The sequence below is a fragment of the Ornithorhynchus anatinus genome, chromosome X5 (genome assembly GCF_004115215.2).
Source record: "Ornithorhynchus anatinus isolate Pmale09 chromosome X5, mOrnAna1.pri.v4, whole genome shotgun sequence".
NCBI lineage: Eukaryota > Metazoa > Chordata > Mammalia > Monotremata > Ornithorhynchidae > Ornithorhynchus > Ornithorhynchus anatinus.
The window spans coordinates 54353883-54642240 of record NC_041753.1 but is presented as its reverse complement, the minus strand read 5'-3'; the positions used below and the strand labels follow the sequence as shown (position 1 = coordinate 54642240).

General features: G+C 43.6%; 1 protein-coding gene and 3 non-coding genes across 10 annotated transcripts; all 4 read left to right on the top strand.

Annotated features, from left to right (window-relative positions):
- Window positions 1-5408: 5408 nt before the first annotated feature.
- On the top strand, window positions 5409-5546 carry LOC114808597. The gene has a single exon (XR_003756443.1). It is a non-coding gene; the product is annotated as a small nucleolar RNA SNORA7 (small nucleolar RNA).
- Window positions 5547-65877: 60331 nt separating this feature from the next.
- LOC114808310 lies at window positions 65878-66015 on the top strand. Its single transcript, XR_003756156.1, has one exon. It is a non-coding gene; the product is annotated as a small nucleolar RNA SNORA7 (small nucleolar RNA).
- Window positions 66016-67508: 1493 nt separating this feature from the next.
- LOC114808446 lies at window positions 67509-67646 on the top strand. The gene has a single exon (XR_003756294.1). It is a non-coding gene; the product is annotated as a small nucleolar RNA SNORA7 (small nucleolar RNA).
- A 44380-nt stretch (window positions 67647-112026) lies between these two features.
- On the top strand, window positions 112027-280965 carry SMARCA2 (SWI/SNF related, matrix associated, actin dependent regulator of chromatin, subfamily a, member 2). Of its 7 annotated transcripts, none has more exons than XM_029056236.2 (34): window positions 112027-112131; window positions 125740-126000; window positions 131041-131170; window positions 136233-136565; window positions 139939-140040; window positions 146366-146615; window positions 158721-158847; window positions 160611-160784; window positions 161571-161744; window positions 166357-166527; window positions 169640-169693; window positions 175060-175190; window positions 175408-175465; window positions 177533-177633; window positions 177810-177957; window positions 180128-180291; window positions 181676-181742; window positions 182391-182501; window positions 185948-186190; window positions 187182-187295; window positions 193132-193239; window positions 193863-193949; window positions 195640-195686; window positions 199331-199497; window positions 209846-210009; window positions 213967-214194; window positions 215972-216049; window positions 218883-219101; window positions 255183-255400; window positions 275301-275406; window positions 276467-276568; window positions 278032-278164; window positions 278792-278934; window positions 280006-280965. In XM_029056236.2, the coding sequence occupies exons 2-34, from the start codon at window positions 125776-125778 to the stop codon at window positions 280039-280041; spliced, it is 4713 nt and encodes a 1570-aa protein (XP_028912069.1). In that variant the 5' UTR covers window positions 112027-112131; window positions 125740-125775; the 3' UTR covers window positions 280042-280965. The 7 variants fall into 7 exon arrangements, with proteins under 7 accessions (XP_028912069.1, XP_028912071.1, XP_028912072.1 ...); XM_029056238.1 differs by lacking the exon at window positions 112027-112131 and adding an exon at window positions 112725-112814; XM_029056239.2 differs by lacking the exon at window positions 112027-112131 and adding an exon at window positions 113773-113851.
- The last annotated feature ends 7393 nt before the right edge of the window (window positions 280966-288358 follow it).

The window sequence follows — 288358 nt, the reverse complement described above, 5'->3', positions numbered from 1 at the left end:
GGTTTCATTGGCTTAAATTTCATCACTGCATTATTTCATCTGTGCCCACTGTGTTTTAGTTAGTGATTTTAAGAGTATTGAAAGAATTGGAATCTAAAGATTGATTGATTGACAAAGAATAAGAAAAGGGAGACAATTTACTTTTACATTTAGTTCATTGTATGCCTCCCCCTCTACATGGTACACTTCTTGTGGGCTGGGATCATGTCTACCAACTCCATTGCACTGTATTTTCCCAAGTACATAATACCTTGCTCTGCACACAGTAAACACTCAAATGCCATTGGATGACTTTCCCAAGAAGCCCTTGAAGATAGGTGACTCCAAACAGTCATTACAATCACGGACATTAGCCATCTGGGCCACAAGGCTACCAGACAGACCTAGCCCTCTCATCCCAGTCTCTGTAATCCTGGGCCCTCCCATCTTTTGTTGCTGGGTTAGCTGTTCTCTTGTCTTCTACCTCTAGTCGACTCTTTAGTTGTCCCCCTCGTGCTAGGTTGATGGCAGGGATCGTGTCTACCCCCTCTAGTGTACTCTCCCAAGCGCTTAGTACAGTGCACACGGTAAGCGCTCAGCAAACATCATAGACTAATTGATTCCCCAGTGTTCCTATTCAGGGAGCAGTTCAGGGTACCCCCATGACCTAAGCCATTCAGAGGCTTCCCCAGAGTGATAGGGCCCCACCAACCATGTCCAGATGCGGTGGTTGGTCCCTCTCTCATTCCGTTTCCAGAGAGGATCTCCCTTGGTTGGGAGACCCTCTGGGTGGTTCAGCTGCATCCTAAAGGCATTCAGGGTATCCAGTAAATCATCTGCTTCTCAGCAGTGCCCAGGCCTCAAATACTACCGAAATTTTCTGCAGGCAGCATTAATGGAAAAAGGATTTTCTCGAGTAAAATGTGTCTTTTGTGGAGAAACAAATATCAGCATCGGGGGAAAAAAACAAGTCGACAGTCTAGGACTAGGAGAGTGACTAAGGTTCATACCTAGAGCTCCAGGCCCTAAGCCCGATGGGACCTCAATGTCTGTACCCTTCTTTGTGTTGTCCCTTTGATGGAGAAGGGGGTTAGGGAAAGTTCTCTTGGCTTGGTGCGGAAGTCCAGCAGTGGCCAGGAGATGGCAGGGGTGGTAAAGGCCTCTGTTTCAAGGCAATGGAGGGGGTCATCGTGTCCCTATCCCAAAGCAATGCAAGGAGGAGGGACAGGGTTCCTCTATTCCGCTGCCATGCAAGGAGGAGAGGGACAGCATAATGTAAGGACACCCCTCCCTCTACCCCCACAGGCAAAAGGGAGCAGGGAACTGTACTCGCTGTATCTGGTAAGCAACGAAAAAGTGGGGAATAAAGGTGGCAGAGGAGGGGACTTGTATGCAATAGAAGGGGGTTCACAGGCAAGACGCATTCAGCCCCATCTCTCTCCTTTCATTCATTCATTCAATTGTATTTACTGAGCGCTTGGGAGAGTACAGTAGAAGAATGAACAGCTCCTTCAGTGCTGACTCCAGCACCACCCAGCTTGAGGGGGCCTGCCACAAAAAATACTTGCAACCAATCCCTGGTGGAAGCTGATCCAACCTCTCGGCTTTCTTTAATCAAGTCCTGCTTGGCCCCCAGCCCCATCTTGCATCTTTTCTGTCCTGAGCCTTGTACTACTCTCAAATGATGAGCACCCTTAATAATTCATAAATTAGACATTGCTCAGTATAAAATTACATAAACTCTGTACTCAAGTTAATTTCACTGATTCCCTCTTCACTTCCTAGCCACATTTTTCTTCCTGCTGGGCTTCCACAAACATTTTTCTTCTAAAACCTGTGTTGTTCTTTTGGGGCTTCCTGCAGGGAGAGGACAATGGACAAGTTAAGCGAGAGAGATGATTTAGTAGGCTTTCTTGCTTTAATTTACAGGAAAATCTCCCTTGCATGGAAGGGCAGACTAAAGGGCCTCATCTTTTAAAGCTTCACTGAGACAGGAGCGAATGAATAAACAAAACACATTTTTCATGAATAGTAGATGGGTACCCGTGATACCAATAGAAATGCCCAACTTTTCACTCTAAGATTATTTGCCTGCATTTCAGAAAGCTATCGCTTCTCCATCTAAACCTATCTGCTTTGGGGGGAGTTATTGCTGAAGTTGAGTCTTTGCTTACCAGATGACTCATCCATAACTGCTTCTAAGCCTTTCAAATAGCCAGAGTCTTTCTGGATAAATTGCTGCTCGATGGTGTCAGCTGGGTGCTCCCAGAATCCCAATGTGCCTTTAGGCCACCACAGAGCAGTCATGATTGTTGCAGCTGGGCACATCTGCAGTACAAAGAACAGCATCAATGCCTTCATATGGTAATAGCCTCAGCGGCCGACAAAAAAGAGACCCAGGTATGAATGCGAGCTTGTGCTCACATATATTCTTGCCTGCCATGGCTGGATCGATGACTCGGCTGGAGTCGGGGGAGGCAGGGAGCTCAAGCCTTTCTGCCCTCTAGTTTTGGCTTATCAGTCAATCGACCAATCAGTTGTATTTATTGAGCACTTATTGTCTGCTGGTCGTGGGCAGGGAACCTGTCAAGCGACTGTTATACTGTACTCTCCCAAGCGCTCACTGCAGTGTTCCGCACACAGTAACCGCTCAATAAATACCACTGACTGATGGATTGCAGGGCACTGTACTATGCGTCAGTCTATTTAATCGTCCTGCGCCTGACAATACCGTCAGCTATGCATTGTCAAACACAGAGGATAGTAACATACACATACATACATATGTGTCCAGACATACACCTGCGTTTTTCAACCCCATGCGAGGATAGCCTATCTCGGGGTCAGCCAAAAGGTCAAGGAGGAATAGGAGAGAAGCTATTGGAACATTCTGGGAGGAGTTTGGCTTCTCTGCCAATAGCGAAAGAGTTTCAGCTCATTTTAGACAGAGTGAAGGTTTCCTCAGGAAGAGTATAGAAAAAGAAGCCTCAGATTAATTTCCTCTGTTCTGTAGTGTACTTCTGGTTGGAAGAAGAGTTTCACATGGAAATGTATTTCTCTCTGTTTACGCTCTACCAGGATAAAAAGGAAGATCAGATGATCTAATGTGGGGTTTAGTCTAAATGCTTTTCCATCTACTTCTCCCTAACAAAGCCTTAGAGTGGCCACGAGGTCACACCCATAGTAAGAAGCTCCTGGTTATCAGTCAATCAAGCTTGGCAGGGGCAGCTTTAAACCTCAGTGCCTATAAATATTATTCTGTAAACCTCATCTTTGGTATCTTCCGTTGCTCTTTCCAATTTGGAATATTATTTCAATCTGGGCTTTGGCTATTATTGTGTTTGGGACACTGGTTTGGTCATAATAAACGGGGCCTTCCAAAAGCTACCAACTGGAACCTGGCTGGAATTTTTAATCACACATCTTCTTTAGATCACTCTGAACCTAGGGTGGTAGTACTAGTTTGGGATTATGAACCTAAGTGGTCCCTATCTTGAGCCAGTAAAGCAAAAGCCTCAGAGTTGAATAGGCTCCATGGTCAGGAGGTCTCTTTGTGATTGCCCCAGCCCTTCCCCCCAACTCTAGCACCAAGCCTGGCCCACCAAATAGTGTGGCCTAATGGGACCAGGGGCCTGAGAGTCAAAAGGACCCCAGGGTTCTAATCCCGGCTCTGTCATTTGTCTGTTGTGTGACCTTGGGCCAATCATTTCACTGTGCCTCAGTTACCTCATCTGTAAAATGGGGATTAGTACTGTGAGCTCCATGGGGGACAGGGACTATGTCCAACCTGATTACCTCGTATCTACCCCAGTGCTTACAACAGTGCCTGACCCATAGTCAGTGTTTAAAAAAATAGCAAAGAAAGAAAACGTCATCAGGGTTAAGGCCTATGTGGGAGATGATCAGACCTCTCCTCAAGCCACCCACCCCCAATCTGGCAAGACAGTTTTGCCTAGATCTGTTCAAAGACTAAGTTTGCTTCCACAAGTTCCATTTTGCTTTTCCTTTCTCTCCAGTTACTCTCTTTCTCTCCTCCTCCCTCCCTCGCTCTTGAACAGACACCTCTCTCTATTTTGAGCTAACACAAACAAAATGTACTTTCTTTCAAGATCCTAATATGTGGGTCAGGGCAGTTCCACCTTCGTTATCACAGTTACCAGCCAGCCCCATGGGTTAAATAGCTTTCCTGTAACTACACAGTGTGCCCAGGCAACCCAGCTCATGTTTTTGCTTAAAGCTCAGTGAGCTGCTGTCTCAGTGACTGTGGTGTCTGATTGCCTTAAGCAGCAGATGTGGATCTCCATCCCGGGTCACCCGAAGTCATTCTAGCGCTCAACTTCTGCGTTTCCCTCAAGGCAACTTAGAAGGTGAGGGAAGCAACCTAGCGATTCAAAGCAGTCAAATGATAAATAATTTGAGGTATTTGGGGGACAGATTTATGTGATTTGTAATAAGTGCAATAAGAGCAAGGTTTATTTCCAAATCTCTGGTGGGATAAGAGATTATTAACTTTTTCTTGCCAAGATAAACTTGATTACATTACTTATTTATGCTATGTACATTGCATTAGGAGAACCCTATCAAGACCACATACAACATTTTAAAGGAGCATTTTCTTGTCTCTTCCTAATAACGGCTGAGATTATTAAAATGGAAAAAAAATATTTAAAGTGGATTTCACTTTCAATTCCATGTGTCTGCTGTGTGACCACTTAACTTCTCTTGGCCTCAGTTACCCATCCATAAAATGGGGATTCAGCCTGTGAGCCCCGTGTGGGACATGGATTGGGTCCAGTCTAGCTTGAATCTCTTCTAGTGCTTAATAAATTGCCTGGTACATAGTAAGTGCTTAACAAATACCATAAAAAAATTTTCCACATATCTGCTGTATGACTTTGAACAAGTCACTTCACTGCTCTGTGCCTCAGTTACCTCCTCTGTAGAATGTGGATTAATACCATGAGCCCCATGTGCTACATGAACTGTGTCCAACCTGATGATCTTGATCTACCCCAGTGCTTAGTACAGTGTCTGCCATCTAGTAAAGTAAGCTCCTTGTGAGCAGGGAACTCGTCTATTTATTGCCATATTGTATTTTCCCAAAGGCTTAGTACCAGGCTCTGCATACAGTATGCACTCAATAAATACAATTGACTGACAAATACCATAAAAAAAAATCCTCACACTATCCATTTCCTTTTGCACATCCCACTCAACTTGACGGCCAATCTAGAAATATCATTCCCACTCACTTGCTTTTCCTAGTTTTCGACATAATTTGTGATGCTTGGGCTTATAATACATATGGAGAAATTTTAGCTCTGAACACCTAAACTGAGAGTGCCTCTCCACATCGCAAGCCCCATAGCCATCTCATATCAAGGTCAATATCGTCAATGGTCAATTATGCCCTGAGTGCTATACTCACTCCCCTCTCAGGGTCGCACCTGGAGAGTTTCCAGTCCTCTACCAGTCTCGACTATGGGAGGGAGAGTCAAGCAGAGGCCTGCCCATTCCATTCCTAGCTTGGCCAGTGGCTAGCGAGTGGAAGGCAATCTGCTACAAACTCACCTGTGCTGGGCAGCAGCGGCACAGGAGAGAGTCGTGGGTGGAGACTCACGTTTACCGCGTGGAAGGAGGCGATGGTAAGCCACTTCCATCTTTTTACCAAGAAAACTCTATGGATACACGAGATTACGATTATGGATGAAGAGCGGGGCACTAGGGGAGAGATGTGCCCGTGACGTTGCTTTGGGTCAGAAACGACACGATGGTATAAGACAAGACTATACTCACCTCAGGTTCTGCGTGTGAAGCATCCTTCAAGCTCTTCAATAAAGATTAGAAAGGTCACAACATTATTTGCGTATATTTTAGGGCTCAAACTCCAGGTCAAGTTCCAACTGCTTCACGATGGTAAAGGGGCACAGAGGAGGGTAGGTGCAGACTACCGGAACCCAAAAAGTCGAGATTCTTGGCCCAGACCAGGGTCAAGTGTATTTGCTGCCACCAAATACAGAAACTGAATAGATAGGGGAGTCAGAAAGACAAGGAAAATGGAGAGGACAGAGAATGTGTCTGTTATATTGTTATGCTGTACTCTCTCAAGTGCTTAGTACAGTGATCTGCACACAGTAAGCACTCAATAAATACAATTGATAGAGAAGGGGTGGTGGGGTGGGCGTGCACTTGAGGCATTGGGAGAGGGACCAAGAAAGTCACCGGCCAAGTTGCACAGCGGTCTGAGGCAGGGGAGTGAGGACAGGGCCGAAATTGAAACCGATGTAATAAAGAAGATGAAAAATAACGTAAATCTAGAAATGTTGGAAGTACAGCTTGGCAAAACCTGAAAAATTGTAAATCTAAGACTGAATGTACAGTTCCTAGGTCTGGGGCAGGTAGGACTGTGGGACACAATATGGTTTGGCAAGTTTCCTCGATTCATTTTCCAGGGCAGAGCATTTTCACCTCGTTGATTTTCACCCCCCCTTGTGTCTCGTTTCCCTATTCATTAGAGTTCACTTCTTTCATTCCATTCGATGTTTCTATCTTCTCAGTTCCTTTCCATGGTAGTGCTTTGTTTTGCTCTATTTGTGATTGCCTACTATTAGCGGAGAATGACCTGTCATGGACTACCCCAAGTGGGAGGCCAGGAATATCAAGTTCTTTCTTCTTTCCGGGGAGCAGCTTTCCTTGCTGGCACCAGGAGCACCTGTTCTACTTGATCCCTGGAGGCAGGCTACAGGGCCATTGTGCTTTCAAGGCTCAGCTTATGGCAAATCCTGGGTAGCTTTTACTGCCACTGAGTGAAAGCCCAGTGTAGAACTGCTGCGGAGCAGAGCTGGGTATAGCTGAAGTGTTTAGACCAACACTCCCTCCAGCCCATCTTCACCTGCACAAAGAGAAGCTGTACTTGAGCTGGGCAGAAGGAGGTGTTGGGGTGGGGGGGGGGGGGGGAGCCCCCCCCACAAGAGCTGAGAACATGGACAAGTAGCTAATTGGTTTATGAAAATACCTGGTGGTGGGGGGGAAAGGAGGATTATGGGAGTCTGAAACTAGGTTACAGGAAAAGTGTAAACTAAGAAAAATATTCGGGATCTGGATTTATTTTTATGGTCTTTTCTACTGTACTTATGTTCTTTTATGTCTTATGGACAGCTGCGATCTCATCTGATGCAACCTTTAGGAGTCTATTGATACAGTAACTACTTAGCATTACCTAAGAAAATGCCTCTTACCTCTTTCTAAAATAGAGCAGGGAAGCCTATGCGTTTCTATTCTGGGATCTCATATCCATGTCTGGACCCAGCTAAACTGGGGAGGGATTAAGTTAGTGTAGGGCTCCAGATGGGAAAAATAGGGCCAGAGGCCAAGCAGGACCTCAATAGAAAAAGTCGAGTGGTTGGATTGCCTTCTGCCAGGGCCTGAGTGCAAATATTTTCATGCCTGTACATAATAATTATGGTATAGGTTAAGTGCTTACTATGTATCAGGCACTGTACTAAGCACTGGGGTGGATACAAGCAAATTTGGTTGGACAAAGATCCTGTCCCACGTGGGCCTCATAGTCTCAATCCCCATTTTACAGATGAGGGAACAGGTACAGAGAAGAGAAGTGACTTGCTGAAGGTCACACCTCAGAAAAGTGGCAAAGCTGGAATTAGACCCCGTGGCCTTCTGACTCCCAGGCTCGTTCTCTATCCACTACACCAGAATTGCAATCAAAAGTACTGCTAACAGATCATCCAAATGGAAGCTGAACTATGAGTCACCCATCATTAGCCTCAGTAAGACACACGTGGAATTGGAGGGTTTTTTCCCCACATCTTTTGACATGGGTATTGCGTGTGGAGCTCTGTACCAAGCACTAAGGGAATTACTGAACAAACTGATATGACCTCTGCCCTGAAAGAGCTTACAGTAAATGAGCGACGGCACAAAAATTCACAAACATACCCAGCTCTCCTAGAACGCAGGGGATGTGCTCTGCAAAATCCAAATCCCACGTTAAGAAAAACTCGAGCCGTAGTACTCATCCAATTCAGTGCAATATGCCCAACCTGTTTCTTCCCACAATGAAGTACATCCTATCCAAAGAGGCTTTCATTGTCAGGGGCATGACCTGTCACCGACCCCTCACCCATGCCCTGCCTCTGGACTGGAAAGTCTTCAATCAATCGATCAATGGTATTTACTGAGCCCCTACTGTGGGCAGAGTTCTGGACTAAGCACTTGGGGGAGTAGGCTACAACAGAATTTAGCAGACACATTCCCTGACCACGATGAGCTTAGTCTTCCCTCTTCATATCCAACATACAATCCCTTTCCTTATCTTCAAACCTTATTAAAAGCACATCTCCTCCAATAGGCCTTCCCCGACTAAACCCTCAAGTCCTCTTCTCCCACTCCCTTCTGCGTCACCCTTGCACTTAGATCTGCCCCCTCTATTCACCCATTCCTCAGCCCCACAGCACTTATGTACATATCCGTAATTTATTTATATTAATGCCTGACTCCCCCTACAGACTGTAAGTTCATTATGGGTTGGGCACGTGTCTACCAACTCTGTTATGTCGAACTCTCCCAAGCACTTAGTACGGTGTTCTGCGCACAGTAACTGCTCAATTAATATAACTGAGGGATTGATCCCCAGTTCTCTCACAGGATTCTAGGCAAAACATATAATATAAAACCTACATAATGACAGAACTGAGTGTACTCTAAGATGTGTAAAGACACATTCAAGTTATAATACAAGTGACTGAAGTACATGCATCTCAGTAATATGAGAACACCATTAGAGTGTAAGTTCCGTGTGGGCAGTGAACAAATCTCACGATTCTATTGTACTTTTCCAGGACCTTAATGTAGTGCATTGTCCAGTCAATGCTCAGTAAACTAGCATCACTCCTACCAATGACTAAAAGAAAAATCTTTTTACCCAAAGTCAATGTAATGGGGTCACTGAAGACTTTTAGTGTAAATGGATTCCCATGTTCACCTCTCCTCCTTTACTCTCAGCTCCCATTTGGGGATTCAGCCCCTGAGAGAAAACAAGAGAAAGAGGTGGACTCATTATGGAAAGAGCATAGGTTGGGAGTCAGAGGTCATGGGTTCTAATCCCGGCTCCGCCGCTTGTCAGCTGTGTGACTTTGGGCAAGTCACTTAACTTATCTGTGCCTCAGTTACCTCATCTGTAAAATGGGGATTAAGACTGTGAGCCCCACATGGGACAACCTGGACACCTTGTATTCCCCCCCCAGTGCTTAGAACAGTGTTTTGCACATAGTAAGCACTTAAATACCATTATTACTATTACTACTGCCACTACACCTTCACTGCTCCCCGATTAATCACTGGCATTTATTGAGCACTTATTTGGTGCCAAACACTGTACTAAGCACTGGGGAGAATTTGGTAGACACAATCCTTACCCTCAAAGAGCTTACGGTCTAACAGTTGTCCTCTGGATACCTGTGAGGGCTGAACTAGAGATTCAGCTCTAATATTTCCAGTTTTAATCTCATTTCCCATTACCCATAGTTTAAGTTGCCTCCCTCTAAATTATGATGCTGCAGTTCCCGGTGTGAAGTAAAGAATTATGGCCATGCGAAGGCAGTCCGAGCTCAGCCACAGAAGTGAATCAGAGAAGTATTTCACAATAAAAAGCCAAAATTAGCAAAATTGAAAAGAATACTTGCAAAGCCTTAAAACAGGTCAATGAGATTGATATCTCTCACCCATGAGTGGCAAAGTCAACTTCAGTAATAATGCTTTTTAATTATAGCTCAAAACACAGCATGGTGGGGATAAGCTGATTTCAGGCTCACCTCCAGTCAAAGCACTCCTCAGAATGTACAGAAGGGACAGCTCAATCTTGTTTCTATCAGAAAATAGAATTCCTGAGGAAGATAGTTTTAAAATATAGCCTAGACAAAAATATGATGGACTAAGCCATCTATAACAATACTAGAGGGAACTCAAGTAAAAATTTACCTTTCAGATTTATTTTCTCTGAAAGTTCATATCAGGGTCTGCAGTTGTTATCTACACGCCAATGAAAAGCATACATTTTGAGGGATTATAATGGCCAGTATAAGATGAAATTATATGAATTAGAGCCACCATTCATTTTGTACCTAAAAACATAGCCTGACTCGGCCTTCCGCATCCATTCTTTAGTCCACAAAGATTCATCACTCACTCGAGTCCTTGGTTATTATATTGCAGGACCAATGCTAATGGCATGGACTGCTTTTTGGGAGCAGTGACACAACAGAAACACTGTTGTCTGTCTATTCTGGAGGGTTGTTGTCTGTCTATACTGGAGGGCAGTGACCCTGTGTCTTGCTTCTGTTGTTCTCTCCCAAGTGGGAGTAGTATCTTATTTATTGCAATGCACTGCTCTATTGCCTGGGAAAGTATACCCTGCCCTCAGGAAGCTAGCAGTTTTAATGGAGGAGGCAGATAGCAACATATTTACAAACAGTAGAATCAGATTAAATAATTGAATGCACATCTATACACAAGGGCTGAAGATGGGTATAAATAAACACAAGCAGTGGATGTTTGGCTTGATATAACTTGGGGTAATGGAAATTAACCAGGGAAGGCTTGTTGAAGGAGGTGAGATTTTTAGAAGGGATTTATAAAATCTTTCATAGCCAGAAGGCTCTCAATAAATACCACTGATGAGGAGAAGAGGAGGGCTGGAAGAGAGACATTATACAGACACTGAGATGTTTAGCTTAACATTGAGAGACATAGGGAGGGAAAACTGTCTGGAGGCTTATTGTGCATCTAAACACTAAAAGAAATACAACAGGGGAACAGGAGTTAATGAGAAACTGTGGCTATGGTTGCCCTAGGCTAACATTTTACATAGCACTGTGTGATCTTGCCCAAGTCACAACCTCTCTGTGCCTCACTTTCCCCATCTGGAAAATGGGTATAAGATAGACTGTGAGTCCCAGGTGGGTCAGAGGTTGTATCTGTTCTTCTAACTTTGTAGCTATCCCAGTGCTTAAGACCATATTTTTTAATGGCATTTGTTACGCACTTACTCTGTGCCAAGCATTGTTCTAAGCGCCGAGATAGATAAGTTTATCAGGTTGGACACGGTCCCTGGGGTGGATCCCTCGTGAGGTTCACCATCTAATTATTAAAGCTCCCCAGGTGGGACATATGAGAAGCGTGGACAGCTGGGAAAATCCTAAAGAAGGTCAACAGAACTCTATAAGACACAATGAAGCAAAACCTCAAGCAACAAGGCATAGTGCTGGACAACTGTGAGGCAGGTGCAGAAAACAAGTCAGCCTTGCATGCAGTAATCAGAGGAGAGAGCTGTCTGAGAGCAGAGATTGCAGAAAGATTGCAGCACTAAGCACTGGTGCAGAAAGGAGCAATCTTAACATGCACACAATGCACATATATATATATGTATGGGGGGGGCGCCGAGGAGAGAGGAAGAGGAAGAGATTTGGGAGACTTTGGGGATCTTCCCTGAGCTAAAATGAAGAATCTGGTTTTATCGAGTTGGGATATCCAGTAAAAATAAAATTTTAGAAGGAGGGTTGAAAGTTAGGGAGTCTAAGCAGAAAGGGTTCACATATGTGGTTAGAATGTTGCACTGAAGCAGCATGGCCTGGGAGTCAGAAGGACCTGGGTTCTGATCCCAGCTCCACCACTTGCCTGCTATATGACCTTGGGTAAGTCCCTTCTCTTCTCTGTGCCTCAGTTACCTCATCTGTAAAATGGGGATTAAGACCGAGAGTCCCATGTGGGTCCAACCTGATTAACCTTTACCTACTCCAGTGCCTGGCATCTCGAAAGCGCTTAACCAGTACCATTAAAAAGGTGGATTTTATATAGAAGGGATCATATATGCAACACCTGGAGTGAATCAGACTGTAATTCAATGACACACTGCATATTTATGCTGCTTCTATTGCTATGCTCAATAATATCTTTAGACATATAAAAATGATAATGTCAAGATTGCCCCTTACTGGGCACCCTGAGAACTGTCTCTGGTCTTGGCTGGACTTTGACCAGACTCTATTTTATCATCATTTTTAAGTTTTTCACTTTCATCATTTCAATCTCTGAAAAAAATATACAGATGTTTGTAAAGCACTTGGGAATCCTCAGAGAAAGAGCTGTGCATGAGTCATATCAACCACATTTATTGAGTGCCTGTGGGCAGAGGACTGTGCTAGGCGACTGGGTAACATATAAAAGAAATAAAAGATGCAGTCCTGACCCTTGAGGAATTTGCCATCTAATGGGGAAGGTGGTAGACAGAAATGGACACATATACTGTAGCTGAGAGTGAGAGAATAGACCCAAAAGGAAGTCTAGTGGAAAAAGCAAGGGAACTGAGAGTCATGAAACCTGAGTTCTAATCCTAGCTCTGCCACTGCTCTCCTGTGTGGCCTTGGGCAAGTCACTTATCCCCTCTGTGCCTCAGTTTCCTCTTCTATAAAATGTGGATGAGCTATCAGACCTCGTAGACTGGAGGCCCTGAGTGAGACAGAGACTGTGACCAATCTGATTAGGTTCTTGTATTTTAAAAAAAATAAGGTGGCTGAGGGGATTGTAAGCTCATCGTGGGCAAGGAACGTGTCTACCAATTCTATTATATCGTTATAGTGTACTCTCCCAAAGTGCTTAGTACAATGCTCTGCACATAGTAAGCACTCAATAAATACAACAGATTGACTGAGTGATTGATGGGGCAATCATCAGGAAGTGCTTCCTAGAGGCTTTGAGGGAAAAGATGAGCTTGGGTGAAACTGAGAAGAGAATAATGGTAATAATAATAATGATGGCATTTGTTAAGTGCTTACTATGTTCCGAGCACTGTTCTAAGCTCTGGGGTAGATACAAGGTTATCAGATTGTCCCGCGTGGGGCTCACAGTCTTCATCCCCATTTTGCAGATGAAGTAACTGAGGCCCAGAGAAGTCAAGTGACTTGTCCAAAGTCACACAGCCGATTAGTGGTGGAGCCGGGATTAGAACCCACGACCTCTGACTCCCAAGCCCGGGCTCCTTCCACTGAGCCACGCGAAGGTAATCCAGGCAGGGAAGGAAGGTTTGAATAATCAGTGACAGACAGGAAAGGTAAGAATAAGGGACTGGAAAGGCAAGTGTAAGGGACAGGAAAGATTTTTGTTTTCTTGGGTGGCACAAAGAGCACAAGCTGGGGTTTAGCATAAGAAGAGAGTACATAGACATCTTTTATAGAGTCAACCATCAAGTAGGCCTACTCATGATCTCAAAGTTGACTGTGTTTACAGCGCTGGATGAACGTGAGGAAGGGGGGAGGGGATTGGGAAATGTCTCTTCAAAAGAGATGGATGGTCCCTGACACCCTTGGCGTTTCCCACGATACTGTTTGGAAGTCCTCACCTACCCCTCTAAGTCCCTACCCTCTCTCAGGCTACTTAGCCTTGCGTTTCCCCTTGCTTCCAAGGCATTTCTACAGAGACGGCTCACTAGCACTTCAAACTCAATATGTCAGAGAACTTCTCGTGACAGAGATGCTAAGACCAGCTACGACTGCAAGAACACCAACTGTCTCTGTGCCAAAGAACACTGGGCTTCCCTCACCTCAAGGACGAGCCATAGCTCTTTCACTGGTTTTCTCCTCATATGGGATATATCTTTCTGGCATATTTCAACTAGTTTGTACTTATTCATTGCCTATAAGGCTGCAACAGTTTCAAATACCAGCCTGGACTCTCCCAACCAAAATAGCCTGACTTTCCCAGCTGCTAGTCCCAAATCAAACTTTCAAAAGTTTGTGATCCAAATGAAAGGCTTTTCTCAGAAGATCTGACTTCAAATATGATAAACCAAAAAAAAAAAAAGCAGTCCTATCAGAACGACAAGAAATCCTGCTTCAAACACCTTGCCTTAATTTAACACTTAACCTAAGATCTTCTTACTACACTTGAAGAGTCCTGGAGGTTTCTCCCAACGCAGTTCTCCCTGCTCATTACAGCCCTTCATGAAAAACCCCTCAGCCATCTCTGAGCTGAAGCCTGGTCTGATCCCTTTGGGCCAGATTTTTATTTATATATTTATTTATTTTTAAGGGAAAGCGCTTCTCCTGTACCTTGTCTCAGTGATCGTTCAGGCCCAACTAGCTTAAAACAGCCGTCCTTCTCAACTAATTCTCAACACTACAAGTCAAAGCAACCCAACACCCACACTGGAGCGCTTAGGTAAATTCAATTATTTATTGTGATATTTCATCCTGATGGGCACATTACTATCTATTTCATTTATCCTTATCTCCACTCTTTCTAGATATTTTTAATGGTATTTATTAAATGCTTACTCTGTGACAAGCACTCTTATAAACGCTGGGGCAGTTATAGGTCATTACAGTGGGACCAAGTCCCTGTCCCACATGGGGCTCACAGTCCAAGTAGAAGGGAAAACAGCCATTCCATCCCTATTTTACAGATGAAGCAACCAAGGCACTGAGAAGTTAAGTGACTTGCCCAAGGACATACTGCAAATAATTTTGGTCTGTATATCTCCTATATTCAATATTTAGCTCCTTGTGGGCAGAGAACATGCATTTTTCTTCTGTTGTATTCTCCCAAGCATTTAGTACGGTACTTCAGATGGTGCTTAATAAATACTCTTGGTTGATTATGTAGCAGTTAGTTGATTAACTCAGTAATAAACTCAGTGATAAACTCAGTGACAAGGAATGACAGCTTGTCTCTGATCGGGCTCCTTAACCACATCCCAGGATTCCCTGAACCCAGCTCCGTTGGAATGAGGGCAGCAAATTCCAAGTTGCTTCTGAGAGACTTTTGCCTTCTTAGGTTAAGTTCACTTTTCATGCTCAATTACTACTGGCAACTGCATCTCTCAGCTGGAATTAAATCAACCCAGTGCTTTTATAGAACTCAGTGTAAGGATTCTACTGCACTTGCACTTCTACTGCACTGTCCCCACCTGGGACAGGGACTACGTCCCACCTGAATGATTCGTAACCGCCCCAGTATTTATAAGAGTGCTCGACACAGAGTGCCCTTTAACCACTTGATATTCACCCCACCCTCAGTCCCATAGCACTTATATACACATCCTTCCACTCTGCCATTTCCCCTATCTGTGATTGGTTTTAATGTCTGTCTCCCCGTCTAGACTGTAAGCTCCATGTGGGCAGGGAAGGTGTCTACCAACTCTGTAGCACTGTACTTTCCCAAGTGCTTAATACAGTGCTCTACACACAGTAAATGTTCAATAAATACCACTGATTAAGAGTGGGAGGAGCTGAGAAAATGAACAAGATAACCCATAAACCGAGTTTGAGATTCTAATGTAAGCCAAAGCAGATTCAGACAATTTAGGCCAGGCCAAGTCTGGCGGGGGGAGTTTTAGGGACTGGAAGTGGCTCAGGTCTGAACCAGATCTGCCACCCTGATACAAGACCAGTGGAGTGATCTCCTGCCTGATAGGAAAGACGACGTGGCCAGGAAACACAGAGTAACACCAAAGGTGAGACCAGTGGGATGTAGGATGGGGAGATGAGAAATTATTCAGGGCAGACCTCCTGGAAAAAATGTGATTTCAGGGAAACTTTGAAGATGGGAAGAGGTATGGTTTACCAGATGTGGAGGGGGAGGGAGTTCCAGGCAGAAGGGAAGGGGGGGAGGAAGAGGTCAGTGATGGGAGACACAAGAGTGAGGCAGAGAGAGGAGGTTATGTTCAAAGGAACGACGAGTAAACCGGGCTGGAGTGGGAGAGGAGGGAGGAGAAGCAGTGTGGCTTGGGGTGAGGTGCATGGGCCTGGAGTCAGAAGACCTAGGTTCTAATCCTACCTCCACCACTTGCCTCCTGTGTGACCATAGTCAAGTCATTTCATTTTTCCACGCCTGCTCCCAAAATCTGTAAAATGGGGGTTCAATACCTATTCCTACTTAGGCTGTAAGCCCCTTGTGGAACAGGGACTGTGTCCAACGTGACTATCTTGTATCTACCCCAGGGCTTGGCACAAAGCAGACACTTAAATGCCATTACTTTTAGCATTATTATTATTTTGTGGGGGAGAGATAGCTGATCGAGTACCTTAAAGCTGATCATTTGGAGTTTCTGCTTGATATAAAGGAATAAAATTAATTCCTAGGGGCATCAGATTTCCGTATCTTCCATTCAATGTGATTGGTGCTCCCTCTTATGCAGGAGGAGGAAAAACCTGCCATTCACAATTTCTCCAAAAACTCCCCTGAATACAGCTGAGTGTTAGTTTGAGGAGTATAATTTTTTTGGCTGCATACATTTGAAATAGTGATGGGGAACCTGGTCATACGATGATAATGGAACTTATGAAACACTTAGTATATACAAGGCTATCAGAACGGAAACAGTCCCATCTCCTGCTTCATTTCAGAGTCCCATTGCTTTGTTGATAACTTTCTATGACTGGATCCAAAGGCCTGCAGTGATGGGCATAAACATTATAAGATCCCCTCTTCCCGCCAAGTCACTTTCATTAAAAGCCTACTATTACTGAAGTGTTTTAGGCTCATCCAGTTATTCCAGTTATCCCAAATCAATCTGTACTATTTATTGGGCCTGTATTCAGAGCATTGTACTAAGCATTTAGGAGAGTACAGAAGAAGTAGAACACATGATCCCTGCCCTCAAACAGCTTACAAATTCAGGCCATTTACAGCGACAAAAGGAGCTGAACATGTCATCGGAACCATTTTACCTTATCAGTTTAATGGCTAGATTGTATTTTACTCAAGATGATTTTAGTCATAATTCAATGAAAGATGCACGTATTCATGACTAATTAACGTTGGTCATATAAAGCCCAGAGGAGGATGGAGCTCAATGATGACAGTTTTTGCAAGTTTACTAGGCCATTATAGCATTATAGAACAAAGGGAAAATCATTTCTGAAAAGCCTCTCCCTCGAGGCATAATGGTTAATGCTACTTCTAGTACTTTGAATTCCTACTCTTCAGACTAACTCACACCTTAGCCAAAGCTATGTAGGGATACCAGAATCTACATACCTGAGTGCACTGAATTCTTAATTGGTTTCATCATAACTTGAGTTCAGGGGGCAGGTAGGTGAACGACAGCCAAACAGTGAACACCATGCTAAAAAAACAGGAACGTTACTTTCCTAGAGGACGGTCTTCTCTGTAACTCTTTTAGACAACATCCTGCCAAGGAAAGTGCTTTGCATAAGCCACTGAATGTGATGGTCATTGTCATTTTTGTAATTACGGCGTATTCTTTAGCTTTTTCCATTTCCCTGATGGAGTATACAAAGCAGTCTGCCTGCGTGCTCTTATTTGCTGAAGTTTACAGTTACTGCGGAGTCCTGATTAATCCTCTCCTTCTCCACGACTCCGGAGCAGTTGCATTCTAATGCTGTCTCTATTACTGTTCACCAGCTCCCATACTTCTGCATACAAAAATAGTGTAAATCATGGAACCGGTGCTTGAGGTCCATAAAATGTGAAGTTATGAATATTTCATTACTAGACATTTTATTTTCCTGTCTATTCTGCATCTCCCAAAATGTTGTTAGCTTATTTATTGGTGGTGTGTTCACTAGGGATACTGCACTTAATTCTTAATACAACGTCTGGTCCAGCTCTCCACCACCACCAGGTTTGTGGCGGGCCTTATCCTTAAAAACAGCTAAGGACTTCTTTTCTCCCCCACAGACCCTCGTCTGTCAGATTACCAACCGCCCTAGTGAACTCTCAGCTTTCCATGCCATAATTGCATAGGTCTGTCAGCCCACTAAACAGACTTCTAACCATTCCTCCTTTCAACAATTTTCGAATATTTAAATTTCCTTCGGCTACCCACGGAATTGGTCTTTGGCTGAGGTAGGCAGTTACAGGCTTCGGTAGCAGGTCTTGGCAGTGAAAATCTCGTTGTGCAATTAACTTCACTCCCAGCGCCAGTACAGATGATTTGTACGAGTCAGCTGGTCTTGCAAGAGATGCAGCACTTGTCAACTGGGCCTGAATTCTTCACAACAGAATTCATATTAGTAAATAGCCACGGGAGTTCAATCCCGATTTAATGGGGGGCCGTAGTCGGCTCGAAGATGGGGACTTTTCTCCTGCCAGAGGACATGGTGGATATTAGTACTTTGGTGCAGCCTGCAACATCTATAAAATGTCATAATTACATCTCTGCAGTTCAGCAATGAGACAATTTTTCCCTTTCTTTACTCTCTTGTCATCAGCATAATAGCAGCCTATGGGATTCGTATTTGCTGGCTGAGAGCCCTTCTTTGGGTGTAGAAACCAGGTTAGTTCCCTAGCTGTGAGAAGGCCTCATGACAGAAATATTGCTTTTAATGTTATTGTCTTTTCCTAGCTTGTAACCCACTCCCTTTGGATTGGGAGTTTAAATGCTGATGCAGCGTCAGTTTGATATTCTGATAAGCCTCAGTATTTTATTTCTTTCTCTCTCTCTCTCTCTCCCCACACACACACACACTCCCGCCCCACAATGCTTCATGCAAATATGGAAAAAATTAAACAGCTTTCAGTATAATTCTATATGCTCTCTAGATGAAGGAGAGAAAAAAAACTGAAGTCAGGCAGGAGGCATAGAGACCAGGTTACTCTTGGAGACATAAAAGAACATAAGAAAGATGCATTCTGAGTGAATCTTCAGATCCTATTTATTTTGATAGCCAAGACAAATATCATAGCTCATATCTAACATTTGAAAAGCAGGGCCAAATAAAATGATGGATTAATAAGGCCAAGGACACCATAAGAGAGAGAAAATATATTATAGAGAATGATGCCAGTGTCAATCTGAAGGGGGGAAAAAAAAGAAGCTGGAACGGGAAGGAAAAGAAAGCATACCATAGCAACCTTAAATAAAAAAAAAACCCCTCCTGTGTTTTATGCTAAATATCAATTAATTTTCCTCATGATCTTTGGAATCATAATAGTTCTTAAATGGTTATCTGCAGACAAATTTAGTTTCATTTTGTTCTAACCTGTTCTATGGGCATACCTGATTGAGCACTAAGCAAAATGCACTTATATGTTGTCATTATAATTATTGGTAATATTATTCAGTGCACATTTATATTCTCCATCATCATCACTGGTGAAGTTAATCCACTGCTTTTTGCATGAACTGTTATAATAACCGAAGCAGTGGTACAACACATTATCGAGCCATGGGCTTACTGATGGAAAAAAAATCTAATGTTACAGAGTTCATTTCTGGGAAATGCATTACGTTGGGAGGGAAGGCAATGCAGGCATGTGTAGCACTATCATGAAGCTTCATCTAGATCACTTATTCAAAATGACAGTACGACAATCACAGGAAATCAGGCTGAAGGCTACTAAGAGAAAAGAGCCGAAGAGAGAGAGGTTAGCCGGTCTGGTCTGGTCGGCAAAAGGGTGGATATTAGGAGACCTGAACTCTACCCTCAGAGCTACCTTTGGGAAAATTCAAGAAGACTCAGATTATTCCTCAAAAATGAGGAATTTTATGTGAAGAACCCAGAGAAAATTGGGAGCACTGGGCCAGGGGTTGGGGGAGAGGGAGAGAAGCAGGGTGGCCTAGTGGAAACAGACCAGACCTGGGAGTCAGAGGACCTAGGTTCTAAATCCTAGCTCTGCCATTCAACTGGTGTGTAACCTTGGGCAAGTCAAAACTCTGTGCCTCAGTTTCCTCATCTGTAAAATGGGGATTCGATACCTGATCGTCCCTTCCTACTTATAGTGGGAGGCCCGTGCGGGACAGGGACAGGGTCTGACTTGAATATCTTGTCTTTTCTGAAGGGCTTATTACAATGCTTGGCACATAGTGAGTGCTTAAAAAAATATCAGTACCATCATTATCATTATTAGATGGGCAGAACATCAAATCAAGAAAGCAGGAGTTTTGCAAGCACAAATGCATTAGAACAGTTTCAAATGTGCTATAAAAGAGAGCAGTGGAAGGAAGAACCACAATCATCAAAATAACCCTTATTATAAAATATCCCATTTTTGATAGAAACAGAAGGACCCACCTTGCCAGCTTTAACATTCACTTGAGGTCCTCTAGACTGTAAGCTAGTTGTGGGCGGGTGACATGTCTGTTATATTGTTGTGAGGTACTCTCTCAAGCGCTTAGTACAGTGCCCTGCACACAGTAAGCACTCATTGAAGTGATCGATTGGTTCTGGCATTTACTGGTCACACCACCCTGCAACTCAGCTATGCAAATTAACCCAAGTACTCAGGGTCTAAAAGCAAACAAATTTAATGAACTCTGTGTTTTGTCTTTATTCTCTTTGTGCTGGAGATTTGTGGCGATTTGCATCTGGGAAGGAACTTTAAACCTATATGAACCAAGCACATATCAAGCAAGGAAATACCACATTCAGTGGATGGACTGATATCATGCCCCAGTTTCCAAGAGGTATGTATTGCTAGAGCCCACTCAACACCCATGGCCAGGATTCTGATAGAACCTACCCAGAGAGCACTTCATTATCAAAATAACCTGAATTGTATATAGTGCTTTGATTTGTCAAAGCTCTTTCTCTCATCCCCTTCATCTCCCTCTCACCCTCTGCTCGCTCATCACCTCTGTGAGGTGACAGCAATTTCCCTACTTTAAAAAAATAAATTACAAAACTAAGGCAGAGAGATTTTATGACAGAGTCACAGTGAGAATCCAAAGATCCTCACTGAAAGCTCACCACTCTGTTACACTAGGCCCTCATTTATCCTACTTGCCTTCCTTTCTTCATCTTCTATGCACTTGCACCTATACCCCTTAAGCACTTTGACACTCACATCTCACCCCCACAGCACTTATATAGGTAGCCAGTTACTCTGCCACTTCCCCTACCTGTAATTTATTTTGAAGTCTCTTTCTCTCTACTGGAAGCTCCTTGTGGGCAGGGAATGTGTCTATTGACTCAACTGTAATGTTTTCTCTGAAGCACCTAGTACGGTGCTAGGCATGCTGCAAGCTCTAAATACCACTGCTTGATGAATGATAGGTCAGGCTTTCATAAACCAAGATCCGTCAGTCCAGTGTCATACCTCTGCTCTGCTGGTGGCCTGATCAACAGCTCTGGGACAGGGACTGTGTCCAACCTGATTACCTTATATCTACCCCAGTGCTTAAAAAAGTGTTCTGCACATAGTAAGTGCTTAAATGTCATTATTATTATCATCAATTCTAGAGCAGTTCCAAAGTCTGAGAAGGTAGGGATGGGGCTGGCTTCGGACATACAACCTCCCTGAAGCTGGCCAAATTTTTTCTGCCCCTTCTCTTGGCAGCCCTGACACTTGCCACTACAAGCGTTTTACTAGGCAGGTAGTGTAGCCAAATGACATCACATAAAACATTTTGCAGAATCCTGCTAGAACCTATGTCAAGAATATAATAATAGGAAAAGCAAGTGATCAGTCAAGTCTTCTAATGATTCGAATCTTACCATCAGCAGATCTCCAAATTGGCCTGCTTCAAAAATTCTAAATACAAACCCTTGCAGAGTTGCAAGGCTGCCCAGCTGCCACACTATCCACCAACCCTTCTGAAGGTGCTCTTGAGGCAGGACTCTCTCTTGCTCATTGTCTGAAGCTGGCTCTAGGTAGATATTTCAAAGAGAAAAGGGTGGAGGGGAGAGGAAGACTAGGGTCTGTGGCAGGAAAGAGGAAGGAAAAACAGTATCTATAAGAAAGGAGAATCAATCAATCAGTAGCATATATTGAGCACTCCTCTGTGCACAGCACAGAACTGAGCACTTGGGACAGTGTGATAGAGTTAGTACACATAAATCCCTGCCCTCAAGAAGTTTACATTCTGGCAGGGGAGACGGTCATTAAAATAAATTACAGGTAGTCAGAAATATAGAAGTATGTAACTTTTTTATGGTATGTTAAGCGCTTACTATGTGCCAGGTACCATACTAAACGTTGGTTTAGATAGAAGCTGATTAGAGAGAAGCTAATCAGGTCGGACACAGTCCCTGTCCCATGTAGGGATCACTGTCTCAGTCCCCATTTTACAGATGAAGTAACTGAGGCACAGAGAAGTTAAGTGATTTACCCAAGGTCACACAGCAGACAAGCAACAGATGTGGGATTAGAACTCAGGTCCTTCTGACTCTGAGGCCCATGCACTATCCACTAGGCACGCTGCTTCTCTACTGTACTTCAGATATATACTTAAGTGCTTTGAGGAGATGTGAGCACCCAAGGTGGTGTGAAAATGATGAAATGCAGTTGGAGATATAAAATGGGGAGATTAGAAATCAGTTAGGGAAAGCCTCCTGGAGGCTCCTGCACTTGAATTTCCACCCTTTATTCATCCCTTCCTCAGCCCCACAGCATTTATGTACATATCCATAATTTCTTTATACTAATGTCTGTCTCCCCCTCTAGTCTGTAAGCTCTTTGTGGGCAAGGAACGTGTCTACTAACTCTGCTCTACTGTACTCTTCCAAACGCTTAGTACGGTGTTCCGCACATACTAAGCACTCGATATATATATGACTGATTGGACATGTGATTGTAGATGAGGCAAAAAAGTACTAAAATAAAATGAGAGTAGAAATGAAACAAAAGGTGTTCACACAAAATGCACAGGAGAGCTGGCTAAGGAAGAGAATGATTAGACTAAAGGTGAAAGGAGAGAAATAAAAGGGAAAGAATGGGTGAGGAAACTCCTTACCATTGGCTTTAAGACACTCAGTCAGCCTTCCACCTCCTACCTTACCTCACTGATTTCCTACTACAGCCCAACCCTCTCACTCCTCTAACGCCAAACTCACTCTACCTTGATCTCGTCTATCTCGCTGTCGACTCCTTGCTCACATCCACCCTCCAGCACAGAATTCCCTCCCCCTTCATATCTATCACACCACCACTCTCCCCATCTTCAAAGCCCTCCTAAAATCATATCTCCTCCGAGAAGCCTTCTCTGATTAACTTCTAATGGCCTTCCATTCCGTGTCTCGCACACACTTGGATCTATGCCCCTTAAGCTCTTTGCTTTTGTTCTGCTGCTGCTCCCCTATCTTTAATTTACTTTAAGGTCCATCAACCCCACTATTCATTCATTCAGTCGCATTTACTGAGTGCGTACTGTGTGCAGAGCTCTGTACTAAGCGCTTGGGAGAGGGGGCGGGAATTATGACTGTCAAATCTATTGTATTGTACTCTCCCAAGTGCTAACTACAGTGCTCAGTACATAGTAAGCACTCAAAAATACAGTTGATTGACTGATGGATTAAGAGAGCATATAGGGAAGCAACAAAAGCTAGGTAACCAAGCTCTGCCACTTGTCAGCTGTGTGACTGTGGGCAAGTCACTTAACTTCTCTGGGCCTCAGTTTCCTCATCTGTAAAATGGGGATGAAGACTGTGAGCCCCACGTGGGACAACCTGATTACCTGTATCTACCCCAGTGCTTAGAACAGTGCTCAGCACATAGTAAGCACTTAACAAATACCAACATTATTATTAAGTGAAGGAATCAGTGAGTGAGTAGGTATGTCAAAAATGTGGAAGATAAGAGGGGCAGAGGATAGTTGGGTTTTGACCAAATTTTCTAATCATCCATTTTTTCTCTGTAGGCAGTAGGACCTCAATTTTCCAGCCTCCCCCCATACAGCTCTCCAGGTATATACTGGGGGTCAGAAGTCAATGGGAAGCAGCCCAGGAGGAACTCAGGATACTCTATTGCTTCTATATTCCTGGCCGTGTCCCAATAGGAGAACTCCAACCACATATTCAGTCTGTCATCAAATCCTGCCAGTTCTACCTTCACAACATCTCTAGAATCTGCCCCTTCCTCTCCATCCAAATTGCTACCATGCTGATTCAAGCACTTACCTGATTACCTTGTGTCTACCCCAGTGCTTGGCACATAGTAAGCACTTAAATACTATTCTTATTATCCTATCCTGCCTCAAGTATTGCACCTGACTCCTCACTGACCTCCCTGCCTCTTCCCTCTGCAGTCTGTACGCCCACTGATCTCTACGTTGAGCAGAAACTCCTCATTATTGGCTTTAAAGCACTCAATCACCTCTCCCCCTCCAACCTAACCTTGTATCTCTCCCACTACAACCCAGCTCGCACCTTGCGCTTCTCCAACACCAACGTACTTATTGCGACTCAATTTCATCTCCTTTGACATCGACTCCTTGCTCACGCCCTCCTGCCTGAAACTCTTTTCCCCTTTGTGACCGACAGACCAGCACTCTCCCAGCCCTACTAAAATCACATCTCTTCCAGGAAGCTTCTCTGATTAATTTCATCTCCCCAAACTATTTTCCCTCCTTTCTGCATCACCTAGAGGACCAGCATAGCCTAGTGGAAAGAGCAAAGGCCTGAGAGTCAGAGGACCTGAGTTCTAATCCCAGATCTGCCAACTGCTTGCTGTGTGACCTTGGGCAAGTCACTTAACTTCTCTGCACCTCCCTTTTCTCAACTGTAAAAATGGGGATTAAATACTCGTTTACCCTCCTGCTTAGACTGAGTCCCATGCGGGACAGGGACTTTGTCCTACCTGTTTAACTTGTATCTTCCACAGCACTCAGAACAGTGCTTGACACAGTAAGCGCTTTACATATGATAACAATGATCTAGGCATTAAACTCATACCCCCTAAGCACTTTGATTCTCACTCTAGCTCCACAGCATTTAGGTAGATATCTCTATAAACTGCTGCTCCCCCTACTTGGAATTTGCTGCTCCCCCTACTTGGAATTTATTTTAATTCTGTTTTTCCCACTAGAATGTAAACAAACTCCTTGAGGGCAGGAATTACATCTTCCTACTTTACTGTACTCTTCCAAGTGCTCAGTTTAGTGATCGGCATACAGGGCTCAGTAAATATCACTGATTGACTGAGATCTGGAAGGGCGGGGTGTTCATCTCAGGGACACTGCTCTCCAAGTCAGACTAATCAAATATTCAATCCTGAGGCATCCAGAAAACTCAAAATCCAATTGCATTTGTATTTTGGTGTTAGTCTCATTTCGGAGCCCTGCTGTCTGGATACCACTCTCTCCTCCCTCCCCCAATCCTCTACAGAAAGCCTATCCAGTGGTCTGCCTTAATGGGATTTCCTAAACCCCTTCTCTCCTGGATGAAAAAAACAAACAAACCCCAAAACCCCCTCTCTGCTTTGTATTAACAGCAAAACCTCTACCAATCACCACTCTGCTTTTCCTCAAAGCCAAAGCCTATAGTGAAATCCCCCTTATTAGCTAACATGACTGGGGGAGGGGAAGAGGAGATTTGCCATAAGTGTGATTTGTCATGAGGACACATCACTGAGCGGGTATGTAGGTCACAGAATTTCTAAGCATCCTTTCACTGAATATGGGATATTGATATGAGGGTTTGCTGTAGAGTAGGATTTCCCATACTACATTTAACTCTGTTCATTGAAGGAATTCTCCTGCCATTTGGGGAAATTCATTTTGCAAGAGAAAATGTGGAGACAGTACAAAGCAAATTGAAGTCACTTGACCAACACGTCAGTTCTCTTAACCCCTTTTCAGCACTCTCTCCCTGAAGTTTGACTGTCTCATTTTTCAATTTGAATATGTTTTGGAAAGGAACAATACCACTCTGACTTAGTTCCAGTAGTGGTAGAATGCATTATACTTTAACGTGCTGGAGAAAGCACAACAGAGGTAGGTTATCTGTTCACCAGGACCTTGCACTTTAAGGGGGGAGACAGACATCAAAATATTTACAAAGAGTGGAATCCAAATAAATAATACACACATACACAAGTCCTGGTTTTGAGGGAAACAGTTTCTGAAGCTTTTCCAAAGGCTTCTTGAACATAGAGTGTTGCCAGATGAGAACATGGCACCCCAGCTGCAGTCTGGTTTCAACCTTTACCGCCCTCCACTCGGGAGGAGAGGCAGGCTTTGTGCCATTCAAATTCCATGAAGTGATGCATGCCCGCTGGGGAAATGAAACAAGGGACAATCCTGTATATACAGAATGACTGACAACCCTGCCAGAACAGCAAATAATTCTTATGAAAACATATTTTGATGAATAAATGTGAGCGAATCAGAAAAGGACTCAAATTTCCTCTGGCTTTGGAGATTATGAGACGATATATGCAACAAGTCTCGAATGTGTGAAAAATTGTTTGGAACATTTTCAACTCCTCCCACCCCCAGAGGCTTCATTTACCTCATGTTCTTACTGATGAAACAAATTGATTGGTTTAATATGTATGTATTCTCAGTAAATAGTGTTCTTTTGAGCCATGATAATGTACATGGGTGCTTTAAGTGCAGTCTAATTTTTGAAATGTTAAATTTCACCTCAAATCTCTCCACAGACACCAATCTTGAGTGGCTATTAAGGATGAAAACCTTGGAATCCCAAAACAGCCTCTCCTTCTATTGCTCTGTAAACCACATCTGGCAGGAGAGGCTGGGTTATCACAGCAGAAACCCTTTAATCAGAGCCACTGCTTTCACCCCTGCGGCATCAGACTATTCTTTGAAAGAAAGGTGATTGTATCTCCCTGGAAGATCCATTTTCAGCTTCAGCTGAAGAAAGTCTGGAAAAATGAAATCCTACCAGAATGAAGCATGGGGGAAGAACTGGTGATTTGTCAGGGGCTACTTGTCCCAAGAGAGATCTCTGACTTCCCCTCCCCCACCCCACCCCCCAAAACTGGGAGAAGGGTGCTATGAGAGCCTCTAAATGCCTTGTGAACAGCCAAGTACATAGACTCCACTGCCCACTGTCCTGGTTCTTCGGTGCCTGCAAGCTTCCAGTCTCTTGCATGCTATCACTATGTGGACATAGGTCTCCTCCTGTAATCTGTGACCTCCTTGTCGGCAGGGATGGCACCTACCAACTCTATTATATTGCACTTTCCCAGCACTTAGTACAGTGTTCTGCACACATAAAGTGCTCAGTAAATACCACTGATTAATTTTAAGTGGCAGCTTTGGAGACAACCCAGAGTGTCACTCACCTCAACAAGTGTCTGAAGCGGAGGATCATTTGTTACTGCATTGGGGGGCGTAGAGATATGGCCTAGTGAACAGAGCATGGACCTGAGAGTCAGAAGGACTTGAGTTCTGATCCCAGCTCTGCCATATGTCTGCTGTGTGACTCTGGGCAAGTCACTTCACTTCACCTCAGTTACCTCATCTGTAAAATGGGGATTAAGATTGTGAGCCCCATGTGGGACAGGGACAGCAAACAAATTGATTAGCTTGTAGCTACCTGGCACTTGACAAATACCATAAACAATAGAGATATTCTGTTGCATGGCCAGAGACCGCAACCCTCATCCCCAGCCAACACTCTTGCAAAAGGCATTGTTGGCCCTCAGGAGACAGAGAATGAGGGTGAATAACTTGATCCGCCCCTCGCCGCTTTTGGAAAACTGCAAGGATATGTCCTCCTGAAGCATGGGGGTGGGGGCAATGGAAACAAAAGTGTTCAACTCAAGAGGACAGCTCCTCACTTTCAGAACAAGCAACAGCACTGTTAGGGAGCACCCTGGACCACCCACCCTGCATACCCCAAGTGGGGCTACCATACTCGATTACCACCTCCTATCTGTAAATTCTTTTCATGGCCGCCCCCATCCCCACCAGATCGTCCAGGGCTCTGCACACAGTAGGCCCTCGAAAGACTATTGATAGATTGATTCTCCAGGTGGGAGATTTGAGGGGAACAGGCAAGACACCCAAACAGCTGCTGGGTATTCACCCAAAGTGGAAGAACTACTAACAAGCAAGGAAAACAAAACATTTCAAAGATTTAATGAAGCAAAACCTCTGGCTATGTGGCATTTTGGGGCCCAGCTGGGAAACAACAGTAGCAGACAGGCCAGTCTGGGATATGGCACTTAGAAATGAGGTGACCATGTCGTGGCTTCGGGAGGATTGCGACACCAAGAGGCAGAATTGCAAGGTGTGCTAGGCAGGGAGGAGGAGTGACAAATTATGCAGCATAGCAGCCGGGGACAAGCTTTACATGCATACGATGTGGAAGGGATTGTTGCTCACACATCAGTCTTTACTGACATACTGCAAGCACAAAGTTTCATGGCCAGAAAAGTAATCTTTGAAACCTGCAGAACAGCTCTATTTTACGAAGTCAGGACCTTGATAGCACTAAATATGCAGATTGCTTAGTTCTCAGGGGGACTAAGATTTTCTGTTATTGGACTATTGATTTTCTGAGGAAATACTAAGGTATTAAAATACATATGTGCATCTGTTTTTTTCCCAAACAAAGCATATATTTTTGCAGTGAAACGTCACCTATCTCCCCTACTTAACCAACCACTAGTCTTCTAAATATTTAGTCTAAACATTAATATATGTTCCTTTATGGATTTCACACACCTACACCCATGTATACCCCAGTTCATTATTAATAACAATAACAACAGTGGTATTTACTATGTGCCAGGAACTGTACTAAGCACTGGGGTGGATACAAGCAAATCGGGTTGGACATAGTCCCTGTCTCACATGCGGTTCACACTCCTAATCTCCATTTTACAGATGAGGTGACTGAGGTCCAGAGAAGTTAAGTGACTTGCCCAAGGTCACACAGCAGACAAGTGGCAGAGCCGGCATTAGAACTCAGGTCCCTCTAACTCCCAGGCCCGTATTCTATCCACTAGACCATGCTGCTTCTCACAATTCTTTTTCTTTGCGCCGGAAGGAATTATGCCCAAGAATGAGCGGTGAAACATTCATACTAAACCTAATGGGTTTTTATCCGTGCTTAGGCATTATAATTTACCTTCAAAACCAGCTGTTTACTTTCAGAGTCATTTCATCCGCTACATTCGTAAACATAAATAAAAGATATTAACATTTTTTTCCACCTTTTTGTGCATGATAAGCTCACTGAGTGCTAGACAAAATGGCCCGAATCTGAAACATTACTGCATTAGAAGGGTGGAGAAGAGGATAAGTGATAGAATTCCTATTAAGGTAGAATTTCTCTTTAATGCACTCAGTCACTTAAGACATAGCCCAAATGACTGGACATTTCAGAATCCCTGTACCAATCAACTGGTCAAGCAGCATAATGCACTAGAAAACATAATGATTTAATAATATATCTTGGAACGTGTAGATTATAATATCTTTTTCTGAGAAGAAAGAGGTGCCATTTTCAGGACAGTTAGGAGAAGAAATAATAGAATACTTAAATCATACTTCAACTGGAAATTCATTGAGTAGGTCCTGGAAGCCTTTCAATTTAGCCAAAATGTAATCTCTACACTACTGTAATAGTAATAAGAGTTAATCTGCAGTTGTGGTAAGTGTGTGACTGGAGAGGGTACCACTAATTGTCACAAGATGCTGCATCTCTGTTTAAAAAAAAAAAAAAGGTAAAGCTTGGCTCCCACTTAGGTATTTCCCCTCAGGATTGCTTTTGCTATTCTTCAAAAATTTTGCTACCTTGAGTGGTCCAATAGGTGTTTCTAGGGGATACTAGCAAATCATCTTCAGGGGAAGTTTGGAGAAGAGAATAGGATGGATGGCACAGGATCAGTCCTTTTCAGAGGTACAGGAACAAATAAATCATAAGTTCTTTCGAGCTTTCTGCTTGATTCCCTAATAACCGTTTTTGAAAACTCAAACTAATCAAAGTTTCTCTCAGACAGCTATATATAACCTCATAATGTTATTTTAAAAAAAAGAACTCAAACAACGAGAGCCTGGGATCTGGGTCCACATTTTCAGAATATGGATGATATTATGATTACTTCTCAGACTTTGAATACTTACAATCAAGAAGGATAGGAAGCTTTCACACCTTTCCTGATCTAACTTCCACTGGAAAGTTCAACTTTCAAGGGCGCAAGCCTTTGCAGGCAAACTGTGAGGGTATTGCCGTAATTAGCCTGCTGCCATTTAACAAAACTGTTGTCCAACAGATTGTTTCTAGTACATTCTGGTGTGTGGCAGCTGTGTTTTAGCAACCCCAAGTATACCATATGAAAGTAATCATAGATATTAACAAACCAGTGTCTGCAGCTCTGAAGAGGTATTTCCTGCAGTTGATATTTGTAGCCCATGCTAAGGTAGAGTCATGAGTTGCATTTTCTCTACCACACTGAAATGCACTACTCTAAGTAGCTATGTGCTTGAATGTATATAAGCTTGCATATGTATGCATGTATTTAGTTATCAATATTATCTGCATTCAGGTGGCAGTTCAACAGAATGTGGAATATGGCACATTAATCCATGCCAAATAAGGACAAAATGATCTCTCTGGTTCCCCAAGGAGGAAATAGTTAAAGTTTAGTGCTTTCTGTGATATAGTGCACCCAAGGTAGTGCAGTAATGGCTAACTACATAACACACTAATGTGAGCAGTTATTGGGAAATGTTTCTTATACAGTACTTTATTATGGTAAGATTGCACTGTACTTAAAGTAAATATCCTTGGCTCCTCTCCAAAGCTAAAAAAAAATATATATATATATACAGTTAAATTCCAGAATCTGCTCATTCAGCAATGGTATCTTAGAATAAATTAGGGGGAAAAAAGCCACCTCTCTTAAAAAAATTTTATATACATATAAAAATACATAATACACACACACATATACAGGGGTGGAGGGTATTTTTTCCCTAGTTGCTGCTCCTCAGTAAAATCATATATCGTTTGATCTGGAAAAACCAGGGAGTAATGTGAATGCCTTATGCCTTGATTATTGTAAAAGCCTACATCATTTCAAACGTGTAAGTTAAAAGAGTAGAATCTGTACATAAAGCATCTGAAGGATGAGGACAGACACAGATTGAGTCTTTATTCATCTGACATATGAGGCTATCCTAGGACAATAGAGTTGTCAATTTCAATACACTTCAATTTTTTATTATATACTTAAATCTTTGTTGTTTTACTGTGCATACCAATGTATTTAAAATTAGTGTCTCATGAGCTAAAAATAAAAAGAATGAGTAGAAAACCTTACATTCGGTTTCCATTATGTAAATTCAGTTTCCATGTGGAGAGTACTTGAAATAACAGGCCTTAGGACCCAATGGAAACCATTAGCAGGCAGTTCTTTCAAATTCCATTTCTCCCTATTGACCAGGTCCAGGAGGCTCTCTCTCTAAGAAGTACCCTAACTGCAACACAATATGGTTTCATCAGTGCCTGGGTCATGTCAAGCATTCTCTTGTAATTAAAATAGTCACATTTGGGGTGTTTCATAGTTCCCAAAGAGCTAGTAGAAGCTAAAGAATAAGCATTAGAACTGCTCCCATCTTCAAGGGAAAACTATGAAGAGAATCCATCAAATATAAACAGCTTAGAAGTTCTCTTTTTTCACATCCCCGTGCCATTCCAAGGGATTTTACCAGGAGCTGAATCATATCTATCTTTTACTAATTGCAACAGAAATCCAAATTATCGAAATCAGTTGATCCCTGAGCTAATTCAGATCATCAAACCTTCAGGTCCCTGAACAGAATCGGGTTCTGTTTGGCTCTGCGTAACAGTAAGCGCTTGATTGATTGGACCGACACACACCCGATTTTATTTTGTTGTCTGCATTTTTTTTTATTATTCCAACTCCCCTAAATTCAGAAACTAGTGTGATGCTTTACTGTACCAATTTGGAAACACCAGTTATTTGTATATGTTAAACATAAAAGAAACTGAACAATGGTTTAATTGCTGTAGCTTGCAGATTGGACAGCTTCTCTTCTCTATTTATACAGCAAACCTTGAAATAATTCAGGAGCATTTTCCACTAATGACATTTAAATTCTGTTATGTATCATCACATCAATAAATATTTATTGAGCATCCAGTGAGTGTTGTGCTTTGAGTTTACATATTCTGGAGAAAAAAAAAAAGAGAGACTGGTGCCCAAAACTTGCCTGTATACAAGTCCCAGTGAAATCAGCAATCTAAATTTGTACTTGCTTGTGATTGTATTCCACTCTTACTGAATCCCAGTAATATTCAAGTGTACTTGTGGACTTCCTCTCCTCACATCCTCTCTCACCTACAATGTATAATAACAGCCTCCTCGTTCACCTCCCTGCCTCCAGCCTCTCCTCTCCAGTCTTTTTTATCTTAGCACTCAATGAATGGTTCTTCTAAAATGCCAATCAGAGCACATTACTCCCCTTCACACAAAACTCCAATTGCTTCTCAAATAAAAATCAAAACCCTCTGACCATCTACTTTGAACCTTCCCAAACACCTGGCTCCCTTTTTCTGATCTCTGGTTCTTGTCTTTTTCCCTCGACCCCCCAGCTACTCTTCTAACTGTCCTTCACTGTCAACTCTCCTACCTCAGTTCCTCAAGTTCTTCCCCATCCAAAAATGTCCTCCTAAAATGTCACCTGCTCTGGGAGACAGTCCCTGATTGATCCTGATCAAGTCATTCCAGTCACCTCAGCCCTCAAGTATTTATCTGTTTATGTGACTTTCACTTGCACCTTATTTCTATCTATTTTTTCATTCTTAACTGGGGTCTCTTGGCCAGTACATGTCAACTGTCTCCCTTAGGATGCAAATTCCTCAAATGGAGGGATCATTTTCCCTTTTTTTTTTTTTTCCTTTTTCTTTTCTGTATGTTCCTTAAATGTTTTTAGCTGACACTCAAGTACAGTTGTAAAGGATAGAGCTGATATTTCACTGGCTTGGTATTTATATCACAGAGCTGGACTCTGAATGTAAACATTCCCCTTTCCTACTAGATCTTCTATGTTTATCTTATGGGCATTCAGTTAGCCTGTTCTCCCTACTAAGACTGCAAGCCCCATGTGGGACAGAGACCGTGTCCAACCTGATTAACTTGAATCTACCCCAGCAATTGGAACAGTGCCTGATAAAAACGTAAGTGCTTAACACATACCATAATAGTGATCTTCCCTTTTTCTACATAAATGATAAACACTTGCTGGAGGTCTTGTTTTGTTCTTATGAGTTTGCTATTTTACATTTACATTTTATTCCCCTAACTAAAATTACACTTCTCCATTTGTGATAGGATCTTTATGTTTACTTGTTTTGATGTGTGTATATATATATATATAAAATTCTATTTATTTATATTGATGCTTGTTTACTTGTTTTGATGTCTATCTCCCCCCTTCTAGACTGTAAGGCCCGTGTAAGCAGGGATTGTCTCTCTTTCTTGTTGAATTGTACTTTCCAAGAAGTTAGTACAATGCTCTACACATAGTAAGCACTCAATAAATACGATTGAATGAATTTTCAAGTCAATCTTTCCAGATGTCACACATGGAGGATTATAATTTAAGGTGGAAATAGAGAGGCCAACACAGGTGAACTCCTAAAAAATCAGAGTTAATTTTTATGCAGATGTTAATAAGAACAAGCAACAGTCAAGAAATAACATACCGTATGGGCAAAACTGTTTCCACTGCATGGTCTCTTGTAGTTTTGAAAGGGTCTCGAGCCCCAGAGACTACAGGATTCTTCTCATCATTTTGTAACAACTGACAAAGAATAATAGTAATAATAATTTGTTAACCATTTACTCTGTGCCAAGCACTGTACTAAATACTGACATACATACAAATTATCTGGTTGGACACAGTCCCTGTCCCACATGGGGCTCCCAGTCAAAATAAGAGCATAAAGGCTAGTCATATTTTTGCAAAATTAGAATGGAGGTATATCCCAAATTTAACGTTCAGTTGTTTGGTACAAAATATCACCAATAAGTAAAAATCTCCATGGCTCTATCATTTTTGAAAGGCCTAGTATCTTTTTAAAGGAAAAGTTAACCTTTAACCCCAAACATCAGAGGAATGTTCCTGGGAGGTACAAGCTCCAGATAGGTTCTCTGCAGGATAGTGCCACTTAAAATGTGTATTTTCATATCTGTGCAAGGGCAGAAGTGGTCGGCTGTATGCTAGTACAAAATGCTTCGTGCCCTAGGCTAGCAGATAGCATAATCTAATAGGGTTGGCAGTTCTGGAAAACCCTTCAGCATGACTTAATTTTTTATCTTAAACTGATTGTTTCCCTAGATACGGCTGTAACTAATTGCTTTTAACAGATTGCGTCCAATTCTCCATCCATGCTGCGGGAAGCCCAGGCTCGTAAAAACCTGTGCTGGCAGAGCAAACAGGGGTTGTCTGAATTTATGCTGGGGAGGGGAAGAGTTACTTAGGCCCTGCTTGCTCCACTGGTGCACATGCTGAGACTTTCATAGCACCCATTCTGGAAATGGCTGCGGGACCACATGTTCCCGCCATCTCCTCAGAGCCACCATCTTGGCCCCCGAATACAATTCTCCACACTCCACAATCATATTTATTGAGTGTTAACTGTGTGCAGAGCACCGTACTAAGCACTTGGGAGAGTACACTACAATAGAGTTGGTAGACATTCCCTGCCAAGGAGCTTACAGTATAATATAACCACCTAAGTTACGGATCTGTACAGAAGTACTGTGGGGCTGAGGGAGGGATGAATAAAGGGAGCAAATCCAATCGCAAGGGCGATGCAGAAGGGAATGGGAGAAGAGGAAATGAGGCTTAGTTGGGGGCGGCCTTTTGGACGAGATGTGCTTTTAATAAGGCTTTGAAGGTGGGGACGGCGATGGTCTGTCAGATATTAAGGGGGAGGGAGTTCCAGGCCAGAGTCAGGACGTGGGGGAGGGGTCGGTGGCCAGAAAGACAAGTTCGAGATATAGTGATTAGGTTGGTGAGGAGCAAAGTGTGCGGGCTGGGTTGCAGTCGGGATTGTCTCTGTTGCCAAATTGTACTTTCCAAGTACAGGGCTCTGCACCCGGTAAGCACTCAATAAATACAATTGAATCAATGAATGAAATCAGAGAGGTAAGGTAGGAGGGGGCAAGGTGATTGAGTGCTTTGAAGCCAACTGCACTGGTCACTGCCCTGCGGATGAGGGCATAGCTCCTGCCGTAAGCCAACTCATTCTTCCCTTTCCCACATGTGAGCCTTGGCAAGGGGAAGAAGGCAGGGAGGAGATACAGGCACTGTTCCCTAAAGTGCCTTGTATATAGAACCCAATAGCTGAACTCCCTCTGTAGACTTTCCTCATTAGAATTTAGCTATGACTCAAATAAATGAATCCCATCCAATTTTCATCTTTCTTTCTTTCACTGGGCTACACAAAACAATAACATCCAAGTTTACTGCATTATTTTCTTCAAGTAATCTTTCTCCATCTCTGTTTCATTGTCTATGGAACCTCTGACTACTCAGTAGAATGCTATCAGATCTTAGTTTTGCAACCTTGGTTCCCTCACCTCTCTGGCCTCCCCTTGCTTGGTTTATTTTGTTGGCTCCTCTTCAATCTCCAGTCTCTAATGGTGGGTGCCCTACAAGGTGTACCGGGTCCCTTGATCATCTACCTCTGCACTTACTCTCTTAGGGAACTCATCCACCCTCATGATTTCAACTACCATCTCTACACAGAGCACTCTCACATCTATCTATCTAGCCCTGACCTCTCCCCCACTATCCAATCCTTTATCTCCTCTGGCCTCCAGGACATTTCCACTTGTCTGAAACAGAATTTCTCATCTTCCCTCCTACACAGTTCCTTCCCAACTTCACTGTTTCTTTGGGCAACCTCACAATCCACCCTTCCCACTGTACCTTGGTCTTGTCTATCTCACGGCTGACCTCTTGCCAACGTCCCACCTCTGGCCCAGAATGTCCTCCCTCCTCATATCCGACAATTACTCTCCATTCCTTCAAAGTTGTATTAATGGCGCATCTCCTTCAAGATGCCTTCCCTGGCTAAGCCCTCCTTTCCTCTTCTCCCACTCCCTTCTGCATCACCCTGACTTGCTCTCTTCATCCCCCCTTCCAGTCCCACAGACCTTATGTAGATATCTGTAATTTCTTTATATATATTAATGTCTGTTCTCCCACTCTAGACTGTAAGCTTGTTGTGGGCAGGGAATTTATCTGTTATATTGTTCTCTCCCAAGCGCTTAGTGCTCTGCACACAGTAAGCGTTCAATAATATTGAGTGACCTTGGCATTGCCCTTGACTCCTTATTATCATTCTGCTCTCACGTTCAATCTAGAGCTAAGGCCTGCTGATGTTTCCTCAGAAATAGCACATGGATCTGCCCCTGCCTCTCTATCCAAAGAGGCACTACCTCCTGATTCAAGTGCTCAACAGATCTTTACTGGGCAGCTGCATTTGGCCAGAATCCAATATGGGGGCGGCATGGCCTAGTGGACAGATACTGGGTCTGGGAGTCCAAGGACCTGGATTTTAAACCTAGCTCTGGCACTAGCCTGCTGGATGATCCTGGGCAAATCACTTATCTTTTCTGTGCCTCAGTTTCCTCATCTGTAAAATGGGGAGTCAATACCTGCTCTCCCTCCTACTTCAACCATGAGCCCATGCAACAGGAGCAGTGTCTGACCTGATCATCTTGTATCTACCCCAGAGCTTAGTACAGTGCTTGGCACATACTAAGTGTTTAAAGAATGCCACAGTCATTATGAAAACTCTGCCCTCCTATCCAGATAGCAATATTTTGAAGAACTAGAAAACTGATTTAATATATCTGTTCACAAACAATAGTTTACAACTGAGAATAACTCAAGAAAGTAAATTCAAGCAAGCAGAGATTTAAAAACCATAACCTAAGATATAAACCCAGAAAACCTTGAGAATGTATCAGCAGCACCCTATTCTCTGACTTATCTCCCTATCACCTTAATTAGGGGATTTGGGGTTATTCATTTGAAACCAGCTCTGAAGAGGTTCCTCACTGATCAGTCTGGAGACGGAAGAGGCAGCTTCAGATCTTTCTCCGATCAATAGAACTCAGGGGCTTGGCTCTTCCAAAGACTGCCGTCTACCGAGATGCAGAGGTCATGAGTCTGTCACTTGGCTTCCTGGGAAAGGTTGTTTTCTCTCCTTCCCTGCAATTGCCTTGCCAACAATCCTCAATAGGAAAATGTGAATGTTTCTCCAAAGCTCTCTCGAAAGACTGACCCTAATGAAGCATGCCAACAGTAGTTAATCAATCAGTGTGATATTTATTGTCTTCTGTATGCAGGGCACTGTACTAAGTGCTTGGGGGAGTATATTTCAAGTAAGACATTTCCGGCTCTCAAGGAGCTTACAGTCTAACAGGGGAAATACAGGCAGGCACGAAGGATTTACAAAGAGTGGGAGCAGCAAGGAGAAAAAGGATATAACTGGTATGGGAAGAGCATGGTGGGGGAAAATATGAATAAATGGGTGAATAAATAACAAATAGTCCTAGATCGATATGCTAATCTATGCATGAATACTGAAGTGGGCTGTTGGAGCCAATGGAACTTGGGATGGTGGGAATTTATCTGAGAAGCCTTCCTGAAGAAGGTGGGATTTCTAGGGAACTTTGCAGATAGAGAGAGCTGTAGTCCGAAGAGGAAAGGAGTTCCAGGTAGGAGAAAACAATGCTAGCAAGGAGTCAGAGGTGGGAGAGTCTAGAGCGAATTACAATTAGGAGGTGAGTTTAGGAGGTGAGTTTGGGAGGAGTGCAGTATACGAGGTGGAGGTGAAGAGAACTGATATATAAACTGGAGTAAACCGGTGAAGAGCCTTGAAGGAGTTTCTGCTTTATCCACAGGGAAATCAATAACTGTTGGAGGCTCTTGAGGAGTGAAAGGGACAGGTGCTGAAGGTAGCCGTAGGAAGATAAACCAGCCAAAAGCACGTAATATAGATCGAAGCCAGGAGAGGGTGGAAGAAAAATGAGGAGGCTGACACCATAGGTCAGTTATGAAGCGGTAAGAGCTTCAACCACAATAGTGACTGCATGGAGAGGAAGGGGTGGGTTCAAGATATGCTATGAAGGAAGAAGCTACTGGATTTAGCAATAGACTGAATCAAATCAATGGTATTTGAGCATTTACTGTGTGCAGAACCCTGTACCAAGCACTTGGGAGAGTACGATACAATGGAACCAGTAGACACATTCCCTGTCCGCAACGAGCTTACGGTCTAAAGAGAGTTGGAAGACATTAAAAGGTCATAGAAGCCCACACAACCTTGGGGTCATATGAGACAGGGAGGATGACAGGAGAGTTCGGAGGTATTTGGTTTCAGATATGTTAAGTTTGAGACATTGGCAGGATCATTTATTGCATAGCTGAGTACCTTAAACATCTACTGCTGCAACACACTAGACAATACCCTAGTTGCATTTGGGAAATTGGGCTCACTAAATTTAACCTTTAACTACTACTAAATACGACATTGCTATATTTTTAACACCACATTTCAAGAATGTAGTACTTTTTTTATTCAAGACTCCCTTAAAAATACTATCTCTGTCAACTCTTCTTATCCTTATTTTCTAGAAGGAAGGATCATGGTCTAAAGTTTGTATTACTTACCCCAAACCATCCACCAGTTTGGTTGTTTTAGAGAAGCAGAGTGGCTTAGTGGAAAGAGCCCGGGCTTGGGAGTCAGAGGTCGTGGGTTCTAATCCCGGCTCTGCCACTTGTCTGCTGTGAGACCTTGGGTAAGTCACTTAACTTTTCTACGCCTCAGTTACCTCATCTGTAAAAATGGGGATTTAAAAATGTGAGCCCCATGTGGGACAATCTGATTACCCTGTATCTACCCCAGCACTTAGAACAGTGCTCTGCACATAGTAAGTTCTTAACAAATATCATAATAATTAATAATAATAATAAAGATGAAAACCTGATCTCCTGATACCCAGTCGGGTACCCAATTTATTAAACTGCCCCTGTCTATCAATGGTCATTTAACAATAATAATAAATAATTAAAAAAACCAAATTGCTTTTGCATGTTTAAAAAGTTACTCATTTTTGCTTAGCAATTCATAAAATAGCAAATATTGAGGACTATTGTATATATTCTGACAAAATGCAGTGCTGTGAAAAAATCCACAAACACATATGCTCTACAGGATAGTTTTGTAAGACAGACATATACACTTGCCTTTAAATGACATGTTATTTTTCATTCACTTTTGCCTGCTGTTTCTGAATCTGGCATGGCAACCGTGAACTTTCTAGTATATGATTAATCTTGTCTGGTGACGCTGCACGATATACATGGCTTTGTTCTTGGGCTGTGTAAACTCGACTTAAAGTGGCATAGCTTTTTTTTGTTTGTTTTTATGGTATTTGTTAAGCTCTTACTGTGTGTCAAGCACTGTTCTAAGCGCTGGGGTAGATACAAGTTTATCACGTTGGATCTAGTCCCTGTCCCACATGGGGCTTATGGTCTAAATTGGGAAGAGGGGGATTTAATTCCCATTTTACAGATGAGGTAACTGAGCCACAGAGAAGTGAAGCAACTTGCCCAAGGTCACACAGCAGGCACGTGGCAGAGGTGGGTTTAGCACCCAGGTCCTCAGACTTTCTGGCCTGTGCTCTTTCTGGTAGACCATGCCGCTTCACTCTGGATCGTGCTGCATAGCGATGGGTGAACCAGAGCTTGGGACCATGTGGCTACAAGTCTCTGGGACAGTGGGGCTCTATGGCCCACAGAGAGAACACTGGTTGCTGAGGTGACCATCTCCCTCCTGCCTGATACTGGGAGAGAGAAGACTTCCCTCCCCTGGCAGGAGCAGAGAGTGGGCTCAAACCCCAACCATCCCAACTCTTGGCAGGCTGGGATAGTCATGGCAGCTCTTCCATGGGCATCTCTGCCTGGAGCAGTTACCCTCCAATTAACAATCAAATATTAGGTTTCTGTTTTCTTTTAAATCTCAAATTAGACTATCTTCCTCTAGCCTGCAAGCTCCTCGTAAGCAGAGATCATGTCTATCAACTCTGTTATTACGTACCCCCCCAAGTTCTTAGAACGGTGCTCTGCACACAGTAAGCACCCAATAAATACAACTGGTATCTTCTAATTCTTGTTGATCAATCAATCAATAGCATCTGAGACCATAAGCTCATTGAGGGCCGGGAATGTGTTTACCAACTCTGTTGTATTGAACTCTCCTAAACACTCTGCACACAGTAAGCGCTCAATACATATCGTTGACTGATTTTTTTTTTATGGCATTTAAATGCTTACTATGTACCAGGCACCGTACCAACTGCTGGGGCAGATACAAGCTGATCAGGTTGGCTACAGTCCCTGTCTCCAATCCCATTTTCCAGAGGAGGTAACTGGTTTACAGAAAAGTTAAATGGCTTGCCTAAGGTCACACAGCAGACAAGTGGCAGAGCCAGGATTAGACTGAGTGCTTACTGTGTGCAGAGCACTGTACTAAGCTCTTGGGAGAGTACAAGACAAGGGAGTTGGTAGACATCTCGGCATACATGGAGTCAGTATGTCTGACCTCCCTCCTTTACACTGGGCACCCCCTGTGGGCCAGAAACCCGCTCTGATTCTATCACCCTGCAATTCTTTCCCAGACTCAAAACAGCAATATTGAGCCCCTACAGCATGCAATTTTTCCCAAGATTCAGAGCAGCGGACTGTAAGTGCTCAATAAAGGTTATTGATTCATTGATAATTTCACCAGCTGGAACCTCCCTGAATTCAGGAGGAGGCAGTTTGCAGCATTTAAAAATGAGGTACTAAAAATAGCCAGATTCCTATGTGCTCTTTGTGCTCTCTGACACTTCAGAGGGCATTCCTAACATCTTCTAAATCTCAATGCTGGGAGAGGAATCCTGCTCCCGTTGCCTGAAAATAGTTTGTAGCCAGGAGTAGGCAGTTTAATTTGTCTGGTGGGACTGTCCAACTTCTTACAACTCAGATTGGAGGGGATGTTGGGGCGGGCGGGGGGGAAGAGGAGAGAGGGGAGCGAGGAGAAATGTGGGTGGCTGGTCTTGAGTTGATATCCAGGCCCAACTGACCACATCGGCACATAGCTGGGTTTTTGGTCAACCCACCAGCAGCTAGGCCCTTCCTTTCCCTCCCCTCCGCTACAAGGATTGGAGGGCTAAATAACTAGCCACTTCCCCAGACTGGACAATGCTGTGATGGGCTGGAAAACCTGGTTGGGCGGGTTGCCTTTTGCCCACATCTGTTGTAGCATATGGCTTATTACCTTTAGGCCCCTGACAGTTATTTAATGTTACAGCTTGTTTGTGTTATGCCTCACCCCGAGTACCACACAAACCACCATAAGCCAATGGAAATAAAAAGAACGAACCTGGGCCTAGGTGTTTTCCACTGCAGTCTAATCAAGTAATCTCTTAGGAGGAAGACTTTAAACCAGCATCACTTCATCTTCAAAGTTTACCCCCGGAGCCTTACGTGGATTTGGACTTGTGAGCCGAAAGGGCTTTCATGCCACATTTTTGGGGAGGGAGGGAAATGAGTGGGTTGCATGGTTTTGATCGAGTTTGCCAATATTTACACTCTAGGATAATCTGTAAAAACATCATAAATAATGTAAATTCCTATAAAGTGAGTTCACATGTTGGTTAGCTAAATCTTCCTCAGCAAACCTCAGGGTAATTAACTCTGGCAAACTTGAAGACAAAATGTGGTAACAAAGGTAACCACTGATTGCAGTTATTGTTATTGACCATTTTAAGTGGAACTATTTTTAAAATACGGTATGCCTCATTAAGCTGCCTCTCAGAAAATAAGAGATTTGCTGTAACTGCATTGTTTCGAATTGCTGAGGGAAGAATCTATCAACCACAAGGTGCCCTGCTGCTGAACTCAGCCAAAAAGCTGTTAATAATTCCAGCAGATGTTTCAGCTTTTTAGCCCAATAGGCTCCCTCTCTCCCTACCCTCCCTTTACCAGAATCTGATGCCAACTGAATGCTAGAATTTGCTGCCGCTGCTCGTCTAGAAAGGAGTGGCTCTTGACCAAAAGCTTCGTAATGAAGGAGAGACCAGGAGGCAAACGAGAAAAGAGTGCCAGGAGCCTCAAACATTAAACATAATGGCACGAATGGTACTATGACTGTGTTTCCCACATTGGTTTTTTCAACTATTTTTGCACTGACAGGTGAATTTCACCATTCATGCTATCTTCTTTAACTATAAAAAGCAACTACACACACACACACACACACACACACACGTTTGCCCCATCATTATCGCTACTGAGGAAGAATGGATTTTTATGCCACAAGAGAACTTTGGTCCTTCAAGTCATTCATCCAGCCATATTTATTGAGCGCTTACTGAGTGCAGAGCACTGTACTAAGTCAGAAGACCATTATTCCATTAGAACACTATAAGAAGTTGAAATCTTATATGGGGAGATGAAGCTTAACACAAAAATCAAGATTTCTGTTACCTTGGGCCTTAATTACTATCAACTAATTTACTTATTCAACCCTGGCAGTTCTCTGTTCAGAGTAATCATGCTGCACAGGAGAGTTAATAGTCTTGATAATCATGCATTAAAGTGGTACGTGGGCACTCAGTTGTCAGCTTTTCCACAGACAGATGTATTTTGCAAGATTCACCATTCATTGACGCTGCTGTGTTTTATGGCAAATGACTCTGAATGGTCTGGCCTTCCCAGTTCTTCAACATCAGAGGTGTCAATCATTTTAGCCATATATACTCAAAGAGCAGTCAAGACCTTGCCAGGCCAGTAAAGTTATTGTCAGCATCTCTATCCAGTTGCAAACTTGACATCTTAATCTTAAATTAGAGCCATGCTTTTCCTAGTGAGAGAAGAGAGAAAGAGACATCTTGTCTTCCCTCATTTGGGAACCAGGGATCTTGAAGGCACCCCTGTGACAAAGTAGTGACCAAGAAAACACAGGTGCAACACATTTACCCAACACCACATTTGATACACACACCAGGGGGGCACACATTCTCCCTCCAGCCACCCCCCACCTCCATCCCCATACTGCACATCTTCCATGCAATTGTTTAGAGCATTGCGATTTCCGGAAAGGAAAAATGAGGTACAGTATCAAGTTCATAAATATTTTGTTACCTAGGTTTGATGACGCATAAAACCAGAACATTCAAGACTCTACGGGCCTGTATTTGGCAGGCTCAGCATTCACCGGTTGTAGTCATTCAAGCCCAGAGCATCTACTCTTCGCTATTCCACGGCTGCACTGGCTGTAAACGATAAATACCTTTTTTGGGGCCACCGCCATTCTCCTGTTTACTTACACTAAGTGTGCTGTATCTCTCAAGAAATAATGGCAGGTATATGATGGAATGGGATGTGCACACACGAACGGAAGAAGAAGGTAGAAATGTCCGAAAATATGTTCTGCTTATCATCCCAAACTCAGACTGATGGTCTTCTGCCAGTTTTAAATAACATCAACATTTTCCAGTTCTGAGATACATATTTTGTGTGTGTGTGTGTGTGTGTGTGTTCCTATCTGGCTAAAGAGGCCATTCCTATAACATACAGGAGAGCAATTAGTATACAAATAAAATGAACAGAACCCTAAATTTTACAATAATATAACAGGATTAAATGCTCCCTCTTGAAACTTCATTAGATTCAATCTTTTGGATTAAATCACTCATGTGCAACCCCACAGGAAGTAAAACCCGAGAGGAGGAAAATATATCCAGAAAAATCATTCCTCAGGAGAGATTTGTAGTGGGTCAATTATACCCATTTGTTTTACACATTAATCTATTGCTGAGCTGTTTAGATCATACAACATGGGGTCTTGAACAGAGACTAATGAATTCCAAAGACAACATATTCTTTTCTGTTTTCAACCAAACTTAAATAGACAAAAGATACACGTCCATGTCATCATCATGATGGCTTTTCAGGCCCAAAATAACGTAACTACAAGGTCTGACAGACTTTACAGTTTTAAGTTGAAAAAACACTGTATATTTGCAAGTCTAGTTAAAATGCTTCACTTGCCATATGGCTGCAATATAATCCAATATAATCTTTTATATATGGATTTAACTGGCCCACAAAAGGTTACCCAATTATTCTTTTCTCTGGCAACAACAGCTCTTAACTAAACAACAAAGTGCTATTTAAAATGAGACAATGTGCTTCCAGTCCCGATACAGTCTTGATATAGTCTTGATACACCACTTATTGTTGCAAAACCAGGAAGTCTTTTCAAGTGTTTAATATGAAGGGAACTCTTTTGAAAGGAAAAAGCACTGCATGAAGTATATTCTTAAACAGGCAAGTCACTCGATATAGCAGTACTCTCTACTCAGGTTGAACACGTGAGGAAGTGTTTAGCCTGTGCCAGGACTGTAGAACTTTCTTCACCACATGTCAGTTCTCTCCCCAAAAGGGCTGCTTTGATACTGAAATGGGAATCGGTTGCCGGATGCCCTCGAGTTCATTCTTCCCTGTGAACGACTGACCCTTTGGTGATTGCTTTCTTGTCATGCTGAATTCGCTTTGTGGAAGGAAAACAAAAAACTTTATGTAAAATTGTTCAGACATAGGTCTCTTTTTGTGAGGGGGGTGAGGGAGGTAATCCCCAGGAATTGTGTGGATGAGAATCTTAAAACGAAGCATGAAAAGGGCCCAAAGTAGAGACATCAAAAATGAATAATCAAAAAGGCCAGATCCACTAAGTTTCATCATGGAGAGAACCCAGTTTGAACCTATTTGGTTAACTGTGGTGGGAGTATGAATTTTGTCTAGCTAATGGCTTGCTCTGTTAGTTGAGAAATCTGGTGCCTGAAATGACTGACCCAATTTCCTTGAGGAGCAAAAGTCACTTTAGTAATTGAGGGACCTTTGTAGAGTAAGAAAAAATTGAGAACTTTCTCCAAGTCCCTTTTTTAACAACTAGGTCATGGAACTTCAAGTACTTATTGAGCATCCGCGAAGTGCCTAGCACTATACTGGGAACCTGAGATATTCGTTAAAGAATTTGAATGGTTCTGTCCTCAAGAACCCGATATACTCTAATTAATGCAAAGTGGTAATAATAATAGTAATGGTACTTAATAACCGCCTGTTGTGTGTGATGTTCTGCACTAGGCACTTGGGAAAGTTCACCAGAAGCATGGGATGTATTAGTTCCCCAAAACGAGCTTACTCTCTATTGTACAAATAACATACATAAGTATAAATAGATCAAAAAATGTCAGCGAGTTGAAAAGACCGTCGAAAGTCATAGACTGTGCTGGTGGGAAAAGCTTCCGAAGGGATGGCAGAATCTATCAGAAATGGAGAATTCTCTTTGTCTAAGACCTCAAACACACAAAAAGCTGAGGCAAGAAGTCCTGAAAAACTTACTTCGGCTTTCCAGAAATCATTTCCAGTGCACGTACATCCTCTCTCTCTAGAACACATTGAGGCTATTGACTTTTAATACTGGTGTATTTTACCATGTTCTCTCACTTCAGGATAAAGCTACAAAGTTTATGTTAATAATGTTGGTATTTGTTAAGTGCTTACTATGTGCTGAGCACTGTTCTAAGCGCTGGGGTAGACACAGGGGAATCAGGATGTCCCACGTGGGGCTCACAGTCTTCATCGCCATTTTACAGGTGAGGCAACTGAGGCACAGAGAAGTTAAGTGACTTGCCCACAGTCACACAGCCAAGTGGCAAAGCTGGGATTCGAACTCATGACCTCTGACTCCAAAGCCCAGGCTCTTTCCATTGAGCCATGCTGCTTCTCTGCGCCTCCCTTCCTCAACTTGGAAGTATTTTGATCGCGATGGGCTTCGATCACTATACTGAAGTAATTTTAGCATTATATAATGACAGATCTATTGAGCCTAGATCTGAACAGCTCTAGTACAGTAGTACAAGCTACCTGTTGTTGAATAGCTTGTGAAAGAAAATACTTTGAAAATTAAGTATTTATACTCTGCCGGTTCACCTACCTGTAATTTACTGTATTGTCTTTCCCCTCCGCTAGACTAAGTTCCTTGAGGGCATGAATTGCCCCTACCAACTCTATTGGCACTGTACTTTAAGTACACTAAATACACTGTTCTGCATACAGTAAGTACTCAATAAATACCATTAATTAATGCAGCATTCTTTCATTTTGCACTATTTTCATGGAACCAATTAAGAGTGCTAACAGGGATATAGCCATGCTATTCACCACTTAAAGTCCTATCTCTTAATCAATAGTCAACACACGTAATTGGAACCCCCATTTGATGTTTGCAATCTGTGTTGTGACAGTCACAAGGAAGAAGTTGTCATCTGCTCACAGAAATCACAGAATTTCATCAGGCATTTCCACAAATCATTATAAAGCAAGCTCAAAATTAAACAAGGTCTGAAGTGACACAAATATGCAATCAGTGTATCCCCATCTACTGTGTATGCTTCAGATGATGACATTTTCAAAAAAGGGGGGTAAGCTTGGGGGTCAGATTAAAGCTCAATTCAATTTAGGATAGTGGAAACTAGGGAGAGATGAGCTCCTCTAAGCCAGTTTGCCTCCTCAATCTCCCCAGTGAAGGAAAGAGCCAGAGGAAATACAAAGGGCTGTCAAGATGGCGGCAGTAGCCTGGCAAAGGCCAGGAAAGATACACCTGAGGCCCCTTCCACTGAGGCCAAGCAAAGCATCTGGAGTAACTGCCACTCTCCTCCTACACTGAGGGTCCCTGGCTCCTGACACGCTCTGTGCACACTGGGTAAGAACTACGAGCTGCTCCCCGCACACACTTAGCCTCCCCCCACTGGGCAGCCAGCCATATTTCCTCCCCGGGAACTGGCAGCTGCTCTCCTCTGAGCCATCAAGGACACTTCATCCCGTCCCATCCTCCACCACCACAGTGGCAAGGAGAAAAGCACCCACAGTCTGAGACCTCTACGAAACCTCGGGAAAGCGGTCACTATGGCTACAGGTATGCCCTGGACTCTGAACTGCAAGGAGCCTGAAATTCTTCTCTTTCAGCCACAACACCCTGCTGATTTTGTTTTTATTTTGTGTATTTGAGTTGTTTTATTATTTCATCTTTCATGGTGTCCTGGTCTCCAGTCCCTTCGCTTCACTAATACTCAGATTGTGAGCCCCACAGTGGCTAAGGACCATGTCTAAGTTCCACCTGTGTATTCTCTCCCAGTGTTTAATACAGTCCCTTGCACAAAGAAAGCACTTAATAACTATTACTACAACTTATTATGACTACTGCTACCTAGGGCAGTGGCCTCTTTTTTTAAAAAAAAAAAAAACAACAAACCAGTCTTCAAATGACACTGACTCAAAGAAAGGGTTTGTTTTTCTTTTAACATTGTTCTTACCTCGTGAAATGTTTTCTGGAAGTCCATTTCATCTTTGATTGACTTTCCCTCTGATGTACAACTGTCAGGAACCCTGACCTCAGTTGGTATTTGGACAAACAAATTTATACCTGGAAATAATTGAATGCAAACTGCTCTTACCTACAATAGCTTTGGTGTTTCGAGAACTCTTGCTTGAGATATTTTGAAAGCAAATGCATATAACTTGGTTTGAATTTGTTTTAGTATATTTAAAAGCAAACTGTACTAACACTTCTTAGTTGAGTATCATGAAAAGAACAACTTCAGGCAATTACATAAGAATATAGTGTGGCCAAAATAAAATTACATAAAATAGCTTCACTTTATTAAAGGGATTTTAAGTGTATCATTTTATTTTAGGAAAGAGATTAGAACTCTAGTTTTCATAAGAGGCAAGTAGATATGTAATAGTCTTCTATTTCAAGCAATCCATACTTGAAGGTAAAGCAGAGTTGTTGAAACTCTGAAACATTCGTAGCATAGCCGTGACCATCACATGAGACTTGATGTTGGATAGACCCAATGCCACATGAAATCTTTAAGACTCACGTCAGTACCCCTTCTGAACTGTAAGCTCCTTGTAGGCAGGGAACGTGTTTACCAACTCTGTCGAATTGTACTCTTCCAGTAAGCGCTCAATGAATATGAATGATTGATTCCTCAATGGATGTTTGTTTATTGTTTCCCTTCCTACCCCTCAGCTGATCCACCTTCACAACTGCCAATGATTTCAAAGAAACTTCCAATGGTGCATGCATTTCACAAGGCATGGAATCAGATGGAAAACCAAACAGTGGTTTTAAACCGCCTTCAGTTGCTTGTTAGTGTTCTTAAAGGCTTGTGACTGTTTCGGTCACCCAAAGGGCCCCTAATCTCCTGCAGAGTGGGCAATAAACCATGTTCAAATATGGTATGTGGACAGCATGAGAATTGCAGTAAATTGTAAATCTGCAGGACAGCAAAAATATTCTAGCTAGACAGAGTATCAATCCCTGGACATCCTATATGTCTGGTAGTCATTCAGCATTAGGTTAGGCAATATGACAGAAAATGAAAGAGACAAGGTGCTTGAGTACCTCAAGTCACCTTCTCAAGTGACCACGCATCCCACTGAAGGCCGTCAATTGCACATCAGGGTAGCCGGACCCCTCTATTAATGCTACCCAGTTGCCCACAACTCCAAGGGCTTGTTTGCCTCCATGTGCATGTGTCATCCCTAGGAAGTAGAATGGCCTGGTGGAAAGAACATGGCTTGGTGGCCTGGGAGTCACGGAACCTGGAATCTAATTCCGGCTCTGCCACTCTTCTACTGTATGACTTTGGGCAAGTCCTTTAACTTGATTGGGCCTCAGTTCCCTCATCTGCAAAATGGAGACTGAATATCTGTTCTCCTTCCTAAACTTTGAGCCCCATATGGGACCTGAATATCATGTATCTATCCCAGAGCTTAGTATAGTGCTTGACACTTAGTAAACACTTGACCAATCCCACAGTAATTATTATTATCCCTCAACTATCCTACAAGAATTTTAAGGGGGCTCTTGTTTTGTTTTGTTTTTTTAAACCAAACCACCCTGGCGAGAACCAAACTTGGCTCAACAGCAAAATGACACAGGGGTCCCAGGGGCCTATTAAATCCTGCCCATGTTGAGTAAATGGGCAGTTTGCCAGATTCGATCCATCAATGGTATTTACTGATTGCTTAGTGTGTGCAAGAGCACTGTGGTAAGTATTTGGGAAAGTACAATATAACAGAGTTAATATACATGTTTCCTGCCCACAAGGAGCTTACAGTCTACATGGGGAGGCAGACATAAAATAAATTATGTATAGGTACATAAGTGCTGTGGGTGGGGTGACTATCAAGTGCTTAAAGGATTCATATCTAAGTGTGTGGGCAGTGCAGAAGGGAGGGACAATAGGGAAAATGAGGGCTTAGTCAGGGAAGGCCTCTTGGGGATTTTGAATGTAGGGAGAGTGATGCTCTGTTGAATATGAAGGAGGGAGTTCCAGGCCAGAGGCAGGGCGTGAGCAAGGGGTCAGCGGCAAGATAGATGAGATTGAGGTACAGAGGTTGTAGTAGAAAATCAGTAAGGTAAGGTAAGAGGGGGGCAAGGCAATTGAGGACTTTAAAACCTATGGCAAAGAGTTTCTGTTGGATGTGGAAGTAGATGGGCAATCATTGGCAGTTCTTGAGAAGTGGGGAAACATGGACTGAAAAGGTTTTTTTTGTTTTGGTTTATTTTTTTGTTTGTTTGTTGGTTTAAGAGAAATGATCCAGGCAGCAGACTGGACTGGAGTGAGTGAGGAGACACAGGAGGCAGGGAGGTCAGCAAGGAGCCTGATGCAGTAGTCAAGGTGGGATAGACCAGGTGCTTAGATCAGTATAGTACCAAGTTGAGTGGAGAGGAAAGTGCAGTTTTTAGTGAGGTTATGAAGCAAACAAAGGATCTGGTGACACTGAATATGAGGGTTACTGGCTTGTGAGACAGGGAGGGTGGTGGTGCCATCTACAGGAAAGGGAAAGTCAGCAGGAGGACAGGGTTTGGGTGGGAAGGTGAGGAGTTCTGTTTTGGACAGGTTAAGTTTGCGGTGACGGTGGCTCAGCCAAGTGGAGATGTCCTGAAGGCAGGAGGAAGGATGAGAATGCAAACAAGGAGAAAGAACAGGGCTGAAGAAGTAGATTTGTGAATCATCCGTCGAGAAATGGTAGTTGAAGCCGTGGGAGTGAATGAGCTTTCCAAGAGAGTGAGTGTAGATGGGGATTAGAAGAGGACCCGGAACTGAGCCTGGAGGGACTCAAGACCCTCACATACTCTCCTCGGCTTGGTTTTTAACTGCTGCCAGCATTTCTGTAAATAAACTGGCTTCTGCATGGAAAAAAATGGGAAGGAAAATATAATGATCTGGCTTAGGGAAACAAGGAAGAAGAGGCCTGAAAGCCCTGGGGACCCATGGGTTAATTATTAAGGTTCTTTAGGGGGTTAAAGAACATAGGCCCTGATAGTTCTTTCAGGTTGCCTTGGTTACCTCTTCCAAGTAAACTTCTGGCAACAACAGAAACTGCATAGTGACAAAGAAGAATCCAGCCAGAGGAAGATTTGTGTGAAGAGGGAACTGAGAGACAAAGGGAAAATAATATAAATTGAAGAGTGAAAAGTTAAGTTTGGGGGCTCCAGGTAGGAGACCCAACTTCTCTTTGATCCTCAGTTGTAGGATCGGAACATTCAGGTTGAATGTTGAGAAAGGAAGTAAATGAGGATCTTTTGGTTTCAGAGGGGAAGTCAATCTGTGGAATTAGGGACCACTTAAGTATAAGGAAAAGGCAGTTCTGGTCAAAGTTGTTTCATGCTTGCTGTTCCTGGTGGAAGACTACTTTTCTAAGTGCCAGTGATTTATTAAACCTTTTCAATAAAATTACCTGGTCCTTTGTTTTATTAGGTGGGAAGGCAACCAGAACGCAAGTTCCTATGAGTGACATTACCCAGAACCAGAGAGAAAGACTTAAGGTCTCTCCAAGTTACCAGAATGAGCAGAATTCCATCTTGATCCACTTGCCTGAATGGTCTGGGGAGGGGGTGAGGCAACAGGAAAAGGGGGAAAAAAAAAAAAAAACCAACTCAGGGTTTAAAGCTCTTCCCAACATTCCTCTCCTTTGATGGTTGCAGTCATAAAGCTGTGTGAAGGAAGCATTCGCTCTTAGAACTATTGCTCTAAGTAATACTTACTAGGTGCATTTCTGAAAAACCCACAAGGACAGCTTATTGGGTTGGTGATCTCCACTGTCACCATGTCACATCACAGAACAGATCTCGAAGAAGGCTAAGCTTTGCTATCCTGGGGCAAAAGCATATATCCTGGGACTTTGGACAGCAGGCTCCAAGTTCTGAGCCTATTTTTCATGGTAGGGAACCTATCTGTAGACCACTGGGTTGACAGGGGTTGGGGGCTGGACCCTAAAGCAGTATGTAAAGCTTCCCTTCCTCACCAAATGGATCCCTTCAAAACGTGAGGGTCCCAGAGGTACCCATCCCAGTTACCCCAAACCCTGTGTTATACAAAATCATACACTGAGTCAACAGGAAATAGGGCGTCGTGTTTGTCTAGGGAGAGCCAGTGGAAGACCGAGTCAAGTGAGGTAACGGCTCTAGATTCTGGGCCAAGTTGAGCCCTGTGTCAATTGAGGAGACGAGCTTGGAAGGGGGAGGTCCCTTCTCCAGTTCCCGGAACAATGTTGTTCTATGTTACAATCATCTCTGGCCACTGCTGCCCCACAGACCACTACAGCCCAGGTGGCAGTGCTGCTCTGAGGCTGAGGAGCAGTTGTGGTGTTTGTTAAATGCTTACTATGGGGCCTGGTGGAAGAGAAGGAAGCAGAAAGGGAGGAGAAAGGGAGACTGGGGATACAGACTGGGCTCAATCCAAATTAATCAATGATATTTATTTAGCATTTACTGTGGGCAGAGCACTGTACTAAGCACATGGGAGAGTACAATACAACAGCATTCGCAGTCACATTCCCAGCCTATTATGAGCTTAGAGTCTAGAGGAAACCAAACTCACACCCAGCTGGATTTCTTTTAGGCCCATCTCGAAGGGACGCAGCACTTCAGGCTAACCTGAGGCTTCCAGGGCTCCAAAAACCCAAATCTAGATACAGAGATCATCAACTTAAGATGTTTAGAGCTATAGTGGAATGACAAGAACACAATACAGGAGCACCTTTCCTAACCTACTTGTGATTGGATTCCAGGCATCCCCAACTGACCTTCTTTGATCATACCCCTCCCAGGTACAGGGATCAAATTTCAACATGCTTATGGATCGCAGCCTCTGATTGGCTCCTGTACATAGGAGCCGACTGGCATGGAACATCTGCCAATCCTCTGACGCAGATGGAAGGGGAGGGGGCTCAGCTCTCCCTCCCGGGCAATTTCCAAGATTAACATATGCATGTCTGTTCCAGCTTACTGGATAAAGCAAGCCCGCACATCTGGCGGCTAGAAAGAGACTCTGGGGAGACACAGCTCCAGGCAGTCATGGAAAACCTGCCAGACATGTGAGAATGTGGGGAAACTGGGATTAGAACCCAGCTCCTCCTGACTCCCAGGATCATGCCACTAGGCCATTCTGCTTGGAGAGAACCCCCAAAGTAAGGCTCTCACCCCTACAGTGGAAGTCTGACTTTACTACAGACCAGTCAGCATATAGATTATCCCTACTTGGGTGCATATTCTGGAGTTCTGGACAGATCAGACAGATCAGACAGATCTGGACAGATCAGATCAGATCAACCCAAACGGCTACCTTACCCAAACGGCTACCTTACTGTTACAGGCTCTCGTTATATCCCGGCTAGACTACTGGGTCAGCCTTCTCTCTGACCTCCCTTCCTCCCTTCTCGCCCCACTCCAGTCTATTCTTCACTCCGCTGCCCGGCTCATCTTCCCGCAGAGACGATCTGGGCATGTCACTCCCCTTCTTAAACAACTCCAGTGGTTGCCTATCAACCTCCGCTTCAAACAAAAACTCCTCACTCTAGGCTTCGAGGCTCTCCATCACCTCGCCCCTTCCTACCTCTCCTCCCTTCTCTCTTTCTACCACCCACCCCGCACGCTCCGCTCCTCCGCCGCCCACCTCCTCGCCGTCCCTCGGTCTCGCCTATCCCGCCGTCGACCCCTGGGTCACGTCCTCCCGCGGTCCTGGAATGCCCTCCCTCCTCACTTCCGCCAAACTGATTCTCTTCCCCTCTTCAAAACCCTACTTAAAACTCACCTCCTCCAAGAGGCCTTCCCAGACTGAACTCCTCTTCTCCCTCTACTCCCTCTGCCACCCCCCCTTTACCTCTCCGCAGCTAAACCCTCTTTTTCCCCTTTTCCCTCTGCTCCTCCACCCCTCCCTTCCCATCCCCACAGCACTGTACTCGTCCGCTCAACTGTATATATTTCCATTACCCTATTTATTTTGTTAATGAATTGTACATCGCCTCGATTCTATTTAGTTGCCATTGTTTTTACGAGATGTTCTTCCCCTTGACTCTATTTATTGCCATTGTTCTTGTCTGTCCATCTCCCCCAATTAGACTGTAAGCCCGTCAAACGGCAGGGACTGTCTCTATCTGTTGCCGACTTGTTCATCCCAAGTGCTTAGTACAGTGCTCTGCACATAGTAAGCGCTCAATAAATACTATTGAATGAATGAATGAATGAATCAGATAATTCCCAGGCTGGATATTAAGTAGGATCCCCTGCCCAGGCATTGCCTCCAATACCAGGAAAAATAGCTAATTTTTCATACATTGCCTAGACCCGCTATACACCCCCTGCCACAGAACTGCAAGTGTAAGAAAATTTAAGTTAAAATTCACCTATATGATTTTCTTTCTCTAACAATTCATCACAATCAATAGCATTTATTGAGCACTTACTATGTGCAGAGCGCTGTACTAAGGGCTTGGGAGAGCAATAATAATAATAATAATGTTGGTATTTGTTAAGCGCTTACTATGTGCCGAGCACTGTTCTAAGCGCTGGGGTAGACATAGGGGAATCAGGTTGTCCCATGTGGGGCTCACAGTCTTAATCCCCATTTTACAGATGAGGGAACTGAGGCACAGAGAAGTTAAGTGACTTGCCCACAGTCACACAGCCAACAAGTGGCAGAGCTGGGATTCGAACTCATGAGCCCTGACTCCAAAGCCCATGCTCTTTCCACTGAGCCACGCTTCTCCACAATACCACAGAGTTGGCAGACCCATTCCCTGCCCACAACGAGCTTATAGTCTAGATGGGGAGACAGACATTAATATAATAATTCATAATACTTAATTTAAAGATATGTACATAAATGCTGTGGGGTTGAGGGTGGAGTGAATATCAAATGTCCAAAGGTCACAGATCCCAAGTGCATAGACAACATAGAAGGAAGGGGGAGCCGGGGGAGGAGAGGGCTTAAGTGAGGAAGGCCTCTTTCAGATGTGTCCTCAATAAGGGTTTGAAGGTGGGGAGAGTGGTGGTCTGGCACAGATGGAGGGAGTGGGAGTTTCAGGCCAGAGGGAAGGTATGGGAAAGGGGTCAGTGGTGAGACAGACTAGATCGGGGCACAGTGAGTAAAGTGGAACTAGAGGAGCGAAGTGAGCGGGCTGGGCTGTAGTAGGAGATCAGTGAAGTAAGCTAGCAGGGGGAGGGCTGATTGAGTGCTTTAAAGGCAGTGGAAAGAACTTTTTTTCCTCAATTTTCTTAAGACGTGAACATTCACATCCTATTTTACTGCTCTATTCTTCCCCATACTAACCTTGGCCTTCTGCAACACTATAAGCCCCCTATTTTGAGAAGCAGTGTGGCTTAGTGGAAAGAGCACAGGCTTGGGAGTCAGAGGTGGTGGGTTCTAATCCAGGCTCCATCACTTATCAGCTGTGTGACTTTGGGCAAGTCACTTAACTTCTCTGGGCCTAAAATATCTCATCTGTAAAATGGGGATTAAGACTGTGAGCCCCATGGGGGACAACCTGATTTCCTTGCATCTCCTCAGCGCTTAGAACAGTGCTTGGCACATAGTAAGCACTTAACAAATACCATAATTATTACTGTTTGAACAAACTCTTTAACCTAGATTTTCAATCGATGGTATTTGAGCACTTACTGAGTGCACGGCACTGTATTAAGCGCTTGCGAGGTACAACAGAGTTAGTAGATACAACCTCTGACCTCAAGGAGATTATATAGTGGAGGAGATGGACACTAAAATAAATTACAGTTAGGACAAGCAACACATTATAAGGATATGTACCTAAGTGTTGTGTGGGAATGGGATGAGAATCAAAGTGTTTGGGGGCAGTGCATAGGTGATGCAGTAGGGAGGGAAAATAAGATAGGCAGATGAGAGATTAGTCAGAGCCATTCATCATTTGGCAGTAGGGAGAGCTGTAATTTGAGTGTCCTAAAATGGCTTAGCCTACCATCAGTTCATTAAAGATGACAGCAGAGCAACTATTTAGATTAAGACAAGGCAATGGTTTTGTTCAGAATTAAATGAAACTTGCTGGGAAACTAGACAGTATTTCACTGAAGGTTACAAGCAATTCATGAAATGGCTAATATAAAAAATGAAGGGAAAAACATTCATGGCAGATGGTTCTTAAAACCGTATTATGTGTTAGTAATGTAAAAATCAAAGCCATGATTTGGCTTTTTTGTTAGGTTTAACAAACATCATATTATTTGAGAGGCTGTACTAGCTACATTTCATCTCTTTACTGACCACAGAGAAGGCAGGATTGAGAACTGTACACTCCAAGAGTTGGCTACCCATCTCCTGTGATTTGGGACACTCCAAGCCATGGGGAGGTAGGGACAGACTGGGGGTGGTTCCAAGAAGGTTACCACTGCTTCCTCAGTCCCAACCCACTGCCCTGCTGCACTGGGGGGTGGAGGAGGGAAAGTGTCATGGGCAACCCGAGCTGTAAGGAATTCATTTAGCAGGGAGCAATCAGGAAGCAAGGGGAGTTTGCTAACACATGTGGCTGGTCCAACTGTGCAGGAGAGCCATGGAGACATCACAGAGAGAGTGAAACAAGTAGGTGTTGACAGCAGATGGGGGAGTGGGGCAAAAAGGGAAAAGCATCACACAATGTCGTTGCAAAGTACTTTGCCATCATGCCCCCCCACCCCCTTAGGTTCTCACCTAATAACCCGGTGTGTGGAATTTTGATACAACATACCACAGAGCTAATTTTGAATAGGACCCATGTACAGTTAGAACAGATAGAGACAGTAAGATTGTTCAGAATACAATTTTATAGGAGGAATGAGGTTTTGATGGACTAGAGTTGTGCCAGTGGGATGCTGCTGCAGAAAAATGACTGAAAGACTATTCTCCCTTTGGGAAAAAAAAGAAAAGACTCGAGGGAAGATGCCATGAACTCTAAGTTAGTATGCATGGGTAGTGGTCACAGACAAAGTGAAGGAAGAGCCTAGCATTGAGGAGGCTTGACTACTTTCGAGGTTGCTATATGGCTCTACAGCAACCTGGCCGATAGATTTTTTTTGTTTTTGGAGAGGAATCTTCTAGACTGACAGATTATCGCTTTCATTTACAATTATCATCATCATCACCCCCACCCTCCCTATCTACATATTTCGTCCCCCATTAGATACCCTTCCTAGACATCTTCATATTGAAGCCGGGACAAATTGCACTCAGGGATAGCAGAAAATGTGGAATGGGAAGCTCTTCAGTTTTCTGTGGGGCTTTGGGGATAAATTTAGAGTTACATATTGGGGAGTTTCCCCTGCAGATTTTCCTCGGGGCACTGCTTCTGTGGGGGGAACTCCCCGAGAAGCAACTTGCCCTTTGCCATAAACCAATGGCAAGGCATGCCCAGCCCCAGGTTTTCTGTCAAGCAGTAACAACAGAATGCAGTTTGCAGCTCCCCAGGCAACAGGTCGTCAGGGATCCCTCCGTTCTTAGCCAGCGACAAAGGAAGGTAGACAGAGAGAGGTCCTCCTCTCTCTCAGCCACAGTTACACAGACACACACCACACATACACACCCATGTTTTCCCTCACATCCTCATCTACCCTCACCCACCTTGGCAAGAGCTATTTTGCAATCAGTCGATGGTCTTTACTGAGTGCTTTCTGTGTACTGAAGGAGATACTATTAGGACAATGGCCAAAAGCCATTGCCAAATTATAATAGAGAAAGGCTTCCTCACCTTACATCCCATTTTCACTCTCTGGAATGTTTCACTTGCCACTGGTGAGTGGTTGAATGCTAATCTACTGGTCTACTGTACAAATGTATACCCAACTGTCACCCTGTCACATTTTTGTAACAGAAGGCTGTTTTTGATCCTGGCTTAATACCCCTACTTGAAGGGCTTTAGGTTGCTGCATTGAAAAGCCCCAGAATTTGGAATACTGGCAAACCTGGCCCCTGCCTTTGCTGAGAGTGGCATATCAGTATGCTCTGTCAACTGCAGTTATCTCCCAGCTCTCTAAATTTGCACTACTGGGTTTTGTTCCAGGGGGAAAACACTTACTGGAAGATGGGCTGCCACTCTATGTCACTTTTCCTAGAGTCCCAGATTTCCCTTTTGGCTGGTCGGGAAGTCAGCCCAGAAATTGTGAATGGGGTGAGAACAGAGGGTAAAGAAGAGAGCCTAACAGTCACAATGAATTGTAATGTGTCACTTGGGAAAACTACTTCCACAGGGGTGTGAAAGTTCCTTAACGGGTCATCAGGATCAGCTGGGGAAGGGTGGCAGTTGATAGGCAGTAAATTTCCCACACGGCTGGAGAATTCAGCTACTGTCAGACACATGACCTAATCCAATAATGGATGGAGGTGGATGGGGAGGCAGGGCTTGTACTGTTTGACAGCTGTTTGTGATGATGTGGCCACTGGTCAGGCAGTCAATCGCATTTGATCACTTTGATACAGTGTGCAGAGCACTGTATGAAGCGCTTGGGAAAGCCCAATATAACAGACATTCCCTGCCCACAACAAGCTTGGTTAGTTCTAAACAAATCTCATCAGAGAGGCAGTGTAGGCATAAAGTACTGCATTTCCATTTTCTTGAAAGGAAAGGAGTGGGGAGGACTAGAAATGCAAATAGGACTAAAAGTAATTTCCTGTGCTCCTTTTTAAAATGTGTTCAAGCAGAAGTGCATCTGAGTATTAAATGTATGCTTTCCCACCTCTAGGTTTAATCTTGTAAACATTACACAAGATTCTCCTCCTCAAATGTTATGGGAGTTCTCCGAAAGTTATGGGGGTGGAGAATCTGGCACAATTTCAAAGAATTACATAGAATAATAATCTGACCAAGAGCTAATGCATGCTACAATTTTGTTTCCCTGCCTTGTAGTTTAAGGATGCCAACTCTCCAAGTATCTTCTAGAAACACAATTCCATAAAAGAGACTCCAGTAATTAGGAACAGAGTGGTGCAGTCCTCATTAACTGAAGAAGCAGGGCATTTGAATCACAGCAACTCAGGAAGTCTCTTGTTGAATTCCAAGAAAAGCCAGAGGGTTGATTCATCAGGGCTCCAATAAAGAGGTCAAGTCATTGTGCTATCAGGAATCAGCCAGGCTGGATATTGAAGTTCTGAATACGCAGAGCCCAGCAAATGCAACTGGGCAGATGAATTAGCCAGCAGACAAAAAATGGAAGAGATGACCTCTCTTTTTTTTTTAAATGGCATTTGTTAAGCACTTACTATGTTCCAGGCACTGTACTAAGCACTGGGGTAGATACAAGCTAATCAGTTTGGGCAGTCCATGTCCCATGTGGGGCTAGCGGTCTTAATCCCCATTTTACAGATGAGGGATTGTGCTCTGTCCACGTGGCCACGTAGCTTCTCTCTTGCTTTAAAACTGATTATTAATAACATTATTGAACTCTTTCCCCACAGTAGTAGGCCAGACTATTGGGTAAAGGCTCCTGTAAGGGGATGGAGTGATATAATAATAATATTGGTATTTGTTAAGCACTTACCATGTGCCAAGCCCTGTACTAAAGGCTAGGGTGGATACACGCAAGTCAGGTTGGACACTCTCTCTGTCCCTCATGGAGCTGACAGTCTCAAACCTCACTTTTCAGATGAGGTAGCAGGCACAGAGAAGTGAAGTGACTTGCCCAAGGTCACACAGACATGTGGTGGAGCCAGGATTAGAACCCATGACCTTCTGATTCCCAGGCCTATGCTCTATCCACTATACTATGCTGCTTCTCATATCTGCCCATAACCCAGCCTGCCATTTTGTAATAAGGTTGAATTCAGGGGTACATGAGAAAAATGCACCTTGCCAAAGTACGAAGGACCAAGAAATGATTAGGGAGACCTTCTTTGGTCGTATTTCATCTTTGAAAGGATTGCTGAATGAGCTGCATCCTCTGATTGGGTCTCATCGGAAAGATCGGTGGACACATCTGCCAGTCAGGGGGCCGTGTCACCTGATTTGTTCCCACAGGCTCTGTGTGTGTGGCAGGAGGAGGGGGTGCACACGATGATGGAAACCTCTGACCTGAATGACAAGGGGCCCCCCCAGCAAGGTTGCAGTCTCTCCCTTCCCCTGTAGCCCATCCCCAAAGGTTCCCAATTCCCTCACGAAGCCAGTGCTTTCCCCCATTCAGGGTCCCTGGTGGTAGGAGGTGTCAGCAGAAGTCAGTCCCCCTGTGGGCTCAGATTTGCCCGATGAGGCTGGGCCAGAGCTCCATCAGTTCGACCTGACATGCAGATCATTCCCACTCAAGGGCCCGCTAGGGGTTCCTTCACATCTACAGCCGCAAAGATGCCTACCGACAGATAGGGGCTGGTGCCCGTCACACCAACCGCCAGGGGACCCAGACTTCGGCCTGGGTGCCCTGGGTCAGCCCTCCCTGCTGGGCAACACCCCTTAGCAGTCCTCGCGGGGAGAAGGACCCCATGTTCTATTCCAGTCCAAGGCCTTATACTCCAGAGTTCACCCCCATAGTGGGGGGCAGCAACAGTAGAGCAACTACCTCGGTTCCTCCCCGGGGCTCACTCTTGCCCCGGCCGGATGCTTGGGGACTTGGTCTCTGTCAGGAAGAGCTGACGGAGGGGCTGGGGCACTTGGTCTCCTCCAAATTGTGCCGGGCCCTGTGTCTCCCTTAGTCAAGGGCAAAAAGTCACCCTCATCCAGGGTCTTGCAATAGGGCCTGGGGGTCAGAAAGCAGAAAGGGGGGTGTGACAAGGGTTAGACAGGATGGTTAGAGAAAGCACGGACTAACGCTGCCACCTCTGTGCCCAGTCCCCTACTTCCCCGGCTGACTCAAGGAGCGCTGGCCGTCATCCTCTCCTGGCTCGCGGCTCTCGGCTCCTCAGAAGTGGGTGGAAGCGGGAGTTCGGAGGGCTGGCTGCCGAACGGGGCCGATCATTGGAAATCTAACCTGCCTCTTCCTCCGCCCCACCCCTTACTCGAAATCCCTACTGAACCGAAACATAACCAGCTTGGAGAAGCGCTGGGCTGGCAAAATGATGCGACATGTAATCGGAGGAATTCACCAAATAATAAGAACTGCTGCCCACAATGATGATTCCCCAGAGAAAATGCAAGTTCAGCAGCTATCACTGCTCCCTCCTCAGGCCCACTTCCAAAAGTATAGTCTTCTCCGCAGGTTCCCTGGAGGAGGTTATAGGGAGATCATTTCCTAAAGGCTTTAATACTCTCTCTCTCTCTATATATATATATATATATAAATGTGTGTGTGTATATATGTGTATACTCATAATCATAATTAGAATAGCAAATGCATGCATCTAGGTCCAATGGAGATCACTGCCATTAGAATTCATAAAACACCTTCATAATTTTATGTAATTGAAGAGCTGGGTTTCTGGTGACAGAGATGATTATTGTTGTTACTACAATTACTAAGCCTGTATATAGGGCTGTACCTATCAGGGCTGGGGGAGGGGTGGGCGGGGAAGAGGTCAGGGCCCAGGGAAATTCATCCAGCATTGGACCTCCTTGTGGGGTGTTAGGGGGAGAAGTGGGAAGAGTGGGAGGATCCAAGAGCACCCTTAAGTCCCACCCAAGTCAAAGGGCATGGACACCACAGCCTTAGAAATGCCAACTCTTCCCCACAAAGGAGTGCCTAGAGAGCTACCACCAGACATGGCAGTTGGAGGAGGTGATGGGTAGGTGGGAACAGTTTCAGACACAAACCCGTGACTCCAGACATCAGGCTGGGAAGTGTCCTTTAGGGAACAGGGCCTGTTCTAGGGAGGCAGCATGTCCTAATCAATCAATCCATCATATTTAGTGAAAAGCACTGTACTAAGCACTTGGGGGAGTACAGTATAACAGAGTTGGTAGATATGCTCCCTGCCCACGACGAGTTCAAAGTCCTAATGGAAAGGGCATAGTTCTGGGAATCAGAAGAGCTGAACTCTAATCCAGGTCTGCCCCTGGCCTGCTGTGTGACCTTGGACAAGTCACTAAATCTTTCTGGTCCTCGAGTTCCTCAACTGCAAAATGGGGAACCTGCTCTCCCTATCTGAGATTGTTAGCCTTGTAAATGACAGGGACTTTGTCAAATTAATTATCTTGCATCTACCCCAGTTCTTAATACATACCACACCTAATTGTCTAGTTGGGAGACAGTGGCAAAGGAGGATCAGTCCAGGAGCTATTTAATTCTCTCCCCACCCCTGTCACCCCACATATTGGGAAGTCTCCAGAACTCCAATGGTTGAGAAATGTGGGAGCCCTCTATGACACAGGCACCAGGATATTTATCCCAGTTCATCCTACCCTAGATGTGAAAGCTGAGCCTGTCCAAGTGTATTAATTCAATAGAAAACTAGTTTTCCTACAGTCATCAATTCATTATTCTTCACCATGGCCAGAAGACATTATAAAAAGAGAACAAGTATTAGTGAGCTGTCAACCAAGCAAGAGTAACACGGGACTTCTCCAAGACCTCTTAATGAGTCAGTGGCAAAATATATCAAAATTAGCATTTAAGAGCCCTGGTGGTTTTAGAATTACAGTATGCTGTTCTGCCATGTAACCCCCACATCCTCCACCCCCTCTCCTCTCAAGTAACTTGCAGAATGGCGGTACCTTTCTCCTTCCTTCTGTCATTCTCATCTATTAAAAAAAATAAAGTTCTGCCTTCACTTCTTAATACTTACCACCTTCTCACCCCATCTCTGGAAGAACTGTGGCAAGAATTCCATGTGACTTTTCAAGTGAACTAGCTTTAAAGCAGCCTCGGGGCATGGTTAAAAACATCAGGATGGCCCTAGGGCATCAACTGGTGTTTAGTTATATTTAAGAAACAAAAAACCAAAAATAGTTGTTGACTAAGGCAGACGTTTGCGCTATTAAATATAGCGCACAAATTCTTAGATGTAAGATGTTTGTGGAACCTTCTCTTCATATTGCTGCATCATAATTAAGACACCTTGTAGGCATTACTAATGGGGACTAAAACTAAGGCTTTTAAAGTGTGTCCAGTTACTACTTTACTGCTCTCCTCTGGTTTACCAGCTATTGAGATTTAAAAGGGTGGGATGGTTGTGCTTCCTACATTGAATCCCTTGCTTAACTGCCTTTTCCCACATATGCCCATAGTTGTAACTTGCCTTGCTGATTTGGTAGTCTATCCCACACATGTCCTTTAACAATTTTCCCTAAAGCTGTCTAAGCTAGGAGGCCTTATAAAGAATCAGAGTTTTCAAGGAAGCCTTAATGTCCTCAGAAGAGATCTGCCTAACCAGTCATTTCAGACACATGCACACGAGACAGAGGGGGGAAACTAAAATCCTATATATTCAAATAGAACATTAGGGAATCTTGTTCTATCCTGAGAGAAACACAAGGTTATCTTCAGTGTCAAAAAAAATCACTATAATGTTTAGATTTATCTTCATGAGAATTTGGGCTTGAAGTCACTACTCCAGGCTCAAAACACCACCCACAAAACAGATTAAATCGCCATAGGGCCAATAATTTAAAGTTGATAATATGATATTGGGAAATACCAAACTTACTTCATCAACCAGTAGTACTTATTGTCTAAAGTGTGCCAAGCAGGCCTATACCCTTGGGAGAATAGAAGACATGATACCTTCCCCCAAGGAATTTATTACTTAAAGGGAAGACAGACACAAAAATAGTTCACAGATAGGTGGACTAAAGGACTGAAAGATGGATATATGACAAGGCAAGTCCTTCAGTAGTAGAATATGTGAGTCGATATGTGTGAAAGTCCCATGGGAGGTAGGGAGATTGCTGATAAAATGCTCAAATCAGCTCTTCCCCCTCCTACCCAACCTCACTGATCTCCCACTACAACCCAGCCTGCACACTTTGCTCCTCTATTGCCAAACTACTCACTGTACTTTGATCTCTGTCTCGCCACTGACCCCTTGTTCACCCTCCCTCTGGTTGGGAACTCCCTCCCCCTCCATATCTGAAAGACAACCACTCTTCCCACCTTCAAAGCTAAAAAAAATCACATCTCCAAGAAGCCTTTCCTGACTACCCTCTCATCGCCTTCCCTTTTGTGTCACCTACGCACTTGGGCCTGCACCCTTTAAGCACCTTGTTCTGGGGCTGGGGGATCATTTATCAAATCGATGGTATTTATTAAGCACTTACTGTGCACAGAGCATTGTACTAAGTGATTGAAAGAGTACAATACAACAGAGTTAGCAGACACGTTCCCTGCCCATAATGAGCTTACAGTCTAGAGAGGGAGACAGGCAATAATAAAAAATAATTTATAATATATAATTTATAGATCTATACCTAAATGCTCTGGGGTCGAGGGTAGGGTGAATATCAGATGCCCAAAGGCCACACGTCCCTATCCTTACACTTTGCCCCTTCCCCAATCTGTAATGTATTTTCATGTCTGTCATCCATTAGACAGTAAGCTCCTTGAGGGAGGGATTGTGTCTACCAAATCTGTTGTATCATACTCACCCAAGATCTTAGAGCAGTTTTCTGGACACAGTAAGGACTCAATAAATACCACTGATTAATTAATGAAGAAACCAATACCCCGAAAGATTAAATGACTTGCCCAAGGTCACACAATAGGGTGGTGGCAGAGCGGGGACTTGATTCTGGGGTCTTCTGACTCCCAGCCCTGTGCTCTTTCCACTAGAATGTGTTGCCTAATAAGATTGAGTGAGTAAAATCCAACTGTCTTCCCCATTACACTGGAACTTCTTGAAGGCAGGGATCGTAACTTGGGGAACACACATAAGAAGTACAAGGGCCTGGAACAGTTCTCTGCCCCCAGTAGGCATTCATTCAGTATTATTGATACTGACTTATTCACATGAAGAAAGTGGAGTCATATGTCCTTTATAAACTAAATCTGGCAAGAGGTGTCCTGGAATGAGCAGGAGAGAGCAAAAATATGTGAACAGATGATGCAAGAGACCACTCTATAAGAGGGCTGAAAAATGCCTAAAAGTTGCTAGAAAGCAAATGAACAGAAGTGACCCATTTCAAAGAAGCCCTATTAGGAAATGGGCCTTCTTGAATGGGGGGGAAAAAAAGCATCATCAGATGGCTGCAACTGTGATAGACTTCGAGACACATAATGGATGTAAGATTTGAAAGGTAATTCAACTAACCTAATGGGACTAGAAAAAATGGTGGAAAGAACACGAACTGACTGCACAGCTGGCAAAGGAAAAGACAAGTCACATGTATGACCGTGAAAAGAGTGAGACAATGTTCAAAAAAGATTGAATAAGAATTTTTGTAGGGCACTTTCTCCTTTGTGAGGACCTGCCCCTTTTTAGGAAAAAAAATTTCATCCCATTGTCCCTAGAAGGTTTTTAGGGATGAGTAATTACTCCTTTAAAAGAAAAAATGGACAAATTGTGGGACAATGAATGAAAATACAGCAGAAATCTTGAGGCTACCTAATATCCAGAAGCCTGAGAACTACTGAGCTCATCAAATACTCTTTCTCCCATAAGAGAACCAACAGATTTGAATCCCTTCTTCAGGCTAATGTAGTGTCAAGTGAAAGGCAATTATATCTTTAGTCTAAAGTGAGAGAGGTTCCCGTGGGTGTGTGGTAGCATGGTGACAACATGGATGTGATGTGCTCCACACTACTCATCCCTCCCTGCAGTTCTTTGAAACTTCTACACATAGTACACCCGACCCCACGACCTCAAAAAATCTCACACCCTTTATTCCCATGGCTTCCCTGAGCCCCTCCAACACCCTATAGCCTCAAAGGCATCCCAATTTCCCAGGCTAACCCTGCAACCCTAACTGGACTCACCCTGTGTGGCTTTTTTTTAAAAAAAAAAAAAAAAACAACCCAAAAAAACCCCATGAACTGCTCCAGCCCACGAGCTCCTTCCCTGCCAGGCAGATTTCTTACAGTCTGCACCACCCACTGAAGTCTTACTGAAAGTCCTTGGTCATGTGGAAGAAAGATGAACAGCAGCATAGACAAGGTCTGGATCTTGTCTATTCTGCTACTATACTGAGCCAAGCACTTATTTATCCTATCCTGTCTGGATTGCTGCAGCAGCCTCCTTGCTAACCTCTCTGTCTCCTCTCTCTACTATGGTCCTTACTTCACTCTGCCCCCTGGATCATTTTTCTAAACAAAAAAAAACCCAAAAAACAAAAACTCACCCAGTCCACATCTCCCCCCTCGCCAAAAATGTCCTATGGTTGCCCATCCACCTCTGCATCAAATACCAAGTCCTTACCATCAGCTATAAAGCTGTCCATCAGCCCTCGCCTTCCTACTTTACCTAGCTGATTTCCTACTACAGCCCAGCCCACACATTCCACTCCTCCTACACTAAACTGCTCACTTTACCTCAATCTCATCTACCTCACCCTTGACCCCTTGCCCCCGTCTTCCCTTTGGTCTGGAACTCCCTCACCTCCACCCCCAATATACAACAGCCCACAACTCTTCACACCTTCAATTAAAAAATCCCATCTCCTCTAAGAGGCTTTCTCCTACTCCCTCTCCCTTCTGCATCACCGTGCACTTGGATCTATACTCTTTAAGCACTTGGCTCACCCCACCCTCTCTCTCCCAGCACTTATGTACGGATCTAGACTTTGAGCCCCATACAGAATAGGGGCTGTGTTCAACCTGTTAACCTCATATCTTCCTCAGCACTTAGAAGAATGCTTGGCACATAGTAGGTGCTTAATACCATAATTATTATATCAGTAATTTAATGTCTGTCTCCCCGACTAGACCCCTCTCAGGGTCGTACCTGGAGAGTTTCCAGTACTCTACCAGTCTCAGCTATGGGAGGGAGAGTCAAGCAGAAGCCTACCCATTCCATTCCTAGTTTGAGCAGTGGCTAGCAAGTGGAAGGCAATCTGCTACGAGTCAAAACTCACCTGTGCTGGGCAGCGGTGGCATGGGAGAGAGTTAAGGGCAGAGACTCTAGTTTACCTCGCAGAAGGCGGCAGTGTTAAACCACTTCCTTATTTTTACCAAGAAAATTCTACGGATACGTTACCAGAACGATTGCAGATGGAGAGTGGGGCTTTCTGGGAGAGATGTGTCCGTCGTGACGCTGTGGGTCGGAAACGACTCGATGGCATAAGACCCCTGCTAGAATGTAATCTCCTCGTGGGCAGGGATCGTGTTCACCAACGCTGTTGTATTGTACTCTCCCAAGCATTTAGTATAGTTCTGTGTACAGAGTAAGTGCTCAAATATCATTGATTCATTGGACCTGGATAATGACAGATGTAGTTTTGTTAGAGACCCTGTTTTGGGAACCATATAATGAGCACATCCATTAGATACACCAATCCAGTTTTGGACTTTTCCAGCTTCTAATTCTCTTCTCTTCCTCCCCCCTCCCTCCTTCCACCCCTACCATTTTGTCTACTAGTCTGGGGAGTCTCCTCAGTCAATCAATAATAGCTAAGTGCCTGTGTGCACTGTATTAAGTGCTTGGGAGGCACGATTCCCTGCCCTCAAGGTGTTTACAAACGGAGGAGTCTCCAGGCAGCCTTCATAGACCAGGAAGGCTGGCAGCAGAGTAAGGAGGACAACACAGTGATCACTTATCAGTCATCTGGAACCTCAGGGAGTCCACAATGGGGTTGTGATTTGCAAAAGAGGCCTTTGGCTAGCTTACGAGATTGTCTGACTGTCCTATCACGTCTATCAGTCCCGAGGTAAAGACAGTGAACTACTGTCCAACATGGAGCCTCATCTCCCTCACCAGTCATATGACGCAGTTTGACGCTACCTGATACCCACCTCCCCCGTGCATAGTGAAGCAGCGTGGCTCAGTGGAAAGAGCACGGGCTTTGGAGTCAGAGGTCATGAGTTCGAATCCCAGATCTGCCACTTGTCAGCTGTGTGACTGTGGGCAAGTCACTTAACTTCTCTGTGCTTCAGTTACCTCATCTGTAAAATGGGAATTAATAATAATAATAATAATGTTGGTATTTGTTAAGCACTTACTATGTGCCGAGCACTGTTCTAAGCGCTGGGGTAGACACAGGGGAATCAGGTTGTCCCACGTGGGGCTCACAGTCTTAATCCCCATTTTACAGAGGAGGTAACTGAGGCACAGAGAAGTTAAGTGACTTGCCCACAGTCACACAGCTGACAAGTGGCAGAGCTGGGATTCAAACTCATGACCTCTGACTCCAAAGCCCGGGCTCTTTCCACTGAGCCATGCTGCTCCTCTACGACTAATTAAGACTGTGAGCCCCACATGGGACATCCTGATTCCCCTGTGTCTACCCCAGTGCTTAGAACAGTGCTTGGCACATAGTAAGCGCTTAACAAATACCAACATTAATTAATTAATTAGTGCCACCTCTCCCAGCCAGTCATATCCAACCTGGTGCCCACTACCCCCTCTCAGGGTCACACCTGGAGAGTTTCCGGTATTCGAGCAGTCATGACCGCAGGAGGGAGAGTCAAGCAGAGGCATACCCATTCCATTCCTAGCTTGGGCAGTGGCTAGTGAGTGGAAGGCAATCTGCTACAAGTCAAAACTCCGCTGTGATGGGCATCAGCGTCATGGGAGAGAGTCAAGGGCGGAGACTCACATTTATTGCATGGAAGGAGGCAATGGTAAACCACTTCTGTATTTTTTTTACAAAGAAAACTATGGATACACTACTGGAACAATTGCAGATGGAAGTGGGGCATTTTAGGAAAGATGTGTCCATGATGCCGCTTATGGATTAGAGACGATTCGACAGCATAAGACACGACAAGACCCATCAGCCACCCGTGGCTCCACTGCTTCCTGGTCTGGAGAGTGTCTCTGCCTCAAACTGCTGCTGGCCCTGGGGATTCATTTAACTTTTAAAGAAAAACACGAGGCTTCTCTCAGATGCTTTTCCCTCTATGAAATGGAGATATGGACCTTTGAGCTGGTACAAAGCCTGGAGGTAGAGCAGCCACATGGCCTAGTGGGTAGACCACTAGCCTGGGAATTGGCAGGACCTGTATTCTAGTCCTGGCTAAGCCACTTGTCTGCTGTGGGACTTTGGGCAAGTCACTTCATTTCTCTGTGCCTCAGTTACCTCATCTGTAAAACGGGGATTAAGACTGGGAGCCCACGTGGGACAGGGAATGTGTCCAACCTGATTAGCTTGGATCTACCCCCAGCGCTTAGGACAGTGCTTGGCACATAGTAAGCACTTAAACACCATAAAAAAAAATGGCAGTAACATCAGCAGCTCTCCTTCATGTCTGGCTCCTACTCCTCCCTCAGTGCTTTCCACACTCCTGGCTAAGTTGGGTGACTGGCCTCGGGCAGCATGAACCCTCCCCGGGCGCTAACATGGAGCCACTTCGCTTTCTTGCTTTGAAGGGAGGGATGAGGACCTTCCCCCACCCCCACCCACGCACGCACCCACAGAGCCGCTCACCCACCGAGCCTGGCATCGGCAGCTCTCCGTGACCTCTGGCTCCCTCCCCTCCTGCAGTGCCACCTTCCGACCGACAAGTGGGGAGATAAACTTTCGGCAACCGGAACCTTCTCGAGGAGCTGGGAGAGCCCACTCTATGGCAGAGGTCAGTTCCAGGGTCATCCGTGCATGCTTCCATTTCAGAGGAGAGCACAAGTGCTCCCACGGTCAGCCTGAGTTCCTTCCTTTCCAGTTTCACGGCATGTCCCACCTCCCTCTTCCCTGGTGCCTCCCCTTGTTCACAAGACCAGGCAATTTAGTAATTCAAACTCCAAGATCAATCATTAGCCATTAAGAATCACCGATTGTTATATCATCTTGAAGGGATTTCACCTGAATAACATATCTTGGAGCAAAGGGTGCCAAACCAGCACGGACCCCATTCAGGCCAACCACTAGCTTACGGGACAAAACAATCACATGGCCAAAAATCTTGGTCTGCACAAGTTAAAACAAGGAATTTTTTTGGCAATGCTGAAATATGAAAAAAAAAATTAACAGGCTGCCAGTCCCAATGTGATTTGAGTGAAAAGCTGTGGTTATGCTATTAAGGAACATGTAGTTTCAAGTTTGTATTATTTTAATACAAGCAGTGATTTTAATCTCAGCAGACCTGAACAAGGGATGATCTGAGGTCTTTTTACTGTTTAAGCTCTTAAAACAGCAAAAGGCAGAAAATTCTCTAAGAATTGGGTATGGCCAGGGAAGCTCAAGAAAGAAGGAGCAAATTAAAGCACTTCTTGGAGAGAAAGGTGGGGTGGGAAAAAAACGGAAATAAAGTAAGACTCTAGACCGTAAGCTCCTTCTAGACTGCAAGCTCGTTGTGGGCAGGGAGTGTGCCTGTTTGCTGTTGAACTCTCCCAAGCACAAGTACAGTGCTCTGCACGCAGTAAGCACTCAAATACGATTGAACAATAATGTTAGCAAATATCAATGTTATGCTAGTAGTGTGGCTAAACAGTCTAAGGCCCTCGATTAAGCCTTCAGTCTCTCAAGGGCCATGGTATCACATAATAATAATGGTATTTGTTAAGCACTTACTATGTTCCAAGCACTGTTCTAAGCACTGGGGGAGATACAAGGTTAGCAGGTTGTCCCAGATGGGGCTCCCAGTCTTCATCCCCATTTTCCAGATGAGGTAACTGAGGCACAGAGAAGTGAAGTGACTTGCCCAAAGTCACACAGCTGACAAGCGATGGAGTCGGAATTAGAACCCATGACCTCTGACTCCCAAGCCCATGCTCTTTCCACTAAGCCACGCTACTTCTATCACATCCCATTGCTACCATTACTTTTTTTTTTTTTTTTTTTAAAGAGACGCAGCTTGGTCTAGGGGAAAGAGCACAGTCACTCATTCATTCATTCATTCAATAGTATTTATTGAGCGCTTACTATGTGCAAAGCACTGTACTAAGCGCTTGGGATGAACAAGTCGGCAACAGATAGAGACAGTCCCTGCCGTTTGACGGGCTTACGGTCTAATCGGGGGAGATGGACAGACAAGAACAATGGCAATAAATAGAGTCAAGGTGAAGAACATCTCGTAAAAACAATGGCAACTAAATAGAATCAAGGCGATGTACAATTCATTAACAAAATAAATAGGGTAATGAAAATATATACAGTTGAGCGGATGAGTACAGTGCTGTGGGGATGGGAAGGGAGAGGTGGAGGAGCAGAGGGTAAAGGGGAAAAAGAGGGTTTAGCTGCGGAGAGGTAAAGGGGGGGGGGTGGCAGAGGGAGTAGAGGGAGAAGAGGAGCTCAGTCTGGGAAGGCCTCTTGGAGGAGGTGAGTTTTAAGTAGGGTTTTGAAGAGGGAAAGAGAATCAGTTTGGCGGAGGTGAGGAGGGAGGGCGTTCCAGGACCGCGGGAGGACGTGACCCGGGGGTCGACGGCGGGATAGGCGAGACCGAGGGACGGTGAGGAGGTGGGCGGCAGAGGAGCAGAGCGTGCGGGGTGGGCGGTAGAAAGAGAGAAGGGAGGAGAGGTAGGAAGGGGCAAGGTGATGGAGAGCCTCGAAGCCTAGAGTGAGGAATTTTTGTTTGGAGCGGAGGTCGATAGGCAACCACTGGAGTTGTTTAAGAAGGGGAGTGACACGCCCAGATCGTCTCTGCAGGAAGATGAGCCGGGCAGCAGAGTGAAGAATAGACTGGAGCGGGGCAAGAGAGGAGGAAGGGAGGTCAGAGAGAAGGCTGACACAGTAGTCTAGCCGGGATATAACGAGAGCCCGTAACAGTAAGGTAGCCGTCTGGGTGGAGAGGAAAGGGCGGATCTTGGCGATATTGTAGAGGTGAAACCGGCAGGTCTCGGTAACGGATAGGATGTGTGGGGTGAACAAGAGAGACGAGTCAAGGATGACACCGAGATTGCGGGCCTGAGAGACGGGAAGGATGGTCCTGTGAGTCAGAGGACTTGGGTTCTAATCGCAGCTCCAACACATCTGCTGAGTGACCTTGGGCAAGTCACTTAACTTTTCCATGACTCAGATACCTCATCCGTTAACTGTGATTAAGATAGTGATTAAGACTGTGAGCCACGTGTGAGACAGGGAATGTGTCCAACCTGATTAGCTTGTAGCTACCCCAGCGCTTAGAATGGTGCCCGGCATGTTGTAAGCACTTAACGAAAAAGGAAAGTGAGCTCAGCGAAAGATGAAAGAGAAAAGGAAGAGCAAAAGAAGAAACCAAAGGAAATCAGGCTAGGGACGTCATCAAGACGTAAGTATGGCTTGTGTCTGAAGAGTTATCATCAATTGAAATCAAGTTCCCTTAGTTTGGAGATATTTTTACGTGATGTGTTCTCCCATCAGAAACAACACATGGGTCTCGGGCCTCAAACTTCAGGACCAAGAATCTGCACAAAGGAATCGATTACAATCATCGTAGCTTGCACAGCTTCACTTGCCACCAGTCATATTTCTGATGGGGCAAGGAGTGCCACCAGTAAATAGGCAGAGGGGCAGCACGCTGCAAAATGCACCCAAAGGTTTTTATGTTACTGGTGGATTGGAAAATCTGGAGACCTCTGGTGAAATCAGAAAGAGAAATTGAGGGGTTTGCCACTCTACATTCATTTCTAACCTTAAACCCATGCCCCACCACCAATGCGACCCTTGATTCTCTACAGAAAGTCTCTTAAGATACTTTGGGCAATAATAGGATGGCAGCCACAGGATCAAAAGTAGACTGCATAAATCATTTTCCAAATTAAATGGGTTCATCAGAAATGGACCTTGCAATTTACAATGCAACATATATCTTCCTCTGGCTTTTAATCAATTCTCAATTATTTGGGAGCTAATTGTTCAGTTTGGGGGATTATTCAAACCCCTTTCTTGTCCTCTTTATTACCACCATTTATAGAGCTGCCTTCAGTGCCATGACGATGCTGCTGTTGCTGTGGAGAACACGGTATCCACGAGAGTGAGTGTCTTTAGAGAAAACGTCTTGCATGAAAATACGACAGGGCTCCTTTTCATCTGGTGCGAGCATTGCTTGGACAGCACTGGTTAAGAGGGGAAAGGTCTCTGTCCTCCTACCAGCAGGACAGGAACTGGAGTTGTTTCTGCTGTAGTGGTGATGCTTTGCATTTAGTCAACCACACTCTCTCACCACCCCCCACCGAGTCCAAAGGTAACACATTGCCAGATGGCTGGTAAGGAGAACAGATAACCTGTGGTCACAGAACAGGATGTCTGAGGCCTCAACAGAAGCAAATAGCACCATGCCTTCACCCATTTTATAAACCATTGCCGAATAAGATTCACAGAGTAACTTAGTCAAGATGGAGGGAGTGGGGAGAGCAGTGGGAGCTCCAATTCCCTTTGAAAGCCACGGGGGGTGGGGGGTGGGGAGCAGGGGACAAAAAACAAAAAGGAATTGCCCTTCACCCTATTAGACAGACCAGAGTCAGAAAAATTGCAGGAGCATCAAAACAGAGCATATGCAGGTCAAGACAGGTGTTTCAGGAGGCATCATCTCATCACCAGACACTCACTTCTGACTCTGAGCAGATTTGAGAAGCGCGTGGTCTAGTGGATAGAACACGGGCCTGGGAGACCAAAGGACCTGGGTTCTGATCCCGGCTCTGTCACTTGTCTGCTGAGACTTGGGCATGTCACTTCACTTCTCTATATCTCAGTTACCTTATCTGTAAAATGGAGATTAAGAGCATGAGCCCATGTGGACTGTGCCCAACCTTTTTAGTTTGTCTCTATCCTAGTGCTTAGTACAGTGCCTCGAACATCGTAAGCACTTAATGAATACCATTAAAAAAAAATAATAAAAATCCAGAGGGACCGAACCCAGAAAGTGATGGCCCAAACCACCTACTGCTTCGGTAAGAAAAACACCTCCCCAAAAATAAAATGCTTCCAGCACCAGTCTCTGATTCCCCCCTCCCCAGGACACAGTGCTGTGACAGATTGCTGTCATTTCACATTTTCCACTGAACATTAGCAACACCAGAAGCTGAGCAGGGAGGAAGGTAAACCCAAATCACTCCTTTTCATTACTTGGTTCCCAGCTCCTGAAAGTGGGTCTGAAGAGAAGGAGACTGCTGCTAAGGACCGAAATGAGGATCGGGGTTCTGTGGGCTTCAGTGATCAAAGCTAACCTTGTCCCCCATTGTTGTCGATTAGTGAGAATCGATTGGATGCATAATGCCGTAATAAATACAAAAGAATACTGACTCAGAAATATTTTATCAGTTAACAGTCATATTCCCCAGAGACGTGAAGTTAGCTTTTCTATTGGCCCATAATTGATCTTAACTTTCCTATCCTAAGCAATGGGAGCCACAGATGGAAAAGAAACTCCCCTCCCCTCCCCCCTCACTAGATTTAAGTCCCTCAAGAGCAGGGATTATCATAATAATAGTGGTCTTTGTTAAACATTTACTATGGGCTAAGCACTGGGGAGAATATAATGCATTCAGATAATAGTCCATTCAAAACAGTCTATTGTCATCTGCATTATATTGTACATTTTTGAGGACATGTATCTTTAACTTAAGGTTTCCAAAACACTTAATGCAACATTCTCTATACAGAATCAATCAGTGGTAATTCCCAAGGGCCAGAAAAGGCACACTGCTACATTTTCATGGGTACAAGAGGGAGACAAACAAACCGTTGTAATCTCACTCTCACAAGAGTTGTCTTCAGGTCAAAGGACAACTCTAAACACTGTGCAGAGCACTGTATTGGATAGCTAGGGGATACACCAAAGCATAAAATGTGATCCCTGCCCTGAAAGGGCTTAAAGTCTAATGAAGACAACATAAATAGATGAATACACTCTATAAGGACATGTGGATAAACATTGGGTAAAGACTAGGAAGGTGTGATTTATCATCTTACATTTCCTCACATAATACAATTATTTTGTGAGACTAATAGACAGTTAAGGATTAAGCAAATTAAATTTACCTATTTTATGGGATTGGTTAAGTGCTTACTCTGTGCTGGACATTGTACTCAGCACCGGGAGTAGATACAAGCTAATCAAGTTGGATGCAGTCCACAGCCCACATGGGACTCACAGCATTAATCCCCATTTTACAGATGAGGTAAGTGAGGCACAGAGAAGTTGTGACTTGCCCAAGATCACACAGCAGGCAAGTGATGGAGCCAGGATTAGAATCCAGGTCCTTCTGACTCCCAGGCCCTTGCTCTACCCACTAGACCATGCTGCTTCCTTTGAAAACATTTTTCTTTCTCCAAAACACAAAAGCTGTCTGAAAACATTTGAGATAAAGGAATTTATAAGCTAGGAAAATAACAGTTAAAAAACAAATGTACATAAATGAGAAGTGAGGATATTCCTGAGCTACTTTAAATCAAAGTATATTTAGGAAGTTAGCTTACTAAAATGAATCTAAGTAGAACAAGAAGAAACTTAAATTCTTTAACTAGTTGGCTTCCCCCCGCCCCCAAGTCATCCTAATAACGATGTGACTTTGTATAAAACATTTTTATTATTCCTAAGTGCTACCACATCAGTTCACATTTTATCTTCAACATCCCTAGGAGGTAATGCCATTACCAGAATAGATGATGTATTTGTTAGGAAAGTAGGAATAAGAATACTAAAAAAAATTCAAATCTTTAACTTGGATTTTGATTTGACTTATGAGCATTTTGACAAAATGACTAAGATGGGAGTCCCTTTGGTAGCTCTGGGGTAGATACAAGGTAATCAGGTTGTCCCACATGGGGCTCACAGTCTTAATCGCCATTTTACAGACGAGGTAATTGAGGCATAGAGAAGTTAAGTGACTTGCCCAAGGTCACCCAGCAGACAAGTGGCAGAGCAGGGATTGGAATCCACGTCTTCTGACTCCCAGGCCCGTGCTCTTGCCACCGGGCCACACTGCTTCTCTAAGTAACCTTCCTCATTTCTCTCCCCACCCCCGACTCTAATCAGCACTGGCTTCAACCTCCCTACCCCCTTACCCTCCTCCATTTTTCCTTCCCTGTTTCTGCTGGGCGATGGTGGTGATGAAAAAATGTATGGGACAGGAGGGGCAAATGGGAAAGAGGATATTAGTGCTGGGGAATCTCTTAGGTTTGGACAGTTAATGATAACTTGAGTTTGTACAGCACATCTATTTCCCAAAGAGCTTTCAAATCAATGATCTCATTTTATGCTCACATTATAGCATTCTTGTGAGGTAGGAAGAGGGAGATAGCCCCATTTTATAAGTGAAGAACATAAGGCCTAAAGAGGTTAAGAGCAAGCACTAAGATCCAGGTCTCCAGACTCCCAGACAAGTGCATTTTCCTGAAAGACATCTTTGTTTATTCATCTAATTAAAGCATCTATGCACCATGTTTGACATTCTTGTGAAATTTAATTTTTTCAAATCATAATAATAATGTTGGTATTTGTTAAGTGCTTACTATGTGCAGAGCACTGGTCTAAGCACTGGGGAAGATACAGGGTAATCAGGTTGTCTCGCGTGAGGCTCACAGTTAATCCCCATTTTACAGATGAGGTAACTGAGGCACAGAGAAGTGAAGCGACTTGCCCACAGTCACACAGCTGACAAGTGGCAGAGCCGGGATTCGAACCCATGACCTCTCACTCCCAAGCCCCGGCTCTTTCCGCTGAGCCACGCTGCTTCTCTATCATGGGAAGTATAGCCACTTGAGAGGATTTTAACAATGGTTTTCTTACAATATATCTCTATGCCAGGATACAGCAGAAATTGTGAAGATTTTTCACTTGGCAAAACCTCCAGCAAGATTTTTTAAATAGTATAGTGTGTAGCTATATATATATATACATAATTTTAATGTCTGCCTCTCCCAATAGACTGGTTGCTCCTTGAGGGCACGGATTATCTACCACTCTACTGTACTCAAAGACCTGAGTACAGTGCTCCACACACAGTGAATGCTCAATAGAAACCATTGATTGCACACAGTATATCTTAAATGCCTTGAGGGCAGGGATCATGTCTACTTACTCTATTGTACTCTAAGTGTCATTCATTCATTCATTCATTCAATAGTATTTATTGAGCGCCTACTATGTGCAGAGCACTGTACTAAGCGCTTGGGATGAACAAGTCGGCAACAGATAGAGACAGTCCCTGCCGTTTGACGGGCTTACAGTCTAATCGGGGGAGACGGACAGACAAGAACAATGGCACTAAACAGCGTCAAGGGGAAGAACATCTCATAAAAACAATGGCAACTAAATAGAATCAAGGCGATGTACAATTCATTAACAAAATAAATAGGGTAACGAAAATATATACAGTTGAGTATAAGTGTCCATTACAGTAATCTGCAAAATGAATGCTCAATAAAATATATTAACAGATTTGTGTTTGAATAATTGTGCTGAACCCCACAGCAAGTTCATACCAATTCTAGTTAAATTAGAAATTAAAAACAAATCTCCCAGTTCAGGAGATTAATGTTTTTATACGAATGACACAGTCACCTTGCCCCCGCTGACCTTCCTCCCTGATCTCCTTCTACAACCCAGCCTGCACTCTCTCATTCATTCACTCGTATTTATTGAGTGCTAACTGTGTGCAGAGCACTGTACTGAGCACTTGGAATGTACAATTCGGCCACAGAGACGATCCCTGCCCAACAACGGGCTCACAGTCTAAAAGGGGGAGACAGGCAACAAAACAAAACAAGTCAGGCATCAGTCTCATCAAGATAAATAGAATCATAGATATATACACATCATTAATAAAATCGAGTAATAAATAACATAGCAACTTGGCTTAGTGGAAAGAGCCCGGGTTTGGGAATCAGAGGTCGTGGGTTCTAATCCCGACTCTACCACTTGTCAGCTGTGTGACTTTGGGCAAGTCACTTAACTTCTCTGTGCCTCAGTTACCTCATCTGTAAAATGGGGATTAAAACTGTGAGCCCCACGTGGGACAACGTGATCGCTTTGTATCCCCCAGCACTCAGAACAGTAGTTTGCACATAGTAAGCGCTTAACAAATACCACCATTTATTTATTTACAAGGGTTTGGGGGAGGGGAAGGGGGTAGAGCAGAGGGAGGGAGTAGGGGGAATGGGGAGGGGCAGAGAAAAAGGGAGGACTCTTGCTGGGAAGGCCTCCTGGAGGAGGTGAGCTCTCAGTAGGGCTTTGAAGAGGGGAAGAGAGTTAGTTTGGCCTTTGTGAGGACATTCCAGGTCAGTGGTAGGACGTGGGCCAGGAGTCGACGGCAGGACAGGCGAAAACGAAGCACCGTGAGGAGGTTAGCGGCAGAGGAGTGGAGTGTACGGGCCGGATTGTAGAAGGAGAGAAGGGAGGTGAGGTAGGAGGGGGCCAGGTGATGGAGAGCTCTGAAGCCCAGAGTGAGGAGGTTTTGTTTCATGCAAAAGTTTATAGGCAACCACTGGAGGTTTTTGAGGAGGGGAGTGACACGCCCAGAGCGTTTCTGTAGAAAGATAATCTGGGCAGCAGAATGAGGTATAGTTTCACTCCTCTAATGCCAGCCTACTCGCTATACCTCTCTCTCCCATCTCTCTCACCTCCAACCTCTCGCCCACATCCTGCCTCTGGAATGGAACGTCCTCCTCTTCACATCCGACAATCACTCTCCCCAACTTCAAAGCATCTCCCCCAAGACTTCACTGATTAAGCCCTCATTTCCTCTTCTCCCACTCCCTTCTGCATCACCCTTGCACTGGTTGGTTCCCTTTATTCACTCCTCACTCGGCCCCACAGTATTCATGTACTTATTCATTATTCATTTATATTAATGTCCATCTCCTCCTCTAGACTGTAAGCTCATTGCGGGCAGAGAACCTGTCTACCAACTCTGTGATATTGTACTCTCCCAAGTGCTTAATACTGTGCTCTGCACACATAAATACAATTTATTGATAACTTACTAAAGGCAGTTCGATATCACTTTGTCTTTTAATTACTCCGATGTCCTTACCAAAGGAGTCAAAGGTTGGGAGATTGTCAAAATGAGCAGATATTGCTTATGTTTACCATTACGTGTGGAAAAAGTATGAATGAGGTGAGGGGGTGAGCACATTGATTCACTTTTAACCCGCTCCCATAGATCTTGAGCAAGCAAACAGCGCTACAAAGGGGAGCCAAATGGGAATTGGGCTGCTCCCAATAATGGTCCCTAGGTTAGAACAACATGGATTTGAGCTAATCTCTTTGTAAAAGGCCAAAGTCTCTTTGTTTCCCGTCTCGGGCTGACAAAGCATGATTTTGCTGGCATTCAGGGAATGGCATAAGGTCCTCCTGATTAATCATAAGAAATGCCACATTGAGTTAGACTAACTCAGTCCATCGAGTCCCATATTCTGGATCTGACCATGGCTACAAAGGGCTGCTTGATGGTTGGTATTTGTTAAGCGCTTACTATGTGCCGAGCACTGTTTTAAGCGCTGGGGTAGACATAGGGGAATCAGGTTGTCCCACGTGGGGCTCACAGTCTTAATCCCCATTTTACAGATGAGGGAACTGAGGCACAGAGAAGTGAAGTGACTTGCCCACAGTCACACAGCCGACAATTGAGAAGCAGCACGGCCTAGTGGAAGGAGCACTGGCCTGGAAGTCAGGAGATATGGGTTCTAAGCCTGGCTTCATCACATATCTGCTGTGTGACATGGGGTAAGCCGCTTAACTCCTCTGTGCCTCAGTTATTCATCTGTAAAATGGGGATTAAGACTGTGAGCCCCATATGGGACAGGGACTGTGTCTGACCTGATTACCTTGTATCTACCCCAGTGCTTAGAACAGTGTTTGGCACATAGTAAGGGCTTAAAGACCACAATTATTATTATTAGGAAGAGTGTGATGGTCACACTCCTCAACATTCATCTCTCTGGTTACCACAGTATCATCTAACATCCCTTAGTAGCTGAGAAGCAGTGTGGCCTCGTGGAATGAGCACAGACCTGGAAGACTGAGGATCTGGGTTCTAATTCCAGCTCTGCCACTTGCCTGCTGTATGATCTTTGGCAAGCCACTTTACTTTTCAGTGCCTCAGTTTCCTCATCTGTAAAGCTCTCTATCACCTTGCCCCCATCTCACCTCCCTTCTCTCTTTCTACTGCCCACCCCACACACTCTGCTCCTCTGCCACTCACCTCCTCACCGTCCCCCGTTTACACCTATCCCACCGTCGACCCCTGGCCCACGTCCTACCGCTGTCCTGGAACGCCCTCCCTCCTCACATCCGCCAAACTAACTCTCTTCCCCTCTTCAAAGTCCTACTGAGAGCTCACCTCCTCCAGGAGGCCTTCCCAGACTGAGCCCCCCTTCCCTCTACTCCCCCTCCCCTCCCCTCTGCTCTTCCTCCTTCCCCTCCCCTCAGCACTGTGCTCATTTGTATATTTTATTACCCTATTTTTTATTAATGAGGTGTATGTCTCCTTGATTCTATTGAGAAGCAGCGTGGCTCAGTGGAAAGAGGCTGGGCTTGGGAGTCAGAGGTCATGGGTTCGAATCCCGGCTCGGCCACTTGTCAGCTGTGTGACTTGGGGCAAGTCACTTCACTTCTCGGTGCCTCAGTTACCTCATCTGTAAAATGGGGATGAAGACTGTGAGCTCCACGTGGGACAACCTGATTCCCCTGTGTCTACCCCAGCGCTTAGAACAGTGCTCTGCACATAGTAAGTGCTTAACAAATACCAACATCATCATCATCATCATCAGTTACCTCATCTGAAAAATGGAGATTAAGACTGTGAGCCCCACTTGGGACAATCTGATTCCCCTGTGTCTACTGCAGCACTTAGAACAGTGCTAGGCACATGGTAAGCGCTTAACAAATACCAACATTATTATTATTTATCTTGATAATGTTGTCTTGTTTCTGTTTTGTTCTCTTTTGCTTTGCTGTCTGTCTCCCCCATTTAGACTGTGAGCCCATCATTGGTCAGGGATCGTCTCTGTTGCCGAATTGTACATTCCAAGTGCTTAGTACAGTGCTCTGTACATAGTAAATGTTCAATAAATACTATTGAATGAATTAATGAATAAAGTGGGGATTCAACACCTGTTCTCCCTCCTTCAGACTGTGAGCCCTGTGTGGGACAGGGACTGTGTCCAACCCGACTATCTTGTATCTACCCCAGTACTTAATACAGTGCTTTTTTATGGTATGTTAAGTGTTTACTATGTATTGACTACTGTTCTAAGCATTAGGGTAGATAAAAGTTAATCAGGCTGGATACAGTCCCTGTCCCACAAAGCGCTCACAGTAAGTAGGAGGGAGAAGAGTTAATATTAGTGACATGTTAAGCACTTACTTTGTGGCAAACACTGTACTAAGAGCTGGGATAGATACAAGGTAATCAGGCCCCATATGGGGCTCACAGCTTAAGTAGGAATTGAATCCCCATTTTGCAGTTGAGGAACCTGAGGCACAGAGAAGTGACTTGCTCAAGGTCACACAGCAGACAAGTGGCAGAGCTGAGATTAGAATCCAGATCCCTATGACTCCCAGGTCCATACATTACCCACTAGGCCCCACTGTTTCCCAACTGCTTGGCACATAGTAATTGCTTAACAAATACCACAATTGATAATGTGCATTTGCTGATTCATTCATTCATTCATTCAATAGTATTTATTGAGCGCTTACTATGTGCAGAGCACTGTACTAAGCGCTTGGGATGAACAAGTCGGCAACAGATAGAGACAGTCCCTGCCGTTTGACAGGCTTACGGTCTAATCGGGGGAGACGGACAGACAAGAACAATGGCAATAAATAGAGTCAAGGGGAAGAACATCTCGTAAAAACAATGGCAACTAAATAGAATCAAGGCGATGTACAATTCATTAACAAAATAAGTAGGGTAATGGAAATATATACAGTTGAGCGGACGAGTACAGTGCTGTGGGGATGGGAAGGGAGAGGTGGAGGAGCAGAGGGAAAAGGGGAAAAAGAGGGTTTAGCTGCGGAGAGGTAAAGGGGGGGTGGCAGAGGGAGTAGAGGGAGAAGAGGAGCTCAATCTGGGAAGGCCTCTTGGAGGAGGTGAGTTTTAAGTAGGGTTTTGAAGAGGGGAAGAGAATCAGTTTGGCGGAGGTGAGGAGGGAGGGCGTTCCAGGACCGCGGGAGGACGTGGCCCGGGGGTCGACGGCGGGGTAGGCGAGACCGAGGGACGGTGAGGAGGTGGGCGGCAGAGGAACAGAGCGTGCGGGGTGGGTGGTAGAAAGAGAGAAGGGAGGAGAGGTAGGAAGGGGCAAGGTGACGTAGAGCCTTGAAGCCTAGAGTGAGGAGTTTTTGTTTGCAGCGGAGGTTGATAGGCAACCACTGGAGTTGTTGCCGACTTGTTCATCCCAAGCGCTTAGTACAGTGCTCTGCACATAGTAAGCGCTCAATAAATACTATTGAATAAATGAATGAATGGAGTTGTTTAAGAAGGGGAGTGACATGCCCAGATGGTTACTGCAGGAAGATGAGCCGGGCAGCGGAGTGAAGAATAGACCGGAGCGGGGCGAGAGAGGAGGAAGGGAGGTCAGAGAGAAGGCTGACACAGTAGTCTAGCCGAGATATAACAAGAGCCCGTAGCAGTAAGGTAGCCGTTTGGGTGGAGAGGAAAGGGTGGATCTTGGCGATATTGTAGAGGTGAAACCGGCAGGTCTTGGTAACGGATAGGATGTGTGGGGTGAACGAGAGAGACGAGTCAAGGATGACACCGAGATTGCGGACCTGAGAGACGGGAAGGATGGTCGTGCCATCCACGGTGATAGGGAAGTCTGGGAGAGGACTGGGTTTGGGAGGGAAGATGAGGAGCTCAGTCTCGCTCATGTTGAGTTTTAGGTGGCGGGCCGACATCCAGGTGGAGACGTCCCGGAGGCGGGAGGAGATGCGAGCCTGAAGGGAGGGGGAGAGGATGGGGCGGAGATGTAGATCTGCGTGTCATCTGCGTAGAGATGGTAGTCGAAGCCGTGAGAGCGGATGAGTTCACCGAGGGAGTGAGTGTAAATGGAGAACAGAAGAGGTCCAAGAACTGACCCTTGAGGAACTCCAACAGTTAAAGGATGGGAGGGGGAGGAGGCTCCAGCGAAGGAGACCGAGAATGACCGGCCAGAGAGGTAAGAGGAGAACCAGGAGAGGACGGAGTCCGTGAAGCCAAGGTGAGATAAGGTATGGAGGAGGAGGGGATGGTCGACAGTGTCAAAGGCAGCAGAGAGGTCAAGGAGGATTAGAATGGAGTAGGAGCCATTGGATTTGGCAAGAAGGAGGTCACGGGTGACCTTAGAGAGAGCAGTCTCGGTAGAGTGGAGGGGACGGAAGCCAGATTGGAAGGGGTCTAGGAGAGAATGGGAGTTAAGGAATTCTAAGCATCCATTGTAGATGGCTCGTTCTAGGATTTTGGAAAGGAAGGGTAGTAGGGAGATAGGGCGATAACTGGAGGGGGAAGTGGGGTCAAGAGCGGTTTTTTTTAGGATGGGGGAGACGTGGGCATGTTTGAAGGCAGTGGGGAAGGAGCCCTTGGAGATTGAGTGCTTAAAAATAGAAGTTAAGGAAGGGAGGAGGGCAGGGGCGATGGTTTTAATAAGGTGAGAGGGAATGGGGTCCGAGGCGCAGGTGGAGGGGGTGGCACTTGCGAGGAGGGAGGAGATCTCCTCTGAGGATACTGCAGGGAAGGATGGGAAAGTAGGGGAGAGGGTTGGTGGGGGGGAGGGGAGAGGCGGAGGGGTGCCTTTGGGGAGCTCAGACCTGATCGTGTTGATTTTCGTGAGGAAATAGGTGGCCAGATCATTGGGGGTGAGAGATGGGGGAGGGGGAGGAAAAGGGGGCCTAAGGAGAGAGTTAAAGGTCCGGAACAATCGGCGGGGGTGACGGGCATGGGTGTCGATGAGGGAGGAGAAGAAGTTTTGCCTGGCGGAGGAGAGGGCAGAGTTAAGGCAGGAAAGGATAAATTTGAAGTGTGTGAGGTCGGCTTGGTGCTTGGACTTTCGCCAGCAGCGCTCAGCAGCTCGAGCATAGGAGCGTAGGAGGTGGACGGAGGAGATGATCCAGGGCTGTGGGCTAGTGGAGCGAGAGCGGCGGAGGGAAAGGGGGGCGAGAGAGTCGAGATGAGTAGAGAGGGTGGAGTTGAGAGCGGAGACCTGATCGTCGAGAGTGGGAAGAGAGGACAGGGCAGCAAGGTGAGGAGAGATGCTATTGGAAAGACGGATGGGATCGAGAGAGCGGAGGTCTCTGTGGGGCAGTAGCGAAGATTTGCAGGGGGAGGGAGTGTGAGAGATGAGGCAGTTGAGAAGGTTATGGTCAGAGAGAGGGATTTCAGAGTCGATGAGGGAGGAGATAGTGCAGCGGTAGGAGATGACGAGATCGAGGGTGTGACCGAGTCGGTGAGTGGGCGCGGTATGGTGGAGGAGGAGGTCGGCAGAGTCGAGGAGGGATAGCAGGCGGGCGGCAGAGGAGTCGTCGGGTACATCCATATGGATGTTGAAGTCTCCGAGGATCAGAGTGGGCAGAGAGAAGGAGAGAAGGAAGGTGAGAAAGGGGTCAAGGTGGTTGAAGAAGTCGGAGGTGGGACCCGGAGGGCGGTAGATGACGGCGACAAGTAACTGGAGTGGGTGGTAGAGGCGAATGATATGGGCTTCGAAGGAGGGGAAGGAGAGGGAGGGGGGAGGAGGGATAGTGCGGAAGCGGCATCGGGGCGAGAGGAGGAAGCCGACGCCTCCTCCCTTACCGGTGAGTCTGGGGGAGTGGGAGAAGGAGAGGCCTCCGCTGGAGAGAGCGGCGGCGGAGACCGTGTCTTCGGGAGAGAGCCACGTTTCCGAAAGGGCGAGGAGGAGGAGAGAGCGGGAGAGGAAAAGGTCATGGATGAAAGGTAGCTTACCTGTAATAGAGCGGGGGTTCCAGAGGCCACACTTGAAAGCAGCTGTGGGTGCAAGGGGGTGGAGGGGGGAAGGGTGGGGGGAGGGGAGGGTTTGGATGGGCGAGAGGACCAGCAGAACATGAATTTTCATCCTGGAAACGAATTCTTTGTATTCTTATTTTGTTCCTGTATTGAGAAGGTTTGCAGAGTAGTATATTTTTTCAAAAATATTGATTACAAGTTAGAACATAGATATATACAATGAACGTTAAGACTTCAGATAGAGTACCAAGGATTCCATCCCAGTGGTTTTCAATAATATAGCCATCTGAAAACAGTGTTGACTTCAACCAAATATTCACCTAAAACAACTGGAATTCTGCTACAGCAGGTTCTGTCAAACAAAAATAAACCAAATCATCATAACTTCATCCCACATATGCCCTGACAAACTGCAGCCGAGTGAACCCATAACCAACCCCCTAAACCGACGACTTCCAAAACTCCTTGAGCAAGTTGCCTACCCCCACTGTCTCAAGTTTTTCTTCTCCAATTCTCTCGACTCCCTCCAATCCGCCTTCCATCCCCTTCACTCCATAGGAAGCACCCTCTCACCCACATCCTGCCTCTGGCCTGGAACATCCTACCTCTTCATATCTGACAGGCAATTCCCATCTCCTCCAAGAGGTCTTCCCTGACTAAGCCACCTCTCCTTTTCTTCCACTCCCTTTTGCATTGCCCTGACTTGCTCCTTTTATTCATCCCCCCTCCCAGTCCCAAAGACCTTACGTAAATATCTGTAATTTATTTATATTAATGTCTGTCTCCCCCTCTACACTGTAAGCTTGTTAAGGGCAGGAAATGTATCTGTTACATTGTTAGATTGTACTCTCCCAAGTGCTTAATACAGTGCTCTGCACACAGTAAGTGCTCAGTATATACAATCGACGGACTGATTGCTAGGGGCTACCACAGGGAAATGAGTTTTCCCCACCTCCTCCATCCCCCCAAATAGCAATGGGACCACCATTGGCCCTGGCTACAGCCCAGAAAGTCTCAAACACAAGTAGGTCATTCAATCGTATTTGAGTGCTTGCTTTGTGCTCAGTGGATCCATAGCAGATTGGCACAATTTGTGCTACAACCCATTAATCGGACAAAATCCTTCAAGATAATCCAATGAGAGAGGTTTATATCAGCTTCCGATCGACTGTCTTCATACTTTAAATTACTTGGTTGTCTGATCTTTCAAGCACAGGGCGGTGTCAGGAGAGAAGCAGCGTGGCTCAGTGGAAAGAACACAGGCTTAGGAGTCAGGGTTCTAATCCCAGCTCCACCACCTGTCAGCTATGTGACTTTGGGCAAGTCACTTAACTTCTCGGTGCCTCAGTTACCTCATCTCTAAATTGGGGATTAAGACTGTGAGCCTCACGTGGGACAATCGGATTACCCTGTAATCTACCCCAGCGCTTAGAACGGTGCTCGGCACATAGTGAGTGCTTAACAAATACCAACGTTATTATTATTATTATTTCTGTGAGGTTTGGGAGGAAGGGACCCAGGCCGACCACAGGCAAGCAGATGGGGGACACGCACATGCAGTTTCCCTCGCTGGAATGGGGGATGTGTGCAAATTGAAGGGGGAGGCATCTGTGCCAGCTCCTTGGGAGGGATCATGCCATACCTCCAGGTGACAGAGAGGCCAATTTCCCCCAAGTCAGCCTGGGCTCCAGAGGGGTAAATCATTCTTTTCCTTTCCCTCAGAGCAAGAAAACACCTGTGTCTCCTCGCTAGACCTCAGACCTTCTAGCCCCAGCCTAGCCAGAGGAACCCCAAGTGCTGGGTTCATCTACCCTCCTGCAGCAGGTTTGTACCGCACCTTGGCAAGGGATAAAGCAATAAACTTCGTCTTTGTTTTTATTTTAAAAAGTGTGACCAAAAAACCAAACAGGTTTGACTTTATTTCCCAAAAGGGGCTCCCGGGGGCCACTCTGGCCACAGAGAGCCTCGTCCCATTTACAGGCAGGCGGGCCTTGAGGTCAGCAATGGTCCAGGGCAGGTATGACCCCTGGGCATTGCAGCCACTGCCCAGTTAGGAAAAGGCGACCTGTTCCTCTGTCCCAGGTGGCTTCTGCTGCCCCGGCGTCCAGCCAGAGCTGACCCCACCGAGGCCAGCCTGCATCTCGGCACCCACCGGCACTGGCACCCACTCCATGCCTCCATCACGGCTACATGAGCCCGCACGTCAGGCCAGCATCAGACCAAGTTACATGACTGGCACATGTTAATCACTGGGGAGATGGCACCGTGTTGGATCATAGTTCAACCCCATCTTTTAGGGATTGGTAGATTTGTTAGGATGCCCAGACCCCTTTGTATTCCAAACAAATGTCTTTTATTCAAGTCAGTCCCCCACTCCGCAATCACAGCCCTTTCTTAAGTCTTAGAAGAGTACAACTTTGACACTTATGACTATTGGGCTGAGCCACGAGGAGCCTGAAACTCAGCTCCTCCAGTACTAGTCATCATCCTGGTCTCATTTTTTGTTTGGATCTTTCCTGAAGTGTCTCTCCAAACCTCTCCCCCTCCACCCCCATCCTTACTTTTAGGTTGGGAGACCCCTTGTTCTCTAGGGACCAAGTCTAAAATCTCAACCGTCAACCTTATTCTCCAGTGCATTGTGCACCAGTAGGCCCTTAAATACTATTAATCAAAACCAATCAGTTTTCCAGAAATTTAAACAGCTAGTCATCCACTCTCCTAGAACAGCATCTGGAGGGATAAAAGTTGCATGCTCAAACTTAATTCTAACCAAACCATCAAGAGTTGAGAGGTTTTTATGGTTTAACAAGATCTTCCACTTCACCTCATTTTCAATCCCACATGGAAAAGGTCATAAAAAAACTTTTGCTAGCACTTTCAAACATCTTTTCTCCTGTAGAATACAGCTTCAACTGGATTACTAAAAGCCTCTCACATGCTCCTTGTCACAAAGATTAAATTGTAACCCTGCACTATAAATGTTTACCTAGAAATCTCATTTGTATTACATCGTACATTTCATTTGAAATGTGGCCACACTGATCCTAGCTTTAACACTGATAATCCAAGTGTTTTCACAAAAAGGATGCATAGAAGAAATGTGAACCAGAATCTAACAGAAATGGTGAAAAAGATTTCCTTAGCAGAAACCCCAGTGAGACTTCAGAAAGATGGGAAGAGAAGTTTCTGATGCACTTTAGACCAAAGGTAGAGATGGTTACTGCTGGTGTAATGTGTTAAAAAAAGAAAAAAAAGTTTTCCAAATAAAACAGAGTCCAGAGTAGACATATTTAAAAAATACATGAAGTACCAAAGAAAGTAGATGCCCATTTTAATCAAACGTATGCTGCTAAAAATGACAGTAGAGAAAGCCATTTCTTATGAGAAATGTTAAATTAAATTTGACATTAAGAGCATTTTTCATCATTGATCAGCACTGTAAACCTTCATATGGTAAATGTGTCACATCACTAGTGTTAGGATTTTAAATTGGACAGTAAACTGCTTCACATTTGTTTCTTTGCAAATAACACTGCCCGACAGCTATATGTTTTCATTCGTAAGTTATTTAATGTTGTAATAGTATTTGAGTTTACATAGCCTTATATTTTCCCATTTCCCCTCTCTCTCAATTATGTCCATCCCCCCCGGGCCCCAGACTGCAGGTGCCTTGTGGACAGTGATCATCTGTACCAACTCTGTTGAATGGTACTCTCCCACGTGCTTAGTACAGCTCTGTGCACACAGTAACTGCTCAATAACTATCATCGATTGATTGTTCAAGGCACCATACTCTGCACGGGGAAGGAGCAGACGGGAGGAAGTTAGACCTGGTCCCTGGCTCTCAAAGGAGCTCAACAATACAGTTATAAGAACAGGAGAGAGGTGACTGGCAACAGGTACTTAAGGAAAGTCCTTTCCAAATTACGCTTGGTTGAAAGCAAGGGCAGAAGAAAAACTGGAAAAGAATCAAGGCTGGAGGGTTGGGAAACTGCCCTGGCCCTATGCATCAAGCCAGGTTCTGCACCAATTGAGGAAACAGCTGCTGGAGACTTCCCTGGCCTGAAGCCAGGTGTTCTCCTGGGGTAGACACTCCCTGGTCTGTGGGGCTTCTGGCAGGATGGAGTTAACAGTCACCACTACTCTGTAGTCAACCAGGTGAAATGCCAGGCTTAGGCCAGAGCACGACGTGAAGATGGCAGTGGAAGACCATGGCCTCCCACATGCCCTAAAGCAGCACTAGCTACCAACTGGGTGTCATACCGATAATGCTCATAGACCATTCTGACCCCAGCAGGAGTTTCTGCCAATAATAATAATAATAATAGTGGTATTTGTTAAGCACTATGTGCAAAGCACTGTTCTAAGCACTGGGGGGGGGGAGAGATACAAGGTGATCAGGTTATCCCACGTGAGGCTCACAGCCTTCATCCCCATTTTACAGATGAGGTAACTGAGGCCCAGAGAAGTTAAGTGACTTGCCCAAAGTCACACAGCTGACAAGCGGCAGAACCGGGATTAGAACCCATGACCTCTGACTCCCAAGCCTGTGTTCTTTCCACTGAGCCACGCTAATAATAATAGTGGCATTTGTTAAGCACTATGTGCTAGGCACTGTACTAAGCGCTGCAGTGGACCCAAACAAATTGGGTTGTACACAGACCCTGTCCCACATGGGGCTTAGTCTCAATCCCCATTTTACAGATGAGGTGACCGAGGCCCAGAGAAGTGAAGTGACTTGCCCAAGGTCACACAGCAGACAAGTGGCGGAGCCATGATTAGAACCCCAGGCCTTCTGACTCCCAGGCCCGGGGTTCCATCCACTGCACCATGCTGCTTCAGTCCACCCTTCCCTGCAGAACTTGGAGAAAGTGGGACTATTGGCCTCTGGAGGCAGTGAGGGCACAGAGTTAATAGCAGCAACTCCTCCAAACCATAGAGAGGCCATAACATCATAATGTCACACGTCTGCTCCACACCAACATCAAGCTGGCTTCTGACAAGCTCTTATAAGTGTTTAAATTGCCGTAACAATCAGGGACAGGTCTGTGAGAGACTGTTGTGCCTTTCTTCTCTAAACGAACAACCAATCTTAGAAATGTTAATAATGCATTAAAAACAAAGCTTGGAATCTCTGAACATTCGAGTAAAGAACATGTGTGCTTTGACTCCCGAGGGAGTTGACATCATTTGCATGAGAAAAGTGGAGTTTTGAGTTTTTTGACATAGCTTGTAACAGCAAAATATTTCACCATCAGGGTTTTGCTCACTAAGAATTACTTGTTAGCAAGATTGAAGAGATGTGAGGGTTTTGGAAAATTAATAGTGAGGAAGATGCAGTGGAACTGGCTGTAGCGACCAAAGGACCATGAAATTCAAGTCGCTAAAGCCAAGCCTGGTACAGGGCGGGCAGTGGCCTGCCATGGCTTCTAGCCTTTTCTTTGATCTCACAAGAACAAGAACAGCCACCTGTCCCCAGTTCAGAGCTATCAGCATTCAGACTGCCCTTTGACACTCCCAGTTTGGCTTCTGGGCAAATTATTTTCTTCCAGCCCTTACTGTGATCTTATCCCTTGTACCTACATTCTGTTTGCTTTCTCCACAGAAGGTATTCACTTAGAGGTCCTTGTCCGCTTAACTCCCCCTGCCCCTGACGAAAGGAGTTCAGAGAGCTTATTAGCCACTGAGCGGGGTTAATATTTTTCCAGCCTCCACCTCTGTTCTGCCTCCCCTCAGCGGGATCCATGCAGCCACACTGTGGCTGAGCCTCTTCGCTATTTCCTGGAGAAGAACTGAGTTGATGGCAGTTGAGAGACTCGGATTCTCCAGGGGCTTTCCTCTCCCATCCTTTGCCTTTCCACGGTGAGGAGGTGTGGGAGGGCGGGGAAGGTGGATTAGTTTAAAAGTGGGGTGGGCCTACATCTGCCTTTCCCTTCCTTTTCATTTGGGGAGGTTGTTTCAAGAGAGGTTTGGTGCCATTCCTGGGTTGAGAGTGGAATTAGTTGATAGAAGGGAGGTTGTGCTTATAACCAAGGAAGTTCTTTCTGGGGTGGGATAAATTATAGCTAAATTGCCACCCTGAGTGTGGTCCTATTAAGCCACATTGTCAATTAATTTGTCCTTCAAAATACTTTTACATTATGTGACATCCCATGAGAAATGTCTCATCTCCACTACAATCATATCTTTTGGTTAAGTTTTGATTCAGAGGTAAAACATTTGTGAGGGTGTTATGAGTTAACTGCTTTGTTCCAAAATAGAATGATTACATGAAACTTGTTCTAACTGTTCCTCCTATAGTTGCATTCTGATTTCTAAGGGTTTGTTGTTGTTTTTTTAAACCCAAGTGCAATTAAACTAATTGCCAGCTCCAAAACAGCAGTTTGACAATAATTGGCACTTATTTCATAATTAATAAAACTAAGAAATACTGTTGCAAACAAAACCTCTTGAATAACAAGAAAATAATCTCTTTTTTCTTCCTGAATTAATTTTTCCTCAGACAAGTCACAAAGTGGAAACTGAAATAAAATGTAGAACTATTACATTGACATGAACATGGGGAGACATCAGAAGTCAGTTTTAAAAAAAAAATACCACAGAGACAACATCCTTCATATCCTCACTCCTTCAAGAAATCAACGAAGAAAATCTGAGAACACAAGTCTGGCTATATCATTTCCAAGGATAGTCAGCATTACTGGAGAGACATTAAGTCTACTATGGTGGCACTCCTATCCCTAGGGAGATTGATTATGCCATGAATAGCAACAGCCCTACCTGAACTCCAGGCCTCCCAGGCAGACCTGCTAACTTGACCTCAATAGAAGGTAGTTAGTACGCAATTCTGAGAGCAATGGCTAAGGGAAAATGACTCCTGGCAGAGAGAGGGTGGGGACACTGAGAAACTCAGAGAGACATCCTCTGCTCCCACTATTGTCAGAATAGCCCAGTTTCCCACCCACTTGGCTCCTGTTCCTGAGCACAGTATATGTTATCTACTGACTCTTTTGTTCCATTCTCTCCTAAAGGTTTAGTACAATCGATGGTATTTATTGAGTGCTTATGGGGCAGAACAGTGTACTAAAACCTTAGGAGAGTACAACACAGAGTTGGTAGTCATATTCCCTGCTCACAATAAGTTTACAATCTAAAGGGGGAGACTAACATTAATATGAATAAATTATGGATACTTACATAAATTATACCCATATATATTTATGGCTGGTACAGTGCTCTGCCCACAGTAATCATTCAATAAATATTCATTCACAGTCCACAGACCACCACCCTCCCTGTCTTCAAAGTCCTTCTAAAAATCTTCTCTCTTCCAGACAACCTCACGTGACTAACCTCTTCTCCCATGCATTTGGGTCTGCATCAACTCAGCCCATTGATACTCACCCATCCCGGGCTCCGCAGCACTTAGGTACATTTCTTTATACTCTGTCATTTCCCCTCTCTGTAATTTATTTTAAAGTCTGTCTCCTCCACTAGGCTGTAAAGTTCTTGAGGACGGAGATTGAGCCTACCAACTCTAAAGTACTTACCTAAATATTTACTACAGTGCTCCGCACACAGTAAGCATTCAAATATCATTGATTGATTGATTACTCCACGAAACTTCTCCAGAGCTGGAAGAAGATGGGGTAGAAACTCATGTATAATGGAAGGAACTGGGGCCTGGCCACTTTACGTCTTCCCCAGAACCACCAGAAGTAGGAGAGCCAAGGAAGGGAAAGGGAGAGAGGCAAGGGAGCTTCCGAGGTCATCGTGGTCCATTCCAACAATTCAAAACGAGGTCTCCGTTCAATAGTATTTGAGCACTTACTATGTGCAGAACGCTGAACTAAATGCTTGGGAACATACACAGTGCCCAACACTTAGTGCAGTGCTTAAATACCATCATTGTTATATAATAGAATGAATAGACATTGATCCCTGTCCTCAAGGAGCTTACAATCTTGCAGGGGTGACCAGGCACTAAAATAAACTTCAGGTAAGAGGAAGCAATAGAGTATAAAGAGATATACATAACTGCAATGTGGATGTGTGAGTACCCAAGTGGAGAAGCAGCGTGGCTCAGTGGAAAGAGCCTGGGCTTCGGAGTCAGAGGTCATGAGTTCGACTCCCGGCTCTGCCACTTGTCAGCTGTGTGACTGTGGGCAAGTCACAACTTCTGTGCCTCAGTTCCCTCATCTGTAAAATAGGGATTAAAAGTGTGTGAGCCCCACGTGGGACAACCTGATTACCCTGTATCTCCCCCAGCGCTTAGAACAGTGCTCGGCACCTAGTAAGCGCTTAACAAATACCAACATTATTATTATTATTTAGGTAACACAGAAATGCTGAAGTGGCAGTAATGGGAAGAGCATAGACCTGAGAAGCGGAGGGCCCAGGCTCTAATCCAGGCTCCACCACTCATCTGCTGTGTGACAACATCTCTGTGCCTCAGTTCCCTCATCTGTAAAAATGGGGATTAAACCAGCTAGCCCATGTGAGACATGGACTATGCCCAACTTGATTAGATTGTATCTAATTAGTACAGTGCTTAGCATAATAATAATAATGTTGGTATTTGTTAAGCACTTACTATGTGCCAAGCACTATTCTAAGCGCTGGGGTAGATACAGGGTAATCAGGTTGTCCCACGTGAGGCTCACATTCTTAATCCTCATTTTACAGATGAGATAACTGAGGCACAGAGAAGTTAAGTGACTCGCCCACAGTCACACAGCTGACAAGTGGTAGAGACGGGATTCAAACCCATGCTCTTTCCACTGAGCCATGCTGCTTCTCAGAAATACTGTTCCAGGCAGGCCAGAGTGAGCAAAAAATTAGCAGTAGGAGACAAAAATGAGGCACAGTAGGTTCACTTGCAAAGTGAAGTGGTAAAGCAACAAGGATAAGTAATGGGGGAGAGAGCTGATTGAGTGCCTGAAAGCCAATGGCCATGTATTTTTGCTTGATGTGAAGAGCAGAGGACAACCATCAGAGGATTTTGAGGAGAAGGGACATGTATGCAAAACCATGATGTAGAAAAACAACCCACGTGGTAGAGTGAAGCATGGGCTGGAGAGGAGACTGGAGGCAGGAAAGTCTGAAAGGAGGATGATGCAATCAATAGTTGAGTCAGGATCTAAGTGCATGGACCAGTACTGCGGCAATTTGGATGAAAAAGAAGGGGTGCATTGTAGAGTTTTGTGGAGGAAGAACTGACCATACCCCACAATGACACCCTACCCCAAGTATCCTGAACATGCCTGCTGCTTCAAGACAATCCTCGAGATAGCCTGCTCTGCCAATGTCCAAGGCAGCCAAGAGTGGGATATCAGTAATATTTGAATGTCTAGTACATGCAGAACACTATATTGGGTGCTTGGGAACAAGTGATAGAAATATAAATGCCTTGAGGGTGGAGGCTAAGCTTTTTAACTGCATGGGCGGGGAGATTAATCAATCAGTGACATGTTGAGTCTTTACTATGGCAGAGCACTTTATTGAGCACTTGGGAGAATACAACGGAATTAGGCATGTTCCCTGCTCGAAACAAGCTTACAGTCTAGAGGATGACATCTAAAAGATGAGCCTAGCTGGCTCCAGTGGTCCTGTATTATCCCCAGCTCCGATACTCAAGTTCAGCTAGTGGACTGTTAGACACAAACTCACTTGGCTTCTCTGACAATTCCAGAAGAGGAGCATTGGTCAAGACCAGATCAAAGTTGCCAGTTATCCGGAGTAGAGTCAGATTGGGGGACACCCTTGGACAAGTCTGAAAACTTGAGAGTAGGGTGGAGAAAGGAAATATAGGATGAAATCAACAGCAACTTTGTCACATCTCTTTCCTACCTATTCCGAGCGGCCAACTGGCTTTGCGTCAATAAGAACAGCGTGACAGAGGACAGGCTACCTTTGGTTTAAGATATTTTAAATTCAGACAAGACACACCTATACCAATTCTCAGTTAACCCCATTTCAGCTTTACACCACATCAATTTTGATTTACCGAGAGTCTCCTTTTGGGCACTCGTTCTGGCAGGTAAGAGCCATGGGGAAACAGTGTTAAAAGGTGCAATGGAGTAGGTTGGGGGGACTGCAGAAGAAAGGGAGAAAGAAGGTCACAGTGGGAGAGGAGGAAACCCTAACACCAGGTAGAGTCACTAGGGTGGGTCAACACATCCATTTTATTTCCAATCAAGTAGAAGTCAGCTACCTTCTCACGAAACCTCTCCCAGACTCAGTAGAAATACCTGAATGAAGCAGAATTATACATCTGTAATTGACTGGCTACAAAACTCTGGAAAAATAAGAGATCCAGCATTAATTCAAGAGCCAATCTCATATCTATAACATTGTTCCAATGAGACAGTTGGTTCCATTGTACACTTTGACTGAAGATACAATTTTCCAAAGGCAGTCGTGTTGCAGCTCTGAAGATTAGCTGTAAAGAATTTCTGCAAGCTACTCAGACCAAGGGACTCCCACCATGACTCCCCTAACCTTAGGGTCCCCTAGAGTCATGGGGTTTAAAGAAATTACCATCCCAAAATCTTTCCAGCTGTAGGGGTGGGGACTTGTGAGATTTGGAGGGATAAAGATCCCTGGAGAAGGGGGGTGGGGGAGGTGGGGTGCACAGGGTTGGGAAATGCTTTCCCAGAACCCAGATTTCTCATCTACACCAAGATAGCAATCCTACCTGTTTCAACTTAGTTTTGCTGCTACTTGTTCATTTTCCAAGCCTCTTCTTGTGAGAGGAAGATATTTAAACCTATCTACTGGGTCCAGGGAAAAGGTTTAAGTAGTGAGGATAGGGGATACGAAGGAAGAGGCAGAGTATCAGAACTTTGAGATCATGTTATACAATTAAAGCAAAGCCACTACAACATTGAAGTTGGGATGATGATGATATAGAAAAAACATAGAGCCAGTGAGCTCCACTGGTTAGGACCTTACCTTTTTGCAGTTACTTAGGCTTAGCAGCTTGGGCCAACCAACAAGAGCAGTTGCTGAGGACTGCTCTTTAATCCATGTAATGATTAGTGGGGCAGGTGGTGCCTTTACTAACTCATTAGCTCAATAAATGAAGGTGAGGTGGAGAGGGGGAGAGGGCAATCTGACAGCTTGATGTTTGTTAGCTGATAGCATGCTGAACTGATTCTCTTGAAGCTACTCTCCCTGATGATGTCCTATGCCTCTGATTCCTGTCTGTTTTTGCAGAGGTCAACCCCAGAGTATGGATAAACTCTAGTGAGAGGAGGGTAATGACAATAATTGTGGCATTTGTTAAAGACTCCTATGTGCTAAGCACTAAACTAAGCACTGGAATAGACACGATGCACTTAAATCGGTTGCAGTCCCTGTCTGTCACAGGGCTTGCAGGCTAAAGGGAAGGGAGAACCGGCATTTCTCCCTGTTTTACAGATTAGGAAACTGTGGCCTAGAGAAGTTAAGCGATTTGCCCAAGGTTATACAGCAGGCAAGTAGCAGAACCCAGGTTTCCTGATTCCCAGGCTCATGCTCTTTGCACTAGGCCATGTGTGCAAATGGTATAATCCAACTAAGAGGAGGAATGAAGCACTAGACCCAGGATGGTTTGGGGAACGTAGAATGCTTTTGAGGAGCTTGGAAAATTTCAGGGAGCATGTACTGCCTTTGTAAATCAAAAGTTTAGAATCTCTGGTACAATTTACCTAAGAACAAAAGAATCTAAGAATTGTCATTAATCAGGCAGAGCAGAATTCTATTTCTGACAGTGGCAAAAGGAGGCTTAGAGGAACCACGAATGAGTGCTCTCTTGACAACCATCCTACTTTTTAAGGCTCCCTGATTTTTCCTTCTATATCCCTAACTTTCCCTGTAGTGACCTATTATCTATGCATTTGTAGTACTACTACTACTACTACTAATGATGATAATTGTGGTGTTCGTTAGCATTTTCTACATGCCAAGAACTGTACTAAGTGCTGGGGTAGATAGAAGTGAATCAGGTTGGACACAGTCCCTGTCCCACATGGAGCTCACAGTCTAAACTCCGCTTGAACCTGCCAATGTTTTTTTGCCTGCAAAACTTCCTGTGGTAAAGAATTCCATATGCTTTACCACCCACTGTGTGAAGAAATGTTTCTTCATTTGTTGGTTTTCAATCCTCCCCCCTCAAATTTCAAGTTCATCCTGGTTTAATGCAATGTGACAAAAATTATTCCACATTCACCCAATCTATACCTTTTGTAATTATGAAAACTTCAAACACGTTCCCTCTCAGTCAAATCTTTCCAAATTAAAGAGCCCTAACTTTATCAGTCCGGCCTAAAGAAGCAACTCACTGGACCAGTGATTGAAGAGAACTGTCAACAGTGGCTCTGAGATCATTCTATTGAGTTGTAAATGATAGGTTCATCATGTAGTTGTAAATTGGATTATATTTCCTCTTCATGCGTTGCCTTTCACTTGCTCACAATGAAGCTCACGTGCTTATTCAGCTTTATGAGGTCTTCCTGGAGTTTATTCTCATTTTCACTGCATTTCATCACCTGGAAGAGTAAACTTTGAGATTTCATCGCACGCTCCCTTTTCCAGATCATTTATGAAATCCTAGCATTAAATCCTTGGGAGCCCAATATTTACACTTCTCCATCCTTTAGCCCTCCTTTCCTAACTTTGAGCAAATTTTCTGTATGTGAGAGGAACATTTCCTCCAATCCGATCAATCAATAAATCAATGGTATTTATTGGGCATTTCCAGTGTGCAGAGCTCAGAGAGCACCCTCTAGACAGAAAACTCATTCCTCTAGACTGTAAACATCTTGTGGGCATGGAATGTGTCTGTTTATCAGCACTTAGAACAGTGCTTGGCACATAATAAGCGCTAAACAAATACCCTTATCATTATTATTATTATTATTGTTACACTGTACTCTCCCAAGCACTTAGTACACTGAACACAGGGTACTCTGCACACAGTAAGTGCTCAATAAATACGACTGATTGAACGAATGAATGAATGAATGAATGAAGTGCTTGGAAGAGTACAATAGAGTTGGTAGATACAATCCCTTTCCTCAAGGAACTTACAGTCCCATGACTAAATAAATGTCATAGGTGTGGAACCCTCAAAGGCAGTCTGAAAATCAAAATGTAATATGTCTACTAGGAGGCAGTGTGATCTAGTAGAAAGGGTGGGGCCCGGGAGTCAGGAAACCAGGATTCTATTTCCAGTTCTTCCACAGTTTGGTGGTATTGGGCAGGTAAGTTAACTTCTCTGTGCCTCCATTTCCTGATCTGTAAAATGGAGGTAATAATACCTGTCTTTTGCTACCTCCATTAGGGTATTGGGAAGTTAAACTGAGATCATTCTTCTGTAAACACTCTGGAAGCATTTAAAGGGTCATACAAATACAAGATATTATTACCGATTCCCAAAGCATTTAAGGGGTGCTTGAAATGGTTTAGGGAGCCTGGGACCTGGGGTAGTTTGGTAAGCCCAGAACAGTTTGAATCAGGTTGGACACAGTCCCTGTCCCACGAGGGGCTCACAGTCTTAATCCCCATTTTAGAGATGAGGTAACCGGTACAGAGAAGTTAAGTGACTTGCCCATGGTCACACAGCAGACGAGTAGCGGAACTGGGATTAGAACCCAGGTCCTCCAATTCCTAGGCCCGAGGTCTTTCCACTAGGCCATGCTGCTTTCCATTCATTGCTTGATCTTACCCATGTAGGATTCGTGCGTTCAAAGAGGTGGAGTGTGCAAAAGGTTTATATTGGGGAATCATAGTAGATGAGTGGGGTATGCCTAGGCCCACTCTAAGGTTGCTGTCATGCCCACAAGTTCTAAATGTGTGTTGAAAGTTGTGACATCCTTCAGTCTTCTATTCATAGCCAAATGCAGAGTGCTCTGATGGATACACATGCAAAAAGTTGGAACTCCGTAATAGGTTCTAGCTGGCCCGTTGTGGTTTTTATGCCTCTGGAAAATTGAACTCAATATTAATATTAAAACTGGTCGTCAAACACTTTATGTGGACCAGAGACTAGCTATCTTGACATTTCAGGGATGTTTTAAAGGACAAATGTTATGCTGTCCATATTGCTAAATGAAGCTTTCATTATCAGTTCTTCAGCCTTTACTGGCAAGTCATTATTTTTCATATCAGCTTTAGCAACAGTTAGTCTGGCCAGAGGTCTTGCTTTAGGTGGGGTGGTCACACTATTCAGGGTTCTATACTGCCAACTGAAAAACGGGGTTGGTAACGATAACAATAACTCGGCGTGGCTCAGTGGAAAGAACCCGGGCTTGGGAGTCAGAGGTCATGGGTTCGAATCCCGGTTCCGCCATTTAATAACGTTGGTATTTGTTAAGCGCTTACTGTGTCAGAGCACTGTTCTAAGCGCTGGGGTAGATACAGGGTAATCGGGTTGTCCCACTTGAGGCTCACAGTTAATCCCCATTTTACAGATGAGGGAACCGAGGCTCAGAGAAGTGAAGTGACTTGCCCACAGCCACACAGCTGACAGGTGGCAGAGCTGGGATTTGAACCCATGACCTCTGACTCCCAAGCCCGGGTTCTTTCCACTGAGCCATGCTGCTTCTCCTAGCTGTGTGACTGTGGGCAAGTCACTTAACTTCTCTGTGCCTCAGTTACCTCATCTGTAAAATGGGGATTAACTGTGAGCCTCACGTGGGACCTGATTACCCTCTATCTACCCCAGCTCTTAGCACAGTGCTCTGCACATAGTAAGCGCTTAACAAATACCAACATTATTATTATTATTATTATTATAACTGCCCAAAAAACAAACAAATGGATTTTGGAGCAAATTAAGCCAAACTGGTCTTTGGAAGGCCAAATGACTCAACTAGATTAGCATATTTTGGACACATAATCAGGAGGACTAATTCTCTGAAGAATACACTGATGCTAGGAGAGTCCACGGAAAACATGGAAGAGGCAGACCAGCAGCTAGATGGATAGAAACCATAATGATGGCATTTGTTAGTGCTTACTATGTGCAAAGCACTGTTCTAAGCGCTGGGGAGGATACAAGGTGATCAGGTTGTCCCATGTGGGGCTCACAGTCTTAATCCCCCTTTTACAGATGGGGTAACTGAGGCACAGAGAAGTGAAGTGACTTGCCCAAAGTCACATAGCTGACAAGTGGCTGAGCTGTGATTTGAACTCATGACCTCTGACTCCCAAGTTCGTGCTCTTTCCACTGAGCCATGCTGCTTCTCTAAAATAATGGTATTTGTTAAGCACTTACTATGTGCCAAGCACTGTTCTAAGTGCTGGTCTGGATACAAGGTAATCAGGTTGTCCCACGTGGGGCTCACAGTCTTAATCCCCATTTCACAGATGAGGGAATTGAGGCACAGAGAAGTTAAGTGACTTGCCCAAGGTGACACAGCAGACAAGTGGCAGAGCCAGGATTAAAACCCATGTCATCTGACTCCCAAGCCCGGGCTCTTTCCACTAAGCCACGAAACCATAACAACGATAACGGAAGAACCATTACAAAGGTTGTGGATTATGGCAGAAGAGGGGACGTTCTGGAGAAAGTATATCCACAGTCGCTATGAATCGGAAAAGACTAAATGGCATTTGATATAATAATAACAATAACCCCCATAAGCCCTTAGCAGAAGTGGCGATGGATGCACCACAGCAGTGAGGAGGAGGAGAAAAAGGAGGAGGTGGAGAAGCAGAAGTCCGTAAAGACTTCCCACACTCTTCCTCCTTTCTGTCTGCAGGAGCAGCAGCAACCATCTCGGCCATCTCCACCATCATGGCCCGTCCCGGAACCAGGTGTGAATGGGATTTTCTGGTGTGGCCAGCCTCTCTGCAAACTCCCCTTCATGTCTGGTAGTAGGATGGCCCAGTTGAACTAGGGGAGCTCCTGGGACTTTTACAGCTTCCGCCTAATTCATTCATTCATTCCATCGTATTTATTGAGCGCTTACCGTGTGCAGAGCACTATACTCATAGCAGCAGCAGTTCCAGAAGCCCCGAGGAGGATGGGCCGGTTCAGCGGAACCACTCCTTTGTCCCTGCCTCGGTACCTGCCTTGGTTTAACCAGGCCGTTTTAGGCCACGCCCCTGAAGGGCGCCCTCACATTATCTGGGCAGGGCAACATTAGCTGAGGCAGAAGATGGTGATGGCGATGAGGAAGGTGACTACCCTCTACCTACTCTCTTTTGCAGACATTCGGGCGCCAGGGGATGGGGAAAAATTAGCAGCCGCCCCACCCCGTTCCATATGACATCTTTATGTTTCATTGTGCACATATGCAATATGAGATTACTACATCATATGCAACATTTTGCAGACGAGCATTTCACCACTGCCGCCATAGACGCCAGGCATCTTGGCTCGGAGACCCCGTTTTTCAGTCCGCTGATCACCTCCGTTCTGCCGCCATCGTGTAGAGAAACTCCGCGGCCACCATCTTGAGAAGGGCCTGGGGGTGGCCATCTTTAGGAAGTCCCACGTACCTGCCACCTTGGGGAGAGCAGAGCTGCTACTGGGATCTGGGGTCTCCTTGGAAGATTAAGGAAACATTATTAAATATGCAGTGTTTCATTGGCTAGGTTGTAAACCCCCTCTAGATTGCAAGCTCCTTGAGGGCACCGATAATGTTTACCAGCTCCATCGATCTCCCTCCTAAAAGCTTAGTACAGTGTTCTGACCATGGTAGGTGTTAAATAAAAAACATCGATCGATTAATAGGTGTCTTGTTAAACGCAGAACATTGATGATTCAATGAAATATGCGACGTGATGGACAAGACTGGTTTGGTTTTGACTCATGAGTTTAATAGGTTTTATACATTTCTGGTCTTTTCAATTGTAGACGATGGTGCTAAGAGTGAGACTCCAACCAAACGCGTGAGGTACTGAAGACACTCTGTGAATACAACTTAATAGCAGGGTATATTTTCTAACCCATTACCCCAGTGGGTGAACATTACGCCTCTTAGTAGGGCTGCCCGAAGTCCACCAGAGATGCTGTCCAACAGCCCTACTTTCTCTTCACTCAGTCAGCCATTTTCAGCCTGTAAGCTTGTTGTGGGCAGGAACGTGTCCGTTTATTGTTAGGTTGTACTCTCCCAAGTGCTTAGTATAGTGCTCTGCACACAGTAAGCGCTCAATAAATACGAGTGGATAAATGAATGGATGAGAGGCCGTGCTGCTGCCTACTCTGTCACTGCACCCTGAGGCGATGGCTTACCTTGTTTACCATCTGAGCCAGCCTGTCTTTTTTTCCTTCTTCCCTCTCCCGTTCCCCATTTCTTCCTTTTCCTTCCTCTCCTTTCCCCTTTTGCTACCTAGAATTGGGTGGACATACAGTAGAGTCAATTATTTGAACCTTGTTTATTTGGCAGAAGTCATCTGAGACACTCCAAAGCAGAAGTTTAGGTCCACGAACAGAGTTGGGTGTATACCTAAGTTAGCCAAATTGAATTATGTTTGCTCTCCTAACTTTCCATTATCTAAACTAGCCCTTGGACCACCACATTTGTTTGGCTAATTTTCTACTGAATGTTAAAACCTGACCAATTAAGTGTACACAGCAAATGTGAAGCTTCAAAACTACCGAAGAAAAAATATAAAGCCAAAAGCTAAATATTGTATGTCATGCTAACCTTTTATCAACGGTAAACCACTTGGATTTTTCATTTTTTTCCTTTTATTTATGGAAAGACAGTTCTACAGTGCTTTCAAAGTTAAAATCCCTATCTAAGATAATGACACCAATTTTGTGATTAAATATGCACAATTCCAGACCCAAGCTCTAGCTATTCACCAGCAACTCTCATTAAGGTCAATGATGGTACAGCAGAATTGAACTGAAGGCCGGATAAACTCTCCTGCATGGATCCATTAAAATTTCCACTGGTTGCAGATGATATTTTCCCAGAATTTCTAATACCTACTTCGTATGTTCAGATCCTTCCTGTTTATGTAATAGTTTTTATAACTTTTTGGTATGAGAAAGGAAATTAAGAAATAGATTGCATTACTGGGTGGGCTCTTTCATCGGGAACAACAGACAAGGCTTGGTCCTGAGACTTTGGGGTACCATGAAGCTAATCCAAGGTTATGCATAGAGATCTTCACGTTTGTAAACTCCCCAAGATTGATCATTTTGGAGGTGGCTGTACAAAAAAAAATTATTCCCTTTCCCATCTCAACTAAGGCTCAATTGTGTTCTTCCCAGCTGGAAAATGTTTTCTGCTTTCCCACCCACTTGTTTTCTGTTCCTCCGACTTTGTTCGTAACAGCCTTCACAAAACACGTTGATACTCTGCTGGGCTTGTAAGAGAAGGAAACCACCTCTCTATTCTTCCATCCCTCCATGCTTCCAATAGCATCACTAACAATTGAACCTTTCCCCCGACATGAATCCCTGCCCTTTCCCTTCCCTGAAGTCCCTAAAAATCCAGCGATCACATCCAGACTGCTTGCCTCCCACTGCCTCCCACAGTTTCTCATGTTCCCTTTCCCAGAGATTTTGCTTTTGGAAGTCCTATGGCAAAAGCACAGGACTCATAGTCAGGAGACCTGGGAATCAAGCTGTCAATCACTCAATCAATTAGTGGTATTTATGGAGCCTCACTGTACACAGAGCATTATTCTAAGCACTTGGGAAAATACACTGTAACAATAATGATAATAATGATAATGATAGTAATTATGGCATGTTAAGTGCTTACTATGTGCCAGGCACTGTACTAAGCACTGGGATGGATACAAGCAAATTGGGTTGGATTCAGTCTCTGTCGCATGTGGAGCTCACAGTCTCAATCCCCATTTTACAGATGAGGTAAATGAGGCACAGAGAAGTGAAGTGACTTGCCGAGGTCACACAGCAGACAAGTGGCGGAGCTGGAACTAGAACCCATGATTTTCTGACTCCCAGGCCCGTGCTACTGGATAGGGTCCCTGTCCAAAAAGAGCTTACAGTCTAGAGAGGGAGACAGGCATTAAAATAAATTACCTATAGGGGGAATAGTAGCGCGAAAGGGTAGTTATATAAGTACTGCAGGGCTGGGGTGGGTATCAAAGTGCTTAAGGGGTACACAGCCAGATGCTTAGGTAATGAGAGCATGTGCTGCTATGAGAAGTAGGATTCCATGGGTGCCGATGATAGAGACCAGACAGCAAATAAGGTTCCGGTATATGTGTTTGAGAAGCAGCTTGGCCTACTGGGTAGAGCATAGGTCGGAAAGCCAGAAGGACCTGAGTTCTAATCCCGGTCCCCTACTTGTCTGCTGCGTGACCTTGGGCAAGTCACTTCACTTCTCTGTGTCTCAGTTACGTCATCTGTAATATGGAGATTAAGACTGTGAGCTCCATATGGGACAGGGACTATGTTCAACCTGATTGACTTGTATCTACCCCAGTGCTTAGTACAGTGCCTGGCACATAGTAAACATTTAGCAAATACCATTTAAAAATTAATTAAAAAAAGGAGAGAGCTTGGCTGCCTGTTTAGGGGTGGGGGTGGAGGTGGGCTCTGTGAGAGTGGACACGAGAGAAGGAGCTGCCAGGGGTCTGGAATAAGCGGACCCATCCGTCCCCCTTTGACCGCACATCCTTGACTCTTCAACCAGAGGGGATTAGGTCATTGGTACCGGGGAATTAGCAGGCAGATTTTCCCACCAACCGGATCTGGCTTTGGCGTGGCAAGCACTCGACAGATAGATATGCTCACCTATCAGATCCTGCCTGGGGGAATCCGATCAGAGGAGGAACAGATCATAAATCAATGTTTTCATTGGAGGAATCTGAAAAAATCGAAGTTGTCCAGAAGCCATTAATGGTTGAGGGAAGTGTAGTTTACCAAGTCAAGCCCCTATTGTGTACCCACTTGGACTTTTTCTTGTCCTTTTCTTTTCTTCTTCTTACTTGTCATGTTCCTGCTGAGACAAGGTGCAACAAGTGAGTAGGCAGGGAGAGGTGCAGCATATTGTTAAGTGCTAAAGTGTTAAGCCCTAAAGGGTTTGGGGTTTTTTGGGTGTTTTTTTCCCCCAGGACCCATTTGTAGCCAAAGTGACCACAGTATAGTGCCCATGCTGTGCCACAGCGCCATGACCCAGCCAGCAGCAGCCTTGGTAGCCACTGCAGTCTTCGCTGTCCACAGGCCAGCTATTTTTCAGTATTCCTGCTGGGCTTGTCAGAGAACGCCCAAGGTGATTTTTTTTTTTTTTTTTGGTCAGAAAACTTCTCCTCTGATGGCATATTCCCAAGCAGTTGTTTCTAGCACTGATTAGTAGAGACTATGTTCACTTCAGCATTCAGCCCCTTGGCTGGCTACTGTGATCAATACGTCCGAGATTCCATTGTTGGAAAATGATATAAGCAAGGAGAGGCCATTGTTTAGACCTTGGCCACAAAAATGCCTTCCTTTTATTTGGTGTTGGTAATTACGAGCTGATGTTTGGCACACTCCCTGAGCAGGAGCAGACCACTGCTATTTAGCTTTCCATCCCATGTGGTCTGATGACTTTTTCCACTGTTGTTTTGGCATCACTGCCCACCTGTCTATGGAAAGCCCTCAGAACAATCAGCTTGCCAGTTCGGGGCTGCTGTGTTGAGCCTGTCTAGGTCCCTGAAGACTATTCCTTTCTTTTCATCAGTATTCATCAGTGTTGATTCATATGTGCTGATTATGGTGGCAGAGTAACTTTCCTCTAAGAAACAGGTAGAGGCTCATCAGTTGGTTGCTTATGCCTCTGGGCAGATTTGGGCTGGGCTCAATTGGTGCTAGGGCTTGCCAGGGCTCACCTCTGGAATTGGCACTTCACAGCCTTGGTACCTCTGGGCTTGGCAGTTCACAGCCCTAGCACCTCGAGGCTTGTCATTTCAGTTATGAAAGTAAAAATTCAATTGATATTTTAGATTTGTAAACAGCTAACACTCACCCAGCTCAATGCCAGCAGGCTGCTCTTTCAAATAAACTTGTTATGACTGGATATGGGAGAGTGTGATTGTCATTGGTTAAAATGCCAATACCATGCACAGTCAAAGCCACTGCAAATTCTGAAATGTAAAATTACACAATCATTTGAGCCTTAGCACCTCTTTCATTGCAAATTAAGACCCGGATTTGGGAGATATGAGACTACCGACTGAAGAAGCCAGGGCGGAACAAAAATATTTTAAAGGCATGGTAAAGAACAGCCTGAAAATGTGCAGTGAGAAAGATCTGAACGGCAGGCAGCAATAGGGAGAGCGGTTACTCACCTTAAGGCAAGTCGACTTCGGGAAAAACCGTGCTACCTAGAGGCAGGTTTGAAAGAGGGGCCGGGGGCCGCAGAGAGCAAATGCATCGGTGTGGCCAAAGATGAACTCTCATGTGCACTCAGGGAAGAATGGGTTGTTGAGAAGCAGAGTGGCCTAATGGAGGGAGAACAGGCTGGGGAGTCAGAGGACCTGGGTTCTAGTCCTGGATCTGCCGCTTGTCTGCCTTGTGAACCTTGGACAAGTCACTCAACTTCTTTGAGCCTCAGTTTTCTCATCCGTAAACTGGAAATTAATAATGATATTAATAATAATAATCATGGAATTGGTTAACTGCCTATGGCGTGGCAAGAACTGTCCTAAGCACTGGGGTAGTTACGAGGTAATCAGATTGGGGGATACAGCCCCTGTCCCACATGGGACTCACAATCCAAGTAGAAGGGAGAGCCGGTAATCTCCATTTTGCAGATGAGGAAACTGAGGCACAGAGAAGTTGTGACTTGCCCAAGGTCACCCAGCAGGCAATTGGCATAGACAGGACTAGAACCCAGGTCCTCTGATTCCCAGGCCCCTGCTCTTTCCACTAGGCCCCGCTTCTTCTCATTCTTCTCTTTCCCCCTTAGAATGGGAGCCCATGTGGGACAGGGACTGTGCTTGACCTAATCAACTTGTGTTTAGTACAGTGCTTGGCGCATAGTATGCGCTTACCTAATATCACTGTTACATGGTTCTCTTTTCAGCTAGCCCTGCCTACCTGGATAAGACCTCATTTTTCAACATGGAGGAAGACCCCATATAAAATTCATGATGGCGCTGCAGCTGACGGTGCCGTTTCAACCACCAGACAAGTCCGAGTTCTGAGATTTCAAGACTGAAAAAGTCCACAAGAAAATTGTTTATAGCGATAGTCATTAGCATAGCACCACCTGCATTCTCGCGTCCCTGCCGGTGGTGTTCTTTCTGGGATCCGGAGTGCAACGAAGGGTGCATGCAGAGGCTTTTTATGTGCAGGACCCATTTACAGCTGAAGTGACTGCAGCATAGGGCCGATGCTGTGCTCTAGTGCCATAACCGAGCCAGTGGTTGCCTTGGTAGCTGCTGTGGATTCTGCCCACAGTAACCAGCTCTTTTGCAGGATTCCTGCTGGATCTGTCTACCTCGTGGAGTGCCCTAGGCATTTCTTCGGTCAGAAAGCTTCAGCACTGATGGGACAGTCCTAACGGGAATTCCCACACTTGCAGAGTCGGGACTAAAACCCAGTTTTCCTGACTCCCAGATCCACGCTCTTTCCACCGGAGAAAAAGCAGGACTTAAAAAAAAAAGTAAGAACACAAAAAAACCATACACACATCAATATGACTAAGCTTTTGGGTAGGTTTGTATAACTATATATGTCTGGCTTTCAATCAATCAACAATATTTAATGAATGCTTACTCAGTGGAGTACAATATTAGCAGACATTTTACCCGCCCTCAAAGAGCTTACGATATAGTAGAGGAGGTAGACACTAAGATAAATTAGAGATAGGGGGAATCAAGAGAGTTAAAAATCAATGTTATTCATTAATGTGTGCAGAAGTGCTACCAGGGGGGCAATGAGGCAGTATCCAAGGGCTTAGGTGGTGCAGAAGTGCTGGGGTGGCAGAAGTTGGGGAAGATAGGGTGGGGGAGAAAAGAGATCAACCTGGGAGGGCTTCCTGGAAGAGATGTGATTACTGAAGGGCCTTGACAATGGGGGTCTGACAGATGTGATGAAGGGGGAGGGAGTTCTAGGCACCAGTGAGAGTGTGAGCAAGAAGTCTACGGTGAGATTGAGGCACAGAAAGTAGGTTGGCTTGAGAGAAGCGAAGCGGGTGAGCTGGGTTGAAATGGGCGAGGAGCAAAGATATGTAGCGGGGAGAGAGCTGAGTGCCTATCTTAAAGCCAATGGTCAGGAGCTTCTGTTTTACGATGAGAGGACTGGACAACTGGTAGAGAATTTTGAGATGCGGGGAGATGTATGCAAAATGACATTTTAGAAAAGTGAGAGAAGAGTAAAGTATGCCCTTTCCTGGAGAGGGGAGGGACTGGAGGCCGGGAGGCCTAAGAGGAGGCTGACGCAGTAGTCGAGTTGGGATACGACAAGTGTTAAGACCAGTGTGGGGTCATTTTAGTTGGAGAGGAAGGGGTGGGTTCTGGAGATGTTGTGAAAGAAGAACCAGTATCACTAGGTGAGTGACTGAGTGTGTGGGTTGTAAGAGAGAGGGATGAGTAAAGGATAATGCCAAGGTTGAGGACTTGAGAAGCAGGGAAGATGGTGTTTTCCACAGTGAGGGAAAGCTAGAGGAAGGAGAGGATTTAGGAGGGAAGAGAAGTTTAGTTCCTCACATCTGGCTAGAAGTACCGAATACGGTGCTAAAACCTCTTTGCGGGCAAATAGCGATGTTAGCCTTGATGGTAGAGCAAAACTTCAATGATATCGAGATCATATGGATCTACACCGTTGGTCTCTAACACGCTAATCAACTCAGGCCAAAACCTAACCCATTTTCATGGATTAGATTTTACTCTCTTGGTCAGATGCAATTTTAATGGTTACCTTTCCTTTTGGGCTCCTGTCTTAATTCTACAGTAACTTCTACTTGAGACTACACTCTTTACAAAATTAAATGGCAGCTGCCCCAAATTGTCAAGATTCACTTTCTTCTACAGGAGATGAGACATTCATTCTCTGAGCAGCCTTACTTTTTTCTTCTTCTTTGGAGAAGCTGGGCAAATACTGAAGAGTGGCAGAGTTTGAATGCAATCATTTGATCTTTAAGCCTAGAAACAGTCTCAGTTTTTGCATTCTTAGTTCTTCATTTCAAACCCAATATTTACTCCTCCTGGAAACTGCCCCAAGCATGTAATGTCCAATACAGCCCCAAACGAGCAGGCTTTATCCCTTGATTTGGGAAACCTAGTTCAGAGATCAAATTATTTTCCCATCAAAGTCTGGGAGGCAAATTTTCAGCCTCTTAAAGTCCTTATAGCCTCCAATCATACCTGCTGTTATGTATATTTTGGCAAAACCAATGTAACCATCTCACTGGTTCTTAACATTATTTGTAAATTTTGCATTGCTAGACGGATAAATATTATTTGCTCTACTTTCCACATCCTTTCTGCTGAGGTGAAAGGTACTTCAGTTGATTTCTACAGAGTTTAGGCCTAATCTTTGTGAATGAAATATCTAGTTGTTACTATGACAGCTTATATGCGAGAAAAAATATCCATAGTTAAAATTTACTTCACTCATCTAAAGGACCAAGGAAGAAGCCGAATAGTTTCTCTACATGAAAAGTCTACTTTTTTACAAGGAGAGGGGGAAAAATGAGAGACGTTATTAGAATTGGCCTGAGGTCGCTCCACTGTTCAATGTTATTAATTCTTATATTTATTATGCTCCCTTAGTCATTTTATGAACACCTAGCAAAATACAGCTCTTCCTTTCAAAAGTATAGCCAAAAATAAATTAAACATAAAACACAGTCCCCTACATCTACCTAGCTAGCCAGCCTTTGGGTTTGAAAATGAAGTTCCTGACAATGGGATTTGACGGCAGACCGTAAACTCCTTTTGCACAGGGAACCCACCTACCAACTCTGTTATACTGTACCCTCCCAAGCGCTCACTACAGCGCTCTTCATGCAGTAAGTGCTCAGTAAATACTATTGACTGGGTAATTGAGGATGAGGAGGAAGACCAACGCCTGACCAACAGCCCTTTCCCTGCCGAATGCTTCTAACCTGTATCCCTTATCGCCCTATTGTATTTGCCAGTCATGGTGCTTGGTCCTGTTTTCAGTTCTCCCTCTTTATGTCACGAAAATTTCAATGCCTCTGTATTAAGAGGGTTGTCCCATTTCTAACTGTTGTGCACTGGGGTGATCTGCCTGGTTATGGGATTACCTGAGGTACACGAGTATACAGATTTTTTCCACGCGTGTGTATTTATAATAATAATGATGGCATCTGTTGAGCGTTTACTATGTGCCAAGCACCGTTCTAAGCGCTGGGATAGATGCAAGGTTCTCAGGTTGTCCCACGTGGGGCTCACAGTCTTAATCCCCATTTTACAGACGAGGTCACCGAGGCACAGAGAAGTGAAGTGACTTGCCCAAAGTCACAGAGCTGACAAGCGGCAGAGCCGGGATTAGGACCCACGACCCCTGATGCCGTGCTCTTTCCACTAAGCCACGCTGCTTGAGACGCAGCGTGGCCTAGTGCGAAAGATATGGGCCCGCGAGTCGGAGGCCGTGGGCTCTGCCACGTGCCGGCTATGTGATCTCGGGCAAGTCGCTGCTCTGTGCCTCAGTTTCCTCATCTGTAAAATGGGGATTCAACACCTGTTCTTCCTCCTACTTAGCCTGTGAGCCCCTTGTCAGACAGGGAGGGAGAGGGCACGTGTGCATCTTGGCCAGAGTGGAGGGAGGTGCGTGCGTGAGCGGGTCAGCAGCCCTAGTTTGCTGGTCCTCCCTACCCCCAATTGCCAACACTGCCTAGCCGGGCAGCAGCAACCTTTCAAAGCAGTGAGGCAGCAGGAAGGGTTGGCATGGGATTGAAGGGTTGGCCTGAAATTGAGGGCTAAAGCACCCTGGAAGAGTCCCGCACTTGACTAAATGCCAGGAGGAATAAAGAGAAGCTCCTGCAGTGTTTCTTCAGTACATCTGCTTGTTCTCCATTAGGAGAATGGCTCTAAGGGCAGCGGTAAAGGGCAAGGGCTGGAGGGAGAGGGAAGGGTCTGTTCACGAGGGGAAGAAACTGCCCTTTTCGGGACCAAAATGTGGGGACATGAATTATTGCCAGAGAAACAAAGTTAAGAATTAAAACGAATGGACCAAATATTGCCTAATACGACAAGCATTCTCATTAGATTAAAGCCAAGTTACAGGCCATCAAATTAGTTGGCTGTTATTAGCTGCAATTTATTAGGTGCTTAGAGCTTGTTTAAACATTTTTACTGTGTTCTTTACTATGTCCCTAATTTTGCTCAAGTTCTCTTCCTGTATACACTATAGTTTATAATTATACGGGCATGTCTTCAGGCTAAAAAAAAAAACAACAAGTGATTTTACTAGACGCTTGGGGATGTACAAGTTTAATTCTGATTCCCTCGATACAGTGAGTTATCTTCCGTCATCTTGACATTCACTTTGGAAGAGGTAGATAAGTATGAAGCTAAAGTTAGTGATGAAGTAACAAGACCCTGGAAAACTACAGGATCGGTGATAATTAACACTGTATACCTAGCATTATAATTAGGTCATTACTGATTCTAATTCAGCCAGCAATGGGCCAGCAATGTAAACAATACTTGTCACTTAATGACCATATGGAGCATTTGGTGCTGTAGATATTGCTTCAGGTTCTTAACTTTTCCAGCTGGCTGTTAGGAATACCAAAGGAACTGAATTTCAAATACTGCTGCTCAAACGCAGCCAATTTTGCGACAGCAAAATTCCTCTTAAAATAGGATTTTACTCTAGGGAAAAAAAAAATTCTACAAAATAGTCGCACTGCACTCCGAATGACTAATTTAGCCCATTACATGGCAAAATAAGGGATACATCATACTTTTCATAACCCTCCCAAATAGGAACGGTTTTAATTTTAGGAGTCAAACACCTACATTAATCTGAATCTCAAATAATAGGTCAGCGTTCAGAATTTTCTAAAATCATCCTTCACACTTCACGAAAACAATTTATTTCTCCGCAAACATTCATCTCCTGGAAGGCCTTACTAGTGCTGTAGTTCCGGCCGATGGCAACAAGAAGTCTCGATTCCAAACGGCCCCATAAACATTGGGTTTGTCATCTTAATCGGTTTTAAGTAATAGAATGGCAGACATGGAGATTAAAGTTCAGCTGAAAATAGGAGATCTTTCTCTCGTCCGACCTTCAGGACCGACGAAATCCCCAACTTTCCCCCCAGAACGATCAGTTGGTCTTTCTGTTTCACATGAAGATGCCAGGTTACGTACCTGCCTCAAGTTCCCAGAACAGAGGTTTTCTGGACCACTACTTATTAGCATTGCATCCTCGTTTACTGTCCTTTCTGGCATTTGGAAATGTACAGCCCGCTGCGTGGAAAGGCGGATCTGGTTGGAATGTTCCTTAAAACCTCCTTCCCCCTCTACCGAAAGGCAGATTTCTAATTACAGTTGAGGGGAGAGAGAGAGAGAGAGAAAAGGAGGGGGTGGGGGAGGTAAAGAGTTTCAGCAGGCATGACAATGCCCGTTTTTTCCCCCTCATCAACAGCGCAACAAACAGCCTGTGGTGCAACTCGGAGCCCTCCTCCTAATCACCACTTCTCCTCTTCCCCCTCCCTCTCTGCAGGCTGGCACTGGCAGGCACATGCACGGTTAAATTCCAGCACCTTCTTCATCTACCCCCCGCCCCAAACTACTACCACCTATTACGCTCGCTGCCCGATCTCTCTCTCTCTCATCGCCTCCCCTTCGGGTCGCTAAATGAGTCAGAGGGGGAAACAAAATCAAAATACCCCAAAGAGAGGGGATAAGAAAGTCAGACGAGCTCGGTCTGCCCTGCACAATATATTTAGTGCATGTACGAACACGGGCAGAAGCAGGCGCCTTTTTAGGCACACATGCCCACACTCATACAGTAGATCCGTCTCTATCCACATTCTTCTACACCTCCTCCTCCTCCCCCCGCCTTCCTCTCCAAGTAAGGAGGAGGCGGTGATCGACAGCGGGTTCCCTTCAATCGGGCGGCGGACGGGCGGGCGGGCTCGTCCCCCCAGCCAACCGGAGGGCCTCTTCCGGAGCCCGTGGTGTCGGCAGGGCGGGATTTGGACCAAATAAGGAGGCGGAGTCAGAATTTAGGAAGAGGAGGGGATGGCTGTCATCAATGAAGTCATATTCATAATCTAGTCCTCTACCTCCGTTTCTGTACTCTGGGTGAGTCAGAGCGGGAGAGATCCATACAGCACACTCTTCACAAGCAAGGTAAATATAACTTACAACTCCTTTCTCCTTTCCCTCCCCCCTTCTCCCGCAGCAGCGGCTGTCGCACCACCTCCAGCACGCACTCAACCTGCACCCTCATTTAGTCGTTATTATCACGATTACGATCTATTGCACCTTCACGGCGACCCAAACAAATACCCCCCCCAAAAAAAAGCAACCCCAACACTCCAACGCCCCCAAGTGAAATGGAAAACGTCAGCTGTTGGATGGGTAGTGGGAGAGGAGGGAGGAGGGAAAGTTTCACGAGAATCATTTTCTAATAATAACGTTAATAATTACTTCTTAATGGGCGGAGGGGGGAAAGAGGGGGCCGAGAAGCTTTGCTCCTGAATACCAACCAAGTCGGCGACGCACAGGCAACTCACGGTCGCAACACACCACAACAACGCACTGGGGCAAGGTTGCATTTTTTTCTTAAAAGCGTTGGGGCGAGAGTGGGGGGAAGAGTACAAACGGGCTAGTTTCTAATGAGGAATCATCGTAGTAACAGTTCGGGGGAGAAAGCGTCTCGAGAGCTAGCCGCTGCTGGGTTTTTTTTTTTCGGGGCACCAGTTAAAATAAAAGGGTTCCCGCAAGCCGCGGAGACAGAAATAGCTCAGAATCAGCAACAGACGGAGGAGCCGAACGAAGCTCAGCTCGCGGCGGCGGCGGCGACTGGGGCGGTATGTTGGACTCGTCTCCTTCAGCGTTTCCTCCGGCCCCTTCCCCCAAATGATGGAACGACGGGCGTGCATTTCGGGGTTCGAAAACTGCGTGGAGGAGTGCCGGAGGATCGCACCCCTCTCTCTCCCCCCGCCGCTCGCCGGGTCTCCCGGTTTAGTTGCCGCGGGGGTTCGGGATGGCGCATGTGGCGGGCGGCGGGTGGTAGCGGTGCCGGGGCGACTGGTATTCAATGTCGAAGTTGAGCGTGTCCGGCCCCGGCCGCGCAGCCGGAGGTGGCCGCCGCAGTTACCGTCCCGCACCCCGCTCTTCTTGGGAGTCATGTGGGTTCAGGCCGGGGAGAGGTCGCAGACGCTCCGTTTCAATGTCAGGGGCAGTGGGGGGAGCGGACCTTTTAAGTGCGTGCGAAAAAGGAGTTGGTCGGAAAGGCGGCGGCGTTAAGCAGCATAGCCGAGGAGGCCATGATCCGGATAATCGCCCCGTCTGTCACCGACATCGCACGCGGGCCAGGTTCAGGGTCGGAGAGGCCTGGGGGGAGAGGGGGCGGAGGGAGGAGAGAACTGGGTCTTCGACCCCAGCTGGACGCCGCTCACCCCCTTGCGTTTGGGAGTTTTGCTTTTCCGCCGGCCCGATCTGGCTTGGGTTATGTTGCTGCTTTTCGGTCTTTTTCTTTCCTCCTCCCGGTTGCGTTGCAAAACACGGTCACGCCAACTGGAAAGGTGTCGCGATTCACCTCCTTAAGGCAGCCTGTCCCCGACTCTGCCCGCCTCTAAGCCAGGGTGCAACCTGCTTGGCCTCCGGGTGCTTTCCCCTCGCAAGGGGCCCGGACATGCGTTGGCGACTAGTTAGAAAAAAAAAAAACAACAAAACCCCAAACCCCGCTCCCCGGCCCCAAGAGTTTGCCATTATTTCCGGTATACCCGGAGAAGTCGCTTTGGCCCCGGTGCCCTCCCACATAGACTTTCGTTTCGAAGTTAAGAAGACAGTCAGCCCGCTTGCCTTTTGGAGCTAGGGGGCTTCGACAGCCCGACCCCCGGAGGTGAGTCTGAATAGGTGGTAGAAAAAGTTTGGCAGGGCAGATAAGTAAGGTGGAGAGACGGGAGGGGGGCAGGTCCTTGCAGCTAATGTTACAGTTTCTCTCGGTTGCTGCTCGCACGCGTGTGTGGTGTGTGTGTGTGTGTATGCCTGTGTGTTTGGTGTTTGAGACTGGAGCAGCAGGAGGAGGAGGCCGGCGGCTTTGCTCCCCCTCCCTTCGTCCCTCCCAGTGCTTGAGTCGGAGCCCGGAGAGGAAGAGGCGAGGTTTGGTGGTGGTGGTTGGTGGGGGTTTTCTGTGTGCGATCAGCAGAGAATCAGGAAGTCACAGCAACGAAACACACACACACACACACACACACAGACATGTTTGATCGTTATGACATGACGAGAGGGAGGGAGGCAGCAGCTGGGGAGAGACAGGCCTAGAGCTCACTTGAAATATGCTCCTCATCGCTCAGCTCTCTCCGATCACAACATTCACCCACCCCGACAGACGGCTCTGCTGCCTTTTTTTGTTTCACTTCCTCCAGGTAAGGGGGACTTGCACCGATCGGGGTCGAGGCTTAAAGCGATCTCTCTTCCCCCTTCTCGCTTTGCTCCCCTTTTCTCCCTCTCGGAAAAGTACGACGAGAAAATGATCTTGTTCTGGTCCGATCGATTGGGTAGAAAACTTTCCAGCGAGGGGGGGGGGGGGGTGGGGTGGGGGAGAGAATATGGCTCTGCGCAATGTGATTACTGTTGCCTGTCTGCCTTTTCTCGCGGTCTGTGTGTACAGTATTTGGAGATCGAATGCCCCGGGCTGTACAGATCCGAACTTCGGGCCTAAATATGCTCCAAACTCTTGTGGGACTCACGCAGGGAATACCGATTGCTACACCAAGTGCACTGTTTTCTCTCCCAAACATTTTCATTTCATTTAAGGACGGAGGATTATGGGGAGGGAGAAAGAGAGATTGGTAAGGACAAGCTGCGTGTTATGTAATTTTAAGTGCAAGTGTGTATTAAACACATGGTGTATTTTTCCATTTGTTTATGTAACTTCGAGCCCAGAGTTTTTCAGAATTGCTGTCTTTGGCCAGTCCGATGGGTTTTCACGACTCGGGATCATTATTTTATGGACTGGTGCCATCGTTATCCCCCAATTGAGGATGGCGTAGATTCTTAGGCATTCGCATAAACATCAGGCATAAACATAAGACAATAAATAAATTAGAGAGAGTTTAAATAAAACGCCCAAGGGTACCGATGGTAGAAGTGAAATCCTTTACATCTTAATTAAAATTGCTTCCACTGGAGGTGACTTTTGCCATCGTTTACCCCATTCATTTGGGATCATCAGTCCATTTTTTTTTTTAAGCCAGAAACTTACCCCCTGCCTGCCTGCCTTCAAACGTGCATGGAAAGATTACCCGATTGATGCAACAACTACCACCAGGATTTTTGTATCTGAACGCGTTGACAACTATCCATTGCGACCAGCCTCGACCCAAAATGTAGATGGAGCATGTCACATTTTAATGCTGTCTCTTCAGGGAGATTTCCCTGCTGCCCGCCTGGATCGCTGAATGTAGAGCCAGACTTCCAGGCTACTTCTAACATACTAGGTCTGTGTTGGGAGGTGTGGTAGCTTTGGATGTGGGAGTTGATGCATTGTTATGCAAATTGAGACACACTTTCTTTTTGGGAACCTAATTGCCCTATTATTCCTCTCTGACTTTTTTTTTTCCCTTTGAGCCCGTTTGTCACTCAAAAAAATGTACCAGGAGGACAAGATTAGAGGCAGTTTTTATGTTTGAAGTAATGGAGATCATAATAGTGAGAATGAAAAGGCCTGATAGATCATAGAGTCCATCTCCTCTGTCAGTGGCATCAAGCAAAAAAGACTTTATTGGTAATGAGCATTTTAAAATAAATTCAAAGTGTCATGTAACACATGTGAGATTGACAGAGGTGAATGTAATGCTTCATTAAATGCAGTCTTTCTCTCCTGAATTACATCCCAGCTTCAGGACTAGCATTACCGTGGGGTTTCATAGAAAATATGCACCACAAGAGTGTGTTCAAAGTCGTCTCAGATCTTTTCTTTTGTTCATTTCCAAAGTGGTTTGTGAGCATTTCTTGTCAAGTTTGAAAAGTGCTTTGACCAACTCCTGAGGTCTGAGACTGACAAAAAAAAAAAGGCACGCCAGCTAGTATTGTGTATTGTTAATGTCGGAATTCTATTATAATCTTGACAAAGTACAACTGGAAAAATAACACCTTTCCAGATATTGATTTCAAAGTTTATATCTAACTTTGAAGTTGAGATTAGAAGCTGCAGTACCATAGAGTCGAAACAGACCTCAGGAGAGATTTAGTCCAGCCCCCAGCCTCCAGGTATGGCTCATTTCTTCCATTAAATGATTAAGGTTCCAAGTATGTTGCTGTTCTGTAAGTGTTCCATTGTAAGGGGAAGAATCTAGCTTTGAAGCAGAATTGCAACAAAGAAAATGATAAAATCTATTAAAGTAATCTTACCCAGTATTTTCTTCTTTTTAGCCATTTTTTGGAAGATAGCTGTGGATAAATGAGACATTTCCCCCCTCCCCCCCCCCACTCTCTTCTAGGCCAGCTGCTCGGTCCTCCAGAGAAGTAATAATTCTGTTTACGACACTTTGACACATTGCCATGAAAATGGTTGAATTATCACAAATCTAGTGCTAAGGTTACTTTACAGCAAAATCAAATACATGGAGAGATGAATGATAGGCTACAGGACCTGATAAATGACTAGTAGTTTTCATACTCTCTGCATGGTAAAATGATTTTAAAAGAGGTCATTGGTAAATTAGATGCATAAAATGGATGGCGTTGGGAGATGTGCTATGCTTGAAGGCTACAGCTCTTTTCCCTCAGGGGAGCACATTTCCCTCTCTTCCCCCTCCTCTCTCCAGTCCCCCATCCCCTCGCCACCCTGCCCCTTCACAGGAGACTCGAGTGAGGGTTCTCTCAATAAGCAAAAGGTAGATTTGTAAACCGGTGGTTGACTTCTTCGGTTTTATCTCCTCTCCTCTTTTTTAGTAATCCCTCGTTTCACCCGATATTTCGTCTCTCCCATTAAAAATGGATTCTGTGATGTAGACTGCGTTTTTTTGACACATAAAGGAAGTTGAGTTGGTATCTTTGAAAAGAACAGACTGAAGACATTTAATCTCCCATCAAAGACATTTTCATCTCCCATCATTTAGTGAAGCCAAGAAACAGTCTACACTCCTTAGATAGGGGGGATAAGACCACCTGTAATGGTGGTTTAGTGGGAAGTGTGCAAACTCCAAATGCAGCCTTAGTGGTGAGCGAACTTGAAATAGTCTGTAGTTAGAGTATGCTTACTTCTTTCATCGGGAATAGACAGTAGTAATTTAGGTGCATTGCTTGGTCCTGAAGGTACATCTCCCAGTGCATGATAAGATATGTAGCACATTATTAAAATATATGCTATGCGACCCAATAATTTTACAGTTTGAAAATGTTCCAACTTTACTCCCATTTGCTTTTTTGATTAAAAAATAGTATAGCACCTTTCCTCTAGAGGCCAAGGAGTTATACAGAGTTTTTAAGTAGTGTAATGTTTCATAATAAGAAGTGTTTGTTAAAGATTTCAACGTCCAGAAACTCTTAAAAGTGAAAGGTATGAGAGCAGTGGGTTGGTGTATTTGGAAACTGGCCCTCTTGAGTCAGTGGTATTCACTGAGTGCCTACTGAGTGCAAAAATTCTCTGCCAAGTGCTTCCAGAATTTGTAACAATTGTATATTTTCACATTTTGGAATGTTAAAAATGCAAAAAATATCATTAGTAACCTCTTCAGAAAGAAAGTATCCCTAGGACATGTTCTTTATCTTTTAACACAGTATTTCTATTGTGGTTTGGGGTCAAATATGAATGGAATTGTAATTTTTTAAACATGGTATTATTTCATGTGTGTGTACCTATGTATATACAAATGAGAATGGAGGAAAAACTACCTCTGTATCTATGTGCATACACAAAAGCGTACAGTATTGGCAACATTGAACCACGTAATTCAACTTCCAGAATAAAGAACTTAGAATGTTTTTGCTTGCAATTTACAGATGAGAACTGAAAGTAATTTTTCATGGTCATTGTTCTTGAACTGGAAATCATTATGATTACTTTTTTGAAAAATAGCGCCCATGCTGTTTATTTGCATCACGACATCAGTCTTTAATACATTCTTCCAAGCTGAATTGCATGTGTTTGCATTTAGTAGTACCGTTCTGTTTTTCTTGCATCTGAGATGTGCATTTCCAATGTGGCGATATTGGTGAATTCTGTTTGTGATGAGCTGCTGCTTTGTTCACTCATTAAAATGTGCTCTGGAAATACTCTGTTGGTAACCTCCATTACCATTTTATTTCCAGGCGACTGAATTTTGTGCATTCTTGAGAACTTTAAGCCATGTGACTACTCCCCTTTTACATTTTTAGTATTCAGAAAGTGTTCATTTGAGAAGGTAACCTCTTCGACTGCTCTCTTGGTGGTTTTATGATTTTTAGGTGAATTCTTTAAGCTGATGAACAGCTCATTGTAACTTGCTTCCTATAATAACATTTTTTATCTTGCCAGATATGATCGGAGTACAGATCTCTTTCAGATGACTGGCATTTTAATATTTGAAGCATTTGCCACACATAGCAGAAATATACACCAAAGGTTAATTCTTGCAGACCTTGAATTCCTGCCTCTACCTGTTGTAGACTACGGGTATTGTGCATATCAAGGGTGTGCCATTGTGCACTCAGTGCATTCAGCATGTCATGGTTGGCTTTTGCAGTAGGAACACTTTTTTTTATGACTTATTTTCACTTTCCCAAGTGCCTGAGTACAGTGCTCTGTACGTAGTAAGTGCTCAGTAAATACCACTGATGAAGATGACTTAGGTTCCATATGTTCAATTTACATGTATGTATGTTTGTGTGTATGTGTGTGTTGAAGATGATGCGATGGCATAAGATGACAAATATGTGTGTGTACATATATTTACGGATGTGTGTGTATACATATATTACTGATGTGTGTGTGTATATATATATATGTGTGTGTGTGTGTATGTATGGTGTTTCTTACCGCATAAATAAAGGTGGAGCTGTTGTCAGTTAATTGTTAGGAGCACCCAAAATCATTTTGAAGTCTTTGAAAGGGGATTTTAGCATAATTTTGCATAAGACAGGTCTAAGTACGTGTAATACATGAGCTATATGTCATGGTGTTGGTCTGTGGAGCTATCTGAGGTACTTTCGTTAATTGCAAAGAAGTTTCTTTTTAATCTTGTCTATCTTAGGAGTGGTAGTAATCGTTTAATGTTTGATAACTAAGTGGATTGCTACAGCATTGGGTCTGAGCTCTGTGATAGTGGGAAAGGCTCCGCAAAGAGGCTCCATCTTCAGTTGCTTGCATTTCTAGCCTTGTAAATACCCTCAAACTATTTCCCCTCTAGATACTTCTCGGTCCCAAAATACATCTTTGCATTGGATTGGTTTGGATTACTGATAGAGCATGGTATCTGAGAGGCAGAGTATGGGGTCTGCAGGGGTGATCATCTTAAAATCAAGGATCCTTTTGAGGCAGGGCTTTAGGATCATAAGGGACTAATTAGCCCCTGTGGTGGCTTGTTGTTATCTTTTGTTTTGAACAGTAAAGCTTCAGAGGTATTGCCAGATCTCACTCCTGCTAGAATGGGCTCCCAAGGCAGTCTAATTTTACTTGAATGCAACAGAGGATGTTCTAATTTGTTGTCTTGAATGAGAGTTGGAAACTGTTTTGGTTTTTTTTGGATATTGAAACTACATGGAGTCTTATGTGAGGGAGTTGTAGCTATTTGCTTTTAATGGAGCTTTGTTAGAACCATGCATTCTTAATCTTGGCCTTTTTTAAGTACCGTTATAGGTAATTGAAAGTCATATAGAGTCAACTATAGAAGTTCAAGTCTTTACATACACAAACATCTTGGACAGCAGCAGTAATGGTAACCACCACATAAAATTCCTAACTTCCAGCTCTGAGAGAAAAGTTTTGGCCATTCTTGTATGTATATTCCCCTCTGAGACTTCCTCCTAGACTGTGAGCCACATGTGGGACAGGGACTATGTACAGTCTGATTGTCTTGTCGCTACCCCAGTGCTTAGTTCAGTGCTTGGCACATAGTAAGCATTTAACAAATCCCATTAAAGAATTGTGGTGATCATTTTGTGATTTGGTGGTTTCACCCAATTTTAATGGATACATGGTCAATTAGTTGTTATAGGCTACCAAGTATATTTTTTAAAGGAAGCCGAGAGAGAGTGGGAGAGTATTTTGAACGTTTTGAATTAAAAGAGGTCTTTATTTACTCACATATCCTTGAACCATTGATCTCCTACATCAACATACTATTAAAAAGGACCAGTAAGCTTTGTAAAGAGATTGTGTTGTTTCTCTGAGTAGATTTAGGCCATTGTAGTTCTAGGTTCTCTTGCTGGTTTCCCGTTAACCTTCGCTTTCTTTGTAAAATAGGGAAATAATAAGTAAAAAGAGAGTATCTACTGAAGTAAGGGTTCAGGGAAGATAAAGGGGAAGGAGCTAGTTTAGGGCAGTGATTATGCAGCGGAGTCTTTAGAGCAGTGCTTCCCAAGTTTATTTTCCTCCTTCATTGTTATATAACCTGTTTTTCTTTCTTTAAGCTTTAAATACCACCTCTCCTGCTTAGTAAATACCTGCCAACCAATGCTCCTTTCACTTTAGAATGTCTCTACAGTAACTCCCTACTCTTCCTGGTTTCCCCTTCTCTCCTCCCCTTCCCCCCCAACACACACACACACACACACACACACACACACACACATTCAGGAGCGGTGTTATGGGGTCCTAAGTAGCAGTAGGACTGATTTATTTATTAAGCACATTCTGGGTACTAAGCCCTGGGAAGGAATACATGGTCCCTGCCTCTCAGAGGACTCCCGGTCTAAAAATAGTTGGGGGGTGGGGAAGACTGTCGACAGCCTCATCCAGAGAGATCAAACAAAATGCTAAGAGGACGTAAAGATATAGTAGCAGTAATAGTAGTGGCAGCTTTTACGCTCTACGTTCCCTGCCCACAAGGAGCTTACGCTCCAATGGAAGAAAAAGACATAGAAGTGTTTTCAAACTGAGTAATCCAAAATAAATGATTGAATAGATTTATAGAACGGACGTGCTGAGGATGGGTAGATGGTCGATATGGTTTATATATTCTGGGGCCACTGCATTGGACAGTGGTCATCTCATGGAGTGTTTGGGACTAAATATCGTAGACCCAGGGGACAGCCACAACTTTGTGACACTATCCCACACGGGCCATGACATTCTCTGGGATTACGACATGGCCCCGCTTCTATTTTGGCCCGGGCTCACTTCACTTCTGGACTGGCAATGCTCCAGATATTGCACAAGGCCTCCCCAGTTCAAAATGGCCCTATCAGATAGTTGTCCAACTTGTTCCCAACGGGTTTGGCTTTGCCCTAGCCTGGGGAGTGTGGAGAAGCTGTATTTTCAGCTTTTTCCATTACCTTTGATGTAATCTTGTGCAAGTTATGAAACTTACCTATACCCCTGTGCCACCTTGTATTCAGTGGTGATAATGACTTTACCTGTATCAAGGGGATGTTGCCACAATTAATTAGATAAAGTCTGAAAGTGCTTTAAGCTCCAAGAAGCTCTTATTACGGTACAGAACAGTGGTGTTAATGCAGTAGAACTCTGAATTCCTGAAGGTTTCAGGAGGCTGGAGCCTTTAAAAAAATCCTTAGGTGGTATTGCTGTATTTTAATATCTGTAGGGTCCATGAGATTCAAAGACAAAGGGATAACATGAGCAGAAATATTACTGGATCGTATACACGAAACAAAGGACCATTAGAAATTATCAACATAAAGTTAAACATAAGACATAAATATTTGGGGCCTGCCTGGTTTAGTTAGACTTACCATATCCTAATGCATTTTCTACCACAGGAAATACAATTCAAAAAAGGAAACAAAGTGAAGGGGTATATTACTGTGATATCCATGAAAGGGTGTTAAATCTTGTAATACCCCTTGATTGATAGCAGACTCCTAAATTCTAAATGCAGACTAGAAAAATGAGAGTGTATGTGTGTGTTTGAGGGGTGGGATAGAAATGGAGTTACTTCCGTTTGTTTTATAATTACATAGAATAAATAATAATAGTTGGCTCTCCAGTGAATTCAAGGCTATAATACCCTCCCTAGACTCTCCTGTCGTTTTAGAAACCTCTTGAGTTGTGTTTTTCCCAGTTCCATTTTCGATAAGCAAAACCCTGCTAGTTACAACTTTTAATTCACTCTAAAGTAGTCTGTCATTCTCTATTTTGTCTTAGATACCAGTTCACACCAACGTAGTGAAATATGTCCTAAACTAATGTCACAATATTTTAAAAATGCTTTTGTGAAAACTTTGTAGTAATACATTTCAAGCGTTATGGTCTCCCTAATTTGAATTTTACAAATAAAATAAAATTACTTCAATTAAATGGGTTGCCCTTAAGATTCCTTCCCTATCTCAGCCAGAAGGGAAATAAAGTTGCTAAAAATAAACTACTGAAGCTTGTGCCTCTGCTGACCTCACCTCCGTATGGTCATGTCCAGAGCTGTTGCTGATATTATTTTTCCTTTGGGCCTTCAAAAACCCAGATGGAGCTGTAAAAGGGAAAAAAAAATATATCATATGCAGCCAGATAGAAACTCCACAGACAACTATGCTCTTGCATGTGTGTGGGCATACTTGCATGCATGCACATCCACAGATGCACGCGTGCACACACACACACATGTCCACACCCACATCCACTCGGATTTGCAGTGGGGTGGCAAATTCAGGGTGCTCCCAGCTTCAGCTGGTGTGTCTGAGCAGAGTTGGGGGAGGAGGTGCCGCCATCCCTATTCTACTGCATTGGACCCTCTGGTAGAGGGCAGAGCATTCCAGGAGCAGTAGGGACAGAGAGAGCCACCCATTTGCCAGCCTCCTTCTGTTCCCACTGAATGGGGAGACATGCTTGAGGCAGGGAACAAGTGCTCTTGGCTCAAGTCAAGAGGACAGAATGCCCCAACAGTGGGAGAAGAAAAACTGCCTGGAAGGACTTCTCCTCCGACCTCCACACAGCCCAGGGGCACTATGCCTCCGATGGTGTGTCTAGACAGACTAAGAGGAATCTGGCTTAGAAGCAGTCCTTCCTCCTTCGTTGCTGGGGATGATCTGCTTTTGTAATAATCATAATAATAACTGGGGTATTTGTTAGGCGCTTATTATGTGCCAAGCACTGCATTAAGCGCTGAGGTAGATACAAGATAATCAGGTCCCACCTGGGACTCACAGGTCTAAGTAGGAGGGATAACAGGTATTGAATCCCCATTTTACAGAGGAGGAAACTGAGGCATTGAGAAGTTAAGTGATTTACCCAGGGTTAGAACAAGTTCCTTTGACTCCCAGGCCAAAGGGAGTCTCACGTTACTTTTGTGGATTTGCAGGGTACAGGAAGTTCTGGAAATAGTCCGTGCTCAGTTTTATGCCCCTCAAATCCCCAGAAAACGGGGGACGTCTATGAAAATAGCATTCTTCATTTAGTGGATAGAGCCCTGGTCGAACAAGCTGTGAGGATGTGACTGAAACGCTCAGCCAACTAAGTCATTAGGCCTTTCTGGTCTTCACTTTACCTGAATATCAAATGGGGGGAAACTCTACTTTTCTCTATTTTATAGGGATGTTGTGAAGGGGAGTGGGATAATATGTTTGAAGCAACTTTCTACTTTTGTGCAAAAAACCGCAACTCTAAGTGAATCCAGTGCCACCTCTTTTTTTTCTGCTTCAGTTTATTATTGGAATGTGCTTTGCACACAGTAAGTGCTCAATAAATACCACTGAATGATTGGAGTAAGGGGTGCCCAGCTGCATGGGAGACTTTTGCGTCCATAGGATTGGCACTGCTTTTTTGGCGGAGTGGACAGCCACAACTCGTCTGCCCCGTTCCAGCAGGCCACGGCGCTGGGTCTGCCCCTGGTGCCTGCAGAATTTCTCCTACTGTCCCTGTTCCACCTTCTCCCCCACCACTGCCACAGGGATTGCCTCATGGGATCTAGGTGTGAGAGTAGCCTCCGGCTCGGCCCTGGAGTCCGATGAGGGTGAGAGAAACTTTGGCAGAATAACCCTCTGCATTCTCTCACCCTTCCAAATGTATCTTCTTATTCTTCACCCCCACCCCCCATCCCATCCTTCTTCCTCTTTCTCCACCCCAGTTTACCCCCCTGTTCACATTGGGAAGTTGGCACCCCTGCTTAGAACGCATCCATGATCATTTTGCAGTAGATTATACTTGTGTTTGCCTCATTTGATGGGGTTTTTGTTGTTTATATCATTCTGGTCTTTTTGTTTGTTTCTGGGGTAGCTGTGTTTTCCAGGATGACTAGAAAATGCCAGTTACCAGCCACCATTAGAGAAGGAGTATGGGCCTGGGCGTCAGAGGACAGGGGTTCTAATCCCAGCTCCGCCATTAGTCTGCTGTGTCACTTTGGGCAAGGCACTTAACTTCTCTGTGCCTCGCTTCTCCCATCTGCAAAGTGGGGATTCAATACCTTTTCTCCCTCCTACATACTATGAGCCTATCTGGGGCCTGATTATCTTGTCATCTACACTAGTGCTTGATTCACGTGCCTGAAGCACAGTGCTTGACAGGTAGAAAGTGCTCAGCAAATACCAGAATTATTAGAATTATTAGTAGTACAATCATTAGTAGTAGTAGTAGTAGTGCCAGTCTTCTCTGTTAGATGCCATTTAAATATTTCTCTTTGGACTGTTCAAATTCTGTGTCCTTGGTTCATGCCTGGCCCTGTTCTGTTGAGCTATGCGGAGCTTTACCGGGGTGCTATTGCCATGTCAAATGGGACCATGATCATTTCTATTTTGAACAGTAGCACGGCTGCACTCAGCTCACTTTTCGTCCAAGGGGCCAAGATTGCTGGGTAGGTCAGGGATTAATGACAAAATCTTTTTTCAGCCAACTGGCGATAGTTGTAGTAGCACTTATTGAGCCCCACTTGGAGAGGTGCACGATACTGGGTGCTTGGGCAGTACAGAATGATGAAGTGACCCATTCCCCGTGCACAGGGAGATTACACTCTTATTGGGGGAATCAAACATAAAAATATTTAGAACTAGAGAGGTCAAAATAAGTACAGTGGGACCTTTCTCCCAGACCGCCTTTTCCACTCTTGCTCAGGTTTTGGAAGAGGAGGAAGGAGTAGATTACCCTGGGACTGACCTCTCTCTTGAACATCTAGAACCTTGACTGAGGAAATGGATAGGATTCCGGAACTCTTAGAGAGCTTTTTAATGCCTGAATATTTATGAGGATGGATTTTGTTTTTAGATTATTATACATAATGAGTTGTAAATGCCAGAGCCCATTGTTTTTCAATTTGGAAATGGTTTTTGTAAAAGTGACCAAAGGCTAATAAGTGAGGGGGCAGCCCGTGAATACCATAAAATAAACAAGACTATGGTAATGGCAGTTTTGAGCTTCCCTGTGTTTCTACTAATAGTTAGATGTTGATTTTCTCTAGAGAGCTGTTTTGGAATTTTATTAGTTGGCATCTTTGGACGGCGGCTTGCAGATATCAAATCATTTATAATTTTTATTTTTTTCCCCTTATTTGTCTTGCGAGAGACATCACCTGGTGCAGGATAGACCTGCACTACGTAGCACTTGTTAGAAAAAAGCAAATGGCTTTAACCAATAAACCGTCCCACTAGCTGGATACCACCGATCCTAAATTTATTTAAGAAATGTTCTTTCTCTTTTCAAACTAGCATTTCCCTGGTGTCTGGAAGAGAAACGGGAGATAGATGTCCACCCCAACGGATCCGGGCGCCATGCCTCACCCTGGGCCTTCACCAGGGCCAGGCCCCTCCCCTGGACCGATTCTGGGACCTAGTCCAGGACCAGGACCGTCACCGGGATCAGTTCACAGCATGATGGGACCAAGTCCTGGACCACCAAGTGCCCCACATCCATTGCCAACGATGGGGTCTGCTGATTTTCCACAAGAAGGCATGCACCAAATGCATAAGGTAACAATATGTACTTCCCCTCGGTCTGTGACTTCTGAGTCATATCTGCTTAGTTGGGCTGACAAAAAACAAGATTTTCCTACTGCCAACTCATAAGAGCATTGAGTTATATTTTGTTTCTTGTACGTCATTTTAAATACCACCTAAATTCATGGTAATCTTTAACATTTGTTATGGGATACGGATCATAAAAGCCCAATCTGGAACTTTGGACCCTGGGTTGAATCTACAGTTCTGGCAATTAGACGGTATTCTTCGGCTTTAAACAGGGAAAGTTTTGGCATGGGAGTCATGGATGGCAGGTTAGTTTGGAGCATCAGGTTGTACGTTCCAGCGAAGTCCAGATCATTTTTACAAGGCCTGTTAAAAATCTGGCCATTCCATGGAAAACTCTGAAAAACCTTTTGCCTACTAACTATAACTTCTTTTTTTTTTTAACAATAGAATTTTGCTTCTTAAAGGGCAATGGCTTTGTTGGAGTGAAATGGAAAGAAAAGGCTTTAGTCTGAATTTTTTTCTGGAATTTCTCAAAATACATTTCAAAACTATTTGTAGGGTATCTTTTTTGGGGCTTTGAATTAAGGCTCTGTCTCCTGCAAATCCTGCAGCATCTTCAGCTGATCTGCTTATGACATCAGATTGTTGCCGTGGGAATGATTGTGATGGCACAAATTTAGAATTATAGCTTCCCGGCAGACTCAAACGAAAAGCTGACAACATTCTCACTGACAATTATGGTACTTGAGAATTTCAGCATTTAAAGGAAAAAGCTGACTAACTGATGAGCATTTGAATGCTTAGCCAATTAGGTGGGACTCTCAAATAATTAATTTCTTTTAGATTGCTTCCATCTTGACCATACACCAAACACCCAGTTCTGCTTTAACTTGGTCTTGGATTGCTCGATTTGGATATAGTGCCATGTAAGAACTAGGGAATATTTTTTGTTCGGTATAGAATCTGTTCTGGTCTAGCGTGACCCACAAGTTGGCACAACTAGATGAGGTGTAGGAAGAAGTGGTTGTGCTCATGGTTTTGATCCTGGCTTGATGCCACTAAACTTCCCTGCCTCTGCCTCAGCCATTCTCTACAGTACGTTTTTGGTTTGTTTGTTTTTTGTAACTTCACAGCGTATAATACAGTAAAACAGCAGTGAGTGGCAGGAAAATGCTTTGGCAGAAGCAATGCCCTATATGAAAAAAAAAAAGGTAATATTATTCTGGTAGTGACAGACATGCACTATAGCCTGTCGTGATGGTGTCTTTGAGCCCTCCCCGCTCAACCCGTTAATTCCCATTGAATTCATCGTTAATATTATTGTGATTTTTATTATTCCTATAACAAGAGGGTCTTTAAGAAGATAATTCCCATGTTGAAGAGGAAGTCCCTGTATACATCAGCCGTGTAAGCTGGTAGTGGCTAGGAGTTCCACGTCTCCGGTTGCTCAGTGGAGCTCTCTTTCTTGCTGGGTTCAATTTGTTTACTGCCCTGTTACTTTATTACCAAATATCCCTCTCCTTTGCTTTCACCTCCTTCCATTAGCTCCTGGGACAAGGTTGGGTTGGCACAGACTTATCCCAGCTGGGCTGGGGCAGGCGGTCTAGGTCCCCAGTGCACTGAACCGGAAGAACCGGGTGCCTGACCAGAAATGCTTGGTAACTCACTTCTTTCGGGCAGGTGGAGTTGAACCCTGGGTTGCAATCTCAACCTCATGTGCCTCTCTCTTTTTCAGTGGTATTTGTTAAGCACTTCCTGTGCCGGATACAGTGGAAAAGAGCCTGGGCTTCGGAGTCAGAGGTCATGAGTTCGACTCCCGGCTCTGCCACTTGTCAGCTGTGTGACTATGGGCAAGTCACTTAACTTCTCTGTGCCTCAGTTCCCTCATCTGTAAAATGGGGATTAACTGTGAGCCTCACGTGGGACAATCTGATTACCCTGTATCTCCCCCAGTGCTTAGAACAGTGCTCGGCACATAGTAAGCGCTTAACAAATACCAACATTATTACTAAGCACTGGAGTAGATGTAATCTAATCAGGTTGGGCACAGTCCCTGTCCCACATAGCCCCCAGTTTACAGATGAGGTAACTGAGGCACAGAGAAGTTAAGTGACTTGCCCAAGGTCACACAGCAGGCATAATAATAATAATAATAATAATAATAATTGTCGCATCTCTTAAGCTCTTACCATGTGCTAGGCACTCTACTAAGCGCTGAAGTGGATACAAGCAAATCAGGTTGGACGCGGTCCCTGTTCTGCATGGGGCTCATGGTCTTAATCCCCATTTTACAGAAGAGGTAACCAAGGCACAGAGAAGTGAAGTAACTTGCCCAAGGCCACAAGGCAGACAAGTAGTGGAGCCGGGATTAGAACCTTTTGACTGCCAGGCCTGTGCTCTTTCCACTAGGCCACGCTGCTTCTCCGGAAGAGTTTCCAGACATATCTGACTTGGGGACACCACAACCAGTACCGAGTCCCAGATTTCCTTCTTGTGCAGTGCTCTGCCATCTATTCTTATCCAAACCCCAATATCTGCCACTTCTAACTTCTTTTGGATCAGTCCATCAGTGATGTGGTTTGAGTGCTTACCGTGTGCTGAGCACTGTCCTACTCTTTCTGTTTACTTGCCACAACTTTTCCAAGTTAAAGGGACATCTCCTCGAGGCAGCGTCAGGAGGTTCCCTTTTTTGTGCTCCTTCCTCCAGTTCACACAGAGGAACTGCTCCTTTCTCTCCTTTCCAACCCCTCCCTACCACGGTTTGGTTCTTGTCAGCAGTAATCAAGCACAATGGCCTCTTTCCTTGCTCACTACCACTTGATTTCTCTTGAACATCTGAAAGAAATACCATTCCTTTTCTTCCAGTGCTTTGAATTTTTATTAAAGCTTTTCCAGTTTGCTTGGATGTGAAACTTGCTGAATGGCCTAGTTTACTCACTTCTGTCCTTCTTTCCCCATTTCTATCTCAAACCTCCTTAGTCTTTCTGCTCTCTTACCACTCCAGTTATAGTACTTCAGCGGGTTGTACACATTTGTATGGGGCAGACATTATTATGGCAGGTTTAAATAATAAAAAGGGACCTAATGTTCTGTCCTAATCGAACTAATGTTAAAAGCCGTATTTTCAAACAGTAAAAGCTAACCAGTAGTTTCTTTTTGCCACAGTTCCACATGGTAGACCTGGAAAAAAGCCATTCAGGGCCATGTAGACAATGCCCAAGGGGGATTCCTTCCTCATTTGTACCTTCTGATTGGTTTGGAAGTTCACTTGAGTGACAGTGGCTACTGGGGGGTGGCGGGAGGGCGTGTTGGTAGTTTTAGAATCTTCACCCTCTCCCAGTACCGTGTCAGCAGAGATTACTTTTTTCCCCGAGACCAGTGAGAGAGACTAGTATTTACATGTGTTAACCCAACCCATTGTGTTATCAGCATATTGGTGATACAGGGCATAAAGCTGGGACAGAAGTCTGCCACCTCGGCAGTATACTGACCCAGGATTCATCGACAGATAAGGAAGGGGATGGCGTCTGCCAATTCTGTTGTTCTCTTCTAAGTGCTTAAGTACAGTGCTCTGCCCACAGTAAGTGCTCAGTAAATACCACTGAGTGATAAGGAAATAGAAAACAGAATCAAGAAGGCCAGTATATCCTTTGGGAGACTGTCAAACAGATTATGGCAGCGATGTGGCATCAGATTCCAGAGCAAACTCAAGGTCTTGTGGGCCGTACTCCATATCAAGTGGCAAAACAAACTCACGAGTAATGGAATTCTGGAACACAATCAGCCTCCTAGTATCGAAGCTATGCTCACGTAAATACAGCTACACTGGTTTGGACATGTGAGGAGAATGAGTGTGGGATAATGCTGTAATTAATTATTATACAGCTGCTGTATGTGAGGAAACTCAGAGAAACTATAATAGTGACCAGAGCTGGTCAGAGCTTGCCTAAGAGTTTGCAGTTTTAGCATGACTGGAAAACTCTGGGCTTGTCATTCAGACTGGGACATTTATAAACTCTAAGGAAAATATGAACAAAAGAAAGCCAGTCATTGTGATGAGAGGAGAATGAATAATGCAGTGATGAAAAATAAAAATGATATAAAATAAAATCTAATTAAGTGTCTAGTTCATTCAGTCGTATTTATTGAGTGCTTACTGTGTGCAGAGCACTGTACTGAACACTTGGAATGTACAGTTCACTCAACACTTGAGCCATCCACAAAGATATTTATAAACCCCGCATAAAATAGGCACCCTACCCACACCTCTCTTCCACCGCCTCCACTCCCCTGAAACTCCTCTCTTCAAAGTCACCAATAACCTCCTTGCCAATCTAATTGTCCCTGAACTCTCAGCAGCCTTTGATACTGTGGACCACCCCTGTCTCCTGGGAAACACTATTTAACCTTGGTTTCACTGACACTGTTCTCTTCTGGTTCTCCTCATACCTCTCTGTCTGTTTCTTCTCAGTGTCTTCCCTGGTTCCTCTGCGCCTCCAACCTTCGCAGTTCTGAGACCCCTTCTTATTTTCCGTTTACACCCACTCCCTTGGGGATCTTATCCACCCCTGTAGCTTCAGCTAGGCAGATGACTACTCCCAAATCTACACCTCCAGCCTTGGCCTCCTAATAATAATAATGATAATTGTGGTGTTTCTTAAGCACTTAACTCTGTACCAAGTGTGGTTCTCAGGGCTAGGGTAGTCACAGTCCCTGTCCCACACAGGGCCCACGTTCTAAGTAGGAAGGAGAACAGGAATTGAATCCTCATTTTATAGAAATGAGGAAACAAGAGGCACAGGGAAGTGAAGTGACTTGCCCAAGGTCACCTGGCAATTAAGTGGGGGGCCTGGGATTAGAGGCCAGGTCTTCTGACTGACTCCCAGGCCCGTGCTCTCTCCACTAGGCCACGCTGCCTCCCACGATCGTAATATTAGGACCACGTACGTATAGGGATTAGAAAGGACTTCGGGGGCAAGCCTAAAACCCTTTGAAATTTTGAGTATTTTGGCAGTACCTAACTTTCGTTTTTATCTGTTTCAGACCATTGATGGCATGCATGACAAAGGGATGGTTGAAGACATGCATTGTAGCTCCATGAAGGGCACTGGTATGCGACCACCTCATCCTGGAATGGGCCCTCCTCAGAGTCCAATGGATCAGCATAGCCAAGGTTCATGACGTTCACTTTCTTCATGCTGCCCAACCAGACTTCTTATTCCCACTCGTATTTAGCTTAGTTATTTGTGAAATACTGAACCCCACCCTTCATAACTTGTTCCGTTGAAAATTTGGCAAAATAGGATCACTGAGAAATGTGCCTAAGCAAAGTTGTATTGTATCTTGATTTTTTTTTTCCTTCCTTGAGTCTCTAATGGGATTTTTTTTCTATGCATTAGTTTATGTGCTGCATTGGGCATTATTCTGCCCTTGAGGTCCAGGTGGTGCTGGAGGAGAAGAATTGCCTGACCCTGTATCAGGCTCCACACAGGCTATTCTCTGCTGCCAAGGGGCAGGGAAAACAAGTACCTTAGGGGAAAGAGGTACAGTAATAATTAATAGTAGTTGTGCTAAGTAAATATTAATAGTTATCAATTATTACCGATCATTAGCAAGGCTAGTGGAAGGAGCACTGGCTTCCGAGTCAGGACCTGGGGTGTAATGCTGGCTTGGAGTCAGAGGTCATGGGTTTGAATCCTGGCTCTGCCACTTGTCAGCTGTGTGACTGTGGGCAAGTCACTTCACTTCTCTGTGCCTCAGTTCCCTCATCTGTAAAATGGGGATTAAGATTGTGAGCCCCACGTGGGACAACCTGATTCCCCAGTGACTACCCCAGTGCTTAGAACAGTGCTCTGCACATAGTAAGCGCTTAACAAATACCAACATTATTATTATTATTGTTCTTCACCACCTACCTTGGGCCTTGACCTTGGACAAGTCACTTGACTTCTCTGTGCCTCAGTTTGCTCAACTGTAAAATGGGAATTTAATACCTGTTCTCCCTCCTACTTAGTCTGTGAGCCCCATGTGGGACCTGATTTTCTTGTGTCTACCCTAGGGCTTATTACAGTGCTTGGCACGTAGTAAACCTTGGGGTAGATAATCAGGTCAGACACAGTCCCTGTCCCACGTGGGGCTCTTAGTTCAAGTAAGTATATAAATATATATATATTTCCTTTTTCTCCTACCAGTGAGAAGTAAAAGAAGGTTGTGTTTTGGTAGTATGTAAGGGATCCTCAGTCAGTGAGGCAATAGTATTCATTCAGCACCTACTTTTGTAGGGTACTGTATATTAAGTGCTTGGAAGAGTGCAGTAGAATTAGTTGGCACAACCCCCCGCCCTCATGGAATTTACAATCTAGGAAAACTTGGAGGTGGAGGCATATTTAATCTGGTAATGTCCTGTAACGTTTTTGGTATTAGTAGTGAAAATGACAGAATTTTGGTCAGATCATGACAGACAAATATGAAAGCTTTGTCCCCCATGTGGAAAACCTATTAATAGGTTGAGATTAAGACGTCTAACACTGATTTAGCCTTAGCATGGTCAGTTGTAATTAATCGGACAGGTGTGGCTCTTTAATGAAATCAGGGAATATCAGTCCTCATCTGCTGTGTGCAGGGCAAGTTCTTGGGAAAGTCCAATAGAATTAGTAGACGTGATCCTTACCCCTAAAAGAGTTTATGTGCCCTTGTGAGCACTGTAGATGAAAGGCTTCGTGTGCAATATAGTATTAGTAATAATGATATTTGAGCTTTATTTTAACTGTGCTTTTAAGTCCAAAAATATGTCTACCGTCATACGGGATGACACTGGCTCACCGAAAGCCAGCATCAATCAGGTATGTTTAAGCATCAATCCGGTATGTCTGATGGCTAAACTCTTGGGAGAGTACCATATAACAGATTTGGTAGACATGTTCCCTACCTACGAGGAGCTTGCAGTCTAGATGGGGAGACAGGCATTTTAATAAACTACGGATATTTACAGGAGTCCTGTGGGGCCAAAGCTGGGCTGAATCAAGGGTACAAATCCAAGTACAGGGGTGACACAGAAGGGAGAGGGTCAAAGGGTGAATGAGGGCTTAGTTGGGGAAGGCCTCTTGAGGGAGATGTGATTTTGATAAGGCTTTGAAGCATGTACATGAAAGCATGTACATCTAAAGAGGATGCCATTTTTCACTAAACTACAGTAACACATCAATAATTTGAATTGCAAGGAACCGAACAAAAGGGCTTCCAATTAACCATTTTTATTAAAGAACAATAGAGTATCCAGCTGGCTGGGGAATAGCAGTTGCTTCAAATTACCATTACTTTGAGTCCCTCAAAGTGGTTTGGGTTTAGTGCACTTAATGAAACAAAAAACATTTGGGGGAGCACATCAGTTAATGTCATTTTTAGATAAAAGAGTAGGGAGCAATGGGTACATTTATGTATCTTTAGCAACAGACAGTTATGGCACGGGTCTAAAGATTGCTAACCTTTACTCATAACAACTCATTGGTCCATTTAGAGTATTTGAAGAGAAGCATAACTCTTTTTCTTGAATTGTGTACCATCTGGTTCCAAAGATAACGCTGTTTATTTTTAGTACACTGAAGAGAACAATTTTTCTGTGACAGGTACATAATATTTAAGGGTTTTTTGACGAGAACACTCATAGAACTACTTCTAACTTTCCAAAGATTATTAAAATAAGAGTTTTTATTGTTTCTCTGGAAGGCAGGGTGAAACTAAGGGAATAATGGTCCTTGAAGTCTGAAGTAGGAAAACTGCCACTCTTTTGGGCTCACTTGTAAATGAGCAAATCAAAAATGGTTTTAAAAAGCAGAATCGGCAACTACTTTGTCATTCTGCTGATAAATGTCTATCCGCTTTCAGAAAAGCATTCAGTCACTGTGTTATTTTCAACTGAAGATGATTACCAAAATAAGTTTTGCAGTTTGATCATTTAGATTCTGTTTTCTTTAAGTTTAGTGGAATGCTAGTCATGTAGAAAGAATATTTCTCAGTAGCTGAGACATACTGTCACATTTTTAATGTCACACTGCGATAAGATGATCTTACAAAAAAAAAATCTGCTATTAATTTGATGGGGAAATCTTCACGATTGGTTTCTCTTTTCCCTCTTCTTTTTCCCATCAAAACTGATGCAAGGTAAAATTTTCTTCATGAATGATTCAAGTGACCAGTTTGCTCTTAATACTTGAATTCATTGTGTTTGTAGTACTTGGTGTGTCTGCCTAATGTTAGTAGCTCTATTTTTCTTCTCTTTCATGGTAAATATAGTACTTGAGTAAAACCAGTTAGTATAATGAAGTTAGGCTATATCACCAGCAAGAATACCGTGTTTATGCTTCTCAAGCATTATTAAACAGCTCCCTGTAGACTGTAAGTTCACTGCGGGCAGGAAACGTGTCTACCAACTGTTACATTGTGCTCTCCCAAACACTGAATACCATGCTCTGCACAGAGTAAGTGCTTAATAAGTCCGATTGATTGAACATATCAGTCCTGATCCTAGCTCCCTGAATTTCATTATGGATTGTTAAACTGTTAATAAGGCCAAGTAGAGAATTACCATACAGTTTTTGCATTAGGGAAAGCTTGGAGCAAGTGTGAGAAATAGAATATTCATTTTTGTAAGTGAAGTCTCACTATTAGCCTTGGCACCACTGGTGGAAGCGGGGAGGAGAAGAGGGAGAAGGGAGGAACATTTCATGGAGCTCTCTGAAATGTCACTTGGAATCCAAATATTAATTGAGAAACAAGTGGAAGTTAGTTATGGCAGTTAGAAAAAAGCAGATGCTGCAGAAGTTAGCCAAATGTTTTGGGGGGTTTTTTTTGTTTTTTCTTTCCACTTCAGTGGTTTCCCTGCAACTTACCAAGCTACCTTTAGGTCTTGTTGAGAATATCGATGTCCTTTAGCCCTGGCTGTTCACGAGTGGTTAGTCAGAATTCATTTCATACTTCTTTTTTTTCCCCCACCCCTTGTGAGGCATGAATTCTGGAGATGAAAATTACCTTCAGGGCATCTGGTCCCATTTCCCATCACTGCAGAATTGATCTTTGCTGTGCTTGTCCAGTCTTATTTTTAACTGGTTTAAAATGGCAGGTCTTCCACCACCTTCTTTGGTGGCCTCCTGTAACAGTCGTTGAATAATATATTGGTTTTGGTTCCCTCTTCCAGTTAGAATACAGATACAAATGTATTTCTGACCCCATTTGTTCCAGAAGTTTGAATGGACAAAGTTAACCTTCCTTTTCCGGTGCTATTATTCTGGTGACTGTGTGGATGCACTTCAATAAAGGTCACATAATGATTGGGGAAACCTTTTGATGTGAAGGCTTGGCAATTTTACATTCATCATCTATTACAAATCACATTAGGTTTTTTTTTTTTCCTGGGTATTCTGCTTAAATTTTACCGCTGTAGACATTACTTCACCATTTCAGATAATACCGTCGATCTATTCTAAGCCATTCCGGGGTTTTGGGTTTTTTTTCCCCCTAGTCTTCATCTTTCTTCAAATATCCTCAAATTATGTACATTTTAGTGCCTATTGGGCCAAGCTCACCACATTTGTTTATTTTTTTTAAAAATTCACTCGGGACCCCCGATTCTTTTTTTTTCTTTCTGTCTTCTGTAGGACTATTGTACCAATGTTAAGTATTCTCGTTAACAAAAATGTCTGGCATAACCAAAATAAATCTCAATCTGATTCGATAATAAACTCAAGAAACATTTCCAGTGGTTCTCTGAAACTTTCCTCCTTTAGCCTTATTATTGCATTTTCCCAGTTTGGTATCGGCCAGTGATTCACTCATGTCAGACCTCAAGGGAAAAAAAAAAGGATGTGATAGGGGATGTGTTTTCATAACAGAAACATACAGAATGCTCTAGGATTCGAAAGTCGTCGTCGTCGTCATCCCCCTCCTGCCCCCAAAGCAGCACTCTCTAGATGCCGATGGTTCCTGCAGGCTCTGTCCTTAAATGCCCACGTCCATTGCTGCTCTATTCCTGAACAATGAGGTGTCCTGCCTATTGCCAGTACACTCAAATGATTATTGTGCTTATATTTTTATGACTTTGTTTCATTTTCTTGAATACCTTCATTTGAGTTAATATCCTACATGACCTAAATCTTTCACTCTAGCTAATTAAAAATTCAGTAATAGCATTGAGTATAGGTCAGAGTCGGTCTGTGATCACCCTGTATCTTTTGTTTCAGGTTACATGTCTCCACACCCGTCCCCATTGGGAGCGCCAGAGCATGTGTCCAGTCCCATGTCAGGAGGGGTTCCAACTCCCCCCCAGATGCCGCCAAGTCAACCGGGACCCATGATACCGGGAGACCCACAAGCGATGAGCCAGCCCACTAGAGGTCCTTCGCCTTTCAGTTCGGTACAATTGCATCAGCTCAGAGCTCAAATTTTAGCTTATAAAATGTTGGCGAGGGGCCAGCCACTTCCTGAAACCCTGCAGCTTGCCGTTCAGGGGAAGAGGACATTGCCTGGCATTCAGCAGCAGCAACCGCCTCTTGTTAACTACAACAGACCATCTGGTAGGTTATGAACAATGTGCAGATCGACTTCCGATAGGACTGGGACCCCGAGGGGGGAACCTTGACTTGTTGCTCCCCATTGCCTGGCAGTTTGGGGTTTGTTTTGGAATTTTTCAGTGCTCAATCTCCACTAATCATTTACCATGATGTACATTCTGCTTTTAGTTGGGAGATTTCATCCTCTCTTCTTGCCTGGAAGTCTGGCAGTGGCAGAAGCCACCTGAACAGCCTTGTAATTTCACATCTTGTAATCAGCCTGATAAATGCCCAGAAGGCAGTGCCAGGTCTTCAGAATCCTACTGTTGGTGTCGTGCCGTGGGATCATTCATCTGAGGAGTGGGTGGGTGGAGGCTTTTACAAGGCCCACATCAGAAGAGAGTAGTTGAGGTTGAGTGGCCATTGGAAGAAAGCCAAAAGGACAATGTGGTTATTATCATCCTCAGAGAGTTTTCTGGATCATTTCTGGGTGACTTCTCTTTCTTTCTAATTCTAGCTGCTGTATCAGACAATTTGCCTCAGCAGGCCCCCATCATTCACCAGGACTGACTGTAATTATCGCTGCCCCATGATTAGTGTCTTTAGGTGATTTGAATTCATCGATATCATCTTAGCAACCCTAGAACTTATTTGGGTCGATAATATTAGTAGTAATAGCAGTGGTAGTCGAATTAGATTTATTCAGAGCCCACTTAGCGTGGTGTATTGTGCAAGGTGCTTGGGAAGTACAGAGTGACGTTCATTCATTCACTGTCATATTTATTGAGCGCTTACTGTGTGCAGAGCACTGTACTAAGCGCTTGGAAAGTACAATTTGGCAACAGATAGAGACATTCCTTACCTACCCACATTCCCAGCAAAAGGAATTTATACTCCAGCAGGAGGAGACAAATCTGAAAATATTTACAACTGGAGGGATCAAAATTAATTGATTAGTAAAACAGACATATGGTAATAATAATAATTATGGTATTTGTTAAGCATCTACTATGTGCCAAGCACTGTTGTAAGCACTGTGGTAGATAAGAGGTAATCACGTTGATCACAGTCCCTGGCCCACATGGGGCTCACAGTCTTAATCCCCATTTTACAGATGAGGTAATTGAGGCATGGAGAAGCGAAGTGACTCGCCCAAGGTCACACAGCAGACAGGCGGCGGAGCTGGGATTAGAACCCACATCTTCTGACTCCCAAGCCCGTGCTCTTGCCACTAAGCCGTACTGCTTTGACATATATATAAATACACACATATTTATGCTTCTGCATATATAAATGAATGCTAAGGAGCGGATAAAGAAATTCCCAAGTGCTAGAGTTGGTTGAAGGGGTGATATGGCTCAGGGTGGTGGGAAATTAATTGGGGAAACTTGTTGGAGAATTCCATTAGTAGCAGACAGCACTCCATCAGGTATTAATTGAGCAGCAACTGTGTGCAAAGCACGGTACTAAACACTTGGGAGAGCATAATAGAATTTGTATGTATGTCACCACCTTCAAGGATCATATAAATCTAGCTGGTGAGACAGACGCTAAAATAAATTACAAATAGGAAGAAGTAATACAGTGTATAAAATGTGGACATGAGTGCTGTAGGGGTTTGGGAGTACATAAGTGCTTATGTTGGGGGACGTGCTGATGTGTCAGTTGGGAAGAGAGAAACTGGGGTGATTGGAATCTAATCAGGAAAAGCCTCCTGGAGGAGATATGCTTTCTTTTTAATATTTTACTAATGTTATTATTTATTTTAATTAAATAAGTTATTAAGCATTTATGTGCTTCACTCTGTAGCTCTTTGTAAGCTCTTTGAGGGTAGGGATCACGTCTACCAACTCTGTCGTATTCTCCCAAGTGCTTAGTTCAGTCCTCTGCACACAGTAAAGGTTCAATAAATACTCTTGATTGAGTTTAGACACAAGCTAATAAAGTCTGTCACAGTCCCTGTGCTATATGGGACTCCAGAAGGACTTTGAAGATGGGGAGAGCTGTGGTCTGTCCGATATGAAGGGGGAGGGTGGGAGTAAGAGATAAGCGGTGGGAGAGAGGAGAATAAGGAATAAAGAGTGCAAACTGAAGTGTAGTGGGAAAAGCGTGGTTAGGTAGGAGGGAGAGTGCTGACTGAGTGCCTGTAAAACCACTGGTTGGGATTTCTGCTTGTTATAGAGAAGATTGGGCAACTATTTGAGGTTTTAGAGGAGTGGGGAGATGTCTGTAGAATAACATTTTAGAAAAACAATTTGAACAGCAGAATGAAATATGGCCTAGAGGGGAGAGACTGGAGACAGGGAGATAAGTAAGGAGGCTGATGAAGTAGTCGAGTCAGGATATGACAAATGGCTGGACTTCTGTGATGGCCGTTTGGATGGAGAGGAAGGGGTAGATCTGGGAAATGATTTGAGGAAGGACTGGCAGGATCTGCTGACAGATTGAATGTGGGGGTTGAAAGAGGAGGAGGAGTCAAGGATATTACCAAGGTTGTGGTGGTGTCAACTGTGATGAGAAAGTTTGCTGGAGATTTGAGAGGGAAGATTAATTCTGTTTTGGACATACTGAGTCTTACTTAATATAATTGACTATCTCAGCAGCTTCTCTATATCGCTCTCTTGCTTTCACCTTCTTTTGTGTGCTCTCTCTCCCTCTCTCTCCTCTTTCTCTCATGCTCTTTTTTAGGGTAGGTGGCCTTAATTTCTACTTTCAGGAAGAACTTTAAGATTGTTTCAAGTCTTCCAAAGTTGGTCATCTATTTGACGTTTATTTTGTTCCATTTTTCAATTACTATTTATGAGAAAACAGAATCTTTGTCGGGAGTTCAACTGGGCAGCATATTTCTCACTAAAAGTCATAACTCTCCATCTGTGACTTTGCCATATCCAGCAACAGAGAATTATGCTTTTAGGCAAGGAATAAGAACTGAAAACTAAACTATTTAAGAGAGTTTTTTTTCCTCTGAGGAGTGTCAGCGACTCTTTATAATGGAGTGTGTCCTTGCCTGCCATGGGTTCCACTGAACTAAAATCTATCATTTTTCCTTTCATTTACTTCTCTTTTCTTTTTGGAGATTAAAGCAATTTTGAAGGCTTCAGAGAGTATTTTGGTGAGGGGGGAGGGGTGTTATGAAAATCAGATGACTCCATTGGTCAATTTTTGAATGCCCTTTTTTTTTTTCCCTTTTACAAGTTTTTTTTTTTTTTGGACATTCAATTTAAAACTCTACATTTCATTTTCACTCACTGGAATACACTAAACTGCATAATTATTGCCCTAAACTGTTATTTGCCTAAAGATCTTTGTCAGAAGGCAGAGTGATTCCTGAAAGCACAGAAACTCAGTATATTTAAGATCGGGTATTCGCATGTATTTGTTTCTCTCCTGAATTCAGGTATTGGGATGCATCCAATTGCAGGTCCAGGCCCAGCTGGAGGACCTCCATCTGGAATGCCGGGACACACAGCTACAATGACTCCTAAACCGTGGGCTGAAGGTAAAACAGAAGGCATTTGGAATCTTAAATACTTATGGTCACTGTATTTTTTCTTTATGGTATTTGTTAAGGACCTGCTGTGTGCTAGGTACTGTACTAAGCGCTGGGGGAGATAGAAGGTAATCAGGATGGACACAGTCCATGTGTCACATGGGGCTCATACTCTTAATCCCCATTTTACAGATGAAGTAACTGAGACCCAGAGAAGTGAACTGACTTGCCCAAGGTCACCCAGAAGATAAGTGGCAGAGTCAGGATTAGAACCCAGTCCTTCTGACTCCCAGGCCTGTCCTCTTTCCACCAGGCCATTCATTCATTCATTCATTCAATTGTATTTATTGAGCACTTATTGTGTTCAGAGCACTGTAGTAAGCACTTGGAAGGTACAATTCAGCAATAGAGAGAGACAGTCCCTGCCCACACTGGGCTTGCAGTCTAGAAGGGGGCAGACAGACATCAAAACAAGTAAACAGGCGTCAATATAAATAGAATTATAGATGTGTACATATATACACAAGTGCTGTGGGGTTGGGGGAAAGGGGGGTAGAGCAAAGATAGAGAGTTGAGTTGACACGGAGGGGAGGGGGAGCTGAGGAAAAGGGAGGCTTAGTCTGGGAAGGCCTCTTGGAGGAGGTGAGCCTTCAGTAGGGCTTTGAAGGTGGGAAGTGTGTTTGGTGGCTTTGAGGAGGGAAGGCATTTCAGGCCAGAGGTAGGACGTGGAGCAGGGGAGAACAAGGCACAATGAGAAGGTTAGCACCAGAGGAGCGGAGTGTACGGGCTGGGATGTAGGAGGAAAGAAGGGAGATGAGGTAAGAAGGGGCAAGGTGATGGAGAGCTTTGAAGCCAATAGGGAGGAGTTTTTGTGTGATACGGAGGTTGATAGGTAACCACTGGAAGCTTTTGAGCAGAGGGGTGACATGCCCAGAACGTTTCTGTAGAAAGACAATCCAGGCAGCAGAGTGATATTGCCTGCTCCGTATAGCTTGAAAGGATGCTTTTATCAAGCCAAATTTTCAAGCCAACCTCTTCTTTAAACTTTCCTCTTTTTATTTTCAAATGCTGTGAAATAACTCCTACTCCTTTTTCAAGTGGGCAAGGTAGCCTCAAAGTCAGTATTTTCCACATAAGACCACGTTAATTCGAAGTCCAAGCTCACCCAAACTCTTCTTTCATTTCTTTTGCGCTGGCCGAGTGTGGGAATTAGTCTTTGAAATGTCCCAAATTTCGAAGGTTTAGAAAATCCACCATCCTTCCTGTCTCACAAGCCCGTAACTCTGGCGTTATCCTTGACTCCTCCCTCGCATTCAACCCACATGTTCAATCCATCATTAAATCCTGTCGGTTCGACCTTCACAACATTACTAAAATCCACCCTTTCCTCTCGATCCAAACTGCTACCACATTAATCCGATCACCTACTGCAACCCATCTTGATGACTCTATCAGCCTCCCTTGTACACCTCCCTGCCTCTCCTGTCTCTCTTCACTCCAGTTTATACTTCACTCTGCTGCCCTTCTGGAGCCCCATGTGGCACAAGGTCTGTGATAGACTTTATTAGCTTGTATCTACAATCAATCAAGAGTGTTTATTGAATGCTTACTGTGTGCAGAGCACTGAACTGAGCACTTGGGAGAATACAACAGAGTTGGTAGACGTGATCCCCACCCTCAAAGAGTTTACAACGAGCTTCAGAGTTAAGCACTTGGTAACTTGGTTGCCCACCCATCTCCGCATCAAACAGAAACTCCTTACTTTAAAGCACCCAAACAATTTGTCCCTTCTTACGTCACCTTGCTACTCTCCTACTGCAACCCAGCCCGCACACTTCCCTCCTCCAATGCCACCTTTCTCTCTGTACCTCAAGCTCGTCTATCTCACCGCCGACCCCTCACCTACGTCCTGCCTCTGGCCTCTCTCTTCATATCTGAAAATTACTCTCTCCACCTTCAAAGCCTTTGAAAGTACATCTCCTCCAAGAGGCCTTCCCTGACTAAGCCCTCCTTTCCTCTTCTCCCCCTCCCTTCTGTGTCGCCTTGACTTGCTCCCTTTATTTATCTCCCTCCCAACCCCACTACACTTATGTACATATCTTTAATTTTATTTAGGTATATTAATGTCTGTCTCCCCCTCTAGGCTGCAAGCTCATTGTGGACAGGGAATGTGTCTGTTATATTGTACTCTCCCAAGCACTTAGTACAGTGTTCTGCACACAGTCAATGCAGTGCTCGTAATAAATCCAGTTGACTGAATGTCCATTTGACCATTTGACTCTGTATCCTAAGACATTCTATTGAAAGAGTTCTTCAATTTCTCTATATAGTGATTTGTAAGTGTCCACAACCAAAATAAAATAATCTTCGATGACAAGACTCTGCTCATTCAATTTTTCTTCTCTCAGCTAATTATAATGACGCTGTGGGTCTCATATGACCACTGAGCACAAACAATGATTGATATTCCACAAAGAATATGACTGGCGGGCAACAGGCAAAACTGTAGTGCTGTACCTGCAACCACGGAGAAACAGAGCCTCTATATCTCTGCATTTCCCTGAGGACTCGTGAATCCCTCCTGGCCTGCTAGTAGTACAAGGCAACAAAAATCTTGTGAGGCACCAATTGCAGTCAGCATACTGCATGATGGTGGAAGAGGGAGCAGGGAGATAAACATAGAATTATGTAACCTTTAATTTGTCTTGCTCTTGAGATATCAAGGAGTGCCCTCCTTGCACTTATCAGGCCTTGAATGACTTAGATAGATGAAATTATTTCTCCTTTTAGGCAGCCTGCATGTGAAGTACCTCTGCACAATCAGAATGAAATATATAAGCTGCCTCAGGGACAAGCATAAAACGTAATGATTAGGTAGTTACACTTTGGGCATGCCTAATTGAAGCAAGCTGTTTCATCCCCTATTTTCCTAGCCATGGCAAAAAGAGCTTCCATCCAACAGGAGAGGGAAATATAGATCTTTTATAGGAAAATACATTTGTTGTTAGAGAGAGCAGGAGGTTCGGTGAATAAGCAAAAGCTGACATCAAATACACATAAGCTTCTTTATATGTTGAGGTCACATATGTGATGGGTGTGCTTTATTTTCAAGCTTCAGATTATCTTGTAAAGTCCTCCCATTCCTTGTTAGCAATGTGAGGGTTGAAGCTGCATCTTTTTAGGTAGACCCTATATGTAAGTACATACAAAAAAATAGCTCATACAGCTGCCATATTTTACCTGCCTCTTCTTGGCCCACAAACCACCTCTTGTCTTGGGGCAGGAATGCAAGTGGCCATTTCCAAAGATGTTTTGGAAGTTCAATTCACTATCTAGTAGGGAAACGGTATTTTTCGTTATTAAAGTCTGAGGTTTTAAGGACACAAAAATCCATGCTTCAGATCTCTCTATCTCCTGGCCTTCAAGGAGAATCAGTGGATTAGGGCAAGTCAATGGGGTAATGATATTGTATGGTTGCCAGCTGGCTGAGAAAACCAGCCGCCCATACCATATGAATTTCAAGGGCCCAGTGTGAAAATGAATTGATTCCAAACCAGATGTACTGTGAGTTTGCCTTGATTTAGATTAAATTTGAGCCTACAAATAAAGTAATGAATATACCACAAATAATCACAGATTTCACCTACTAGTTGTTTTTCCCTATGTCACCATAATCAGATAACACCTAAAAAAGTGAGCCAACTGCATGCAGTTAGCAAAACGAGGAGAATTTCGACTTCAGACCTTCTTTCTTGCTTTTGCATTTGATGTGTTTGAACTTTGGGGAAAGATCAAGTAGGTTGCCATTAAAATGCTTTTTTGAAAACTCAAATTTTTATTGTCATGTATAGTACTAAATTATCACATTTTACTACACTGTGGATAATATTTATTTTTATTTATAATTAATTAATAGTTCATTATAAATGAAGTTAACCCAAGTGCCAAAATATGATAAATGCTTTCTGCTTTTCAAGAGTAAGTGGGATTTGGGGTTAGGAAAGCAACCATCTTCTAGTTCCTTCAAGAAAAGGAGGAGGGGAATTTAGGGCAGCTAAAAGGAAGAACTCTGGTGTAGGGCTGTAAAGAACTGTAACATTACCAGGAGAGATGGTGGAATCTGTTCCTGGAAACATTTAACCATTCATTCCATCATCTGGATTGATTTAGGGAAACCATGCCTGGAGGCAGAGGGATGAAATTGATGACTTCTGCAATGCTCCTTCAAATCCCAAGCTTCTATCATTTGATGAAAAATTTGAGAATCAATTTTTTAAAGAAGTTGAGATATAGGTATGGATAGTACAATGTAATAGCATTTTGAATAGAGCTTTTGAGGTAGGGCACTTTTCTGAATATAAGATTTTAAACAATGCCTTCTTATATAGCACTTGCTGATAATACTTTATACGGCTTTCGTGTGTGTGTCTGTGTCTGTGTGTTTGGGTGTGATGTCCTTTCTACACCACACTACAACAGGTTGCCAAAGAAGGCTGTAGAATCTCAGTGGACTGTCTTTGAAGGGGCTCAGCTGTGGTCCTACCTGAAAAATAATTAACAAAAAAATAGGTTCAGGAAGCCTGAAATTTGTTGGTTAAGAATCCTGAACTACCTGCACTGTGGTGATGATAATGATTATAGAATGTATTAATGGCTTATTATCTACCAAGCACAGTGCTCAGTGCTGGGATAGATGTACGAAATCAGATATGTCACAGTCACTACCCCACATGCTCACAGTCGAAGAAGTAGGGAGAGTAGGTATCTTATCCTCATTGCACAGACGAGGAAACTGGTGTAATGATGGAATTTTATGTAGTGCTTACTATGAGCCAGTTACTGTGCTAAGTGCTGGGGTAGGTACGAGATAATCAGATCAGACACAGTCTCAATCCCACCCTGTGCTCACAATTGAAGAGGGAAGGCGAACAGGTATATTACCCCCACGTTCAGCTGAGAAAATGGTGGTACAGAGAAGTTAAGTGATTTGCCTCAGGTTACCAAACAGGCAGAGTGATTTGCCCAAGAACACACAGCAGTCCAGTGGCCGAGGTGGGATTAGAACTCAGCGTGGCTCAGTGGAAAGAGCCTGGGCTTCAGAGTCAGAGGTCATGAGTTCGACTCCCAGCTCTGCCACTTGTCAGCTGTGTGACTGTGGACAAGTCACTTCACTTCTCTGTGCCTCAGTTATCTCATCTGTAAAATGGGGATTAACTGTGAGCCTCATGTGGGACAACCTGATTACCCTGTATCTACCCCAGTGCTTAGAACAGTGCTATGCACATAGTAAGCACTTAACAAATACCAACATTATTATCTCCTGACTCTGTTCTGTGCTCTTTCCCTTTGCTTCTTATGCTTCTTGTCTTGTGCTGTTGAGTCGTCTCTGACCCGTAGCGATGCCATGGACGTGCTTAGGTTGTATTATTTGTAGAGTGAGGGGTAAATCTTTTTCAGTTCTTAGTGTCTGGTTTCTTTGAAAAGTGCATTATCAGAATTCTCTTTCATGTACTAAGCATTTTTATTGTGCTATCTCTTGGGCGTGTTTCCTAAGAGCCACATATTTCAGAGCTTCACTCTCATTTCTAGAATTTGCAGTGTTTTAGGTCTCCAGTCAAATGGGAGAGAGGGTTTTGTTTTAGTCTCCCATGATTATTAACTGGGCTCAACAAATACACTTGTCAGTTATGAGTGAAAGCAGATAATCCTATGTGTAATTAGCAAATATAACAGGGGGAGGCAGAGAGGCAGTGAATAAGAAATTAAACTGTCAAACAAACAAAGAGATAAGCCGGAGATAAACTCAGCAAAGGAAGAGAGCATCTACCAGTAGTATTTTTGTTTCTGACTGGAAAACTTAAGCTAACTTTGGTGTAACTCTGAGTATTAATTCATATCACAAATCTAGCGGTACAGTCTAGCGGTATTGGTAGCTTCTATTCAGAAAAAGCCATGACCCTTTAGTTGAGATTGAGATGTGATTTAAGGACTGTCCAAGGGAGCTTACAACTAGTAAATATAATACGAGGATAACCATAAAATTAGATCTTACTGTTGTGCAGCTCCTTTACTTTTAAGCGCTAAGCTCACCTGTGATTCTTTTTTAAAACCCACTATGTGAACACATTAAAAGCTGGCCATCTTATTCATTCTGTTACCCCAGTACCATCTTCTTCAGTGTTCACTAGGGAATGTTCTTTCTCGAGGGATCGGTGCCAGATCACGTAGGTTGAGCTTACGTATTACAACCACTAGTACTTACTTTGGCTGTTGGATTCGGGGTTTGTTTCTGGTCAGTATTTTGCATGTGGGTGAGTCTTTTTTCATTTTGCAGGCCAGGCCCCAGATATGAGTGGAAACAATCCACCCCAAAAGCTTGCAGTTCCTCCTCCAAGTGGAAGACCGTCACCTGCTCCTCCACCTGCGCAGCCTGCTGTTGCTATGCCTGGACCGTCTGTATCCCAGCCAACTCCTGGGCAGCCTTCACCGATTGTTCAACTCCAGCAAAAGCAGAACCGTATCAGTCCCATTCAGAAACCGCAAGGACTGGATCCTGTCGAAATACTCCAGGAGCGAGAATATAGGTAAGAGTGGTAGCGGGCAATAGAGAGGCCATGTAGGGAAGCGTGTGTGGTGAAATCATAAGAGCTCAAACTTTCATTTCATCAGTGGCAGCCCAGATGTAACTCTGCAAAGTAGTTGCTAATGCAGAGTTGCAGATTGGGATTGGCCGAGTAGAAAGGACTCTGTGGTTGCAGGTGGCCTCAGATTTGGAAATTCCGGGTCCTTGAATGACACTTATAAGCCACTGAGAAGTTCCTGGTACTGGGGCCACACCTGTCTAGTGCTCTGCTGCTGTTTTCTTGCTTTTCTCTGATCCCTTTGATCCTGATAACCGTCTCCCATTCATTAGCAGAGTACTTGGAAGGGTCAGCTTTCTAAAGTGCGTGGTCTAGTGGATAGAGCCTGGCCTGAGAGTTGGAAGGACCTGGGTTCTAATCCCGAATCTGCCACTTGTCTGCTGTGTGGCCTTGGGCAAGTCACTTCACTTCTCTGGGCCTCAATTACCTCATCTGTAAAATGGTGATTAAGACTGTGAGCCCCATGTGGGACCAGGGACTGTGTCCAACCCGATTATCTTATATCTACCCCAGCACGTCATACAGTGCCTGGCACATAGTAAGCACTTAACAAACATCATTAAAAAGAAAAAAAAAATGGAAGCGTGGAACAACTTGACTCTCCTCATACAGTGATGTCTTTTCATGCCTTGAAAATATGAGGACGTTGGACCTGGAAAAAGGAGAAAGAGGAGGGGAACAAAGGACTTTTTTTTCTGTTATGTTGGACTCATAAGCATCTGCAGTCCCTTTCTTTTATCATCCTGAATCCCATTCCACAACTTCCATCTTGACCACCTCTTTCCACCCTCTTCTAACCCACTAGAGAAGCGGCGTGGCCTAGTGGAAAGAGCATGGGCCAGGAGTTAGGAGACCTGGATTCTAATACCAGCTGTGCCATTTGCCTGCTGTAATTGTGGGCGAGCCACTTGATTTTTTTTTCCCCTTATGTATGGTATTTGCTAAGCACCTACTAGGTACCAGACACACTAAGCACTGGAGTAGAAACACGCTATTCAGGTTGGACCCAGTCCGTGACACACGGCTCACGGTCTTAATCCCCATTTTATAGATGAAGTAACTGAGGCACAGAGAAGTTAACTGACTTGCCAAGTCCTTCTGTTTCGTAAGGCTGTGCTCTATCCACAAAGTCACACTGCTTCTCTGTGCTGCAGTTTCCTCATTTGCAAATGGGGGATTAAATACATGTTCTTCCTCCTCCTTAGATTGTGAAACCCAGAGATTGTGTCTGATCTGCTTGTACTGGGCCTACCCCTGCATTTAGTATAGTACTTGGCATATAGCGAGTGCTTAATAACAACCACAATTATTAATAAGACTTTCAGCGATCCTAGATTCTCATAGTATAAATTCTGTGGAGGGGTGGGAGGGGGCAGTGAAAATTGGAGCGGCAGGTAAGGGAAGAAAAATCTTACCTATTACAAAGGATAAGGGCAGAACAAAGTAGCTCTATGGACTCCGGTACTATATGTTACTGGACTCTTCCCTCTTGCCCAGTCATCATTATTGTTGTAAAAAGTCACTTAAGAAGTAGTAGTTTGTCTCTCCTTTAGCAAGTTTTGTGTTCTTAGGATTTAGTCCCTGTCGTAGAGTTGGTGCCCGCATTCCAAATGGTATCAGTAATAACAGAAATATTGCCCTATATAAATGTTAGTGAAGACATGACCTAAGAAGGCTGCATTTTGCTTCAAGTGAAAAGTGAAAATTCAGATTAGATCATGTACTGAAGTGAGAAGCGATTAATTCCCTACTTAAATATAGACTTTTTTCTTCTCTTTGGAATGCAGTCCCAGTCCTTGGTAATTTGTCTCCTTTGAGTAGTGCCGTTAAAGGATCAAGGAACTGTCCTGGTGGATAGAGATGGCCTTCAGTTTTATGGCATCTCACTGAAACTAATATGTAGTATGTAGGTTTGTGTTATGATTCATTTTTATGGGAAAACATGATTTTGTGGCTTGACTTGGGCATGTGGTGGGCGGGCACTGAGCAAGCTTTCTCCCCTGGCCCTCACGGTGCATTTGTACCCGGCAAGCCTGTATTTAACCAGGCATCAGAACAGAACGCCTTTTGTGCCAGATGGATCATTTTCATATGAAAGCTACAGTCCGAGCCAAGTTCACTGTATTTTCTGACTTCAGATTAAGGCACTCTTGGGGTCGGTCAAAAGGTAGTGACCTAGCTCCTTTGAAACAGACTTTATACTCTTGGACCAATTTCTCTTCATAAAGACTTTTTTTTATTAATTGGTGGCAAATTTACTACCGCAAATCAAGCTAATGCTGGCTGTGTAGCTTGCGGGTTTTGGTGAAAGTGAGGTCATTTACGGTTAAGTGCATGGAGCTTTTCTGAGGAAAGTCATTTCATTATCAAAATTTCTAAGTGCTAAGTAAGACCATTTGCAAAATCACATGAAGTTTTAAAAAGTTGGCTATTCCTCATCCTCAATTAATATTTACTGAATGGTGGATGCAGCATTATCCTTTCCTGGACCAGCTCCTTCCGGCAGGGTCAAACTACTTTCCATGGGGTGTTTTCACTATTGGGACTGTGTTGTACTCTCCCAAGTGCTCAGTAGTATTTATTGAGCTCTCACTGTGTGCAGATCACTGTACTAAGCACTTGGGAGAGTACAGTGAAACAATAAACTGACACATTCCCTGCCCGCAAAAAGCTTGGATTAGTTGCTCTCCAGGTATTATTTACCAATAGCATAGAGCCCTCCCAGGGTCCCGGCAGGCCCGCAAGCCAGGTCGAGCCAGACAGGATGAGGGTCGCCTGTTCCTTTCCCGCACTCGAGACTTGAGAGAGAGGGCTGCGGTGTCGCCGTTATGGTGCCACCATTTCTCCAGAAGTCCTGAAGGTGTATAATAATAATAATAATTATGGTATTTGCTAAGTGCTTACTCGTGCGCAAAGCAGTGGGGTAGATAGAAGATAATGGGGTCGGACACAGTCCCCGTCCCGTGTGGGGCTCACGGTCTAGAGGAGGTTGCACCTCCTTGGGGTTGAAGGTTGGGGGAGCTCTTTGTGGGCAGGGATCACATCCATCTCCTCTATTGTATCGTACTCTCCCAGGCGCTTAGTACAGTGCTCTGCACACTGTAAGCACTCAATAAATGCCATTGATTGATTGGCTGATTGGTTGTTAGGCCAGACCTGGGGTTCCAGAGTTGTGAGGTAGGGCTGAGGACCTAGCAGGTTTATCATGGGTTGGGTCTAGAAGTATGGCCCACGCATAGCTCTACGTGAAGCAGCCACTTACTTACACTCTTTTTATTATTATGATATTTGTTAAGCACTTACTATGTGCCAGGCACTGTACTAAGCACTGGGGTGGATACAAGTCAGTCGGAGAATTTTGGATCGGCCGAATTGGAACTGACTGTATTTTTTCCAAACCATGCTTTTTCAGTTGGCCACTCTCCCTGCCAACGGCCTCTAATAATGTGCATTTGCAAGTGTTCCTTAATAATAATTGTGATATTTGATATAGTGCTTCCTGTGTGCCAAGCTCTTAGAACAGTGCTTGGCACATAGTAAGCGCTTAACAAATACCATAATTAAGCACTCTACTAAGCACTGGGTTGGATTCAAGTTAATCAGGTCAGACACAGTCCCTGTCCCCCATGGGGCTCACAGTCTAAGTAAGAGTGAGAACAGGTATTGTTCAGTGGTATAGAGCGAGTTCCCCTCCAGACTCCACAGGCACCTTCCCTTCTTGACTTGGAGGACTCTGACCCGTGGTGAGAACTGGTATTTGCAATTTTCATGTTCTTTCCCAAGGGCAGGGGTGGCTTATGGTTTCCTTTCCCAGGTTGTAAGGGTCTGCTTGATGGTTCATGTAGATCATGGGTTCTAATCTCAGCTCCACCACTTGTCTGCCGTGTGTCCTTGGGCAAGTCAGTTAACTTCTCTGTGTCTCAGTTACCTCATCTGTAAAATGGGGATTGAGACTGTGAGCCCCATGTGGGACAGGAACTGTCTCCCATTTGCTGGTGTTCACCCAGAGCCTAGTACGGTGCCTTGCACATAGTAAGTGCTTAACAAATACCGTAATTATTGTTATTATCATCATCATTTCTAATCCCATGCTGCTTTAGCATTCTGTGGTTTGGAAGGACAGCCTCACTGAAGGAGGACCCTTGGTGTGTGACTAACTGCCCAACAGTTTTCCATTTGGATTCTGTATAAATAGAAAGTTTCCACAGAGCTGCTGAGCCTTTTTTCCTTGTTCAGTTTTGTGATTTTTGACTTATTTTAGCTCCCTATGGTGCAAATTCTCCAACTTAGCAGTTTGAAATGATGCCAAAATCATAGTAGCATGTCACTCATCTAAAGGTCATTTTTTCATTACTTGCTTTTGTAACTTCAGTTTTAGCACATACTGCATGGGCCCAAACACATCATGTGTAGCATACCCTTTGCAGCCGTGCCGATGTGCGAGATGCTCTTTTCTAACAATCCTGTATCGATAAAAAGAAGGATCTGTCAGTATCCTTGAAGTATGAGCCGTGCAGATGGTGTCAGATGGTTCTGTTTTTATCTGACCAATGTCTCCCCTTTTATAAAGCTCTTTAACTTTTGAAATGATGAATCATAGCAACATCCTCTCCGAACAGCTACTGGCCGTTTGGCATAACTTTTTGCCATTATCATCAATAGGAAAAAAAGATTGGTGTGTATTGGCCACAGTGCAGGGGGCATCTTTCATCTCCGTTGTAATGCAATAGTCTGTTTCTGCCTGGATGAAGATAAATTGCTCAGCTGCAGAGATTAGTTAAATGTATCCTTTAAAGAGCGTTAGATTAACTCCCTCAAGCACTTGTAAAAGGCAGCTAGGAAACTTTTTCTCTTGACTCTTTTATGATTGAATGACTTAATAGCCTTTAGCATTTTCCCCTGAAGACTGGAAGAGTCCAACATAACTTTATCATCTGATGAAGGATTAGAAAATGAGCCTGGTCTAAAAGCCCTCTTTTAGAATTCTGTGGCATTTACTTTGGGCGAAAATGATCTGTCATAACATTCCCTAAAAGATAACATTAATTATTTTTTTTTAGTGAAGTATAATATGCCCTATCCTGCCTGCAGTGGTTGAAATAAAGCTGTCAGAATTATTTTTATTGTTATTTTTTAATTTTATGTGTAAACTGTTTGGCTACTTTTTCTCGCTCATGGTAAAATCTACATTTGAGAGAGGCAGCATGGCCTAATAGAGCATGGGACTGGGAGTCAGGAGATCCGAGTTCTCATCTTGGCTCTGTTACTTGCCTGCTATGTGACCTTGGGCAAGTTACTTAACTTCTCTGGGCCCCAGTTTCCTCATCTGCAAAATGGGGATTAAATACCTATTCTCCCTCCTTCTTAAACTGAGGATCCAGTTTGGGGCAGGCCTGTGTCCATTCTGCTTATAGTCTGTCTACCCCAGTGCTTAGCACAGTGCTTGGCACATAGTAAGCATTTAATAAGTACCGTACTTAAATTGAAATTAACCTGGTTCATTCATTAGTAGTATGAATAATGTACTTTGATCTTGATGCTTTTCTTGCCCCAAACTTCTTCAAGCTCTCCAATTCAGTCTCTATTACTACTTTGTCTTTTCATTCCTAGACTGCATCTTATTACCTCCCTTCTTTAGAAGGCCCTAGATCCATTTCTTGAAAATAAATCTCTTTGATGAATTCCTCAAGCATTTTTCTCTGTCTTCGATCACAGTACAATCAATCATTCAATCTTATTTATTGAGTACTTACTGAGTGCAGAGCACTGTACTAAGCTCTAACAGCAAAATAGAGTTGGTAGACACATTCCCTGCCCACAACGAGCTTACAGTGTAGGGCGGGAGACAGACATTAATATAAACAAATAATGGATATGTACATAAGTGCTGTGGGGCTGAGAGTAGGGTTAAACTGCTCTCTTTACTGACCAAGTAGATCTGTGTTCTAGATGTGCGTATCATTTTTCGTATGACTATACCAAATGCTATTCTCCAAGTTGTAATTTAAAAATATCTCTACCGAATGTTTGTGAATGCAATTTATAATTCCTCATCTGTGAATTAATGTTCTCTCAAATTAATCAATAAGCTAAGGATTCAGAATGGAAATACAAAAGTAAATCTGCTGTAAGCTCGCTTTGAGCAGGGAATGTGTCTACTAACTCCCAAGTGCTTAGTACAATGCTCTACACACAATAGGCATTCAATAAAAAAGGTTGATTGATTACTGTTCCGGCTTGGGAAGAAAGAATAGGCTTTGAATTCCATTGATCTATTGACATTCCTTTCCCCAAATGCCAATCAGTCCCATCTCAGACAGTCACATAAAGCATCATGTTGGGTGGGTGGTGGTGTTGGTGGGTTTGTGTGTGTGTGTGTGTATGTGTTTTAAGTGTCACACAGCTATTTGAAGGAACAAAATGTACCAGTGTCATTTTCTGTACACATAACTCTCCTACAGGAATCATAAACTTCTCCTCTGGACCTGAACAAATATCTGTTTCCTTTAATGGAACTCTCCTTCTTGCCAGAACAGTAACCCCTCTTGATTTACTGTTCAATCTGTATGAAAAACCTGACTGACATAATTCTGTTTCAATTTTCTGTACTCTTGAGGACACTAAATGAGTCTCCTGCAGTTATGCAGTATTACATCCTTGTTGTTGTTTCGGGAAGTTTAGAATCTCGAATCTCTTTATAGGACTACCTGCTGTATCCCATTGATGCTGAGACAAAATTGTCAGGAGAAGGGCATTATTTAAAATGCAGACTTCTATTAACAAAAAGAACAGGGGAGGGAGCGGGGAAAAGATATTAAGCCTATCTCCCGAGTGGCATAATTTTCTGGGTTAAAGAAACCCTAATGTACCTGCTTTTTTTCCTCGTGTTTGAGTCAAAGTCTTGTAACTTCAGCATGGACCCCAAGACTGTTATACTCTCCACCTGCCAGCAATCATAGAAGGAAAGTACTTTTTTGGTGAAGACCTGTTGTTCCACGAATAACGATTAGGATTTCTCTGAGTCGTAGTCCTCCCAGGCAGAAATGCTCCCCTACAGTGCAGTATTGCTTTTTTCCCCCTGCAGTTCTTTAATCCTGACTGTCCAAAAAGTGTTGCTTGCTCTGCTTGTTTGGTGGATCTTTCTTTGGATAGACAGGCAAGAGGTGATTTCTCTTCTAATTATACTAAATAGATGGCCAATTTCAGTTTGGTTACCTATGATGCCTTCTATACCAGATTAGAAAATTCATTAAAAAAAAAATTTCACTGTTTTAAAATTAGAAAGGCCTTTGATAAAAGAGGAGCAGGATGGCCTAGTGAAAAAAGCATGGGCCTGGGAGTCAGAGGACCTGGGTACTATTCCCGGCTATGCCACTTACCTGCAGTGTGACCCTGGGCAAGTTACTTAACTTTCCCGTGCCTCAGTTCCCTCTTTTCCAAAATGGGAATTCGATACTTGTTCTCCCTCCTTCTTGGGACCGTGAGCTCCATGGGGGACCTGATTATCTTCTATCTGCCCCAGTGCTGGGCACAGAGTAAGTGCTTAACAAATACTATTATTATTATTATAAATTTAATCCCAGAGAAATGTGAAAACCCAATGGCCGGCCTTCATAATTTCTAGATTCCTAGGGTTTGTTTTATTTTGTGCCTGTGATGCAGCCTCAGAGAAGATGGATCAAGATTACTTGAAATGTTAGTCTTTTATTTTTTACCATTGACAGCGAAGCCCTAAGTGGTTTGATGAAGATGTTTAGAGAAATACTTATTAACTGCATAGTATTTAAGTGCATTAACTATTCTGGGATCTAAATAGATGAAATAGCTGTTGCTTGATTATGTGAAAAGAATTATATAAGCTGCCCGAACTGTGGGAGAAATGGGGAAAATCTGGCAAGTTAGTGAGTTCTCATTTTTCCCATAAGAGTGAAATCAAAGTAAGACCAATTTTATTCCTGCCTGTCCCATATTTGGTGAGCCAATAAGCTTCTTTTGCTCCTCAGTAGGGTATGGTTTTTAGGGCTTGCACCAATTCATTCCTTTAAGCGTTTGGGGTAGATTCACCAAAATTCTTTTAAAAGCTAAGTTATTTCAAGTCCATTAGGACAGTAAAAATGTTAAGGAAAAACTGAAGTAGATTTAAACTGAAGTCACTTTAAGATATCATAAATATACACTTCTTTATGGTATTTCTTAAGTACTTACAATGTGTCAAACACTCGTCGAAGCACCGGGGTAGATACAATTGAATTATGTTGGACACAGTCCCTGTTCCTCTTGGAGCTCACATTCTAAGTAGGAAGGAGAACCGAGGCACCGAGAAGTTAAATGACTCTCCCAGGGTCATACAGCAAGAGGTAGGATTAGAACCCAAGTCCTCTGACTCCCAGGCCCGTGCTCTTCCCATTGAGCCATGCTGCTTCTGTAATTTTCTGGGCGATTTCCCATCTCTTCACTCTGAAAATAAATAAAGCCAATAAGCCCCTCCCCCAAGTTATGCATTTTAAAAATCCCCCAAATCCATTCCCTACTCATCACGTGGGTACCTGAGTGAGAAAGTAAAAAGGTAATTGTGTTTGGAGCCAAGCCAGAAGGGGCACAAGAAAGACAAATTTGATCAGTAGTTGCAAAGGATGGACAATAGAGAAAAAAAAAATTAAGGGTGTATAATAAGTGTACTCAGTTCTGCCACAGTGCGTGTTCTTACCTGTTTGGGCTACAACACTGTAAGGGAACTAGGTATTGTTTATCTGACAATTCTATTTGGATACAGCGCAACATGGTGTCAGGAGAAACAGCTTGTGCACAGGTGTGCATGTGCACCACATCAAACATAATAATGATAATAATGATTACTGTGGCATTTGTTAAGCTCTTACTATGTACCAAGCATTATACTAAGGTCTGGGGTAGAGTCCAGATAATCAGATTGGACACAGTTCTTGTCCTACATTCATTCATTCATTCAATAGTATTTATTGAGCGCTTACTATGTGCAGAGCACTGTACTAAGCGCTTGGGATGAACAAGTCGGCAACAGATAGAGACAGTCCCTGCCGTTTGATGGGCTTACAGTCTAATCGGGGGAGACAGAGAGACAACAATGGCAATAAATAGAGTCAAGGGGAAGAACATCTCGTAAAAACAATGGCAACTAAATAGAATGAAGGCGATGTACAATTCATTAACAAAATAAATAGGGTAATGGAAATATATACAGTTGAGCGGACGAGTACGGTGCTGTGGGGATGGGAAGGGAGAGGTGGAGGAGCAGAGGGAAAAGGGGAAAAAGAGGGTTTAGCTGCGGAGAGGTGAAGGGGGGGGGTGGCAGAGGGAGTAGAGGGAGAAGAGGAGCTCAGTCTGGGAAGGCCTCTTGGAGGAGGTGAGTTTTAAGTAGGGTTTTGAAGAGGGGAAGAGAATCAGTTTGGCGGAGGCGAGGAGGGAGGGCGTTCCGGGACCGCGGGAGGACGCGGCCCGGGGGCCGACGGCGGGACGGGCGAGACCGAGGGACGGCGAGGAGGTGGGCGGCAGAGGAGCGGAGCGTGCGGGGCGGGCGGTAGAAAGAGAGAAGGGAGGAGAGGTAGGAAGGGGCAAGGTGATGGAGAGCCTCGAAGCCTAGAGTGAGGAGTTTTTGTTTGGAGCAGAGGTCGATAGGCAACCACTGGAGTTGTTTAAGAAGGGGAGTGACATGCCCAGATCGTTTCTGCAGGAAGATGAGCCGGGCGGCGGAGTGAAGGATAGACCGGAGCGGGGCGAGAGAGGAGGAAGGGAGGTCAGAGAGAAGGCCGACACAGTAGTCTAGCCGGGATATAACGAGAGCCCGTAACGGTAAGGTAGCCGTCTGGGTGGAGAGGAAAGGGCGGATCTTGGCGATATTGTAGAGGTGAAACTGGCAGGTCTCGGTAACGGATAGGATGTGTGGGGTGAACGAGAGAGACGAGTCAAGGATGACACCGAGATTGCGGGCCTGAGAGACGGGAAGGATGGTCGTGCCATCCACGGTGATAGAGACTACATGGGGCTCATAGTGTAAGTAGGAGGGAGAACAGGTATTTAAGCTCCATTTTGCAGATAAGGGAACTGAGACACAGAGAAGCTAAGTGACTTTCCCAAGGTCACACAACAGGCAAGTGTTAGAGCTGCATTAGAACCCAAGTCCTCTGACTCCTAGGCCCGTGCCCTTTCCACTCGTCCACACTGTTTCCCACGGTGAGTACCGTAGCATGTGTTTTCCTTAAAGTGGGGTTTTGTAAGTATATTTGGAGAAGTCTGTTAAAGATGAAATGCTTTCTCTCCCTAGGACACCTTATCCCTGATGAGAATACCCAATATGTCCAGTTTTTTTGCACCCGAAGCACAGAATGGTAGCGATAATATATGTCCCCAAAATGCCGTCTGGCTCTGATTCTCTGAATATTTCGGGCTGAAATATTCTCCAGTCGATCCAGGGCCTTGAAATGAAGGGCTATTTTATCCTAAGGGGTAGCTTTAGAAATGCTTTGGGACTAGTTACCATCCTGTCGCTTCATAATAAGACAAGTTTGGTCTAGACTAATGGACCAAACTTATTTTTGGGCACTTTCTGAGGCCAAAGTACGTAACAAATTAAAAACAGGGTTTGGTCCATCTTTGCTGTTAGCACAGCTTCCAGGCAGCAAGGAAGAAAGGATTATTGGTCTGAGAGCACAGCAGGTACCTGTAAAAGTCTTTATAGTGTCAGTCATAAATCAATCAAGGATAGTTACTGAGCTCTTACCGTGTAGAGGGTTCTGCACTATCTTACTTAGAGCTTTGGGGCCGGTCACCTCGCCATCCCGTTCATTCTTTTCTCTTATACAGATGTCAGTGTGGCCGAGTGGAAAGAGCACATGGCTGGAAGTCAGTCAGAAGACCCAGGTTCTAGTCCTTGCTCTGCCACTAGCCTGTTGTTTGACCTTGGGCGAGTCACTTGTCTGTCCCTCAGTGCCTGCTCTTCCTCTCTCTTAGATCTCTGAGCCCACTGTGGGGCCAGGACTGTGTCCAGTCTAATTATCATGCATCTACCCCAATGCTTAGTAGAGGGCTTGGTACATAGTAAGCGCTTAATAAATACCATGATCATTTTTCAGTCATGCTTATTGAATGCTTACTGTGTGCATAACACTGTACTAAGTGCTTGGGAGAGTACAGTATGGCAGTTGGTAGACACGTTCCCTCCCCACAAGGAGCTATTAGTTTAGAGGGGGAGACAGACATTAATAGCAATAAATAAATTATGGAGAAGCAGTGTGGTCTAGTGGATAGAGCACGGGCGTCAGAGGGACCTGGGTTCTAATCCTGGTTCTGTCTAATCTCTGTTTGCCGTGTGAACCTGGGCAAGTCAGTTCACTTCTTTGTGCCTCAGTTGCTCATCTGTAAAATGGGGATTTCGACTGTCAGCCCCATGTGGGATATGGTCTATGTCCAGCCTGATTACCTATGGTAGGGAGTTTCTGTTTGATAAGGAGGTTGATGGGCAACCACTGGAGGTTCTTGAGATGTGGGAAAACGTGGACTGAATAGTTTTGTAGAAGAATGATCCGGGCATTGGAGTGAATTATGGACCGAAGTGGGGAGGAGCAGGAGTCAGGGCGGTCAGCAAGGATGACTAACCTCTGGGATAATAAACTGTAAGATCACTGTGGGCAGGGAGCGTGTCTCCCAACTCTATTGTATTGTTATATCGTACTCTTCCAAGTGTTTACAACAGTGCTCTGCACACAGTAAGCGCTCAGTAAATATGATTGATCGGTTGATAAGTGTACTGACAACTTACTGCTTCTTGCAGATCATTGGGAGATGTACGAAATATGTTGGAGGGGAAATACAAAGTGTTTATAGATATAACATTTTTATGGACAAATGCGAAAGTATCCTGTTCTCTACTTACTGTTCTAATCCAGGGAGATCTAAAAGGATGGGAACAAATGCCTTAGAGAATCTGAAATGTACTTCCTTTGAGATTAAAATTTGGGGTGATGACAAGTGATCCAGTTGTAATGGTTGTATTTGTTTTTTCCATTTCCCTAGACTTCAGGCTCGCATAGCTCACAGAATCCAAGAGTTAGAGAATTTACCAGGTTCTTTGCCACCAGATTTACGCACCAAAGCTACAGTGGAACTGAAGGCTCTGAGGTTACTGAATTTCCAGCGTCAGGTAATGCCTGGATTTAAAGATTTAAGAAGTGGGAAAACATCACTGCACTGAACTTATGTGATTTCCCCTATAGTTCCGTCTGAGGTTCACAGAAGTACAAACTTCATGTAAGCTCACTGTGGCCTGGAAATGTGTCTGTCTGTCGTTATATTGTCCTCTCCCAAGCCCTTAGTACAATGCTCTGCACACAGTAAGTGCTCAATAAATATGATTGAATGAATTCTATTTGTTGCTATTGTTCTTGTCTGTCCCTCTCCCCCGATTAGACTGTAAGCCCGTCAAAGGGCAGGGACTGTCTCTATCTGTTACCGATTTGTACATTCCAAGCGCTTAGTACAGTGCTCTGCACATCGTAAGCACTCAGTAAATACTATTGATTGAATGAATGAATGAATGAAGTCGCTTACTTATTAGTTCAGCTCTATCAAAACAGAGTACAAATTAAAATTAGATGACTTGAATTTCTTTTCATTCTCTTTCTGTCTTAAACTAATTTTCCCCACTCTTATGGTGAAGTCACAGACAGAGAAGTGTGATACAAGTTTTATAGAAAACAAAGCCAGAAATACATTGCCTTGTCCTTGAGAAAATTAATGCTTACCAAAGCCAAGGCTGATAATTGAGTAGTGTCAAGGCTACATATGGAGTTTTATCCATTCTACAGATCAGTAAATCACTATTACTTTTTATAATCATTCCTATTATTAGAAAATCATTTGGCATCATACTTTGTAATTCCTGAATCTGTAGCGGGCTCAGGGAGGAAGCTAAAGCATCTCTTTTCTTAATTTGGGCTTCTCGCAATAGCAGTTCTGTATCTTTAAATTTTGATCTATGTTAGATAACAATTTAGATCAAAATGAGCCATTCCTAATGAAAGCGAGAATTAATTCGATAATATTTGGTTGGCCACTTGACCACTTAAGGATGTGTCTAAAAGCCCAGGAATGTTCATTTTTGACTTTCTGTGTTTAGCTCTAACCTTTCAGTGGAGCCAGGCAATGGATGGGTACTGTTTTGCTATAGCTTTTTTTTTTTTCCAATTCATAATGTTTGATTTAAGATAGTTCTCAAAATTCAGAATTCTCTGAGAATCCATGTTCTCTCTTTCAGTACATAAACTGAGAGTTTTCCAGTTAAATGAACATCACCCAATAGAGTACATCCATTGGTGCCTTTCAAAACTGTTTGCAATCTGGCCATATTGTTTTCTCATTTTGTTAGCCTGTTTTTTGGGCAATTACATTTGGGGGATTAAGCCACCTCCATTCTTAAACTGAATAGCTTGTGTTAGCATCTGATAATACTTTACAATGTCATTCCTTTTATCTCACCTGTGTGCTAACATTCATTAAAGTTGATTCTCATTCCTGAAGAGAAACTTTTGTTTTCGATTCAAAACAAAGCAAGGATTAATATAAAGCAGTCCATTAGCTCATTAAAATAAAGAATGCCTTCTTTGCATTACATTGTCATGGCTATTTCAGGAATGGCTTACAGACCTAAATTTAAAGGAAGGAAAACAATACCAAGACTGAAAATACTATTTAAATTTTACAGGATAACGTAGCTTTCTTAGTTGACTCTGAGGCAGATTATTTGTTGAAGGTTTAATCGAAAGCAAAAGGGAACCGCATAGGAAAACCTCATGAAAAGTTAACGTTGAATTTTATAAAGCAGAAAGTGTTTTCCAGATGAGGGAACGACTGTTCCAGATGGGGAAAAAATTCTTTTTGAAGTTTTAATTGTTCTCCTCTTGGCAGCTAAGACAAGAGGTAGTGGCCTGCATGCGTCGTGACACAACCCTGGAGACCGCTCTCAACTCCAAAGCTTACAAACGGAGCAAGCGTCAAACTCTACGAGAAGCCCGCATGACAGAAAAGCTTGAGAAGCAACAGAAGATTGAGCAAGAGAGGAAGCGCAGACAGAAGCACCAGGTATTCGAACCCTGGGTTAACCTCAGTTTTTAATGAGTATTCAAGGAAGAGCCAAAAGCCTCATGTGGAAATGGCATTGATTATAACGTGTTTTCTGTGGGTGAGGGGCACTTGGGGGATCTAGGGCAGTGCAAGGGGCAAGAAGGAGCAAGGAAGAAGTAAGGAGAAAGTGGATTCTATACTAATTGGAAATGTGTTGGGTTCACTGTTCCCGGTGAATATTGCAGAAATTTAGTTTTTGGGTCCAAAGAGCAAATTAAAAGAAGTGCTGCGACCCTGACATTGTTTTCTGGGATAATTAAAATATTGTGTCATTCTGTGAAACTCTTGTGGCATTTGGGCCAAGAACCGTAACATTTAACTAATAGAAAAAGTGATATGAAGAGTATTATGTTATTTTTGGACTAATCCGTTTTGTCCCTCTGTTTCAGTTTTTAAATTTTTCTGCCCCATATGCTCAGCTAGCTATAACTGCTGTCATTGCTTTTGTATTTTTTGAGATTGTTTTAAATATATTTTTATGTATTTTAATCTTTTATGATTCTGGTTTAAGTACAGTATATGAATACCATGTTAAATTCTGTATAAACATTTAAAATCAAAATTGAGGTTAATGGAGGCCCATGTATTATGACAGAAGATTTGCTATTTGATAGGGATTTAATTTCACTTCTAAGTGGAATTAATTTTATTAAATTAGTTTTGGAAGGCCTGTTAAAATCATGGGAATCCTAAGGCACATGGAAATAGATTTTAATTGTACAGTCTTCCTCTCAATTCTTTTAGGAATATCTGAACAGCATATTGCAGCATGCAAAAGATTTTAAAGAATATCATCGGTCTGTGGCCGGGAAAATTCAGAAACTTTCGAAAGCTGTGGCGACTTGGCATGCTAACACTGAACGGGAGCAGAAGAAAGAAACAGAACGAATTGAAAAAGAAAGAATGAGGAGACTCATGGTAAGAGGCAAACCAGTTAAAATCTGTAAAATACCAGATTATCCTCTATTGAATAGGATAATGAAAACAGGGTAGTGAGGAAAGAATGCAAGTTGTTTCATTGAAGGTTTGTCATATTTATGTGGGCGGTCAGTCGATCAATGGTATTTAATGAGCGCCTACTGAACGTAAAGCACTGTACTAGGTACATGGGATAGCACAACAGAAACAAGATGCGTGTTCCCTGCCTTCCAAGAGCTAACAATCTAATGGAGCAGGCTGAGAGACATAAATTCTTTACAAAGAGTGGGAGCAGGAGGATGAAATGGCTGACAGAAGCATTAAATATGCAAGTAAATGGACATGTACATATGTGCTGAGAATGAGAATAAACTACACAAGGTTAATACATAACATAATACATAATAGAGCACGTGCACACATAGATCTGCATCCTTTAAGCACTTCCTAATCACCCCACCCTCAGCCCCACATCACTTATGTCAATATCTGTAATTTTTCTTAATGACTGCCTCCTCCTCTAGACTGTAAGTTCCCTTTAGGCAGGGAACACCTCTACCGACTCTCTTATATGGTCCTCTCCCAAGTGCTTAGGACAGTGGTTTGCACACAGTGAGTGCTCAATGAGTGGGATTGATTGATAAATAACATTGGTTGGTTGATTGAGAGTGGCATCTGGAATATGCGATTAGGTTATTTTGAATTAATCATGGGAGGACAACCTTGAAGAGAGGGAAATCTGTGGTCTGGTGGATTTGAGGGTGGGAGAGGGAGTTCTAGGCCAAGGGAACAGTCTGAACAAGGGGTCGGAGGTGGGAGAGATTAGAGCAAGGCACAGTTGGGTGAGTTTGGGATGAGGGGAGAAAGCCGCCTGGTTGTAGCAAGTGAAGTGAGCTGATATGTAAGATGGGGAGAGCTGGTGGAGTGCCTTGAAGCTAATCAGGAGGAATCTTTACTTGTTGCACCGGGAGATAGGTAGCCACTGGAGGTTTTTGAGGAATGGAGAGAGGTATGCTGAGCAGCACACTGCTGTAGATAGGCTATAGCATGGTATGCCAGAGAAGGACTATAGATGTGGGTTTTGCTTTGCTCTTCAGCCAAAGTTATAATGTATTGTTCCTTAGAGACTTTTGACCAAACCAGGAAGGATGGGAAATCCTTAGTAAATGAATTTTTTTGCAATGATTTCCCTGTCTTTAACAAGTGGGGTTTGTTTGAAGTGTTTCAAATAACTTTAATACTACTACTACAAATAATGATGAGAATAATGAGAACAGTGATATTTAAGTACTTACTATGTGCCAAACACTGTACTAAGCACTGGGGTGGATAATCAGGTCAGTTACAGTGTCTGTCCCACATAGGGCTCACATTCTAGCCGGGGAGGGAGAACAGGTATTTAATTGTCATTTTACAGATAAGGAGACTGAGGCCTGAGGAAGTCAAATGATTTGCCCAAGATCACACAGCAGGCACATGGCAGAGCCAGAATTAGAACGCAGGTCCTCTGACTCTCAGGCCCTTGCTCTGACCAGTCAACAGCGTGGCCTTAATATTTAATCCCGTTAGTACAAAAAGCCTTTGAATTCCATGATATGATCATGACATTTATTGAGCACTTCCTGGGTAAATTGGGTAGGTATAAGTTTCCGAAATGGGACACAGTCCTTGTCCCACGTGGGAGCTCACAAACTATCTTATACACATTTTACAGATGAGGAAACAGAGGGCCAGAGAGATTTAGTGATTTGCCCATGTTCACACAGTAGGCCAGTGTCAGAGAGTTGAGGCTTGAAAATGTAGAGCCTGATTCCCAAACCTGTGCTCTTTCCCCTAGGCCACAATGCCTTGCATGCCTTACATTTCTTCTTGACTTAGTTTTTGCAAATGATTGAAAGCTATTCTTTTTGTCTTTCTGATACTAATCATCCTTTACGGGCTTTCATTTTTAAAACTATTCATTAGTTATTTAATTGGAGGTCATTTAAAAAGCAGTTCTTTTTCCATTGAAGCACCTTTAAAATAGTCAACCCAAATAAAGAGGATGTTCTATTGGTGTGGATAGTTTTGTGTGTTTTTATTCTCATAATCCAACTACAGGACAGTCAGAGATTTTGAATATGTATTCGAGCCATAATGATTGGAGACCAGAACACTTCCCAGGGAATAGTAGAGAGAGGATTGTCCAACCTCATTCAAACTTTAATTCCCCTGGAAATTCCTTGGACTAAGGGTGAGGACAGGGTTTGGGTCCTCACCCTATCTTTCCCATCATTATCTACCCCAGCACTTGCTTGACACATAGTAAAGCATATAACAAATACCATTTTACGTGTGTGTCTGTGTGTGTATATACATATCTCAAGGTCTTCAAACATACTAATCCAAGTGCATAGGTGATGCAGAAGTCATATGTGAAGGGGGAGGGAATTCCAGTCCAGAGGGAGGACATAGGCAAGGGGTCAGCAGTGAGATAGATGAGATCAAGACTCAGTGAGTCGGTTGGCCTTAGGGGAGCAAAGTGTCTGGGCTGGGTTGCAGTAGGAAGGAGTTTCTGTTTGATGGAGAGTGGGGTGACATGAACCCAAGGTCTTTTTAGAAAAATTTCCTGGGCAGCAGAGCAAAGTATGGACTGGAGTGGGGAGAGACAGGAGGCTTGTGAGGTCAGCGAGGAAGCTGATGCAGTGGTCAAGGTGGGATAAGACAGGTGCCTGGCTCAGTGTGGTAACGGTTTGGATAGAGTGCTTTGTGCATAGTAAGCGCTTAACAAATGCCATCATTATTATTATTATTATAGAGAGGACAGGGTTGATTAAGATAGAATTGACAAGATTTGGGGACAGGTTGAGAATGTGCACTGAATGAAAGAGATGAGTCGAGGATAATGCCAAGGTTATGGACTTTTGAGACAGGGATGATAGTAGTGTTGTCTAAAGTGATGGGAAAGAGGGGAGGACAGGGTTTGGGTAGGAGTATTAGGAGTTAAATGTTAGACATGTTAAGTTTGAGGTGTCAGCGGAACATACAGGAGGAAATACAAGACTGCAGAGAAGGAGAGGGGTCAGGATTGATGAGGTAGATTTGGGAATCATCTGCATAGAGCTGGTAGTTGATGCCATGGGAGTGAATGAGCTGTTCAACATCACAACAATAAGTAAATATGGACTTGTATTATGGACTTGTCTTTGAAGGAGTCTGCAGAAGTGTAAACTTGCTCTACTGACTGTGGTAATGGTTTTTCGACTTTAGTGAAAAGGTTGGCCAGTTTAGGTTGAACAGCGGCTTTCTTACCATCTTAAAGAACCATGTAGTTCTTTAAGTCCTCCTGTACAGCTCTTTCTATCAGGGCCTTCTTCAATCATTTTGGAAAGTTCCATCTGCTTTCCTGAAAATTTATGCAAGACTTAAATCCAAAAATCTTAGCTGATGGTGGGTAGGCTTAGCGGCAGCCATGACAACCTCCTCCTCCTCCGCTATTGGGGAGTGGGCTGTCTTTGCTTTATCTGAAAGCAGCACAGAATTAGGTTGGATTATTAGAGCTTTCAAGTAGAGCAGAGAATCTGGCTGTCAGTCTGTGTTTCAAGGGGGACAGGGGAGGCAGGCCACCACTTGAATGGGGGTTTCTCTGTTTCAGTCTGAAGCAGCAAATAATTGGGATAAAATAAAGCCGCTTTCAGATTCAGCAGAGAAGCTGGCTATCAATTTGTGTTTAGGGAGGGGCCGTACACCAAGGCGAGGCTGGAATTAATTTACCTGAGCCGATCGGACGTAACGTCTGGTAGGACTTGTTGGATCCTGGGCTATGTCAATTAATGTATTGCCATACCCTTGGATATTATGTATTGTGGTCGTTTGGAGCCAGGAGTGCACCTGTACATTGCTACAGTAGGAGACTCTCCTTAATCCTGCAGATTCTATCTTCACAACATCCCAAGGCTCTACACCTTCCTCCGCTTCCACACTGATCCAAGCTCTTAGCATACCTCACCTTGACTACTGCATCAGCCTTCTCACTGACTTCCCTGCCTCCAGCCTCTCTCCACTTCAGTCTGTTTCACTTTCCTGCCTGTATCATTTTTCTACAGGATTTTACTTATACCTCCCCATTCCTCAACACTTCCGGTGTTTGCTCACCCGTCTCTACGTTAAGCAGAAAGTGCTGACCACTGGCTTTAATGCAGTCAGTCAGTTTTCCTCGCTTCTCACCCACTGCAACTCAGCCTGCACATTCTGCTCCTCTAATACCAGCCTAATCGCTGTGTCTCGATAACGTCTTCCTCAGGTCCTCCATCTCCCTGGAGCTCCTTCCCCCTTCACAAAGTTCAACGGATCACCACTCTCCCCAGCTTCAAACCCTACTAAAATCACATCTCCTCCGGGAAGTCTTCCCTGAGTATTCTCTTATATCTCAATCATTCAGTGGTATTTATTGAGCGCTTACTGTGTGCAGAGCACTGTACCTAGCGCTTGGGAGAGTACAGTATAACAGAGTTGGTAAATAGGTTCTCTGCCTGCAACGAGCGTATTGTCTATGGTCTCCACCCTATTTCTCTTCCTTCTGGAGAATGGTTTATAAGATTTATACAGTGTGTACTCTTCTTGTCCTGTCTAGGCTGAAGATGAAGAAGGCTACCGAAAATTGATCGACCAGAAGAAAGACAGACGTCTGGCTTATCTTCTACAGCAGACAGATGAGTATGTGGCGAACTTGACTAATTTGGTATGGGAGCACAAGCAAGCACAAGCAGCCAAAGAAAAGAAGAAGAGGCGGCGAAGAAAGAAGGCAAGTAGTAAAATTCGAGTTGGTTTTTGGATTTATATTAATTGGTTTGGGGGGGGCACAACCCTTTCTCTAAATCTTCTGTGGTAATAGTAGTATTCATTGAACACCCATTTCGTGTGACGCACTGTCCTAGGTGCTTGGGAAGTACAGAGTAAACAAGTGATACATTCCCTGCCCACAAGGACCTTACCCTCAAATATGTTTTTTGTTTAAACAGTTTGGATTATTGAGTTATTAGGGCTAACAGCTAATTGTTTCAGACATTTTTCATAAAAATTAGGGGTACGAAGCAAAAAGCAGAGTTTTACACCTATTTTAACATGAGTATGCCCTCACCTAGAATATGATATACAGTTTTGATTGCCACATTTTAGAAAGAACATAATAGAGCTGGAGAAAGTACAGAGAAGGGCAGTCAGTTCATTAATACTAACTTTTGAGCACCTACTTTGTGCAGAGCACTCTACAAAGTACTTTGGAGAGTACAGTGGGATGCAGCATGGCCTTATGGAAAGAGCAGAGACCTGAGTTTTAGTCCTGGCTCTGCCACCTGCCTGCTGGGTGCCCCTGGGCAAGTCACTTGACTTCTCTGTGCTTCAGTTTCCTCATTTATAAAATGGGGATTAAATACCTGTTCGCCCCCCTTCTTAGATTACAAGGCCCAAGTGGGGACTGGGACTGTGTCTGATTTGATTATCATGTATCTTCCCCATTATTTAGTATCCCTACCCTCAAGGATCTTGTAGTCTAGTTGGGTAGACATTAAAAGGAATTACAGGTAGGAGAAATCAATTTAGTAGAAAATAGTGTACGAGGGCTACCGGGTGAGGGATGAGTCCCCAGTTGCTAGAGTGACATGGAAGTGCTGAAGTGGCAGATCGGGGGGAATAGAGGATGGCGGGGGATGAGAGATTAACCAGGGACAGTGTCCTGGAGGCGAGGCGATGTCAGAGGATTAAACTAGGTAATTAAAACAGTGCTCCAGGCAAGCACTGCTGAAGTACAAATTGCAGCAGCCTCGTCAGCATTCTGACACTTTACCGGCTCTGCCACTTGTCTGCTGTGTGACCTCGGGTGAGTCACTTAACTTCTCTGTGCCTCAGTTACCTCATCTGTAAAAAAAAAAATGGGGATTAAGAGTGTGAGCCCAATATGGGACAGGGACTGTGTCCAATCTGATTAACCGGTATCTGCCCCAGCTCTTAGAACAGTGCTTGGCACGTAGTAAGCATTTAACAAGTATCATTATTGTTGTTGTTGTTATTAGCAATAATAATAAATAGCAGTAATATCAGTCATTGTAGTAGTAACATTGCTACATATTGAGTGCCCACTGGATGCAGTACACTGTAATAAACACTTGTACTAAGTACCTTGAAGGCAGAGGATGGGAAACGGAAGCCCAGCACGGAGCTGGAGCCACTCTAATTTGTCCTGCATTGCCATCTATAACTTCTAAGCGCGTTGATTAGATGTTGCACATTATGGACTAGCTTTCTCAGAGGGATGAAGAAAATTGAACAGACCCTTCCCATGTACAAAATATATGTTTTAAATGAACGTAAGGTCTGCTGATAAAGATGAATAGTTTGGAGGGGAAACAAATTGGGTAAAAAAAAGAGTAATTTAAAAAATGCAATGTGCGCCTGCTATAGTTAGGGACTGATAGTTTTAACACCAAATCTCAAGGCTAGATTTTAGCCCATTTTATTTTCATAGAAGGCCATGCCATTTGAATAAAGGAGAAAAGTATGAAAGACTTGAATGATATTATCATCTCGAATTCCAGAATTTAAACTTGGTGTACTGAACTGAAATACTGGTGGCTAGAAAGGTGGGATTTCTTATCTTTGCAATTTAATTAAGATTACTGAATACCAAGGGCTTCTATTGATATTAAACTTTTGGATTGGCCTATAGAGATGTCAGTAAGGAGTTTAATAAGCAAATCTCTGTCATGATGACTAGATTTGCAATACTTAATCTTCTGCTATTTTCTTGAATAGCATGAGAATATCCAAATGTGATCTCGTGTAGTTCATGTCCCATGAATTTTTGTACCCCTCTGCTAAGTTAGAAGGAGAACTGGATGCCTCAGAAAGCCTCATCTGGCTAATTTCTGTGGTTGACGCTATTATCATAAACAGGAACAAGTGATGAATCAGGACTTGAAATAAGGCATTCAATCAACCAGGGATGTTGAATTTTCTTGTCATTTTAATAGAACTTAATTTAGAAACACCCAGTTCTGGATTTAAGCTTTATAATACATTTGCAGCCTTAAAAGAGTAACTATGTCAACAGTAACAAGATTTTTGTAAGGTTCTTTTTGTAGACCCTTTTACAATTTAAGTGCTTCTGTACTGATATTATTTTGATTACTGATAATAATAATAATAATGGTATTTGTTAAGTGCATATACTTTGCCAAGCACTGTGGTAGATACAGGGTAATCAGGTTGGACACAGTCCTTGGCCCACATGGGTCTCAGAGTCTATATGGAAGGAGAATAGGTAATGAACCCCCATTTTACAGATGAAGAAATTGAGGCACTGACAAGTAAAGTGATTTGCCCAAGGTCACATAGCAGGTAAGTAGCGGAGTGGGATTAGAACCCAGGTCTTCGACTCCCAAGCCCATGCTCCTTCCATTAGGCCGGGCTGCTTCTCTTTTGTTAGTCCTCTTAATTGGTTCCATGTTACATTAAAAAGCTCTGACCTCCAAGTTAGGGTGTAAGCTCCTTGAGTGCAGGGAATGTATTTCTCTTGAATTATCCTTTAAATGGGTTAAAGGAGGTTGTAGTTAACTATGGATGTATGCATCACTTTTGGTTTTCTAAGCATTAGAATCCAGATTCTCTGATGTCCAGGTCCATGAACTATCCACTAGACAGCACTGCTTCTTATTTTGTATTTACCTTAGTAAAGCATGGTAAGCATTTAACAAATATCACCATTATTGTTATTAATTAGTAGGCCTGGTTAGATGCTTAGGATGAGTGAGGATGGGAGAGCAGCTCAAAAAGCATTCATTGTTTGACATATTATATGTCAATAAACCTTTCATTCTTTTATTAGTTTGAATGTAATATTTGATATGGATTCATTACAGAAAGCAGAAGAGAATGCAGAAGGAATGGAATCTGGCCTCGGACCAGATGGAGAGGTAAGAATTTCCACAGTCTTAAAATGTCAATGTGTTCGAGAAGGGTTTACATTTGTAGATTGTTTTGAACGCCTAAATTTCTTCCTGATATATATTCAGTTTAGTTTTTAATAACCAGGAATCGGATAAATTGTATACATGCTGTTTCTTTTTAATATTGGTTTTTCTCAGAAGGGCTCAAGACACTGTTCAAGAGAACCCTTAAGTGAAGCGCTCAATAAATACCATTGACTGATAGGGGACCTTCCTTAAGGGGAACTCTGCTGATTAGAATATAAGATAGTAGATTTGAAAGAATGTGGAAGGATTGATGTGGGGAAAGGGGAATCTCTCACATTACTTAAAAAACAACCCCTCCTTGTAAACGCTTAATTGGTCCACAAATGCCTGAAGCATGACTCTGCTAATGCTAGAGAAGCAGCCAGGCCTAGTGGCTAGAGCATGGGCCTGGGAGTCCGAAGGCCCTGGGTTCTAATCCCAGCTCCTCCACCTGTCTGCTTTGTGACCTTGGGCAAGTCACTTCGCTTCTCTGGGTTTCAGTTCACTCATCTGTAAAATGAGGACTAAGATTCATTCAATAGTATTTATTGAGCGCTTACTATGTGCAGAGCACTGTACTAAGCGCTTGGGATGAACAAGTCGGCAACAGATAGAGACAGTCCCTGCCGTTTGACGGGCTTACAGTCTAATCGGGGGAGACGGACAGACGAGAACAATGGCACTAAACAGCGTCAAGAGGAAGAACATCTCGTAAAAACAATGGCAACTAAATAGAATCAAGGCGATGTACAATTCATTAACAAAATAAATAGGGTAACGAAAATATATACAGTTGAGCGGACGAGTACAGTGCTGTGGGGATGGGAAGGGAGAGGTGGAGGAGCAGAGGGAAAAGGGGAAAATGAGGCTTTAGCTGCGGAGAGGTAAAGGGGGGATGGCAGAGGGAGTAGAGGGGGAAGAGGAGCTCAGTCTGGGAACGCCTCTTGGAGGAGGTGATTTTTAAGTAAGGTTTTGAAGAGGGAAAGAGAATCAGTTTGGCGGAGGTGAGGAGGGAGGGCGTTCCAGGACCGTGGGAGGACGTGACCCGGGGGTCGACGGCGGGATAGGCGAGACCGAGGGACGGCGAGGAGGTGGGCGGCGGAGGAGCGGAGCGTGCGGGGTGGGCGGTAGAAAGAGAGAAGGGAAGAGAGGTAGGAAGGGGCAAGGTGATGTAGAGCCTTGAAGCCTAGAGTGAGGAGTTTTTGTTTGGAGCGGAGGTTGATAGGCAATCACTGGAGTTGTTTAAGAAGGGGAGTGACATGCCCAGATCGTTTTTGCAGGAAGATGAGCCGGGCAGCGGAGTGAAGAATAGACTGGAGCGGGGCGAGAGTGGAGGAAGGGAGATCAGAGAGAAGGCTGACACAGTAGTCTAGCCGGGATATAACGAGAGCCCGTAGCAGTAAGGTAGCCGTTTGGGTGGAGAGGAAAGGGCGGATCTTGGCGATATTGTAGAGGTGAAACCGGCAGGTCTCGGTAACGGATAGGATGCGTGGGGTGAACGAGAGGGACGAGTCAAGGATGACACCGAGATTGCGGGCCTGCGGGACGGGAAGGATGGTCGTGCCATCCACGGTGATAGAGAAGTCTGGGAGCGGACCGGGTTTGGGAGGGAAGATGAGGAGCTCAGTCTTGCTCATGTTGAGTTTTAGGTGGCGGGCCGACATCCAGGTGGAGACGTCCCGGAGGCAGGAGGAGATGCGAGCCTGAAGGGAGAGGGAGAGGACAGGGGCGGAGATGTAGATCTGCGTGTCATCTGCGTAGAGATGGTAGTCAAAGCCGTGAGAGCGGATGAGTTCACCGAGGGAGTGAGTGTAAATGGAGAACAGAAGAGGGCCAAGAACTGACCCTTGAGGAACTCCAACAGTTAAAGGATGGGAGGGGGAGGAGGCTCCGGCGTAGGAGACCGAGAATGATCGGCCAGAGAGGTAAGAGGAGAACCGGGAGAGGACAGAGTCCGTGAAGCCAAGGTGAGATAAGGTATGGAGGAGGAGGGGATGGTCGACAGTGTCAAAGGCAGCAGAGAGGTCAAGGAGGATCAGAATGGAGTAGGAGCCATTGGATTTGGCAAGAAGGAGGTCATGGGTGACCTTAGAGAGAGCAGTCTCGGTAGAGTGGAGGGGACAGAAGCCAGATTGGAGGGGGTCTAGGAGAGAATGGGAGTTAAGGAATTCTAGGCATCGATTGTAGACGACTCGTTCTAGGATTTTGGAAAGGAAGGGTAGTAGGGAGATAGGACGATAACTGGAGGGGGAAGTGGGGTCAAGAGTGGGTTTTTTTAGGATGGGGGAGACGTGGGCATGTTTGAAGGCAGAGGGGAAGGAGCCCTTGGAGATTGAGTGGTTAAAAATAGAAGTTAAGGAAGGGAGGAGGGCAGGGGCGATGGTTTTAAGAAGGTGAGAGGGAATGGGGTCCGAGGCGCAGGTGGAGGGGGTGGCACTTGCGAGGAGGGAGGAGATCTCCTCTGAGGATACTGCAGGGAAGGATGGGAAAGTAGGGGAGGGGGTTGTTGGGGGGGGAGGGGAGAGGCGGAGGGGTGACTTTGGGGAGCTCAGACCTGATCGTGTTGATTTTCGTGAGGAAATAGGTGGCCAGATCATTGGGGGTGAGAGATGGGGGAGGGGGAGGAACAGGGGGCCTAAGGAGAGAGTTAAAGGTCCGGAACAATCGGCGGGGGTGACGGGCATGGGTGTCGATGAGGGAGGAGAAGAAGCTTTGCCTGGCGGAGGAGAGGGCAGAGTTAAGGCAGGAAAGGATAAATTTGAAGTGTGTGAGGTCGGCTCGGTGCTTGGACTTTCGCCAGCAGCGCTCAGCAGCTCGAGCATAGGAGCGTAGGAGGCGGACGGAGGAGGTGATCCGGGGCTGTGGGTTAGTGGAGCGAGAGCGGCGGAGGGAAAGGGGGGCGAGAGAGTCGAGATGAGTAGAGAGGGTGGAGTTGAGAGCGGAGACCCGCTCGTCGAGAGTGGGAAGAGAGGACAGGGCGGCAAGGTGAGGCGAGATGCTATTGGAAAGACGGATGGGATCGAGAGAGCGGAGGTCTCTGTGGGGCAGTAGCGAAGATTTGCAGGGGGAGGGAGTGTGAGAGATGAGGCAGGTGAGAAGGTTATGGTCAGAGAGAGGGATTTCAGAGTCGGTGAGGGAGGAGATAGTGCAGCGGTAGGAGATGACGAGATCGAGGGTGTGACCGAGTCGGTGAGTGGGCGCGGTATGGTGGAGGAGGAGGTCGGCAGAGTCGAGGAGGGATAGCAGGCGGGCGGCAGAGGAGTCGTCGGGTACATCCGTATGGATGTTGAAGTCTCCAAGGATCAGAGTGGGCAGAGAGAAGGAGAGAAGGAAGGTGAGAAAGGGGTCAAGGTGGTTGAAGAAGTCGGAGGTGGGACCGGGAGGGCGGTAGATGATGGCGACAAGTAACTGGAGTGGGTGGTAGAGGCGAATGATATGGGCTTCGAAGGAGGGGAAGGAGAGGGAGGGGGGAGGAGGGATAGTGCAGAAGCGGCATCGGGGCGAGAGGAGGAAGCCGACGCCTCCTCCCTTACCGGTGAGTCTGGGGGAGTGGGAGAAGGAGAGGCCTCCGCTGGAGAGAGCGGCGGCGGAGACCGTGTCTTCGGGAGAGAGCCACGTTTCCGAAAGGGCGAGGAGGAGGAGAGAGCGGGAGAGGAAAAGGTCATGGATGAAAGGTAGCTTGCCTGTAATAGAGCGGGGGTTCCAGAGGCCACACTTGAAAGTAGCTGTGGGTGCAAGGGGAGGAGGGGGGGAAGGGCGGGGGGAGGGGAGGGTTTGGATGGGAAGGAGGTGGCGGGGCCCTGGACGAGGAGAGGGGGATGAGGGGTGGCGGTGGGACAAGAGGACTGGGATGGGGCATGGGTGGGGAAGAGAGAAGGGGGGAGGGGGTGAAGAGGGGGTTTGGTGGGGGGAAGAGTAGGGGGAGGGGGAAGAGGGGTACTAAGAGTTTGAGCCCCATGTGGGACAGGGACTCTGTCCAACCTGATTAATTTGTATCCACCTCAGCACTTAGGACAGTGCTTGACACATAATAAGCACTTAACAAGTACCTTAATTGTTATTTTCTGTGCCTCAGTTACCCCATCAGTAAAAAGGGGATTAAGACTGCGAGCCCATGTGGGACAGGGACTATTTCAACCTTTCATTCATTCATTCAATAGTATTTATTGAGCGCTTACTCTGTGCAGAGCACTGTACTAAGCGCTTGGAATGAACAAGTCAGCAACAGATAGATACAACCTGATTATTTTGTATCTGCCCCAGCACTTAATACAGTGCTTGGCACCGAGTAAGCACTTAACAAATACCAGTAAAAACAAACAAAAAAACCTTATCCGATTTAACATGTAATTGTAAATCAATAAATTACCCTTGCAAAAAATTGGCTCCTTATCATGGTCATATGATTCATCCTGTTGTCTAGCTTCAGGAATTGTTTTTAACGTGTTTTGCTTTCATATATGGAAGATTTCCTCTCCGTGCCTCTCCTTCCCCCTCTCTGCCCCAGGCATTTAGGAATCGAGTTTGTTGCTTGCCCAAGGCAGCTTCACGTAGTTTTAAATAGGATGCACTTTTCAAAAATTTCATATTCTAAAAGCAATAATGCCCATTTTCATTTCGGGCATGATGTGTTGGGCAGTAAAACAAGTCATATCATAATGGTTAAAGACAGTGAAAGACAATATTTTCATGAAAAATTGTAGCAAATGGAAGATTTTGTCCTTCTGCACTAATTAGGAAGACATGCTGTTTTAGCTTGAAAATTAATGGCTTTGTGATCTGTTAATAGTAATAATAACTTGGGTGTATTATTGAAGTAGGAAATATAAATCTGGCTTGACATTGTTTTTATTAAAAGAATCACAATACTTTTTTGTCCATATTGCACTTTGGAGCTTAGTATTTGGAAAGCCAACTGACTGTTTATCTTGGATTTTCTGAGCCCAGATTGTGCAGCTAAACCAATGCTAAGGTTACATATGTTGTCGTAAGTTTTCTTTTTGGACTTTCTTTTGAATCCATAGTTTTACAGTCGTCAGTATTTGTTATTTAAGTACTTAGATACTCTTCCCCTATCTTCGCCCTCACAGCACTCATGTACATATCCTTATACTCAGTTGCATCCGCTACCTTTCATTTATTTTAATGCCTATCCACCCCATTAGACTGTAAGCTCCTTGAGAGCAGGGTTTGTCTCTACCAACTGTATTATATTCTTCCAAGCACTTAGCGTAGTGCTGTGCTTAAAGTAAGTGCTCAATAAATATTACTGTTAGAACAGGAAGAATTTCTTGACAATAAGGGTGACATTTTTTCTTCCGTGTTAGCCTATAGATGAAAGCAGTCAGATGAGTGACCTTCCTGTCAAAGTGACTCATACCGAAACTGGCAAAGTTCTGCTTGGACCAGAAGCACCTAAAGCAAGTCAGTTAGATGCTTGGTTGGAAATGAATCCTGGGTAAGTTGTTAACCCCGAGAGACTTTGTAAGTAATCTCTCAGTTTTGGAGACTTTTGTTCAGATTTTTTTTTTCTTTTAAAGTTGTAGCTTTTCAATTCCCCTTGATGTAATGGTTGTCACTCATCCTCATTCTAGCACGTACTCTCAGAATGTGTGTACTTGGCTCTGAATAATAAAAAAAATAATAATTCCAATTTTTTTTTGCCTTTCTCATAGTTATGAAGTTGCTCCTCGATCTGATAGTGAGGAAAGTGATTCTGAATATGAGGAAGAGGTATGTGTGTGCATTAATGATATCTTTATAATTGGTCTGAGAGCACAGAGGAAAGGGAATATAAAATGTGTATACATAGAAACTCCAATTGAAGGAACTCTGCCTTTGGCAGTGGCTGTTGTGTACTAGGCATGGTACCAGCCATGACAGCTTCGCCGGCAGCTGTTATGCCAGAGAGGACTACTGCAGCAGAAGGAGCTTGGAATAAATGGATGCCCTGCAGTCTGGCAGAGAACTGCTGAGGGTTAATAAAGTCTGTCTGTTTCCAAAATGGCGTAGGCCTTTAGAGAGGTGGAAAGTTAGGGTGGAGTGAGTGACTGAAAGGGTTTCAGAAATCAGGGTCAAAAGCTATTCCTTTTTTTATGCTATTTGTTAAGCACTTACTCTGTGCCAGACATTTTATTAAGTGCTGGGATAGATACAACCTAATCAGGTTGGACACAGTCCCTGTCCCATGTGGGGCTCACAGTCGTAATCCCCATTTTACAGATGAGGTAACTGAGGCACAGAGAAGTGAAGTGACTTGCCCAAGGTCACACGGCAGGATTGAAACCCAGGTCCTCTGACTCCCAGCCCCTTGCTCTTTCCACTAGGCCCTGCTGCTCTGCTTCTCTCCTGTGGGTCGAGAGTGTGAGAGACACCTAGAAAATAACAAAAACAGCAGATGCACAGACTTTACTGTCTCTGAGAGTCTTGGGTGCTCTGAGTCCTTTTAACCTGGTTCTAGTTTAAGGGGAGGAAATGGGAATTGAGGAAAGGCCATGTTTGGTGGTCTGTTTATAATTCTGTCTCCTGTAGGGTTCACAGATTTGGTTAATGTTTTAATTTCATTGGGAAAATGAGTAGAATATTTTATTGCTCTTTGGAAGAGTAATTGTTCATCTATTTTGTATTAAAATGTCAAATTTTTAACATCCAGTAGAAATCTGGGGTTACTGAAGACATCAGAGAAACGGAAATAAAAGGATGTATAGTGAAGGAAGGTTTCATTTTTTTCTTAAAATCCTATTGCTATATTGTCGTGTGGTCAATGTTTACAAGCTGAAAACAATGTTTTATCAACTTCCCTCTCTCCTAGAAAATGGGCAAGTGGTACAATAAATAAGACTAGCATTTAACTTGTATTATTTGTCTGGGCAAGTAGGCAGTGACTCTGCTTGTTGAGCGTATGAATTTCATAAGGTTCAAGGCTTGATTGAAAGATTGAGAAGCAGTTTGGCGTAGTGAGAGGCAGCATGACCTAGTGGATAGAGCACAGGTCTGGGAGACAGAAGGACCTGGGTTCTAATCCCTGCTCCGATACTTGTCTGCTCTGTGACCTTGGGCAAGTCGTTTCATTTCTGTGCCTCACAGTTACCTCATTTGCAAAATGGGGATTAAAATTGTAAGCCTTATCTGGGACAGGGGCTGTGTCCAACCTGATTATCTACCCCAGTGCTTAATACAGTGCCTGGCACATTGTAAGCACTTAACAAATACCATAAAAAAAATCTGACTCTTGTCTGCTATCCTCACACCCCTTGAGGCTGAAAGAAGGAAGTACAAAGCAGAGCATTTAGCAAGTAAACAGATTATGCAGTATCAGCTACTGATGATTTTGTAGGACAACCATAATGTCAGTTAATATTCATCTGTCAGTGAATACGGAAGAAAATGATTTCACTCAGAGCAGGAAAATTTGGCAGGATTCATTTGAAAGAATTAGTCTTTAAAATCTTAGAAAACAGTATTTCAGCAGAGGATACAAGGGATACTTAGCATCACTTTCAGACTATTCAAGTGCTTGCAGTCTACTGTTGAGAGCTGGTGAAATAATGAGTATTTAAAAAAAAATTACTGACAATCTTTACTGAAGTATTCCAAGCACTTGCAGTCGTTAAAAAACAAACAGTGCAAACTCACGGCTTTTTGCTAACTTCTTTTCATCAAGCATCTGTGATCTTTAGAAACTTAAACCTACAAAATTGCCATTGAAATCAGTGGATACTATTTCATGAAAAGAAGCATGCTGGGGCAGTAGGTATGTGCTTAATGTCATTTTTCAATTTACCTCGTTTTTTCCTCCAGGATGATGAAGAGGAGTCAAGTAGACAAGAAACTGAAGAGAAGATACTCCTGGATCCTAATAGTGAAGAGGTTTCTGAAAAGGATGCTAAACAGATCATTGAGTGAGTGGCTCCATATACGTCTTCCTCTCTTAGAAATCAAATGACTGAGCCGTTCCATTATGTATTTTCATTAAGGACTCTTGCTTAAGAGTGATGTCTCCAAATGCACTCCCGGACACATCTGTTTGGCAAGGAGGCAGTCAATAGAATGCACTCTATTTATCTTTCCATCACAGGACAGCCAAACAAGATGTGGATGATGAATACAGCATGCAGTATAGTGCTAGAGGGTCCCAGTCCTACTATACCGTAGCGCACGCTATAGCGGAGAAGGTAGAGAAGCAGTCGGCTCTTCTCATTAATGGCTCACTCAAGCATTATCAGGTAAGAACTCTGTTTTTGGGGGCCTTTTTTTCCTAAGAGATGAAAGTGACCTTTCAGGTTTCATTTTAACTTGGGCATGCCATGCACATGGTGGGTACTCAGTAAATATTGATGATGATGATGATAATGATGATTATGTTAATGAAGAATATTGGTGTGAACCCTTAATTGAAAATGGTCCGTGGTGCTGAAATAAAGCAGCAGTTTCTCGCTTTCCTAATGTACCCTGCTTAACAGGACAGTATTCAAATTAATCACTTCGACTGGAGTTTTATTTTTCTACAGTAGAGATTATTTGCAGACAGTACAGGAATTCTAGAGATAAAATGACAGCCTGGGAGAAAGACTAAAATCCTCTGCTCTAATGAGAATTCCCTATATCCAGTTTTGCCCCTCCAAACTACCACAGTTTTATTTTCATCATTGGAGGTCAGTGGCAGTTTTGTTTTCCTCTTTACTTTTCTGAGATGAATTTTCCTTTATGGAATTCTCATCTAACGTTTATTTCGGTTCATAGACATATTGAGGGGATAAACTCTCTCCCCCGGAATTCACAACCGCATTACAGTGCCACAGGGAAGAACTGGGTTTCAGCCTAGAATAAGCAAAGTGGCTTTTGTAAGTGCTAGTTTTGACTAACAAGGCCCGTGCCATTATAAACTCTAGATTGTACTGCTGGGAAGCTCTACCTAGTGCCGAATTGAACAAGCCCTGCTTGTTTTAAGGGATTGGTTAATGCCATGGACCATCTGGGTAGACCTGAAGAATCAGTCTTGGGACACAGAGTAATCCAGGGCAGAGGCAGAAACACCCTCTTTAGGGGTAAAAAGAGAGACTGGCTCATTGATTTGAGTCTATGAAATTGAAGAGTTATTGGCTAACATTGCTTCTCCTTGAAAGGACAGGCTATGTTTGTGGTTTTTTGTTTTTTTTTAAATGATGTTTGTTAAGCGCTTACTATGTGCCAAGCACTGTACTAAGCACTGGGGTAATAATAATGTTGGTATTTAAGCGCTTACTATGTGCCAAGCACTGTTCTAAGCGCTGGATAGATGCAAAGTCATTAGGTTGTCCCTCGTGGGGCTCACAGTCTTCATCCCCATTTTACAGATGAGGTAACTGAGGCACAGAGAAATAAGTGACTTGCCCAAAGTCTCACAGCTGATAAGTGGCAGAGCCGGGATGAGAACCCACGACCTCTGACTCCCAAGCCCGGGCTCTTTCTACTGAGCCACGCACAGCCCATCAGGTTGGACACAGTCTCTGTCCCTTGTGGGGCTCACAGTCTTAATCCCCGTTTTATAGATGAGGTAACTGAGGCACAGAGAAGTTCAGTGAGTTGCCCCAGCTCACACAGCAGACAAGTGGCAGAGCCCGGATTACGATCCAGGTCCTTCGATTCCCAGGCCCGTGCTCTATCCACTAGGCCATGCCGCTTCTCAGTGCTTCTCTTTGCGAAAGGTAGGTAGGCTAGTCACCTTCCGAAGGAACAAAGGTAAGTCGGAGGATGGCAGTCCTGGAAGTCCGACCCCACCACCAGTCTCTGAAGCTGTTGTTAAAAGGGGGGCCGTTTGCTTACCCACTCTGTGTTGTTCAAACCTACAGCCATCCTAGGACACCACTGGGAGAAAGTTTATGCAGCACCCCCAGGGCGAGTCATAGCCCATCATGGGAAACTCCTCCGGCTGACTAGAGCCAATCCCCACAAAGGTGGGCAGAGAATGTGTCCGTTTATTTTTATTTTGTACTCTCCCAAGTGCTTAGTACAGAGCTCTGCACACAGTAAGCACTCAGTAAAGACGATTGAATGAATAAATGCCTGATTCGAGCCCTTTCAGGTTGGAAAGTGCCCCGGATTCTATAGCTTTTGCTGGAGTTGGAATATAGAGTTCTAAACTGATGCAAATCGCAAATCTGCCAGAAACGCCAAACAGCAAGCTCAACTAATTTCTTGATCTGATTAACTCACAGCATCTGCCAGGTGCATTTATTATTATAGGTTCATATTTTAAAATTGTCTTGTGCCGGTGATTTCCCCCACACCGCCGGCTTGGGAAACCCCAACTCGCAGCACCAAGGAGTTAAGAAGTCAACGCTTCCCTTCAGTTTGTATTGGTATTAATTACCTGTGCGGATCTCGGATAATTGAAGCAATTATTCTTCGTTTCAGCTCCAGGGCCTGGAATGGATGGTTTCGCTGTATAATAACAATTTGAATGGAATTTTAGCTGATGAAATGGGGCTAGGAAAGACCATACAAACTATTGCACTCATCACTTATCTGATGGAGCACAAAAGACTCAATGGCCCCTATCTCATCATCGTTCCCCTTTCGTAAGTAAAGACGTGCACTCCACCCTCCTTCTTTCTAGGCATTGCAGATGGCTTATTAACAGCCTGTCCTTCTGTTTACTTAATACAGTGAAGTGTGTAGTAGGATTGCTAAGGACACTGTTCTCAAACTAATCTTTCATTTACCCCCCACCTTTTCCTGATATTGGCAGGATGAGCAAGTGGTTTTTATTAGCCATTAATATTATTCCTGGTTACTTAACACAGTGTACCTTAATCTCTTTTCTCTTAGTCTTTAAATGACCCCCGGAGAGGAAAAGTTGTATTTTATTACCATTCTCACAATCTTCAGTGATCCACTTTGCAAGAGAATTTTGTGCAGCAGATTGTATCCTTAGATGCCTCTCTGGTATTACTATAAGCCAACTTCACTAACTAGTGTGTCATTAACATTGAACTGACTTTTAAATTCTTCAGTATATATTCCTGCAATAAATCTGTCTGTCTGCATTCATTTCCCACCAGCTTACCCACCAATTGTAGATATCTGTCTGTGAATATGTGTTGTTTATTGAAATTCTGCCATCTGCTTCTGAATTTTGGACTTGAGCAAGAACAAGATTTTGCTACAGATTATGATATTCATTCATCATTTACGAGGTGGCAAATACTTGTGCTAAGCACTGGGGCAGCTACAGTACCATCAGATCTGACACGGTCCCTGTCTCACGTGAGCCTCATAGTCTGGTAGTCTTAAATTTGGGTCTTAGTTGTTGATAGCATTTAGAGAAAGTCAGGTGCAGGGATTTTTATTCCTTAATTCTGAATCTTTCATGTTAGTAATGTCCTTGCAATTCAAGTTGTAATTTATAGAGTCCGCTGATTCGATATGAGACAGATTATGCGCCATGAAGGACAGTGGTTCTCTGTTTTTTTGTAACCCTCATCACTCATTTCTAAAATACTGTCAATTCAAGATCACCATTTTTTACACAATGCTTCTTTGTGGAAGTTATTTACTTGGTCCTTCAATAGTTTTTAGTTAATTTTCGCTAAGGCATTTAGTCTGAACTCATATATACTGTGTCCAAAAATTCATAATTTTAATTTTGGTTACTCTGGTTTTACAATGACGCACTATCAGTTTCCTTCCTTTTCCTACCATTATGTTTTCTTCACTGTTGCTGTGAGATTCTCTACACCCACGCACACTCACACACGTATTGTTCTAGGCAGTGCGTACCCCAAACTCTTGTTTACCCACTTTTAACATTGCACATGTAGTTGCAATGGGAGGCACATTGTCAAGGTTCTTTTAAAATGAACTGGAAAAATTGTCTGGGTTTGGTCTTCTGTTTTTCCTCTGAATCTTACCTTTAGAAACATCCACGTCTGCTATTACTTTTTTTTTTTTCCCATTCTCTAGGACTTTATCTAACTGGACATACGAATTTGACAAATGGGCTCCTTCTGTGGTGAAAATTTCTTACAAGGTTTGAAGTACTTTTTAATCTGTAAATCTGGAAAAGTAAAAATAGACTTTTTCTTCATTCCATATGCACATCTGTAAACTGTATTTCGTTGTAAAATTTTTGTCATGTACATCATGTACTAAACAGTGAGAGTTAATCATCCCAAGAAGATTACTGTAATAAACCATAATTACTTTCAGATAGTGAAATGCAGAAGAAAATTGTTAATTATCATATTGCAAGGTTTCTGATGAGAGTAATACAAATGATAAATACTGCACATTCAGTGTATTGCTGAATGGTTCACTGTCAGTCTACTGCAGTTCTAACTGTTCCTGTAAAGTCAAGCAATTACCAAGAGGACTAGTCTGACTGCAGTACACTGCCATCGAAATGGAGCCTTTCAATCCAGCAACTAATTCTCTAGTACAAGGTTACTGTAATTTTCTCTGCTCTTCTCCCTCGCTTGGTTTCTATTGGGGAAACCATTCTGCGGGGATCTGGGAAGTATCAAGAGGTGTGTGATTTCGCAAAGTACTTACTTCATGGATAATGGCCTGAATGTGAGAGCGGATGCATATGCACTTAAGGACGTGCCTTTTCCCGGTTAAACAGTGATACCAAGAAGTAATTGTGCAGTTATTTTCAAGGGATTTTGTTTTCTTTCAGGGTACACCAGCCATGCGGCGTTCCCTTGTTCCTCAGCTCCGGAGTGGGAAGTTTAATGTCCTTTTGACTACTTATGAGTACATTATTAAGGACAAGCACATTCTTGCCAAGGTAGATTTTATATTATTCCTTCCCTCCCTAACTACATACCGTCCTCTAGCCAGCTTGAGCTCTCCAAGCAAAGGAAGTTACTGTACGTGGCACATTGCTGTGTTGGCCAATTTTTGGCGAGGGACTATTGCAACCATAGACTCTGCTTACTATTTATTTTGAGTTTGATCTTGAAACTCTCACCTGTCTCTTCTTATTATGGATAAATGGTCTTCGACCCTTAGACTGCACATAAGTTCCTTTCCCCTACCATTATCTCTCCTGCAGTTCTTAACCTGCTTTTGAAGAAATCAGTGGTTTTTGTAGGTGGTTTCTTAGGGAATTCTTCCCCACCACTCCTTCGCATCACGAATGTTGTGAATGTCAGTTAAATAGTAGCCAGAACTGAAAGTATTCCGTTTTTGTGTCATTTGAAAACTTTGCTGGAGTTTGTTGAAAGCTGGATTTTTTTTTCTCCAAAGTCCTAAAGTTCTGTATAGATATCTGGCTGCAGGTTATGTTTTTCCATTTTGGGGAAAGGTGAAATGACTTCCTCAGGAGCCACAGACTTGGTGGCAGATCCAGCCGCAGAATCGAACCCTTCTAATTTTTCCACCCAGTGATCACGATGATGGTGGCATTTATTAAGCAAGTCCTATGTCCCCAAAACTGTTCTTAGCACTGGGGTAGATACAGCCTAATCAGATCAGCCACAGTTCTTGCCCCACACATGGTGCTCACAGTCTGAGGAGGAAGGAGAACAGGGAGTTTATCTCCATTTAGGCATAGGGAGGTTAGGTGACTTGTCCCTGGCCATGCAGCACCCAAGCCACCCTAGAACCCGAGTCATTAACCATGTTGCTTCCCAGTTCTCTTCCTGTCTCCCAAACTAAGCATGAAAATAGTTTTTAATTCCTGCATGCACCGTTGTTCCCTTCCCCCTTCCTCCTAGAAACTGGCAGAGAGCAATCAATCAATACATCGATCAGTGGGTCGATCAAGTGCTTGTTGTGCAGATCACTGTAGTAAGTCCTTGGGAGAGTGCAATAAAATAGTCTTTGACATGATCCCTACTCTCAAGGAGCTTAGAGTATATTGGGGAGGCAGATATTTAAATGAATTACAAATAGGGGAACCTGCAGAGTGTAAGGATATGTACATAAGGACTGTAGGACTGGGGGTGGGGTGAGTATCAGAGTGCCTAAGGGTTACAGACAAGTGCAGAAGCGATGCTGAAAGGAGGGTGAACGTGGTGGAGAGATGAGAAGTTACGGAAGAGATTCGATTTTAGTAAGACTTTGAAGATGGGGAGCGTTGTGGTCTGTCATTTATGAAGGGGAAGGATGTGAACAAGAGGTCAACGGGAAGAGAGGTGAAATTAAGGCACAAGAAGTAGGTTGGTATTAGAGGAGCGAAGTGTGTGGGCTGAGTTGTAGCGGGAGAGGAATGAAGTTAAGTAGCAGGGGTAGAGCTGATTGAGTGCCTTAAAGCCAGTGATGAGGAGCTTCTATTTGATGTGGAGATGGATGGGCAACCATTGGAGGTTTTTTGAGGAGTGGGAGATGGGCACAGATGCTTTTTTAGAAAAGTGATTCTGGCAGCAGAGTGAAGTATGAAGTGGAAGGGGAGAGACTGGGGACAGGGAGGTCAGTGAGGAGGCTGACAGTAGTCAAGGTGGAATACGATAAGTGCTTGAACCAGCATAGAAGCAGTTTGGATGGCGAGGAAAGGGCAGATTTTAGAGAGATTGTGAGAGTAGAACTGACAGGAGAAATGAGTTGAGGATAATGCCCAGGTTACGGGCCTGTGAAAGAGGAGAGGTGGTGTCCTAATTATTTTTAACTTTCATGCCGTGTGGAGAAATCCCAATTTTCTGGCTGCTTCTTCCTCTGCTTCCTCTGTTTCTTGAGTAATTTTTCCCCACCACCCCTTCCCATCTTGTAAGTTGTGCCTGCACTATGAACCTAGGTGCAGTAGTAGCCAGAACCTAAAATATTCCCATTTCTGTGTCTAATCCTTCACTTCCCATATTCGCCCTCTCTTCTCCATTGCTTGTGTTTTGGGGTCTATACCCCTGAAGCACTTTGATAGTCTCTTATAACCCAAGCACTTAGTACAGTGCTTTGCACACGGTAAGCACTCCATGAACACTATTGATTGTTTGATCGATTCTGTGGATGCCTTGGGATTTGTGGCTCAGTGGAAAGAGCCCGGGCTTTGGAGTCAGAGGTCATGGGTTCGAATCCCAGCTCTGCCACGTGGCAGCTATGTGACTGTGGGCAAGTCACTTGACTTCTCTGGGCTTCAGTTCCCTCATCTGTAAAATGAGGATGAAGACTGTGAGCCTCACGTGGGACAACCTGATTACCCTGTATCTACCCCAGCGCTTAGAACAGTGCTCTGCACATAGTAAGCGCTTAACAAATACCAACATTATTATTTCAAGTGGAGATGTACATCTATTTGGAACCCTATCGCAGTATAAGTAGCATAAAGCCTCAGATTGTAAAAGCTGCTCAGCCCCCTAAGTCAGGGGAATTGCCCCAATTCTAGGGAAAAGTGGAGTATTTCAGATAGTTCTTTTTGGAAATGTGCTACAAGGAGGATCAGCATGGCCTCGTGGATGGAGCACGAGCTTGGGAGTCAGAAGGACCTGAGTTCTAATCCGTATTCTACCACTTGTGTGCTGTGTGACCTTGGGCAAGTCACATCACTTCTCTGTGTCTCAGGTACCTCGTTTGTAAAATGGGGATTGAGAATGTGAGCCCCAGCTGGGACAGGGACTGTGTTCATTCTGATAAACTTGCATGTATCCCAGTGCTTAGTACAGTACCTGGCACATAGTAAACGCTTAACAAATACCAAATACAAAAAAAAAAGAAAAGAGAAAAGCAATAGGAAGGTGGGGAGGAGAGCATGGGTGGAAGGATTTGTTGGGGCATGTGAACATTCTGGCAGGCATCTTGGTCATGCCAGCAAGGTGTTCACCTTTTACCTGCATGCTAAACCATTTCTCTTCAGTTTTTATGCCTACACGATTAACATTCTTCTAAAGTCATTTCTTTTCTTCCAAATAATCCTTACCCAGTACCACTTAGAAAATGTGTCAACCAATCAGAAGGAGGGACTGTTCTGAAAGAAAGAGAGGGATTCTGTGATTGTTGTTTCCTTGCTACTAATCTGGGTTTGGTCAGCCATCACTTGGGTTTTTCATGAGGTGATTTTCCATACTACTCACAAAGAACGGAAACAGCCCCATTCCGTAGCTTCACTTGAAGATTTGTTGCTATTAGGTCTAGTAGATATTTGTTTATGTTCTTTAAAAATCACACAGCATCTACGACTGAGGGAAAGATATTGGCTATTTGACTTTTCCCAGTTCCCTTTGGAATGGAGTTGGATTTGCATGGTTGTGATTTTTATATAGCAGAGTGGCTAATTATTTCTACTGTCCTCCTCTGTTACAGATTCGATGGAAATATATGATAGTTGACGAAGGCCATCGAATGAAGAATCATCACTGCAAGTTGACTCAGGTCTTGAACACCCACTATGTGGCTCCAAGACGGATACTCTTGACTGGGACCCCACTGCAAAATAAACTGCCTGAACTTTGGGCCCTTCTCAACTTTCTCCTTCCCACCATCTTCAAGAGCTGCAGCACATTTGAACAGTGGTTCAATGCTCCATTTGCTATGACTGGAGAAAGGGTACAAATCCACTTTTCTTTTTCTACTGCCTGAACTCTCACTCATGCTATTCTCCCATGCAGCTCAGAAAGGCCCAGTGGGGGAATTTAAAGGTCAAATTGGTGGTGGCCAGAATATTGTTTTAAAGACCTGTTTCCATACCCTTTTGCTTGTTAAGACAAGTCTCGTTCACCTTTTTAAACACTTAGGTTTGTGCTTTCGGTCTGTTGAGGTCATTCACCAGAGTGGTCTAAATCCCCAGGTGACCCAGGACTTGTAGTCGTGGGACTTAGATTGGGCTCCAAGCCCCACACCTAGAAGGAGATCCTGGGGTTTTCAGACCCTCTTTGCCCAGCTGCCCCCTTTCATTGTGGCAAGCAGCTACTAAGTTTTGGGGTAGATACAAGGTAATCAGGTTGGACACAGTCCCTGTCCCAAACAGGACTCGCAGTCTAAGTAGGAGAGAGAATGGATGTTCAGCCCCCATTTTACAGGTGAGGCAACTGAGCCACAGAGAAGTTAACTGACTTACTTAGGGTCACACAGCATACAGTGTAGCACCCCCCGACAAGAAGAGCAGGTTGTTGTGCTTTGGCTGCTCAGTCTGGAACGTAACTGTAGGGGTGGCTGGGTGATTCCCCAGAGTTGGCTGGACACTAGCACCTTCATGCAGGAGAATCAGAGAAGGAGAGCGGAGGGGAGTCCTTTTACTCTGAACTTTCGAAGGATACAATGTTGCACCTTTCCAAATCATTAAAGAAAAGCTCTCTTTTATCAATTATGCTATTAATTACTATATCTAGACAAATATCTAGGCATATATACATACACACACACATATATGTATATATGTACACAAACACACATATAAAAATATATATATATTTGTCTAAATATAGCCATAAATTTAGACATGTATATGGGGAGAAATAAGAGATTCTTCAGACTGAAAATTATTTTGCTCAAAACACAAATGTCATACCTAGTGTTCATTTTAATTACCTTCTTATAGGTGGACTTGAATGAAGAAGAAACTATTTTGATCATCCGGCGTCTCCACAAAGTGCTTAGACCTTTCTTGCTGAGGAGACTGAAAAAGGAAGTTGAATCCCAGCTGCCAGAAAAGGTATGTGGAACGTTTGAATGTTGTTTGCAGTTGTTCTTAAAGAAAGCCCGGGTGAAAATGTGGCCATAAAACAGTTTGTTCACAAAATGTGTTGCTGTAATTACGAGCTTCATTAAAATAATTTTGAAGCACTTTATTTTTTTCTGCAAAAGAACAAAAGCGTTTAATGTAGATAATGATGTAAATTCCATGTTTTCCAAATCACTTCAAAAAATTTTTTTTGGCAGTTTTAAACTAGAATCATCAAATCCAATAATGCCCATTGGATTTTAGATTCTGTTATTGCCAAATTTACTGTCGTCGTCATCATCCAAAAACATAAATGGGCCTGTGTGTACAAAGCAGTATTCTAACCATTTCAGAATTGTTCTACTTAATGATGAGTATAAGCTTTGTGACTTCAAGGTACAGGTGTTATTTTAAGGTGAGCCTCTAGAGAATAATAATAATAATAATGGGGGTATTTGTTAAGCGCTTTCTATGTGCAAAGCACTGTTCTAAGCGCTGGGGGGGTACAAGGTGATCTGGTTGTCCCACGTGTGGCTCACAGTTTTAATCCCCATTTTACAGATGAGGTAACTGAGGCACAGAGAAGTGAAGTGACTTGCCCAAAGTCACACAGCTGGCAAGCGGCGGAGCCGAGATTAGAACCCATGACCTCTGACTCCCAAGCCCGGGCTCCTTCCACTGATTCTTTACAGTAGTAATAGTATTTTTTAAGCACTGTGTGCAGAGCATTCTACCAATCGCCAGAAAAGAGTATACAAGTGGGAATTAGCCACGGACCCTGTTCCTCGAGGACTTACCCTCTGGATTTTTTTTTAATGGTATTTGCTAGGTACTTACAGTGTCAGGCACTGTACTAAGCACTGGGGTAGTTACAAGTTGATCAGGTTGGACCACAGTCCATGTCCCACATGGGGCTCACAGTCTTAATCCCCATTTTACAGGTGAGCTAACTGAGGCACAGAGAAGTGAAGTGACTTGCCCACAGTCACACAGTTGAGAAGTGGCAGAGCCGGGATTCGAACCCATGACCTCTGACTCCAAAGCCCGTGCTCTTTCCACTGAGCCATGCTGCTTCTCCAAGGTCTTATGATCTAGTTTTAGTCCTTCATAAGCCTGCAACTATATTTTTGGCTTAATTCTCTTTTGGATTTTGAGTTTTGGTGAAGTTTCCAAACTTAGAGAAATGATCCCCAAACCACAGAGGTTTAGTTTGTTTTCATGAAGTGCATCATAAAACTGGTCTCGGATACAGAAAAGGATCTGCAGTATTTCGTATTCCTCTCACATTAGGGGTTCTTTTAGCTTCCTATGGACTGTAAGCTCCTTGTGGGCAGCGAATGTGTCTACCACCTCTGTTATTTTGTATTCTCCCAAGCACTTAGTACAGAGCTCTGCACACAGTAGGTGCTTAATAAATATGATTGATGGTTTGATTTTTATTCTCCCAGTGCTGATTTTCTTGGCCATATCCTTTATTTACTAGGTGAAATGTTTTGATATAAAGTTTCTCTAGTGAGGAGCCAATTTTGAAATACTTCCTTTTGCATCCTTGTGTTCTTTGTGTGACTTGTAGTAACAGTAACAGCAGCAGCAGCAGTAATATTAGGATTTAGTGAATTCCCACTTGGGTCCGTGCACTGTACTAAGCACTTGGGTAGCACAGAATAAAAAAGTGACCCATTCCTTTTCCACTCTTAAATTGTGAGCCCTTAGAGGGTCAGGGACTGGGTCTGAGTCTCACCTGTGTATTTTTTTTCCCCCAGTGCTTAGCACAGTGCCCTGCACACAGTAGGTGCTTAATAAATATCGTTACTACTTACAAAGAGCTTATACAAATAAATATTGAAAAGTAGAGTGATCAAAATAGAGTTGCAGTATAAACTTGAGTTCTAAGTAGGGTGTAAATCAAATCGTAAATGCTAGAGTTGGCTGAAGGGATGATATGGCTCAGGGTTTGGGAATTTAATCAGAGAAAGCTTAATGGGGGAGGTGGGATGAATTCACTCAGTTCAAAGGGGTTTTGGCATGAAGCAGGAGGGAACACTGCTTACCTTTTGGTGCATAAATTCTTTTCATAAAACTCTCATTTCTTAACATTCAGGAATAGAGATAACTAAATATAAAAACCGATTACATGCCTTTCTCCCCAATACTCTGGTTAATCTCCAGCACTCTTTCTTACATATTCTTGAATTCACGTTGAAAATTACTGTCTTTCAGTTTGTGATCTTCCTTCTGAATTTTCTTTGTCTTCATTTAAGATGATGGCTTTAACTTTTTTTAAAGAAGTTCATTCATTTGAACAGGAACGAAGGCCCAGTTTCCTAGACGTTCTATTTAAGATCAGCAAAAGTAACAGTATTGCTACCAAAACCTTCAGAGCAAAATGATTTCAGGGATACAGCATATTTTAGAAACGACACTTAGAAGTTGTGTATAATTAAACATAAGCATATAATTCCAGGCAGCCATCCTTAGTTATAAACCACTGGGGCCCCACCAGTCTCTTAAAGACTTTAAAAGTCGGACCCTCAAGGGAATGAGGCTTCCATTGTGCGGTAGTCTCCCATAGTAGCAGGGTGCCTGGGTCCTTTGAGATCATAAGCTCACTGTGGGCAGGGAACGTGTCTGTTTGTTATGCCAAGTGCCTGGTACAGTGCTCTGCACACAGTAAGTGCTCAATAAAAACGATCGAATGAATGAATGAATAGTAGGGAGCAGCCTCATGGCCTGGAGCCTCCAGTTTTTTAGCGTCTCTACTATATTGTCGTGCTCGGCCGACCTACTACTTCTGCAGGGAATGAGGTTTCCATTGCTCAGTTTGTGACAGGTGTCTGATCTGGAGTAGAGCTTGTGTCATACCCCCCAGCTCTCCTATACCGTGGGGTTGGCGTTCTTGCAGAACTGCAAATTAAGACTAATGACAATAATAATTTTGGTTTTCTTAAGTGTTTACCATGTGTCGAGCACTGTTCTAAGCGCTGGGGTAGATACAAGTTACTCAGTGAAAACCGAACGGTGGAACAACAGATTCGAAATTATACTTTGTGGGCTATATGTTAAAATTATATTCTATAAAGTTATTTATTCCTAAATTAACTCAATATTCAACACCCCATTTTGTAAAATAAGTAAAGGACGCTGTGGGTAATCATTCTAAAGTTGCAAAGCAATGCAACTTGAGTTTAGAAGAGGAAGTTAAAAAAAAAATAATTCTATGTTCAGTGCAAGATTGTTGAGTACAATGAGCCTTGCTGCAGAATCTGGGCCAGGATAATTACGGAATTTGGAATTTGCCAAGGAAACAAGATTCACAACTACCACTACTTAGACCAATTCCCATGTGGTGCATAATGAGTACATGTGATCAACGCCATGGTGTTATATAACAAATCAGAGGCAGCATCACCCAATACCCACAGCTTCATGTCCTGTCAGGCGGAAACTTAGCTTCTTGCAGTGTCATCAACTCCATTTCCTTCTGCAACAAAATTTTTGGGAAAGTTTTCACGTCCATGATGATTGAGAGGGTGTAATCCTAACTTGCGCAATCTCCCAAATTCAGAATGATTCCTTCAGATGGTAAAGTGAAAAGACCTCTCTGATCTCTGTGGTCTGGTCCTTCCTTTTGGACCTGAGAAATGTCATACTCATGCATTTCAAAAACCGGCATAGATATTTTGAGATTTCTTTTTTCCAAGTGTCCAAAGACAGTTGCAGTATTGTGGTGACTTTTAAAAAGACAAGTGACCAAGGATTCATATTCCACATTTTTCAATTACATTATATCTTTTAAAAATTCCATATTCATCTCTAGCCATGAGGTAATCTGTCATGATTTTTTTTGAAAAGGTTAAAATCTGAAAAAAAGCCAACAGGTTCTGCATAGGGCCTCGGGTTATTTTGGGCCCAAATTCAGAATATTTCCTCTTTTTTCTCCATATTTCTTCCCTTTTCTGAAAAAGGGCCAGTTTCCCTGTAATCTGATTTGGTACAGTGGAACTGTTGACACAAGATGTAATGACGGTTCCATCTGGTCTGACAAGTTCTTTCTAAAGAAGCTATTAAATGAATATTCAATTTATCTTTGTCTGTGACCTCTTCCTCCTGGCCCTTGGAGCTGAAAATAACCTGATCACTTTTTAATCAGTTTATTAAACATTAGGCAGCTTGCTGATTTACTTTTAATCACATTATGCAAGATTTCTAGACATTAATTTGACCTTATTTGGAAAGTGACCCATTTTGATTATTTAACAAAGCAAAACAATGAGGTGATATCAGGCCAGACGGTATGCATTAGGCACTCTGTGGAGATCCGGCAGGTGTTTGATAAAGGGCAGGCGAGTTCTTTTTGTTATTAGTTGGTTCTATATTAGTGGTGATGGTGGTATTAGTAACATTTATTGAGCACCCATTTGGTGTGCTGCACCATACTAGGTACTCGGGAAGTAGAGAATAACGAAGTGACACATTCCCTGCCCACAAGGAACTTATACAAACAAAAATATTTCCAACCAAAGTGGACAAAATAAAATGAGTGGACAAGCACATATATAATGATAGAGTGGTATTTGTACTGAGTGCTGGGGCGGATACAAACAAATCGCGTTGGACACAGTCCCTGTCTCACGTGGGGCTGACAGTCATAATCCCCATTTTACAGATGAGGTAACCGAGACACAGAGAAATTAAGTGACTTACCCAAAGTCACACAGCAGATAAGTGTCAGAGGCTGGATTAGAACCCACGTCCTGACTCCGAGGCCTGTGCTCTCTCCACTAGGTCACTCTGCTTCTCCATGGGCATGCACATGTATATGGTGCGTGCCTGTTTTACTGGAAGCACATGTAGCTTCCCCCTCATCATCATGAAGTAGTATTTCCTTGCAGGACAATTCCATAGACAATCATGGTATGCAAATAATCTCTCTCTCCATCCATTCTTTGCCTTGGGAGGGAGTGGACTATACCTAAGTGCTTAGGACAGTGTTCTTCACACAGTAAGCATTCAATTAATATCATTAAATGATTGATCCTTCATAAAAACAGTGACAGCATACATAAGCTTGTTAGTTTATTTCATTTGAGTTTTATCATTGGATACAGCCATTTTTGACCCTTTGAAATACGCTTTACAAATGTAACAAGGAATATAACAACCTATTAGCCATTATTTGACTTTTTAAAAACCCTTTCAGTTCAGGTAGTGTAGGAAGAAGAGACTATTAAAAATCCATCGTTGGTTATTTTGTCAGAAAACATATAATTGCAAATCACCCTCCCTCAGATGTGTGCAGAACAAGAAATTACTGTAGTCATGTGCCCCAACGATAACTTTTCGAGGTAACCATTGTGAAAAATGATTAGTGTAGTTTGAGTACAATAATAAGATGTTCACAGATGGTCTCTTCCCTTTTTCCTCCTTACCCCCAGGGGATACCTTCTTGACACTAGCAAGGGCACTGGTGTTTAAAAGAAGAACCATTCTCCATCGATCAGTGGTATTGAGTGTTTACAGTGTGCAGAACTCTGTACTGAGTGCTTGGAAGAATCCAGCAGAGTCGGTAGTCACGTTCCATGCCCACAGTGAGCTTACAGTCTAGAGAGGGAGGCAGCAATTAAGATGAATAAATAAATCATTGATATGTACATAAATGCCGCGGGGTGAACATCGAGTGCTTAGAGGGTACGGATGCAAGTGCATAGGCCACCCAACAAGGAGAAAGAGCCGGGTAAAGAAGGCTTAATCGGGTAAATTGTGTTTACTCTGTCCTGGGCAATTGCATTACTCTATTTAATCTCCTTTCCTGTTACCTTTTTCACAGGTGGAATACGTGATCAAATGTGACATGTCCGCTCTGCAGAAGATTCTGTATCGCCATATGCAAGCCAAGGGAATTCTTCTCACAGATGGTTCGGAGAAAGACAAGAAGGTACCAAAGGAAGAAGCTCACATTTAAGCCACCGTAACGGTTATTCATATCTAACAGCCTATTGCATATGCCCTGCGAGGGCGGCTGCTTAACACTAGAGTCTTTACAGTGAACTTATTTTGAGCCTTTTTGCTGCTCTTTTAGTTAACAAAGGAAATCTGATAAGCGCAAAAAACCCAACACTTTAAACCATCATTGTAGTTATCTCATTGTTTTACTGTTTTTTCAGCTTTTCCTAAATGTGCAACACTGCAAAATTTGTGTTTTGTTAGGTGGCAGGATAGTATATGGGAACTCTTAAACCCACTTGGAGAAACTGAAGTAAAGGTTTTGTGCCTAGGCCAGCTCAGACCGCTTTTGAAGAATCATTCGTCTTGCAGGGCTACTAATTCGGTATGGTTGTTCCCTCTCGTTAAAATTTGGAAGTTTGGGCTGAACTAATACCAACTAGTATAGTGTATTGCTCCTATCCAGAACTTGAGGCTGCAGGCTGTGAGGGATATTTGTGAGCCCACTTGTGAATCCTTATTACCTCTGGTATCGGTTTCTAAGTGTAGTAACATAGTTGCAAGCAGGTGAGTAAGGCATTTTTCTCTTTAATTGTTCTTTTTCTTCATTACTAGGGGAAAGGAGGGGCTAAGACTCTTATGAACACAATCATGCAATTAAGAAAGATATGCAATCACCCATATATGTTTCAGCACATTGAGGTAAGTTTGTTTATGCAGTTGATCTGATGGATTATCCGTGGATAATATGACTGTATATTGTTGGCTAAAAATCCCAGTTCATTGTGTTCTCTCATCTGGTTTAGGATGGCGGAAGTGACATTTTCTGTCAGTGGGCACTTGAGTCCTTGAGGCAAGATGCCCATTAACACATTGACATAGTATCCCCCTCCTCTCCTTTCTACTCTCCTTCTTCCTTTTCCTCATCTGCTCCGCGAGAGGCTCACTGCCTGAGAGGAAGGGGGAGCAGCTATTTCATTCCCATTATACAGATGAGGGTATTGAGACTCAGAGAAGTAAGTGACTTGCCCAAGGTCACACAGTAGGCAAATGGTGGAGGCGGGACTAGAACTCAGGTCTCCTAATTCCCAGTCTTGTGCTCTTTCCATCAGCCCATGTTCTACACTCTCTCCTCAAATACATTGGCTCTATTCATTTATTTTTTTACCGGTCAAGATAATGCTGATTAATTGATTTTGTCAAGCGCTTTTGTTTTTCCAAAGCACTTTTCACATCAATTATTTCATTTTGTCTTCACAATATTCCTGTTAAATAGGGAGAGGTGAGCGATACCACCACCATTCTACATCTGTTCACTTCACTAATTTTGCTCTTTGTTGGTGTTTAATCACAGTCTTCCAAGTATTGTTAAGTTAATTACACCTCCATTTTGTCATTGACACATTAATAAATTATAGAATGCAGTAGTAACATCACAGAGACCGTGTCTGCTTTGGACAGATTTATTGATGGAGTATTAACATTTTGGCAGAATCCATCTCAGAAGTGCTAACTTCTGAAGAAGTGCTAGAGAAGCAGCGTGGCTCAGTGGAAAGAGCCCGGGCTTGGGAGTCAGAGGTCATGGGTTCTAATCCAGGCTCCACCACTTGTCAGCTGTGTGACTTCGGGCAAGTCACTTAACTTCTCTGGGCCACAGTTACCTCATCTGTCAAATGGGGATGAAGACTGTGAGCCCCGTGAGGGACAACCTGATAATCTTGTATCCCCCCAGTGCTTAGAACAGTGCTTTGCACATAGTAAGCGCTTAACAAATACCAGCGTTATTATTAACTATAGGTTATTTGTTAGGCAGCATCATATTAGGGTGATTTGCTATGTGCACTTTTCGCCATCATATTGCATGAAAGGGCTGAAACACATTAGGTTGAGGTCATGGTCAAGAGATGCTTGTCTCTTGATTAGCCCAGCAGTTTGGCCTTGTTTACAGCTGTTGGGTAGGGATGATGGTGAGTCCTCGCTGTCCTATCTCGCCATGCTAGCATATGCCCTGAGGTCACCCCGGGTAGCAGCAGCGAAGTGTTGTCTGTCAGTCAAGGGGCCCTAATATGAGTCAGGATCCTGGCTGGATTCAGAGGGGGTATGTGGTGCCCCAAAATGCAACTTCTCCTTGCCTGACTTCATCTCCACCTCCACTAACATTAGGTTTGGGCTCCTTATGTTCATCCCATACTGGTTAGGCCCAAATGTCAAGCTCTTTACAGAAAGGTGATTTTCAAAAAATATGCCTGGCCTTTGCAGATGTGGACATCGAGTGCCACGAGGTTTGTTTTCCATTTGAGTTTTGTAGTTGTTACTCATTTGGAGAGTGTGAGGGGGAGGGTAGGTGGATGTAAGAAATATAAATAATTCATCACTCGTTTCTCTTTTGTAGGAGTCCTTTGCTGAACATCTGGGCTACTCAAGTGGTGTCATCAATGGGTAATTTATTCTTCTTTATTTTGTGGCAAAAATTGTTTCTTTTGCCACAGAATCCTAACAGGTCTTATGCACACTGGCAATACATACAATTCCTAGCCATGCAAATAATAAAAAAAACCCCTCAATTGCCTGCCCATAATTTTCTGTATTGGTCTGCCTTCCCTCTCAGAGCTCTACTGCATCTATTTTTTAAACTCTTTCGGTATAATTGTCCTAGGTAAATGACTCTTTAAAAGCGTATATCAGCCCTTATGTTTATTACTAAATGTTACCCTTGTGGTCTGAAAGACTTCTTGCAGCTTCATAAATTACTAAACTTAATCATATTTATTGAGCACTACTATATGCAGAGCGCTCTACTAAGCGCTTGGGAGAGTAAAATATAACAGAGCTTGTCAACAGGTTCCCTGCCTACAAGGCGTTTACAATCTATAGGGTTAGGCAAGCATTAAAATAAATTACGGTTATGTGCATAAGTGCTGTGGGCTGAGGGTGGGGGTGAATGAAGGGTATAAATCCAAGTTCAAGAGGTGTCTTAGGCAATAAGAGAATATGGTTAATTAGGTTTCAATTAGATAATCAAATGACAGAAATAAATATTTCTTTTGCAGAATTTGTTACAGTTGAGAGTTCCTTACCTCACAGGTAGTTCACTGGAGGATGTCAGATAGTCTACAGTGAAATTTAATGTTACGGGCTACAACTGCCTAAGTAATGATTGAAAGTGGAGGCAGTCGGGGGAAATCTTTTTTCAGAAAAAAAAAAGAGGGATCCACAATTACTCTTAACTCTTTCCCCCTTCACTTCCCACCTCTTGCCCCTCATGGCTCTGCCATCTATTTTGTTGACAAAACCCAAACAATAAGGCACAGATTCCCCACAAATTGTTCCCTCCGACCACCCTGTCTTCCATCTCAACCATCTCTCTAGAGGGGATCTCTCACCTGCTTTTGAAATTTTCCCCTCCTAATGCACTCCCAACCTCACCCTGTCATGTCTTACAAAAATACTGCTCCCTTTCTTCTTTCCTCCCTGACCTCCATCGTCAAGTGCTCCTTCCATTCTGCCTTCAGAGGCACCCATGACTCCCCAGCCTGAAAAAATCCTTCCTCTGACCCCACTGCCCCATGCAGCCATCGCACCACCTCTCTCCTAGTAGTTCTAACAAACCCCTCTAATGGATTTGCCTCCACTTCCTCTTCTCCTCAAACTCCCTTCTTGACTCTCTACATTTGGGTCTTCACCCCCTTCACTCCCCTGAGACCACTCTTTCCAAGGTCACCGATGACCTGCTTCTCTAATAACCTCAACTCCCTTGCTCTCCTATCGACTCTCACACCCCCAACATCATAATCCTCCCCATCGCTCATGCCGGGAACCTGGGCATTTCCCTTGATTCCTCTCTCTCTCTCTTACAGCCCCCATGTTCAGTGCGTCACTACATTGTGTCAGCTCTTCCTCCACGATATCTCCTGAATCCGCCGATTCCTGTCCATCCCAACTGCTGCCACACTGGTCCAAGCACTTATATTCCAACCTTGACTTCACTGACACTGTCTTTCCTGGCTCTCCTTCTATCTCTCTGGCTGCTTATTCTGAGTGTCTTTTGCGGGCTCCAGCTCTCCCTCCCACTCCCTAACTGTGGGAGTCCCTCAAAGCTCAGTTCTGAGTCTCTTTCGGTTTTTCATCTACACCCACTCCATTGGAGAACTCATTCGCTCCCATGGCTTCAGCTACCATCTCAATGCAAATGAGTCCCAGATCTACATCTCCAGCTCTGATTTTTTCTCCTTCTCTGCAATCTCGTATTTCCTCCTGCCGTCACGACATCTCAAACTAAACAAGTCCAAAACAGAACTCCTCATCTTCCCACCCAAACCCTGTCCTCCCACTGACTTTCCTATCACTGTAGACAGCACCACCATCCTCTGTGTCTCACAAGCCTGTAACCGTGGCATTATCCTCCACTCATCCCTGTCATTCAGCTTGCCTATTCCATCTGTCCGCAAATCCCGTTAGTTCTACCTTCACAACATTGCTAAAATCTGCCTTTTCCTCGCCATCCAAACTGCTACGAAGTTAATCCAACCATGCATCCTATCCCATCTTAATTACTGCATCAGCCTCATCGCTGACCTCTCTGCCTCCTGTCACTTACCTACTTCAGTCGGCTGCCCAGATCATTTTTCTACAGAACCTTTCAGTCTATGTGTCCCCACTCCTCAAGAACTTCCAGTGGTTGCCCATCCACTTCCTCAACAAACAGAAACTTCATACTATAGGCTTTAAAACACGCAATCACCTTTTCCCCTGTTACTTTACCCCTCTGATTTCCTACTAGAACCAAGCCCCCTCATTCGATTCCTCTAATGCCACTCTGGTCGCTGTACCTTGTTCTCGTCTGTCTCACTGCCGACCCCTCATCCACGTCCTACCTCTGGCCTGGAACTCCCTCCCCCTTAATATGCAACAGACAGTTACTCTCCCCACATTCAAAGGCTTATTTAAAGCATAACAACTCTAACAGCCTTCCCCAACTAAGCCCTCATTTCCTCTTCTCTCATTCTCTCCTGCCATTGCCCTTGTACTTGAATTTGTAACTTTTAATTCACCGTACCCATAGCCCCTCAGCATTTACGTACATATCTGTAATCTGTTTATTTATATCAGTGTTTTTCTCCCTTGTAGACTTTAAGCTCTTTGTGGGCAGGTAACTTATCTACCAACTCTGTTATATTGTAATCTCCCCAGGATTTAGTACAGTGCTCTGCACACAGTAAGCCCTTAATAAATATGATTGATTGATCGACTGATTTGCTTTAAGAAACTCCATAAGGCTGTCCTTTCATTTTTTTCACCTTTCATGGTACTCGTTAAGCGCTTACTATGTGCCAGAGGCAGTACTAAGCGCTGGGAAAGATACGAAGTAATCAGGTTGGACGCCGTCCATATCCCACATGGGGCTCACAGTCTTAATCCCCATTTTACAGATGAGGGTTCTGAGGCATAAAGAAGTGAAATGAAAGTCAGTTACCTTCATCTCTGAGGCACAGAGAAATTAAGTGACTTGCCCAAGGTCACACACCAGACAAGTGGCAGAGCTGGGATTAGAGCCCAGAGCCCCTGACTTCCAGGCCCATGCTCTTTCCACATGGCCTCACTGTGCTTCCTCTTAGATGTAATTTATTTTAGTGTCTGTCTCCCCTGTTGGGTTGCAAGCTTTTTGAAGGCAGGGATCATGTCTGCTAAATCTGTTGTATTCTTCCAAGTCCTTAAGTACAGAGCTCTGCATGGAGTAAGCACTCAATAAATGCTATTGATTGATTGATCTTTGTAACCCCTAACCAGTGTTGATGTATAAAGCAAGGGTTGATTATTTGGAAGAGATGTGTGCTAAATGTAAATAAAAATATCCTTGTACATAATTCATAAATAGAATATTTTCAAAAAATATTTCCAAAGAGCTATTGTCATGCCTTTATTTTTCCCTCCCATCTTATGTACACAATATAGTCTCTACCACTAATGCATCAGATAAGAAAAATGAAAGAATATCTCTACCACGTGTCACTCTTACTTCATCTATCCTGTGATTTTCAGTATAGTAACAAATTAACATTGTTTTTGGTTTTTTTCTGGAACAGAGCCGAGTTATATCGGGCCTCAGGGAAGTTTGAACTACTCGATCGGATTCTACCAAAGTTAAGAGCCACTAACCACCGTGTATTACTCTTCTGCCAAATGACTTCACTCATGACCATTATGGAGGACTACTTTGCTTTTCGGAACTTCCTTTACCTACGCCTTGATGGTAAGTTCAGTAGAAAGTGAGGCACGTAAAAGATGTGCAGTGAAAAATTTGAAGGGATAATAGGCCCTTAAGTTTCAGCCACAACAACAACAAAACAAGCAAAAGAGAAGAAATAACAACCAGGGTGCAGGTGATCTAGCTTGTAATTTTCAACTCCCAGAGTTTAGCAGGAGCAAAACTCAAATGAATCACACAGCTGTTTTCCCCACTCAGGGATTGTAACAGAAATGAATCTTCACATAATTGTCAAATATTAAAACTAATTGTTCTTAAGGGTGCTTAGGTCTGCATACGGCAAAAGGCTAATGGGATTTGCTTGTTAACAGTACTGATGTGGCCCCACTCAATAGACAACTAATGAAAGAGGTAGTTCAGCATGGCAGAGCTGGAATGTTTTATGTTGTGCCTTTGGAGAAAGGGTGGAATTTCTAAGGAGTTGCTTCCTGACAGACTCCTGGCCACACATGCCTGCAGCTGTGGAATTGAGGTGCTTGTAGTCCCGTTCTCCCCTCCCCCCGTGTGAATTCTGGAAACTCTCCTCAGGCCACCCACCTGTTAGAAGGATAAGGACACCGAATAGAGGTTTAGGGCAATGCAGCTAATGTCTACATTATATTTGGTGTAGGTAGGCCCCTGCAGGGTGGATTATCTCACAGCCCTGAATTTGGAACAGAGAAGACCCACACCTGCATCCCCCACTCCCAAATCCAATTTTCTTCATCTGGCATGTGTGTTAAACCTTCTGAACATGAGCAGTCCTACATCAACCATTATTTGAGCATGGCCATGAGGCCTTTATGGAAACTATGTCTGCAGATAGTTCCTTATTTTTACATTTGACCTATTTATGTGGTCCTCTCATTGTGGACACGGAATGTGTCTGCTTATTGTTATATTGTACTCTCCCAAGCGCTTAGCACAGTGCTCTGCACACACTGAGTGCTCAATAAATATTATTGAATGAGTTGTACTCATTTTTTATGAAAAATACCAGAGAGTAAAAATATCTCATCTTAGAACTTCATGATTTATCCATCTAAAAATGACCAGGCATTGCAGGCAAAGAAGATTCACCTAACTTCAGAATTCTGCCTTTTTGAGATCAAGTATAAAGTGTAAATTGGCATTTCCTAAATGGTCGCTACGGAAATATGCACATGTAAACACGTGGGAGAGTATAGGAAAAATAAAAGATTTAGTCCCTGCTCAACTGAGAAATAAGTGCTTTTCAAAATGATACAAGCAGTGAAAAAATCACATAAGCATTCAAGGACTAATGAATAATCAGAGTCTCTAATTCTGTGTTGGTGGTTCAGAGGTTGTGCCCTAACACCGGAGAAGGGATGAGAATATGGGCAGCTAATTTCAGATTTATATCCACTGAAGGATAGAAAGCTGATTGTCAAATAGAGAAATTTAGCTTTTTAATTTTAAAGTACTTTTGTGTCCCCCCTCACCAAATTTCAATACTTTTTCCTTTTATGTGTGCTTTATACTTGTTGCAGATCTTTTTTAAAGTACTTTTGTGGCCCCCTAAATTTCACTACTTTTACCTTTTATTTGTGCTTCATACTTGTTGTTGATCTTTTTTTAGTTAAAATGTTTTTGAGTTAGAGTACAACACTGTCAAGCAGTTTCCACTTGTGAAGTCATCTATGTGATGTTCCTATTTTTAAGAGTTTGTTTGAATTTCTAATTTGGATTTTCCATATGCAAAGCTTTCCATACTAAGTAATTAGTACCTGGCTTTTTTCAAAAGGCCTTGTATAGAAAAAGGGTTTAGAGTAAGTCAAAGTTTATGCCAGGCCAAAACTTGACAATTTTTTTTTCTTTCTTTAGCCTTCAAGCCAATTTCCTTTCAGTTCCTCCTATTATTCCGGTGACAGGACCTTTGTTTTTTTTCTTTTTTTTTTAACTACATTATGAAAACAACTTCGAGGATTTCAGATTGTTTTCCCTCTTCTACCTTAAATGGGGGTAGTTGCTTTCTTTTTTTTTTTCCCCAGGCATATTTTAAATGATGAACTAAGTTGTATTCCAGACACTATGTTAATGAGGTATTATGTTTGAGGTGGAATAATCAAAAAGTTCCAAAATGAGATCATTGTACTGTTTGGCATTTATCTAATTTCCCAACTTGCTCCATGTATTTTGTTTGTTCTTCCTTTGACTTATATCCTCTGTTCCTCAGAGGCCAAAAATGTTGTTTTTGGCATGGTAACTGAAATTGTCACCCCCTCCCCCCCTTAAAAATCTCCAGTAGTTGCCTATAACCTCAGCTCCCCCTCCCCATCACCCCAACTCACTCCCTTTGCTCTACCCCCCCTCCCCGCCCCACAGCACTTGTGAATATATGTACATATCTATAATTCTATTTATTTATACTATTGCCTGTTTACTTGTTTTGATGTTTATATATATATATATATATCAATAATTCTATTTATATTGATGCTATTGATGCCTGTTTACTTGTTTTGATGTCTGTCTCCCCCCTTCTAGACTGTGAGCCCACTGTGGGCAGGGATTGTCTCTCTTTGTTGCTGAATTGTACTTTCCAAGCGCTTAGTACAGCGCTCTGCACACAGTAAGCGCTCAATAAATATGATTGAATGAATGAATGGAGACCCTCATATTCCATAGAAATCCAAGCAACAGTCCACATGTTCTGTGCAGTGTATTGATTTCTTGCCATTCACTCTATACTTTACTCATTTAATGTCCTGGAATTCCTTTTCAAAAAGTGCCACTCATTAAAAATGCGAGAGAATCATAAATTTGGATCTTCTTCGAACTACTTCTGAGATGCAGAACCTTTGCTTTTACTTGTTTACATGTTTAAGCCTTTAGTCATTCTTTGAATAAAACACACATTTTCAAAGGCACTCTTGCTTAGTGGACAGAGCACGGGCCTGGGAGTCAGAAGAACTGAATTCTAATTCTGGCTCCTCCACTTGTCTGCTATGTGTGACCTGGGGCAAGTCGCTTAACTTCACTGTGCCTCAGTTACCTCATCTGTAAAATGGGGATTAAGACCGTGAGCCCCATGTGAGGCATGGACTGTGTCCAACCTGATTACCTCGTATCTACCCCAGTGCTTAGTACAGTGTCTTCAGGGCTTAACAAATACCATAAAAAAGCAACTATAAGTATTTTCTCAAACAACCATAATGAAATTCTTTCTCTTTATTACCCAAATAAAAGTTTTATTACTTTCCAGTCATATAAGGAACATTGTGGTTCCTCTTAAAAATGAGGAGGGAGACCATGTTTTTAAAGTATTATAAACTCTCTGGCTCAATTTCATTAGTTAAATTGAACACTTATTGTACATTTTCAAAGAAAAATTGACTGGGGTATAAGTAAAATAGAAATGTTTAGTGGATATATTTGGTATATTCAGTACACAAATTTCAAATGAAAATCTAGATCAAACTTTTTTCAGATATAGTAGTTTTTCCACGTGACGTTATATCAATATGTGAGCTTTCAAATGCATAGATCTGGGCACTTTTAAATTTTGTTGGTTAAAGGAAAATGAACTTTTGATAAGATTGTTTAAAAGTGTGCTTTGAGATTATCATACTGCAAAAGATGTGTTAACTGAAACTTCCTATTCAAAATGTTACTTCAGTGGATGACTTTTGAGCAAGTAGAAGTGGGGAAATTTTTTAGAAAGCAATTAAAACGTGGATTAAAGTTAGCCAGTATGAACATTTAACTACATCATTCTCTTGGAAATTATCTCAATCACATATGAAATCATTATTCATTATCTCTTTGAAATATCTAGTTTCAAATAGGTAATGCTATGAATCTATTCCTACTGCTATCAAATACGTTAAATCCTATGCCATCTGCAGTAAGCAGTAGGCTTGGATCATTTCCATTCATTATCATTCGCATCTTCCTGCAAAGTAGAGAAGAACTGATTATCAGCAAAGATCTTGGCCCACACCTCTCTAATGAAGACCCTCTAGATGGTTTTTGGAGCTCAAAATTGGCTTTAATGATGATGATGAGGTCTTTATCAGTGAGTGAGAGCAAGTGTGATAAGGCTGGTGCATTTCTGATTATGTTTTTGCACCTCTGGTTAAAATCCAAACATTCCCTGTTGAGCATAGTTTTGGGGAAGTGGGCAATTTTTAAGGTAGCCTTAAAAATTTTCTTATTTGGGGTGAGTAGGGCGTTCTAAAATCAGTCTTTTTGCCTTCCAGACTACAAACTCAGTGTTTTCAGAACCTTATAAATAATATGCCAGAACTTTTTCATTCAAGTACTTCTAGACTTCAGACTTCTAGATTTTAAGACTAAAATGTTTCAGTTGTTCAGATTTGAATGAGGGACACCACAAATACAGATCTTCTGTTGACAATATGTTAGAGTTCTTCTGAACTTTTGGTCCCTATTTTACAGCTAATACATCAGTGTGTATTATTCTTAGCCCTACACTAATTGGTTTAGTCATTCAGTCATATTTATTGAGTGCTTACTGTGTGCCGAGCACTGTACTAAGCACTTGGAAAGTACAATTCAGCAACAAATATCGACAATCCCTGCCCACAACGGGCTCATGGTCTAGAAGGGGGGAGAATCTTCTTATTACACATATTATCCTCAGAAATGTGACTTTTGTCAGATGTTTAGATTTGATTCCAGTATATTCTCGAGTTGAACTTTTGCCCTTAAATTTGCCACTGTTTGTTGTATTTACTCCAAGATTGCAGAACACAGATAACAGTGACTGCAGAGATTCATAGGCAGACAGCCCATATTTGAAAAGCCTGGCTTTTAGGTCTCTTTCCCTAACAGTTTTTCATTTGGGTCAGTGTGATACTTTTTCATATGTATAACTGGAAGAAAGAGGTGAAACAAGGATAATACTGTTGTAAAAAACAAAACCCTGTATGAATGTTTCCCCCCTTCAGCAGTCTCTCTGAAGTACCTAAGTGTTGTTAACACAACATTTAAAAAGAATATGCGAAGCTACAGGGATTTTATAGTAACCTTGAGAAAACTGGAAAAGGAAAGAAAACAATAAAGTTCAGATTCTTTCCAGAGATATATACCTTTCCCTGGGAATGTCTTGATTATTAGGGTCCTTGCCATTTAGAAGTGTTATTCTTGGAGAGCAATTTTTGTTTTTTAAAACCATAAGAGCATCACTGTACAGGAATCAGTGGATTGTCATATTCACACGGATACATTTCAAGAACCTTAAACTATTGTTAAAACCCATTTTTTTGGTGCAAACCGTGGAAATGTGGTTTAGGCCTTTCCTATGTCCATTTGTTATTTTGCCTTAAAGATTACCTACAGTTGCTTTAGTACTTTTAAAATAGTCTTCAGACTCAATGGGTTGACCCATCGTCAAGATATTTAAAGTACAACTTCCTGTCATTCAGTCATTCAGTAGTATTTATCGAGTGCTTATTGAGAACATTGTACTAAGTGCTGAGAAACACTTGGAAACAGAAGGAGCTGACAGTCTACAGGGGGAGACAGACAATAAAATTGGTTAAGGATAGGGAAAATGATTTCAGTGTATGAGCTACTTAAAAAAAGCAAAACAGGACATTGACCATAGATGCAAAATGGAATGTCCTTATGTTTCTTAGACTGATGTCTCAAGACAATTTCGCGAACAAGCGAAAATGATGTACGTCCACGAAATTTCATACTGGCCCACCTCAACTCAAGAGGCTCATAGGCAGTCAAAGAAAATGAGCTTTTTTTTTTCCTACTCTCCCATCATTCAGGGTTATTCACCTTGAGAGAGTGGCTAGTCACAAGCCTGCTTTAAGGTGATTATGACAATAGCCACATAAATCTTTTTTAGGTTTTTGTTTTGTGTTTTTGTTTTGTGTTCTTGTTTCTTTCTCCGAAGGTGAGTAAGGGACACGCCAGATGATCACTCTGGTATCCGCTCCCGGATACCCTCCGGACTCGCCTTGTAAAGCTTGAGGGGCTGCCTCCCTTGATAGCATGCAGTCTGGCCAGAAAGAGGTCAGGCTCTGTCCCTCCCATGTACCTAGGGAGGCTGGCCCCTTCTCCCCTCCTGTTTCCTTCCTGACGCCTTGCCGAGAAGACTGCAGAGACTCTCCTCAGGTAAGCTTACTTAGTCTGGGCTTGTGGAGGGTGTCACATGCCCCTCCTCCGCCCCCCCCCCCCCCCCCAACTAACCCATTGACAGGCCATTCCTGAAAAGCCTGCAGGACTCCAGCCCTCCCATGTTAATGCTGGCCCCTTCAATTCACCCTAGGGTCAAAATGAGGGAAGTTGTACCCACCCCCTAACTCACTGGTTTAGGGGAGTTCCCTCATTGGGGTCTGCCTGGGCCCCAGCCAGTCCCATACTCCTTCCACCTTATAGTGGCCTTGGGGAATTTATCCCAGTGTTATTAAGTCCTCTGTTAGCCCTGGGAATTTTTGGCTCCTAGACAGATTCCGGAGACTATTCTAGTCGACTGTGAAACTGTAGATACAGTCTCAGACTCCCAGGTCCTGCTGGCTGGAACCTCCGTTCCTGCTTCTCCCTGCCACTCATTACTGTGGGGTAGGGGAGGGTTCCCAGTCCTTGAGTTCAGGACTCCCTCCCTAGCCCCAGCCCCTCTGCCCCTTCTTTCCTCTCGAGGAAACAGTTTGGCTAGTATAGTCTCACCCAGCCAGCCCACTAGCTGTCTTTGCACTGGGAGCTCCTGGCTCTCTCTTCTTAGCCTGCTATCTGGGGAGACAGCCCCGATCACATATAGAAAGGGACCTAGACTAGGGGAGAGTTCAAAGTCTTATTGTAAGCCCTTAATTTCTGCTCCTCTCTCAGTTGGGCTGGAGGTTCCCTCCTGCCGGCTGCCATATAGGATCACAGTTCTTGGTGTGTATGCACGCATTGGGCAGGCATCCCCACAAATACTATTTTCAGTTGCTTGTGTCTTCCTTCTTTCTTTAAAAAGGAGTAGGATGAAAAAGGCCAATTTGTTCAATAACTAGATCTTGTTTTTTGTTGGGTTTTTTCCCCCCTCTTAACACCGTGACACTATTCCCTAAAACAAATCGACCATACTTATGTGAGTATGCTCCTTTCCCACCTTATCAATGTGATGAGGTTACCTGGGTCTTTCCACTAGGCCACACTGCTTCTCCTTGAAGGGTCTGTTCAAGTTTAACTGCCAGTCAAAACCCCTCCTACACCTGGAGATATTAATGCTGTGCCCACCTTGCTGACCAAATCTCCGTTTGAGTCCCTACATTGTTGTGGTCTTAAATTCCTCATCTGGAGGGTTGTACTTTTGGTGGTCATCACCTGTATCTCCCTCCCACCCCCCGAACTACCCCCTCGCCCCCTGCCACCGACACACAGACACACACATTTAGGAACTCAAATGCTGACAATTCCCATCCTTACTGGTGTCTTCGAGAAAACCAAAGTAGTTTCCAGCCTGTAACATCAACCAGGAGATCATTTTGGCCCTCCTTCTTTATAAACGCTAAACCACAAAGTGAGGTCACCTTCCATACTCTGGATGTCAAGAGGGTGGCCCTTTACTCTCTATATCACTCCAAAGCATTCAGGGTTAAGTGATTCTTGGTCTCCTGTGTGTCTAGCTTCATGGTGCAGGCCGGTGTAAAGGTACATAGAACATAGTCCTTTTTTATAATGAAGCGGTGGGGCTCACCCTCCCGGGGAGAGTCTCAGTTCAGGCCGTTGGGTCAAGCAGCCAACGCAGTGGCTCTGAGCATTTTCTCCACAGAAGGCTGACACTTGTTCTACTCGACTTACATTCATCAACCATGGTTACTTGGATATGGCCTCTAGGGGCAAGTTCTATTTTGGAATTTCCAACCAGAGTGATCATCATCTGGCATGTCCCTTTCCCACCTTTAGAAAAACAAAGTTTACTTGCTTAACCTGAGTTCTTCGAAGGTGTGTAGGCCTGTCAGATGATCACACCTGCTCTCTCCTCCTGCCCCCCCAACACACACACAGACACACACACCCACATACGCACTCACACTCCCCAAAGACACTGCTTGTTTCTTTTTGTGTTTTCTTCAGCAGGGCCCCCACTCTCTTTCAGGAAACTGGAGGGGAGAAGGGCCAGCCTCCATAGGAACATGGGAGGGACTGAGCTTGATTTTTTTCTGGTCAGACTGTCTGCTCTCCAGAGAGGTGGCAACTTAAGCTTTACAAGGACGAGCCCAGAGGATATCCAGGAGCGGCGACCAGAGTGAACATCTGGCGTGTCTACATACCTTCGGAGAATTCTTCCCAAGCTAATCTAGCTGAACCTCGCTGGTGACTCTCCTCCTCACTGGTGTCCCCACCTCCAGCATCTCCCCCCTTCAACCCCTATCCCATGCTGCTGTAGGAATCATCTTCTTGCAGCATCTTTTTTATGGTATTTTAGTGCTTACGATGTGTGAGGCACTCTTCTAGGCTTCAAGGCTCTTGACCCACTACCCCCCAGCTCAGACTCTTTTTCTCCTCCCACACTCACCTTCTAGCTTTACCTCGCTCTTGACTCTCCCACCTCTGTTCCTTAGCTTGTGTGGTTCCCCAGCCTGGAATGCCCTTCCCCCTGCAAATTCCACCAAACCACCAGGAAGCCTTCCAAAAACCTAAATAATTGTGGTATTTGTTAATCACTTATTGAGTTCCAAGCACTCTACTAAGCCCTGGAGTTAGATACAAGATAATCAGGTTGGACATGATTCCCACATGGGGTGCCCTCTTTTTTTTTTATTTATTATGGTATTAAGTACTTACTCTGTTCCAGGCACTGTACTAAGCACAGGGGTAGATACAAGCTAATCAGGTTGGACACAATCCATGTCCCATATGGGACTCACAGTCTTAATCGCCAGTTTGTTGAGGTAACCGAGGCACAGATAAGTTAGAGACTAGCCCAAGGTCACACAGCAGACCAGTGTTGGAGCAGGATTAGAACCCAGACCCTTCTGACTCCCAGGCCTGTGTTCTATCCAGTAGGCCACACTATTTCTCAAGCACCTTCTCCAGGAGCCTTTCTCCAATTAATTTACAGCATCTAGGTCATGTCAATCCAACACTCACCTCTGTACTTTGATCCTATCATTAGCACTCATGTGCATATGTATTTTTAATTAATGTATATATGCATTATAAATTTATATATTCAATTCGTTGTTTGGAGATTTCATCTTAATGAGTTTGTTCTACTTTCTGTTTTATGCATGTTCCTCTGGCTTTCACTTTCTGTAAATAAGTTTTGTCTTGGTGGCGAATGCGTGTTTTGCCTCTGTTAGTTCTGAAGTATTGTTGAGTGCCCGTTGTGTGCAGGACACCCTAGTAAGTGGTTGGGAAAGTACGTCAGAGTAGGTAGATATGATCCCTGCCTTCAGAGAGCTTGCGGTATAAAGGAGACGGACACCAAAATAGTTTACAGATAGGAGGAGGAAGGAGAAGTGGGAACCTGCGTGACCTAGCAGAAAGAGCATCAGCCTGGCGGTCAGAGGACCTGGGTTTTAATCCCAACTCCGCCACTTCCCTGCTGTGTGATCTTGGGCAAGGCACTTCTCTGTGCCTCAGTTTCCTCATCTGCACAATGGGGATTCGATACCTGATCTCCTTCTTTCTTGGAATGTGAGCCCCATTTGGGACCTGATTGTTTTGTATTTATCCCAGCACTTAGTCCAGTGCTTTGCACCTAGTAAGTGCTTAACAAATAGCATTATTATTATTATCACATGCATATGAGTTTGTGCTTAAATACTAGGATCTGTAAGATATATACAGTAGCACTACAGGTTGTTGTAAGTACTCAAATACTTCATTGGTACAAGACCTAGCAGTTAGTAGGCGCTTAATAAATGCTATTGATTAGTCTTGTTTCCAAGCAATTGTTCATGCCTTTCGCTTGGCTTATTACTTTCTCCCCCATTAAATTTTCCAAAGCACAGTCCTCTCCACCTTCAAAGCCTTTCTAAAAGCTATCTCTTGGAAGAGGTGTTCTCAATTAATCCCCATCTACTCGATCTTGTCTAACATGCCCGTGTGTGAATGTTTATTGAAAAGCCCACTTTTCTTTTTATAAATTTGAATCAATGTTCTTACTCTTTTATGTATTGTATATTTGCAATTCGTGTGCCCCTGCTTCTCCCATTAGATTGCAGGCTCCTGCGATTCAGGGACTGTGTCTTTCACTTCTATTGTATGTTCCCACACATAAGATTGAATGCACTGCACACAGCAGACCCTTAATAAATGACGGTGATGTTTGCACAGACAAGTAGAAAGGGATATTTCTGACTAGTTTTCGTTCCATTGTTGGGCATTAACAAGAAAATCCCTCTCTTTCTGTGTTCCCTATTAGGCACTACAAAATCAGAAGATCGTGCTGCATTGCTGAAGAAGTTCAATGACCCTGGTTCACAGTTCTTCATCTTTTTACTGAGCACAAGGGCAGGAGGTCTGGGATTGAATCTTCAGGCAGCTGACACTGTTGTCATTTTTGACAGTGACTGGAATCCTCACCAGGTCTGTAATTGTTTGATTTACTTAAATGCCCAAGTCTCTGATCTCGTAACAAAATGGGGAAAAGATCACAGTGCCATTTGTCTGTATGGGACCAAAACAGATTTTCAAAGGGTGGAATTTAGCTGCAAAGATGGTATCACACCAAGTCATTACTAATGAGTAATGTATGTCCATTACCTTTTAAGAACACCTGTTGGGGCATGCTTTACTCATCTTTGGAGAATCCCAGTTGCATAATATATGTAATCCTGGTTGTTCTTTTACCCGACTCCATTCTCTTGCCCGATAATGTGTTTTTTGTGTGTGTAGAATTATATATTCCTATTCCATTAAGCCATCTCAGTTTTTCCATTTTTCCATGTCTCCCCTCGTGGTTCAGTGGAAAGAGCATGGACTTGGGAGTCAGAGGTCATGGGTTTGGATCCCGGCTCTGCCACCTTGTCAGCTGTGTGACTGTGGGCAAGTCTCTTAACTTCTCTGTGCCTCAATTACCTCATCTGTAAAATGGGGATGAAGACTGTGAGCCTCATGTGGGACAATCTGATTACCCTGTATGTACCCCAGCGCTTAGAACAGTGCTCGGCACATAGTAAGCGCTTAACAAATACCAACATTATTATTACTACCCCCTTCCCGATTTGGGGTGTGAGAGATTCTTTTACTTCCATTGCATTATTCCATGCTCCTCTGTTCTTCTGAGATTAGACCCACTTTTTTTGGAGTAGTTTAACTTCTAAGATAGTTGTTAAGGAGTAACTGTGGCCGCAGTAATAATTTCCATAATTTTACTCTAGAGAGCCGAAAGAGTTACTGTTCTTCCTAAATTGGCTTCCAAAACACCATGAATAACTTTCAGATTGTGAGTATTTGGCTGAACAAGACATAGTTGGAACATAGCGATATTGATTTAAAGGTTAAAAATGGAATATTTTTAAATAGCCACTGTTTTATTCATTCATTCAATCGTATTTATTGAGCACTTAGTGTGTGCAGAGCACTGTACTAAACGCTTGGGAGAGTACAATATAACAATAAACAGACACATTCCCTGCCCACAATGAGCTTACTTTGGTTCAGTTGATGCCATCTGCAAATTCTACATATGGGTTTCTTGGTCATCATCGAAGTTCGAAGCTTTCTCTGTTACTCTGTAGACCTGTCTCTCCCTAAACCTTTAAGCATTCCTGTTCACGTTTGCTCATAGAGATGGAGCAAATTTCACATTATTTTACCTTTTTAAATAAATATTCCTACCAATTTCAATTGCCCCCTCTTTCTAGCACAAACTGTATAACCCAACAAAAATTTACCGGGGAAAAGGAATGTTAGAAAATTCCCACGATTTTCTCTATCACTCAACTGAAAACGCTCTAGATGGTACTTTTATGAACAACTGCCATAGAGTATTATACAGAACTCTGAGCTTGATAGCTGGTGATTTTAAGTTTACGAAACTAAAACTGAAGGTATAGCCAAAGTTTTTCTTCTCCTTTTTCAGACAGGAGTTTTCACTGAGCTAGTTGTTAGCTTTTTAGGCACTATTCAAATGCGTATAAGTAGTATCATAAGCTTAAAGTTTGAAAATTAGAAAATATCTGGTGTCATGACTAATTTGAGGAAGGTCTATGAAACTTATCAAATTTTTTCCCCCCTCTGGGGGGAAAATCCATTGTCAGAATCAAAGCAGGCAGATTGAGGGGGAAAGAGATTCAGAATGCTGACTAGAATTAGTCCTCTTCATACTCCCTTAACCCCATCACAAATGCCATTTCTCTCTAAAAGCTTACATAACTACAATTAGGATCAGCAGGTGTGCTCCTATCTCTCGTTCTTGAATTACATATACAGGAGACGGGGATAGTGTTATGTGTTTTAATTCAGTATGTTTTTTAAAAAAATGTTAAAACGCAGTATTCATAGAATGAAAGGACTAAAACAATATTGAGGTCATCTGGGTCACCCCACTGCTACTCAGAAGGCCAGTGGCAAAATGGGATTAGAATCTGGATCTCCCGACTCCTAAACGAGGCTCTTTCCAATAGCCACACTGCAGCCTTTTCTTCTCTAGGCTAAATAACCCTATTTCCTTTTCAAAAATATTGCATTGGGTCAAATTTATAACTCAGCTTCCTACTGCAAAATGGACCAGATTCTTGAAAATAAAAACAAAAATACCCATACAAACTCCCTTATGCTTACTCTGGGGTCCTGGAATTTACTCACTATCATCTGGCAGCATGAACCAGTGAACATTTGACAGGGGCAGGGAGTAGGCACCTCCTTTGTTCTCTTCTTTCCCTAACCCCTAACCCTAATCCTTCTTTGCTCTCTTCTATTCTTTCCCCCACAACCTGGAGTTAATCATCTCTCTTTTATGCTTCTTGGAGCTTGCACCCCAGGGACTGGGTGTCGGCGACCCATCTCTGGGTGGAAGAGAAAGAGGAGAAGTGTGTTTTTCACTTCTTTCCTACAGGACTTTTTCATAGTGCAAGTGGGGAAGGGGACCCTATTAATCTCCAGTCTCACTCTAACAGCCTCACCAGGCCGCATATTCTAGTGGGAAGAGGACTGGGAGTCAGAAGACCCAGATTCAAACCCCAGCTCTTCCACTGGCCTACTTTGTGACCTTGGGCAAGTCATTTAATCTTTCTGGGTGTCTGTTTCTTCATCAGTCAGTCTGTCGATGATATTTATTGAGTGCTTACTGTGTGCGGAGCACCGTACTAAGCACTTGGGAGAGTACAATACAACAGAGTTAATAGAAAAAATCCCTGCCCACAAGGAATTTACAGACTAGCAGGGAGCCAGACATTAAAATAAATTGCAGATGGATATGCACATAAGTGCTGTGAGGATGGGGTGAATTAAAATCAAAGTGCTAAAGGTACAGACTCAAGCGCGTAGATGGATAAAATAGGGGAAGTAAGGGCTTATTCAGAGAAGGCCTCTAGGAGGAGATAACTATTATGATAACAATTTGACTTTGATAAGTATTATTCATTCATTCAATAGTATTTATTGAGCACTTACTGTGTGCAGATCACTGTACTAAGCTCTTGGAATGTACAATTAGGCAACAGATAGAGACAATCCCTGCCCAATGATGGGCTCACATGACTGTGACTTCACCAACTCCTCCCTACGGAAAGTTGGATTCACTTTCCACTGAATGACTTAACTCTGCCTTTGTCTCAGAGCATCAAGTTAAGCAAGTGACAACTTTATTTTAATTCCTTAGCTATCAAGGAATTGAGTGCTGAGTAGCACTACTCTCGGTTCCGCCCCTTGTCTGCTGTGTGACCCTGGGCAAATCACTTCCCTTCCCTGGGCCTTGGTGACCCATCTGTAAAAAAAGGGATCGGGACTGTGAGCCCCCGTGGGACAGGGACAGTGTCTAACCTGATTTGCTTGTATCCATCCTAGGGCTTAATGCAGTACCTGGCACATAGTAAGTGCTCAGCAAATACCGTTTTCAAGCGCTTAGTACAGTGCTCTGCACAGAGGCATTCAATAAATACGATTGGATAAATACCATTGAATGACTAGTTGTCTCAGATCTTGACATCCTGTATATTGTTGTTCCTACAGTACAATTGTCTGTTTTACTGCAAAGACCTGCCCTCTAAAAAGAATGCATTACTCCCCTCCCTTTCATTTCAAAATAGTTGACCCCTAGGAGAGGCTAACTCTGAAGTTAATCCTGGGACAGATGACTGTCATTTTGTATGCATACCTATTGAGACTTAGTTTAAAACCATCAAACTCATTTCAATTTGGACTCGGCTCTGCTAAGATGGAAGGGTGGTGTCCTTGTTGTATAATCAACCCCTTTGTATTTATGGTTTTAGCTAGCCTTTTTTTTTTAAGCAAATGAAACACCATTTTAACTGTGTTATTCCTTAGAAAAAGCATTTTAGATTCTTTGGACATAACTGGATTATATATTTTCTTGACCAGGACTTGCAAGCCCAAGATAGAGCTCACCGGATTGGTCAGCAGAACGAAGTTCGCGTACTAAGGTTGTGCACCGTAAATAGTGTGGAGGAAAAGATTCTGGCTGCTGCCAAATACAAGCTCAATGTAGATCAGAAGGTTATTCAGGCCGGCATGTTTGATCAAAAATCTTCAAGCCACGAGCGGAGGGCTTTTCTACAAGCCATATTGGAGCATGAGGAGGAAAATGAGGTACCATGCACACATTTATCATGAATTAAATGGGATCTTTTTTCTTTTTGCAAAAATAGAAATAATTTCTTTAGGAGATTTCTGGTGATTTTATTGGTTAAGTTATAATTTTTAAATTCTCACAGTCTTCCCCAGAAGCAACCAGCCTGTTTTAGTTATTAAAATTATTTTGACGATTAAAACCTATCAATTTGAGATGTAGAGAGCAGGAACCAAATCTGAAGCCAAATTTATGATTTTAGCAGTCCAAAACCTTTTGGAAATCTAATTTGGAATGCTGCTTGAGATAAATAACCGATCCACACTTTCACCACTGGATGGGGCCTCTCTTTTCTCAGAACTTGCCAGTGGGGTAATAGGGTAGGACTGAGGGTAAGTGAAAGAGCTTTGCTATATGGCATTGTCAGTGGCCTTAAAACTTCGTGTTAGTTTCAGTGTGCTATTTTTTGATTGAAAAGGAACAAAGAAAGGCAGCAAAAATGATTCGGTGATAAAACAACTTCCAACCGAGAAGGGCTGAAAAATTTAGGACTCTTCTGTTTGGGAAGATGAAGTCTAAGTGCGCCCATGATTGAAGTCTCTAAAATCATGAAATATCAGTGGACAGGAAAGTACTGTTCAATAAATCCCCCAGTCACAGGGCCAGGGGATCTTGAAATTTGAAGGTGGTAGGTTCAAAACAAAAGGAACTGTTTTTTCCACACAGCAATAAGTTATGCAGACAGGTTTTAGATACATTCAGGAATAATGAGTCTATAATAGGTGGGTATAGGGAAAAGCTATGGATCCATAATTAAAAGGATAACTATCAAGGGGAGCATCTATCAGTTTTCCTCCAGAATTCCTGGGTTGATTAAATCATTACTCTGACCCAGTAGGTTTTTTTAGGTGATCTTTTTTCAGCTAATTTGTACAATTGGGCATTTGAAATAAAAATAAAATGAGTTGTCTTGAGTCACAAAAAGATATATGGCAGGACTAGGTTTTAAAACAACCCAGTCTGTTTCCTATTTACTTAAAGCCAAAAGAAATCTTCCCCAAAGTGTCAAGTAAATCATTTTGACAGGGCTCCAGGCTATTGCAGGGAATGCAGATTTACTGGGCCTTTTGCCTACAGAAGCATCAAGGAGTCCTCTGCAGCAGCCCTCCTCACACTGCCCTATTTAAACAGCACATATACTACTCTGATGCTAGGTAGCCACCACAGTTTATATGCAGGACTAGGCTTTTACAGGCATTTCATTTGTCTTTTGCCCCCACAATAGGGTTACTCAAGATTTAGTAACTTATTTTGATAACATATTAGCTCTGTGAACAGGCATTGGAAAAGCAGGGTAGGGGACATAATCCTGTTAGTCTTGTGCTATAAACAATTAAATTGAGCATTAGCCAACTGGGTTTTTTTTGTTTTGTGTGTTTTTTTTTTTACTATTTCCACCCATTTGATTTTTAAACTCCAGAAGTATGCCCTAAAATGTGGAAAGTGGGTTTGTGGTGTAAACTTTCGAGTGTCACTCCAACTTCTTTAAAAGCCATTTTATTTTGTAGTTTGTGTTTGCAGGCAGGGGTAGGCAGTGTTTTAGGCCACCATTAGGGACAGAGACAAGATGACTCTTGATTTCAGAGGTATTGTGAGCGTGTTATTAATGTCCTTGTTTGAAAATGCTATTTTAATCCTTAGATATTCACCTTTTCTCAATTTAAACACTCTTCCTCAAATAAAGTTTTATCTGTTTCTTTCATTATTAATCCCTGGTATCTTTGTTCCTGCCACTAGGAAGAAGATGAAGTTCCTGATGATGAGACTCTGAATCAGATGATTGCTCGACGGGAGGAAGAATTTGATCTCTTTATGGTAAAGTTACAACGATCGTGACATAAATTGCTGAAACCCGTGACATTCCTTTTAACACATTTTTAGAGGAGTTGTTACCCTCTCCAACTCCCTTTATAAAGTCTGCCGTCATCTTCTAGCTATTCTCTAACTGGAGGCAGATGCTTTTGTCTGGTAAGAACAGAAACTACAGCATGAAGCCTTGGATTGTTTTTTAAGAAAAGTTGAGGAAAAAGGCAATTTTTGGCAGATGAATAGTAGCCCACTTAACCAAATTGAAGCTGATGAGAAGCCCAGAGAAGTAAACTAAATTGGGCCCCCCCGTTTAAGATGCCCAATTTATTTTTTATTAGGAAAGGGAGAGGTGATTTTTTTGGTTGTTATTGCCATTGTCAGACAGTCAACTATCAATTTTCCGAGTCAAGCTCCAGCTCCAGCGAACTGGAAGATTGAAAAGTGACTGTCGTGGCTTAGTTTGGCTTGGACACGCCCCTGTGTCAGCTGGTCTGGTGCTTGGCCAGACTTTTCCTGCCTCTGCAATGCAGCTGTTAGGCATTCAGTAAGATTCCTATGGAACATACTCTTTCATGGGAAATTAGAATAAGCCACTGTTCCTCTGGACTGTAAGCTCGCTGAAAGCAGGGAAAGTGTCTATCAACTTGATTTATTGTACTTTCCCGTGAGCTTAATACAATGCTCTGCACACAGTAAGCGCTCAGTACATATGATTGATTTTTTTCACCTCCATCCCCATCCCCTGAATCCACTTCTGCCCTTCCAGCTCCAGTTTGCCACTGCCTCAAACCCTGCTGGTAACTGAAAATTTTGAGGTCCGTGAATGAGAGAGAGAGAGAATGTGTGTATGTGTGTTGTAAATGCATAGACCCACGCTCATAAAAGAATAAAAAACAGAAACCCCATGCTTTATTGTGTTGCAGTCAGAGAAATAATCCAATGCAGCTGTTCTCAAAGTGGGGCGACTACAATCATTAATGGGTTAGAATACAGCCTTCTCCCTGGCTCTGCTGAAAGTTTTTTTAACAGTGCTCACATTTTGCTTTCCCTTAAAAGAAAAAGAATCATTATGGTAATGAGCTAAAATCATAGTCAAGTAAGACTGTATTTCCACTTTTCACTCCAACAGCTCTTAGTGAAATGGATCGAGTGAAGCTTTTAGAGCAGCAGTGAAGTTTTGTGACAAGAATCCTGGAAAGTCTTATTAGAAGTTCCAGTGCCTGCTAAAATTGCTACTAGTTTTTCCTTTCTCTGGATGCATTCTAGTCAAGAATCATTTTTGGATTACTAAAAATGTTCAGTTTTTGACATTATAGTCTGTGCTAAATGCCTGAAGTTGAGAACCTTCCTTTTGAGCACATATGGGGAATAGAAGATTTAGCTTCCTAAGCTAAAAATTTAGGTTTCTGTAACTCTGACTAGAAAATGGCAGTTTTGTGCTTGCCGAAACAGTCCCACAGTATTTGCTGTAGCACACCACTTCTGGTTATCAAGGAATAAAGGATTTGTATATCCTGGGATTATTGGCCAGTCAGTAGTCGTTCATTTAATCATTGGTTTTATTTGTGGTTACCCAACATCCCAAAAGGAGCAAAACACAGGATTCAATACCTGTTCTCTGTCTCCTCTGGATTGTGAGCCCCACGTTGGATGGGGCTGTGTCTGATCTGATTAATGCAATGCTAGAGTCATAGTAAGCATTTAACAAATACCATTATTTTATTAATGATATAAAGGGTATTAAGGGGCATTATTAATAATGCACCTCTGCTGATTTGTAAAAATAATAATTCTTAATGATAATTACTATTGTTACAAAGCAGCAAAGGAACGTTTGCCATTGAAGTTCTGAACAGTACATCATTGTTAAAATTCAGTGGGCTTTTATATCTACTTATCAAATAGGAGAGGTGTCTGTCTGCCCTCTTGCACGCTTCTCGACCTTTGTCACCTTTGGGATCCTGTGGAGAATGGGCTCATCTCTGGTTTTCCTCCTCCAGCCCCTTTCCCCCAAAGAGGGAACCTCAGAGATACTGGAGGAGAGTAGTATTTTTGGTTTCCGTTCTGTCTATTATTTAGAACTCAGAGAATGGAGAGTTAAGTAGTTAGGCTTTCCCTTTTTTCAGATGTGTTTCCTTTTTCCATCTCTGTATTCTCTCTTTCCCTGTTACTTTTCATCCCAAGATGGCAACGGCAGGCAATAAGTGAACGATTCCAAACAGCTCCTCCTCATGGACGACGGGGTAGGGTGGAGTACAGGGAGAGGGGTTAAGCCAAAGGCTTTAGTCTTGTGGTGGCAAGCCTATGGGGACAATCATTCATTCCTTGTCATATTTATTGAGCACTTTGTGCAGAGCACTGTACTAAGCGCTCGGGAGAGTACAATGTAACAAACAGGTACCTTCCCTACCCACAACGAGCTTACAGTCACCCTTGCCCCACCTCTCTGGTATTGGCCATTATGCCCTAAGAGTCACTATGATCCACAATTTCTGGCAATGCCCAGCACAGTTTTTCACTGTTACCTGTTCGATCATTGAACCAGTCTAAAAAGTTTCATACTTTGAAATAAAACAGAAAATTTTGTCAAGGAAATTGTTTCAAAAAAAACCCAACAAAAACCCTATTTTCTGATTTATAGTTAGTGAGCATCTTAGGCATTATTTTTGACCAGAGTGCCTCTCAAACTACTTATTCATCTGATTACAAAAGACACAGAGTGGTTTGCTGCGATTTAAAGGGCACTCTAAAAATTGCAACCTTTCTGAGACGTTACCACGGTAAGGGATAACGCTTCACCCTCGGACTCTTCTAACATTTTCATCAATTGCTCTTCCAGCGTATGGACATGGACCGACGCAGGGAGGATGCCCGAAATCCAAAGCGCAAGCCGCGCTTGATGGAGGAAGATGAGCTTCCCTCCTGGATCATAAAAGATGATGCTGAAGTGGAAAGGCTTACTTGTGAAGAAGAAGAAGAAAAAATATTTGGTCGAGGGTCCCGCCAGCGCAGGGATGTGGACTACAGTGATGCCCTCACTGAGAAGCAATGGCTGCGGGTAGGTGTGACATTTTCGCTTCCCATTAAACCGTTCTGTCCGACCAACAGATTTCTTCTGTCGAACGGCAAGAGCAGATAGAGAAGCTTCAAGTCACTTGAGCAGCCTTTTACTAGATAAGGTCATTTATTTACTATAAAGATTCAATCGAGAGCAATTTAAGGAAATGCTAGAAAAATATAATAGAGGTGTTGTGATAGGGCTTTCTATCTCGAGAGCAAGAATTTTTATCGCTGCGAGACTAGCTAATGTTCTGTTATCGGGTATGTGGTCACCCTGCCCTCTCTCGTGCTTCCATGCTCTTCAAGCAAAACCATACCTTTCTGATTTCGGGTAGTTTGGGGCAGTTTTGCAGACTGCTCATCCAGTTGCTTGTGACTACGTGTTTGTGTGTGATGGCCAGGTTAGATGTATTCAGACAATACCTAACGCAGAGTATCGTCTTAAATGTAAAACAATAGAATTGAACCTTTGCGAACTTCAAAAGATTTGGTTCTGATTTCTTCTGGAAATTTTTCACTTCAGATTTTCAGGCAGGCAATGTCTAAAAATACTTGGGGAAGCAATGATTATGGTATTTTAGCTTAGAAACTTAAAATCCTGTAACAGAAGTTGTATAAAAGCATCTCGTTCATAAGACTTCCAGAATGATCCAAGTTTTGAGGTGCTCAGCTGAAATCATTCAACTCCGTATGTAGCAGCCCTTTGTTTTCTAACGTAATGTTCTACTTCTGATAAAATTCTGCCTATGAGTACAAGGGTGAGTGAAAAGACTGAGGAGAGACTGGAAAAATCTACTGCATTGTTGGTACTTAAGGATCTGTGTTGCACTTTTAGTTTCCATGGAAGCATCTTGGTGTCCTGATTGCTGCAGAGCCTCTGCTCAAGGAGAGTAACTTCTCTCCCAACTGATCCCCTCTAGACTAGTTTTAGCCCTACAATAGAAATACCCCTCCCAGTTATTTGGCAATTTTTGGCATGAGGTTTCCCTATGCCTTTAAATCACTTATTCTCCCCGTCTGGCTTGCTGGTACTCTTTTTTTTTAATGGTATTGGTTAAGCCTTTCCTATTTACCAGGCACTGTACTAAGTGCTGGGGTAGGTGTAAGACCATCAGGTTGGACACAGTCTCTGTCCCACACAGGGCTCACAGTCTAAATCCTCATTTTACAGATGACGTAGCTGAGGCTTAGAAAAGTGAAGTGACTTGCCCAGGGTCACAGAGCAGACGAGTGCCCCGGTCCTTCTGACTCCCAGGCCCATGCTGTTTCCACTAGGACATGCTGCTTTTCAGTTCACTAGCCGGCCAGTTGCTTAGGTATCCCGATGTCATCCATTCCTCTCCCACTGGAGCTGTGTTATTCAGGGCACGCTGGTGAACTGACGGATTTCATGGACTTCGTGGTTGGTAATCTTGCGCTGCCGTATGAGGTCTTGTGGATGGTCCTGGTGAAGCAGCGTGGCTCAGTGGAAAGAGCATGGGCTTTGGAGTCAGGGCTCATGAGTTCGAATCCCAGCTCTGCCACTTGTCGGCTGTGTGACTGTGGGCAAGTCACTTAACTTCTCTGTGCCTCAGTTCCCTCATCTGTAAAATGGGGATTAAGACTGTGAGCCCCACGTGGGACAACCTGATTCCCCTATGTCTACCCCAGCGCTTAGAACAGTGCTCGGCACATAGTAAGTGCTTAACAAATACCAACATTATTATTATTATTATTAAACTGCATTAGAAACCGGTTGCATCATCTCTAGTAGCAGAAGCAGCGTGGCTTAGTGGAAAGAGCGTGGGCTTGGGAGTCAGGGAACCTGGGTTCTAATCCCAGGTCCGCCACTTGTCTGCTGTGTGACCTAGGGCAAGCCACTTAATTTCTCTGTGCCTCAGTTGCCTCATCTGTAAAATGGGGATTAAGACCGTGAGCCCCACGTGGGACAACCTGATTAACTGGTATCTAACCCAGCACCTAGAACAGTGCTTGGCATATAGTAAGATCTTAACAAATGTTATAATTATTATCAGTAGGTCCTGGTCTCACAGCCAGATGGGAGGATGCACAGCCTACAGCCAAAAGGAGCAGGATGTCCTCCTGTCACCAAACTGTGTTTTGCAGTCTTTCCAAAAGCCTTACTAGCCATTTTAATCCTGATTTTTATCTCTTTGTCTGTCATCATGATCACTGTACTGCCTAAGCAGTAGAATCTGGTGACAATTTTAAGTTCTGTGTTATTGATGAAAACCTTTGTCTGTTTGTAGACTTTCTGGGTCTTGGGCTAGTACGTGATGTCTGATTCCCTAAATGTGGAATTAAGTCTACGGTGGATGCAAATAGATTAGAAACTATCCAAATGTTTTTTTATGCGGAGGTCAGGTAAGGGAGGCAGGGGGGAAGAAAGAAAATATCCAAGCAAGGTCATCATTTCTAAAATTGGACCTCCAAATTTGATTCTCTTTGTTTATAATATCATGCTTGTGTGAATTCTCAAAAGGTCTCCCGCCTTCTTCCCTTTCAAATCTGCCACTGTCTTGCTCTAACTAAAATCTTTCTACTGCTCACAAACTCTTCTCTCTTCCGTTTCCTCCCTCATCGACTCCCATGCCAACCAACTCCACCAATTATTCCAAACCCAAAACTCCTGCTGCCCTCACCACCTCCCTCACTGACTCTCTATAATGTTGCCAAATCCTATGTTGGTAAAATAGAAACCATCAGCCATGAACTTCCCAAACTCCACACCATGCTAGTACCCCCTCCTCTTTTTCTTCCCCTTCCCAGCTGCCTCTCAGGAGGGGGTTTCCCAAGCTGCTGTTTAACAAATAATAATAATCATGATGGTATTTGCTAAGCGCTTACTATGTGCCAAGCAGTGTTCTAAGCGCTGGGGTAGAGACAAGATAATCGGGTTGTCCCACGTGGGGCTTGCAGTCTTAATCCCCATTTTACAGATGAAGTAATTGACTTGCCCAAAGTCACACAGCTGATAAGTGGCGAAGCCGGGATTAGAACCCATGGCCTCTGACTCCCAAGCCCGTGCTCTTTCCACTAAGCCACACTACTTGGAAGCAGACTACAGAGAAGCAGCATGGCTCAGTGGAAAAAGCACGGGCTCTGGAGTCAGAGGTCATGAGTTCGAATCCCAGCTCTGCCACTTGTCAGCTGTGTGACTGTGGGCAAGTCACTTAACTTCTCTGTGCCTCAGTTACCTCATCTGTAAAATGGGGACTAAGACTGTGAGCCCCACGTGGGACATCCTGATTCCCCTGTGTCTACCCCAGCGCTTAGAACAGTGCTCGGCACATAGTAAGCGCTTAACAAATACCAACATTTTTTTTTTTTTTTACTTCTCTACCCCCTCTACCCCTTCTCTACCCCCTCTATCTGATACTCCTCCTGTCTAATCACACCACTCAGTTTCTTTCATTGGCTTCTCTTCCACCTCTCAAACTGTGGGTGTCCCAGAAGGGTCTCTTTTGGGCCCCCTACTCTTCTCACCCTACACTCACTCTTTCAGGGAGCTCATCCACTGGTGTATAGAGCTTCAGTTTCCACCTCTTTGTGGATGATGTCCGAATCTACCTCTCACTCTATCTATAGTCCCGCATTTCCTCTTGCCTCTAGGACACCTCCACTTGGATGGCCTGCCAGCATCTCAGAACCCCCACATGCCCGAAACTGAGCTTTTCATCTTCCCACCTAAACCCGCTCCTCTTGACTTTCCCATATCCGGTGGTAACACCATGATCTTCCTCGCCGCAGAAACCCGCTACCTTGGTGTCATCCTCAATTCCACACTGTCTTTCAGCTCTCCCATTCAACTGCTAAATCTTGCCAGTTCTTCATCCACAACATTTCCTGAATCCACCCCTTCCTCTGTAACTCAAACAATTGCAACCCTGGTTCAAGCCACTTGTCATCTTGGTTAAACTACCGGGTAAGTCTCTTCACTGGCCTTCCTGCCTCCAGCCTTTCCCCTGTTCGAGCTATACTGTACATTGCTGCCTGGGTAATCTTCTTGAAATATCAAGTGGAGAAAACAATTCTCCACTCTTCAAAAACTTCGAGCCGTGCCCATCTCTGCATCAAGTAAAAACTCCTAATTAGGTCCATGGCTCTCCACCAGCTTTCCGTAGCTTACGTACCAGTTTTCTTCACCTACTACTCCCAGCTCACACTCTTTGGTTCTGTCTAAGCTCACCACTCCTAACTCTCATGCCTCCAGTCCCTTGCTCCTACTGTTTTCCCAGCCTAGAACTCCCTCTCCTGTCAAATCTGCCACACTGTAGTTCTCTTTCGGAACCCTCCTGAAATCCCACCTCTTCTAGGAAGCCTTCGCTGATTAGTTCCCAACACCCTAGTTGGGGCAAGTCAAACTCTAACTTTATCGCTTCTGTAATTTCTTGCTCTCCCCTGCCCTTTATGTATGAGTCTTTAAGTGTATTGTCAATTAGGTATTCAGCTGTTTCATCCTTGTCTTTCTTGACCTTTCTAAATCCTTTTGCTCCCAGTATTTGTAAATAACTTTTCATTGTCTCCCTCATTAAGCTCCTTGAGAACGGGGTATGATATGTACCTTCTGCTGGTAAACTCCTTGAAGAGGAGTTCCATGAACAGGGATTGGATCTTCTGACTGTATTGTGCTCTTTCAGTGGGCAGGGGAATCAAGAGATCTGGGTCCGTGGCCCAGCTCATCCTGTAACAGTGCCTAGTACACTGCTCCAGAGAGTAATCGCTCAATAAATGCCATTGATTGCCCTCCTTCAAAGACCCCACGAGCACTTCATCTGGTCTACTCACTCATCCATTCCACTCTGTTTCCCAGCGAGACTAAGATTGGGAGGGATGAGAACTTGTGGGTAGCATTGTTGAGGCTCTCAGTTCTAAAATCTCAGGGCTGAGGCTCATCAACTGTTCCTGATGGGAGACTCCCTCATCATTCGCCCAAGGGTTTAGTACAATACTCTGCAGACAGCAGGTGTTCAAAAAGTAGTAAGTGATTGTTTTTATTCTATTTATGTTTTATTCTAGTCTCCCAAGTGTTTAATACAGGTTCTCATTACCTACTATTGATTTATTAAATATGACTACTCAACTAGTCAGCTCACCTAACTTTCCAGTACTATTTCAGCTAATTACTTTCTTTGTTTTAACATTATTATTTTTGCTTTGAGTTATTAAGATTTACCCCATAATTTCAGATTGTTTTTTTCCTGTTCAGTTAGGGGTTTATATTTAGCTCTTAATAAGTTAAGAGCAGTCAGTTCTCCTGTAACGTGAGGGTTGCATTCTCGAATAAGTTCACCATGAAGAAATAATAATAATAATAAACTGAGGCACAGAGCTAAGTGACTTTGCGTAAGGTCACGCAACAGGCAAGTGGTGGAGCTGGGATTGGTTTCCAGGTCCTTTGACTCCCACTTTCCACTAGGCCATGCTACTTCTCAGGTAGACACACATTGAGCTCATCTGGTGTCTGTCCAATATGCTCAATAAAAATGCCTGCTATGGAAAAACTGGCTGTACCTCATGCCTGTTTGTAATTGGCAATCTCACCTAGCATTTTAATATGTGACTCTGGAAACATCCAAATATGTTTACGGACTTTATGGACACAAACAATTTTAGTTCATTTTGACAGACGGTCTGTGAATTCTCAGCCACTGGCAACCCTGCTCCTTGCCTTCCAGGATAAAACCGGTGCAGAGCCGCAGAACTGATTGTAAGTTAAGTGTCACATAGCATAATTCCTCAGCCCAGGGCCCAGGGAGCCCAAAATCTAACACATAACATATAGGTGTTAAATACCAAATATAGTTGTGAAATTTTCTTGCAATATTTTGCCAGAGATAAACATGGAAAACATAGGTTGTGATTGAGCACATATACCTTTCAGGTTGTTGTGTGAGTTTCTAATTAAATGTTTCCAAAGATCTCGCTTACCAGCATAAACTCTACGTGACTCCTTTAATTATCGTTCATATCTCATTTATAGAAGACTCTAGCCATAACACACTTGAAGTTGCTTGGTACTGTCACTTGCTAACATTTCCTGCAAAATTCATCGGAGGAATTCTCTTTAGGGTGGAATTTACATCTCTTCATACATTTAAATAGGTATATTGATTTTTGCACGCCTATCCATTTTTGTTCATTGGCAAAATATTTCTAAAATAAGTTGTATCAATTTGAATAGAATCATTCTTTAGCTAAGTGCTAATGAATCCTCAGTTGATAGTCTTGGCAATCTTGGCCAGTCTTGATCAGTCACTCCAAATTGACGAATTATTCTTAATGGGAAGGCTGCCATTTGAATTCGGCAATTTGTGTACCGGCTGGCATCTTAATGCGAGCAATATTGAAGAAGAGATTCTAGAAAACAGAGGTAAGACAGGGATGCTTTTAAAAATGCAATTTGACTCGATCTATTTCTTTTTTGATTATTTTCATTTCCACCCTAAATCTTCTTGCCAATATGGTTGCAGTGAAGAGCCACCTTTAGTTTAAATGGCTTTTCTGAACTGATGCAATAACTATGTAAAATGATTTTTGCCCTGTAGCATAGGGAAGAAAATCGGAATATACTGTTTTATGTGCTGTAGTATTTAATTATAAATGTAATTGAATTTTGGGGGGGGAATTTTCATTCAGTCTCAAAAAAAACAGTCCATAGTGCTGAATCAGTCAGTCAGTTGTATTTATTGAGCACTTACTTATTGAGCACCGTACTAAACGCTTGGCAAGTCTAGTAGATAGAGCATGGGCCTGGGAGTCAGAAAGTTGTGGCTTCTAATCCCGGCTCCACCTCTTGTCTGCTGTGTGACTTTGGACAAGTCACTTCACTTCCCTGGGCCTCAATTACCTCATCTGTAAAATGGGGAGAGGAGTGTGAGCCCCATGTGGGACAGGGACTCTGCCAACCCGATTTGCTTGTATCTACCCCAGTGCGTAGTATGGAATTTTGTACGTAGAAGGCGCTTAACAAATACCACGAGTATTATTATTATTGTTGGGAGAGCACAATATAACAATAAACAGACACATTCCCTGCCTACAACGAGCTTACCGTCTAGAGGGGGAAACAGACATTAATATAAATAAGTAAATTACAGATATGTACAGAAGTGCTGTGGGGCTGGGAAGGGGGGATGAATAAAGGGAGTAAGTCAAGGTGATGCAGAAGGGAGTGGGAGAAGAGGAAAGGAGGGCTTAGTCAGGGAAGACCTCTTGGAGGAGACGTGCCTTCAAGAAGGCTTTGAAGGCGGGGGAGAGTAATTGTCGGATTTTTGAAGAGGGAGGACGTTCTGGGCCAGAGGCAGGACGTGGGCTAGATGTGCTCTGTGATTCATAGAATCACTGCGTCCATGAATGGCAAATGGTGTACATAATGGAAGGGCTTCATTTGACAATATTCATGACCTTGCCCTCTTTGCGTGTTATCTAGTTGCCTGTGTTTTACCATGTGCGATCCCAACAGCATCTCTTATTTGGATTTAAAAGCTCCTAGAGAAGAAAGGGCCTGTCTCTGTTTCAGTTGCTCAGCCCCATGTTCTGGTGGGTACTTTAATAATAATAATAATAATGTTGGTATTTGTTAAGCGCTTACTATGTGCCGAGCACTGTTCTAAGCGCTGGGGTAGACACAGGGGAATCAAGTTGTCCCACGTGGGGTTCACAGTCTTAATCCCCATTTTACAGATGAGGTAACTGAGGCACCGAGAAGTTAAGTGACTTTAATGGGTACTATCGATGAGGATGATGATGGGATCCACAAAAATCTTCATTTTCTTTGCAGACCAGAGGGTGATGGAGTTAGTTGCGTGATCTAGTATGCCCTTGATCCTCTGTGGGGTTTTGTGGTCCCCGAAAGGTCCTGATACTCAGGGTGGTCTCCAGGAAGAACCGATCAAGAGGGTCAAAGTGCCGGCTGGGGTTTTAAGATAAATACCGGACAACATAAGGAAGAATCGCGTGACAGTGAGATGTGTTAAAATGCTGAGGGAAACTGGGGGCTCTTCATTTTCTAAAGGACTTTTAAAAATAGGACCGTCTCTCACCGAGAGCCAGAACGCGAAGAGAACAAAGTGACCTCTCACAGTCCCTGTTAGCCCTAAAATGTGTGATTTTCCTTTAATTATTCCTTAGGAAATGGTGATTTGCAGGGGCTCAGAGTCTACTTTACTTGAAGGGTGGATTGGGTATTTTTAACCTCTCTTATTTTTTTTCCTTTCCACTTCTGATTCCAACCTTGATATTTGGAAGCAGCCCTCGGACTACCTGGGAGAAGATCCCATAATTTTATGGGGCAAAAATTTCAAGCAAGCTGCATTTCCTTTTTCATGCACAAGGGAGAGCCACGGCCCCAGAAAATAGATATGGGTAGAGCCAAATGATAAGCTCAGCGGCTCTTATGGAGAGAAGGTGATCGCAGCCGTAAACGGAAATAATATTTGGTTTTTTAAAGGTGGGGAAGAGTGGTAATACTAAAATGGGGCAAAACTCGTGGGGTTTTTTTTGCAGTGTTATGTCATTTTCAACTCCCAAGTAATCACAAAATATTTGAATAGTTTTTGCTCTGATTTCTATTCAAATTGTAATGCGTTCTCCATTTTTGTGTTATGAAGATAACTGGCCCTGCCCAATACATAGAAAAGACAGAGCCCCTGCTCAGAAGGAGTGTAGCATGAATAAATAAAACATTAAAATAAGGAAATGAGAAGAAAATGGCTTTTAAAACAGCATGGTTAAAAGGAAACCAGAGGCTCTTACCTAATAAGATCACTATTCAAAACCACAGAAATTTTCCATAAGATGGAATTCCAGTTCCCTCAAGCTATCCTATTAAAACTCAAGGGCCCAATCCACCTTTTATGAGCCAAAATCTTAATCAGAATTTGAAATTTTAGTTTAATGAGTGCCAGCCAAAAATAAAATATTTCTGGGATTATTCGTGGTGCTGTTATGTTTTGTTTTCCACAGATCACATGACTCCTTTGTCTATTTCTCTGTATTTAACATCATTATCTTTTTGTGGAAATGTCTGGCGAGTTTTTGAGTGAATTTCTCAGGCACGATTCTGAATGAGACCTTAGTCTTCCACCGCGTTATCTTGTTCAAAATACCTTGATCTTTTGTTTGGCAAGTGTATGAAAGACCGGGGAAAATCAAATTAGTGAGAGGAAGGAAAGAAAGATCATTCAGTTCTCCTGCCCCGTCCCTTAGCCGAGGCACTGCTGGTGTCAGGGGTTACAGCTTCTCCTGCAGCTCCAAAGTTTTACATGATCCTCACATTGCTCCCCGTGCCACCGTCTCCTACCTCCTATCATTCAGAGAAGCAGCGTGAGCTGGTGGAGAGAGCACGGGCTTGGGTGTCTGAGGGACCTGGGTCCTGTTCCCTGCTCTGCTACTTGTCTGCTGTGTGACCTTGGGCAAGTTATTTCACTTCTCTGTGCCTCAGTTACCCGATCTGTAAAACGGGGATCCCCATTTGGGTTGACGCGCAGATTTGTGAAGCGGTCCATATTTTTCTGCTTATTGTGGCGTTGTACTCTCCTAAGCACCTAATGCAGTGCTCCGCACACAGTAAACGCTCAATAAATACGACTGAATGAATGACAGGGACTGTGTCCAACCCGACTGGCTTGTATCTACCCCAGCGCTTAGTACAGTGCCTGGCACATAGTAAGCGCTTAACAAATACCGTTAAAAAAAAATTGTGAGCTCCTCAAGGGTAGGGTCCCGGTGTTGTCCTTCTGTTGTACTCTCTCAAGCACCTATTACAGTGCTCTGCACATAGTAGGGGCTCAGTAAATGCCCCTGATTTACTGATTGATTCTCCCCTTTCTATCAGTAGCTTTGCCTGGGAAGTAGGGAATAGCAGAGGATCTGAGAGCTATGGTAACAACAGAGTGATCAGGAGCAGTTAGAAGCTATCCCTCCTAAAACTGAACATACCCCTTCCCTTTCTCCAGTTCCCTGTGTCTTGACTGCAAGCCCTCTAGGGGACAGGAGCTGGGTCCAACCTGATTTCCTTGTATCTACTCCAGTGCCTCATACAGTGCTTGGCACAAAGTCAGCGCTTAACAAGTACCACAGTCATTATTATCATCATTATCATTATTAAGTGGCGGGGAAAGGTTAATTATCTGCTCTAGTTAGTACCAAAACTAGGGGTAGGTATTGGTGATGATGATGATGATGGAGTCGCCGGGGGGGAATGATGAAGCACCCTCGGGCCTGAGGACTTGGTGGACCACCCTCTTCTCCTGTCTAATCTCGGCCTCGATGACGCTGTTCTCTCCTGCCTCTCTTCCTACCTCTCCGGCCACTCCTTCTCAGACCCTTTTGCCGGCTCCTCCTCTGCCTCCCCCCCCCCCCACCCATTTGTGGGAGCCCCTCAAGGTTCAATTCTGGGTCCCCTTCTGTTCTCCGTCTGTGCCCGCTCCCTTAGAGAATTCGGTCACTCCCACAACTTCAACTTCTGTCTCTCTGTGGATGATTCCCGAATATACCTCTCCAGCTCAGACCTTTCTCCTTCTCTGAAGCCTCACATTTCCTCCTGCCTTCAGGACGTCTCAACTTGGATGTCCCACTAACACCTTAAAATTAACATGTCCAGAACAGAACTCTTCATCTTCCCACCCAAGCTCTCTCCTTCCCCAGACTTTTCCATCATAGTAGACACCACCATCATCCCCCCCATCTCAAACCTGTAACCTAAACATTATCTTTGACTAATTCTCTCATTCAGCTGATATATACTGTCATCAAATTATGTTGGTTCTCCCTTCACAACATTTCTAGACTCTGCCCCAAGACTGAATATAATCCCTTCTTAATTAATCAGTGGTATTTATTGAGCATTTACTGTGTGCAGATCACTGTTGTATGTGCTTAGGAGAGTACAATACAATAGGCTACTCGAAAAACTCATTCAGTCCGTTCCTTCATTCATTCGATTCATCCAGTGGCATTTATTGAGCGCTTACTGTGTGCAAAGACTGTACTAAGCACTTGGGAGAGTACAGTATAACAACAGACACATTCCCTGTCCACAATGAGCTCACAATCTAGAGGGGGAGACAAACATTAATATACATAAACAAATTACAGAGCTATACAGGTATATATAAATGTGCTGCAGGGATGGGAGGGAGGATGAATGAAGGGAGCAAGTCAGGGCGATGCAGAAGGGAGTGAGGAAAGACGGGAGGGCTTAGTCAGGGAAGACTTCTTGGAGGAGATGTGCCTTCAGTAAGGCTTTGAAGTAAGGGAAAGCAATCGTCTGTCTGATATGAGGAGGGAGGGCGTTGCAGGCCAGAGGTAGGATGCGGGCGAGAGGTCGGCGGCGAGATAGACGAGATCGAGGTACAGTGAGAAGGTTAGTGTTAGAGAAACGAAATGTTTGTGTTGGCCGGGTTGTAGTAGGAGACTAGCGAGTTGAGGTGGGAGTGCCTCCCTATCCTAAAAACCCACCAATGGTTGCCTCTCCATCTCTCCATCAAACAAAAACTCCTTGCCAATGGCTTTAGAGAAGCAGCGTGGCTCAGTGGAAAGAGCCTGGGCTTGGGAGTCAGAGGTCATGGGTTCTAATCCCGGCTCCGCCACTTGTCAGCTGTGTGACTTTGGGCAAGTCACTTAACTTCTCTGAGCCTCAGTTACCTCATCTGTAAAATGGGGATTAAGACTGTGAGCCCCACGTGGGACAATCTGATCACCGTGTATCCCCCCAGCGCTTAGAACAGTGCTTTGCACATAATAACCGCTTAACAAATACCAAAATTTATTTTAAGACAATCAGCTCTCCCCCTCCTACCTTATCGTGCTAATCTACTACAACCCAGCCCACACACTTCACTCCTTTAACGCCAACCTACTGACTGTGCCTCCATCTCATGTATCTCACCGCCAAACCCTTGCTCACATCCTCCCTCCTGGCTGGAACTCTCTCCGCTTCGTATCTGACAGCCCACCCCTCTCCTCATCTTCAAAGTCCTACTAATATCAGCTCTCCTCCAAGAAGCCTTCCTTGACTAACCCCTCATTTCCCCACCCTCTCTGCCTGCCCTCTGCATCCCCTGTGCCCTTACACCTAGACCTTCAAGCAGTTTGATACTCACTCCACTCCCAGCCCCACAGCCCTTAGGTACATAGTCTTACACTCTGCCATTTTCTTTATCTGTCATTTATTTTAACACCCGTGTCCCCCTTAAGTCCATGTCAGCACCTTGTGAATAGGGATAGTGCTTACCGACTAATGTACTCTCCCAAGTGTTTAGTACAGTGTTCTGCACACAGTACGCACTAAATACCGCTGATTGATTGATCCTGAGACTTGGGGGCCGTCAACCGCCACGAAGGAATTGATTATAGCGAAAATGGTTTGCACAGTGCTACTTGCACTCTCTTATCTGTCATTCACATTTCCTCAGGGGCCCAGAGTGCCACAAGTGTGCATAATAATGGTATTTGTTAAGCGCTTACTGTGTGCCAAGCACTGCTCTAGACGCTGGGGTAGATACAAGATAATCAGGTTGTCCCACGTGGGGCTCACAGTCTTCATCCCCGTTTTACAGATGAGGTCACTGAGGCACAGAGATGTGAAGTGACTTGCCCAAGGTCACACAGCAGACAAGTGGCGGAGGGGGCATTAGAACCCATGACCTCTGTCTCCCAAGCCCGGGATCTTGCCACTAAGCCACGTTGCTTCTCTCTAAGTGGGCAGGGGTGCCCGTCTAGATGTTCTTGCACACCCAACACATTTCCAACTGAAGCAATCACAACAGAATGCCGGTGCTGTGCCGTAGCACCATAACCCATCTGGCGTTTGCCTTGGTAGCTGCTGGAGTCTTCACTGTCCACGTTAGCTCTTTTTCAGGCTGCCCGCTGGCTCTGTCCACCTTGCGGAACGCCCTGGGTGATTCTTCAGTCAGACAACTTCCCCACCGATGGCGTAGTCTCAGCTGGCATCCCCCTCCTGTTGCTCTGGGAAACAGGAGACTTGGGTTCAAGGCTGGGTTCTGACTTCTCGGGCTAGATCATCAGCGGGGAAAGTTTCTGACCAAAGAGCCACCGTCGTGAATTGGACAGGTGCAGCTGGAATCCTGAAAAGTGGGCGATGAGTTGGGGAAGCAAAGACCACAGCAGTTGCCTTGGCAGAGCATCGGTATGGCTTGGCGGTCGCCTCGGCTGGAAGTGGGTCCTGCAAGTGAAAGTCCTTTGAGTGGACTCCAAAGGTGGCCTTCCTGCCCACCCAACCCACTCATTGAACACCGTGCCCCAGCAGGAACGTGACTGGAAGGGAAGAGAGAGGGATTGTGGCACTGCCCACAAACCTTTAGCGCTATTTTTTTTTTTTAATGGTATTTGTTAAGCGCTTCCTATGTGTCTAGCCCTGTTCTAAGCGCTGGGGTAGATGCAAATCAATCAGGTCAGACACAGTCCCTGTCCCACATGGGGCTCCCAGTCCAAGTAGGAGGGAGAACAGGTATTGAAGCGACTTGCCCAAAGCCTCACAGCAGGAAAATGGCGGAGCCAGGACTAGAACCCAGGGAATAATAATAATAGTAACGATGGTACTTGCTTCGTGTCAAGCACTGTTCTAAGCGCTGGGAGAGATAACAAGCTAATCTGGTTGGACACAGTCCTCTGACTCCCAGGCTCTTTTCCTTAAGCCCCGCTCTTTCCCTACTTTGATTACTTTCTACATGCAGGTTCCCAGACTTGAAGCCTCAGGTCAGATTCTCAACAGCAGACTCCATGAGACTCCATTCATCACCTGGAGGGCTAGGACTAAATTCTAGGTATTCTGATTTCCAGAGCCAGGTTGTTTCCACTGGTCCAACACCAGAGCGTGGGGCATGATGGGGACCCAGAAAAAAAACACAACTGGGATCTCTTTTCTTGTCAAAACTGGATGTCATGCAGAGCTTACAAATTACTCACCTAAGGGCTCGTTAGAGTCAGTTAACAGTTGAATCAGATGCAGAGCAGGCATTTGGGCCAGAAGGGTGAAATAAAATCAGTTTTTGTTTCACATCGATCAGTCAGCGGTATTTATTGAGCACCTACTGTGTGCAGAGTAGTGATAATGATAATAATTGTGATATTTGTTAAGCCCTTACTATGTTCTGAACACTGTTCTAAGCACCGGGTAGATACTGGGGTAGACACAGGCCCTGTCCCACTTGGGGCTCACACTCTTCTCCCCATTTTAAAGATGAGGTAACTGAGGTACAGAGAAGTGACGTGCATGGGAGAGTTCAGTGTAAAACATTTGGTAGACCCGTTCCCTGCCCACAAGGAGCTTACGGTCATAGTTTAATTTTGCCCTCTCCCTGACCTTCAGAGGATGAGTGAGCTATTTGCCCCCCAGTGATTGTGCTTTCTTGAATCCACTGAACACTGCTAAGATCAGTCAGTCCATCAGTGGTCTTTATTGAAGGTCTACTGAGTGCTAGGCACTGTATTAAAGACTTGGAGAGTAGAACAGTAGCAAGGCACCCATTCTCTACCTCCAGGGAGCTTATACTCTAACGAGGAAGGCAAACCCAAAGGATTTACAGACGGTGAAAACCAGAGGAAGAATAAGAATGAACCAGGAAGCTGTAGACTTTTTTTTAATGGTATTTAAGTGCTTACTATAGTCCAGGCACTGTACTAAAGTCTGAGCTAGAAACAAGCGAATCGAGTTTTGGAGGGTTTTTTGATGGTAAACTTTAAGTGCTTCCTGTGTGCCAGGCATTTCACTAAGCACTGGGTTAGATACAAGCTAATTAGTTTGGAAACAGTCCATATCTCACATGGGGCTCACAGTCTTAATCCCCGTTTTACAGATGAGGTAACTGAGGCATAGAGAAATTAAGTGACTTGCCCAGAGTTACATAGCAGACAGGTGGCAGAGCTGGAATTAGAACCCAGGTCCTCTGACTCCCAGGCCTGTGCTCTTTCCACTAGGCCACGCTACTTCACCTTGGGAAGAAACACCTGAACAAATAACTTTTAACTTTTAACTAATAACTAATAACTTTGTGTTTAACAAATAGCACAATTATAAAAATATCCTTAAGTCCACAAGTGTTAAGAATAGTAATAAAATGCTCAGAGTGTGACTCGGGTTTGGGAATTAATTGGAGATGATTTGTTGAAGGAGGTGGAATTGTAGGAGGTCTTTAAAGACGTGGAGAGGTGTGCCTCCTGGCAGATTTGGTGGGGGAGGCCGGAGTCGAGAGCAAGGTGCGGTTAGAAGATGAGCTTGGGGAAGAGCGAAGACTGCAAGCGAGGGAGCAGTGAGTGAAGAAAGCTTCAAATGCAAGATGGAGAGAGTGGGTGGAGAGCTTTGAAACCTCTGGTAAGGAGTATCTGCTTGATGCAGTGGGAGATGGGAAACCACTGGAGGTTTTTAAGGAGTGGAGTGTATTTTCTGGCAACTTCTGTTTCTCTCATGTGCCTAGTTTTCACGTAGTGCAGGGACTGTACTGTTGCAAAATCTCGTGTCAAGGAAAAGTCACAGTGTAGTACTCACCATGACTGACGTGGCGCACTGCATTCAAACAGGCTCATGTTGTCACAAAAACATACTTTAATTCCCTAACACCCTCCTAGCCCAAGCAAGTAGCAGCGTGGCTCAGTGGAAAGAGCATGGGCTTTGGAGTCAGGGCTCATGAGTTCGAATCCCAGCTCTGCCACTTGTTGGCTGTGTGACTGTGGGCGAATCACTTCACTTCTCTGTGCCTCAGTTCTCTCATCTGTAAAATGGGGATTAAGACTGTGAGCCCCACGTGGGACAACCTGATTCCCCTATGTCTACCCCAGCGCTTAGAACAGTGCTTGGCACATAGTAAGCGCTTAACAAATACCAACATTATTATTATTATTATTATTATTATTAAGTATGGAAAGAATCCATTAGGGCAGCACTGGAGGCACAGTAGACTGGGGCCCAAGTGAGCCTCGACAGGTCTAAACCTACAGTGTTCCGAGGAAACTTGGCCCAGTCATCATCCTCCTTAAACAAAGAGTGCAAGACACTGCCAGACAAACAAATAAAATAAGTACACGATCTGTTTGATCCCAATACCATTGGAGAGATTTTGGTGTCTTCTGCTTATGACCACCAGTGGCCATTTTGGCCAGAAACGCATTTGATTGTTTTTTTTAATTGTTTTTTGCGGGGGGTTTCCGGTACAGTTTCCCCGTGGCGCAGATTTCAGCAGCCGGTACATAGAAATCTCCAATGTAAAAGAAATCCGAAGGTGTGACAGCACACACAAACACAAAAAAACCCTTTGATAGTGGGAAGTTTTGACTTCGTCAGTGTAATATGTCGGCCCCATTGATGGAAATTTGCAAAATGTGCAGGAAATCCAGCCGTCACTTCAAAGCTGATGCTCCTGTGCAATTTCTAGAAGTTGCATGTTGTATTTTCCACATAAACATCTGACTCATTGCCTTATTTCTACATCTTTCAAGTGGAATTAACGAGCCAAATTCTCCCCGGCGCCTAAGTCACTCCAGTTATTAAATTAGATGTCTAGGGAGGTGCATTAATTCGTAAAGCACTAGGGGACTGTTTAGTGAACTGCCAGAGTACTGCTCTAAAAGGTACCCAGAAAAATGTTTAGTTCAATTACTATAGTAAAGAGGCTTGAATTACAATCCTGTGACCCAGTGGAAAGAGCAGGGAACTGGAAATCCTGAGATCTGGGTTCTAATCCCAGCTCTGCCATTGACCTCTTACGGTCAGTCACTTCACCTCACAGACCTTTCTCTCTCCCGCTTAGACTGGAGACCCACGTGGCACCTGATTATCAACCTCGGTGCTTAGTACAGTGCTTGGCACATAGTGAGGGCTTAACAAATACAGTTATTATTGTTTTCATTATTACTACAGCATAGCCTAGCGGAAAGAGCCCCGGGAGTTCTGGGAGTCAAAGGACCCTGGGTTCTAAGGCCGGCCCTACCACTTAGCTGTTGTGTGACCTTGGACAGGTCACTTCACTTCTGTGCCTCAGCTCCTTCATCTGCAAAATGGGAATTCAATACCTGTTTTCCCTCCTACTTAGAGTTTGAGCACTATGTGGGACCTGATCGGCTTGTATCAGCTTGTATAGTGCAGAGCTTGGTACATAGTAAGTACTACAGTATCTATAGTATGTGCTTGTGTCCTTTTCTCCCTCCTACTTAGACCGTGAGCCCTGTGTGGGACCTGATTATCTTTTGTTTTTTATTTGTTTTTATGGTGTTTAAGTGCTTACTATGCGCCAGGTACTGTACTAAGCACTGGGGTAGATGCATGATTATCAGGTTGAACACAGTCCCTGTCCCTCATGGAGTTCACAGACTTAATCTCCATTTTACAGATGAGGCACAGAGAAGCTAATAATAATAATAATGTTGGTATTTGTTAAGCGCTTACTATGTGCCGAGCACTGTTCTAAGCGCTGGGGTAGACATAGGGGAATCAGGTTGTCCCACGTGGGGCTCACAGTCTTAATCCCCATTTTACAGATGAGGGAACTGAGGCACAGAGAAGTTAAGTGACTTGCCCACAGTCACACAGCCGACAAGTGGCAGAGCTGGGATTCGAACTCATGAGCCCTGACTCCAAAGAAGTAACTGGCCCAAGGTCACACAGCAGACAAGTGTCAGAGCTGGGATTAGAACCCAGATCCTTCTGACTCCCAGGCCTGTGCTCTATCCACTAGGCTAAGCTGCTGTTTAGCACATAGTAGTGCTTAACAAATAACACAATTATTATTCTCCTTCTTCTTCTTCTTCTTATCCATGAGTATGAGGGATTTTGAGATTGAATCTCTTGCAGACCTGCACACTGTGTCCATAAAAATGTAGTAATACACCTTTTTACCAAGTGGTTATTACAGTGCTCTGCACACAGTAGGCGTTAAATAAATGCCATTGATTGATGCATTCTGATTCTTTGCTGTTTGACTTATAGAGTGATACACTTCCTTGGGTGTCTACCCTAACCACTAGGGATAATGAAGTCCCATATTTCTGCTTCCCGGTGAGCGAGGGTCCCGGTCCTGGCATGGTCCCCCTGCCCAGAAGCAGCGTGGCTCAGTGGCAAGAGCCCGGGCTTGGGAGTCGGAGGTCATGGGTTCGAATCCTGGCTCTGCCACTTGGCAGCTGTGTGACCGTGGGTGGGTCACTTCACTTCTCTGTGCCTCAGTTACCTCATCTGTAAAATGAGGATTAACTGTGAGCCTCACAATCTGATTACCCCGTTATCTCCCCCAGAGCTTAGAACAGTGCTCTGCACATAGTAAGCGCTTAACAAATACCAACATTATTATTATTATTATTATATAAACTGCTCCTGCATGCTCTCGGACTCACCCAACCCACTGAGATTTGAGCCTATTTTGTGTATTTGTGTTAGATTTTAATCTTTCATCACTCCTGTTGTGTCTGCCTCCAATCCCTTCTCCCATTCACTTAACTTCTTAGATATTATTTTGTGTATTTGTGTTAGATTTTAATCTTTCATCACTCCTGTTGTGTCTGCCTCCAATCCCTTCTCCCATTCACTTAACTTCTTAGATATTATTCTTAGATAATGCACCTCCTCCACCCCCCAAGGACAAGGACCGTGTTTAATTACCACTTAGGTATTCTCTCCTAGCGCTTAGAACAGTGTTCTGCACTCAGTAAGCGCTTACTAAATATTATTACTGCTACTAAATACTATTACTACTATTTCTTACCAGCTTCGCCAGTTGGATTTGAAGAGTAATTGTCTGTAGAGGCCAGCTTTTAAAAAATTGGACTAAACTACCGGTTCAACATATTCATTTAGTTATGGTCTTTAAACACTATAGCCACGGAGCAGCATGGCTTTGTGGATAGAACACGGGCTTGAGGGTCAGAAGGACCTGGGTTCTAATCCCAGCTCCGCCACGGGTCTGCTGTGTGGCCTTGGGCAAGTCACTTCACTTCTCTCTGCCTCAGTTACCTCATCTGTAAAATGGGGATTAAGAGTGTGAACCCCATGTCATGGGAAGCAACGTGGCTCAGTGGAAAGCTCACAGGCTTGGGAGTCAGAGGTCATGGGTTCGAACCCCGGATCTGCCACTTGTCAGCTGTGTGCCACTTGTCAGCTGTGTGACTGTGGGCAAGTCACTTCACTTCTCTGTGCCTTAGTTCCCTTATCTGTAAAATGGGGATGAAGACTGTGAGCCTCGCGTGGGACAATCTGATTACCCTGTATCTACCCCAGTGCTTAGAAAAGTGCTTGGTACCTAGTAAGCACTTAACAAGTACCATAATTATCATTATTATTATCACTAATAGAAAAATAAAATTTACTTAGTATCGCTAAACATTGATTCAGAGTCAGTCAGTAGTATTTTTGAGTACCTGCAGTTTGCAGAGCCCTGGGATCACTTTTACCAACTCTGTTGTACTTTCTCAAGTGCTCAGTACAGGGCTCTGCACGCGGTAAGCACTCAATAAATACCATCGATCGATTTAAGGACGTGCTGCTCTCTACCCTCAAGAGGCTGCAATCTGTATTGTACTTTCCCAAGCACTTAGAAAAGTGCTCTGCACACAGTAGGTGCTCAATAAAGACGATTGAATGAATCTAACAGGAAGAATAATTCTCATTGTGAAATCACAATACTTAAAGGAAGTGTTTTAACAAAAATTCAGTTGTACTCTTGTTCCGTAATGTAGTCTCTTTCATGGGAATATATAGATTTTTGATGGTATTTGCTTAGCACTTTCTATGTGCCAGGCATTGTACTAAGCACCGGGGTAGACACCGGCTAATCAAGTCGGACACAATCGATGTCCCACATGGGGCTGCACAGTCTTAATCTCTGTTTTACAGATGAGGTAACTGAAGCACAGAGAAGTTTAAGCAACTTGTTCAAAGTCACAGAGTAGGCAAGTGGCAGAACCAGGATTAGAACCCGGTCCTCTGATTCCTAGGCCTGAGCTCTTTCCACTCGCTCACAGTAAGCCCTCAATAAATACAATTGGGTGATTGAATGACCGTTAGGCCACTCATCTTGCCATACTTGTTACATTTTTAAAGCCACATATTCCTTTGGGTGAATTCCTTCATTTTTCTTCACAAAGATAATTAGAGTGTCAGTAAAATCAAGAAACACTTAGGTGTGGCCACTAGATTTTACCTCCAATGGAGTAAAGGAATGTTTTGTAATAGTAAGCTCAACTAATTCAGTCTTGCTTAGTACTCCCACAGCCACCCAGCTTTGAAGAAAGTAGCTCAGCTCTCTAAATGAGATAAAAATATTCATAATTGTCTCTGAACCAAGCAGAAATATTTTTTCAGGTGTCACATCATTGGCTTTATCCAAAATGCAGAGCTCCAGTTATCTGTGGTGGGTTGTCTTTGACAACAGGGGGCCCGATATACTGGTGGAGGTGCCTTATGTCTCAGCTGCTGGGGAACTTTTTCTGTTTCCAAGATTGCCTCTCAGGATGACCCTAATGGTGACAGGGTCTGAACTAATAATGATAATTATTATTATGGCATTTGCTAAATGCTTACTGTGTGCCAAGCACTGTTCTAAGCTCGGGGGTAGATACAAGGTAATCAGGTTGGACGCAGTCCCTGTCCCACATGAGGCCCACAGTCTCAATCTCCATTTTACTGATGAAGCACAGAGAAGTGAAGCAGCAGTGGATTTCTGGTAGAGCTTCTGCTCCTTCAGTGGGCACCTCTAGCACCTGCCCTTTACTCCCAACGATTGGCTCAGTCCCTCTTTCAAGCTTATAGAGTCTAAAAATACCCATCCATTGCCTTCCCAGCGATAGATTGCCAGACTATTTTTAGCCGAGGCAAAGCCTAGGAACAGAGCCAAGCAGACATGGAGACAGAAGAGCAAGCCCTGTGGCCTTAGGTCAATTTCTCCTTTTGGAGCCAAGGCTGAGTTAAGAGATGGCACAGTAGAACGGGCAATGCCTCCGTAGTGGGTTATTCTTGACTTAACCACAATTCAAGGGTTGAACTTTGCTACGGAGATTTTTGCTGTGGAGGTGAGTGATGTTACTTAAATCACAGGGTGTTTACTGACTTGAGCACATTTGTACAAGGCTCTGTTTTTGATCCCCGTCTCTTCTTACTTTCATACTCACCCTCTCAGCCACTCACTCCCCTGGCAAGCTCATCCACTCCCATGGCTCCAAACAGCCACTCTCCTGGTTCAGGCCCTTGTCATATCATCACTGACTACTGCCTCATCTTCCTAACTAGTCTTCCTGCCTTCAATTTCTGCTCTCTCTGTTCCTCACTTCACTCTGCTGCCCGGATCATTTTCTAAAACATTGTACTTACTGCCCACGACTCCCCATTCCTCAAAACCTTCAAATGCTTACCTGTTCCTCTCTGCATCAAATAGAAATGTCTGGCCATTGGTTAGATTCTAAGCTCTTTGAGGGCAGGGATCATGTCTTCCAGCTCTTTTACCCTCCCAAGAGCTTAGTAAAGTGCTCTGCACACAATAAGTGTGTCTCTCTGCCTCACTGTGCCTAGTTCTCGCCTGTCCCGCCGTCGACCCCTGGCCCATGTCCTACCTCTGGCCTGGAATGCCCTCCTCCTCACATCTGTCAAATTAGCTCTCTGCCCCACTTCAAAGCCCTACTGAGAGCTCATCTCTTCCAGGAGGCCTTCCCAGACTGGGATCCCCCTTTTCCTCTGCTCCTCCTCCCCTCCCCATCACGCCTACTCCCTCCCTCTGCTCTTCCCCCTTCCCCGCCCCACAGACTGTGTGTATATTCGTACATATTTATTATTCTATTTATTTTATTAATGATGTGTATATGTCTATAATTCTATTTATCTGTTTTGATGTTATCGATGCCTGTCTACTTGTTTTGTTGTCTGTCTCCCCCTTCTAGACTGTGAGCCCGCTGTTGGGTAGGGATGGTCTCTATCTGTCGCCGAATTGTACTTTCCAAGCGCTTAGTACAGTGCGCTGCACACAGTAAGCGCTCAATAAATGCGATTGAATGAATGAATAAGTGCTCAATAAATACCACTGATTGATTGACTTTCCCGCTTTCTTCTCCAACAACCCTAGCTGGGTCTCGCTCTTCATTCCTCTCGAGGTAACCTACTCACTATGCCTCATTCCCGTCTCACACCACCAAGTTCATGCTCATGCCCTCCCCGCTGCCTGACAATTTATCCCCCCATCAAGTTATTCCATCCACAGCTCTCCTCATTTTCAAAGCTCCTTGAAATCCCATCTCCTCCAGGAGGCCTTCACTATTTAATTTCTCATCTCCCCAGATTTTATCCCCCCAACCCCACCCCCATTGCTTGTTCAGCTCTTCTGTGGCACCGGAGCACGTCTTAACCCATAAGCCTCCTATAGTAATTAGGGCGCTCAGTACACTAGTCGATCAGTACATACTCTTGACTGATTGATCCACCTATTAATTCTGCATTCCTCGAGTCTCCTATTTAATCACACAGTAGTTTTCTTTGGCTCTTTAAGCAATCTTGATCCAAAAGCCTCCAGAGTCTTGCCACTTTATCCGACGAAATGTCTATTTGATTGCTGCAGAAAATTGGGTTAAAGCCAGCTTGGGCTTATTGGAAGGATCTAATGCCAATTAACTCTTGAAGGATTTTATTTCTTAGTTATGCCGTTGGTCTACGTTGTGATCCTAGCAATCTCATTTCATTTGCCCGTGCTTTGGTTTCTTCATCTGCAAAGTGGGGATGTTAATATTGAGCTTCCCTACTTAACAGAACACTGTCAAGGCCTATAATCATTTCTGTCCTGTGCCATGTGTTGTTCCTGTTTAGTGTCCAAGCGTTTGAGGAAGTACGGCAGATGCATGAGACGTAGTCCCTGACCTCAAGGAGCTTACGCTAATGTGGGAGATGGACAGAAAATATTTTCCAGTAGCTTAATCATGATAAATAATGGACTGTATAACTGGCTATGCCAGTGCTCAGGAAGGGTGCTGTAAATGTGTGGATGAGTTGATAAGACCCGGGGTGTTGGGAGTTAAAGAGTAAAGGCTTGTCGGAAGAAGTTGCATATGAGAAGAATTTTGAAAGTGGGAAGAGCAGTGCTGTATCTGATTAGGGGAGGGAGGGGCGTTCCCAGGCTGGGGAAACAGTATTGGTGAGGGGCCGGAGACAGGAGAGTCAAGAGTGAGGTACAGTTGCAAGATTTGCTTGGGAGGAACAAAGAGAATGAGCTGAAGAGTAGCAAATGAAGAAAACTGATATGTAAGATGAGAGTTGGGCAAAAAGCCTTTTAGCTAATTGTAAAGAGTTTTTGCTTGATGTGAGGGGAAATGGGAAACCATTAGGGGGTTTTGAGGAAAGGGGAGAAGAGATGAGTGATGCTTCCAGAAGATGAATCATGTAGGCAGTATGTAGCTTGGATTGGAGGGGGAAGAGACTGGAAGTAGGGATAAGAGTGAGGTAATTTATAAAGTAATAACACTAGATTCTATTTACCCTGTCAATCAGTCCATCAAGGGTATTTATTTTGTACTTACTGTGTGTAGAGCACTGTACTAAGGACTTGGGAGAGTACAAAACAGTAGAGTTTGTAGCCACTGGTCCACATAGAGGTCCCACTGTAGAAGGGGAGATCGACGTTAAAATATATTCCAACTGGAAAGTCATGTCTCAAGTAGACAAGCAGTGCTCCTTTGACCTTTTACCTTGATTGAACAATTGATTTGTGATTTTGTGACAGTAGAGGACTCTGTACGCACAAAGATGATCAAATGCCGGATAAATGAGAGTTGGAAATTGGGAATTCAAAAATAACCCCATTTTCATGGTATGAACCATTCATTTCTCCAGACTAAAGGATCCCATGTTCCTCCTCTCTTCATTCAAGGAGGATAATGGATCCAATTGCGTTCCAAAAATCTGTAAGGAATTATGCTGTGTAGCCCATCACCCATTCTGTCATTGAGTGGATTGTAAATTGATTGTCAACTAATATTGATATGGTAACCCCTAAATGTCCCCTCTCCTGTGATAGCCTTACAGGTCAAAATGGCGATAACTTTTGATGGATGAAGAAAGTAGGAAGATTACTGTGGTGCGGCTGACAGTTGTCATATTCTGAAGCTGATCAATAACATCAATAATTTAAAAAATCTTCTGCTGTGGCAGTTGTGAAGGCAGAGAAAGCTTTCTTTGTTCCTGTCATGCCATCTGCAGTTTACATCCAGCAGAACTGTTTTAGATTGTGGGCAGTCTGATTAATTCACACTGTCTGCAACCTCATAAAGTGTCACCATTTTCTCTGTCTAAGGAGTTTTCCATCTGCTTTGCAGATAAAATTGCTCAGATTCATAGTGGAAGCAGATATATGCCAAAGGATATTTGTGCAGTTATCTTCGTTCTGTTTGACTTTCTGCCTGGTGATGCTAAAGGAGTTCTGGAGGTGCTCGCCATTCTCCTCATTACGATCATTAAGAGAAAGATGATAGAGGAGGTTGTCAAGAAGCAACTAGAATTATTTGCCCTTTTAATGTGGCTTTGGGTTTAGAACAGAAGTATATGGGGTTTGGTGGTGGGCGATCCTTTCCCCACTCCAAAACATCACCGTGGGACTGTAGACCCCATCCCCCTGTAGAGGTTGGGGCAGGGGGCGTTTAAAGGCCGCCTTCCCAACTGTTAGAACACTGGGGAGGCTGCAGGAGTTGGGAACCAAAAACTGTGGCTTGTCGAGTATGGATTCACAGTCTCGGTGTTCTCCTAGCTCCACAGAGCTAATGTCCAGAAGCTCGGGTGGCTAATTTGTCCATCTGCATCTGGTGGGAGATTGTCACCTTTTAATAATAATGATTGTGATATTTTTTTAAAGGCTTACAGAGGTGCTATGGACTGCACGAGGCGTTGGGGTAGATACATTATAATCAGGTCAGACACCCTTTCTCTTAGATCTAGAGCCACCACTATGAAATTTGTCTTCGTGAACTGTAGGTTGGATTGCATCCATGTAGCCTACGTGGGTTACTGTTGAAGGGTATATGACCTGAGTCCTAATCCCAGTTTGGCCACTCGCTGTGTGACCTTGGGCAGGTCACATAGCTGATTCAATACTTGTTCTTCCTCTTACTTAGACTGTGACCCTCATGTGAGGGTCTTAGAACTTAGAACGGTGCTTTGCAAATAGTAAGCGCTTAACAAATGCCATCATTATTATTATTATTATGTGAGACAAGGAGTGGGTCTGACCTGGTTAGCTTGTATCTACCCCACCACTTAGAACACTGCTTGATGCATAGAAAGTGCTTAATAAATACCCTAATCATCATCATCATTATTATTATTATTGTTAGGAAGCTGCATTAGGTATGGAACGCAGCACCTCCACATCTGAGTGAAGTGAATTATTGGATAAGTATTTCCACATGGCTCTGCATTCTCTACTAGCTTCCTTAATGCTTAAATTGGGGGGAGCACTTTCAGGGCCCAAACCCGAGGACAGCAGCCTCTGGCTATGCTGGGGATACCAGTGCTCACTTCAGGATCAGCAATGCCCTGTAATTGGAAGTGGCCACTCTGAAGAACTCTGCCACATACTTATTGCCTCTGGGAGCCAGGCACCGGCCATATCCCCTTTCCCCTCCTCTGTATGGCAAAGCAGCCATTTTTAGGAAGCAGTGCCTGTTGTCAACTGGCCATTGGTCCGCTCAGGGATTTTTTACCGAATGCTTGTTTTGTGCAGAGCAATATAAACCTGCAGTGGTTGCCCATTCCTTGCTGCATCCCGGCAGGAGCACCTGCCCATTGGTTTTAAAGCGCTCCATCGGCTTGCTCCCTCTTACTTATCCTCTCTCCTCTCCCAGTCTAGCCCAGCTCACACTCTTCATTCCTCTCAACCTAACCCACTTGCTATGCTTTGTTCTCATCTGTCCCACTGCTGGTATCTTGCTCACACTCTCCCCCTTGCCTGGTTCTGTCTCTCCCTTCACATCTGGCAGACCATCGCTCTCCCCATCTTCAAAGCCCTTCTGAAGTCACTTCTCCTCCAGGAGGCTTTTCCCAAAGAATTTTTAATCTCCCCATTTTATATCCCCCCCACTGCCTCTTCAGTAAGCCTGTGCCATCTAAGCACTTAAGTATTCGCAACCCCTGAAGCACTTGGGTTCATATTCATTCATTCAATAGTATTTATTGAGCGCTTACTATGTGCAGAGCACTGTACTAAGCGCTTGGAATGTACAAATCGGTAACAGATAGAGACAGTCCCTGCCCTTTGACGGGCTTACAGTCTAATCGTTCATATCTTATGTACTCTCTTACTTTCTGCTCTCAGAAATGTATTTAAGTGTCTGTCTCCTCCACTCAGTCATAAGCTCCTCGAGGGCAAGGATCGCATACATTCTCAAGTGCACAAGCTAGAATCTCAATTCATGCCATTGATGGACTGAATTAAACAGGAGTTTACAATTTGGAGTGTAGACAAACTCTTAGGAAAAAGTTTAAGCTTTCCTCTTCAGAAATAGCTTACAACAACTTTACAAGCTCATCGTGGACAGGGAATGTGTCTAATTATTGTGGTATTTAAGTGCTTACTATGTCCCACGCATTGTTCTAAGCACTGGGGTAGATACTAGGTAATCAGATTGTCCCACATGGGGCTCACAGTCTTAATCCCCATTTTACAGATGAAGTAACTGAGTCACAGAGACGTTAACTGGCTTGCCCAAGGTCGCACAGCAGAGAAGCGGCAGAGCCGGGATTAGAATCTACTAACTGTCATAGTGTACTCTCCCAAGTGCTTAGTACAGTGTTGTACACACCCTGAATGCTCAGTAAATACCATTGATTGATTGCTTAACACATATGGGATTTTGCAGAGGTCACCATGGTTTCCTAATAGCACAATGGCCTATCCGGTTTTTCTTATCAATTTATCAATCAATCAGTGGTATTTATTGAGCACCTACTGTGTGTAGTTCATCTCATTACTCTTATTTGTAAGTATTTTGATGTCTGCCTTCCCCACTGGGGCATGGAACGTGCCATCTCTTCATTTTGAACTTCCCAAATGCTTAAGTACAGCAAACTGCCACCGGCAGATGCTCGATATATATATATCATGCTACGGGGAGACGGCTTAGGAAGTGAGCCGTGCTGGTTCATGGGCTTGGGGAAGACGCCCAGGTCTGGGAGAGCTCAAGGCCAGACGTAGATTGGGAGTGAGCTTTGAAGAGTCTGGAGACAGCCAAATGCCACAACTGCCGAAGTAGCCAGATGCTGTGAACAGGAGGAAACAAGTTGGAGAGAGTTTAAGCACTGCAGCAACCTGGCCCAGATCTCACGCAAACAAAGCAGTAAAGGTTGGATGGAATAGCGCTAAGGGAGAACTGGAGGCGGGCTGCTATTCTCAACCTCACATGTGGAAAAATATGGGACTCCATTCTTCTGCAGATTCTTATTCACATAGAGCGGATAGCATCATCACTTCATTCCTTTACATCGATATAAAAATGGATCCATTATTATTGCCTGTTAAAGTTTTTGCTGGTGGGCTAAATGATGCACCGATTTTCTGTTAAAATTCAAGGGTTCCTTATCTATCAGTGCATCATGTGGCCTTATGCCATAAATTTAGCAGATTGTTGTAATGATTTTCAACTAGATTTTGCCAGCAGATGGTTGTCTCTGTGCACGGCTGATACCCTATATCAGTTGATAAGTTTGTCAAACCAATCACTCTCTTGTCTATGCCAAAAGTATCCACAATCTGATTTCATGTGTTTTCAGATTAATAGTTCCAGTAGTCAACAGCCAGTATATGCCCTAGGGAATATAGATTAGAGATGGTTCTTCTCCTATTGAAGCCTGAATGCTAATAGGGAAGGTATAAAATATAGAGTCATCAGCAATGTGTACCATCTTTCTCTAAGGAGTCTATGAGGGAAGTTTAATTTGTGAGTTCATTCAATAGTATTTATTGAGTGCTTACTCTGTGCAGAGCACTGTACTAAGCGCTTTGGAATGTACAATTCGGCAACAGATGTTGTTCCTTATTACGAAGATTTGGGATACGGATTGTCAATGGAAAGGCTTCTTGGTGTTTTTGAGAAGCAGCGTGGCCTAGTGGATCGAGCACGGGCCTGGGAATCAGAAGGAGCTGGGTTCTAATTCCAGCTCCACCACTTGTCTGCTGTGTGATCTTGGGCCAGTCACTTCACTTCTCTGGGATTCAGTGACCTCATCTATAAAATGGGGATTAAGCCGGTGAGCCCCATGTGGGTCATGGTCTTTGTCCAACCTAATTAGCTTGTATCTATCCCAGTGCTTAGAACAGTGCCTGGCACCTAGTAAGCGCTTAACAAATACCACAGAAAAAAGAAGAAAAAATGAAACATCCAGGTGTCTTACTGCCTCAAATGAAAGATTTAAAGTGTACCTATTATGTAGCCCTGATTAATTTTAGACAGTGAAGCAGACAAGACAACCACTACCTGATTCAGCTAATTCAGCTAATTCTATCACAGAATATTCTTTTCTGGGCAGTATACATTAATCATCTATTCACTAAAGCAGCGTGGCTCAGTGGAAAGAGCACGGGCTTGGGAGTCAGAGGTCATGGGTTCGAATTCCAGCTCCGCCACTTGTCAGCTGTGTGACTTTGGGCAAGTCACTTAACTTCTCTGGGCCTCAGTTACCTCATCTGCAAAATGGGGATTAAGACTGTGAGCCCCACGTGGGACAACCTGATCACCTTGTAGCCCCCCAGCGCTTAGAACAGTGCTTTGCACATAGTAAGCGCTTAACAAATACCATTATATATTTATAAAGCATGATGGCCCAGTCAGTAAAGCTGTTGTAAAACTCCTGATGTCATTTACCACCTCTGCTGTATTGCAGTTTCCCAACTGCTTAGTACAGTGTTCTGCAGTAACAGTAAGCGCTCAGTAAATACCATTGATCAGTCAGTCAATTTGCATTTCTGTTGCAGCAGGGGTCTTGAAATTTCAAGGACCTGAAGATATTATTGATGTCTCATTTGATATTTTCTCTGAAGAAAGTGAAAGGAGGATTTTTATTTTTTTTCAAATTTAATCTTAAATTTGATCCCTCTTTCATTTTTCCCTTCCCTTTCATTTTTGGATTGGGCAATCCCACCATCATAGGTAAATGAGCATTAAGGTGATTATAGTAGGAGTAGGAGTAATATGTTGTGGGCAGGGAATGTGTCTGTTTTATTGTACTCTCCCAAGCACCTAGTACAGTGGTTCACACATACTAAATGCTTTGAAAAGTACAGCAGATGCACACGATACATTTCCTGACCTCAAGGAGTGTAAAGTCTGCAGACTTTGTGCATTATCTGCTGTTTGGTGTAGGTGGAACAAAAACATCAATACAGTGTCTTTGTAATGAAGCTCAGTGAACCCAGACACCGGGGTCTTTTTTGATTTTGATTTCTGGGAATTTTTTGGTCGATTGGGACTGAGAAGCTACTCACGTGCCGCTCTGGAAGAAGAAAAACCTTACTGTGACAAGGTAAAGGGGGAGGAAGCTCCAGCCCAAGGGATTTGGGGTGTGTCTAGCATTAAGAAAGCAGTATGTGGAATTTGGAGGAATCCTTTACTAATATACTTGAAATGTACTCTGTATCAATCAATCAGGAGTATCTTTCGAATGCCTACTGTGTGTGCAGAGCATTGCGCCAACCACAATGGATTTCAGATATCCTACTAGTGGTATGCTTAATAAATGTGATTAATTATAATAATAATAATGATGCTCATCATAATCTTGGAGCCATCATTACGGTCTCCAAAGGAGCACTAAAATTAGCATTGGGCTTCCATTTCCTTCTTTTCCGCAATCAAACTCTGAGACGTCCCCTTCTACCTTTCCAACAGGTTGACTCAGGTGCCAGAATGTTAGGGCTTTTTCTCTATTTGTTAGGACAGATGAAAAAATGATTTCTGCATTCAAACCCCATTTATTAACTATTTACCTTCTTAATTGTAAGGCAATATTTCCGTGCCTGAACTCATTTGCCTCGAATATGGCAATGGTTCACATTATGGGACATGTGCACTGAGACTGTTGGACGGGAATTTCTTTTTAGTGAATTACAGTATGCCTATATACTGTTGGTTGATGATGATCTTCTGGATCAGGTGAAATGGACTGTATTTACCCTGGAATAATGGTGTGTACCGGGAAGTGGCACTCTAGTTATTCATTCCTCAATGTCAATTGGTTCGTTTGGACATTTTGTATACAGATATATTCTTAAACTGGTGAGCAGAGGGAATTTTAGCCATTAATCTAATGCAAGTTGGAACGTGCTGCTGCTTTTTTTCAAAGGAAAGATTGCACACCTCTTAGCATAGTACACTGGGTGTTTGACATGGTGAAAGCAAGTAGGAACTTGTGGTTCAGTCTCCTATTTAAATTTCAGCACTTTGATTTTAGTTTTCTCTTTGGCGCTTGAAGGAGCAGGCACATGTCCCCCACACCCAGGATACTCAAGTGCAGCATGTTCTTGAAGTTCTCAGTGTTTCGGAATTGGTGCACTCACCTGGTTGATTTAAGAGGCCCCTTACCCACAGATGACACCACAGAGGAACACACCTAAGGATTTCCCTCTTGAAAGTTTGCTTTTATGATCTGCTCACATTTTTCGCTCCCATCAGTTATCCTTCGAGACTCATGTTCATTTTTTCCCATGGCAAGTACTCCTGCTTTAAAGGATTTTCCATCCCAAATATCGCAAACCCCCAAGTTGACCCGAGGGGCTTCCTCTGTCCACCCGTCTAGCTTCTGCCAATTGGTTCATTTCAGCGTCTGTGGTGTCGTCTTTGAGCATTGAAGGACAACTGTTTTATATCCAAAATGCATCGCGGTAAATTCATGGCTCTGTTGATCGTCCAAGATACCCCGGGGCAAACTGGATTAACTAGCCACGTTTGGTGCCCTTTTTCTCCCCCACATTCTCCAGGAGCCTTTCTGCTCTCTAGCAAGACCCAGGGATTGCCTGTCTCTGGGCGCCCCAGCCAGCTCCTCTGCCACCAGCTGATCTTGCTTCTTACCACCCTGCTTTCCTGATGCTCGGTGAGCTAATTAGCGACTCTGAGATCCAGGAGGCTGGAAAATCCTTGAAGGCAGGGGTCGAGTCTACCAGCTCCATTGCATGTACCCTCCCAAGCGTTTATTGTTATATTGTACCAAACGCTCAGTACGGTGCTTTGCTCACAGTAAGCGCTCAATAAATACCATCGTATGAATGAAGGAAGCACTTAATACAGTGCCCCCGCACAGTAAGAGCTCAGTAAAGACCGTGGAATGATTGGGAGGGAGGAGTCGGTCAGTCGTATTTATTGAGCGCTTACTCAGTGCTTACTAGAGAAGCGGCATGGTGCAGTGGATAGAGCACGGGCCTGGGAGTCAGAAGGTCATGTGTTCTAAATCCCGGCACCACCACTTGTCTGCTGTGTGACCTTGAGCAAGTCACTTCACCTCTCTGGGCCTCAGGCACCTCATCTGTAAAATGGGGATTGAGACTGTGTGCTCCACATAATAATAATGTTGGTATTTGTTAAGCGCTTACTATGTGCAGAGCACTGTTCTAAGAGCTGGGGTAGACAGAGGGGAATCAGGTTGTCCCACGTGGGGCTCACAGTCTTAATCCCCATTTAACAGATGAGGTAACTGAGGCACAGAGGAAGTGAAGTGACTTGCCCACAGTCACACAGCTAAGTGGCAGAGGTGGGATTCGAACCCATGACCTCTGACTCCCAAGCCCGGGCTCTTTCCACTGAGCCATGCTGCTTCTGTGAGCGTGGCTCAGTGGAAAGAGCGTGGGCTTCGGAGTCAGAGGTCATGGGTTCGACTCCCAGCTCTGCCACTTGTCAGCTGTGTGACTCTGGGCAAGTCACTTCACTTCTCTGTGCCTCAGTTACCTCATCTGTAAAATGGGGATTAATTGTGAGCCTCACGTGGGACAACCTGATTACCCTGTATCTGCCACAGCGCTTAGAACAGTGCTCTGCACATAGGAAGCGCTTAACAAATACCAACATTATTAACTCAATCTGCTTGTATCCACCCCACCGCTTAGTACAGTGCCTGGCACATAGTTAAGGGCTTAACAAATACCATTATCATCATCATCCAGCTAAGCCACCTCAGAAAACTGGAGGGAAGCAGTCCTGGGGCAGCTAGACGGTTTATACATTTCGTGCCACACTGGAGGTGGGAGAAGTGAGCACGGAACTAGTCAGTGATTTTTGAATTAACCATTTTTTTTTTTAAAAAAAGATCCATCCCTCTGCTCCCTTGCACTAGCAGGGATGCTTCTGGGTAGCTATATAGTCAATTTCTGTGCATTGGGTGAGCACAGCCTCTTCATTTTTTTTCTCATTTTCTCATTCACAAAGCACAGATCAGGGTAACTACAAGATACCATGGAGTCTTAAAAAGGAAGTAAATACCTCATCCCCCTTGATGGTTCTATAGACTATTTTCTTTTGGGTCTGAATGCCTGGTATTACTTAGTATCCAAATCTGGCATTGTCTCCTTTGAGCCAAAAGGCAAAAAAAAAAGAGCAGTTGGTTGCCTTGTTTTATGATCTTTTACAACTGGAATCGTGGAAATGGCCACCTGTAGAAAGAACATGGCCATCCAGTGGAGGAAAGAGAAATACTCTGTTTTGATGGGGAAAATGCAATCCCTAAACCCTTTAATTATTTTAACCTGGCAAGAGGAAAATAAGCTCCAGATGAGTTCTATCCTGAAAAGCCTGAGCACACCTTTAAGAAAAAAGGTGCTTCAAGCAAACTTAGCTGGAGTTAAATGTAGATCACCGTTCCTGTGGGGAGGAAAGTGTTAATTTCTTATTTGTACACTTTTTTTTTTTTTCCCCTGACTTCCTTCCTATTCACTTCATTAAATCTAGAAGCAGTTCAGCATGGGAGCCGTCTGTATGTTGAATTAGGGCTTTCGCATTGTTGCCCAACACATCACCAGTCGGAAACTGGGGGTTTGCATCTGTGATTTATTTCATTATTGTGCTGGTAAAAGGTTTGGAAGTGCATTCTGTTTGGGGTAGCACTCTAGCTTTGTATAGCTAGTTTTTTTTTTTGTTTTGTTTTGGTTTTTTCCTCTTAGAACAGAGTTCAGTGAGCTGAACGAATTTAATCAGCCGTCTCGAAAAAAACATTTTATAATCTACACTTATTTGGTTTACATACAGCAGCAATCTTATTCAACTTTTTAAGTGAGAAAAGCAGTAGGAAATATTTAAGTAGTATATTTCCAATAGAGAAAGACCCGCAGAAATCACCGAACATTAAGTGCTGCAAATGAATGTGTGCTTTGGTGGGGGAAGGGAGGTGTGTTGTGATTCTCTGCATTCCTGGTTAATGCAAAAAATCTAAAGAGGAGGAACGTTCTTTGTTTCCATGTAATTCTAAAAGCAGTGTTTAATATGAATATGCATGTATTCGTATTTACAATAAACAGTTTTCACTAATAAGATACTGTATTGAAAATTAAATTTTGCCCACTTTACTCACAGATTTATAGATTTAAAAGAATAAACATTTTACGATTATGCTTTATCCCATTTTCTCAAAGAGTGGATGAGAACAGAAATATCTCTTTTGGCAATTTTCTCCCCCTTCCCCAACCATATCACCTTAAGAAAAAAAAAAAAACCTGAGAAATTGATTACAGGATCAAACTGAAAGTGAAGTGTCAGGATTCTTAGGCATTTTTTAAAAAGATATAAATTAACAATTTTGTGGCAAAATATCTTAGCAATAGTTCACAAATATTGCATTTTCAAAGTGCATTTGATGAAAATATTTACCTTTTCTTGATCTTTAATTTCCTATCCTTATTGAAGTGCTTTGAAACCTGTGCATCCTCTTCAGAGAACAAAACAGTTATGTGCAGTAAATAAAATGGGTTTAAAAACACAAAAATGCACCTCTTGCTTTTTCTAATTTCTTAAAAAGAAATGTAGGCATTAAACTGTTCAGTATTGATATAAGAATTAAAATGCTAGCAAGAATCAATAACCTCCTCAGCTAAAAATCTAATTCTGGTGCCTGGAATAATAAGGGAAAATATGATAAGTAGTTGTCAATATTAAAACAGGCTGAAGGGAGAAGGCTTCGGGCCTTGTAGTAGGTAGAATGAAACAGCAGATTTGAGTATCCACAATCCTTTCAGTATTAAATTTTCAGTAAAATAAAATTACTTGTATATGAAAACATAGCCTTTCCCCAGCTCTCTTTTTTTTCCTGATCAGCTGATGAAGAGACTAGCAGCTCGCTGCTTTGCTGGCTTGTTAATTTTATCCCCACTAACTGTGATTTCCGATAGCCGGCCTGCTGATAGTGGTAAGGTAAATATCCTTTTTCATTGCCGTCTTGAAGATTCAGTAGAACTACATCACAGGCATGTGTAGGTGTGTAACACATTAGAAGCTGGTGTTCTCCGTATTTCTTTGTACAACTGAGTGCTTAGGGAGAGCAATAACATTAACTGTTGACAGCCTTGCATGCTGTATTTATTATTAGCATTTTCAGCTTTCAAGATTTGCGGAATGGTTTTCTTAATCTTCGCTAGCTGCAGTGTGTGTATAGCTGTATAGTGGTGATTTGCTTTTGCTAAATGAATATTAATGAAATTATGTGGAGATTTTTTTTCCTTCCTTTTGCCTCCTAACTCATCAGGATCTCGAGCCTCCTTCATCGTGGTTATCTGAACACTGTGGAAGCGTGATGGAAATTGTCTTTTGATTATTAAGGCCTAGTTTCAGTCTGTCCCTCAGGATTCTGTGTTCATGTTTGTTCTATGGATTTGCACATCGGAGGATGCATAGGAAACAGATTTTGAAATCCCACTGGCATTTTTAACATGCCAGATTGTTTTGTGTTGTGCAGCAGGTTTTGTTCACAAAACCTTTCTTTTTTTTTCAATAGACTTTGTTCACAAGTGAAAGAAATTATGTCTGAGCTGTAATCACTCTTTATATTGATTGTTATCCTCACATGATCATAAATATTAGCCATGTTTGGTGCTGTGGAGAAATGAAGGTAATTGCCTTATGATTAGAGCTCTTTCAGCTACGAGAAAGGATTGATTAGCATTTGCATACTCAAGGCAATATTGAGAGGCAGACGGAACAAATAACAACACCAGTTGTGTTTGAGAAAGTATTAATCTTAAAAATCGAATTTTAATTTTTTTAATGGCTTTTTTTCTTTCTGTGGTCAGATTTTCCTACACTTCTATTTCTGCTGGGTTTTTTCCTTTTGCTTTTGCTTTTTTTTTCCTTCAAAGTTTTGTGCTTAACCCAAAAAAGTTTTAACTTCTGGGTTTGTCACCTGCTTTTTAGCCAGTTTGTGTACAGCTTTTTGGGTTTTTTTTTTTGTTTTTTTTTTTTTTTTAAAAAAACCTGGTTTGTTTTATAGAAATTTTATTATATCTCTGCGTTAGTGCTCCTGACTGGTAAAAAGCATACGGTTGCAGGTAATTGCAAAAAGTGTTTGTTGTGTGTGTGTGTGTGTGTGTCTGAGTGTGTGCTCTTTTCTACATTAATTTAAATGCAGTTATAAATGTGACTTTGTTAGTTTTTTATTTTACTGCTTGCCTCATCAAACAGAATGTACTCACAATTTCAGGACAGGTCTTAGTTCAAGTTTTCAATTAATCTGTTCCTGATTTATGAGAGAAAAAAATCCGAATCTTGTGTTTTATTGTTTGAGAATGTATTTGAAGGGGGGGGAATGGATTTTAGTTTCTTCTTCAGTAATGCAATACCAAGGTCTCTTTATTTTGAAATCTAAATTTGATGTGAATTCTGTTGTTTTCAAACATATAATACAATTTCTTTAGTGCTTCTTTTATATTTATATGTAAATAGTCCTTCAGGCCTTCAGGATATTTAAATAACGAGAGCTATCTTTACAGTGCACTTTTCCAATATTTTTTTCTCATTCCAGTGATTTCTATTAACTTTTAGTTTTATATTGTGTGTTTCATTTAATAGTAAATTTGTAAGCCATACATTTTTGTTTTGCTAATATTTTTTTTTTTTTTTTACTTTATACACCTATGGTTAATAGGCAATTGAAGACGGCAATTTGGAAGAAATGGAAGAGGAAGTGCGACTTAAAAAACGGAAAAGACGAAGAAATGTGGAGAAAGATCCTGGGAAAGAGGATGTGGAGAAAGCTAAGAAGAGAAGGGGCAGACCTCCAGCTGAGAAATTGTCACCTAACCCACCCAAACTGACAAAGCAGATGAATGCCATTATTGATACTGTAATAAACTACAAAGACAGGTGAGATTGTATTATATATTCTCCTTTTTCCTATCTAATTATGAAAGAGAATCAAAAGAAATACATTTAAGAAAAAGTACACTTCATATTTGCAGAGTTCTTGTTTTTTTTTTTAATGTCACTCAGAAAAACAAGGACAATCACATGCAACTCTCACACTTGTAAGATAACCGAAATAACCTCTTTGTGAGACACTATAAATGCTGAATTAGTACTTAGAGGGCCACTTGGAAATCAGGGGTCTGAATAGAGCCAATTTTGTTTCCACCTCTAAATCGGGATTTCATCTGGATGGGATCTCAAAGGACTTCAGACCTATTGTGGGATGGGTATGGGAGGGCCTGTACTTCTTTGAACTGATGGTATTATTGATTGCATTAAGGTTGTGTCCAAAACCAGATTGGTGTTTTTGAAAAAGGTTTTGTCTTATTTTTCCCTCCTAGCACCCTATTCAACTTCCAAGTGGTCCTGTCTTCATTCAGAGTTTTCCCCGGTGTTTACTACTCAAGCATAGTGAGCCCAGTGTTTCAGTACACTTTTTCTATAGCCTGGAAGATTCAGATGTGCATTTTTCCCAGTGCCTGGCCACTAAATAACTGGTGAAATTGATCATGATTTTAACGTACATTCTCTGCAGACTGTTAATTAACAATAAATAATAAGTTTGTAGACCAGTTGGAAGATGTCCCTTAAATCCTCTTTCCAGTCTGTGTAATGGGTAACGAAACGGAACTGCATTTTAGGTGGTTGTAGTTTCTTCTGGTAATTCATACAGCAAAAGATGTAATGGTAAGACTTCGAAGAAAATTACTGTTTCCTCATAGTTTTAATGGCGATATTATCACTTTAAATTCACGTTATCAAGCCGTTGTTGCCTTATGCAATCGAGTATCAGAATCCCCAGTGTGGAAAAACTGGGGTGATTGTTGTAGAAATAATACTTAGGGGTGTGCATATCACATGACTTGAGTAAAATGCTAAAATGGATGTGAAAAAGGCAAGTAACTCCATAGTGGCACAGTGTTCTGTTTTGCTGCATCTTCTGTAATGGGCCATTTTCTCCATATTCTCTAGCCGTATTTTCAGGATCTTGGAGGCTTTTTGATTGTTTTTGTTTGCACTTGACAACATAGTGCTCTCCACTTGTTGTTGTTAATTTGTATTTCTTACATCAATCTGGTCTTCGCATATTATAACTTTTCAGGCATTAACCAAGTACTTCCGCAATGATCTATTATTGAGATTTTTGTTAATCTCCTGGTTCTGTGACAAGTATTCAGTAATGCCGCCTTCTGAATTGAGGCCAGGATATCTGAGATAATTGACTTTTCCTTGCTATACTTCACTTCAGTCTCCATGTTTACTTCAGCTCCTCCTCTAGACCCAGGATCTTACCTTTCTTTTCTGCGTATGTTTTTGGAATACACTCAGTTCTGCCATTAACGCCTGTTTTCAGCGAGGGAACGTTCTTCTGACGGTGCGAGCCTGTTTGGGGCTCAGCGTACCGTGTTATTGAAAAAACTGCTTGTGTGTGTGGCTTTGAAACAAGCGAGTCCTACAGAGCGAGTTTTCCGTAACGCGAAGTTTGGCCAGACCTTAGCCCTCGTGTTATAGGAGAACTGGGTGTATTCTTGCTCAGGGAAACAGAAAAATATGGTAATAAATTCCACTTGGATTTTTTTGGTTGTTTTGGTTGTACCAAACAACGTGATATCTACTCTGTTGGCTAGGATGTGTTGGTCTATCATCATGAATGTCCCAATACAACTTGAAGTGACTGTTTTCCAACACATTCTTGGGTTCATTCTTCTAATACAGGCATCCCCCAGGTTACAACCACCCCACGATACAACCACCCCGGGGATACAACCAGTATTGTTTGATACCTTACCCCAGGTTACAGCCACCCCACGGTACAACCACCCCAGGGATCCAGCCTGAATTGCTTGATGCTTTGCCCCACGCAAACGCCCGACCGGTTCCGATGTTCTGGCCGAGCGCTACAGGTAAGTAAATCCCTCCCCGCCCCTCCCTACCTGAGCTGAGATTAAGCCATCACCACTGAGTGAATCTTGGAGGAAACTGCCCACATTTTGTGTCAGATTTTCAAAGCATTGAAGAGACCACTGAACAGATAACTAAAGAAATGGTTAAACTGGGGAGGCACCTTGATTTAGCAATGGATGGTGCAGCTGTCAATAAGTTAGTTAATTGCCTCATTCAGAAATAATGAATTTCCAACGAGTATCTCCTCAAACTCTGACAGTCCAATGTAGCGTTGTGAGGTGGTGAAACAGATGAAGAAGAAGGTTTGGTTTCTCCAGCAGCAGCGAAAATTTGGCGATTAAAAAAACCTTGCCTCACTTTTCAAAAAAGCAGATGAATCTTTTAAGATGAAGAAGAAAAAGAAGAGGAGGAGAAGAAGATGAGGAAGAAGAAGAAGAAGAAGGAGAAGAAGAAGATCCTAATGGAGAGATGAGTTCAGAGGAGCACAGAATTGTTTAGCCTGTTGGGTGAAGTCTCCCACCACAAGCTGCAGATAAACCTCAGACCAATGTTGAAGCCTCGGAACCAAGAACATGCAAGGTGGAGTTGATGATGGTGCTAGTGGTTTGCTCAGCACCATTCACACAGTCTCACAGTCTCGTTCTCGCCAATTCTATTCTCCCTGGGGCAGTGGGATTTAGCCTGAAACAAGAAGATGAGGAAGAAGAAGAAGAATGAGAAGGAGAAAAATGAGAAGGAGATGAAGGAGAAGAAGAAGAAGGCTGCTGTTCGATCCAGTTTTCAACAAGTTCTTCACTACTAAAGTCAGCAAAATAAGCTTCTATTTCTTCAACCTCCTGCGACGACTCTCAATCATATTACTACTCCTCACTTCTTGAATATTGTGATGTTTTGTTTGGAATTTCCTTAAAAAAGATTAAACAAGTACTTTAGTTGATATTTATCATTCTAGCATGTAGCATGTAAAGGAATTTCTTATTACTTTTCCAGGAGTCGATTTGTAGCATGTATGTCTAGGGGAAAACTTACCCCATGATACAACCACATTCCCAAGGAATGAAACCCAGTTGTATCATGGGGTATGCCTGTAAGGTGCAGATTCCTTCCCTAATTTTTGATGGAAGGCTAATGCTTGTTGCATAATTTTAGTGCATCTTCTAGAATCCACAGCCAGCAGGGTAGTGGTGATTCTAGTTACGTGGTATTGCTGATCCCAACTTTCCCATTTCCAAGTTTCTCTTTGCCCCTTCCCTCATTCTCGTTGTGAAGGGAAATCACTGGCAAGGCAGCCTCTGTGCCCTTGCCCGCTCCAATCTGCAACATTTGGTCTTGTTTTGGCTTCATCATGAGGCGAGCCGAAATGTATTGACAGCAGAATCGTCACCAGTTTTGCCAATCTGCTTCCAATAATCACCAGCAATATTTGTTTTGTGTCTACTGTATGTGGAAAACTGTACTGGACACGTGTGGGGATATTCCAAAGAAGTAGATGATGTGATCACTGCCCTCAAGTTGCTTATAATCTAATGGGAAAGACAAGCAGACATAAATTGGCAGGTTGAAAGAGTGAGAGAGTTGATGTAGATAACCAAACCCTGGTGGGTTTCAATAATAAGTAAACAGATAAATGCATGAAGGCCGAGATGCCTAAGAGGAAGTCATGAACAGAAAGGTGGGAAGATTGCTCAGTGACTCATCATCATCAGGATTTTTTGAGCACCTACTATATGCAGAGCACTGTACTAGATGCTTGGGAGCACAGAATGAAAGATCCCTGCCCTCCAGGAATGTACAGAAATGAACCTCTCAAAGAAGAGGTGTTCTGCACACAGTAACTGCTCAATAAATACCGTTTGTTTGAAGAGATAGTCTTTTAAAACAGCTTTGAAGGAGGGGGGAGAGATTTGGGGGGCGGCTGATTTGGGAGGTCATTACTAGTTGCAGGTAGGAAAGTCAAAAGTGAGGACGTTTAAGAGGTCTGCCTAGGCAGAGCAAAGAGCGTGAGAAGGGATGGAATGAGAAAAGAGGGCAGATAGGCAAAAAGCAATCAACCGGTAACCTTGAAACCAATGGTCAGAACTTTGTGTTTTATGCAAAAAGTAATGAGGTAATCATTGGAGAATTTTTTGAAGAGGAGCAATGTGCTTGTTCAGTGCTTTGGAAAGACGATAGGTGTGTTTGTACCTATGACCGCCTGAAGAAGGGTTCAGGCAGAAGGGTAGGTAAAGAGGCGGCTGTTACAGCGATCCAGCGGGGAGGTAGCGAGGGCTTGTGCCAGAGTAGACGTTGTAAGGGTACAGTGGACAGAGTGGCTGCATGAGTAGAGGCCAAGAACCATCAAGACAGAGGGACAAGGCTAGATTCTGCCAGCATGACCACCCACCTTTTGCCTCATTAGTATAACTACTTAATTCTGAAATATTAAATCCACAAATGTGATCCTAAACACATGTTTTCCACTTTTTCAAATTTCTTTTCTATCAAATAGCGTTTGTGGAATGCTTATTCAGTTTAGGGAATTGTACTAAGTTCCTGAGGGAGTACTGTAGACTTAGACATGATCCCTGGCCTCAAGGAGTTTACAGTCTAGCAGTAGGGGAGGCAGACACTAAAATTACAGATAGGGAAAGCAAATGAGCTTAAAGAAACATCTGTAAGTGCTGGGGGATTGAGTGAGTGTTATTGGTGCTTAGGGAGTGAGGACTCAAGAGAAGCAGTGTGGGGGGAAATACGGTGGAGAGATGAGAAATTAAGCAGGGAAGGCTTCCTAGGAAATATGCTTTTTCCTCAGTGTTTTATCATGAATACAGCTTATTCTTCTCTACTGCAAATTGACAGAGGTGTCCTTCTGCTTCTCCTATGCAGACGGGAGAATCCGGGAGATTATTCTCATTATCACCACCACCACCACCACCACTGTAATGAGTATTTTCTTTCCTTAAAAGAGTTCATTGTGCTTCCAGGAAAAGCTCAAAATTTTTATCTTGAAGACTAGAGTATTTTTTTTTTTGATTGAAGTCTTCTGGTAGAGCAGACATGAATATTATTTGATTTTCACAACAGGCCCTACCTCTCCTGATCATTTACCTAATTTTTAAACTGATTCTCCCCTTTGAAAAGGTCCAAGAACTGTTATGTTGTATTGTACTCTCCCAAGTGCTTAGTACAGTGCACACAGTAAGCACTCAATAAATATGATTGATTGATTGATTCCCCGGGGTAGGAAGATAGTGTGGAAATTGGACCCAAAAGTGCAAACCAGGAACAGGTCCATGGAAAGCACTGACTTGGCCTCGTCTTAATCTTCCACTTTCTCCTGTGAAAAATGTGGGGTACTCCAGCTTGCCAGGTGAGTGGCAGCCTGGCAGCTGAGCTCTGACATTCATTTTGAGAAATGTGGCCACAAGAAATACGTTAGTTGGACTCTAGGGAAAGGATATCCCGATTTATACTGGGCCAAAATACCATGCAGATTGTAAGTAGTTTTCTGGGTAATGCAGCTGCTCTCTGTCTCTCTTTTAAAACCTAATTTACACTCAGCCAAGATCCATTCCATTCTCTACTATTAAAATGCCTCCTTTCTGGATTGTGAATTTCCAATCTGTGTGTTGCGGATAGTTTACATCAAGACTGACCGATTCTGATAGATCAGGCTCGAGTCAACATTTCTGTTTACATTTATCTGATAGACCATACCTATTTTCGAAGTGGGTAAAATAATAAAATTATTGGCAGAGGTCCACAAAACATTTGTGTTGCAATTAGTCTCTTATTTTGGAGCAATGAATTGATTAAAAAAAAGATTTGCACACTCACCTGTCACAGACTTACACTCTACCACTAGGTTCCCACACTGCACTCTCCCACAGTGACCAACAGCCTCTCACATTTAGAAACACACTCTCTCGCTCTCTGTCTTTCTGCTTGGTTCATTTGCTTAATGTTGGAAGGGGGGGTAGGTGAAGCCCCTCTTGGATTGTGAGCCCCCTGAGTGCAGGGATCGTGCTGAATTCTCACCTGTCTGTTCTCAGTGCTTAGTATAGTGCTCTGCACACACAGTAAGCGCTTAATTGCTACAACATGGAGGGGGTCCTAAGTCCAAGGTGAAATGGACTTAACAATGAAGCAGCGGATCTTAGTGGAAAGAGCATGGGCTAGGGAGCCAGAGGTCGTGGGTTCGAATCCTGGCTCCACCACTTGTCAGCTGTGTGTCTTTGGACAAGTCACTTAACTTCTCTGTGCCTCAGTTATCTGCAAAATGGGGATTAAAACTGTGAGCCCCACATGGGACAACTTGATAACCTTATATCTATCCCAGCGCTTAGAACAGTCTTTGGCACATAGTAAGCACTTAACAAATACCATCATTATTGTTATTATTATTAAATGGATTTGAGTGGTCATTTTTTCTCAACTCCACAGATATCCTCAGTGCATGCTCACTCAGTTGAACCCCAGGCTGCCACTTCGGTTCTGGGTTTCTGTGCTTAGCTCTGAGCGCTGGCATTTATTCCTAATCTCAGCCCCAATATGGTGTAAAAAAATGTCTACTGGTGTTATAACTTTCACTGCCTGGGAGAGGAGGGTAGTGCCGGAGCTAGTAACTCCTACTGTCTGGAGACTTCTGACTTTGACTGTAGCACCATTTTTCAGTAAATGAAATAAGATTGTCACCTGATTTAATCAAGGTATAAAATAATTATACAGTACTCATGATTTTCATTGCAAAATTCTTTTCATTTTTATTCAAATAACTCGAGATTGGGGCCCATGAACGAAATTTTTGTTTCTATGCTTTTATCCATCAGTTAATAGCATTGAGTGCCTACTGAGTGGAGAGCACTTGCACTAAGTGCTTGGGAGAATACAATGAAGGTAGAAGACCGTTCCCTTCCCTCTAGGAGCTTAGAGTCTAAATTGGGACACCCTCAGGATAATTTATGAAAAGGAAGAAGAATGATGATGATGATGGTATTGATTAAGTGCTTACTATGTGCCAAGCCCTGTATCTAGCACTGGGGTTAGGTACAAGATAATCCGATTTGGCATAGTCCATAGGGCTCAAAGACTAAGTGGGATGGAAGCAGTGACTGAACAGAATAGGTAAATCAGTGTGTACACAACTGCTATGGGAGGTTGTGAGTGCAGAGGTTCTGAGTTGATAAAGAGAAGGGAATTCCAGGCAGGCGGAACGGTGTGAGCCAGGGATTGGGATTGTTGAGAATAAGGACCCACGAAAACATTGTGTTTGGAAGAAACAGAGTGTGAGAGTTGGGATGTAGTCGAAAAGAAGTAAAATAATAATTGTGGTATTTGTTAAGCACTTACTCTATGACAAGCACTGTAGTAAGTGCCGAGGCACCATGGTGTAGTGCATAGATCGCGGGCCTGGGAATCAGAAGGTCATGGGTTCTAATCCTGGCTCCACCACTTGTCTGTTGTGTGACCTTGGGCAAGTCTTTTAACTTCTCTGTGCTTCAGTTACCTCATCTATAAGAAAAAATGGGGATCAAGAATGTGAGCCCAATATGGGACAGCGACTGTGTCCAACCTGATGAACTTGTATCTACCCCAACGCTTAGAACAGTGCTTGGTACATAGTAAGCACTTAACAAGTACCGTAATTATTATTATTATACAAGATCATCAGGTCCCACATAGGGGGCTAAGTCTAAGGAGGAAAGAGAATGGGTACCGAATTGCCATTTTGCAGATGAGGGAACAGAGAATAATAACAATTATGGTATTTGTTAAGCGCTTACTATGTGCTGGGCACTGTACTAAGTGACTTGCCTAAAGTCACACATCAGTCAAATGGTGGAGCAGAGATTAGAACTCACGTCCTCCGACTCCCAGGCCCGTGCTCTTTCCGCCGTTTCCATAAAGCCAATGGTCAGGAGTTTCTGCTTGATGCAGAGACGTATCTGTAACCATTGAAGGATTCTGAGGCGTGGAGAGACATGTGCAGAATGGCATTTTGGAAAGAAGATCTGGACAGCAGCTGTGTATGCTATAGACTGAACAAGGGAGAAGATGGAAGCAGGGAGATTGGTGAGGAGACTTGACGTAGCAGTCCAGTCGGGACAGGGTGAGAGCTTAAACCGACCTCACCGTCTCCTTACTGAATTCATGGAGAGCATCTGGCTCCTGGAAGTTGATTTCTTGTCATGTCAAAAGAACCTGCTTATTGATATTTTGGGTAAAAGTATTCAATTTCATCTTTAGGTTTAATCAAAAATTATCTTGCTTATTTATGGTAGTATATTCTACAGTGGGGTTCCGGATCACGGGGATGATTCACCTTTTAGGGCTATTAGAACTACGGAGCGGCTTTTCTTTTTTTGAAAAAAAAAATGCTCCTTGGCCGGTAACTAAGTAACATTGAGTCTTCTCAGAACCAGAAAGTGCAGTGGTAGGAGAAATCTGCAACTAAGATTAGAGTGAGTTTAAGCATACAGATTGAAGGAGCTATTCCTAAAATATGGAAGTGACTGGAAGATAATTGTGACTAGGAGAGGAAGAAAGATCATAACGTAAGAAATGTCAGTGCTGTGCTCCTCCCAGTCTGTCTCCACCTGAAGCTTGCAGTGGTGCCCTCCTTTCCTTAACCTCCTCATGGTTATGGAGGTGTGATTTAATAATACTAACTTTTCCTGCTACAACCCTAATTTTCCCTCTAGCAGCCCATCATATTGATGCCATTATATAGATTTCAGGGACATTCTCTTAAGTGTCCAAAAAGGGCTCTTTTTAACCTGTGAATATTCCCTTAGAATGGAAGCTTTTTAAAAAACAGAGATTAGCTCTCTCCTTTAACATCTATCCCAAGCATCTGTTGGTGCTCAAGAAAGAAATATCTCAGTTGACTGACTGACGTCTTAAAGGATTTACCATACTTCAGTCTCTCATTTAGAAAACAGGTCTGACTTGTTTGTAAGTCAAGTAGATGCTGGTGTTTGGACCTCATATAATCTATTATATGTGACTGAATGTCAAATTGCATTTCCTGAAGTTTTCTGTATCCTTTAGAAGACAGTCCTTATTTTTCCTTATTAGGGGAAATAGAGAATTGGGGAGTGCTAAATTTCTGTCTGGGCTCTGTCACTGATTCCCGGTGAGGTTCTTAGCAGGAAGCTGACGGCAAATCACCTAAAATAAACTTCACTCATCAACACATTTAAAATCATTGATGAGTATAAGAATTAAAAAGTGACTCAGTGACAAATGCAATTGTCATCACCTTCTTCATTGCCAACTGTCAGAGACCCAGCTATTGCCAAAGCAGATGGAAGTAGTGTGGCCTAATGGAAAGAGCCAGAGCCTGAGAGTCAGAGGACCTGGGTTCTAATCCCTGCTCTGCCAGATGCCTGCTGTATGATTTGGGGCAAGTCACTTCACTCCTCTGCACCTCAGTTACCTCATCTGTAAAATGGGAATTAAGACTGTGAGTCCTGTGTGCCACAGGGACTGTGTCCAACCTGATTAACTTGTATCTACCCCAGTGCTTAAAGCAGTGCTTGGCACATAGTAAGCACTTAACGAGTACAAAAATAATAATAATGATAAGTAACAAGTGGCCAAAACCCCAACTATTTAATTTTCCACTTTGACCTTTGGCCTCTAGCCTCTAAAGGTCTGTTGTTGACACACACAAAAATTACCTTATCCAGGCTGGAGCAGCAGATGGCCTGTTGACAGTTGGTTTTATCACTTTAAAAATGGAATATTATTCTAAATGTTGACAGGACCTGTAAACACTCCATTTCTGACTACTTTATGGCCTTGATTATCATCAGCAGCATATACTGAGCACTTACTGACTGCGGAGCACTCTAACAGACTCTCGGAATCAGACATTGGAAGTATGTCCTCGCATACATATTCCTTTTTCCTTCTTCCTCCTATCTAGAATGTACTGTGTTTCCCCAGCTAGACTGTAAGCTCTTTAAGAGAAGGGATCTTGTCTATTGTATTTTCCCAAGCCCTTTAGTACAGTGCTCTGCACAGTGGCACTCAATAAATGCTACTGATTGATTCATTGGTAATAATAATAATAATATTTGTTAAGCGCTTACTATGTGCCAAGCACCCGTTCTAAGCGCTGGGGCAGATACAAGCTTGTCAGATTGAACCGCATGGGGCTCACAGTCTTAATCCCCATTTTACAGATGAGGTAACTGAGGCACAGAGAAGTTAAGTGACTTGCCCAAAGTCACACAGCTGACAGGTGGCAGAGTTGGGATTAGAACCCATGACCTCTGACTCCCAAGTCCATGTTCTTTCCAGTAAGCCACACTGCTTCTCTACACATCTGCAAGATGCTTAAAGTCTTTTAAAAGCTCAGATTTTTCAGTATCGAGGTGTTGTGAGAGCAAGCTTTCATAAAATACTTGGAGACGTATACAGTAATAGCACTATAGATGTAGGTTATTATATTGAAAATGTTTGTTTTCAGTTGATTCCCCTTTTTCATGTTTTTTTTATTCAACAACTGCTTTGATTTTTGCATAACCTCTTTTTCTTCAACAGCGAAAATTAATGTTGATCTAGCACATCCCTAGAATTATCATTTCTTTGTTATATTCTGCTGAAGAGCAAACAGAAGAAACTCTAAACCTACCATTTTGTTGTGAAACCCAGACTAGTGTTTCATGGTTACTTCTTTCTGATTCATTTTATTTAAAAAAAAAAATGATCTGACTTTTCCCTTTCCCCATTCCCCGCAAGTATGTCTCAGAAGGGCCAGATTTTAGATTTTCACCTTGGCCAAGTGGCCTAAGGCGCTGTGTTCGGATTGCAGTGTGTCCGCTAGGGTCATGAGTTCGAATCCCATTCTGACATGAACTGAGGAGCGGCGTGGTTTAGTGGATAGAGTCCACACCCGGGAGTCAGCACCTGGGCTCTAATCCTGCTCCACCATATGTCTGCTCTGTGACACTGTGCAAGTCCCTTCACTTCTCTGGGCCTCAGTTACCTCACCTGTAAAATGGGGAATAAAAGTGTGAGCTCCATGTGAGACAGGGACTGTGTCCACCCTGATTAACTTTGATTTACCCCAGTGCTTAGAACAGTGTTTGGCATATAGTAAGCGCTTATCAAGTATCATAATCTTTGGTTTCAGATTATCGTCTGCAGTCTGTAAAACAGCCAGTTGGTCCTGTCCCAGAGTATCTCTGTCACTGTGAGGGGCTGGAGTCTGGAGCAGTTTGCTGTTGACACAGTGAAAAAAATGTGTTTGTAATTTGCAAGGCGATTTGGGGTATTGCTGCCTCTGGTATCTATGAAGGAATCAGGAAGGGGACAGAAGAAAATAATTTTGTCACTTTGTAAGATCGCGGTTTACCAGTACCTGGAACACCGTGTGTGGTTCTGACTGCCACATCCTAGGTATGACAGAGGCTTATTCTCATAATGGGTTACTAGAAGGAAAATTTGAACTATAAAGGTACGCGTAAAGGATGCTAGATGGTACATCCCTAGATGTTAGAATGGATGTCAAGGAGAGCAACTGTTGCGTGGCTTCTCCAAGCACCTTGTTGTCACTGTTGGAGATAAAGTGCTGGGCTGGATGTTCTTATGTTTACTTGGAAGACTTTAGGGTTTCTTGCTGAGGCTCATGATGATTATAAGTAAAAGCAAAGCACATCGCACAAAAAAATGGAAATTGTCAGTGGGTTGTGTATTAGCCAGAGATAGGGTGTCATTAACTTACAATGAAGGTTAACTGCAGTACGCCACAGTGATGGTGGCCTTAGCAGCTATCAACTCTGCCGTGCCAGAAAGGGCTAAATGACCTAACTCACTCTGTTTTTTACTTTCAAAACCAAAATAGAAACAAAATGAGAATTGAGTCATTTTGGCTGAGATGCATAGTCCGTTCTTAATTATGTAAAGATAATTCCTTCTGACTTAGGCATACTAAAACTATAAGTAGGGTTATTTGTCCACTATTAAAAATTCAGTATCTTATCTGGTGAAACTTGTAGCGTAATGACAGTCCGGCAGTCTCTGGGTTATTTAGTTTCATCAGTTTCTATAGTTTTTCATTCTGAATGTATCAGACACCCATTCCCTGTGGGTAAATATTTGATGTTAAATCCTACAATTTAAAAATTATTCAGGCTGCCAGATGTGGTGCTTTTGCCGTTCTAAGACTAGCACTAAATCTGAATTATTTGTTCATACAGCTGTATGTAGGGTTTTGATAGGTTTTAAGTTCCTTGAAGATGGAGATTGTCTTCTACTTCTATTGCACTCTCCCAAGCACTTAGTAGAGTGCTGTGCGTAAAGTAGATGCTCAGTAAATAATATCAATTCGTCACCTCTTCTTGAAGTCTCCTCGACATCATCAGAGAGGTCTTTTTTGTAATGTTGAAGAACCTCAACATAGTAGTAATGGTATTTATTGAGTGCTCACCGAGGGTCATCCAGTGTATTAGCCGACTGACAAATACTTGACGAAAATTAAATCCAGTCTCCATGAATTGGAGTTAACTATTGTTGCTTACCATTTCTAGTCATCACGTTGTGGTAGGCAACTTTTAGAGTTAAAAAAGTGATGCCAGAGATTCAGGAAATGATTTTATTAGTTTTGGCAACCTGAATATTACATTGAACTTGGGCACATTTTTCTGATGCAACTGAAGATGTTTTTCTGAAACAATTGAGGAAAGGGTATTAATTGTACAGAAAATTTAGGGTATGAACTCTGGGGAGCCATCCATTTTCACTTGCAGTCTCAGAAAAATGTGAAACTATAATTTTCTAACTCAGCCATTTGGCTGCATCCAGATGTTTTTTTTTTGAAGTTTTCTATCCATTGGTCACGTTCTGATGCTTCACCTCAGGTAATAATAATAGTAATTATTACGATGGCATTTCTAAAGTGCTTACTACATGTCAAGCACTGTTCTAAGCACTGGAGTTAGTACAAATTAGTCAGATTGTACACAGTACCTGTCCCATATGGGGTTTGCGGTCTAGTTAGGTGGGAGAACAGCTATCGAATCCCCATTTTCCAGATTAGGAAACTGAGGCCTGGAGAAGTTAAGTGGCTTGTCCAAGGTCACACAGCAGGCAAGGCAGAGTCATGTTTAGAACCCAGGTCCTCGGTTCTCAGTCCTGTGCTCTTTCCACTAGACCGTGGTATTTTGAAATGTGGGTTCTTTCATGATTTTTCTTATACTTTCTCTGAGGACTAAGATTCCAAATCTGAACTATTCCCTTGAAAGTTGTGATGATGTTGATGCATTGCCTAGCCCATGAAGAACGTTGGCAGGTCTTTCATAGATAAAGACATCCTAGGATAGTCAACTTTAGGACATTCAATGCATCTCTGCACAGATGGGCCCTAAATAGGCCTTTCCAGCACCTACCTACCATATAATGAAGCAGTTAGCAGTATTCTAGACAGAGATTTTTTGCTCTACATCCTGTGTAGCGATACAAAAGAAAAACAAGGCCTGGCTCCTCCTCCCGAGGAGCTGACAATCTAATGAGGGAGCAAGACAAGTACAAATACACAAATGAAAAAACCTCAAAATTCAACATATAGAAGTATACACCATATAGAAGACCTGCAGGATCACAAATAAGCAACAGGAAGATGTTTAATTTGTAGAGATGTACGTGCAACTTTCTCAACTCAATAGCACGATCGTAGCCAGGAGGGGTTCAAACTAAGACAGTCTGAAGGAGGTTGGCATCAATCTGTCAACCTGTCTTTCCCAGTGGGCTGCAAGCTCTTCAAAAGCAAGGATCCCATCGTATTCTTCTAGTCCAGTGCTCTAGCTCAGTAGGTTTTCAGGAAATACTTTGGGTAAATAATGCAATGAAGGGGGTTTAATCATTTTGAAGGAACAAGGTCGTTTGAGAGAGGTGCAACAACACGGAGCCAGACTTGTGTTTGTGTGTAGGTTTGTTTGGTTGGAAAAGCGACTATGACACGGGTACAAATAATTAGGTAAGGGACGGTGTGAGATAGGAGGTACAGTTGGCGGCTTGCTTGTAAAGTTCAGGAGTTTAAATTTGAGGTGAGCAGCCATTGCTTGCTGCTGGAGATGTAAGAAAATGTGAGTGGCAGATGAGGGAAAGCCCTGAAAATGGTACTCTGTCCATGAGGGCATACCTTTAAATATCGTCTCTTCTTTTATTTTTATCTGGGTCATAGTATATCAGCTCATCTAATTCATTGTCTTATATTAGCTTTTGAATGCTAGCGGAAAGCAAAGTGTCATCAATTATCTGACAGTCGCATCGGTTATTTGACACAAACCCATCCCCTTTAATTTTGAAGAAATCTGCTCAAAGCGGTTGTGGATTTTAGTGTTTGGCTCAAGGCTCGTTTTAAAATTATAAAAAATGAAAACACGCTTACAAGTTTATTGCGCAAGAACACAAGGTGGACAGTGAAGGAACCCATGCAGCATATTTACATTTTGAAGCTGTCTGCTAATAAAGCTTTACTATTGACCACCATGGAGGTCTCCTTGACTGGTCTCCGTGGTCTGTTTTGTTCAAATGAGCAGGCCCAGAATTCTCAATCATGCCAGTTGAGAGGGAAGCTCAGGAGCGAGGAGAGCAACTCCAAAACTCCCAACTGAGAGTCTAGGTATTTTCTGAAGCTGCTTTTTAAGATGGAAGAAGTTGGAACAGGGGAATTATTGGAGATATTTAACAGGATTTAGGTTTTTTAGGTAGGGTTCTTTAGGAATAGGTGAACATAAATTATAAGCGCTTTTAAGGCTGAGAGCCATGTGTAAGGTTGATAATGTCTGCTGTCACCAATGTTTTAGAAGCCTATCTTTATAGAGTGTGAATTATAGATAAGAAATTATTTCTGTTTGCACTGGAAAAGAGAAGGGAATGATGGCTCAGGATTGCTTTTCAAATGCAACAGTTCTCCATGCCAGACTTGCATATGACCAACAAACGACCTTAACATCAATAAATACGATAAGATCGTGGGCCCTTCTAATGGGTCAGTTTGAGGCTAGCTTGTCCACCCTGCCTGCTGTCTTTTCTCCTCAAGATAACTTGCAAAAGAAATGTTTTACATTGTGTGTGTCCTGTTCCTCCACAGAAGTGAAAAATGTGAATATTTCCTCCAGTTGGTGTTAATTTAATACTTTCTGGGACATAATTTGCTACCTCTTTCAATTTGGATTTCCCCATCTTGAATCATCACTATTGCTCGTCTTAAAAAAGAAAGATCTGACTTTAACAAATCGGTTGAGAATTAAACTGGGTTAATGGGTCACTTATTTTCCCCAATGTTCTTGCTTTTTGCCTGGGATAATTTGTACCTAAAGTGCTTAAGTATAATAATGATGTCAAATGATATTATGTGATGGGGTAGATAGGAAGGGGCACTTCAATTTACCAGGAGAAAAAAAACACCATCTGTTGGCTCCATAAATAATAACACCATGATGGCAACACGGAAATGTTTTTAATAGCCTTTTAGTAGAAAATTACATTTGTTGATTTTCTGTTTTGGTGCTTGGAAGTTTTAATTGTCATGTAAAAAACAGAATGATACAAATTGGTAAGCACCTTCCTTTTCTTTGAAATTTTTTAATGTCAAGCAGCTAAAATTGTGGGTATTTTGATTGCAGGAGGAAAATGGGAAAGAAAAATAGAAGGTCCTGTATTTAGTGAAATAAAATCGTGTCTTGGTCTGGCAAAAGAGGAATGGATTGACCTGCGCCTGAAGTGCATTTTTCATATAAATATGTACTGGGGAGGGAAAAAAAAATATGCCCCACAAAAAGAAGCCAGCCTGGCTTGGAGCCAGCCACTTCTGCCCACAGCAGCTTTTACCGGGCTCCAGACCAGCCGCGGGTGCTGATGGCAACCTCCGGATTTGCCACAACCCCCAAATCAGCAGCACCGGGGCAGGTGGGGGGCGGCTCTAAAACGAGTCCACGGTCTGGCTCACAGGTAGTTCAGTGCTGCCTCGGGCATGGCCGCATTTCCAATCCGCCTCCCCAGACCCCCGCTCCCACCCTGAAGGCGGTTAGGAGGGATGGCTTAGCACGTGGCCGTCCCAGCAAATGATTGCCCACCCTTAACCTAGACTCCTGGGCAGTTCTCTTCAGTTGGGAAAAATCAAAGTGACTAGGTTCTTGCTGGGGTAGCCTACCTAGAAATGAAGCGGTTAGTGAACAAAAGGCAGTTTCCCAGTGGGACTGCAGTTGGGAAGTTGTAGCATTCTCTCTCCTGTTTGAGTATTCATGCCGGACACATATACGAGAAGGAAAACGGGTGACCCAGTGCAGTAAAGAACTTCCCTCGTCCCTCTGACAGGGATTTTTCTGTTAATTTATGCAGGTCTTCTTGCTCTTCGGTATTTTTCTTGCTAGTTGCTAGGCAACTGGGCAAGTTACTGCGCATGTATTTTATGATAACTGTCATTATGATTATTTTTTAATTATACAATTGGGAATATGGACTAAAGCAACATATTGCCATTTATGCTTAATGCTTACCTTCTAACATTTTAGCACACATCCGGAATAGCCTTATGGATTTGCAGAGAAGTGATGTATAATATTTTCACGTGCATCTTGAGGCCAAACAAAGGGAGAGGGCGATGGCAGCCTTCTGTGAAAATGGCTAACCCCGTCAAGCTTTTATTAATCTAGGCAGGTAGTCAGGTGTTCGGATCTGAAATGCTTGTTTCTTTAACCTTTTAAGTCACTATCTAATGATCAATCTATTCATCCTAGTAATCAGTTAAAATCCAGATGGTAAATGCTTTCATTGTACTGGGATGTCCAGCCGGTTGACACCTCGCATTTATTAACCTAGCCAAACAGTCTGAAATAAGCTATTGATCTCCATAGATACTATTCGCCCAAGCTATAACCTCGAACACCATTTAGACTGGCTTTCTAACTGGGCCAGCCTGGCGCACTGAAGTAGCAGGGAGATCCCAAAGGGCCAGTGCCTATGTGGGTTAATTCTGACTAAGGGGACCAACTCGCGGGGAACGGAGCTGTGTGAAGTGTGGTGGGTGGAGTGGCGGTGGTAACCAGAGGAGTGTCAGTACCTTGACCCTCATGCCAGGGAATTCCCGTGAAGGTTTTGAGACCCTGTGTGGCCCTGCTTTCAAGTCCCTTCTTAAAACAAAACAAAACACGTGGGGGCATCCAACATGACTGAGAACACTTGCAGAGTAGGGGAGGTGGGTCCTGGGAGATGCGAAGATGCTCGGGGAGGGGAGGTCTTCTTCTTTTCTTCAGCTTTTTTCTCTCTGTGGGAATCTTGTTGTGTTTTATGTGGCTTTTAGGCTCAACTGTGCAAATAATTAAAACGATATTCTAGGCGTGTCTGCACAGCGACCTCATCACTGTTCAGGTTCATAATTTGCCGACAGAACTCGCCACAGCAAATTACAGTCCCGAGTGTCAATAGGGTCACTCAAGCAGATACACCAAATGTGTATCGGTTAAAGTGGGATTTTCTTCCCACATTTTTATCCGGTGATGGTAGTGAAATGTAATGGGGATGAGGAGTTGGGTCGGGTGGGGGACGGGGAGGGAGCCAACATGGAGAAAGGAATATGTCCGTCTCAGAACTGAGTTCGGAGGATTTGGGGATGGGAGCGGATGGAAGCAGGTGACCTACATTTGGTCAGTGGTGGCAGCAGAGGGAGTCAGAGCATCACAGAGATTATGAGATGGGGGTAGGGAAGGGCAAGCTAGATGGATTGGTAGTGATCATGGAGGAGTTGAAAGGAGAGTCATCTCCTGGGCAGCAGCAAAATGGCAGGCCAGAAGAGCGGGAAGGTGATGGAGATGGAGCATTTCATTCATTCATTCATTGTCGTATTTATTGAGCGCTTACTGTGTGCAGCTCACTGTGCTAAGCGCTTGGAAAGTACAGTTCGGCAATGGAGACGATCCCTACCCAGCCTATCCCCAGGCAAGGGGTTCCTGGTATTCCCATTCATCCTAAAAGGCTGACTGAAAGAATGCGAAGAATTTCATGGTGGTGCTAAGTATGCACACCTGGGATGGTGATTTAGGGCTTTCCCAGCTCATTAGCAGATAACTCTTCGTGGGTTTTGGAAATACTGTATTGAATTCTTAGCATTTTCTGCTACAGCTGAAGTCTAATGTAACAAGTATGATTCAGAGGGAAAACAGATTAGTATGAAAATAAAGTCCTGTTGTAATGTAGTGTCTCTGGCCATGCGATTTTTGGGGGGAATGTAAAGAGCACTTATACAAAATGTTTGGAGGGATTTTTATCCACTCCTTGTTGATGGTCATAGAGTAGTAAACATTGCATAAAATTGTGTAAATGTACTGAAATATATGGTATCCTACCCTTTACATAAAACAACTTTACACACATCCCGTGAAATGCAAAATTATGGGGTTCTTCAGTGATGCTAGGTGAGAGCGAGTGGTTTGTCATGTGATTGGATCGTGAGAAAGGACATACCGAGTTTTTATTGTCATTATGTGTCTATACACTCGTGTCTTTAAATTGAAGCAATCAAGCTAAAAGTTATTTTAAATTGCTGTCAGAATTTGAAGGGAATTTCAAGGAGAGGTTGTGGAATCTGATGGCAGTTCTCTTTCAACTCACTATATCAGAGCTTTATCTTAAAAGATGGTATTCTGTTGACTGAAAAACTCTTAAAAATTCTAAAGAGGATTAAGGGATTTTTTTCCAAAGAACACATTTTACGTCGTAGCCTCCTAGCATGCAGGAGTGGTGGATTGTAGTCTATTAAATCACTTCAAAGGCATATTAGCACAAAGGGCTAATATGTTGTTCCCCACTCCTCAAGAACTTCCAGTGGTTGCCCATCCACTTCCGCGTCAAACAGAAACTCCTTACCATAGGCTTTAAATCACTCAATCACCTTGACCCTTCCTACCTTTCCTGATTTCCTGTTTACAACCCACCACCTTCACTTAACTCCTCTAATGCCAATCTACTCACTGTCCCTCGATCTCATCTATCTCGCCACCGACCCCTCGCCCACCTCCTGCCTCTGGCGTAGAACCCCTCCCTCTTCATATCTGACAGACTGTCACCCTCCCCACCTTTAAAGCCTTATTAAAGACACACCTCCTCCAAGAGGCCTTCCCCAACTAAACCCTCATTTCCTCTTCACCCTCTCCCTTCTGCGATACCCTCACACTAGGATTTGCACCTTTTAATCACCCTTCCCTCAGCCCCATAGCACTTGTGTAGAGTTCTGTAATTTAATTTATTCATTTATATTAATATTAATGTCACACCCCTCTCTCCCCCTGCCCCCCATAGACTGTAAGCTGCTTGCGGGCAGGGAATGTGCCTTCCAACTCTTTTATATTATACTGTCCCAAGCGCTTAGTACAGTGCTCTGCACACAGTAAGCGCTCAATAAATATGATCGATTGATTGATGGCTATGTTTCATTGGAATACACTGGATTTTTCTGTTTGAATCCCATAGTCTACCTGTTTGGTGAGATAGGTAACCTAAAGAAAGCCCAGTGACTCATCAGAGCCAGTGTATTTTCCGAATGGAATAAAACTGTTTTTCACCCAAATTTGCAGAGAACAGAATAAAAGGCCCATCAAACAAGTCTAAAATAATGCGAGTCCAAAACAAGACAGATTCCAACTGATTTGTATCAAGTGAAGCAGCAACCACTATGGCAAAATCCCCCCACCCCCACACACCATTGGGTTGAAAATAAGGCTAAAAACATTTCTGCTTTTAAAGAAACAAGTGGCTATAAAGGCTTTTGTTTTTTTTTTCTTTTGTTTTTTTTTGAAAAGGAATATTTGTTTTGCCCCAAGCAAACTCAGCCATCATATTTTGATCCATTAGCTATCATCTTTAGAGAATTCATTACATTCTATTGCTTGTTTTTTGTTTTCCACAGTTCAGGACGTCAGCTAAGTGAGGTCTTCATTCAGCTCCCATCCAGGAAAGAACTGCCTGAATACTATGAATTAATTAGGAAGCCAGTGGACTTCAAAAAAATAAAGGTAGGTGTAATATTTGAAAGCATCGTTTCTCAAATATACATTACAGCTATCCTATATGTGTAAAAATGGCACTACTGATCAATGTGTATAAGAGGCTCAAAGGACCAAATTGCCAGATACAGTCCTTTCAGCACTGAGCACAAGAAGAGAGAGCCATTTTCTATGTGCAGGGCCTGACAATGTTTTCAATTCTCCTCTTGCTCTGATGATTAACCCTCTGCATAAAAAGAGGCATCGTGTTCTAATGGCCAAGCACTAGGTTGCTCTGCCCGCCGCTCTGATCTCCCAGCAGGCCATAGCTAAACTGTATTGTTTGAGGTTTAGAACACAGAAGTGTTCATTAACCATCAGAGATTGGAATATGGTGCAAGTGTATTTGAAGGATAAATTTGCAGATATCTGTCACAATGATTTGTTTGCTAAGGCATTAAATATTTCATCCTTTTGTCTTATTTTTAAGACACTTGGTGCTCCCCTTTCAGTTCCAGGATTACAGCAATCCGCTTCTGTTGTCGAGGTGTAGTTTGAGGAGGGTTAAAGATTCTCACTTTTTCCATCTCTCTCCTCCACTGGAATCAGATTTATACGTAGATCCAGGAAAGGATTGCCACATGGGTGTCGGTGGCGGCTGTCCCCGGCACATGTCCCAAATATGACTCTTGACGCCTGCTGTGAGACCCGATGGAGGGAGTGGAGATGCGATCGCCACATCCCTGACCCATGTCCAGGCATTTGCAACCACCAACATAGTCCTACTCCCAAGCCACACCATTCACACGCCAAGAGGTGGTTTGGAGTAGCCAAGAGCACCGTGCCCAGCTGCTGGAAAAAAATCCAAGGGTGGAAGGGCTTTCTCCACTATTCACCACCCTCTTTATGCATTTGGCATCACCTTTCTGGACACAGAGAGAAGAATTGGGGTCGCTTCCAACTGACCCTTCAGCTCAAATCCCACTGAATTGATTTCAGTTTTATGGCACAATGTCCAATAGCCAAGTGATGTATAAGTCTTTTCTTTCCCAACCGATTTCCTTTCTTGCCTTTCTAAAAATCCCAACAGGAAAGAATCCGGAATCACAAATACCGGAGCCTCAGTGATTTGGAGAAAGATGTCATGCTACTTTGCCACAACGCCCAGACCTTCAACTTAGAAGGATCGCAGGTCTGCTAGATTTTACTTGAAATTTTTAAGTTTAAATATGCCCACCTAGTTTTGTATGGGCTACTTTGGTCTGTACATCTTTACTTTTAAATCGATTGTCTATCGCTGCTACTACGAGGAATGAAGTATTTGCTAGGGTTCTTGATAGATAGTTCTTTGTCATTTTGCCGGACACTGCGTGTGTGTGTGTGTGTGTGTGTGTAAATTTGCCCCTTTTAGCATTTTCAAAACTCTGCTAGGTCTTTGGTGTATTTCAAATTATAATTTCTGTCTTCAAGCCTTCTCATACGACTGTTCCTAAATAGGGCTGGAATTCAATTGGAAGCATTTTGAAAGAAAATATGTTAAAAGGAGGATGTTGTGATGTTCTATATTCTTTAATGCCCTTTTTGAGTCAGTCATATTACATATGTTGCTTTTAACTAAATTTTCCTAGAAGTTTATACATTTTTAAGTATCCAGGCAGATTACTAGAAAAAGTTCCCTTCGAGAAGTTCCTGTACTGACTTTTTGCTCTCAGAAATTGAGGTGGCTGGTTGTGACAAGAGAGTCTAGAGGGTCAGGAGAGGCACAAAATTGTCCCAGAATTGGTTGATAGAGGGAGCAATCACCAGTTGCCTTGAACCCTCCTGTCTGCATCCTTGGCCAAAGGTATTCCTACCGTTAGAGAGCTGAGGGAAGGGGAAGGCAAAGAACCTGACAGGGAGCAGAAAGAAAAGTCACCTGCCGATGCACAAGACTGTCGTATTTTTCTGTTCCATTTCTCTTCCGATCACCAGATAAAGAAGAGTGCAAACGAAGTCTCAGAATGATGCGTGGTACACTCTCCGGGGGAACGCTATGTGTCTTATGACAAAGAACAGTACTAGCATAAAGCAGGCCCTTCCTTTCAGAGATGTTCTTAGGATAAGTTTTAGATAAAAGCTGATGAGCTGAGGTGCTTAACCTCAGGAATGTTAATCAGGGGGTCTTTTGCAAATGAGAATTGACTGACTTCTAAATATGATCAATTTTAGGATGTTCATTTCCACTGGTAAATATATCATTGAGCAATGCCCTTGACTTTGATGTAGAAGATAGTTAATGCTATGGAGCCATTACTTCTTTGAAGTGTTTTCTGTTTAATACAAGCCTGGCCATAAGAAAACTGAATCTGATGTAATCGTTAAAATCCAGATGCACTTTATAGTACTTCTCCCCTGTATTTTGGAAATTTGAACCTGCTAAACACACAGTAACACAGCATATAAAATATGTTGCGTTGAGTTGGGGTTTTTGTTTGCTTTTAGGGTAGAAAACATTAGCCTTGGCATTTCTTGTAAAAATGAGCACAATCATCATTGTTTCCTGTACTGAAAAATCAAGCTGGTCTCTGGGCATTTGCATTGAGAACAACATTCTAAACTATGAATTTTTGAGGAAGCCCAACCTGCAATTTGAGCAAGTTTACTTTCCTACTGCAGATCTATGAGGATTCCATTGTTCTCCAGTCAGTGTTCAAGAGTGCCCGGCAGAAAATTGCCAAAGAAGAGGAGAGTGAGGATGAAACCAACGATGATGACGAGGAGGAAGACGAAGATGAATCCGAGTCTGAATGTAAATCCCGGGGTCCACCTCTCCCAGTTCATTATTCCCCGTGGTGTTTTTGAGATGATTTTCAGATTTATTTAATATACTTACACTGCGTGCAGTTACCCTGTCCCAACACTGCCCTGATTCCCGCCATCTGTTCTTACTGAGTTGCTCTTCTAGCTTTCTAGTGTGACTTTGTAAAAGGAGCTGCCCCGTGGAAAAAAAAGAGCTGTGAAATAGGCTTCTCTGGTTTTTCGCCTACCTCCAGCCTTTAAACATCGTTTACATTAGCCCTATTGCTGAGACTGTCTCGGTGGTGGGATACTCTGCATTCTTCTTTTCCTGTCTATCAGGGTGGATGGTCACCTGGCTTCCAGGTGCCTTGTTCAGAGAACCTTAACAGAAAGAAATTTCTTAAGCGATCCAATTTGAGAAGTTCCATAGGCGGGTTTGTGTGTACTGTGCGATGGCTAATATCTTTATTGACTGGCTGGAGGAAAATAGCCGTGAGCCCCACATGGCTCACCTGATTGCCTTGTGTCTCTCCCAACGCTTAGTACGATGTCTGGCACACGGTAAGCGTTTAACAAATGCCATTAAAAAAATAAAATAAATGAGTACTGACCCACGTTTCTCACCTTTTGCTCCCAGCAAAGTCTGTAAAAGTGAAGATTAAGCTCAACAAGAAAGACGAGAAAAGCCGAGACAAAGGGAAAGGCAAGAAAAGGCAGAGCCGAGGCAAAGCTAAACCTGTTGTGAGTGACTATGATAGTGATGAGGAACAGGATGAAAATGTAAGTATTCCTTTGGCAGAAGTAATGGAAATGTGTTTTCCCTTTCCTTCTCTGCTTTCCTTCTATCTGAAATGCTCAACCTCACCCAACTTTTGTCCCTTTTCCTAAGGGTGTTGATGTACAGGTTTTCAGTGCCCTTATCCACCAGGCTCATGATAAAGGCTATCAATTGGGCCCCATGATTTCTAATCAGTTAATCAATCAATCATTTCTAAAAACTCTAAAAGATGCCTTCATCATTGTTTTTCAAACCCTTCTTTAGGTTAAAGCCCCAGGGAAGACTGAAAGGAGCCTTTATTGTTAGTGTGTTATGTGTGGCAAGATAGGATTGGTGGGTTGGAGCACCACTGGAGATTAGATTGAGCTAAGCCAACTTCTAAAATGGACTTTAAAATGTTTGAACTTTTTCATTTTCTATTTTTGGAAATGCGCATTTATGCTAAGTGCTGAGGACCCAATATCAGCGTTGGACTGGGAAAAAAAAACACCCTGTTGCCTGGCAACCTGAACTGTTCCATGTGGCCTGGTCAAACCCCAGATGGCCCTGTCCTCTCCTTTCCATCTCTTTTTCAGAGAATCACCGTTTCCAATGGAGAGCGTAGAGTGAGTCATGTTTCTGCCTGTCCACAGGGCAAGGAGAATGGAGGGAGAGACAAGTTCCTGGGCATCTTTAATGGCATGGTCCAGCCCTACCCTGGCTTGGACCCAGATGTGCATAGCAGTTTTCACACTGTTCTAGTTTTTTGCTGAAATTTAGGAGGAGAGAGCACTAGATTTGCAAGTTTTGATCACATTTGCCCCACCGTCACCAGAAAGGTAACGTCAGGAGTAAGAATATCCATAACCCATTCGCCCTCAGCATCGAAAGCAAAATATTGCCCCCTCGTGTCCGTGACCGGATTTCAAAGGTAACTGCACTTAGGGATTTTTTCATTAGGAGCCCATCTTTCCTGTCTCGTCTTCCTGCCTTTCTCTCTTTCTTTCTGGTGTGCCTTCCTTGTGCAGCCTCAAACGTACTGTAGAATTTCTGACCTTTATTGAATGTGGCTTTTGTTTTTATTTGACCTCTAGGATCAATCAGAAGCAAGTGGAACTGATGACGAGTGAGCCACCTAGTGCTTATTTTCGGGTCAGAATTGAACTCCTTCCTCCCTTCTCTCATTTACACCCAGTAAATTCATCCTGTTAGCTAGACATTGAGTTGTTTCTGTATTCTCTTCAACTATAAGAATAGCTTTAGAATAGTGCCAGACAAACATATGATATCATAGTGTAAAAAAGAAAAAAGAAAAAAAAAATTTGTAGCATATTGTGACCAAATGGGCCTCAAAGTTTCAAATAAAAAAAAAGCTTTTGATGGAAAATATGTGGGTTGATAGTATATTTGTATGGGTCGGGTTTAGTTTAGTAACGCTTTGGTTGTGCCTGATTTTATCACCTGATCAGATGCTCTAAAACGGCGCAGCATCGGAAAGATGAAAAATGTGTTTTTTGTAGCACTGATAACCAGGAGGAGCCATTAAAAGCCACTGGTTATTTTATTTTTCATCAGGCAAATTTTCAAGGTTTTTATTTGTTCTGTATTGTTTTTTACACTGTGGTACATATATGCAACTTTGTTTAATAGCTGATAAGTGTACAGTAGGTAGACTTCACCCTCCTTACCCCATATATGTTTTTCCACTTTATGCGCAGTGATCTCTGGAAAAAATGCTTTTTGAATTGTATCAGATTTATGTCTACTGTAAACTTTGCTCTTTTCTGCTCTTGATTAAAAACAACCTGTTGGATTGAAAAATGCTATTGAATATTGCAATCTATATAGTGTAATGGATGGCTTCTTTCATCAAACTGATCTTCTTTGTTACCAATGTGGATTATCACCTTTTCCCTAAAGTGTACTTAATCTTTGCTTTCTTTGCACAATGTCTTTGGTTGCAAGTCATAAGCCTGAGGCAAATAAAATTCCAGTAATTTTGAAGAATGTGGTGTTGGTGCTTTCCTAATAAAGAGATAATTTAGCTCAATAAATACTGCCTTGTTTTTATGAGTTCTCAGGGATAAAACATCTTGTTATTGGGCCACAGTGACTGTACCTGGAACACTCCTGTGACTTAGCAGACCATGGGGCGGGCTGGAAGTCGACAGGAGCACCTTTGTGGGAAGATGCCATGGCTTTTATACTATTTATTGAAACAGAGTATAAAATCAGAATGTTTGTTAGTTCTAGAATATGAGTGCTGACTGGATTCATTTTGCTGAAAAGGAATCGGTTGCTTGCTCGAAGCAAATACACCACAAAAGCATGACCCAGTCCAATAGTATGTTGCTAGCCTATCAGTCCAGTAGTATGTATTTTAAAGCATTTTCTTAGACCAATACGAATAACAAATAATAACCACATTGATTAAGCCCTTACAGTGTGTAAATCACTGTGCTGAGCACAGGGACGAATCCACGGACGTTGATTCAGATACTACCCCTGACCCAAAGGGGCTCCCTATCTAAAAGGGTGGCGGGGGGAACCAGGCGCGTTAGGAAAGAGACGGAGAGGAGAAAGAGAAATGAAAATAACAGTTGGTTACTCGTTGATGAAGGTCAAGTGAAGCTTGACAAATCTTTTCATATGGAAATGATGTTTCCTGGGATGCAGTGACTAAAAGGAGAATTTTGCATTCTGTTTAATACCTTGTATTATCGCAGCTTAGTCTTGCTTTCCCCTATGAGAAGACTCTAATTACCCTTGGTAATGTGTGAAAATGACAAAGGTAACCCCCAGGGCTCTGACAAGCCCAGGTTGCTGGGTGCATTTGTGTCAGCCTCAGAGCTACTTAGGAGCCACGGTGGGCAAAATCCAGCTGCTTCCACCTCGGGCCAGAGCTGGCAGGCCACATCCTGCCCATATTTTGCCCGCCTCTCTCAGAGAGAATGGTGAAGGAAAGAAACTACTGTTACGTGAACCTTCCGCGTTAAGCGTGAAAGTGTGTTAGACGTAACTATCCCCTGTAGTCGAGGACGTGTAGTGTGACCGAAAAAGCTAAGTGATCTGTCCCAAACGGAACTCCTTACCTTCCCACCCCAACCCCGTCCTCCCCCTGACTTTCCCATCACTGTAGACAACAGTACCACCGTCCTTCCTGTCTCACAAGCCCAGAACCGTGGCGTTATCCTTGACTCCTCTCTCTCGTTCAACCCACATATTCACTCTATCATTAAATCCTGTAGGTTCAACCTTCACAGTATCACTAAAATCCGCCCTCTCCACTCCATCCAAACTGCTACCGCGTTAATCCAAGCACTTAGCCTATCCCGCTTTGATTAGTTATCAGCCTCCTTGCTGACCTCCATGCCTCCTGTCTCTTTCCCACTCCAGTCCATAATTCACGCTGCTGCCCAGGTCGTTTTTCTACAAAAACGCTCAGTCCGTGATCTCCCGCTCCTCAGGTACCTCCAGTGGTCGCCCACTCCCTCCGCATCAAACAGAAACTCCTTACCGTCGGCTTTTAAACAGTCACCTCGCCCCCTCCTATCTCACTACTCTCCTATTACAACCCAGCCTGTACTCTTCGCTCCTCTGATGCCAACCTACTCACCGTACCTTGATCTCGCCGCCAACCTTTCGCCCACATTATGCCTCTGGCCTGGAACTCCTTCCCTTTTCTTATCTGACAGACAATTACTCTCCCCACCTGCAAAGTCTTACTGAAGGCACATCTCCTCCAAGAGGCCTTCCCTGACTAAGCCCTCTTTTCCCACTCCCTTTTGCGTCACCCTGACTTGCTCCCTTTATTCACCACCCTTCCCCAGTCCCCCAACACTCGTGTACATATCTGTAATTTATTTTTATTAATGTCCGTCACCCCCTCTAGACTGTAAACTCATTGCGGGCAGGGAATGTGTTACGTTGCTGTGATGTACTTTCCCAAGTACATCCCCCAACTATTGCTGCTAACAGGGAATCTGAAACCAGTGAAAGAACCCAAAGCACTGTGAGTTTCTGAGATTCAAGCAAAGAACGACTATTTCCTTAAGCAATCAGTTGAGCTCACGCTTACCCTAGTCTTTGGCTGTTCGCTACTATCTCGATGTGTCTAAAAATGAATTCCATATTTTTCCTCACTAATCCACTCCTCCACCCAACTTCCCCAACACAGTTGAAACCACCACCATCCTCCCATCCCCTAAGCCTGCAACTCTGGTTTTATCATTAACTCCTCACTGTTTTAATTCTCACATTCAGTATGTCACTAAATCCTGCAGTTATTCTTCCACAAAATTTTCCAGATCCACTCTTTCCCCTCTATCCAAATGACCACCACCCTAGTCCAAGTGCCTGCCGTATCCTGGCTTGACTACCATATTAGCCTCCTCACTGGTCTCCCTGATGCCAACCTCTCCGCTGTCTGGTCCAAAATTAATTCAGCTATCCAGATCATTTTTCAAAAGCTTCCAGCACACATCTCTCCTCTCAAAAACCTTCAATGTTTGCCTCTCCACATCACATCAAAACTCCTGACCGCTGGCTTTAAGACAATCAGCTCTCTCCCAAATACCCCACTCTCATCTCCTGCTACTTCCCGGCTCTCACTCATTTTTTGTTTGAATGATATTCGTGTAGCGCTTACTATTTGTCAGGCACTGTACTTAGCACTGGGGTAAATACAAACTAGTCAAGTTGGATGCAGACCGTGTCTCCTGTGGTGCTCACAGGCTTAATCCCCATTTTACAGATGAGGTAACTGAGGCACAGAGAAGTTAAGTGACTTGACCAAGGTCACACAGCAGACAAGTGGCAGAGCCAGAATTTGAACCCAGGTCCTCTGACTCCAAGGCCCATGCTCTTTCCATTAGGCCACTCAGCTTCTTCCTCAGTTCACATCACTGTGCCTTGTTATTGACTCTCCTGCCACTGGCTTTCTCAAGCTCTGCCTCCGGTCTGGAATTCGTTCCCCCCATCAAATCCTCCAGAAAACAGCCCTTCCCGTATTCAAAGCCCATCTGAAAACCCACCTCCTCCAAGATGCCTTACAGATTAAACTCCATTTCTTATGGTATTTGTTAAGCACTTACTACATGCCGGGCACTGTACTAAGCGCTGGGGTAGATACAAGCTAATCATGTCGGACGCAGTCCCTGTCTCACCTGGGGTTCACAGTTTAATCCCCATTTAACAGACGAGGTAACCGAGGCCCAGAGAATTGAAGAGACTGGCCCGAGATCGCACAGCGGACAAGTGGCGGAAGCGGGATTCAGACCCGAGTCCTTCTGACTCTCAGGCCTGTGCTCTACCCACTGGGCCACGCTGTTTCCTTTGCCAGGCTGTATCCATCCAGTGGACACCCTTTAGTTTATTCCCCCACCCTCAGGACTTACGCATCCTCGGGATTCACTGCACTAGACTTTGTCCTCCCAAGGGGATTTTAGTTCCTTTAAATCATTGAGATAGTTTCTGCAAGTCATTGCTGAAACTGATTCCCTGCCCAGATCTTCAGGTTTGCAGGGGAAAAAAAAATGAATCAATCGCTGTTGGGGCATTTCAAACCCTCAGTGTACATTCTTTTCAGGGGCTTGTTCATTCTTGGTCTGACATCCTGTAGGCACTATTTGTTTTCACAGCAGTAATCCACCCACCTCATATATTTTTCTCTTTGTAAAGCCCCAAATGCTTTTAATAAGCTCTTGGATTTCTCCTGTAGTCTTGTAATTTCCTTTTTTGAATGGACTCTTTGGAGAGTTTTCCCGAACCTTCCCTCAGGAAGCACCCGCAGCTCAGCCCCTAATAGAGACCCCTCAAAATGTTCTTTGGTTTTTACCTCACACTCTTCCCATTGCTGTGACATGGCGGGGACATTTGGCCCGTTCTACTTCCCAACCTGGAACGTGGGCACCCCCCAGCCCGCCCCCGGGGGGGGCCTAGAAAATGGCAACTGCCTAAAGGCACCTTGGGGGAAGGTAATAATAATGTTGGTATTTGTTAAGCGCTTACTATGTGCCGAGCACTGTTCTAAGCGCTGGGGTAGACACAGGGGAATCAGGATGTCCCACGTGGGGCTCACAGTCTTCATCCCCATTTTACAGATGAGGGAACTGAGGCCCAGAGAAGTGAAGTGACTTGCCCACAGTCACCCAGCTGACAAGTGGCAGAGCTGGGATTCGAACTCATGAGCCCTGACTCCAAAGCCCGTGCTCTTTCCACTGAGCCACGCTGCTTCTCCTGACTGAAAGGTGTTTTCTGACATTCCTGAAGCCGGTGATAGAAAAAGCGGCTTTACGCGTGCCATCGTGTTCACCATCAGTGAGTGTGGGCCAAGGCTTTAGGGCCCACACCAGGTGTGTGCTTTTCCTAGATGGGTCTGGCAGCAGATACCTGATTTTTTTCCCCACAATTCCCCAGAGGGACAGTCTTTGGCTCGGGGTCAATATACACTGACACTACCATCGCTCGAGGCGGCATACCCCATTAGCCCCACACTTGCGAGCTCCTCCCACTAGACTGTAAACTCCCGGAAGCGGAACCCAGGTCATTTATTTCCACTGTACGCGCTCAAGCATTTAGTGTGCTGATCTGCTCGAATCAATGCTAATGCCACCTCATTTCTATCTGCCATCTACACCACTCTCCTGATGGCTTCAGAGCAGACTGACTGGAGCTGAGAAAGTAAAGGCTGTCAGCCCTCCTAGCCACCAGCTGTCAATTGGGTATGTCCCAGATCCATCAGGATGCCCGCGTGAGGCAAGAATAGAGCAGAGTGGCTGCTTTGTCTCCACGGTTCCCACAAGAAACAGTCTCAACGCACACTGGATTAAATGGCCGTGGTTTTTCCGAGTTACCGATCCTCGACTCTTTGCGTTGAAAACCAAGGGGCCACTAAGCAAGAGGGTGCCATCCGCCGAGATGCTTCTGATATTTCGGGTTGGCTGTCTGTGCAGTGGGCCAGCGAGTAGGGCTAGGACTAGCCAGAATGAAACAAGTGGTTCAGCTCTGGCTAGGGTAGATCACAGTGCTCTGCATCCCAGGAAGCACTCAATAAATACCATTAATTGATCACCCATACCATGCCCCATGTAGGGCCTCTGAGAAGCAGGTGTCTTGTGGTTCAGTAATCTAGGAGTTAAGCCTGCACACTCGGTCCACGTATTTGTGGAGAAGCATGGCAAAGTGCACAGAGCACAGGCCCGAGAGTCAGAAGGTCATGAATTTTAATCCCAGCTCCGCCACTTGTCTGCTGTGTGATCTTGGGCAAGTTGCTTCATTCATTCATTCAATAGTATTTACTGAGCGCTTACTCTGTGCAGAGCACTGTACTAAGCGCTTGGAATGTACAATTCGGCAACAGAGACGATCCCTGCCCACTGACGGGCTTCACTTCTCTGGGCCTCAGTTCCCTCATCTGTAAAATGGGGATTGAGACTGTGAGCCCCATGTGGGACAAGCAACTTGATTTGTTTGTATCCACCCCAGCGCTTAGTACAGTGCTTGGCACATAGTAAGCGCTTAACAGATACCATCATTATTATTGTGGTTCCATTTCTCCCGTTCCCAGCAAGCCATCATCTTCAGTGGTATTTATTGAGCGCTTAAGATGTACAGAGCACTGTGCTAAGCACTTGGGAGAGTACAATACAACAGAGTTGGTAGACACATTCCCTGCCCACAGTCTAGAGGCCAGGAGATGAGCCATTCCTAGGCCTCAGAGTTCTGGAACTCCTTAACCTGCTGCTCCCTCTACCCCCCCTTCACCTCTCCGCAGCTAAACCCTCTTCTCCCCCCTTTCCCTCTCTTCCTCCCCTCTCCCGTCCCAGCACTGTACTCGTCCGCTCAACTGTATATATCTTCATCATCCTATTTGTTTTGTTTAATGAGATGTGCATTACCCTGATTCTATTTAGTTGCCACTGTTCTTATGAGATGTTCTTCCCCTCGACTCTATTCATTGCCATCGTTCTTGTCTGCCCGTCTCCCCCGATTAGACTGTAAGCCCGTCAAAGGGCAGGGACTGTCTCTATCTGTTGCCTATTTGTACATTCCAAGCGCTTAGTACAGTGCTCTGCACATAGTAAGCACTCAATAAATACTATTGAATTAATGAAAATCTGACTAGCATTCCGCCATTAGCTGTACCTCACTCTCAACTCTCCCACCTCCATCCCCTTGCTCACATTATTCCACCAGCCTGTTCCTTCTCCTCCACCTCCGAGCTGTTGAACCACAGTTCTTCCCACCTTCAGAGCCCTCCTAAAATCTTCCGCTCTGGACTGTAAGCTCATTGTGAGCAGGGAATGTGTCTGTTTCTTATATTATACTCTCCCAAGCGCTTAGTATGCTGCTCTGAACACAGTAAGCCCTCAGTGTGCCTCAGTTACCTCATCTGTAATATGGGGATTGAGCCCGTGAGCCCCACGTGGGGCAGGGACTGTGTCCAAATCGATTTGCTTGTATTCACCCCAGCATTTAGTATAGTGCCTGGCATGTGGTAAGCGCTTAACAAGTACCATTATTATTATTATCATTAAATACAACTGACTGACCTTCAACAAGCCTTGACCAATTAACTCCCAAGTCACATTAACTCTTCAGCCACCTCTAACACATATTTATATTTTTACCCCTCTCCGAACATATATATGTACCCACACATAAAATTGTATAGTCAATTTGTTTGTTCTGATTTATCCCTTTTGGAAATACCTTCTCAGAGTTTAGGCTCCTTATGGCGGGAGGTGTCCCATATCCCTGATGTATTTCCCAGTCATTTAGTCCAAGGCACTGTCCCCAGCCACTTCTCAACACTTTTACTACTACTAGAAGCGGAAAGTGAGTCAGAGAGCACTGCCCTTCAGCACCCCCTCTCACAGTGCTTCTCCGGCGCAGCAACACCCCTGGTTCCACTCTCGCTCCTGCCTCTATCGTTTCAGGGGTCGGTCCCCCGGTTTAAAGCAGGTCGCAGAACCAGAATCCCACTCCGGGAGCAAATCCCAGTGCAGGCCTGCTGCCCCAGCAGACAAAATAGCAGAATCTGCTACCTCATTCCACTATTAGGGAACAAAGCTTCCCTGGTGAAGCTTTTTATTTGGAGGAGGGGAGAAACGAGAGGGGGAAACAGGGGGCAATATGTGGGTCTGTCATCTCTACTCTTATTTTCTCTTCTCCCTCTCCCTACCTTTCCTATCCTTCCCCCGACTCCCTGATCTTAAATCACCGGGCACACCACTGCAAATTCTGCCTCCTGTCCCTCTGGGATTTAGAAAATAGCATCTCCTTATGCTGGGCTTCAGTTCGGGAAGGGGCAGGCAAGGCTAGAAACGTGAGGAGGCTCCGCTCGACGGTTGACTGCGTAGATGGCTGTGGTAAGTGAATCTTACCATGAATGTAAGTGAATCCTACCTAGAAAAGTAGTGTGGCCTAGTGGAAAGATCACAGGGC

Coding starts and splice junctions, on each gene's coding strand:
- SMARCA2 (XM_029056236.2), top strand. CDS start 125,776: ATGTCCACCCCAACGGATCCGGGCGCCATGCCTCACCCTGGGCCTTCA. Junction 131,171..136,232: donor AATGGATCAGCATAGCCAAG/GTTCATGACGTT, acceptor CTTTTGTTTCAG/GTTACATGTCTCCACACCCG. Junction 180,292..181,675: donor CTCATCATCGTTCCCCTTTC/GTAAGTAAAGAC, acceptor CCCATTCTCTAG/GACTTTATCTAACTGGACAT.